The sequence below is a fragment of the Neofelis nebulosa genome, chromosome 11, assembly GCF_028018385.1.
Source record: "Neofelis nebulosa isolate mNeoNeb1 chromosome 11, mNeoNeb1.pri, whole genome shotgun sequence".
Taxonomy (NCBI): Eukaryota; Metazoa; Chordata; class Mammalia; order Carnivora; family Felidae; genus Neofelis; species Neofelis nebulosa.
In genome coordinates, this window is record NC_080792.1 from 65018933 (window position 1) to 65261763 (window position 242831).

Below are 242831 nucleotides of genomic sequence, written 5' to 3' on the forward strand. Positions count from 1 at the left end.
AGGACCCCCCTGCGAAAACACTCAGAAGGGAGAAAGCAGGTCAGCATCTGCCAGGTCTCTTGTGCTCCTGGCTGAACTTAGACCCCCAAGGAATAGGAAAACATTCCAAAATGCCTCCATGCAGCCACTGCTGAGCCATGGCCCCAAAATGCTGCCTGAACTCCCCAAAATGTGAGGAGGTACTTGTGCTTTGGGGTTAGTTGGGGCCAACTAGTTGGATTGCTGTATCCCTTCCTCCCCTCCAGCCCGGCCTTGGATGCCGAGCCTTTGTCCCCATTTAGGCCTTGCCAGACTAGCTTCTAGTCCCTTCCCAAATCACCCTGAGAGCTTTCCATGCCCCTCCGGCTCCCAGCCCCATTGCAAGGGAGGCAGCTTTATCTGTCTCAATCATGTCACTGAGAGGGGGCTGGGGCTCCCAACCAGGCCCTGAGCCCCACCCCCCAGCCCCACCTACTCATCCATCTGTCTTCCCCCTGCCCAGTCCCCTCCACCTCCTTGGAAGCTCCCTGCAGAATCTGCCCAGCAGAACCTCGTTCTTAAGTATATGCTGTCTTGATTGTTCACAAACAAATTGCTTCACAGTTCTATATCTCATTGCTATAGCCAGATGGTGGCTCCACACCACCCCCCACCCCACTGTCACTGAGCTTGGGGCCTGGGATAGCACCCTCTCTGGAGCCACAGGGTAGTGGTGGGGGAGACCTGAAGGACTGGGCACCAGGCAGGCAGGGATTGAACGGCCTCTGGGGCAACTGGGTGTCATTCACCTGCCAGACCAGGCCATCATGGTGGCAGGTAGGGGCTGGGGATATCAGCCAGGCTCTCTGCCAGCAGGGAGACAGACCTATACCCAGAAGCCAAGTCTGGCACAGACAACTGTCTGCCTCCAGGAATGATGAGAGCAAGGTGGTCAAGACTGGGTCTTGTGCCCAGTGGGTAGAGACCTCAACCTGGAGAAGCAAGTCCAACAGCCAGCAGAGCCAGGGAGACAGAAACTGGAAGCCATCTAGGAGGGCTGATGACTACCTTGCCCCCAGAGTTCCCCTTAGAGGGTCCCAGAACTCCTAGCTACTTCCTTCTGGTCCCACATGGCCATCCCATTCTTGCCAGGCTGGACTGGGGCAGAGAAAGCTTCTAAACCAATTGAGGTCAGGGCGTCAGGCTCACACTCAAAGCCACACTTCATCTTGGGTCTGCTTCTGGGGACTTGGCCCAAAGAAGTCCCAGACATCTGCGTGTCCAAGGCCAAGCGGTGGGTATAACCTCAGAGCAGCCCTGGGATTGCTCCAACCTGGGCAGACGGTCCTGGACAAATGCCAGATCTGGCCACAGCGCAGGGGGCTGTGGTGGCCCCACTGCCCATCCCAGGCAGGCCCCTTAGTCATTATGGCTGTGGCATCAGAGACCACCTCCCCCCCCTTCCCCTCCTCTTCCCTCTCTTCCTCCCCCTCCCCTGTTCCTTCCTGAAATTATAAAAGTAATATGACAACATGACAAAACTTGGGAAAAAAGATATAACAAGATAACCAAGGTAAGAAACATTTAGAACTGCAGCTTAAAAAAGAAAACCTCCTGAAAGGAAAGGCACCTTTTTGCCCAGAGAGACAAAAGAAAACAATATAGAGTCACTGGAGATGAAACAGATAAAATCCAAGAGCTATAAATCTTAGAGTCCAAGCTGTACGTACACATGATGCAACATGGGACATTTAATGTCTGTTTGCAGCATTTTGTTCTCCGTGAACCGAGGCCTCACTTTGTGAAGCTGTTTCTCGGCAGCTTCTGCTAACGTTTGGGAGGCCTGGGCCCCAGCCAGCGACATTCCCTTTCATGGCAGCCTCTCCTCAGCCTCGGGGCTCAGCCAGGGTGCCACACATAGGCCACCGCGTGCTGTCCATCTCTCCATGCCTGATTCTGACAGTGCAGCATGCCCAGGTGGGTCATTCCCTGTTCAAAATAAGGAGTATTCAACATAAACACCTTGAGAATCGGTGTCAAAGATTTACCACATATGCATATCTCCCCACACACCATTACACTGTTCATCTGGCCTTTTTATGAAAATGGGACATTGCTGTACACATTCTTCACATTTTTGTCACTCAGCATTGTTTCTCCGATTTCATCCATGCTGTGTGGGTCTCTGGCCTTTTGCAGAAACAGCTGCTATGAACATTCTCAGTGGGCCTCCTAGTACCCATATGCAAGAGTTGCTCTAGGGCATATACCCAGGAGTGAAACCATTGGGTAGGACTGGCCACAGAATTTGCAGGACCCAGTGCAAATCAAAACACAGACCCCTTGATAAATTATTAGGAATTTCAACACAGCAGCAGTAGAGCAGTAAGGCAGGCGTGGCCCATGTGATTACACAGGCGTGTGGCCAGGAGGCCACTCTGCCACTGCCTCTTCACCCACCCAAAAGGCTCACGACAAGGGCTTGTGCCATACAGATGGCAATACACTGAGAGTCCACTGTTCCACATCCTCACCAGCACTTCCTTGTTTCCATCAGAGTTTTTAATTTTTGTCAGTGGTACATGAAATGGCATCTCCTTGTGGTTTCAGATTGCATTTCCTTGGTTACCCGAGAGGGTGAGCAACTTATGTGTGTATTGACGGGTGACTTTTTAAAATTATTTTTTAATGTTTATTTATTTGGGGGGTGGGGGGTGCAGAGAGAGACACACACACACAATCCTAAGCAGGCTCCAGGCTCCGAGCTGTCAGCACAGAGCCTGATGTGGGGCTCAAACCCACCAACCATGAGATCATGACCTGAGCCAAAGTCAGATGCTTAACTCATTGGGCCACCCAGGAGTTCCTGGGTGACTTTTTTTTTTTTTTTTTTAATTTTTTTTTCAACGTTGTTTATTTATTTTTGGGACAGAGAGAGACAGAGCATGAACGGGGGAGGGGCAGAGAGAGAGGGAGACACAGAATCGGAAACAGGCTCCAGGCTCCGAGCCATCAGCCCAGAGCCTGACGCGGGGCTCGAACTCACGGACCGCGAGATCGTGACCTGGCTGAAGTCGGACGCTTAACCGACTGCGCCACCCAGGCACCCCAAGGGTGACTTTTTTTTTAAGGAACAGGGGACAGAGTTGTTGCCTTGTTCTGTTCTCGCCCCTCAGTGACCACACGGCTTGGGTAGGTTACTCCCCTTCCTGGGGATTTCTTTTTCTTACCTGAGCAACAGAGATGCTGCTTTGCAGTTCTGCCATTAGATACAATCCTTAAGTCAGGAGCTGTATTCTCTTCATCTTTGTATCTTCGGCTCAAGGCCTGGCCCCAGGATGGTGTTACAGACTGTCACTTCTGCTGAATGAAGGCTAAAATTCACCAGGTAGTTCTGTAATATCAACAAAGGCAGACAGGTGAGGGAGCCTCCCTCTGGAAGCAAGAGGGGCAAGCAGAGGGGCAGAAAGCAGAGACCTGGTTCAAAGCCAGCCTCTGCCAGTCTCTGCAACCAAGGGAACATCACTTCTCTGAGCCTCTGTTTCCTCACCTGCAAATCGGGATGATGACAGATCCCTCCTAGGGTTGCAGTGAGGATTGATTTAGATGGTGGAATCAGTGGTTACTCTTTTCACCTCGCCCCTGGAGTTCTAGGATGCATCCCCCAAACCTGACCTGCAGGGGTCGCTCTTCTCTCTGGGCACCAGATCTTTCTTCTGTCAATTAGGGGAGTGGGCCATCATTGATTCCCCACCAACGGGCCACTGAGTAACAGAGGCAGAGGTTCAAAGTTGGAAAGTAAATCTGACCAAGCTAGAGCTCCAGCTGAGATGGGTCAACATGTGCCCCCTTGTTTTGGACTGAGATACAGTTTATAACAACAAAGCCTTTCAGTGTTGACCATCTGAGACCTGTGTGATAAGCTTAGGGGAAGGTCATGATATATTGCTGGAAACTTCGATGTCCCTTCTCATCCCCCATTCACTGGTGCCCTAACACATGTGTCCTTCCACTGAGCTGCTGAGCAATCCATGGAGAGCAAATACAGGATTGCCAGTGCACCCCACCTGTGCCGAGTGACCACTGGTGGGCAAGGACTGGGTCTCGGGCTGCTCCTAGACAATGTCCTGGAAAGTCTCCTGGACACTTCTGACTCAGTGTGTCCAAAACTCACCACACTCTCCACAAGCTCCACCTCATCTTAGGGATTGGTGTCACCATCCTCCACCCTGGTGCCCACAACAGAACTCAGGAACCACCTCCACCCACCTCCCCCCACCCTGCCAACCCCTCCTCCCCTCTGGTGGCTCTGAAGGGAGCCATGTAAGGAGGTCCATGTAATCTATTATCCACAAGGTGACACCTCTGAGAGTGAGCGAGGACCCTATTAATGATTGAACTGGGACAACAGCAAACACTTGGATGTCTCGGTGCATAACTGTGTATAAAAGTAGACGTGGACAATGAGTAATGTAATTACCAGGGCACTGCTGCTGTAGCCAACGATGGAACACAGCCTAGATCTCCACCAGCTGGAGTTGTTCATAGGGTGCAATCTTACTCAGCATTTGAAATGCTGCTCCTGGATTTTAGGAGGCTTAAACAAAAAGAAAAAAAAAAAAGGAAATTTAAATAATTAGAAAAATATGAAAATTAGGAGAAACTCTTGAGAAAAATGTAAAATGACAAAAGCAAAATACAAAGCATATGAAAGTATGTGCTAACTATGTACATAACTGTATAAATATACAAAGAAATGTGTATATTCTACACACACATAGAAAAGGGTCCAGGGACAGCTCAGTCAGTACAGCATGCAACTCTTGATCTCGGGGTTGTGAGTTCAAGCCCTGCTTTGGGCATAGAGCTTACTTACTTACTTAATTAATAGGACCCAAAGGAACTACCACAATTGGAATCATAATTACCTCTGGGTGATTGAATTTCTATTTTGATTTTGTAGTACTATTTTTGTATTTTCCATATTTTTGGTAAGAATGTTTTCCTTAAAAAAAATTTTTTTTAATCTTTATTTATTTTTGACAGAGAGAGAGACAGAGTGCAAGTGGGAGAGGGTCAGAGAGAGAGGGAGACCCAGAATTAGGAGTAGGCTCCAGGCTCTGAGGTGTCAGCACAGAGTCTGATTGATGTGGGGCTCAAACTCACAAACCACGAGATCATGACCTAAGCTGAAGTCTGATGCTTAACCAACTGAGTCACTCAGGTGCCCCATGAATGTTTTACTTTTTAGATCCGAAGGAAAAAAAGGTTTTTAAAAATTTTTTTAATTTATTTTCAGAGAGAGACATTGAGCATGAGTGGGGGAGGTATAGGGAGAGGGGGAAAGAGAATCCCAAGCACTGACAGTGCAGAGCCTGACTCGGAGCTTGATCCCACACAGGGCTCGATTCCATGAACCATGAGATGATGACCTGAGCCAAAACCAAGAGTTGGACACTCAACGGACTAAGCCACCCAGGTGCCCTGGAAAAAATATATATTTAATATTACTTCAAGACACCAAAACAGTTCAGTTCTTCACAAGTGCTTCCTGAGCCCACTGGTCTAGACTTTCCAGGATCCAGGGACAGAGGCCCTTTCTCTGGGGTGCCACCTTGATAAAAAGAAAAAGGCTCAGGCCAGACTCTGGGTTCCCCAGGGGCAGTGTGGTTGGGGGAATGGAGAAAGCTGAGAAGGCAGGCCTCCCTGGAAGGGAAGAGTGGGCATCAGGGCTGTGGGTGGAGTTGTAAAGTGGCCACAGGTGTTGGTGATCAATACCATTCAGTAGGCTAGTGGCCAAGGGTACAGTCATGGTTACACCGTGGTCTGTGCTGAGAGATGACCACTGGGCCAGGAGAGCCAAAAGGAACCTGAGTGAGCAAGCCCTGAGGAGCTGAGGAGGGAGTTAGCACTTCCTGAGGGTCCTGAGCTTGAGACGCTGTGCATGCCTCATTCAGTTATAATTGAGGCCCTGAAGGTCTTTGCCATCCCTGCCTAGAGGCTCAGTGCAGCCAACCCAAGGTCATTGCCAGTGTGCAGCAGAACTCAGGTTGCCTTCTCCTAGAATCAGCACCGGGCTCCCCACCTCTGGTCATCACCTGCTGTGGCTGTGCCGAGGGAAACTGCGGGATAGCGTGTGGTGTGGTGTTAGAAAGCGCGCTGTGTAGCTGCCCATGTGGCTGAGTCAGAATAGAATAAATCTGTTAGAATTCTGCGTATGCTGGTAATTACTCTCAAACATGCTTTACCGAAATTTCTCCTCTCAAGAGCTGACCGGTTGCTTCATTCAGAAGATAAATATAGAGTCAGCAGGGGTGGGAGCCTGTGCTCCCACCCCCACCCCGGTGTGGCTGGAGGAGAAGAGGGTGTGGTGTGAGCAGATCCTTGGCGGACTAGGGGCCTCCAGTGCGGCACGGAGGTTTCTCTATTCTTCAGTGGTAACAAGCCCTCAATTGTCTCTGAGGGTGGGGGCGGGGCAGTAATTGCATTCACATTTTAGCCAGCCCTCTGTGGTGGGTGGAACTGCCTGAGTTGGTGTGTGTGACCGCTTTGCAAACGGTCCTTGAGACCATGCTGTGGTTGCCCCGCGTGTAAACGTACTGCACATGTAAGTAGGGCAATCTAAGTTTGATAAAGGGATTATTTACCAAAGTGTGGGAAAGGTGTGGGGAAACCAGAAAGCGGAGTGGCGGCGGGGCGCCAGCTAGCGCAGGGGCTGTCGCCCTTTCTGGGCCTGGAGGGATGAGAGGAGGAGCTGTGTGGAGAGCGCCCCCTGCAGGAGCTGTGAGGAGAAGGGCCAGCCTGGTGCAACCCTGTCGAGGAGCTAGGGAGTAAACACCCAGAACTCAATTCTTCTTCCTCTTCCAAATTCCAGCGTCCCCTAACCAAACTCAGGCAAAAACCTGCCTGCGGATGCCCAACAGGTTCCAAGGGAGACGGGCAGTGGTTATGAAGGGCATCCGGCACCAATTAAAACATACCTTAAAAATATAGTTACCCTCAAAAGTTACCCTTAAAAACATACTCTGTAGGTAAAAGGATAAATTATTGTACATTCTTTTAATGGATTCCAATGTGTCAGTTTAAAAGATTGTGGAAGATTTCTTATGCTCAGACCAAGAAAACAAGCAATGAAAATATATCAAACTATCCTACTTCAATATTTAAAACTGTATAAATATACATGAGTGTACTCTTTTAAACATTTTTTTAACGTTTATTCATTTTTGAGAGAGTGTGAGGGGGAGGGGCAGAGAGAGAGACAGAATCTGAAGCAGGCTCCAGGCTGTGAGCTGCCAGCACAGAGCCCGATGTGGAGCTCAAACCCACAAATTGTGAGACCATGACCTGAGCCTAAGTCAGGCACTTAACCAACTGAGCCACCCAGGTGCCCCAAAATGAGTGTGCTCTTATAAGCACAGAAAAGAAGTCTGGTTATCTCTTGGAGGTGGAGTGCAGGCGGGTATCTATAAACCTTCATGCCTTGCTTTACAGGCTTTGCATTATTTGAATTCGTAAACATGAGTGTGAAATGTTTTTGTAATTTTAAAAAATCATAAAATAGAAAGAAAGGAAAGAAATTCTTGGAAGCCAGAAAGAGTGAATGGGCTGAAGAGGCTGAGGCAGGGAGAAACTGAGGGCCACTAGCCACAGAGAGGCCAGGCCAACAGTGGTCAGGACCAACTGAAGCAGTGGAAGTAGGGATGGAGTGGAAGGCTGGCTTGCAAAGTGCTTGAAACCCTCCTCCTCTTCCCTCTCCTCCCTCCCTCTCCCTTCCTTTCCCTTGGAGATGGCAACATGGCTGGAAGCCAAGGAGGCAGCTGGTATGGTTGGAAAATCAGTTACACACAAGGGGATTGAACAAATATATTGAGGATAATGGGAGCCAGGTTTTTCTCACTGTTGGAGGAGAATTACAAATGTGGAAAGGGGGCAGGCCTGAAGAACTGGAGCTATCAGGGTGAACTGTATGTGTGTGTGTGTGTATTGTATATATGTATATATACAAAAAATATGTATTATATATTGTATAATATACACATATATTTGTATATGCATATGTATGTATATGTATATATGTGTGTGTTTATGTATGTGTGTGTATGTATAGATGGATAGATATACAAATACATGTTTGTGTGTGCATACTTTTTCCCTAGCACTGCCCACTGAGAAGGCCTAGATAGCAACAAGCACATCAGGCACCCAGATCTTGATTTCTAAACATTATCCTTCACCAAAACGAATTAGGACTCCCTTGGGGTGCCTGGGTGGCTCAGTCGGTTAAGCATCTGACTTCAGCTTAGGTCATGATCTCACAGTTTGTGAGTTCAAGCCCCACATCAGGCTGTTAATGCAGAGCCTGCTTTGGATCCTCTGCCCCCTTCTCTCTCTGCCCCTCTCTGGCTCGTGCTCTCTCTCTCTCAAAAATAAATAAACATTAAAAATTCTTTTAAAAAGAAAAGGACTCCTTGAAGAAATAGTTGATTCCAGTGTCAGTGGGGCAACTGGAAAATAAAGTATTCAAAGAATAGTGACATGTCAAAAGGACAGTAAGGGGCTCCCACCCACCAAGTCTGGGACAATTAGAGCATCAAAATAAAAATGATAAGGGGGCACCTGGGTGGCTCAGCCAGTTGAGCATCCAACTCTTGATTTAGACTCAGGTCATGATCTCACAGTTGTGGGATCCAGCCCCGATTTGGGCTCCATGCTGAGCTTGGAGCCTGCTTGGGAGTCTCTCCCACTGTCTCTGCCCCTCCCCCACTCACACTCTCCTTGTCTCAAAACAAAAGAAATAAACCTTTATAAATAAACAAACAAACAGATAAATAAACATGATAATAACCAACTACAACCCACTGAATAACCTAGGAATCTATGAGTCATATTGATTAAGGAGAAGGAAAAGCTCTTCCTTACAGTACAAAGCCAACTAATAAAAGTAGAGGGAGTGATGGAAATAGAGAAACCATCATAACGATGGACTGATTCAGGCCGGAGACTTCATGGATGTTCTAAGGCTTGTAGGTCGAGGTTTGATGAGGAACAGAATATTGCAAAATATGGAGCGTATTTCCCAAAACTAAAATTGGTGTCAACAAAATCTCCCACCCTACATGCTCTTCTGCCACACCCCCATCATGAAGTGAATAGTTTCCCTCTCCTCGAGTCTGGCCGGAGCATTTTCACTCACAACCAACAGAACATGGCAGGAATGACACTGTAAATTCTAAGGCCAGACCAGAAGAACACTGCAACTTTTATCCTTGTCTCTTAGAGCACTCTTTCTTGGAACGCTGCCTCTCAGAACCGCACAGTCATACTATGAAAAGCCCAAGCCACAACAAGAAGCCACACATTGGTGGCTCCACTGACAATAATCTCCAGTGAGCCTGTCAGTCACCCCAGCCCATCTTGGAAGTGGATCCTCCAGCCAGCAGCCATTTAAGACACTTCCAGCAGTTCAGGTCATTTCAGCTGAGGCCCCAGATCATGGAGGAGCAGAAATAAGCCAGACCTACCATGCCTTGTCTGAATTCCTGACCCACAGAATCCATAAGCATGATAAAGTGGCCTTTGTAATGGCACTAAATTTGGGGGTAGTTTATTAGGCAAATATAGACAACTGGAGAATTAGCATAGTCTCAGATATCTCCTCACAAAATACTTATCCAGCACAAAGAAGAAAATGGTAGCTTTATGGAGGAGAAACCTGGCAGACAGCAATCTGACAATGGAACCATGGTTCCTATGACCGATCAAGGTTCCCATGATGATCCAGTCATCATCATGATATGCTGAGAACAACACAGTATCGTTTCAGCAGTACTCTAACATGTCCTGGGGCTAGTCTCAAGGAAACTTTGAACAGACTCAGATTGAGACAGCACCAATTTATCCATGGTATTTTTAGAGACTCACAAAAATATTTTAATCTTAATTTATTTTGAAATCAGAAGGAAAAATGTCAATAGTATGAATCCAGTCTGCATTATATTCATCTTTATACCAAAGCAATATAAAGTATATTTTAACTTTTTTATGCAGGAAGGAACCCACAAATGCAAAAGTGCCTAGGACCAACCAGAGTCATAATGCGTGCCTGGGTTGAGGACATCCTACAGAATGAAATGTGCCAGATGAGAGGGAATCAACACACTCCACCCTATCTCTCCCACTGAATGCAGATATCAAACTTGGAAAGAGGGGTGCCTGGGTGGCTCGGTTGGTTAAGTGCCCGACTTCAGCTCAGGTCACGATCTCACAGCTCGTGAATTCGAGCCCCGCGTGGGGCTTTGTGCTGACAGCTCAGAGCCTGGAGCCTACTTCAGAGTCTGTGTCTCCCTCCCTCTGCTTCTTCCCCGCTCATTCTCTCTCTCTCAAAAATAATAAATTAAAAAAAAAAAAAAACCTGGAGCAAAAAAGTAAACAATAATGGGCACACTGGGGAAGAATGCCAGAATTCAAAGTATTACTGAATGACTAGTGAATTTTCTCCTTTTCCCCCTCAAGTATCCCCCAGTTTAGAGTCAATGCAGTCTGAAACCTGGAAATGCATATAGCATGAATGAGAGAGCTTCAGGAGGAGCTCACTTTCTCTGGCTAGAGGAGTGGGAAGGGGGACTCTAAACATGGAAAGAAATACAGGAAGATCCCATTTTTCTTTTTTTCTTTTTTCTGCACTTTCTTTTCTCACCCCCTAAACAATTTTGTGCTGGTGGTGGCAGCAGCAGAAACAACAGTGGCAACGGGGGCCACTTCGGGAGCCTAAACTTCTGAGTGAGGAGAACCTTCACCCCTGATCAGAGAGGCTGTGATTCCCAAAAGGGTGGGCCTCTCTCTCTCTCTCTCTCTCTCTCCTCCAATACTTGGCTCCAGATATGGGACCAGTCATGGGAGAATGTGGCAAAATGGGGGAAATAAAGCCATACCTTTCTGGCCAGAAGACCACAAAGGGGAACCCCAAGGAACTAGAAAGGACCAGGAAGATTGCAAAGTTGTTTATTAACTGTATGGGTCTGACTCTAAACAGCACACCATAGCTTTTGAAAAGTAAATTAGGACAGACACCACCCAGGTTCCAAACCGGCCACTGGATGGTACATCTGGAAGACAGAGCTGAAAAGCACTTCAAAGGCTTTGCAAATGGAACTGACACCAAACCACAACCCATGGAAGACTGGATAAAACTTGCAGCCTGAATTCAAGCAAGTCAATTGCCTATTTAAACAAAAATATCAACATTCTCATAGGATTTAGACAGAACACAAAGTCCCATGACATAATATTCAAAACGGATACAATCCAATGATTTTATAACAATGACCATGTATTACTCAGCCTACAGAGAGCCAGGAAAATCTCAATTTACCTGGCAAGAGACAATCAATAGATGTCAACACTGATATGACACAGATGTTGGAATTGTCTGACAAAGACTTTAAAGCAGCTGCTATGTGTGTCTGTATGTCAGTATATGTCTGTCTTTATGCCAGTATGTGTTTATGTTGTTTTGATTACTGTAGCTTTGTAATAAGTTTTTTTAAGTTTATTTATTTATTTATTTATTTATTTACAGAGAGAGAGAACGAGTGGGGGAGGGCAAAGAGAGAGGGGGACAGAGGATTCAAAGCAGGCTCCGTGCTGACAGCACAGAGCCTGATGTGAGGCTCTAACTCACGAACTGAGAGATCATGACCTGAGCCAAAGTTGGACAGTTAAACGACTGAGCCACCCAGGCGCCCCTTTAGTAAGCTTTAAAATCAGGATGTGTGAGGGGGTGCCTGGGTGGCTCAGTTGGTTGAGCGTCTGACTCTTGATTTCAGCTCAGGTCAAGATCTCACAGTTGTGAGATTGAGCCCCTAGTTGGGCTCTGTGTTGAACATGGAGCCTGCTTGTGAATTTCTCTCTCTCTCCCTTTCTCTCTGCTCCTTCCCTGATCATACATGCACTGTCTCTCTCTCTCTCTCTAAAAAAAAAAAAAAAAATCAAGATGTGTGAGTCATACAATTTTTTTCATTTTCAAGATTGTTTTGACTATTTGAGGTACCTTGGAATTCCATATGAATTTTAGGATGGATTTATCTATTTCTGCAAAAGACATCATTGGAATTTTGGTGGGGATTGTGTTGAATCAGTATATCATTTGGGGTAGCAATGACATCTTAACAATATTGTCTTCCAATCCATGAACATAGGATGTCTTTCCACTTATTTGTCTTCTTTAATTTCTTGCAGCAATGTTTCATAGTTTCCAGCATACAAACCTTTGGTCTCCTTGGTTAAGTTTTTCCTAAGTATTTTATACTATCTGATGCTATTATAGATGGAATTGTTTTCTTAATTTTCTTTTTGAATCATTCATTGTTTTTGTATAAATGTGCAATTGATTTGTGTGTGTTGGTTTTGTATCCTGCAACTGTACTCAATTTGTTTATTGGTTCGAACACTCTTTTTTTTATTTAAAAAATTTTTTAATTTATTTTTGAGAGAGAGACAGAGCACAGCAGGGGAGGGATAGAGAGAGACACACACACACACACACACACACAGAATCTGAAGCACGTGCCAGGCTAAGAACTGTCAATACAGAGCCCAACATGGGGCCCAACCCACAAACTGTGAGATTGTGACCTGAGCCAAAGTTGGACGCTCAACCGATTGAGCCACCCAGGCACCCCAGTTCTAACAGTATTTTGTAGAATCTTTAGGGTCTTGTACTTATAAGATCATGTCATGTGCAAACAGAAATAATTTTCTTCTTTCCTTTTCAATTTGAATTGCTTTTTATTTTTTTCTTTTTTCAAACATTTTTTAAATGTTTATTTTTCAAAGTGAGAGAAAGAAAGAGTGTGAGTGGGGGAGGGGCACAGAGAGAGGGAGACACAGAATCCAAAGCAGTCTCCAGGCTCTTAACTGTCAGCACAGAACCCGATGTGGGGTTTGAACCCACGAACCATGAGATCATGACCTGAGCTGGGGTGGGTTGCTTAACCAACTGAGCTACCCATGTGCCCCTTTTATTTTTCTTGCGAGAACTCTGGCCAGAAACTTCCAATAGTATGTTGAATGAAGTGTTGGAAGCTCACATCCTGGTATTGTTTTTGATTTTAGGAAAAAACAAAGCTTTTAGCCTTTCAGCATTAAGTATGAAGTAGCCATGGGTTAATACATGGCTTTTATTATATTGAGGTTTCTTCTATTCCTAGTTTGTTGAAGTGCTTTAAAAAAAAAAAAAAGTTTATTCATTTAGGAGGGTCTGGGTGGCTCAGTCAGCTAAGCATCTGACTTCAGCTCAGGTCATGATTCCATGGCCCATGAGTTCAAGTCCCACATTGGGCTCTCTGCTGCCGGGGCAAAGCCCGCTTCAGATCCTCTGTCTCTGTCTCTTTCTGCCCCTCCCCACTTGCACCCTCTCTCTCTCTCAAAAATAATAAACAACGTTTATTCATTTATTTTGAGAGAGAGAGAGAGTGCTAGCATGTGCAGGGGAAGAAAAGGGACAGAGAGAAAACTCCAAGCAGGCTTCGTGCTGCCAGACCAGAGCGCAACATGGGACTCAATCCCACAAACCATGAGATCATGACTTGAGCCAAAATCAAGAGTCCTGCACTTAACAGACTGAGCTACCCAGGAGCCCTTTGGTGAGTTTTTTTTTTTTTTTTTTTTTTAAATCATGAGGGGCATCACATGATCACGTAGTTTTTTTCTTTCATTGTATTAATGTGATGTATTACATTGATTGATTTCCTTGTGTTGAACTACTCCTTCATTTCAGGGATATTCCCACTCAATCATGGTTAATCATCCTTTAAAATGCTGTTGGAGGGCACCTGGATGGCTCAGTAAGTTAAGCTTCCGACTTTGGCTCAGGTCAAAATCTCATGGTTTGTGGGTTTGAGCCCTTCATAAGGCTCTGTGCTGTCAGCAGAGATCCCCTCTCCACCCCCCCCCACCCCCCCCACCCCACCCCCCGCTCACCCCGACTACCGCCTCTAAAATAAATAAATAAGGCACCTGGGGAGCTCAAGTGTCCGGCTTCAGCTCAGGTCATGAGCTTGCAGTCTGTGAGTTCAAGCCCCATGTCAGGCTCTGTGCTGACAGCTCAGAGGCTAGAGCCTGCTTTGGATTCTGTGTCTCCCTCTTTCTCTGCCCCTCCCCTGCTCAGCTCTGTCTCTTTGTCTCTCACAAAAATAAATAAACATTAAAAAAATAATAAAATAAACACTTTAAAAAATCTTGAAAAAAATAAAATGCTGTTGGATTTTATGTACTAATATTTTGTATGTTTATTAAAAGTTTATTTATTTATTTTGAGAGAGAGAGAGACACACACACACACTGGGGGAAGGGCAGAGAGAGAGGGAGAGGGAGAATCCCAAGCAGGCTCCAAACTGTCAGCACAAAGCCTGATGCAGGGCTTGATCTCATGAACCATGAGATCATGACCTGAGCTGAAGTCAAGAGTCAGATACTTAACCAAATGAACTGCCCAAGCACACCCTACCTATGTACTAATATTTTGTTGGTGATTTTTGCCTATATATTCATAAGGAATACTGGTCTGTGATTATCTTTTTTTGTGATATCTTTATTTGGTTTTGGCATTACAGTAATGCTGGCCTCATAGAATTAGGAAGTGTTGGGGCACCTGGACAGCTCAGTAGCTTAAGCATCTGGCTCTTGATTTTGGCTCGGGTCAGTCATGATCTCACAGTCTTTGTCTCTCTCTCTCAAAATAAATAAATAAATAAACATTTTAAAAAAATAATTAGGAAGTGTTCCCCCCTCTTTAATTTTTGGGAAGAGTTTGAGAAGGATTGGTGTTAACTTGTTTAAATATTTGGTATAATTCACTAGCAAAGCCATCTGGTTCAGAAGTTTTGTTTATTGGTAGGTTTGGGTTTTTTTTGTTTATTTGCTTTTAAGCTCCATGTAAGCTCCATGTCCACCATGGGGCTTGAACTCATGATGCTGAGATTAAGAGTTGTATGCTCAAAACTGAGAACAAACTGAGGGTTGATGGGGGGTGGGAGGGAGGGCAGGGTGGGTGATGGGTATTGAGGAGGGCACCTTTTGGGATGAGCACTGGGTGTTGTATGGAAACCAATTTGACAGTAAATTTCATATATTAAAAAATTAAAAAAAAAATTCCACATATGAGAAAAAAAAAAAAAGAGTTGTATGCTCTACCAACTGAGCTAGCCAGGCATCCCTGTTTATTGGGAGGTTTTGATTGCTGATTCAATCTCTTTACTCATCATAGGTTTATTGAGATCTGCTATTTCCTCTTGAGTTAATTTAGGTTATTTGTATGTTTGAAGGAATTTGTCCATTCCTTCTAGGTTATCTAATTTGTCAACATATAATTGTTCATAGGATTCTAATTCTTTTTGTTTCTTTAAAGTCAGTAGTAATTTCCCCAGTTCCATTTCTGGTTTTATTTACATCTGCTGCCTTTTTTTCCCCTTTGTCAGTCTAGCTAAAGATTTGTTGATTCTGGGGCGCCTGGGTGGCGCAGTCGGTTAAGCGTCCGACTTCAGCCAGGTCACGATCTCGCGGTCCGTGAGTTCGAGCCCCGCGTCAGGCTCTGGGCCGATGGCTCGGAGCCTGGAGCCTGTTTCCGATTCTGTGTCTCCCTCTCTCTCTGCCCCTCCCCGTTCATGCTCTGTCTCTCTCTGTCCCAAAAATAAATAAAAAACATTGGAAAAAAAAATAAAAAAATAAAATAAAAAAAAAAAGATTTGTTGATTCTGTTGACTTTTTTCAAAGAACCAACTTTTGGTTTTATTGCTTTCTTTATTTTTTTCTATTCTCTCTATATATCTCTATCTCTATCTCTATCTTTATCTCTATCTCTATCCTCATTCTAATTGCTATTATTTATTTCCTTCTAGCTTTACGTTTAGTTTGTTCTTCCTTTTATAACTCTTGAAGGTTGATTTGAGATCTTTCTTTTTTTAAGGTAGACATTTATAGCTATAAATTACCCTCTGAACACTATTTTCACTGCATCTCTTAAGTTTTGGTATGTTGTGTTTCATATTCATTTCATGGTATTTTCTAATTTCCCTTGTGATTTCTTCTTTGACCCATTGGTTGTTTAAGGGTATATTGTTTAATTTCCACATATTTATAAGTCTTCCAGTTTTCCTTTCATTTCTAGTTGTACTTCATAGTGGTTGGAAAAAAATGTTCTAAGTGATTTCAGTCTTTCAAAATGTATTAAGACTTGTTTGTAGCCAAACACATGATCTATGCAGGAGAATGTTCCATGAACACTTGAGAATAATATGTATTCTGCTGTTGTGTAGTATTCTGTTTATGTCAGGTCAAATAAGTTTATAGTGTTGTTCAAGTTCTCTGTTTCCTTATTGTTCTTTGTCTGATTGTTCTATCCATTACTGAGTGTGGGTATTGAAGTCTCCCAACATTATTGGAGTACTAGCTATTTTTATCAATTCTGTTACTGTCAATTTTTTAAAATTCTGTCAATTTTTGTTTCATATATTTTGTGACTCCTTAGTTAAGTGTATATATATTTATTATAAATGTTATATGTTCTTGATTTAACTTTTTATGAATATAAAATGTACTTCTTTTTCTCTTGTAAACTTTTTTTTAAAATTTTTTTTTCAATGTTTTTTATTTATTTTTTGGGACAGAGAGAGACAGAGCATGAACGGGGGAGGGGCAGAGAGAGAGGGAGACACAGAATGGGAAACAGGCTCCAGGCTCCGAGCCATCAGCCCAGAGCCTGACGCGGGGCTCGAACTCACGGACCGCAAGATCGTGACCTGGCTGAAGTCGGACGCTTAACCGACTGCGCCACCCAGGCGCCCCGAAAATTTTTAATCTTTATTCATTTTTGAGAGAGAAACAGAGTGTGAGCAGGGAAGGAGCAGAGACAGAGGGAGACACAGAATCCGAAGCAGGCTCCAGGCCCCGAGCCATCAGCACAGAGCCCAATGCAGGGCTCAAACCCACAAACCGTGAGATCATGACCTGAGCTGAAGTCAGATGCTCAACCGACTGAGCCACCCAGGCACCCCTCTTGTAAACTTTTTTTAAAGTTTATTTTTATTTATTTTGAGAGAGATAGAGAGCAAGAGGGGGAGGGGCAGAGAGAGAGGAAGACAGAATCCCAAGTCCTCGCTGTCAGCACATAGCCTGATTCAGGGCTCGAATTCGTGAACTGCATGAGATCATGACCTGAGCCAAAGTCAACAATTGGATGCTTAACTGACTGAGCCACCCAGGCACCCTTCTTGTAAACTTTTTCGATTGAAAGTCTATTTTGTCTGATAATGATACAGCCACCCCAGCTCTTTTGTTTACTATTTGCATGGAATACCTTTCCCCATCCTTTTGCTTTCAATCTCTTTGTATCTTTATATCTAATGTGAATGCCTTGTAGACATCATAAAGACATGTCCTATTTTTTTACCCATTCTGCCAATCTCTGTCTTTTACTATAATAGTTTAATTCACTTACATGTAATATGATTACTAAGAAAACATAGATTTATTTTTTTATTTATCAGTTTTAGACAATATATATTTCTTATTCTGGCAGTGAGGAATTAGCTTTCTTGCACCACTCTAACCCTTATCTTTTCTCCCCTTATTTTCACAATATGTTTTCCATAGTTTATAGTTAAATCAATAGTCTGTGTTTACATTATTGACCAAATAAACATTCTTCACTCAAGCTATAAATTTTTATTTTCTTTCCTTTACAAAGAGTTTATCTGGAGTTTATACTTGTATCTTTTTTCAATTGTTTAGTTTTCTAAGTACCTAGAGCTATTTTCTTACAAATATTCCAAACACATACCAAAAATTTTTCCAAATGTTCAATACATCACTGATCAATTCTATCTTTTCCCTGCAGACCCTATTCCATAGAATTCTGTCTTAGTGCTCTAGTTTGGACTGGTTCCTCACTAAACTTGGTACACAAATGTCCTGGAATTTCCTTTTGCCAGTCAAGAAGGGTTTATTTTTGTCACTTAGCTATTTGTTTTCTGTGTGTTGGATATATATATATATATATATATATATATATATATATCCCTCAATTATCCCATTACCACCACCTTAAAAAAATTAAGGTGATTCTTTTGGAGTGTACCATTTTAATCCCTGTCTTTTTTCCTTTTTTATATATTCTTAAGTTATTTTCTTAGTGATTATCTTGGGAATTACAATTAACATCTTAAAACAATTATAAAAGTTACAAATGATTAAGTAACAATTAAAAACAATTATAAAATAAAACAGTTTGAATTATACCAACTTATTTTCAATAGTATATTAATTGTATTACATCTCCAACCTTCCTCCTCTATATTTTTGCACAGATTACTCTTTATACATTTTATGCCCCTTAACATAAATTTATAGTGATTGCGGGGCGCCTGGGTGGCGCAGTCGGTTAAGTGTCCGACTTCAGCCAGGTCACGATCTCGCGGTCCATGAGTTCGAGCCCCGCGTCAGGCTCTGGGCTGATGGCTCGGAGCCTGGAGCCTGTTTCCGATTCTGTGTCTCCCTCTCTCTCTGCCCCTCCCCCGTTCATGCTCTGTCTCTCTCTGTCCCAAAAATAAATAAAAAAGCATTGAAAAAAAAATTTTTTTTTAAAATTTATAGTGATTGCTTTATGCATTTACTTCTTAAATATATAAGGAAAAGAGATAAGTTATAAGCCAAACCAAAAGTACAATATTGGCTTTTATATTTGCTTATGAAATTATTTTTACTAGTGTTCTAAATTTTTTTTCATATGTCTTCAAGTAACTATCTAATGTCTTTTCATTTCAGCCTTAAGGACTCCATCTACCATTTCTTGTAGGGTAGGTCTACTGGTAATGAACTCCCTCAGTTGTTGTTTATCTGGAAATACCTCAATTTCTCCTTATTCTTTAAGGATAATTTTGCTGGAAATAGAATTCTTAGCTGACAGTATTTTTCTTTTCTTTTTTTTAAATGTTTATTTATTTTTGAGAGAGAGACAGAGCGCAAGCAGGGGTGGGGCAGATAGAGAGGGAGACACAGAATCTGAAAAGGCTCCAGGCTCCGAGCTGTCAGCACAGAGCCTGACGCGGGGCTCAAGTCTACAAACTGTGAGATCATGACCTGAGCTGTAGTTGGATGCTTAACTCCAGGTGCCCCTTAGCTGACAGTATTTTTCATTCAAGGTTTTAAATTTGTCCTTCCATGGCCTTCTGGCCTGCATGATTTCTGATGAGAAATGAGCCATTAATCTTATTAAGAAACTTTTGTACATGATGCATCACTTCTTCCTGCTTTCAAAAAAAAGGGGGTTTTTTAAAAATTTTTTTCTTGTTTTTTAATCTTTGAGTTTCCACAGTTTGACTATAATGTGTCTCAGTGTGAAACCCTTTGAATTTACCCTGCTCGGAATTCATGGAGCTTCTTGGATGTATATATTCATGTCTTTCATCAGATTTGGGAAGTTTTAAGTAATTATCTCTCAAATATTTTTTCTGACCCTTTCTATTTTCCTCCTTGAATTCCTATAATGCATATGTTAGTATGCTTGATGGTATCCCACAAGTCTCTAAGCCTGTTATGTTTCTTCATTTTTTTTTCTTACTGTTTCTCAGACTAGATAATTTCAAATGTCTTCTCCTCATGTTCACTGATCCTTTCTTCCACCTGCCCAAGTCTGTTCCTGAATCATTGTAATTTACAGTTCCAGAATTTCTGTTTGGAAACTTTTTAATAATTTTTTTAAAGTTTATTTATTTTTTTAAGTAATCTGTACACCCAACATGGGGCTCAGACTCACAACCCCGAGTTCAAGAGTTTCATGCTCTTCCAACTGAGCCAACTAGGTGCCCCTTTTATAATTTCGATCTCTTTATTGATATTGACATTTTGTTCAGATGTAATTTTCCCAATTTCTTTTTGTTCTTTTCCATGGTTCCCTTTAGCTCATTGAACATATTTAAGACAGCTGATTTAAAATCTTTGACTTAGGGGTTCCTGGGTGGCTCAGTCAATTAAGCATCCAACTTAGTTCATGACCTCACAGTTCCTGAGTTTGAGCCCTGCATCTGGCTCTCTGCTGTCAGCGTGGAGCCTGCTTCAGATCCTCTGTCCATCTCTCTCTCTGCCCCTCCCCCACTGGTGCATTTTCTCTCTCTCCCAGAAAGAAATAAACATTAAAAAAAATTTTTTTTAATAAAATCTTCGACTTAGGGGCATCTGGGTGGCTCAGTCAGTTGAGCATCTGACTCTTGGTTTTGGCTTAAGTCATGATCACAGGGTCATGGATGGCATCCTTCCAGGCTACACACTGAGCATGGAGCCTGCTTAAGATTCTCTCTCTCCCTCTGCCCTCTCCCCTGCTCATACTTTCTCTCTTTTTATATTTAATTTAATTTAATATTAAAATCTTTGACTTATAATTCCAATGTTTGGACTTCCTTTGGGATGATTTCTGTCAAATTACTTTTTTCCTGTGAATGAGCCATTTTCCTGTTTCTTTGTATGTTTTGTAACTTTTTATCCAGAACTGGTCATTCTGAGTACTGTTTGGTGGTAATTCTGGAGATCTAATTCTCTTACTCTTTAGAGTTTTTTGGTTTTTCTAGTTGATGGCTGGAGCCATCCTTTTATGACTTTTCCAAACTATTTTTGCAAAGTGTGTATTCCTTGTGGTATTCACTGATGTTTCTCTTTCATTGTTTCTAAGGTCAGCTAATAATATGATGAAATTTCAATAAATGTCTTGCTCCTAAAAGAGGAAAAATAAATAGGTCCCATTTCTCTCTCTCTTTTTTTTTAATGTTCACTTATTTATTTTTGTGAGAGCACGCACATGCGAGCGGGGGAGAAGCAGAGAGAGGGAGAGAGAGAAACCGTGCTGTCAGTACAGAGCCAGATGCAGGGCTCAGTCTCACAAACCATGAGATCATGACCTGAGCCAAAATCAAAAGTCGAATGCATAACAAACTGAACCACCCAGGCGCCCCAAGTAGGTCCTATCTCTTTAAATACTCTCACAGTTGGCAGCCTGTGGGGGTTGAAACATGGCCAACCTCTGAGCTCCTGTCAGCAATCAAAAGCAGCAATTAGCAATCAAAACCCACAATCACAGTTTTGGGGGGACTATGTGGTTGTTGATCACCTTGGGTCCAAAAGACTGCCAGTTATACAGACTCAGTCCCTGCAGCTGCCTGCTACCAGGATGAGGGATTGGCATGGCATCTGCTATCACGTGAAAAACTTAAATTGAAATTTACCAGCCTCCTTGTCAACCTCTCTCCTTTCTACTGCAAGCGTTCTGTTAGACTCCAGTTCCAAAATAGTTGCTTCAGGCAGTTCTGCCACTTTAATCGTTTCTGTAAATAGATGGAATCCTGAAACTCCCTGCTCTGCTATCTTCTTTAGTGTTACCTTTTGCCAATTGATTTTTGACAAAGCTGCAAAGGCAATTTAGTGGAAAAAGGACAGTCCTTTCCACAATGGTATTGGAAAAATTGAACCTCCATAGGCAAAACAAACAAACCCAAAAAACAACACAAACAAAAAAACTTCAATATAAGCCTCACACATTATGCCAAACTTAACTCAAAATGGACCATAGATCTAAATGTGAAATGTAAAACTATAAAACTTACAGAATAAAACATAAAATATACTACTATATACCTATTAAAATAGGCAAAATAAAAAATATTGACTATATCATGTACTGGCAAGAATATAGTTACTAGCACTCTCATATATTGCTGGTGGGAATGTAAAACATGGTCATTCTGGAAAACAATTTGGCAGTTTCTTATAAAGTTAAATATACACTTACCATACGACACAGCAATTCCGCTGTTGTGCATTTACTCCAGGGAAATGAAAACTTATATTCACACAAAAACCTATATACAAGTATTTATAGTAGCTCTATTCATAATCACACAAAACTAGGGGAAAAAATGTCCTTCGACTGGTGAGCAGATAAATAAGCAGTGGTACATCTACACAGTGGCATGGAATACTACAAAATGAACAAACTATTGATACAGCAATTTAGATGAATTTCAAAGGCATTATGCCAAATGAAAGAAATCATTTGGAAAAGGTTACATATTTTATGATTCCATTTAAATGGCATTCTCAAAAAGATGAAACTACAGTGAAGGAAAATAGATCAGTAGGTTGTGAGGGTTAGGGAAGGGGGAGTTTCACTATAAAGGGATAGCACAAGTGAGTTTATTAGGAAGGGTTCCATAGCTTTATGGTGGTGGTAGATACACAAATCTATATATGTATTAAAAATACATAGAGCTGTATATTTTAAAAGTCAATTTTGCTGTATGTTAAAAGATTAAAAAATTAAAAAATATTCCCTAAACATACAAACAAAACAAAAACACATGGTCATGAATGGTAGAGAAAGACCAAGGAACTGTTATATACTGAAAACAAAAAAGGCATAACAACTAAACGCAACTTATGATCCTGGATTGAATCTTAGACCAGAAAAATAAGAGATGTTGTGCAGCCATTGGTACAATCTGAATAGAGTCAGGACTGGATGCCTGTATTGGCGTTGAGTTCCTGATTCAGATGATTGTACTGTGGCTATGTAGGAGCTTTCTTGTTTGGGGAAATACACTCAGAGGCATTTAGGGATGATGAGGTCATCAACTCTTTAACTGTCTCTCAAATGGTCCATGAAAGAACTATGGCAATAATTATATATAATGTTTAAAGTATAATTATATCTCTATATTAATATATACATATTATATGCATAAATTATATATATATACATATATATATACATATATATACATATATACATATGTACATACATATACATATACATATACACATATATACATAATATACATATATATATATATGGAGAGAGGAGAAAAAAAGGGATATGGAAGTTCTTTTTTTTTTTTTTAACGTTTATTTGTTTTTGAGAGAGAGAGTCAGAGTGTGAGTGGGGGATGTGCATAGAGAGAGGGAGACACAGAATTGGGAAGCAGGCTCCAGGCTCTGAGGTGTCATCACAGAGCCTGATGCAGGGCTCAAACTCATGAACTGTGAAATCATGACCTGAGCCAAAGTTGGACACTTAACCAACTGAGCTACCCAGGCACCCTGGGGATGTGGAAATTCTTATACTGTTCTTGTAACTTCTAAGTTTGAAATTATTTCAAATTATAAAAGTCAAAGAATGTTGAGATGACTCTCCCATGCAGAAAAATTCCATCTACAAGGAGATGAAGCATAACTCCCCACTCCTTAAGTATTAGCTGGGCATAGTGACTTCTTTCCAGTGCACAGTCTGGGAAAGGGAGAAAAAATAATCACTTTATAGGGGAGAAATCTGACAAACACTAACTCAGCCAGGTGATCAAAGTAAACACCAATAGTGATGTCATGTTGGTAGCATATAGCCTTGATATTGTGATGAAAATGGCACTTTAACTCTTGTCTTCCTCCCCAAAATGCACATAGCCAGAGGTATAATAAGAAAACCATTAGGCAAATCCCAGTTGCGGGATAGTTTACAAAATACTTGACCTCCTCAAAACTGTCAAGGTCATCAAAAACATGGAAAGTCTGAGAAACCATCACAACTACACAATGAATAAATGTAATGTGAGATCCTGGAACAGAAAAAAGACCTTAGGTAAAAATTAAGGATATCTTAATACACTATGGACTTTAGTTAATAACAGTGTATCAATACTAGTTCATTAATTGTACCAAATGTACCATACCAATACAAGAAGTTACTAATAGGAGAAACTCAGTGTGGGGTATTGGGAACTCTGTACTATCTTTGCAATTTTTCTGTAAATCTAAAAAATAAAGTTTGTTTTAAAAAAACAAGCAATATTTAGGCAGTCCAATGAGGAGGATTTGGGTATCAGTTGGATGTTAGGGGTGGTAAAGAATGAGGTTGAGGAGCACCTGGGTGGCTCAGTTGGTTGAGAGTCCGACTTTGGCTCAGGTCATGATCTCATGGTTCGTGGGTTCAAGCCCCACATCGGGCTCTGTGCTGACAGTTTGCTCAGAGCCTGGAGCCTACTTTGGATTCTGTGTCTCCTTCTCTCTTTGACCCTCCCCCACTTGTGCTCTGTCTCTCTCTCTCATAAAAAAAAAAAAAAAAAAAAAAAAGAATGAGGTTGAAGAAGGTGTTTACTTTTGGCTTGGGGAACTGAGAAAGCTTTTGAGTGAGCTGGAAAGACATAGTGGGCAGGTGGGAAGTTCAAGGAGAGATTTGTAATGAGGGGCTGTATGATTGAACGTAGAACTGATGTATGTGATTTGAGCTAGACAGGGAGACTTGGGTGAAGACTGGGAGGAATATGTCATGTGAGAGCAATGGGACAGCCCTTTTGGTGGCCTATCTATTCCTTCTTTTTTTTATCTTTTTTTAAATTTATTTTTTATGTATTTTGAGAAAGAGAGAAAGAGTGTGCTCGTACTTAGGAGCAGGGGAGGGGCAGAGAGATGTGGGAGAAAGAGAATCCCAAAGAGGCTCAGTGTCGTGAACACAGAGCCTGTTGCAAGGCTCGATCCCACAAACTGTCATCATGACCCCAGTGAAGAAATCAAGAGCTGCCAGATGCTTAACCAATTCAGCTACCCAGGTGCCCTCCTCTTTCTTTCTGAGTGCTGCCGCCCTGATTTGATTGGGTGTCTACCATTCCCCATGTGACTAGGGAAGAGTCACCTTCTCCTAGGTTCCAAGGGTAAACCTTGATTGGCCTAAGGCACTCATGGCCTCTTTCTTCTTGGTGATGATTAGGTGTGGCAGACACATGACCCCACCTGTCAATGAGGCATGAGCAGAAGCCCGCTGAGTGGCTAGGTGGTTTCCTCACTCATAAGAAGGAGACTCCAAAGACACAATTCCTTCCTGCCCTTGAATAGTGTAGCACCTTATGCAGTCTGGAAATGCTACAGCCATCTCCCTGTCTGCCTGAGGATGATGCCAATGCACAGAATTGGGCAGAGACTAGAAAAGGGCAGAGAAGAGAAGCAAGAATCTTACCTGTGGGATTCCTGTTAGGTGAGAAAGTACGAGTCCTTAATGTTTATACCAATTTGGGTTGGTAGGGCCAGGTCTGGGGTGAGGCAATTGAGACACCCAAGATGCAACACTTAAGGAGGTGCCCTCTCTCAGATGCTGCTGTTGACCTTGGGAATGATTACCTCCTTAAATATGGCACCCTAAGTAACTCACAAACCTAATCCTGGCTCTGTTTGATTCAAAGTTTTCTGAACCTACAGCTTAAAGCTTCTATCTGGCAAGCAGAGGACACTGAAATTTAAGGAAAAGGAGATGAAAAATAGCTGCTCTATTTGGGCCAGAGTGATGTTATATAATAGTGTTGCCAATGGCCAGCCCCACCTTCAGCCTAATATTAAAGAGACTGCCCTCCAAGATTTCAGTAGTAGCCATCTTATTTTCATAATTTTCTTGACCCTGTGACTGTGATCATATTTCTTCCCTCACTGAAACATTATTTAGTAGAAGGTTTGTTAATTTCCCACTGGTTGGGGATTTTGAAATTTAAGTTGTGCTGTGATCAGAGGATTTGTTCAGGATTGACCTGAACAATATTTGCTTATTTGAATTTATAAAACCTCTTGTGGCCCAGTGTAGGATACTTTTTTGTATTTCATGCAGGTGTAGAATTCAACCTGTATTTTTTATGACTTATTAATTCTGTTGTTGAATTCATATTTATTTTTATTTTATATATCATAGTCTGATAATGGTGTGTAATATAGTTCACTATAACTGAGTTTCTATTATGTGTATTTCTAAAGACTTTTGTTTCCTATTTTACATTGCAATTTTTTGGTACATTTGGTTTCACAATGCCTTTTTATACTATATGCATTTTTTGGCACCTTGTTTTTTTAACAACAGTACATATTCAGAGTTTGTCTTTTGATCTGATCTGAGATTTTCCTATTTACATTTTTCCTATTTATTTACATTTGCCTTATTCGTTACTAGTCTAACTTCCATCATCTAATATTCTGGTGTTTTGATTTTTTTTTTCTTTTCATTCTGTGGTAAAATTCTGTCTTTAGTGATTTAAAAAATTAAAAACTTTTGGGGGCACCTAGGTGGTTCAGTCAGTTAATTGTCTGACTTCGGCTCAGGTCATGATCTCATGGTTCATGAGTTCAGGTCCCACATCAGGTTCTGTGCTGACAGCTCAGTGCCTGGAGCCGGCTTCAGATTCTGTGTCTCCCTCTCTTTCTTCCCCTTCCTCACTTACACTCTGTCTCTCTCTCAAAAAATAAACATTAAAAAATTTTTTTTAATTAAAAGAATTTTTTTATTCAAGTAAAATTAACAGTTATATTAGTTTCAGGTGTACAATATAATTATTCAATAATTCTATACAGTTCTCAGTGCTCAATAAGATAAATGTACTGTTAATCCCCTGTATCTACCTCACTCATTCCCCCAACCCCCTCCCCTCTGGTAACCAACAGTTCATTCTCCGTATTTAAGAGTCTGTTTTTTGGCCTCTTTTTTTCTTTCTTCTTTCATTTGTTTTGGTTCTTAAATTCCACATGTGAGTGACTGACTTACTTCACTTAGCATTATATCCTCTAGGTCTATCATGTTGCTACAAATGATAAATTTTCTTTCATTTTTATGGCTGAATATTCCATTGTATATATACCACATCTTTTTTAATCATTCATCTGTGGAAGGACACTCAGGTTCCATATCTTAATTATTGCAAATAATGCTGCCATAAACAGAGGAGTGCATGTATCTTTTCAAATTAGTGTTTTCATTTTCTTTGGGTAAATACTCAGTAGTGGAATTACTGAACTATATGGTAATTCTCTTTTTAATTAAAATTTTTTTTAATGTTTACTTATTTTTTTTTAATTTTTTTAACGTTTATTTATTTTTGAGACAGAGAGAAACACAGCATGAACGGGGGAGGGGCAGAGAGAGAGGGAAACACAGAATCGGAAGCAGGCTCCAGGCTCTGAGCCATCAGCCCAGAGCCTGATGCGGGGCTCGAACCCGCGGACCGTGAGATCGTGACCTGAGCCGAAGTCAGACGCTTAACCGACTGAGCCACCCAGGCACCCAATGTTTACTTATTTTTGAGAGACAGCATGAGCAGGAGAGGGGCAGAGAGAGAGCGAGACACAGAATCTGAAGCAGCCCCAGGCTCTGAGCTGTCAGCACAGACACAGGGCTCAAACTCACAAACCATGAAATCATGACCTGAGCCAAAGTCGGACGCTTAACTGACTGAGCCACCCAGGCACCCTCTCTTTATTTTTAAAAAGATTTTATTTATTGATTTTATTGATTTTTTTAATTTTTAATTTTTTAGAGAGAGTGTGTGTGTATGAGTGGGGGAGAGGGCGAGAGGGAGAAAGAGAGAGAGAGAGAGAGAAAGAGAGAGAGAGAGAGAGAGAGAGAGAGAAAGAGTCTTAAGCAGGCTCCATACTCAGCACAGAGCCCAATGCAGGGCTCGATCCCACAACCTTGGGATTGTGACCTGAGACAACATCAAGAGTTGGACACTCAACTGACTGAGTCACCCGGTGCTACTTAAGATTTTATTTTTACTACTTTTAAATGTTTATTTATTTTTGAGAGAGAGAGAGAGGGAGAGCATTTATGCAAGCAGGGGAGGGACAGAGAGAGGGAGACAGAGAATCCTAACCAGGCTCCAATGCTGTCAGCACAGAGCCCAATGCAGGGCTTGAACCCACGAAACATGAGATCATAACCTAAGCCAAAATCAAGAGTCGGATGCTTAACTGACTGAGCCACACAGGTGGCCCAAGATTTTATTTTTAAGTGATCTCTATACCCAACATGGGGCTCAAACCCATAACCTCAAGGTCAGGAGTCACATGCTGTACCAACTGAGCTGGGTAGGCACACCTCTTTTTAATTTTTTGAAGAACCTGTTTCCATCATTGCTGCACCAATTTGCATTCCCAACAAAGTTTCCTTTTTCTCTACATCCCTGGCAATGCTTGTTATTTCTTGTGTTCTTTATTTTAGCCATTCTGATGGGTGTAAGGTAATTATCTTATTGTAGTTTTGATTTGCATTTCCCTGATGATTAGTGATGTTGAGTATCTTTTCATGTGTCTGGTGGCCATCTGTATGTCTTCTTTAGAAAAGTGTTTGTTCACGTCCTCTGCCCATTTTTAAATCAGATTATTATTATTACTATTATTATATTGATGTTGAGTTATATAAGTTCTTATATTTTGGATATTAACTCCTTATTGGATATATCATTTGTAAATATCTTCTCCCACTAGGTAGGATGCCTTTTTGTTTTATTGATAGTTTCCTTCACTGTGCAAAAGCTTTTTATTGGTGTAGTCCCAATAATTTAATTTTTCTTTTCTTTTCTTTGCCTTGATGTCATTTTTTATGATTCCTTGCTGTTTCTTTTCCATTTACAACGTGACAAAGTGTCTGGTACACTTCTTGCTACAAGGCTCTTGATTTTTGCTGCGTGAATTACATTTTCCCTTTTTTCTCTTGTAATAGTTTATACAATAGACATAAAGCTTCCTACAATGAAAAAACTATGAAATTATACTATTTTTAAAAATAACTTTTGTCTTCATTTTATGTAAAACAAAGACTTAATGCCTGGCTTTTTCTGCCCTCTTTCTTCCTTTCTGGTTTTTCACTGCATTAATCTAAGGTTAAAAATCCAATTTTAAAAAAATCCTTTTTCTCACTTTTTTCTTTTGCTTTTTGTTTGTTACCATAGCAACAACAATCATTTCAACTTATCAGCATCAAACAGTCTCTACTGAGTGGTGTTTTTATTCAGTTATCTCTCTATCTTTAGCTAGTTTCAAGGCTTATTGCCAGTTCTTTTCCCTCATTTAATCATTCATGAGTTTCTGATTCATGTCTTGGTGGCTTATTATACAATTCTGAGCAATTTTTGCAGAAAAGGGAGTTGGTTGGGTAGTGTATTAGTCAGAAACTCTTGTAGTTTCAAGAGACAGAAACCTACCTCAAACTGACTTTACTAAAAAAGAGAATATATTGGCTCATGAACCTGTAAAGTCCAGATTCAGCTGATTTCGGCCTCAAAATGTGTCATCAGGAAATTGTCTCTATATCTGGACTCTGCTTTCCCTATCCTGCCTTCATTCTCAGAGGGCATTTCTCACATCATGACATGTTTTGCCCCAACTCATTCTCACTCCCCTAGAACCCCAGCAGAAAGGGAGCACTCTTTTTCTGATTGTTCCTATAAAAGTCTGGGCCAAGTTTCATTGGCCTGTATCAGGTAACATGCCCATCCTTTGAACCAGTGTCTGTGACACTGACTGGGTCACATGCTTACTTATGACATGGGGGTGGGGCCAGTGCTCCAAACCACTTAAGAACATACAACAGTCAGTTTGCCAAAGAAAAATTGGGTTATTGCTTCCAGAAGGAGGACTTAATGATGGGCAGGCAAAAACAGAAGATGTCCATTGTTTTCGAAGATTTTACAGATCTATGAACTGTCACCACTCTAGAAGGATAATAAGGAAGACATCCAGGTGGCCAGTTGCCCATCTAAGCAGGGTTTTATGCTTAGATAGTGGTTTCACATGGTCTCATAGTGTTCCAGAACCTAGTTCTCTGCTTTGTGTTTCCAAATATTTGTTGCTGTCAGTGTAGCTAGATGGTTGTTCCCTTTGGGCCTGACTCATGCTAACCTGACTCAGCAGAGACTGATGTATATGTAATTCCCATCTTAGGATAAATAGTAATTGCCAAAGGACCTGAACAGGGCTGTCCTCTGGTTAGTGAACTTTCCCTGCTGAAAACCACAAGTGAAGCCAAACTCTAATCATAAGGTTATTTAGCACCCATGGAACCAAGCGAGAGAAGTTCTCTGGAAAAAAATTAGTGGCCATGATAGTGTGGTGGCTTTAAAATGTCCACCAATGCTGGAAGAGTGAAGAGAGAACATGTCACAGGGCGAGAGATAGGTATGTGGTATGAATAGAAGACAAGAGAGTGCCATAGGGAGCCCCTGAACTGCTTTAAGAAGGGAAAAGACATGGTCAAATTTGTTATGGGAAGATTGATCTGGGTACAAGGAGAAGCAACTGGAGATGGGCTACACTGAAAGCAGAAGGATTAAGGTTACTGTGGTCCTCTAGGTGAGAGAGTTGATCAGTAGCAGAATGGCAGTGGGGATGAAGTAGATATGTTTAAAACAGTGCTTTTCAAAACTGTATAACTCTGTGTGATTGGCGGATGCTAGCTAGACTTATGGTGATCATTTCACAATATTTACACATATTGAATCATTATATTGTACATCTGAAAGTAATGTAATGTCATATGTTGATTATACCTCAATAAAAAATAAATAGTGCTTTTCAAACTTTAATATGCACACAAACCACCTGGGGATCTTGTTAAAATACAGATCTGGATTCAGTATGTCTGGGTGAGGGCCTGAGATGCCACATTCCTAACAAACTCCCACACAATGCTGACACTGCTCGTTTGGACACCATACTTCGAGTAACAAGGATTTTAGAACTATCATTAAAAAATTTTTTAAAGATTTTATTTTTAAGTAAACTTTATGCCCAAAATGGGGCTCATGTTTCACCAACTGAGCCAGCCAGGTGCCCCAGGATTTCAGAAATGTTAAAGAAACAGAATTTACAGGAGTTTGTGACTGGTTCAATGCAGGGAGTGGGGGAGGTGAGAGTTGGCAACAAGGGAAAATGGTAAGGAGTTGGTAAGGATCATACTCAAAATTCCAGTTTGAGTATCCAGGTGGTGATGCTATCCACAGATACAAGAGGAGGAACAGGTTTGGGTGGAGTAGATAATAATAAAAGATAACATTTATTGAGTACTTGCTATGTGCCAGGCTCTTTACATATGTTGTCTTATTCTGTACAAAAAACACACTTATGAGGTAGGTACTATTATGATCTTCACTTCAAGAGTGAGGAAACTGAGGCCAAGGTCATGCAGGTAGTAAGTGGAGCAGCAAAACTGAAACCCTCTAGCACTCTGAGTGCAGAACTCCTGCTCTAGCTATCAGCAATTTGGACATGTGGAGGTGAAGCATCTGTGGGGATGTCATATAGTGTTATGTAGGTTGCGTAGGTTGTGTACGTAGGTATAGGTTGTGTACGTAGGTATAGGTTGTGTAGGTAGGTATAGGTTGGGTAGATAGACAAGCTGACCTGGAGTTCAGGAAAGAGATTCTGAGTAATGGTTTAGGAGCTGGGAGGAACTCAGGATTGGAGGGAATAAAACCATCCAAGGAAGGTTACAATTTACCTCCTCAGAGTGCTGTCAATCTTTTCCATCTTCCTTTTGCATTTGATTATTACAAAGGAGGAATCTGAAAAAAAAAACAAGTGTTGTTTTTTTTTTTTTAATGTTTATTTATTTATTTTGACAAAGAGCGAGGGCAGGCGAACAGGAGAGAAACAGAGGGAGAGGGAGAGAGAATCCCAAGCAGGCTCCACACTGTCACCATGGAGCCTGACTTGGGGCTCAACCTCATGAACCATGAGATAATGACCTGAGCTGAAATCAAGAGTTGGACACTTAACTGACTAAGCCACCCAGGCACCCCAACAAGTGTTTTTTTTTTTAATAAATAATTTTTTTTCCTTATTGGAGACTGTATTTGTTCTTTATCGCTGAGATTTACAAATTTTTCCAGATTACATCTTGAAGTTGATTTATGCTTAATTTTTCTGGATCCCAGGGAATTCCCTCAGTTTTCCACCTGCACCTCAGATGTTTTCAGAACTAAGGAAAGTTTTATTATAATTTAAATTATTGCCTGTAATTGATTTTCTCTGTCTTCTCTTGAGCAATGCCTATAGCTTGATGTTCTCCTACTCAATTTTTCTTAAAGAATTCCATCACTTTGAATTTTTCTCACATTTATCTTCTGTATTGATGATTTGTTCTTTTGCATTGTCAAATCTGCTTTTTACTGCACTATTGAATTTTACTTCAGTTACTACGGTTTTCATTTCACAGTACACTCCATTTATCTTGGCCTGTTCTTTAAATAATATTTTTTAATGTTAATTAATTATTTATTCTTAATTTTTTAAGTTTATTTTGAGAGTGAGCGAGAGAGAGACAGTGGGAGGCACGGAGAGAGAGAGAGAGGGAGAGAATCCCAAGCAGGCTCTTTGCCATCAGCACAGAGCCTAATGCAGGGCTTGATCTCACAACAATGAGATCACGACATGAGCTGAAATCAAGAGTCAGCTGCTTAACCGACTGAGCTACCCAGGAGCCCGTACTGGCCTGTTCTTTAAAAGATACAATCTTTTCTTAATAAAGAATAAAAGTGAGGTGTATTCTAAAACTGGGTTCTGCTTAGTGGACTAAGTATGTTTCAAGGAGAAGTTTTGGCTCCAGCACTTTCTTTCTATCTTTCTTAATGTTTATTTTTGAGAGAGAGAGAGAGAGAGAGAGCGAACAGGGGAGGGGCAGAGAGAAAGGGGGACAGAGGATTCCAAGTGGGCTCTGTGCTGACAGCAGCGAGCCCAATGCGGGGCTAGAACTCAAAAACAGAGAGATCATGACCTGAGCTGGTCACTCAACCAATGGAGCCATCCAGGCGCCCCTCTGGCACTTCATTTCTTATCTCATGTGCCATATATTTACTTCCCTACAAGGTTTTTAAAGAGTTTGCCTATTCACTTTTGAGACTAATTGAAATTTGCTGATGTGTAGAAGTCATGAGTTGAAGGCTTTCAAGATTAGTGTTGGACAACTGGGATGCAGGATCTTACATCCTTACTCCCTCCCTCTCCACAGATGGCCTGGGAAATGGCTCTGAAGCAGTGGCTGCATCATTTGTTTCATTGTCTTAGCTATTCTTGGTTTTCACTTGCTTTAGGATTCTGATATTTATTTTTCAGCCTCTGGTGCTTGTGAGTACTTCCAAGGCTTCAGTTTGTTTGTCTCGTTTTCTCTACATCTTGTTTGGGTTTTAGCGTTTCCATCCTTGCATTTGTTTCAGTATGTCCTAAGCTTCTGTCAATCTGTACCTATCTGGGCCTCAGTCCCTGAATCTCAATGTCTTTCTCCATTACCTTCTAACCCTTTACCCTGCTTTATATTTCTTCATAGTACTTATTACAACTTGAGTATTTTTTTTTTTACCTCTCTTTTCTTTCTTTCTTATCTATCATCTCCCTCTAGAATGTTGATGCCCAGAATAATATAGATGTTCAACAAACATTGGTTGAACGAACCTGTCTGATTAGCGTATCCGAAATCTCTCACGTTAGTCTCCACCTTTGTGTTTCACACTTTCTCAGTATTCAAATGTCTTTTGTGGTCTCGGTCAAGCCTTTCGGTTTCTGTCCTTGTCTCAAGGCTTCTAAGTTTGTGTGCGGGCCACTGACTGGCGCAGGCCTGCTGCAGGCCTGTGGCCGGTGTGTGGTGCGCTGGCGTCCCTCATGCGCTGTCCTAGGTCGTTCCCTGACTCAGTCAGTACCCCGCTCCGGGGCTTTCCCTTCCCTGACAGTCTCTCCGGCTCAGCGATATACACCCCAACTTGACGCCTCGGTGTCCTTCTGCTTCTCCAGAGCCGCCTCCCGCGCCAACTCCCCCGCGAACGCACGTGACCACGCAGGGCGGTGACTCTGCCGCCGCAGTGCTCCGCCCAGACCTCGCCGCTTCCGCTGGCCATTGCAGCCCCGCCCCGAGGCGGGGGGAGCCAATCCTCGTACACGTTTCTTCGCTCCGCCCCGGCGCCCTCTTCGGCGCTCGCCCCTCCCTCCGCCCGCCGGCCCGCCCGTCAGTCAGTCAGGCAGGCAGTCGGTCCGAGTGGCCGTAGGCCCTGTTGCTCTCCTAAACGGTTCCCTCCTTGCTCTTTCCCGGTTAGCGTCGGCAGCTGCACCCGCAGCGGCGCGGTCCCTCCGAGAGGCGCGGCGTGGGCCGAGCGGCGGCCGCGGAACGTCGAGCCTTTCGCGGCGGAGGCGGCGGCGGCGGCGGCCCGGCAGCCAACATGGCGGCGGCGGCGGCGGCGGGCGCGGGCCCGGAGATGGTCCGCGGGCAGGTGTTCGACGTGGGGCCGCGCTACACCAACCTCTCGTATATCGGCGAGGGCGCCTACGGCATGGTGTGGTGAGTGTCCACGCCCGCTCGCAGGCCGGGCCACGCCCGCCCACCCCACCGCCTGGGGACGCAGCGGACGCAGCCGCGGCCTCGTCCGCGCCCCGGCCTCCGGCGCCGCTGCGACCCCAATCCATGACTTCACTGTGGTCGCTGCGCCGGGGGCCTCAGGCGGGGCCCGGGAGACTGTCGAGGTTTGGGTGTTGCTCGCGGCGGTTCGCGGGCTGGCCTTCGATTGTCGCGGGGAGGGGCGTAGGGGGCGGAGGCCAGCACCCAGGGACCCCCAGACCCGGGCGCAGCGCCGAGTTTAGAGCCAGGATCCCCGGGAAGGGAACGGAAGCGGTCCCTCATCCCCTTCCACCTCCCAGTTTGCTAGCATCGTGGCCTTCTTTTTGACATCCGATTGTAAAGCCAGGAATTCCTTCAGAGGCTTGTCGACGGTGGTGTTGGCCGCGGTCTTGAAAGGGGTTCGCCTCGGCATGTGTGCCGAACGCCGAAATAATGATCTTCCCTCTCCCGTTTCCCTCGACTTTCGTTAAATTTTTTTTTCGGTGATGCTAACGGTGCTCTCCTGCGCAGGCTTTCTATAAAAAGCATTCGTGGCAGCAGTGTTAGTTATGAAATATTTTAAGTTTGAAGTTTTTAAATGGATTTTAATATCCATACTGTTTGCGTTTCATGAAGAATAAGCCAGTACCGCTCTCTTAATTTATTAGAGTCGTTTGGAGTTGGGCCTGATCTGACTCTTTTTTTTTTTTTTTTTTCTTTACCCCGAGTGAGTTCTCTTGCCAGCAGAAATGTATTCAGACGTTTTAGCACAATTGCTGTGGACTTTTCCTATTAATGTTTTAGTGGTCAATATGTATGCACCCGTAATGGAATTTTTGTAGAATCACATGCAGCCTCCCTTATCTTGATCCATATCCCTCAGAAACGTTTGTAGTTCTTCGAACTAGCTGTATTGTTTTGTGATGAGGACTTAATGGAAGTGTAGACTCCCTTACACCTAAATCTTCTTGTGAGTGTGTTTTGTTTTGAATGAAAAAGTAAACTAATATTTATTGAACACTTGGCAAGTGCTTTTCTAGGTATATTATTTCATTTTATTTGAACAGCCACCTCGAAGGAGGAAAAGGTGGTGATATCCCTCTTTCAGGTGAGAAAGTATTTGTAAGTGAAGCAGATTCTTAGGTCATACAAGTAGAGTCCAGACTTGAGATTGTAGACTGAGGTCCTATTTCAAATGCTGCAGCTCTATTATACCCTACTGTCCTTAAGTGGTGTTATTAATAACTTCAGAATTTTAGCATATATTACTGTTGTAAGTAAATATATTTTTGAACTGTATTCAAATTTCAGTGATTGTGATTTTAGAAATGCCATAAAGGGCATGTTTTAACAAGTATCTTAGAAAGACTTAAAAAAAAAAAAAGTCTAATTGAATCTTGACCATTTTCATTTTCTTGAGGATCAAAGTGCTTCACATATACAACTGTGAAAAGTAGTGAACTCAGAGAGTTAGGAGCCAAAAGAGAATTTAAATTAGGTCAGGTCAAAAGAAATAATGCCCTAGAAGGTAACAAAGTACTGCCCACAGCATCACTTCTCTATCATACATCTGATTGCTATTGCACCTGCTGGTACGTATGCTGGTAAACACATCTCATGAGAAGCTCAGAATTGTCCATCAAGTCCTTGGGCTTTTTTAAAAAATCCTACATGTAAAATATGGACTGAAAAAATCTAGGTTTAGGACACTTCACTTGAAAGGTTTTTGGTTTTTTGTTTTTTCTTGATAAGATTTTTACCAGTCTGAAGATAACTTACATATAGTAAGTATTTCTGTCATTGTCATAGACTTACTTGATTTTCTGTCAGAGGAGATGCCAAGTGCTTTTTTTGAAAAATTTGTTTGATGTTTGTTTATTTATTTATTTTTTTTTTTAAATTTTTTTTTCAACGTTTTTTATTTTATTTTTGGGACAGAGAGAGACAGAGCATGAACGGGGGAGGGGCAGAGAGAGAGGGAGACACAGAATCGGAAACAGGCTCCAGGCTCCGAGCCATCGGCCCAGAGCCCGACGCGGGGCTCGAACTCAACAGACCGCGAGATCGTGACCTGGCTGAAGTCGGACGCTTAACCGACTGCGCCACCCAGGCGCCCCAATGTTTGTTTATTTTTGAGAGAGAGAGAGAGAGCGAGCATGCATGCGTGAGCAACTAGGAGAAAGGCAGAGAGAGAGGAGACATAGTGTCCTAAGCAGGCTCCAGACTCTGAAATGTCAGCACAGAGCTGGACGTGGGGCTCGAACCTACAAACTGTGAGATTGTGACCTGAGCCGAAGTTGTACTCTTAACTGACTGAACCACTCAGGCACCCCTAATGCCAAGTAATTTTTTTACTGTAATTTTCCTTTCCTGAGTAAAATCCAAATATAAGTATAATTGGAATTATAATTCTGGGTCCAGGTTATAGCTTTTACTGTAATTTTCCTTTCCTGAGTAAAATCCAAATATAAGTATAATTGGAATTATAATTCTGGGTCCAGGTTATAGCTTTTTATCCTCATCTAAATAAGAATTTAATCTGCATTGCACATTCTTAGCATTTAGTAAATGTTGATTGTTTATGGGAGGCTTCTTGAATGAAATGTTAATATTTAAATAGTGATATTTTTTAAAATGTGACACTTCCCGACAGAGTTAAAGATTTTCAGGCAGTTAGGAATTTTGCCTTTTTTGTGCAGAGCCCTTTCCTAATCATTATATGGAGGGTATAAAGATGAAGAGTGGAGTTTGAGTTGGGTCTTTAAGAGTGGGTATGATTTTGATGGATAATTGGCTCAAGTGACAGTTTGAGTTGTGGAATCTAATCTTGGGAAAGTATTTAGGTGGCAAGCTGTAGAGGACTCTAAAGGCAAAACTGAGTTTGTATATTTGTGCAATGAAGAAGCATCAGTGATTTTGAAAACAGGCAGTCACATGGTCAATTCTTAGATTTTTTGGGGGAAGATAGATCAACAATGATGGAAATGATAGAAAAAAATTTGGTGGGGGGAATCAATTAGGCTATTGTAACTGCCTGGGTGTGAAGTGATAAAGTGGCATTGGAGGGTAACAGAGGTGTTGAGAGACCTTATTAAGATTGAGTCCATGGGGCACCTAGCTGGCTCAGTTGGTAGAGCATGCAACTCTTGATCTCAGGATTGTAAGTTTGAGCCCCATGTTGGGTGTAGAGATTCCTTAAAAATAAAATCTCTCAAAAAAAAAAAAATCCATAGTGGGCTCTTCTCTGAAGTAAGATAGAAAGACTGAATTATGGCAAGTGTGGGAAGGAGTAAAGGATAATGCAGTCTTAAAGGGTAAGAGTCTTAGAGATGGGTTTTGGATTTAAGAGGGATTTCTGAGACCAGGATTTCTGAGATTGCATATGGGCATATTTGTTAATTCTAAGACTTCTAGGCTGGGAGCCTGGGAGGATAGTGGTGCTGTTATCAGAGGAGAAATACTGGAGGTAGAGCAGGCTTATTAGGGAGAAATAGTGAGTTCAGACTTGTTAAGTTGTGATGACTGTAGGCCATTTAGGCTATATCCAGAAGGCATCTTGAAATTTAGAAGAGGGAAGTTGAAACTGGAGGTGAAAATTATGTAAGTAGTAATCTTGCATGGATGAGTACAGATTCTTATTTGAGGTCATTGATTAAGTGAAATTGCAAGCAGATGTGTATATTCATCGTTTTAGTAAACAATCCGTTACATTCAATAGGTTTTCAAAGGGGTCCGTTGTCCCAGAAAGGTTGAAGAACTACTGAGGACAAAGATAACCCAGACAAATATTATTAAGAGATAGGCAAAGGAATAGGAATCTGAGGACTGGTGAGACGTAGAAGAATCAGAAAAAAAGAAAAAAAAAATGTATGACAGAGGAGAAATTGAAGCTGTGCATGCTTGTTCATTTATTAACTAAGATAAGTATTTTGAGTAAGTTGAGTTTGAAATACTTCCTGAATATGATTGAGACATCATACTGGTCACCTCCATAGAGATACTAGTTGAAATAGAGATACTTTAAGAGTGGATAAGATGAGAAAAATATGTCAGAACTGAGTCAAAGAAGTGCCTCACTTTAGGTGTCAATAGAGGACAAGTTGCAGAAGAGGACAGAGGAAGTGTGCTACAGAGACAGGACAACCAGGAATTCGCATCATCACAGGAACCAAGGGAGACTGTAGTCATAAGGGATTGGCATTGAATACTGTAGAGGACAAACAATGCAGCTTGAAGACAAGCTATTAGACTTGTTGATTTTTCTACTCTCCTAAAAAAAAAAAAAAAGATTCAAGCAAAATTTCAGTGTGATCATCTTCCTAATGGTTTAACATCCTGTCTTACCAAAATTTGTTGATTATGGCAGACTAGTAGAACCACCGTTTAAATCAGCACTTTCTGTTTGTTTTGTATACATTAATTAATCCTCATAACCACACTGCAAATGTGGTTGCTCTGTATGAAAGTGAGGAAACTTGAGACAGAGAGATGTTAGTTAACTTGCCCAAGGACACAAAGCTAGGAAATGATAGAGCATCCCAGCCTGTATGGTTCCTAAATGATGTGCCACCAAAGATCAAAGTTGAGAAAATATATGCTTTTAATAACAGGAAATACCTGTTGTCTCCTTGCTTGTATCACTTTTTAGCCTTTTTAAAAACTTTCACATAAGGTAATTCAGAAAATATTTATTGAGCACCTGTTATGTGCCAGGATTCCCATGGTCTCTCCCCTGTAGTACTTTTTAGTCCAAATAGTTGTATGGAATTGAACAGTAATACAGAGTATACCAGTCCATTCAGAAAGAATATGTGTAACGATTTGAGAAAAAGGAGGCCTGAGTGATGTGGAGCTGTTGGGCTGTTTCTATGGCTTCACAGACTTTTGAGCTGGGTGTTGATGTATGATTAGGATTTCACCTTGAATGTGCATTCTAGGTAAAGGAAAATGTACATGCAAAAGCAGCACATTAGGTCAGGAAAACCACAAGTTGTTTGGGGTGGCAGGAGTATAGGGTGCCTTAAGGAGAAAGCTGAAGTTGAGACAGTGGGATGGGCAGGGTCAAATCCTGAAGGACATTGTTTACTGAGGAGTTCAGTTTCATTTGTTAAGTGAGAGTCATTAAAGGATAGTCTTGTCTCTGCCAGTTCCTCCTCAAATTTTGTGAATTATGTTCCCCTCTTTGTCTTTTTTATGCTTTCTACCTGCTCTGCTTACTCTCTTTTCTTTCTGCTTATCTAGGGTTACTCAGTGGGTATGACTTTTATCCCCTTTCCAGGGGTGTTTTGAAATGTCTTTGGGTTTTGTTTTGCTTTGGTTTTTTTTGGTTGTTACATTGATTGGGGAGTGTTATAGGCCTTCCATTTGTAGTGGTGGAGGCAGGTATGCTAAACGACCTACAGTGTGTGGTACAGTCCCTGTGCAGGAGAATTGTCCTGTCAGGATGCTAGCAGTATACCCCTCCAACCTTTGCAAAACATCGGGCCCTGTTCAAGTCCTGACTTCCTCTAAGGCTCATCTCCTCCATAAACATACCCTTACTGCTGTCTGCTGTTAGCACTCCCTCCCTTCCTAAAACTCTGCTAGGTCATTTGTACTACCTGTTTGAAAGGCAAGACTAGCAGTAGTGTATATCATTTATTGAAGCTCAAGACAAATGGATCTGGGATCAGATTCTTAGTTTTGCTTGTTAATTGTTAATTTTTTTTAAGTGTTTATTTTTGAGAGGGAGAGAGACAGACAGAGCATGAGCAGGGGAGGGGCAGAAAGAAAGGGAGACACAGAATCGAAAGCAGGCTCCTGGCTTTGAGCTGTTAGCACAGAACCCGACCAACGTGGGGCTCGAACCCAAAAACTGTGAGATCATGACCTGAGCTGAAGTTGGACACTTAACTGACTGGGCCACCCTGGTACCTCAATTGTTAATTTTTTTTTTAATTTTATTTTTAAGTAATCTCTGCACCCAACATGGGGCTTGAACTCACGACCCCAAAATCAGGAGTCACATGCTCTACCAACTGAGTCAGCCAGCAGCCTCTGTTAACCTTCTTTTTTTTTTTTCTTTAAAGATTTATTTATTTATTTATTTATTTATTTATTTATTTATTTATTTATTTTGAGAGAGAGTGAGCAAGCAGGGAAGGGCAGAGAGAGGGGGACAGAAGAACCAAAGCAGGCTCCATGCCATCAGCACAGAGCCTGATGCAGGGCTTGAACTCATGAGCCATGAGATCATGACCTGAGCTGAAGTTGGATGCTCAACTTACTGAGCCACTGGGATGCCAATCTGTTAACTTTTAATAAAGAAATCTCTTGGATACTTTTGGGAGCTCAAATATCTGAGTACACCAGTTTACATGAGCAACAGAAAATTCAGTGTTTTTGAAAGTTTTGAGTACTTTCAAGCTATTCAACAAAATTGATTTTGATATTAATAGCATCCCTATTGTGTAGAATTCTTCAGGTGCCTTGGTGGTTCAGTTGGTTGAGCTTCTGACTCGGTTTTGGCTCAGGTCATGATCTCATGATTTGGGAGTTTGAGCCCCGCATCAAGTGCTGCTGTTTGGAGCCTGCTTGGGATTCTCTCTCACCCTCTCTCTCTTTAAAAAAGAAAAAAAAAAAAAGTGTAGAATTCCTGTGGTTAGCTATAACTGATAAGCCATTTCCATGAATTTAATTTGTTTTTCATTATCAAGTATTTATGAGAACATTTTTACAAAAAGCGTCCCAGTTTTCCCAGGAACCATATAATATTTTCCATTTTGTTCACAATAAGGTACCTACTAATTAAAAAAGAACTGATTCCCCAACAAACATCCAGAGCTACTTCACCCTGTATCCAGTTCACTGTACCCACCTACCTAACCCTGAGATGCTATTTCTTCCCTTTTGTTTCTCTTTCACTACTTGGGCCTCCCTCGCATTGGAAAGCCAGCAGGGATTCTCCAAGGCACTTTTCAGATTCTTAGTTAGGACAGTGTATGTGTTTTGAACCCATGGCCAGTAGGAGCTGGGAAGTAGGGTGTGGGGGTAGGGACCTGCACAAGCCTGCCTTGTTTTAGGTACTGTAGTTTCAAGTTCATTTTCTTTCTCATCTTTGAGGTAATAGATATTTTTTTTATTTTATAGATGAAGAAACCAGATTTCATGTAACTTGTCCAGGGTTCACAGCCAATATATATATAGTGGAACTGAGATTTATCTAGACCCCCAAATCTGTGACTTTTTTTGTGTTTTTTTTTTGTTGTTTTTTTTTTTGATAGGTTTTACTCTGTTATACCAAGCTATCTGGAAACATACTTCCTACAGCCCCAGTTCCTGAATGCATTGGCACCGAAGTATAAAATGGTAATTGTCAGAGCTAACTTGGGGCTGTAGGGAGGTAGAAAAGGGAAAAACTGGTTACTTGGAAAGGATGAGGGAGGTAGGGTCAAACTTTTTTATCAGGAGGTTAGTGTTGATTTCTTCTCACCCTTTCTACCTACGTCTACCAGTTTCTTGATTTCCATTCAGTTAATGATGTTATTAAGTGTGTACCTGGCCTATGTGCTAGGCAATAGGATCAAAGTGTTGAACAGAAGAGGTGGTTTTACTCTGTGGTGTTTATAGTCCCACAGGAAAGGAATAACACCGAGTATGATGAGGTGCACAGTGCCACCGGGGCGTATAAAAGGTGGAGCTAAAATGTTTTGAATAGTCTGGGAAGATTTCCTGGAAGAAGTGGTGTTTAAGTTGGGACCTGAAGAACAACTTGGAGCTAGCTAATTGAAAGGTAGTGTAAGGTGCTGGAGTGTTTCATGCACTGTCTCATAGAAAATGACTGTAGAAATGGAATTTGTGATTAAGATTCAGGGCTCTTTCTTATGATATTTCAGGGATAGGAAGTGCAGTTAAAGCTTCAAGTATGGTTGTAACCAGGAACTAGAAAATAGACCAGCGTACCTACCTCCTTCTCTCTTGACATTTACAAAATCAACTTGCACCCTTTGTCTCTGCACAGAGATTTTTTTTTCCTTTTTCAACACATCCCCATGCATTTGGCAGAAGAGGGCTTACCCTTGGTTCCCCAAGGTATGTGTCTTTATTTTTTTATTTTTTATTTTTTTTAAATTTTTTTTTTTTAACGTTTATTTATTTTTGAGACAGAGAGAGACAGAGCATGAATGGGGAGGGTCAGAGAGAGGGAGACACAGAATCTGAAACAGGCTCCAGGCTCTGAGCTGTCAGCACAGAGCCTGACGCGGGGCTCAAACTCACAGACCACGAGATCATGACCTGAGCTGAAGTCGGCCGCTTAACCGACTGAGCCACCCAGGCGCCCCCCAAGGTATGTGTCTTTAGTATATTGACAACTAGAGGCTGAGAGCACTCTAAATCTAATTCCTGGGGTAGAGAATCTGATCCAGTTTGGGATGGTGTCCACCTCTGGTCCAGTCAGCTGGTGGAATCATTTGAAAAGGCTGGACTTCTCTAAGGTATGAGGTATGAGGTGGGGGTAGTCAAAAGATGCCTCTTATTGAGTGCTGACTTGCCGGGTTAGTTCTTGGTGCTGTTTCCCCTGCTCTTCTCCAGGCTGGAATTTTTCCCTGCTTTTTGGAGCCTGTGGGGAAGGAAGGGAAGAGAGGAGAGGGAGAAGTAGTTGAAGCAGAAGGAGGGCTTTGGGTTGCTTTTAGAGTTCTTTTATTTTTCTATCTCTGGCATTATAGGGGTGGCCCCTAAACTGGGTGGTATCTTTAAAATTTATTTAATATTTGATACATATATAACATGTAACACATGTATGAGTTATGCAGCCTAACAATAAAGTAAACAGCTAAGAAACAACATCTGCTGAGTGACTTCTTGACCAGATTGTCTGAGGCCAGCATTCTGATCTTTGGCCACAGGCTTCCTCCCAAGGTTTAACTTTTTTTCTGGAAGCCTGTATGATGGAGCATGTAAGAGCATGGGTTTTTACTACTTAGATATGTGACTGCTGTAGGTTATCCAACTTGAGTCTTGTTTTCCTTATCTGTAGAAAGGGGGTAGTGTTGTATTCCTCAGTGTCATGAGGATTAAATGAAGTATGTAGGTGAAATGCTGAGTGCTCATACCTGGTTAATGCTCTAATTGTTATTCCCTTGAAGTAAATGGACCTGGTAAGACCTGGATCCTCTCTCACCTCACTCAGTCTCGTGGAGTATAAAGCAACTCATGCAGAAATAAAATGGTTAGACTTTGGGTCTATCAGGTTCCAGTTGTGTGATGTTGGGCATATGCCTCTCCTGTTTGATTGAATGACCAGAGAGCATCTTATGTGCCAGGCCCTGAGCCATGTTCCTTGATCTCCCTCAAAAATGTTACACTAGTGTTTGGGGCAGGCAGGTAAGGAAATAAATTACTGAGTAATATAGTAAAAGTACTGTTATAAAATCATTCTGTGCTGAGCAGCTAACTCCCATCTAGGCTTCCTAGTTATAATTAACTCAACAAATAACATATGCACTAGACATGTTGTAGTTTTGTGGGTACATCAGTGAAATAAACGTGTGGCCCAAGGAGCTTACAGTGTGTGGGATGCCTGGTGGAATGGGAGTGGCTTGAAGAGAGGGTTACAACAGAGGCCTGGTCAGGGCCTTGGTGTTAACTTCTTTCCAGTGAGTTTTTCTTAATTTCTTTTTATAGCATTTATCCCCAACACAAGTCTAAAATACTTTTTTTTAAGTCACTAGATATGTCATTTAATTTTATTTTTTTTTTTAATTTTTTTTTTTTCAACATTTTTTTATTTATTTTTGGGACAGAGAGAGACAGAGCATGAACGGGGGAGGGGCAGAGAGAGAGGGAGACACAGAATCGGAAACAGGCTCCAGGCTCCGAGCCATCAGCCCAGAGCCTGACGCGGGGCTCGAACTCACGGACCGCGAGATCGTGACCTGGCTGAAGTCGGACGCTTAACCGACTGCGCCACCCAGGCGCCCCTTTAATTTTTTTTTTTAACGTTTATTTATTTTTGAGACAGAGAGAGACAGAGAATGAACAGGGGAGGGGCAGAGAGAGAGGGAGACACAGAATTGGAAGCAGGCTCCAGGCTCTGAGCCATCAGCCCAGAGCCTGATGCGGGGCTCGAACCCACAGACCGCGAGATCGTGACCTGAGCTGAAGTCGGACATTTAACCGACTGAGCCACCCAGGCGCCCCATATGTCATTTAATTTTAAATGGCCTTCCTGTTTTTCTGCATTTGGGAAGCTGAATGCACAAACCAATTTTTAAGTGGGTTATTCTTTCTATTGTTATTAAATGAAAAGAAAGCACTTTTTTTTTTTTATTTAAAAAAAAATTTTTTTTTCAACGTTTTTTATTTATTTTTGGGACAGAGAGAGACAGAGCACGAACGGGGGAGGGGCAGAAAGAGAGGGAGACACAGAATCGGAAACAGGCTCCAGGCTCCGAGCCATCAGCCCAGAGCCTGACGCGGGGCTCGAACTCACGGACCGCGAGATCGTGACCTGGCTGAAGTCGGACGCTTAACCGACTGAGCCACCCAGGCGCCCCAAGAAAGCACTTTCTATACTAAGTGCTTCTTTTCTATACTAAGCAGAACATAAGTGTTTCTTATTACATATGTCCCCTAAAATAATTTTTGAGAATTTGAAGCCATAGCATAATTGTTCTGTCTATTTAAGAATCATATTTTGTTGTAAGAAATAAAACTGAGTGACAACTAAAAAGTTGGTGGGGTATCCTAACCAAGAATATTAATAGTTTCTTAACCAGTCAGGATCATCTACACAAATTCAAACTCTGTAGTTGTAATTTGTAAGGTTATTTCAATTACTAGCATTAATGAGGTGGTTTTTCCAAGCCTAAGTACTCTTAGAGCCTCCTGCTAGTGTGCTGGAAGGGTGGCCAGGTATGAGTCTAATACAGATACTGAGAATTCCCTTTAAGGACAACCTGAAGAGTCAAACAAATGGACAGAAAATGAAAATTGCAGCTCCTACTGATTATCAGGGTCTTACATTTTGTAGTTTGGACCTTAATTTGGCTAAACAAGCTCTCATCTATTTTTTAAAGTTTATTTACTCTGAGAGCGTGTGTGAGAGAGTGAGCATGAGCATGGGAGTAGCAGAGAGAGAATCCCAAACAGGTTCCGTACTGTTAGTGCAGAGCTCAGCTTGGGGCTCGATCTCACAAACTGGAAAATCGTGACCTGAATTGAGACCAAGACTTGAACACTTAACCAGCTGAGCCATCCAGGCACCCCAACAAGCTCTTTTAAAATGCTTATATCCCTCCTTACAGCACATAGCCTTATCCATCACTTAATATGACATTGATTTTTTAAAAATTGTCCAAATAGCAAGCAAAAGGAAGCTTCTCTAGCTGTCTGCCGTTTATTTTAAAATAGCTATATCAACATATCCTAAAATTAAGTGTTCAGTTCAATAATTTTTAGTAAATTAAGTTGTACAGCCATCACTGCAATCCAGCTTTAGAACATTTCCATCATTACAAAAAGTTCCCTCTTGTCATTTGCAGTCAGTTCCCACTCCTACTACCACCTCCAGACAATTCCTGATCTGCTTTCTGTTTTGCCTGTCCTTGAACTTTCATGAAAATGGAATCATGCAAGATACAGTTTTTTGTATCTGGTGTTTTCTTAAACAGGTTTTGAAATTCATCCATGTCCTTCCCAGAATCTGTAGTTGATTGCCTTTTGTCATTAAATAGTAATTAATTGGATGGATATACTAGATTATGGAAATGTGGAATGTTTTTGGGTTTTGTCTATTATGGATAATGCTGCTATACATTCATCTGTGTTTCTGTGTGGACATTTGGCTTTTATTTCTCTTGGTTACTTAGAAGTGGAGCTGATGGGCCATAGGGCAAGCAATGTGTATATGTAGGGGAGGGGATAATAGTGATTTTATTTTAAACCATAATAAAATTACAAATTAAATCATTGAACAAATATGAATACCCTATGTACTCGTCACTATTCTAGGTACTGAGAATAGTGTGGTGAACAAAACTTAGTCCCTGATCTTGAGTTTGCTTTTTAGTAGAGAAGGTAGACTGTCACAAGCGCATAATGTTTCACTTACTGGTGAGTAGTATGAAGAAAACTTTTATAAAATGGGTTAAGAGTATAGAGTGGAGGGTGCCTGGGTGGCTCAGACGGTTGGGCATCAGACTTCGGCTCAGGTCATGATCTCCTGGCTCTTGGGCTTGGGGCCCTGCATTGGGCTCTGTCTGCTGACAATTTGGAGCCTGGACCTTGCTTCAGATTCTGTGTGTGTCTTTCTCTCCCTGACCCTCTCCCTTTCATGCTCCGTGTCTCTCTTTGAAAAATAAACAAACATTTCAAAAAAAAAGTCTTTAAAGAGTATAGAATGGAAAGAGGAAGGCATTTTTTTTCTGTAACAGAATAATTTTAAGCATTTTTAATGCTACACATTTAACACAATTTTTTACATTTAACAACTTTTTAATTTTATTTTTTTAATTAAATTTTTAAAAATGTTTTATTTATTCTTAAAAGAGATACAGAGCACGAGCAGGGGAGGGGCAGAGTGAGAGAGGGACACAGAATCTGAAGCAGGCTCCAGGCTCTGAGCTGTCAGCACAGATCCTGATGCAGGGCTCAAACTCACAAGCCCTGAGATCATGACCTGAGCCGAAGTCGGACACCCAATGAACTGAGCCACCCAGGTGCCCCTAATTTTTTTAAATGTTTATTTATTTTTGAGAGAGACAGAGTGCAAGTGGGTTAGGGGCAGAGAGAGAGGGAGACACAGGATCCAAAGCCAGCTCCAGGCTCTGAGCTGTCAGCACAGAGCCGATGCGGGGCTCGAACTCATGAACTGCAAGATTATGACCTGAGCCGAAGTCAGATGCTTAACCAACTGAGCGACCCAGGTGCCCCTTAACAACTTTTTTAACAATATGAAATGTATAGAAATATTATGAAGACAATACAAAAAAGCCTTTTCCCTGCCCTATTTGAGAGTAAAATTGTTGATGCATACAGTGCCTCATGTCACCAGAACACTTCAATGTGTATTTTTACCAAATGAAATATCTCCTACATAACTGTAACATAGCCAGTCACCACCATCAGGAAATTAACAATGACACATTATTACTTCCTCCTCTTCAAACCCTATTCAGCAATCTGTGTTTCATTTAGTTGTCCTGTCTCTTTGGTCGTCTTAAGGCTGGAGCATTTCCTCAGACTTCCTTTGGCTCCAATGCCTTGACACTTTTGAAAATAGTGTTTTTATTTTTTAAGAAACCACCAGACTATTTTCCAAAGCATCTATACCATTTTACATTTCCATCAGTGATATATGAGGCATTCCAGTTCTTCACAGCCTTACCAACACTTGGTTTAGTCCATCTTTTTTGATTGTATCCCATCTAGTGAGTTTATAAGTGGTATTGCATAATAATTTTAATTTGCATTTTCCTCATGATTAATGATGATTTTTTTCCCTGTGCATATCAACCAACCAGTTATATCTATTCTTTGGTGAAGTGTCTTGTCTTAACTTTTGCCCATTAAAAAAAAAAACCCATCTCTGACTTGGTTTTGAGATATAGAGCTCAGCACCCTCCATGTTTTCCTTCAGAATAGGAACAGCCAAGAATTTGAAGCATAATCCAAATCTAATCATGAGGCAACACCAGAAAAACCCTAGGTTAGGGATATGCTACAAAATAACTGCCTGTAATTTTCATGTCAAGGTCATGAAAGTCAAGAAAAAACTGAGGAATTGTTCCAGACTGATGGAGTCGAGGTGTGACAGCTAAATGTGATTCATGAGTCTCAGTTGGCACAATCGAATGGGGGCCTGAAGACTAGATTGTAATAATGTGCCAGTGTTAACAATTTTGGTATTTGCATTATGATTATGTGGGAAAATGGTCTCGTTTTGTTTGTAGGAAATACACACTAAATACCCCCTAATAAGGGGGTAATGAGGCATCATATTATTAACAGACTTTCAGATGCTTCAGAGAGTAAAAGTTTGATGAACTATGTTTACAATTTTTCTGTAGTTTAAGATTTAGTTCCTTTTCACTAAAGAGTTGTTTTTGGGTCCCAGAAAGGTGCTTGTACGAGGGTGTGTTGAAATTTGGGAGAAGTCACAAAAGGCATCTTTGAGGCAAGTGAAAGAACATTGGCCTGGGTGTCAGGGGACCTGAGACTCCCTCCATCCCTGCCATTGTTGACATGTTTCATGGGCTTATGCTGGTCACTTTGCTTCTGCGGGTTTTGGTTTTTGTTATCTGAAAATTAAGTGCTTAGGTAAAATCTCTAAAGTCCCTTCCAGCTCTAATGTTGTCATTGCCCGCAGAGACATTACATGAAATTAGCGTGTGTGCACATGTGTATGGTCATGTGTATATATGCATACATATGTACACATATATAAAGAGGTATCGTGTATGGACTATTTTTTTCCGTTACTGGAAAGCTATCCATTTTAGTGTGGCTTACCTGAGAAACCTCTGGGTAGTCATTACTGAGATCTAAAACAATGGGGAGGGGTGTCTGGGGGTTCATTTGGTTAAGCGTCTGACTCTGGTTTTGGCTCAGGTCATGATCCTGTGGTTTGTGCATTTGTGAGTTTGAGCCCTGCATCCATGCTGGTGCTGGCAGGGCAGAGCCTGCTTGGGATTCTCTCTCTCTCTCTCTCTCTCTCTCTCTCTCTCTCTCTGTCTCTGTCTCTGTCTCTCTGCCCCTCCCCTAAGTGCACGCTCATGCTTGTGTGTGCGCATGCTCACATGCATTCTCTCTCAGAATAAATAAACTTAAAAATAAAAACCGGGGAGGGGGGGCCTTGGGTGACTCAGTCTGTTGGGCATCCAACTTTGGCTCAGGTCGTCAGGTCATGATCTCACGTCTCGTGAGTTCATGTGTTGGGCTCTATACTGACAGCTCAGAGTCTGGAGCCTGCTTCGGATTCTGTGTCTCCCTCTTTCTCTGCCCCTCCTCCACTTGCACTCTCTCTCAAAAATAAGCATTAAAAATTAAAAAAAAAAAAACTGGGGGAACTTCCTATTAAAAACTAACAAAATAATTTAATATTAAAAGCTCACAAACGCTTGAGGAAATGATTATGTTCTGTGCTTTAAAAAAAAAAAAATAGCATTTATTATTGAGAGACAGAGTATGAGCATGAGGGGCAGAGAGGAGGAGACACAGATTCTGAAGCAGGCTCCAAGCTGTCAGCACAGAGCCCGACACAGGACTCGAACCCACGAGCCGAAGTCAGACGCCCAACTGATGACTGAGCCACCCAGGCACCCCTGTTCTGTGCTCTTAAGTTGGAACTTCCTACACTGTACCAAAGTACTGGTTTACCTCAAGTGATTAGATTTTTCACATGTGTTTTTATTTTATTTTTATTTTTTTAAGTTTATTTATTTATTTTGAGAGAGAGAAAGTGTCCATGCATGTGAACAGGGGAGTGGCAGAGAGAGAGAGGGAGAGAGAGAATTCCAAGCAGGCTTCATGCTCAGCACAGAGTCCAGTGCAGGGCTTGACCCCATGATCCCACCACCGTGAGATTATGTCCTGGTCTGAAATCAGGAGTCTGATGCTTAAGCGACTGAGCCACCCAGTCTCCCCGAAGCAGATTTTTTTTAAAGATCAATGTAATCTTTTCCTGTAAGTTTTGCAATACCATAGAGGCATATAAAAATATTTGATGTTATGTTTCAGATCAGTGAAAAACCAGTTGACAGCAACACTAGATTCATCTATCTAGAGCTGTCGTGAGAAGCATTCATCCTCTTGTTGGGCCATTCCACCTGTCATATATTTTGCTGATGTTTTTGAGCATTCTTTCAGGACAACTCTGATTACTTACCATCCACATGATGATAAAAGTAATATTCTTTGGAAGTGTTGTAAATTCTTTCTTTAGTCCAGAAGGAGCTGGAAAGAAAGAACATTTGTGATTGTCACTCTGACATAACTGCTAGGAAGAGCCATTTATTTCCTGCCACCAAGAAAGTGTAAGACAGAAATAATCATAAAAAGGCCGAAGTTTTAGAGAAACTTCAAGAATAGTTTCTGGTTACCCAGCAGGCAGAATGTAGCAGAATGTTACCAAGAACTGGTAAATTTGTGTAGCATCCTAGAATTTAATGCTAATCTATAAAAATGTAAATTGGATAATATTTTGGCCTTTCATGGTTTCTGACTTCAGCAGGAAAGCCTCATGTTTCCCTACTAAGTAAGATGCTAGCATTGGACTGAGGTGTATTTCATTTACGTTAAGAAAGTATCTGTCACTTCCTATTTTGGTTGATTTTTTTTAACGTAAATGAGTGAATTTTGTCAAATGTATTTTCTGCCTCCCATGAAGATGATCATATGATTTTTTTCTCATTACCGTTACTAATATGAGGATCATATTAATAGATTTCCTTATATTGAACCTTCCTTACATTCTTGGAATAAATTGTACTTGGTTATATTGTATTATTTTGTATAATATGCTGTTGGATTTTATTTGCTAATGTTTGAAGATTTTGTGTTGATATTCATAAATGATATTAGTCTATATATTTGTGCAATCTTTTGACAGGTGTAGGGTTTACTTTTATACTTTCTTCATAAAGTGAATTTGGAAGTTTTTTCTGTGTTCTGAGATAGCATTGGGATTACTTTACCTTTCTTTTCTTTTTAAAAAATTTTTAAAATGTTAATTTATTTTTGGGGGAGAGAGAGAGCACACATGTGCATGCGTGCCTGCAGGGGAGGGGCAGAGAGAGAGGGAGACACAGAATCTGAAGCAGGCCCCAGGCTCCAAACTGTCAGCACAGAGCCCGACTTGGGACTCAAACTGATGAACCATGAAATCATTACCTGAGTTGAAGTCAGATGCTTAATCGGCTGAGCCACACAGGTGCCCCAAACATCATCGGTACCTTAGAAGTGACTTATCAAATCCCATTCTGAAGTTCACCACTATCCTCAGTTTTGTGGTAATTATTCTTTTCAGCATTTCCCCCCTTTATATTTTTTACTTCAATTGAAGTATAATAAACATTTAGAAAAGTGTACATATCATAAGCTTATAGCTTGGTAAATTTTCACAAACTACACTCATGTAAATAACTAGTGCCCAGATCAACAGTCAGAACCCCAGCAACTCAGAAGCTCCCCCTTGAACTCCCTTCCCATCATTCTCCATAGTAACGTCTATTCTGATGTGTAGCGTAGATTCAGTTTATTTCGTACCTCACATGAATCATATAACATATTTGTTTTCTTTTGTATCTGGCTTCTTTTATTCAGTGTCATGTTTTTGTAGTTGTGAATTGTTCATTCTCATTGGTATTAGTATTCCATGGTATGACTTATACCATAGTAACTCATCCTAAGTACTGGTTAATACTCATTTGGATTGTTCCCAGTTTTTGACCATTATTAGTGGTGCTATCATAAGCATTCTAGTGCAGTATGTTTTGGTGAGCATGTGTGTACATTTCTGTTGGGTGTATACCTAAGAGCAGAATGGCTGTGCACAGGGTATGTATACATAGGTTCCACTTTAGTGGATGTTGCCATACAATTTTCCAAAGGGGTTAAATCATATTCACACCCACTAGCAGTGTATTACAGTTCAGACTGCTCCATATCTTCAAAAACATTTGATATTTTCTACCTTAGTTTTAGCCATTCTGGTGGGTGTGAATTGTGGATTTTGTTTGCCATTTCCCTGGATGATTTTAGCTCTTCATATTACTTTATGACTATATTAGCAAAACTTTTGACAGTCTTCTTGTGAAGTGTTCAGGTGAGATTTCTGTCTTTAATAAATAATAGGAGTTCTTTATAGGTCATGGACATGAGTCTTTTTAGAATTATGTATTGCAGATACCTTCTCCATTCCGAGAGTTGCCTTTTCATGCTCTTGATGGAGTCTTTTTGATTCTCTTTCACAGATTTAAATTCTGTAGTGAACATCGTCTTGTCATCTATTTTCTGCTAGCTAGTTTGGCAGTGTTAGAAGAAGGGATATTTGTGGGAAGAAGGCCCCAGGGAAGGAAGAAGGAGCAGGCCTTTAACTGGTATTGCACCTCCATTGTCTCTGGTGCAGTTGTGCATGTTGTGAGATCACAGATGGGAAGGTTAGAGGAGGTCTTCTTAGCTTAAGAGAAGGATACTATGGGAACAGACATCACTGTAAAACCATGCCAAATTGAGTTATATGTAGGGGATTTTTTGCCAGGTGGCCTTAGCTTCTGAGTCAAGTAGGATGTAAGGTTGGTGCCCGTCAAGGGTGCAACACATGAGGGTCAGAGGCTTCGAAAGTGTGAAGAACATTTGAGACAGCTGTTTTGTGCTGGAAAGTCAGCTAGAGATGACTCAGTGGACTTGCTCTACTCCTTGAGATTTAGGCCTTTGTTCCCTGATATATCCCCAGCACCTAAAACATTGCACGTAGTAGGTGCTCAGCAAATATTTGTTGAATCAGCCAGATGTAACAGTACCAGTGATGGAACATTGAGGCTGACTAGCTCTGCTCTGTGCTGCCCTCATATTTTCCACCTTCTCCATTTCTCTTCATTTCCCTATATTATTTGAATACCTGAATTGATGGAAGAAATAAATTCCTTACTAAACTATAAGCCTCTTTAAGAGCAGCAGGAACATATCTCATTTATCAGTTTAGGAACTTCATTTAAAATCTCAGCTCTGGTACTAATAGTTGGATGACTTAGAGCACAGCATTTAACTTCTCAGAGTCTCATTTCACTTTTTAGTGAAACAGAGATCCTGTCTTATGAGTGCTGAAATGACTACATCAACTAAGTCACTGTGTAATCCTAAGAGCAGTTTTTCTTGCATCCCAATATGAGACTAGAGAATAAAGCATTGAGATGAAGACTAGGGGGTACAGATTGGGCATCTGTATAAGTAGATAATCTTATAAGGTTGGTTTGGAGGATTTAAAATAAATTTTTTTAACTGTGGTAAAACGCACATGATATAATTTACCGTCTTAACCATTTTGAGTGTACAATTCAGTGCAAGTGTATTCCCATTGTTGTAGGAACAGATCTGTAGAACTTTCTCATCTTGCAAAACTGAAACTCTGCCCATTAAACAACTCCATTCTCCCCTTCTCCTAGCCCCTGGCAACCACCATTCTAAATTTCTGTCTCAATGAATTTTACTACTCTGGTTACCTCATAGAAGTGAGATGTCCTCAAGGTTCTTCCATGTTGTTGCAGATAGCAGGATTTCCTTCTTTGTTATCCATTTCATCCATTCATGCACACTTGGATTGCACACTTTTGGCTGTCGTGCATCAACAATGCTACTTTTAACATGGATGTACAGGTATCTCTGTAAGACCTTGCTTTCAGTTTTTCTTGGATGTGTAGCCAGAAGTGGGAATTGCCACATCATACCATACTTCTAGGTTTAATGTTTGAGGAACCACTGTACTGTTTTTCAGAGCATTTTACATTCCCATCCAAGGGTTCTGATTTCTCCACATTTTCACCATCACTTATTTTCTGTTTTTGTTTTTGTTTTTGTTTTTGTTTTTGTTTTTGTTTTGAGAGTAGCCATCCTAATTGGTGTGAGCTGGGGAGCTTGTTTTGATGGGTTTGTACCCTGTATGTGTGGAGTGTTTTCAGTGAGCAGTGGATATTTGACAGCTAAGTGGGAGTGGCTCTTCCGGTAAATAGTGGTAAGCATTTGCTGGGCTAAAAATATGGGTCAGGCACAACCCTTACCTCAGAGGGGCCTTTAGTAAATAAAGTAGGGAGCTTACAATTTGAAGTCTGTGTGTATGAGTGTGTGTTTTCCCTAGTACGCCCTTTGTTCATAGACAATTATAAAAGTACTTCTTAAACTAATGGTCATACAGTATCACCGTTGTTAATTAATTGATATTCTACATTGAAAGATAAAGACTATTTTATTTATTAAATTTTTTTTTAACGTTTATTTATTTTTGAGAGAGAGAGCATGAACAGGGGAGGGGAAGAGAGAGAGGGAGACTCGGAAGCAGGCTCCAGGCTCTGAGCCATCAGCCCAGAGCCCGACGCGGGGCTCGAACTCACGGACTGTGAGATCATGACCTGAGCTGAAGTCAGACGCTTAACCAACTGAGCCACCCAGGCGCCCCTATTAAAATTTTTTTTTAATGCGTATTTATTTATTTATTTATTTATTTTTTAATTTTTTTTTCAACGTTTTTTATTTATTTTTGGGACAGAGAGAGACAGAGCATGAACGGGGGAGGGGCAGAGAGAGAGGGAGACACAGAATCGGAAGCAGGCTCCAGGCTCCGAGCCGTCAGCCCAGAGCCCGACGCGGGGCTCGAACTCACGGACCGCGAGATTGTGACCTGGCTGAAGTCGGACGCTCAACCGACTGCGCCACCCAGGCGCCCCTAATGCGTATTTATTTTTGAGAGACAGACAAGGCATGAGCAGGGGAGGGGAGAGAGAGAGGGAGACACAGAATCTGAAGCAGGCTCCAGGCTCTGAGCTGTCAGCACAGAGCCAATCATGGGGCTCGAACTCAAGAACTGTGAGATTATGAGCTGAGCTGAAGTCACACACTTAACCAGCTGAGCCACCCAGGTGCCCCAGGAATATTTTATTTTTATTCCTTAGGTTTTTAATGGAATTTTAAAAGACCTCATGATAAATTTTCCAATTATTCAGACCATCTTCATAAATACTCTGATACTCATAAATCCTAGAATTTTCCATTTTCCTCAGTCTTGTGATGGAGCCTTCAGGACTTACAGTCTCCCTGAGCATGGAGGAGGTGGGCATCACCCTCAAGTTCTTTATTATCGCTTAATGGGGTAGAGGGAGAGGGTAGTAAGTACCCAGAAGATCGTATGCATTGAGAGGGTAGGGGAAAGCCCAGCCTGCTTTATTCGTGGGGGTGGGGAGCAGGCATTGGGGTGGAGGTGGAGAGAGGTACTACTTTCTTCCCTAAATTGTCTCAGAATTTTCTGCTTAGAAAGCATTCTTCTTGTTCCTGGAGTATGAACTTGATTTTTTTTTTTTTTTATGGTTTTAATGCATATGATGAAACTATCAAATTTCTTTGTAGTCAGGCTTTTTAGGAGAAGCCTGTAGCTGAAGAAGAGCATTAATTACGGGTTCAGTTATTATTCCTAGTAGCAATAATAAATAATATCTGGTCAGAGGTTTTTTTTTTTTCCCAAAGATGGTTTATTAAAATACACAGTTAGCCAAGTGCTGCATGTATCTTAATTGTTCAGCCCAATGAGTTTTTGCAGACTGAACACACCTAGGTAATTAGTACTCAGATCAGGAAACAACAAGCAGAGGCCTGCCTTGTTCTTCCTTTCAGTCACTACCCACTCCTCACTCACCAGCATGGCCATTATCCTGACTTCTAACATGTAGATGAGTTTGCCTGGTTTTGTACTTTATGTAAATGAATCTTACAGCATGTTTTCTTTTATGTTTGGTTTCTTTATTTTTTTTTTATTTAAAAAAAATTTTTTTTAAACGTTTTATTTATTTTTGAGACAGGGAGAGACAGAGCATGAACAGGGGAGGGTCAGAGAGAGGGAGACACAGAATCGGAAGCAGGCTCCAGGCTCCGAGCCATCAGCCCAGAGCCCGACGCAGGGCTCGAACTCACGGACCGCGAGATCATGACCTGAATTGAAGTCGGACATTAAACCGACTGAGCCACCCAGGTGCCCCAAGGACTGAACTTTTTAAAAAGATAGTTTTAGAATTACAGAAAAATTATGAAGATCGTACAGAATTTTCCCATATACTCCACGACACTCAGTTCCCCGTTTTATTAACATCTCACATTTGTATGGTACTTTTGTTACAGTTAAAGAATCAAGGGGTGCCTGGGTGGCTCAGTCGGTTAAGCGTCTGACTTCGGCTCAGGCCATGATCTCACAGTTCGTGGGTTCAAGCCCCGCGTCGGGCTCTGTGTGGACAGCTCAGAGCCTGGAGCCTGCTTCAGATTCTGTGTCTCCCTCTCTCTGCCCCTCCCTGGCTAGCTCTCTGTTTCTGTCTCTGTCTCTCTGTCTCTCAAAAATAAACGTTAAAAAAAAAAAATCTATACTGATATGTTAACTAAAGCTCTTCTTTCATTCATTTTTCCTGAGTTTTTACCTAAGGTTCTTTTTCTGTTCCAGGATCCCATCAGGGCACCACAGTATATTTGTCATGTCTCCTTAGGTTTCTCTGGGTTGTGACAGTTTCTTAGACTTTTCTTTGTTTTTGATGACCATGACTGTTTAGGGGAGTACTGGTCAGATGTTTTTGTATTTTTTTTTTTTTAAGATTTTATTTTTGAGTACTCTCTACACCCAACATGGGGCTTGAATTTACAACCCTGAGATGAAGAGTTAGTCACATGCTGCACTGACTGAGCCAGCCAGCTTCCCTCTGGTCAGATATTTTGTAAACTCTCCTTCAGTTGGGATTTATCTGATGTTTTTGTCATGATTAGACTGGGGTAATGGATTTTGGGGAGGAAGACCACAAAAATAAAGTGCCATGTTCGACTGAGGTATTGTCAAGGGTCTCCATCATAAAATTATTTTTCCCTCCTTTCTATAATGTACTCCTTGGGAGCAAGTCATTAAGTGTATCTCACACTTAAGGAGTGGAAGTATTGCTCTACCTCATTGAAAGTGGGATATTTAGGGGCACCTGGGTGGCTCAGTCAGTTAAGCGGCCGACTTCGGCTCAGGTCATGATCTTGCAGTCTGTGAGTTCAAGCCCCGCATCGGGCTCTGTGCTGACAGCTCGGAGCCTGGAGCCTGTTTCAGATTCTGTGTCTCTCTCTCTCTTTGACCCTCCCCCGTTCATACTCTGTCTCTTTCTGTCTCAAAAATAAATAAACGTTAAAAAAAAATTTTTTTTTTTAAAGTGGGGTATTTACATAAATTATTTGGAATTCTGCTTAAGAGGTTTGTCTATTCTCCCCATTTATATCAGTATGGGCTCATGGCTGTTTCACATTTTGGGTTATAATGTAATGCTACTTTGCTTATTTTGTTCTCATATTGTTGGCAGCTTTGGGCATGGGAATCCCTTTCAGTTGGTTCCTATTTCCCTTTGACATATTTCTTTTTTTTTTTTTTTTAAGCACCTTACTTTCTTGAACTATGAGATGCTCCAAGCTTATTTAGTACATTTTCTGCCTTAGGGACTTTAAGGCAGAAACTTGAACTTAATTTTTTTTTTTTTTAACATTTATTTATTTTTGAGACAGAGAGAGACAGAGCATGAATGGGGGAGGGTCAGAGAGAGAGGGAGACAGAGAATCTGAAACAGGCTCCAGACTCAGAGCTGTCAGCACAGAACCCGACGCGGGGCTCAAACTCACGGACCGCAAGATCACGACCTGAGCCGAAGTCGGATGCTCAACCGACTGAGCCACCCAGGCGCCCCAGAAACTTTAACTTTAAAACAAACACACACTTTTTTGAAATATAATTCACATATTGTACAATAATTTGATTTTTTTAGTGTATTCACAGATATGTACTATCATGAGAATCAGTTTTAGAATGTCTCTATCCTCTCAAAAAGAAACTGTACCCTCTAGCTGTCACCTCTCTACTATCTCCCCCTTGTCCTAACTGTAGGCAGCTACTCATGTGCTTTTTATCTCTATAGATTTGCATATTCTAAACATTTTCTATAAACAGTATCATATAGTATGTGGTCTTTTGTGACTGGCTTCTTTCACTTTGCATGTTTTCAAGGTTCATCCATCCATATTGTAGCATTTATCAGTACTTCATTACATTTCAGGTCAAATAATTTTCCATTGTATGAATATGTACCATGCTCTGTTTATTTATCTGTTGGTGGTTTTTTGGGGTTGTTTTGGCTATTATAAATAATACTGCCATGAACATTTCTGTACAGGTTTTTGTAGACATGGTTTTCATTGGCTAGATCACATGGTAACTTGATGTTTAACCATTTGAGGAACCACCAGACTGTTTTCCAAAGTGACTGCACTATTTTGCAGTCTTACCAGCAGTGTATAGGAGCGTGTAGGGTTCCAATTTCTTCATATCTTCACTAATACTTGTTATTTTCCTTTTATTTAAAAAGCTGTCCTAGTGGGTGTGAAGTGGTATCCCATTGTGGTTTTGTTTTGCATTTCTCTAATGACTAATGATGCTGAACATTTTTTCATGTGTTTATTGGCAGTTATTTTGGGGGGAGTGAGAAATGTCTGTTTAGATCTTTTGCCCATTTTTAAATTGGAGTGTTTGTCTTTTTATTTTTGAGTTGTGTTATTTATATACTCTAGATACAAATTCCTTATCAGATATATGATTTGCAAATATTTTGTCCCATTCTGTAAATGCCTTTTTACATCTATTTATTTATTTACTTACTTAAAAAAAACCTTTTTTTAACATTTATTCATTTTTGAGAGACAGAGCGTGAATGGGGGAGAGGCAGAGAGAGTGGGAGACACAGAATCTGAAGCAGGATCCAGGCTCTGAACTGTCAGCACAGAGCCAGACATGGGACTCGAACTCATCAACCGTGAGATCATGACCTGAGCCGATGTCGAACGCTTAACTGACTGAGTCACCCAGGCACCCCTTACTTACTTACTTTAAAGTAAATTCTGCCCCTAACATGGAGATCAAACTCATGACCCCAAGATCAAGAGTTGCATGCTCTACTGCTGAGCTAGCCAGGTAGGCACTGCCATCTTTTTATTCTCTTGATAGTGTCCTCTGAAGCACAAAGGCTTTTAATTTTGACCAAATCAAATGTAGCTGTTTTTTTTCTTTTGTTGCTTGTACTTTTGGTACCATGTCTAAGAATTTTTTGCCAAGTCTAGGGTCATGAAGATTTACTCCTGCTATTGTCTGAATTTTTGTGTCCTCCTTCACCCCCAGTAAAAATTTATTCGCTGTGGGGCACCTGGGTGGCTCATTTGGTTAAGCATTTGGTTTCCACTCAGGTCTTGAGCTCACAGTTCATGAGTTCAAGCCCTGCTCTGTGCTGACAGCTCAGAACCTGGAGCCTGCCTTGGATTCTGTGTCTCCCCCCCTCTCTCTCTGCCCCTTCCCCGCTCACGGTCTCTCTCTCTCTCTGTCTCTTAAAAATATATAAACATTAAAAAATTAAAAAAATTTTTTTTGCTGAAATCCTAATGCCAATTGTAATGGTATTCAGAGGTAGGGCCTTTGGGAGGTGATTAGGTTGTGAGGGTGGAGCCCTGAACTCTAATGAATGGGATAGTGCTCTTATCAAAGAGACCCCCCGTAGAGCTCCCTAGTCCCTTCTACCATGCAAGGATAAAATGAGAACTCTGGAAACCAGGAAGAAGGCCCTCACCCTGATCTCATATTTTCAGCTTCCAGAACTGTAAGAAACAACTTTCTGTTTATAAGGTACCCAATCTGTGGTATTTTGTTTTAGCAGCCCAACTAGACTAAGAGAACCCCTGTTTTATTTTGAGAGTTTTCTAATTTTAGCTCTTAGATTTAGGTCTTTAATCTATTTTGAGTTAATTTTTGTATATGATGTGAGGTTAGGGTCCAACTTTATTTTTTTTGCATGTGGCCACCCCATTGTCCCAGCATCATTTGTGGAAAAGACTGTCCTTTCCCCACTGAGTGGTCTTGGCACTCTTGTTGAAAATCCGTTGACCGTAGACAAATGAGTTTATTTCCACACTCTCCATTCTCTTTCACTGATCTATATCTTTGTCCTTTTGCCAGTACCACACTATCTTGATTACTCTTTAATAAGTATTGAAATTGGACATTGTGAGGTCTGTACCTTTGTTCTTCCTTTGCAGGATTGTTTTGGTTATTCTGGTTCCCTTGAATTTCCATATAATTTTAGGATCAGCTTGTTAACTACTACAAAGAAGCTAGCTGGGATTTAGATAGTGTTGAATCTGTAGATTAATTTCGGGAGTATTGCCATTTTAATTATAATCTGTCTCCTGATCCATGAATATGGGTTGTTTTTCCGTTTATTTAAATCTTTAGAGACGCCTGGGTGGCTCAGTCAGTTGAGCGTCCAACCCTTGATTCTGACTCAGGGTTGTGGGATTGAGCCCTACTTTGGGCTCAATGCTGAGTGTGGAGCCTGCTTAAGATTCTCTCCCTTTCTCTCTCTCTCTCTCTCTCTCTCTCTCTCTCTCTCTCTCTCTCTTTCTCTTTCTCCCTCTCTGGCCATCCCCCCCACTTGCACATACTCTCTCTCTAAAATAAAATAAAAATAAATCTTTAATTTCTTTCAGCAATATTTCATAGTTTTTAGAGTGTTCTATACTTCTTTTGTTAAATTTATTCCTAAGTATTGTATGTATTTTGATGATAAATGTGAATGGAATGGTTTTCTTGATTTTGTTTTTGGATTGCTCATTGGAACTTTATACAATTGATTTTGTATGTTGTATATTTTGTATATTGATCTTGTATTCTGCTATCTTGCCGAACTTGTTTATCAATTCTAAGGTGTTTTGTTGTTTGTTTTTTTTTTTTAATTGGGTTCCTTGGGATTTTCTGTATACAAGATTGTGTCATCTACAAATAGAGATAATTTTACTTCTTCTTTTCTCCTGTGGATGCCTTTTATTTCTTTTTTTCTTGCCTGATTGCCCTGGCTAGAGCCTCAAGTATAATGTTGAAGAGAGATGGTGAGGCCAGACATCTTTATCTGTTATTTAATTATTTACTTATTTACTCATTCATTCATTTCATTCATTCATTCATTCATTCATTTAAATTATGTCTGCACCTGGCATGGGGCTCAAACTCACAACCCTGAGATCAAGAGTTGCATGCTCTTGGGACTGAGCCAGCCAGGCACCCCTGACATCCTTGTCTTGTTCCTGATCTTAGAGGCCTCCTCTAAACTGACTAGGGATTTGTACAATATTTCTTTTTTATTTAAGATAATTATTCTTTTTCTGAAGTTGTGTTAGGCAGTTTTATGGTGAAAAAAATTTTAAATCAACAGATCTTTTGCTGTAAAACACTTATTGAAAACATCAGTTTTTGTTATTCTATCCAGTATTTTTTTGTTTAATTTAGTCTTGAACTTTCCTTTACTCTGCCCCAGAATCTGAAAGAGGAACTAAAAGAACCTTTTGCTTTTGTTACACTCAGATTCTCTCAGGAATGGTCTTTTGCTTCCTCTACTTTCTGATATTTCTGAGCCTATATATCATGTGCTTACTATAGCCAGACTTCAGACCCAGCACTTCACTCAGAACTGATGCTGTGCACATTAAGAAATGTGCAGTCTTTCTCAATTTTGATCCTTCTGGATTTGGTGGCTTTTTCCTGAAGGTTCCCACATTCCCCCGCCAAGATTTTTATCTTTCTAGAGATTTGATGTTGTAAACCATTTCCTTTTTAAAAAGTTACCTTCACTCTTTGCTGAAATACACCTGTTTTTCAGTCTTTGACCCTTTGTTCTTCATTTTTGGGCTCTCACACATTCCATACAATCTGTCTGGGTAATTTCATCCAAATTCCTAAGTACTGATGACTCAGCTCCTTAACAAAAGAGACGGGGGGTGGTGGGGGGTGGGGGTAGGGGAACAAACTCTCACTACCCTTCCAGGCACTGCCATCCTCTCTTTTCCAGGTCCTGCCTGCTGGTTCTGCCCTCTCCCTCCCATATTGGGAGTCAGCTCCACCTGCTCTGCTGGATGTGTTCTCAATAAGGTGTTTTGTTTTGTTTTGTTTTTTTAAGCCTGCCTTATACTATATGATTGTGTGCTGTTTTACTGAAAACTCTTTTATGTGTCTGAATCCAACATGTAATGACAACATAACATTAAATTTTAGTAAAAACAGGTAGTTTATGTAACTGTTACTTTATTCAGTGGGCTTTGGATTGCTTCGGTTTTTCACTATTTTTAAGTGATGGAGCTTATAAACATTTTTAATGCAAACCTCCTTTGAGTAATTTTCTTGGAACCTATTTCTCAAAAATGCCATGACCAGGTCAAAAATAGGACTGTTTTGTAGTATGTGGCTTGATTGTTCTGTAGAAACAGCATTTAAATTAATGCTTTTACTGTTAATCTTCTAACCGTCCTTCTTTGTCCCCCTCCCCCGCTTCCCTCTTGCAGTCAGAGCATGGTATTGTTCTGCTTGTTTTGTTTTTTACTTATAATTGGATAGAAGTAAGGTAGAACCTTATAGGTGCTTTGTGTTTGGTTGATTTCTAAGGTAAATAAACTTTCTTCTAAGTTTTAGTTCTAGTGTTTCAGCTATATTCAAATTATTGGAATATTTATGCAGTACAAGCGGGTTATTGATCTTTATTTTCTGAAAGGTTTAAAAAATTTATATAATCAAATTCATCAACTTATTTTTTTTTAATTTTTAAAAATGTTTATTTATTTTTGAGAGAGCACAAGCAGGGGATGGACAGAGAGAAAGAGAGACACAGAATCTGAAGCAGGCTCCAGGCTCTGAGCTGTCAGCACAAGCCCAATGCGGGGCTTGAACTCACAAACTGTAAGATCATGACCTGAGCCAAAGTCAGACACTTAACCGACTGAGCTACCCGGGTACCCCATCAACTAATTCTTTGATATGTTCTTTTATTGCTTCAGAATTAGTGAATTACACTAAGGCTTTTAACTTTTAACCTTTTTACTGTGAAGAAATTACTGTAGAGAAAAGTGCTTCATTTAGATGCTTCATTTTATTTATTGTATTAAATAATTTAAGTTTTATCAGTATTTATTGATCTCTTTCAACATAGTCTACTTTCACGTGTTTTCATATTAAACTTATAGATACCATTTGCTTCTGTCTTTCTGGAATCTGTTCTATTGGTCTAGTTTATTATTTTGAACTATACCTGACATTATATGGCTTTTTACTCTTATTTTCCCCAAATGTCTACCTTTTTTTTTTTTTTTAATGTTTATTTTTGAGAGAGACAGAGTGTGAGTGGGTAAGGGGCAGAGAGACACACGCACGCGCGCGCACACACACACACACACACACACACACACACACACAGAATCTGAAACAAGCTCCAGGCTCTGAGCTGTCAGCACACAGCCCAATGCAGGGCTCAAACTTGGGAACAGCCAGATCATGACCTAGGCTGAAGTCAGACGCTTAACCGACTGAGCCACCCAGGTGCCACCACCCCCTCACCCCCCAGATGTCTACTTTTAAATTTCCTAGGGGCGCCTGGGTGGCGCAGTCGGTTAAGCGTCCGACTTCAGCCAGGTCACGATCTCGCGGTCCGTGAGTTCGAGCCCCGCGTCAGGCTCTGGGCTGATGGCTCGGAGCCTGGAGCCTGTTTCCGATTCTGTGTCTCCCTCTCTCTCTGCCCCTCCCCCGTTCATGCTCTGTCTCTCTCTGTCCCAAAAATAAATAAAAAAAATGTTGAAAAAAAAAAAAAATTAAATTTCCTAGCAGGGCTTCTACCTTAAGTCCTTGCCAACTTCCCTGCTCCAGTGAAGTGGTCTGCCAAGATAAAAAGTAGCATGAAGATGGCCGTTGTTTTCCTTTTTCCTACCCTCCAAATTCAGAGCTGGGTTGTCTCCTTGCTCCAGAGTCTTGTGACCTGCCTGGGTTGCTGTTAGCTTTCCAGAGAGAAGAGATCTCTCACATTGAACATTGAAGTGTTGGCACCTGATACAGTGATCTGAAAAAAGTTAAAAAAAAAAAAAAAAAAAAAAAGACTGCTTTTGTGGAGTGGGGGGATCTATCTAATTACAGAACAATTTCATCAGCCCAAAAAGAAACCCTGTACCATTAGTGGTCACTCTCCCTTTCTCCCCTAGCAGCCACCTCTTTTCCTTCATAGTACAGAGCCTGCCCTGCTGCTGTGGAGCTCTTTGAGTGTCCTTTTGCATTCTTGCTTCTTTTTTCTTCCACATGCATTTTATTTTTTTGTTACCTTGTTAAGGTTTACTTTTCAGAGTCATTAGTTATTCTTTGGCAATGACTCCATAAAATCAACTTGGAGAATAATTATCATATTACTTTTAATTTTCTTTAGTTGGGCCCAGGTGTGTTGTCTTCTCATTCTTTTTCTACATCCTCAGATCTTTCTTTTTTCTATTTAAACTTTGTTATTTTCCCCCTTTTTTGAACCTCTTCCTCTTAGGTTTAACCTTGATTGGTAGGCAAGTTCTATTTCATTCTTGCCAATTATGTCCTTTGTTTTCAAATTCAAAAAATATTTGATGATTTTCTTTGTGATTCTAAACAGTTAATCTTAATTCTTTGTATGGACCTCATTATTGTAGGTTAATTATTTTTAAATGATTTCCAGTTCTAATGGTTTCACCTGCTTTGTTTTCTATTTAGTTGCCTGTTTTCTGTCATTGTCTTATAAATTGTCATCTTATAATTTACATTCTACTTGGCTCATTCCTTTTTTTTAAATTTTTTATTTTAATCCCATTTCTGCTATTTGCTGCCTTCAGAGGTGTTTTATTTTATTTATTTATTTATTTTAATTTTTTTAAATTTTTTTTAACGTTTTTTATTTATTTTTGAGACAGAGAGAGACAGAGCATGAATGGGGGAGGGGCAGAGAGAGAGGGAGACACAGAATCGGAAGCAGGCTCCAGGCTCTGAGCCATCAGCCCAGAGCCCGATGCGGGGCTTGAACTCACAGACTGTGAGATCATGACCTGAGCCGAAGTCGGACGCTTAACCGACTGAGCCACCCAGGCGCCCCTTCAGAGGTGTTTTAAATTCTTTTGTAATACGTTATAGTTCTGCAGTATGTATTCTGATCTGTTTTTATTTAATATCCCCCTTATATGTAACACTTTAAATGTTGTTAGTAAACCCCATTCTGTCTTTCTCTATCTCTGTTTTTGTAAATTTGATTCTGCCAAACCTCCTTTTCTCCTGGGCCTTTATGGTTTGTATGCAATTACCACTCCCAGCTCCTGGCTTGCCCTTTAAAATTTGCTTGCTGTGTTGCTTCACTTGAGTCTCATCTTTGTTCTCTGTTTGTAACATGCTTATTTATTTTGTTGGGTTTTGAAGGAGGCATTCTGTACCATTTCTCACTTAGTGCTTCACAAAGTTCTGTTGTGAAAGACTGAACACATTCTTGTACAATGGAAAGAACACAGAATTCAGAGAAAAGACCAAGGGTTGATTCTAGCCCTCTCCTTGGGTGGCTTTGGTTAAGTCACTTAGACTTTACAATAGGATTTTAACTCTTCTAAAGTTTTAAAGTATTGTTGTTATGTTCTTTAAAATTAGCATAATTTTTTAAAGTAGGCTCCACGCCCAACAGAGGAACCCAATGTAGGGCTTGAATTCATGACCCTGAGATCAAAACCTGAGCTGAGGGCACCTGGGTGGCTCAGTTGGTTAAGCACCCGACTTTGGTTCAGGTCATGATCTTAAAGTTTGTGGGTTCAAGCCCCACACTGGCCTCTCTGCTGTCAGCACAGAGCCCACTTTTAGACCCTCTGTCCATTCCCCTCTCTCTGCCTCTCCCCTGCTCGTGCTCTCTCTCTCTCTCAAAAATATGTAAACACTTAAAAAAAAAAAAAAAGCTGAGATCAAGAGTCAGACACTTAACTGACTAAGCCACCCAGACGCCCGAGCATAATTTTTATGTTTAATGAAAATATAAGGAATATTATTCAGAGTTTACAGTGATACAGAAAATTTATATTATTAGGTGATTTCATGGTTAACTTAAAATAATATAAAAACTGAGATTGTTAGGACTAGGACTCTAATAAAAATTATTGTCTTCTAGGTGGCAGTGGTATTGTTTGCATATGTACAGAATTTAGGAAGTGAGTTCACAGATACCTTTTCTTCCAAATAACCCTATACAGTATGTGAGAGGTAAGTTTTCTTTCCATTTTTCAAGGGAAGATACTGAGGTTCAGCAAGGTTAAGAGACTTGGCCAGTGTTACAGGTGTGAAGTTGTGACAGTGCGAGAACTTGAATTCAGATTCCAGGACTTCCAAGGCCAGCATTTGTAACTTGACTCGAAATAAAACTTGAGTAATTTTAAGGTTATTTCTTCAAATACATGCCACCCTGTCACGTCAGTAGGTTTTCTGGAGAGTGTAAAGGCAAGAATTCCAGCACTTGTCTTAGAGATCATCAGTTATTTTGTATGTGCTGTGGTCAGTGTTATGAGTTATATGGGAGCAGCCATTCTCTTTGGCAGTTATTTCCCTGCCTTGATCTTTGATTGTGTTTGGATACAGATATATTTATGGCTCAAAGGTGAAAGTGATAAGATAATATGGAGAGAAAAGGAACTGATTTCAGAATAAGATTTCCACAGTAAGTTGAGCATTGAAGAATTTGAGTAATTTCACAAAAGTTCATAATTTTTGCTGACCAGTATCTTACCGAATTCTTTTAGGTCTCTGAAGCCCTCAGGGGATCCTCTGTGTAGACTCCCAGATTATTGAAACACAGAAACTCAGGCCAGGATCTGATGGATGGAGGACTAGATTGAGGAATTGGGAAGTCATCAAGAATTAAAACAATGTGATTGTCATTCTCTCTGGAGCAGCAGGCCCTTTCTCTGTGGCTCCGTTTCATAGTCCTCTCTGCAGAAAGAAGTGTGGGTATGCATGGCCCAGCTCAGCCTTTGGGTGCGTTCTCTCTGTGCTGGGTACTATTACTTTGTCATCCATGACAGTGGGGCAAATCTCCGTGGGTGAGGGGAATGTGGGCTGGGCAGATACCCTAAAAGAGTCTCACAGAAAGTTACCTGGGAGAACTTTGCAAAGAGTTCCAGGCTCCACTTCCCAGAGGTTTTGTTCAGTGAATAGGTATGGAATAGAAACTGGTTGCCCACACTTTTAAAAGCACCCTGGATGACTCTAATATATACTTAGGTTTCGAAATCACTTGGATACATGTAAATAAATCAATATGTATTTGTGTAAGGAAATAATGGAAAGATAAACAGAAAACTCAAAATGTTTACGGGGTGGGGTGAATAAAGACAGGGATAGGAATATTTAGAAAACAAAACCTCAAAAAACCCTCATTAAAAAAAATAAAATTGAAGATACTGAGGACCAGAAGGTGTTTCTATGGCCAGTTTTCTCATCTGCGAAGTAATGCCAATTTTTGGTACTAATTATTTAAATTCATTTTTCCTCATGAGCATAATCATAGAAATTAATACTGGTAGGTTTGGAGAAGAAAGGAATAGTGGGAGAACCTGTGTTCTCTTGCCTTATTTCTATTCTGTAGGGAGATCTCTCCCACAGCGATCTAAAACTGTGAGATAACCTGTCTGGGACAAAATGGGCTTAGAAGAAAAAGGTTAGAGCAATGATTCTAACTAAGCCTTAGTTATACATTAGAATCATTTGGAGTCCTTTTTATTTTTTTATTTTTTAATATTTATTTATTTAAGTGTATTTATTTTGAGAGACAGAGCACAAATGGGGGAGAGACAGAGGAGAGAGAGAGAGAGAGAGAGAGAGAGAGAGAGAGAGAGAGAGAGAGAGAGAATATTCTAAGCAGGCTCCACAGACCCAGCACAGAGCCTGATGTGGGACTTGATCCCATGAACTAGGAGATCATGACCTGAGCTGAAGTCAAGAGCCAGATGCTTAACCGACTGAGCCACCCAGGTGCCACTATTTATTTATTTTTATATATATATATATATATATATATATATATATATATATATATTTTTTTTTTTTTTTTTAATGTATATTTTTGAGAGAGAGAGAGAGAGTGAGCATGCTGGTGCACACCTGCATGGGGGTGGACAGGCAGAGAGCAAGGAAAGAGAGAATCCCAAGCAGGCTCCATGCTGCCAGCACAGAGCCTTATGTAGAGCTTGATCCCATGAACCGCAAGATCATGACCTGAGCTGAAATCAGGAGTCAGACACTTAGCTGACTGAGCCACCAAGGTGCCCCACTTGGGGTCCTTTTAAAAAAGTCCCAGTGCCCAGAACTGTACCCTAGACCAAGTCAGTCGATTTCTGGGTGTGAAACCAAGCATTACGAAAAAAAATTCCACAGGTGATTCCAGTGTATGGCCAAGGTTGGGAACCACTGGGCCATTGCAACAATAAAGTTGCTATCATGACTTTGCCCATTTCCCTTTTTATTTCTCTTCTCTTTTTAATGTATGAATCAAAAGCACTACTGAACATTTATTTTGTGCAAACTATTCAGTCCTTTACTTATACTTCCATATTTTGTCTCACTGTTATCTCTTTTTCTCACAAGTTAACTTTGTTCCCTTCAAGTCTTAGTTTCTCTTTATTTTCACATTCTTCCTTCTCTTTCTTATTCTTTTATTAAAATCTTTTTATACACACACGCATGCACAAATGATTTTTAATATAAGCATGTAATTTTTTAAACTATTTGTTTTGGGGTAATAGATTATTATAAGCTACACAATAGATTGTATTAGTTGTCTATTTCAAAAGGTTAGAAAAAGTGCCAAAAATAGGCCCCAGAGTTTCTATGCACCCACTTTTTCCTAATATAACATCTTCTGTATCTATGCTGAAATTATCAAAACCAGGAATTTAAAACTGGTACAGAGCTATTTACTAGTCGCAGATCTCATTCATATTTCCCCATTTTCCCACTAATGTCATTTTTTCCTTCCAGGATTCCATTTGCATTTAATTGTCATCTCTTCTTCGTCTCCTCTGTGCCATTTCTTCAGTCTGTCCCTATCTTTCATGTCCGCAACACTTTTGAAGTGTACTAGATTGTTACCTTGTAGACTGTCCCTCGATTTATTTTTGATGTTTTCTCATGAGAGGAATGAGATTAAGCAGTTTTGACAAGAATGAGTTACTGTTTCTCCCTTCGTAATTAATAAATATCTTGGGTGATACACTTCTGAGACTATGCAGATACCCTGTTTTTCCTCATATTTTTGTTCATCAATTTAGGCATCCATCCATGGATCTTCTCTGAAAAAAATTATTTTGGAATTTGCCTAATGATTTCTCTGCTTCCCTCATTCCTTTTTTTTTTTTTCCAACGTTTTTTATTTATTTTTGGGACAGAGAGAGACAGAGCATGAACGGGGGAGGGGCAGAGAGAGAGGGAGACACAGAATCGGAAACAGGCTCCAGGCTCCAAGCCATCAGCCCAGAGCCTGACGCGGGGCTTGAACTCACAGACTACGAGATCGTGACCTGGCTGAAGTCGGACGCTTAACCGACTGCGCCACCCAGGCGCCCCTTCCCTCATTCCTTTTAATGTATTAATTGGAGTGCTTCTGTAGGAAAGAGCTGTCTCTTCTCCCTGTTTGTTTGTTCAGTTACTATTTCAGTATAAACTCAATATTAGTTTTATTCTGTGGGTTATAATCCTATACTGTCATTTTGTTGTTGAAATTGTTGCAACTTTGACCTTTGTTGGCTCCTTCAGATTGACTGGTAGGTTCTTTCTATAAGTCCCACCACCCTTTTTGGGTTCTTCTTAGATGCAAAGTTTGATCATTGCTACTGGCTCTTGTTGTTTTTAGGTCTTCTCAGCAAACAGCTAGGAAAACTCATGTGTGTATACCAGCGCACATTTACACACATATCTGTATTTATTTCTGTATCTGTCTCTCTGTGTAGATATTAAAAACTGTGAGTTCATACTGATACCTCTTGATTCTAATCTAAAACTGTGTAGTTTACTTAGCCTTCTCTTGTCATTTTGCTAACCTGGCTCATTATCTTCCATTTGTTTACTTATTTGTTCAGTTCCATTCTCTGTATACATAAAGTAATTTCAGAATTGCTAGCCCATATCCTTCTGAGAAATAAATTACAAGATAGATTACAGATTTGTATACAGTTGTTTCTCACACTACAGTCAAAATACTGTTTTCCATTAAGTGTCTGACTCTTGATCTCAGCTCGGGTCTTGATCTCAGCTCAGGGTTGTGAGTTGCAGTACTGTGTTGGGCTTCATGCAAAAATAAACAAACAGAAAACACCCTAAAATGCAAAATTCTGTTTTCCAAAGTTAGTCTAATTGGTTTCTTCCTCATGCCCTTTAATGTGATTATATTATTCATCTGTAACATAGTTAGCTTCATTTGTTACTGTTGTGTTCCTTTTTGGATTCTTCTTGCATCCTAATTTTAATTTTTTGCTCGATTTTTTTTTGGGGGGGTATGTTATACATTGCTATCGTTCTAAGAGTCAGAGCTATACATAAAGGTATGCTCAAGAGAGAGAAGGATCATTCTTTCCTCATCTATACCATCCTGTTTCCATTCTCTGTTTTGTCTCTTTCCCACCCACCCTCCCTATAGATAGCCTGTCTCTGTAGTTTCTGGTTTATCCTTCTTATATTTCTTGTACTAATCAGATATATGTATATTTTCTTATAATCCATCTCTTATGAGGAGTAGCATAGTATAGTTTAGATTGTTTTGTACTTGATTATTATTATTATTTTTATGTTTTATTTTATATTTGAGAGAGAGAGAGACAGAGCATGAGCAGGGGAAGAGCAGAAAGATGGAGACAGAATCTGAAGTGGGCTCCAGGCTCCGAGCTGTCAGCACAGAGCCTATTGTGCAGCTTGAACTCACAAGCAGTGAGATCATGACCTGAGCTGAAGTCAGACACCTAACCAACTGAGCCACCAGGTGCCCCTACTTGCTTATTCCCCCCCCCCCCCAATTGTTTTAAACATATCTTGGAAACTGTTCTGTATCCGTTCTTAGGGCTCTTACTCATTTTAAAAGCTGTGTAGTACTCTCTTGTGTGGATGTACCATAGTTAATTCAGCTTCCCTCCAGTATATATGGGTATTTAGGTTGTTTCCAGTATTTTGAAACTGCAAATAATGCTGCCAGAAATAACCTTGCACATATATATTTTCATATCATTAGAGGTGTATCTTCAGGGTAGATTATTAGGAGTGGGATTGCTGAATCAAAAGATAGGTGTAGATATATAATTTTGTCAGTATTGCCAAATTCCACTCCAGAAAGGTATACAGTTTGCATTCCCATCAGCAATATATGAGTTAATTGCATACATTTTATAACTAGTCATATGAGAAGTTACCAAATTTTGCTCAGGGTATTCCTTTCCTTGTCTGCTGCTTCTATCATGATGGATTGCAAAACAAACTTTTTAACTACTTTTATAATGGAAAGAAACTTTTATAATGGAAAGAAGTAAATTTGTTTTCCATAGCTGATTGGAGATTTTCTTACTGGCATTTTAGTTATAATTATATGTTACATTTTTCTACTTTACCTAGTTTTAGCATCTGTTATGTAACATCTCACCACCAGCTTAGTTGTGCAGGCAGCACTTTTCAGTTTAGTAATAATACTGTATACTTCAAGCTTAAACATATTCTCCATCTTAGTCATTTTCCACATGTCTGAGGCAGGTGTTTGATATTTCTGACAGTGACAGTTCATAAGAGACTTGTATTTCTTGACTCTGAAAATTAATAAAGGGAAACCTCAGCCAAAATGGAGTTGGGAGGCTAGAGCAGGGAACCATACCACTGGATGTCAATTATAGACCCCAGCAGAAGAATGTCAACAGGAAAGAATCACTTACAGGTTCCAGCAGGGAAAGATCTACATCGCATCTCTTGTAAGAAATCGACTACTTCTGTAATTTAGCCATCCTCATCCTTGAACTCTTGCTTTCTCCAGTGGACTTTTGTTTAAGATAAACCCTTCTAACTTCCTGCTCCACAAAATAAAGTTTCTCTCTTTTGTTCAGTTTGCCTGTGGTCTTCTATAGCTTTCATGTCCCGAATTACATTTTCTGATATTCCTGAATAAACCCATTTTTGCTGGTAAAATAATTCACAGTTTTATTTTTAAGGGTAACAATTTCTTTATGTTTTAGTGATGGGGAAAGTCCCTTCTCTCTCTTTGACTTGACTCATCAGGGTACAACTTGCAAAGGTGTGCAGGGGTCGCCCTTGTGAGGTAGGTCATCCTCTTGTAGACCCCTTAGCTCCATATCATGCCTTCTTTCCCCTGTGCTCTTTGGCTTGAGGTCTTTATAGTTTTCTGAGTATATTAGTCTGGTCTAGCCTTGGTCTTGATTCTGTCTGCTGACCACTCTCTAACCAGATTCTCACTTCTTATCTCTCCATTCCTATTTTACAAGAACCTACTTGTTTATTTGCCTGATCTTGTTCGTGGGCTGGTGATAGATGCTGGAGACAATCACTTAATTGTCATGATTGGCACCACTAAAATCACTGGATTCTAATTGCTGCAGGTTTGCAATGTGATCTTTTTACTTGTCCCCATTCAGGCTCCTTTCTCACCTCCCTTGTGTCTGGTTTACCTTTCTGTCTTCTGCCTTTAAGTCTACTCTCCCACTCCCATACCTCATTTTCAGCACATATTTGTCTATTGTTTTGGAGACAGATTTTGGCTCATCCTGAAGAAAAAGATCTCAATAGCCAGAACCTTCAAAACAGGTAGCCTACTTGGGGAAGCAGAACATTTTGTGTATCATCATCACATTCATCATTATTTTTGTCTTCATTGTCTGCCTTTTTTTCAGTTGACCTTTCGAAATCTGGCTCAATTATGAGCGAAAGTTTGGCTTGTTGCCACCAAGAGGGCATGGCTAGTGGAAGACTATTGGTTCTCATTTGGTATAGTGGCTGAGAACATGAGAGGTCAGCACAGCTGGGTTTGAGTCCAGTTCTGTTAGCTGTTGGTTAAGTAATCATAGGCAAGTTACTTGACTCTTCCCCTCTGCCTCAGTTTCATCATCCATAAAATAAAAAAGGGGTTACTTCATAGGGTTGTAATGAACACTCTGTAAGAATTTGTGTGTGTGTGTGTGTGTGTGTGTGTGTGTGTGTGTCTGTGTTTGTTTTGAGAGAGAGAGAGTACAAGTAGGGGAGAAGGGCAGAGGGAGGGAGGGGGGAGAGGGAGAGAGAATCTCCTGCAGCCTCCATGCTTAGCACAGAGCCTGATGTGGGGGCTCCATCCCACAACCCTGGGGTCATGACCTGAGCCAAAATCAAGAGTCAGATCCTCAACTGACTGAGCCCCCCCAGGCACCCCTGTAAGGATTTTTTTTAAAGCTCTTAGCATTGTGCTAAGTGCTCAGTAAACCCTGGTCATTATGAGTAATGAGGTCCTTTCCCATTTTCTTAGTTTACTTCAGGTCCAGAGGCACATGGAGCTGCCTGTGCTGGTACCATTGAATGCTTGACATTGAAAGAGACTTGTTCCTCTTCTTAGTCTTTGTTGATGACTTTTAACTATTATAGCTCACAGCTAGCCGGCTTGACCTGAACCATTACAAAATTCTTGCCCAGAGAAGGTGGGAGGGAGAGTAACTGAGGAGGAAGGAAATGTAAGACAGTAGTCAAAAAGTGAGTGGCGCACAGTGGAATTACAAAGATCACTTCTAAATAACACTACTTTGGATTAGAGTATCGATTGTAAGGAAGAGTAACTGATTTTGTGTTACCCTAGCATGCTTTAGCTTAAAGAAGATTTCTTGGTTGTGGGTTTTTAGGATGGTGATAGTCACAGTGCTAAATCCTGATATAAGGTATCTTAGATCTAGTAATAAAAATTCATTTTTCCTATTCATGAGGAGAGAAATGTTAGTTTTTCATTCTCTTTCTTTTGATAATTTGTATACTTCAGTCCACCAAAAATTTGCAGAACCTTTACTGAGTAGAAGTCACTACAAGATATTATTTAGACAAATCTCCATCTTTCTATGTTTATATCTATGCATAAATGTGTGTATGTACATTCATGTTATTAGGTGTGAGTTCTCCCCCCCATTCTCCTGCATGTATATTAGTTTTTTCCCACAGAAGCCTGAACACGGAATAACTTTTTTGTAACTTGGACAACACATATGTAGGATATAGCCAAGTTAGGACTAAAACTCAGACCTCTTGATTTGAAGTCTGGTGTTCTTTTTTTTCTTTTCCTTTTCTTTCTTTCTTTAAGTTTATTTTGGGAGAGAATCCCAAGCAGGCTGTGTACTGTCAATGCAGAACCCAGTGCGGGGCTCGAACCAACAAACGCTGAGATTATGACTTGAGCTGAAATCAAGGGACACTTAGTGAGTCACCCAGTCACTTCGTGGTGTTCTTTTTTTTTTTTTAATGTTTATTTTTGAGAGAGAGAACAAGAGAGAGCACACACAAGTGCGGAAGGGGAAGAGAGAGAGAGAGAGAGAAACACACACACACACACACACAAAATCCGGAGCAGGCTTCAGACTCTGAGCTGTCAGCACAGAGCCCGATACAAACTGTAAGATCGTGACCTGAGCCTAAGTTAGACACCCAACCAACTGAGCCACCCAGGTGCCCCATGTAATGTTCTTTTCTTTTTTTCAACATTTTTTTTTTTTTTTTATTTTTTTTTTATTTTTGGGAGAGAGAGAGACAGAGCATGAACGGGGGAGGGGCAGAGAGAGAGGGAGACACAGAATCGGAAACAGGCTCCAGGCTCCGAGCCATCAGCCCAGAGAGCCTGATGCGGGGCTCGAACTCACGGACCGCGAGATCGTGACCTGGCTGAAGTCGGACGCCTAACCGACTGCGCCACCCAGGCGCCCCTGTAATGTTCTTTTCTAATGTTACTTCCTTTTTAGGATTCATGGGATAAATATAATAAATAATAAAGTAGCAGGAATGACTAGGCTTTTTTTTTTTTTTTTTTTTTTTTGAAGATCTGATATCTTTGAGGCTTTCCATCTGCTATTTCTGCAATCTTTATAACCCTTGGGTTTTCCTCATTTTTGATCCAAACAAACGGTTGCTCAGAGATGGGTGTTAGGTAATTCAGTGATGTCTCAGCTAGTAAGGAAGGGATAAGGCTGGAATTGGAACTCTTTGACTCTTGGCTCCTGTTTTATTACTGAAGAGATTGAAATATGTATATGTAGACAGCCAAACTTGTTTTAAGCTCTGGGCTGTCCAGAGCACCTTTTCTTGTGAGGTTGCATATGTATTAATGACATCAGATCTTATGCTGTGATATCTATAGTATACTGGAGCACTGATTCTTTTTTTTTTTTTTAAAAAGGTTTTATAGCTGAAATACCTTTAGCTTTACTTGCTCACTTAATGGTTTGCACACTGTTAAAAACCTTTGCACTGGCTTTCTTGGTCAGTAAATTATGAGAGAATCAAGCTGAGGTAAGGAATACATTTTCTTTTAAAGCAGTCATTGTATTATGTATCTACTTATTTTTGGAACATTAATTTGGATCAGTCTAACTTCCTTAGCATCTGAAGACAAGTTAATTTTTATCTATGAAACAAAGTACTGTAGTTTTGTTTAGATAATTAAAGTTCACCAAAATGGGTAGCTTGGAGAACAATTTAATAGCTTTCTCTAAAAATAACCCATTCACAGTTGATAGGTAGCATTTTAGTTGCTTAACAATGTGTACAGTATGTGGTGCTTGTGCATAAGATACTTTATTTAGACAAACATTATTGTCCACAAATATTATTGAGCTTCTGCTAAGAAATAAGTATAATGACAGGGCCTGGGGAGGATGAGAAACCTGAATATACCAGAAATTTTATATTATATTAAAGCCTCAGAAATGACTGTGGAAGGCTGGGCGTTTATTCTAATGATCCTGCCATTGCTCAAAGTCTGTTTAGAACATTTCCCTTGGAATTGCCTTCAATATGAGCACATGAACTGTGAAAGAAAACCAACCCTATAATTTTATAGCACAGCTCAATTTTTAAAATCACCTTTGAGGTATAATTTGTATAGAGTAAAATGCACCTTTTCCGTGTGTATAGGTCAAAGAATCTTGGCAAGTGGATATACTTGCATAACTACCACCACAGCAAAGATACAGAATATTACACAACCCTAGAAAGCACCCTTGTGCCCCTTTGCAGTCAGTCTTCAACTCAGGCAACCACAGATCAGCTTTCTATCACTGTCGCTCAGCTTCAGCTTTTCTAGAAGTTCATGTAAATGGAATTTTAAAAGTCTGTACTCTTTGTGTCTGGCTACTTTCACTTCCCATGGTGTTTTTCAGATTCATCTTGTTGCATGTGTCAGTGCTGTAGTTGCTTCTTTTTTGTTGCAGTAATTTTCCATTGTATACAGATGGTGCACTGTGGTGCGATTTGTTTACCCTTTCCTTGGTGATGGACATGTGTGTTATTTCAAGTTTGTGGCTGCTGTACATAAAGCTCCTACAAACATTTTTATACAAGTCTTTGTGGACATATATTTTCATTTCTCTGAGTAAATACTTAACAGTGGAATTGCTGGGTTATATGATCAGTGTACATTTAACTTTCCAGAAACTGCCAAACTGTTTTCCATAGTGGTTATACAGTTGCAGTTCCACCTGCAGTGTGAGAATTCTAGCTTTTCTGCATCTTCATCAGCACTTGGTGTGATTAGTATTTTTTATTTTAGCCATTCTAATGGGTATAGTGGTTTTAATTTGCTTTTTTCCTTATGATTCATCAGTCATCTTTTCCTGTGTTTATTGCCACACCAAAAATGTCTTATATTTTATAATTTTTAAATTTTATTTAAAAAAATATTTTTGGTATTTGTTTTTTTTTAATGTTTATTTTTGAGAGAGTGCAGAGTGCATGTGTGAGAGAGAGGGGCAGAGAGAGAGTGAAACAATCCCAACAGGCTCCATGCTGTCAGCGCAGAGCTCATTGCCAGGCTCAAACTCATGAACCATGCATGAAGTCATGACCTGAGCCAAAACCAAGAGTCGGGCACTTAACTGACTGAGCCACCCAGGCGCCCCTATTTTTTTTTTTTAATTTTATTATTATTATTAAAAAGAGCACCAGCAGGGGAAGAGGGGCAGAGGGAAAGAGAGAGAATCTTAAGCAGGCTTCACACTCAGCTCAGAGCCTGACACGGGGCTCAGTCCCAGGACCCTGGGATCATGACCTGAGCCAAATTTAAGAGTTGGATGCTCAATCAGCTGAGCTACCCAGCACCCCTATCTTTTATTTTTAATACTGATTGTTTGTCTTTTTGTTTTGAAGTTGCAAGAGTTCTTTATATATTCTAAGCACAAGTCCTAAATGTTGTAACGTTTCTTCTCCCGTCGGCCCAGCTCCTTTTGTACCCCAGTGGTATTATTATCTGGCTTGCTCACCCATCTCATTGACCAGATTATACTTGGCAGCCTTTCCTTTTTAGTCTTGCTAACTTCGTCCTGTCTCTGCTGCCATCACTCTTGTATACTCCAGGGCTTTACCACTGTCCTCAGAGGTGTGGTAGTTTTTCTTTTTTCTTTTTCAAATTATTTTCCTGATTTGGGAATGTCCTGCAGTGGGTAGCACGGTTTAACACAGTAACTGGCCTGCTTAAAGTGTCACTTCTATGCTTGTTGCTTAGTCCAAGCTGCTGTTCTCTTTCACTGGTACCACTGCAGTGCTTCAAATGGTTTCTTTTTTAATTTTTCCTTTTTACAATTCTTCATATTACAATTGGAGAGATTATTTAAAAATGTAAATTGGGCACTTTTAGTTCCCATCTTAAAGTAGAAGGGCACTGGGGAGCCTGGGTGGATCAGTTGGTTAAGCTTCTGACTCTGGCTCGGGTCATGATCACAGTTTGTAAGTTTGAGCCCCGCATCGGGCTCTGCGCTGACAGCTCAGAGCCTAGAACCTGCTTTGGATTCTGTGTCTACCTGTCTGCTCCTCCCCCACTGACGCTCTGTCTCTGTCTCTCAAAAATAAACATTAAAAAAATTAAAAGTGGATGAGCACTTAAGTTAAATCTTGAATCTTTAGCAGAACTGCCAGGTTACTGTCTATTTTTTCAGACTCATTCTAAACCATACTGCCTTTGCTTGGAAAGCTGTAGCCACAGTGGCTTTCTTTTGGGTCCACAAATACCCAAGCCTAACTCCTTGCTTGTAGAATACTTGCCTTCTCTGCCTTTCCTCAGCTTTCCTAATTCCTGTTCATCCTTCAGGTCTGGTTTATTATTTTTTTAATTATTATTTTTGAGAGAGAGCATGCACACGCATGCTAGAGCAAGGGAGGGGTAGAGGGGGAGGATGAGAGAGAATCTTAAGCAGACTCCAAGCCCAGTGGAGCCGGACCTGAGGCTCCACCTCATGACCATGAGATCATGACCTGAGCTGAAATCAAGAGTCGGATGCTTGGGGCGCCTGGGTGGCTCAGTCAGTTAAGTGTTCGAACCCCACGTGGGGCTCTGCACTAATAGAGTGTGCAGGCGGGCACTCTCTCTTCTCTCTTTCAAAATAAATAAACTTAAAAGAAAAAAAGAGTCCTACACTTAACCTATTGAGCCACCCAGGTACCGCTTTAGGTCTGTTTTAAATGCCACTTCCTTAGAAGGAAGAACCTTCTAGAATTGAACCATTTAAACCAAGTTCTCTAGTTGTCCATGATGATATTAATTATATTATTTGCATTTTTCCTTGGCATCCACCATAATTTGTATCCTTTTAGTCATGTAATATATATCCTCTTATAGGTAAATCTATATTAATACATGTCTCTTTTTATTTCCCCACATTGTATAAAGTTAATGAGAGCAAAGAGCTTTCTATTTTCACTGCTGTTTCCACAGCACTTAATGCAGTGTAGATGGTTAATAGATACCTGATGAATAAATAAAATTAATTTTAACGTTTGAATGTTAAACAATTGAATGTTTTAAAGGTGCCTCCTTCAAGATCCTAAACTGTCATATCTTTCTCTTGAATATAAACTTCTATATTAGTTTTCTATCTCTGTCACATCCAGTGAATCTGTAAATTGCTATAGTAACGAGAGTTCTTAATCATTTTGTGCTGTGGATCTTTTAGACAGTGAAACTATGTAAGATTTTATTTTAATTCCAGTATAGTTAACATACAGTGTTATATTAGTTTCAGGCATACAGTATAGTGATTCAACAGTTCTATCCATTACTCAGTGCTCATTATGATAAATGTGCTTTTTTTTTTAACATTTATTATTATTTTTTTTAGTTTAAAAAAAATTTTTTTTAACGTTTATTTATTTTTGAGACAGAGAGAGACAGAGCATGAACAGGGGAGGGGCAGAGAGAGAGGGAGACACAGAATCTGAAACAGGCTCCAGGCTCTGAGCTGTCAGCACAGAGCCCGACGTGGGGCTCGAACTCACGGACCGCGAGATCATGACCTGAGCCGAAGTCGGACGCTTAACTGACTGAGCCACCCAGGCGCCCCTAACATTTATTTTTTAAAAAAATTTTTAATGCTTATTTTTGAAAGAGAGAGAGAGTGCAAGTTAGGAAGAGGCAGAGAGAGGAAGACACAGAATCTGAAGCAGGCTCCAGGCTATCAGCACAGAGCCTGACATGGGGCTCAAACCCACAAACTGTGAAATCATGACCTGAGCTGAAATAGGATGCTTAACTGACTGAGCCACCAGGTGTCCTAACATTTATTTTATTTTTGAGAGAATGAACGAGCTTGGGGGAGGGGGAGAGAGAGGGAGACAGAGGATCTGAAGGAGAGTGAAGAACCCTGAACTGTGAGATCATGACCTGAGCCGAAATCAAGAGTCGGACGCCTAACCACTGACTGAGCCACCTAGACACCCCAATAAGGGTACTTTTAATCTTGTTATACATGCTTCTTTATTAATGCCCTAAATAATATCAAGCAGCAAGTATAACAACTAGTATAACTTCAAAGTAGTGAGGAGTATAAATATTTCCAGAATTTCAGTTGTAGTCTTCTCACTAGTCTTCCTGTTTCTAGTTTTAGCCTCCTTCATCAGTTTTATACCTGTACTTTTGATAGTGTCACTCTTAAAGCCCAAGGATTTTTTTCTATTATCAGAATAAAGCAAAGATTTCTCAGCTTTCTCAGTCTTACATCACCTTTCGGTCTTTCCCTAGATGGGGTCTAAACTCCAGCCGTATGGAAGGACTCAGCACTTCTACTCAGCTTTCCATGCTTTAGCTCCTGCAGCTCCTTCTTCCTACAAGCCTTTTTATAAATTGCCTATTTTTAAATCCTGCCTGTTTTTTTTTTAAATGCCACCTTCTGAAAAAGATCCACAGATAGTAACACAGAGCAGTGCCTGACACATAATAAATACTCAATAAATTGTAGCTATTATTAAATAAGAATAGTTCATAAAACTTTTCATTATCACCACCACTTAGTTCCTAGTAAGTAAACTGTAAACATTTTGAGTGATGTACATATAGGAAACAAGGCAAAGCAATGTTTCAGTAAGTGTAAGCAAGCATAATATAAAGTGAGTGCATAAGTGATTAATACTTAGAATTTTGTTTTGATCTTAGTTTGAATGTTTATCAGTATTACATCAGAGTACAATGAGAAAATGATTTAATAGATTTGGATATTTCTTATCCTTTATACTTGGTCACCCCTAAACCCATCAAATCCTTGGAGGTATGGTAGATTTAGAGTACTCTCAATCATTTTTTATAAAACAAAACCCTCAAATTCATAAGAATTGTATTTTTTCCCACATTTTTAATGTGCTTTAATTGCTGCCCAGTACTTACCTGCCTCATATGTAACATACACCAAAAACAAGTCTTGACATGAGGCAGACAAGACTTGAAAGTACTTTACCAACTGTGTTAATTAACTTTGTGGCTTTTTACACTTTAGTAGATATGAACTAGAAAGGAGGAGATGTGATCAGAAGCCAAACGGTATGAAAAGTTCCCAGTATAAGCCAGCGATGTGGAGCAGTTCAGAACTTACCTTATACAAAAATACAGGATTGGAACTGCAGCTGCAGCGATCAAGTTGGCTCTCTGCTTGCTGAGCTTCTGTGGGCACTAGCAGCATTGGAGAAAGCTAATAGTGTGAAGTGCTCTACTTTCAGGCTCATGGATAGACCCAAATGTATCTAGAAAAAAGCAAGTACATTCAAGATAGCAAGGGGAGACACTGTTATGACAAACAATCAAAGGAATACTATCAGTGGAAGGAACTATACCACAAAGGTAAAGCTGTTCAAATGAATAAAGTCTTAAGAATAAAATTTATTTCCTAACCTCTAAGAACCAAATAAGTATTAGAACTCTGAAGTTTTGCAGTAATGGCTTTTTAAAGTATAAAAAGTTCATACAGCAATTTGGAGGTCCTTTTTTTCCCCTCCACACATATCTCCCCGCAAACAAGACTGCTGCTGTCAGTCCTATTTGGCAAACAGATTTGAAGTGTTTTCTGTTTCCCAGAGTCCAGAATATATGAAACTATTCCTATGTTTCCAAGTGGGAATCTGGAAATGATTGCTTGCTTTTATAGTCTAAGAGATAAATATTTTAAGTATCCAACTGTAATCACTGTGGGCTTTTACTCAGACATCAGTGTAAGTTTTCACTCTGTTGTAGTGACAGTCTCTTTCCTCTCTTAACTAGTGCCTATTGCTTAGTTTTAAAACCAGTGTTGAGAGAGCACTTGTATGTTTCTTTTTTTTCTTTATATTAATACTTTATAGATGTAGGTATTTACTTCCTCTCAGATTTTGTACATGTAAAGGTGTTAGATTCCAATTAAATATATGTGAAGCCACTTATCTTGTTCCACAGCTCACTGATGCTCTGTTTTTCCCTTCATGCCCAATCTTTTTTCTCTTTGTATTACATTCGGACTAGTTTCTATTGCAGTGTCTGCTAGTTCACCCAACTTTTTCTTCAGTGTGATTGCTAATTCCAACCATTGTATTTTTTCATCTCTAGAAATTCAAATCTATCTCTCTCTTTTTTATTTTTTTAATTTTTTTAAACGTTTATTTATTTTTGAGACAGACACAGAGCATGAACGGGGGAGGGTCAGAGAGACGGAGGGAGACACAGAATCCAAAATAGGCTCCAGGCTCTGAGCTGTCAGCACAGAGCCCAACACGGGGCTCAACCCCATGGACCACGAGATCATGACCTGAGCTGAAGTCGGATGCTCAACCGACTGAGCCACCCAGGCGCCCCCCTCTCTCTCTTTTTTTTAATTTGAGAGCATGCACGTACGCATGCGTGTATAAGCTGGGGGTGGAGGAGGACCAGAAAGAGAGAGAAAATAGACAAGGGGCTCCATCCCATGACCCAGGGATCATGGACCTGAGCAGAATTCAAGAGTTGGACACTGAGCTTCCCAGGTGCCCCAATTCGAGTCTTTCTTATACTTTCCATTTCTCTCTTTGTCGTGCTCTACTTTCTTTTTTCTTTTTATATTTATAATTGTTATAACATTCTTGTCTACTAATTCTATCATCTCTGTAATTTCTGGGTCTTATTAGCTTTCTCTTCATTATGGATTATATTTGCTTTCTTGAATATTGGTAAAGTTTTGATTAGATGTAAAACATCATGGATTTTACATTACTGGAGTGCTAGGTTTTTTTGGTATTCCTTTAAATATTTTGGGGCCTTTTCTCTGGGATGCAATTAAGGTACAGTTCAATTCTTTCAAAGCTTACTTTTAAGCATTAAAAAAATTTTTTTTTTTTTTTTTTTTTTACCATTTATTTATTATTGAGAGACAGAGACAGACCATGAGCAGGGGAGGGGCAGAGAGAGGGAGACACAGAATCCAAAGCAGGCTCCAGGCTTTGAGCTGTCAGCATAGAGCCCAATGCAGGGCTCGAACTCACAAACTGTGAGACCATGACCTGAGCTGAAGTCGAACGCTTAACTGACTGAGCCACCCAGGTGCCCCTACTTTTAAGCATTTTGGGGCAGGTTCAGAATAGCCTTTAATCAAAGACAGCACTGAGTCGGTATCTTTCTGAAGACTCAACTATTTGCCTATGTGGTAGGCGGTCTTTCCCCCTCCTGGTGATAGGACAGGAACTAGTCCCAGCCCTGTTCCACGTGAATTTAATTAGTCCATCAGCTCCTTTCTAAATTTTTTTTTTTTTAATGTTTATTTATTTTTGAGACAGAGACAGAGCTGAACGGGGGAGGGTCAGAGAGAGAGGGAGACACAGAATCCGAAGCAGGCTCCAGGCTCTGAGCTGTCAGCACAGAGCCCGATGCGGGGCTCGAACCCACGAACCGTGAGATCATGACCTAGGCCGAAGTCGGACGCCCAACCGACCGAGCCACCCAGGCGCCCCTCCATCAGCTCCTTTCTAATGGCTCCTTCCCCAGCCTTGGAGTTTGATTATGCATGTGCTTCTGATCATTATTCAGCTGAAGACTCAAAACCTTCTGCTGATCTCCTCAAACTTCTCTGAAATTCTCTCCTGTCCTGTAGATTGCCCAGCAGATTCTTAACTTGATTCTTGAAATTTGAATTGTCCTACACTCGTGGAGATAGGCTCCATTTGGGTTTCCTTTCTCTTCATTGCAGCCAGGAAACTCCAGACAGTTAGCCAGGGTAGTCATAGGACTAATCTTGCCCATTGTTGGAGTTCTAAAAATTTGTTTCACATACATATTGTCTGGATTTTTTTGTTGAAGGTAGGAGAATACATGAGCTCGTGTTCTTTCATCATGGCTAGAAGGAAAAGCCTGCGGAGGTATTTAGAACTTCAGGAACTCTCAGTTTATTGCCTTATTTTAAAGCTGTCTTGTTTTTGTTTGTTTTTTGTTTTATTTTGAGACAGCACATGCAAGTGGGAGAGGGAATAGCAGAGAGAGAGAGAGAGAGAGAGAGAGAGAGAGAGAGAGAGAGAGAGAGGAGAGAGAAAATCCCAAGCAGGCTCCACGTTTTGGAGCCCCACATTAGTGTGGCGCCTCATGCGGGGCTCGACCCCGCAGACCATGAGATAATGACCTGAGCCAAAATCAAGAGTCAGACGCTCAACCGACTGAGCCATCCAGGCGCCCCTAGGCTGTCTTGTTTTATATAACTTACACTTGATTGGTTATTTTTTTCCTCCCACTGGAGTAGACAGATATGAGACAAAAGATGGTTTAAATTATGTCTTAAATCAGTCATGATCCCATCATCGTAGCTTGTTTCATAAATTGCTTCCTCTAGATAGATATTTTTAATCTTCAGTCTTTGATTTTATTTTGAATCTTACCTTTAGTTAACGTGATCTTCATACTTCATTTAATGGTTGCACAGTGACCTGTTACATTAATATTCCATAATGTATTCTTATTTTTGGCAATACAAATTTTGTTCTTTTACATTGTGCTGCAGTAATTCTCTTCATTTATCATCCATATTCTTTTTTTTTTTTTGTCTTTTTAAAAAATATTTATTTTTGAGAGAGAGTGAGCGGGGGAGGGGCAAAGGGGGACTGAGTTAAAGTTCAGTTAGGTAAAGTTTTCAGTTTACTTTTTTAGGAATATTTTTATTCCATCAAACATTCAGCTTTATTTTAATGGGAGATTGAAATAGCTATTAATGAAATGCTTATGTTTCCTTCTCTACTTATTAAATTTAGCCCATGTTATTTGCATGCTAATTATTTCATCAATTTTGGAGGTACCATTTAGTGGAATTCCCTTGTCAGATAAACTTTTATGTTGGAATAACTTTAGGTTTACAGAAGTTGCAAAGATCATACAGAGGGTTCCCATATGCCCCCACCCAGTTTGTTTCTCCTGATGTTGACATCTTACATTTCTGTAGTAAGCTTATCAAAATTAAGAAACCAACATTAGTATAGCTAAACTCTAGACTTTATTCACATTTCGCTTTTTCACTGATTGCCTTTTTCTGTCCCCAAGATACCACTTGCATTTTGTTGTCATGTCTCCTCCGGTCTGTGACTATTCCTCATCCTTTGTTTTCATGACCTTGACAGTTTTAAGGAGTACTGCTCAAGTATTTTATAGAACGTCCCTCAATTTGGATTTGTCTGAGGTTCTCATTATTAGACTGGGGTTACAGGTTTGGGGAAAGAATATCATAGAGGTGAAATGACCTTTTTATATCATCCTGTCAAGGAATTCACAATATTCATGTGATATCACTGATGGTATGAACTGTGATCTGCTGGATTTCTTCATTGTAAAGTTACCGTTTCTCCCTTAGCAAATTCTATTCTAGTCTTACTCCTCCAGCCTTAACCCCAACATGTCCATCCCTGTGCCCCACACTCCATTGCCCCATGTTCCCTCAGGCCTCTGCACCTTTGCACTTGCTTTGCTTATAATTCACGCTCTCTTCCCCCCCTGGCTAGCTCTGGGGAGCCTTTTCTTTCACACCACCCACTGCTTTCATAATACCCTGTGCCTCTCAGTTCACCTGGATTTGCCGGTCGGTCATTCTCCTCCTCCTTGCCTTTAAAAAATAGTCAGCTGTACTCTTTCCACTGTTGTTCTCATTCCCCTCCGTTTACTTACTTACACCCACGTTACCACTTTTCATCTCATTGCAGATTCAGTGCATGTTTTGCAGCTTTTATCTTTGTTAGTGTCTTCTATTTGGAACTCTTTCCTTCTTTGGTTTCTGAAACCCCACCCTCTCCGGGTTCTGGTATGTGGTTTAGCATGTAGCCTTGGAGTTGGACAACAAGAGTTCTCTTCTCATTCTGTTATTACTTATTACTTTCTCTCTTAAGCCAGTTACTCTTCCTCTGATTGCTCCTGAGTTCCATTCTCAGACCTCTTTTCTTAACATGATCTCTCCTCAGCAGTGCTACCCAGTTGGTTTCTGTTAACAATTCTGATATCTTATTCCCAACCTTGATCTCTCCTTAATGCTCTTAGAAGCAGAGAACCTTCACTTCCTCCATTTGAATCACCCACCGACATCCTTAGATCTTTAAAATCAGGAGTTGAAGACAGTCCTTGTCCTTCCCAATGCCCCATCTTTATTTTGTACTTCTCAAACCCAGCCCTAATGTGTGCCAGTCCTGTGTCAAGAATACAAATGGGGGCGGGGGAGAATTAATATGGAACCCCACGTACCATATAAATCAAATTAAGAAACCTTAAATATAATATATTCTATCCTTTTACCACACAGATTAACCTTATTAAAGACTGTAAGGTCAGCTTTAAATCACACATTTGTGGACTTCTTGGAGTTCGGTGCCAGCAGTTCCAGGAAAGCAGGCCTCCAGCATAGGCCTCTTCTCTTCCCAGCCCTAGGGCTATGCCCTGCCGTGAGCTTGAGCTTGTGTGTATGGACACCCAGCTTGACATGACAGACGAGGTGCAGTGCACATCCCGTAAACAGCTGCCCTTTGGCCACTCTGTGGTATTACACACTAGAGGAGCATTCTCTCAGCAGAGCTGCCTTGGAAGAGGCCTGCACAGCCTCAGAAGCAGATTCAGGCGATGGGGAATACTGGGGCTCTTGATGGGCACGTTCTCCAGACCCCATAAACACTTCTATGGAGAGGGGCCTGGCTGGGTGAGGGCTGCAGTTCCCATAGATGTCCTGCTCATTTTCCTTTCCACATGTTACAACCTCTTGCTTTTCTTGGTGCCCTTGCTCCTCTTTCAGAAGTCTGCTCATCCTTCAGGATATGGTTTCTATAGGTCTCTTCTTTTAATCTTCTCCTAATATCCTTACTTGGACTTAATCCAAATCCAGCTTCTCTTTGGGTTTCAGAAGTGCTTTACTGTGGTAAAGGCATTATATGTTGTCTTTTCCTGTCTCCTTCCCTCACTAAATTATAAACTTCTTAGCTTCTTAAGGGCAGGATTGTTAAGTGTTTTCATCACCAGTCCTGACATAAAGTCTTACAGATGGGAAGTGCTTGACAAGTGCGGCTTGAGTCCACCACAGCTCTGGTGTCATTCTCATGTTGTTGTGGTAACCCTGTCAAAACAGGAAATGAAGTTAGTTTTAGCATGACTTGTTCATAATTGACTCATGCTGGTTCCCTTTTCTTCCCTAAGTGATCACAAAACCTCTGTTAAATAATCTCCAGAATTTTGTGGGCTTCTCCTTCCATGTTTACTGATCAAATATGTTTCTGGAATCTGTCTTTTCCCACCCACCCTGCCTCCGGAATTGACTACATATTCATTCAAAGAGCTTTGGTTCCTTTTTTAGGAACTGTTCTCTTAAGAGCAATTGATCAGCAATATACTGCACATATTTAAAGTGTACAGTACATTGTACATCAATGAATCTGTCAACCAAGATAACATATATATCACCTCCAAAGTATCTAGTTTCCATTTGTGTAGTCCTTCTGGCCCACCAGCTCCCTCTCCTCCCCAGCCCTAAGCAACCCTATGATCTGGTTTCTATCCCATTTTAGTTTGCATTTTATATGAATGGAAGTACTTTTCTGATGGTCTGGCTTTATTCAGCATAATTGAGATTCCTCTATGTTGTTTATATCAACTTCATTCCCTCTTATTGCTGAATACTAGGATTCTGTTTTGAGTATTGAGTGAGCTCCAGCCTTGAGCTCACCTCCAGCCTTGATTTACTCCCATCCCCCACGATTTATGGATGTCAGGATTCATCTGGAACTTGAGGCTAGATTTATGTAAGATGACTGGCTGTCAATAGCCTGAGTTCCTCAAGAGGAGGGTACTATTTATAGTCTTTGTATCCTGTTAGTCCTTGGTACATAGCAAATACTAACCCAAGACTGAATATAAAACCCCCCTTTATTCGGGGGAGGGGGGGAGTGAGAGAGAGAAATAATATACCAATTCCAATTTTTTTTAAAGATTTTTTAAATTTTTTTTTTTTTTAACGTTTATTTATTTTGGGGACAGAGAGAGACAGAGCATGAACGGGGGAGGGGCAGAGAGAGAGGGAGACACAGAATCAGAAGCAGGCTCCAGGCTCTGAGCCATCAGCCCAGAGCCCGACGCGGGGCTCGAACTCACGGCTGTGAGATCGTGACCTGAGCTGAAGTCGGACGCTCAACCGACTGAGCCACCCAGGCGCCCCTCTAAAGATTTTTTTAATGTTTATTTTTAAGAGAGTGAGTGAGAGTGCAAGTGGGGGAGGGGCAGAGAGAGAGAGAGAGATCGGACGGATAATCTGAAGCAGGCTCTGTGCTGACAGCAGTGAGCCCAATGCCCAATGCGGGGCACAAACGCATGAATGATGAGAACCTGAGCTGAAGTTGGCCCGTTTGCTGCTTATGGACTGAGGCACCCAGGCGCCCCTACCCAATTCCGGTTTTAAAGATTATTCTGTTCTCTCAGGTGGGAACAAGGTTAAATAAAGATATTTTGCATTTCTTTCCATTAATTATTTTTCAAGTATTTTTATTAAATTTAATTTCAAGAATTTCAAAATAATTGTGCTTCCTCCTTTAAAGGGTAGGTATTCTAGTCAGTATTCCACTAGTATTTCTCCTGTATGTTTTTTCCCCCTAATCAAGAAGAACTTTTTTTTATATTTTGAAGAGGTTCACATGGCTCTTCAATCAAGATAATACATAAAGAGGTATACAGTGAAGGGTTTTGCTCTCCTATCTTGTCCCACTCTGGCTTGGCATTCTGACCCTGCACCATCCCTCCTTTACTTCCTGTGTATCCTTTCAGACTTCTTTATGCATACAGAAGCAAATGTTAATATATATCTTTTATTATTTACTAGTAAAAGATAGCATATTTTCCAGTGTTAGACCATGCTTTTTTCCCCCACTGAATAGATCTTGAAGCTCTTTCCACATCATTCCTTTTATCAGCTGCAAAGTATTTCACCATATGGATAATTACTCCCCTATTGATGGGCGCTTTTTTTTTTTTTTTAATTATTTTTGAGAGAGAGAGTGTGAGCGGGGGAGGGGCAGAGAGAGAGGGAGATACAGAATCCGAAGCAGGCTACAGGCTCTGAACTATCAGCACAGAGCCCGATGTGGGGCTCGAACTCACGAACCGTGAGATCATGACCTGAGTTGAAGTCGGATGCTCAACTGTCTGAGCCACCCAGGCGCCCCATTGATGGACGCTTTTTTAATTAAACTCTTTATCTTGAGATAATTATAGAATCATTTGTATTTGTCAGAAATAATACAGAAATCTCAATTTCTCTCAGGGATACATCTTATATTGCAGTCATAAATTACAGTATAAATTATAGCATACAGCTGGAAGATTGGCATTGATACAGTCTATAGAGCTCATTTATATGTCACTGATTTTATATGCACTTATTTGTGTGTGTATGTTCTGTGCAATTTTATCACATATGTTGGTTCATGTAGTCACTGCCATTCTTTTTTGACATCTATTGAAATGTATAATATTTTCGTTGTTAACATGCCTTGTTTTTCCCTTGAAATTTTTTTTATTGGGGCACCTGGGTGACTCAGTCTTAAGCATCCGACTTCAGCTCGGGTCATGATCTCACAGTTTGTGAGTTTGAGTCCCATGTTAGTCTGTGTTGACTGCTCAGAGCCTGGAGCCTGCTTCAGATTCTGTGTCTCCCTTTCTCTCTGCCCTTCCCCCACTCATGCTCTCTCTCAAAAATAAATAAACATTAAAAATTTAAAAAAATATTTTATTGAACTATAATTAACATACAATATTCTGTTTCATGTGTACAGTATAGTGAGTCAACATTTGTATACATTGCTGATTACCATGATAAGTCTAGTTACCATGTGTTACCATACAGAGTTAATACAATATCATTGGCTATATTCCCCATTATACATTATATCCCCATGACTTACTTATTTTAAAACTGGAACTTTGTATCTCTTGATCCCCATTACCCATTTCACCCCACCCCCAGCCCCTTCCCCTTGGGGAGTCACCACTCTGTACTCAGTATCTATGAATCTAGGTTTTGTTTTGCTGTGTTTTAGATTCCACTTACAAGTGAAATGAGTATATACACATACATAACATATAAATACACATATATCACCCATCTTCTTTATCCATTCATCAGTGGACGCTTAGGTTGTTTTCTTATCTTCACTATTGGTAAATAATGCTGCAGTGAACAATGGAGTGCGTGTCTCTTTTCATATTAGTGTTTTTATTTTTTTTGGATAGATACCTTGAGTGGAATTGTTGGATTGTGTGGTAGTTCTATGTTTGATTTTTTGAGGAACCTTTATATTGTTTTCCATAGTGGTTGTACCCTTTTAAAATTAAAAAAAAAAATTAACTGTAATAAAAAACACAATGTAAAATTTAACATTTTAAGCATAGAGTTCAGGAATGTTAAGTATATATTCCCATCATTGTGCAACAGATCTGTAGAGCGTTTTCATCTTTCAAAAAAAACCTCTGTACCCTTGAACACCTATCTTCTCATCTCCTCCCTTCCCTTGGTAACCACTATTCTAAATTTTGATTTTATGAATTTGACAACTTTAGATACTGTATATGAGTGGAATCATATATAATACCTTGTGACTGGCTTATTTCAGTTAATATCCTCAAGATTCATCCATGTTGTAGCATGTGATAGAGTTTCCTTTTTAAGGTTGAATAATATTCCAGTATATGTATACATCACATTTTCTCGATCCATTCACACATCAGTGGACATTTGTGTTGCTTCCAATTGTCTATTATGAATAATGCTGTAGTGAACATGGGTAAGCCAATATCTCTTTGAGATCCTATTTTGGTTCTTTTGGATATATACCCAGAAGTGGGATTGCTGGGTTATATGGTAATCTAGGTTTTTTTAGGAACTTTTTTTAGGAACTTCCATGCTGTTTTCCATAGTGACTATGCCATTTTACATTCCCAAGAGTGCACAGAAGTTCCAGTTTATGCATGTTCTCTCCAACACTTATTTTTTATTTTTATTTTTGGATATTGGCAATCATAATGGGTATTAGATGATATCTTGTTGCAGTTTTTATTTCAATTTCCTTAATAATTAGTGATGTTTAACAACTTCTTATATGCTTGTTGGCCATTTATGTATCTTGTTTGGAGAAATGTCTGGCTGACATGATGTCTTATTTTAGTGGGTTTTTTTTTAATTTTTTTTTTATTTTTTTTTTAAGTTTATTCACTTTTGAAAGACAGAGACAGAGCACAAGCAGGGGTGGGGCAGAGAGGGGGCGGGTACACAGAATCTGAAGCAGGCTTCAGGCTCTGAGCTGTCAGCACAGAGCCCGATGCGGGGCTCGAACCCACGAACTGTGAGATCATGACCTGAGCCGAAGTCAGACGCTTAACCAACTGAGCCACCCAGGTGCCCCTGTTTTTTTTTTTAATTGAACCATTCTTAAATTCCTAAGGTTAAATTATGGCTTGGACATAATGGATTTTTAATGTATTGTCAAATTACTCTTTTTTGTTGTTGATTTTCAAGCTTGTGCTTAGAAAAGAGATTATTTTTTATTTTTTTTTACATTTTATTCATTTTTGAGAAATGGAGTGGGACAAAGCATGAGCGGCGGAGGGACAGAGAGAGAAGGAGACAGAATCTGAAGCAGGCTCCAGGCTCTGAGCAAGCAGTCAGCCCAGAGCCTGATGCGGGGCTTGAACCCACAAACTGTGAGATCATGACCTGAGCTGAAGTTGGATGCTCAACTGACTGAGCCACCCAGGCACCCCAAAAGAGATTAGTTTTTAGTCTGAGTTTTACTTCTTTCTCATCATCATCAGTTTTTATTCTTAAAGATTTTTGACCTTATAGAGATGAGTTAGGAAGCTTTTCCTTTTCTTAACGTTGAACAATTTATTTAACTTTGAATTTTTGTTTTTGAGAACAGCAAGTTTATGAGTTCAAAGAAAAAAATACAATTAAGATCCTAAACTGCAACCATACATTGTTTACAGAGACACATTTAAGGAAAAAGCATTGTGTTAGTTGTGGGGGAAATGGAGATGAGCAAAGATTAAGTTCTTGGGTGGGGGAGGAAAAGAATTGGTAATGCCAAAGTGATTTTAAAGCAAAAACTAGTAAGAGATACCAAAAAGTCCATGGTAGAAGGTAAAGCAAAATAAAATATATAAAACAAAACTGAGAAATCTAAGGAGAAATGAGCAAATATAGAATTGTTATGGAAAAGGGGAGAATTATTTGTGATCAGTTCTGTGGCACCAAAAAGGAGCTAGAAAAGGACGCAACGCCATGGACAGGTCATACCTTATTTTCAAGTGAGAACCAGTGGGGTGGATCTCATGCCTTCTCACGTAGTAAAAGGGGTTATTTCATCATCTGGTGTCTAGTGTTGATACAGTTGGAGGGGCACATTGACCATAAGCACTCTCCCTGGCAATCTTGTGCTTGAAAGCAAATTTATGGCTGTGTTTACCCTGTTTAAGTAAAACTAGAAATTTATAATGTTGAATTTAAACCAGTGTTTTATAACTGTTTTACACCTGTGTTCTCTTCTGTTGGACTCATGTTCTTGGTTTTAATTATCCAAAAAGAGTTTTAAGTTCTGAAAATACTCTCAGTATTGAATAAGCTTGTTTGAATGACGTATCCTTCTGCCTGCTGAACTGAAAATCAGTGGTTTAGGCCTTCATGCAGCAAACCAAAGCAAAATAAGATTTGAGTAGTGATTCTTTTATTTAAGAAAATATATTTCCAGGCATCTGGCTGGCTCAGTCAGTAGAGCATGCAACTCTTGAACTTAGGGTTGTGGGTTCAAGCCTCCATGTTGGGTGCAGAGATTACTTTAAAATAAAATCTTTGAGAGGCCCCTGGGTTGCTTGGTCATTTGAGCACCCAACTCCTGATTTCAGCTCAGGTCATGATCCCAGAGTCCTGGGATTGAGCCCCATGCTGGGAACCTCACTGAGCATGGAATCTGCTAAGATTTATTCATTCATTCCCTCTCTCTGTCTCCCCCCACCCCTTCCCCTACTCCCACTCGCCTTCATGGCCATGCATGCATGTGCGCCCTCTCAAAATACGAAATAAAATAAGGGGCACCTGGGTGACTCAGTCAGTTAAGTGTCCAGTTCTTGATTTTGGCTCAGGTCATGATCTCACAGTTTGTAGGTTTGAGCCCTATGTCAGGCTTTGTGCTGACAGTGTGGAGCCTGCTTGGGATTCTCTCTCTCTGACTCTCTCTACCCCTCACCTGCTTGTGCTTGCTCTTTCTGTCAAAAATAAATAAACATTTGAAAAAATAAACTTCTTGGGGAAAAAAGGAAATACATTTCATTTCAAAGTATTGGGGGCACCAGAGAATAATATACATATATTGTCAAAAATTATTTTTCAAGGTTTCTTTGTTTGTTTGCTTATTTATTTATTTGAGAGAGAAAGCAGGGGAGGGGGAGAGAGAGAATCCCAAGCAGGCTCCATGCTGTCAGCACAGAGCCCAATGTGGGGCTTGAACCCATGAACCATGAGATCGTGACCTGAGCCAAAATCAAGAGTCAGATGCTTAACTTACTGAGCCACTCAGGAACCCCTTAAATTTAAAAAAACAAACAATTTTTTTAATGTTTGTTTATTTTTGAGAGAGAGAGAGAGAGTGTAAGTGGGGGAAGGGCAGAGAGAGAGGGAGACACAGAATCTAAAGGAGGCTCCAGGCTCTGAGCTGTCAGCATAGAGTCCAACGCAGGGCTCAAACTCACGAACTGTGAGATCACAACCTGAGCTGAAGTCGGAGGCTTAACTGACTGAGCCACCCAGGTGCCCCCTCCTTAATTTTTTTTTAAGTTTATTTATCTATTCTGTGAGAGAGAGAGAATGAGTCGGGGAGGGATAGAGAGAGAAGGAGAGAGAGAATCCCAAGCAGGCTCCACACTAACAGTGCATAGCCTGATGTGGGGCTCCAACCCGCAAACCATGAGACCATGACCCAAACTGAGATCAAGAGCTGGACACTTAACCAACTGAGCCACCCAGGTGCCCATATATATATATATATTTTTTAACATAATTTATGTATTTTGAGAGAAAGAAAAAGTGTGAGTGGGGGAAGGGCAGAGATAGAGTGGGGGGAGAGAAACTCCCAAGCAGGCTCCACACCATCAGCAGAGCCCAGTGCATGACTTGAACCCATGAACCACAGGATCATGACCTGAGCCGAAGTCAGACACTTAACCAACTGAGCCACCCAGGCACCCCAGAGTCCATTATTAATGGTAATGTGGCAGAATTGAAGTTGAGTAAAATAGGGGCCTCCTACAGCATAGTTTTGTGCTGGAGTCATACAAATGCATTAGTAATTCTCAGAATAAGTAGACTGACAAATACCATTATAGGAGCACAAACTTGAGAATAAACCCATTTAACTATTTTAGATTTGTAGCATTTACTTGAAGAAACAAAAAGCAATGTCTTATTGCCTGCTAGTGTTACTTCATTGCTTCAGTCAGTGGACGAGATTTATTTATTTATTTATGCATGTATCTGTTTGTTTGTTTGTTTGTTTGTTTGTTTGTTTATTTATTTATTTATTATGTTTTTAATTTATTTTGTGAGAGAGAGCATGTGTGAGCAGGGGAGGGACAAAGAGAGAGACAGAAACCCAAGCAGGCTCTGTGCTGTCAGCTCAAAGCTCAACATAAGACACCAGCTCACAGATCGTGAGATCATGACCTGAGCCAAAACTGAGAGTCAGACACTTAACTGACTGAGCCATCTAGGTGCCCCCAGATATTGATATTTATTAAAATGAAAAGCTCTTATAGAAAAGATTAAATAGATTATTGATCACAAGATAGTAACACTCAAGATTAAAAATCATCATAAAATTGAAAGCATAATTATTACTGCTTCTACTTGGAATTCTATTTAGAGTCAGACCTTGAGGTCAGCTTGGAAAGAACTGAAAGCCCTGTGTAGCAGCTGTGGAACTCTTTTTTTTTTTTTTTTTTTTAAGTGTATTTATTTTTTAGTAATCTCTACACCTAACATAGGGCTTGAACTAATGACCCCGAGATCAAGAGTCACACACTCCTCCGACTGAGCTAGCCAGACTCCCCTGGAACTCTTCTGAAAAATACTTTATAGGTTTTGTTATAAGATTACCCAAATATTTTGGTTAAATTTCTTTAAAAAAAAAAAGACAGAAAAAGAAAAAAAGCAAGCCACTGTGGAAAACAGTATGGAGGTTCCTCAAAAAATGAAAAATAGAATTACCATGTGATCCAGTAATTCCACTACTGGGTATTTAACCAAAGAATATGAAAACACTAATTCGAAAAAATACATGCACCCCTATGTTTATTGCAGCATTATTTACAATAGCCAACATATGGAAGCAACCCAAGTGTCCATCAATAGTAGATGAATGGATGAAGATGTGGAATGGAATTCCACAATGGAATATTACTCAAGTAGCCATAAAAAAGAATGAAATCTTGCCATTTGCAACAACATGGATGGATCTAGAGGGTATGCCACTAAGTGAAATAAGCCAGAGAAGACAAATACCATGATTTCATTCATAGGTGGAATTTAAGAAACAAAACAAATGAACAAAGAAAGAAGAGACCAGCAAAAAAATAGAGCTCTTCCCCCCCACCCCCAGACTCTGTTTAAACATAGAGAAAAAACTGGTGGTACCAGAGGGGAGGTGGATGGGGCGATGGGTGAAGGGGCACTTACTATGATGGGCACAGAGTAGTAATATATAGAATTGTTGAACTAGTCTATTGTACACCTGAAACTAATATAACTATGCTAATTTTACTGGAATTTTTTTTTTAAAGGAAAGCCTAGGATGAGGCCCAGGAACTAGCGTTTTTAACAAGAATGTAAGGTGTTCCTGATGCAGGGATCTGGGAACCACAATTTGAGCAGCGCTTTAGTTGAGCTATCAGGCTCAACTATTGATGGCAACCTATCAGTGCAGCATTGTACCCAGGTAGAGAAATACAAAGAGAACTGACCTGAGAAAGGATGTAAGCCTAAGATACTTTGGAAAAAGTGGGCCTAGGGAGATTAATCTTTTGCATAAATGAGTTATCCTCTGTATATAAATTATGGGGATCTAACCTGGACAATATATATAAAAACACTGTTGTCCTCCACTTTTAAAGGTATTGTGGGGGCGCCTGGGTGGCTCAGTCGGTTGAGTGTCTGACTTTGGCTCGGGTCTGATCTCACCGTTTGTGAATTTGAGCCCTGAGTCAGGCTCTGTGCTGACAGCTCAGAGCCTGGAGCCTGCTTCAGACTCTGTGTCTCCCCCTCTCTGACCCTTCCCCACTCTCACTCTGTGTGTGTGTGTGTGTCTCAAAAGTAAATAAACGTTAAAAAAAAATTTTTTTTAAAGGTATTGTGAAGACAAAATGTAGTTAAGTATATGAAGAGCTTTGAAGGGCAAAGGTTGTTTTGTAATTAAGATGTTATAATAAATTTTAAAATTATGTAGTATTGTTAATACTATATTTAAAATGTGATTTCCCCCCTCAATGGCTTTTGTGTTTTATGGTTAAATACCATTTTAATACACATAGAATCATCATTTTTCTTCAATAAGAATAATTTGCTTATCATTTATATGAAGGTCAGTCCTGAAACTGTATAAGCCTACACAAATTGATTACTTGAAACAGTTCCCTTAAAAAAAAGAAAGAACGGTCCTGTCATTTTGCAAGTAAGACAAGTAGATGCAAGCAATCAAGGCATCCTCTTGGGTCCATTTCTGTTTGGGATAAAGATGTGTTTGATGGTCATTTGGATGTTTCTGCTGAGTCAGAGGAATGTGATGCAACAATAGGAAGTTGTTTTGGAGGACAAATGATTACTCTCACCAGAATGCAATTGCTGTTAAAATCAGAGGGAAGATGTTTTGTGTGTGTATGTGTGGCATAAACCCATGTGCCTGGGCTTATGACTGTGGGCATCTACACATTTGCCAGGGCTGGGCCCTCTAATAAGTTTGAGATCGAATATGTGCTATATTGTGCCAGCTGCATCCTTCGTAACTTGAGTCTTTTTTTGTGTGGATAATATACATAACAACTTCATATGTATGAAATAAGTATTTACCCTGTGTGCTAATATTTAATATTTACCAATTTTCATTCTTTCTGCCGAGATGTTTTGAGAACTATTTTAAATGCCATCTCTCCCTTTTTTTTTTTTTTTTTTTTTTAGCTCTGCTTATGATAATGTCAACAAAGTTCGAGTAGCTATCAAGAAAATCAGTCCTTTTGAGCACCAGACCTACTGCCAGAGAACCCTGAGGGAGATAAAAATCTTACTGCGCTTCAGACATGAGAACATCATTGGAATCAATGATATTATTAGAGCGCCAACCATCGAGCAAATGAAAGATGTGTATCCTTTTCAGGCAACTGACTCCACTGATTAGTCACCTTGTTGAGTAAAGTTAACTTGAAATGCCTGGACTTGTCAGAGTAAAGGAAAAGTATATATAAAGCACATTAAAGGGGAAATTATAATCTGCTTGCTATTTAATATAAGATTTGTGTAATTTTTATCTTTGATTCATTTTATCAGTTGTAACTATTTTTAGAGTCTTTTGGCAAATCAAATATTTTTTCTGTTTCAGCAAAAACTTTGTTTAAGTGCAGCTATGGAGAATCTTAACACCATTTTAGTCATTTTTTTTTTTTCCATTCAAGGTATGGTTTGTTATGGTAACAAGAAATGAACAGTAGACTAAGAAAGTGGGTGCCCTGGATATCACCTGCTCAAATCTAGACTGTTCTGATCTTAGATAATGTCATTCACCTCCAAGTCTGTTTTCTCATCTTTAGAATTAAGGTACCTAGCCTTCATGATCTTTAAAGCTGACTCAGCTCTGAATTTGTTATTAATTATGACCAACATTTAGAAATCTGGACTAAACAGGTCCAGAGGATACTGCCTGGGTAAAGACTGTATTTGAAAAATAGAAGTGTTAAGTATACCGAAGAGGGTCTGCCAAAAAAGAGTTACTGTTCAGGCTAGTATTCCTGCCAGTTTTTCCAATTTGCATTGTGCACACACCCCCACCCCCACCCCACCTCACCTCTACCTTTTCATTTTTAAACTGTTCTATTATCAAGTTGTGGTGCTATTTTAAGTGAAATGCCTCCTGCTGCTACCACCTGTTGTCCTGCTTTAAGGGCTTTGCTTGGAAAATCAAGTCTCTTTCAAGATGACAAGTTTTCAAATCCTGTTTTCTTTGAATCCCATGAATCTGTAGGGGACATACAATAATATGTACAGTACTTACACAAATGAATATGAGAAATGCAAAAACACTGCTAATGAAATAATAATATGGTGAAGTTAAAAGCCAAAGGGTTCTATAATTTCTGTAAGAAAGATGTCAGCCATAGATAACATTCTAGATGGCTTGGATACATGGATAGTCAAGAAAACAAAAGGAGCAAAACCAGCATGAGCCCCTTAGCATGACTTCCCAATACTCTCTTGTGTTTAGGATCTTAATGTTAATTGAAGAGTCAGGCACACAGAGGACTGAATTTAGTAGCAGTGTGTTCTAGGTCTGTATTTCCAAAGATTTTATGGTTGATTCTTAAGGAGAAGGAGGGGGGACAAGAAGGTAAAAGAACATTATAAAGAGTATTACAGATCATTGCTGGGCCAAAGAGAGGAGGGAGTGTATGATGCCTACTGGCCACCTTCCTCTCCTAACCCTTTCCAGTAATCCTTGGAGAGGGTTTGTTGATGGTAGACACCTTGTAGTACTAGGAGACTGATACATCTCGATTGGCCAGTATTTCCATAACAGACTGTCTCAGCTCAGTCTAGGCCCATTGTTGGGCACATCAGGCAGATATTAATGCCTGTTGTGTCACAGGACCTAAGAAAGAGTTAACTACTTTAGATTCCATCCATAGAGGTATACCAAGTTTTCATCAGATTCTCCTATCCCTTGTAAGGCCTCATGATATAATGACCATTTGGGGAGAGGGTTCATTTTGTTTTCAGTGTTTTGCTACATGTAACCAGATATTGGTGTGTTACCTTAACCTGTCTAAACAGATATATCGTACAGGACCTCATGGAAACAGATCTCTACAAGCTCTTGAAGACACAACACCTCAGCAACGACCATATCTGCTATTTTCTTTACCAGATCCTCAGAGGGTTAAAATATATCCATTCAGCTAATGTACTGCACCGTGACCTCAAACCTTCCAACCTGCTGCTCAACACCACCTGTGATCTCAAGGTCAGCTAGGTTATTTACTCTTCGGGTGATATATGTTGGAAAAACTCTTTCACCGGGGCATATTTATGTTGTCATTCGTACTTAAAATCATACCAGAAATTAAATGAAAACATTTTTATAGCTTAAAAGCAAAAAAAATAATGCAAATAAAGAGTGCTGGTCCTCTTCTTCATTCCATTGTTCCTCCTCTCCAGAGGTAACCACTATAACACATTGGTGTGTTTTCTTCCAAAGTTTTTGCTATGCTCTTACATGTATGTGTATGTTTATGCTTACATATATAAAAGCAGGATCATGTGCATTATGTGTAAGTTTAAAAATCATCCATTTCATTGGTAATCTTTTTATTCAGTAAGTTATATACAAAGAATGCTCAGAAAGGGATGTCTGGGTGGCTCAGTCGTTAAGCATCTGACTTCAACTCAGGTCATGCTCTCATGTTTCACAAGTGTGAGTCCCTCATTGGATGAGCTCAAGCCTTGCTTCTGGTGAACATGAGCCCTGCTTTGGGTAAAACATTAGCCCCACTTCGGGTGAGCCCCACCTCCCTCCCTTCCTCCCTCTCTCTCTCTTTCTCTCTATCCCTCACTCACTTGCATCTTCTCTCAAAACAGAAACAACAGAAAAAACCCCACACTCAAAAAAAGGCACCAAACTTAACCTTAATAACTTTAATACCTAAATAAGGTATTCCCAACAAATAGGGAAGCCCTAGATCCTTACAGTCCTCAGAATTCTCTTAAAAATGGGCAGCATTTGTGTACATATATTTCTATTTTAATAGTAGAACTAATAAATAAGGAGGGAAATCTACAGATGCATTAGATATGATAAAAAGGCATGTGAATTCAAGAAGACCTAGATAAATGGAAGGATATGCCATGTTTATGGATTGATTGCAAGACTTAATCTTGTTTAGATGGCAGTGCTTCCCAAATTGGTCTACATAGTCAGGGTGACTGTGTCAAAGCTCCAGGTGGCTTTTTTGCAGAAATGGGCAGGCTGGTCCTGAAATGTGTATGGAAGTTTGAGAGACCCAAAATAGCCAAAATAATCTTAATGAAAGAGCAAAGTTGGAGAGGTCACATTTCTTGCTTTCAAAACTTACTACAAAGCTTTTGTATTCAAGACCCTGTGATATTTGGCATAAGAATGGGCATTATAGATCAATGGAATAAGATTGAGAGTTAATAAATAAACCCATATGTTTGTGATGGTTTTTGGTGAGAGTGCCAAGATCATTTTTTTCAAAAAAACGGTACTGGGACAATTGGATATATACTCCTACCATGTACAAAAACTAACACAAAACAGATCAAAGACCTAAATTTAAGAGCTAAACTGGAATAGGCTTGGAAAACATAGGAGTGAGTTTTCGCAGTCTTGCATTAGGCAAATCCTGTTAGACATGACACCAAAAGCAAAGGCAACAAAAGGGGGAAAATTAGATTTCATCTAGATTAGGAACCTGTTTTACAAAGTAAACCATCAGGAGGGGCACCTGGATGCCTCAGTCGGTTAAACATCCGACTTTGACTCAGGTCAAGATGTCACAGTTCTTGAGTTTGAGCCCTGTGTTGGGCTCTGTGCTGACAGCTCAAATCCCGGAGCGTGCTTTGGATTCTGTCTCCCTCTCTGCCCCTTCCCACCTCTCAAAAATAAATAAACATTAAATAAATAAATAATAAAATTTTATTTAAAAAAAATTTTTTTTTTACATTTATTTATTTTTGATAAACAGAGTGAAACAAAGCATGAGTGGAGGAGGGGCAGAGAGAGAAGGAGACACAGAATCCGAAGCAGGCTCCAGGCTCTGAGCAAGCGGTCAGCACAGAGCCTGATGCGGGGCTCAAACCCGCAAACTGAGATCATGACCTGAGCTGAAGTCGGACACTCAACCACCTGAGCCACCTAGGCACCCCAGTAAATAATATAATTTTTAAAAAGTAAACCACTAAGAAAATGAAAAGACAACCCACAAAATGAGAGAAAATATTTGTAAATCATGTGTCTGATAAGACACTTTTATCTATAATATATGAAAAGCTCTTACAACTCAACAATAAAAGATAAATAGCCCAGTTTAATATAGGGCAAAGGATTTGAATAGACATTTCTCTAAAGAAGTTGTACATATGGCCAATAAGTACATGAAAAGATGCTTGGAATCCTGAGTCAGTAGGGAAATGCAAGTCAAAACCACAAAGAGATAACCATTTATGCACACTAGGATGGCTGTAATCAAAAAGTCAGATGGTAAGTGTTGGTGAGGATTCCACTTGTAGGTGTATACCTAAGTAAAATGAAAATGTGTCCACCCAAAAAGCATACAAATATTTAAAGTGGCATAATAGTCCAAAAGTGGAAATAATTTGAATGTCCATATGATGATGAATAAATAAAATGTGATAGATTCAGGGGGACCTGGGTGACTTGGTTGGTCAAACCTCCGGCCCTTGATTTTGGTTCAGGTCATGTCCCTGTTTGTGAGATTGAGCCCCAAGTCAGGCTTCACACTGACAGCCTGGGGCCTACTTAGGATTCTCTCTCCCCTGCTCTCTCTTTCTCTCTCAAAAAAAGTTTTTAAAAAATGTGGTAGATCCATACAATGGAATAAAAAGGAATAGAGTGCTGATACATGCTACAGTGTGGATGAATCTTGGAAAATTGTTATGTAAATGAAAGAAGCCAGTCATAAAAGGCCACATACTGTGTGGTTCTATTTATGTGAAGTGTCTAGAATAGACAAATATACAGCAACAGGAAGTGGATTAGTGGTTGCCTAGGGCTGGTGGGATTGGGGAGGAATAGGCAGACTAATGTGTACAAGATTTCTTCTTGTGGTTACAGAAATGTTCTAAAATTGATTGATGGTAACAGTTGTGTAACCCTGTGATTTTAACACCAAAAACTTTTTTTTTTTTTAATTTTTTTTTTTTAACGTTTATTTATTTTTGAGACAGAGCATGAACAGGGGAGGGGCAGAGAGAGAGGGAGACACAGAATCTGAAACAGGCTCCAGGCTCTGAGTGGTCAGCACAGAGCCCGACGCGGGGCTCGAACTCACGGGCCGCGAGATCATGACCTGAGCCGAAGTCGGACGCTTAACCGACCAAGCCACCCAGGCACCCCAAAAACTATTGAATTGTATGCCTTAAGTTATGGGTGAATCATATGGTATGTGAATTATATCTCAATAAAGCTGTTTAAAAAGTGCATTTAGATGTAGAGCAATGATCATTTCTTGTACTTCAGTTTAATAGACATTCCTGTGAGAAGCCCTTAAGTTGTAACTAGCAAGGGAGAGGGGGGAATGTCTGTTTTTGCAATCTCAGACCTGATAGGTGAGAAGTCTGATAAACAATAGATGATTGTAATAATATCTGCTGTAACTGAGATACTGAAAAGAATAGTATACAGATACAAAGGAGAGAGGTGGGTTCTGTCTGGGGCTTTGAGAGGTATCTGGAAGAAGGTGGCATCCATGCTGGCCTTCCAAAGATGAGCAGGCTTTCAGTAAGGTAGTGGCTATCTTCAGTATAGGGTATCGTAGAAAGTCATTGGATGCTAGCTGGTGATATTGGTTGGAAGTAGATCATGGAGAACCTTCTGGAACTGTCTGAAAAAGGGCAGTGGATTCTGTTACTAGGTGGTCAGATAGCTTATTTGCTATCATTGAGTGTTTAAAACAGGGTGCCCAACATTCTGTGAGATGTGGTAGAGGGTAGCTTCCTACATTAGATACAGTTGGGTTAGACTCTGTCATCTCTTGGGATCCTACAGTTAGATTAATATACTTCTTACATGGGGTGTAACCAGATCCTTTCCACGGATCTATGTATGTAACTAAAAGCCAGGTGGGCACAAAAGGAATGAAGCTGCTTGTAGGAATGGCCACACTTCGTTGGCTCTTAGTGATTTTCTTGAAAAATAGTATTTTTATGTCTCTTCCTATTTTTCTTTTTTTCTTTCTATTTCTTACCATCACAACTCTGTTATGACAGATTATTTTTGTTTTGGGAGAAACATTCTCCAGTATTTTCAGTATATAATATTTCTGGGAAAAAAAGTTAAGACAGAAACAAACAGAATCAGACAACTTTGTTGTCTCTTCATTGTTTGTGGGCTTGTCTTTACCTAGGGCCATTTTATTCTCTGCTCACCAAAATTTACACCCACATTAATATATCTGTGTTGTTGGCCATCTGCACAACCCAAGTATTGTTTTCAAAACCCAGTGTAACACAGAGACTCAGAAATACAATAGGATAATTAAGATATTTACAGCAGTACAGTTCACCCACATTTTGAAATGTTCATATGGGGTTTGATTCATTCACATAGGTATAAATATTCAGGAGAGAATCTCATTTGTAAAGATGAGTACGATATGTCCTCCGTTTTGTCCTGTTGAACATGTCCAAAGGGCAGGGTAGGGCACAGTGGCAGTTCAGGTGCATACATGAGGGTTAAAAGAGCACAAGTGGGGAAGAGGGTCTTTTCTGCTTGAGCTCTGAAATCACTGTATATCCATCACATCCTCAGTACCTTCCAGTAATCATGTTGCCTATACCACAAGCTCCTGTGCTTAGAAAGTTTGTAACCTGTGATCTTTTTAAAAAAAATTTTTTTTTAATTTTTTTAATGTTTTATTTATTTTTGAGACAGAGAGAGACAGAACGAGAGCAGGGGAGGGGCAGAGAGAGAGGGAGACACAGAATCCGAAGCAGGCTCCAGGCTCCAGGCTCCAGGCTCCGAGCTGCCAGCACAGAGCCGGACGCAGGGCTCAAACCCACGGACTGTGAGATCATGACCTGAGCCGAAGCCGGACGCTTAACCGACTGAGCCACCCAGGCGCCCCTGTAACCTGTGATCTTACTCATCTCTTGTTATTTAGGGTTTTCTGAAATTTCAAGTGGACAGTTATATATGTCATTTCTTCCTTTTTCCATTGGCTTCTCTGTTACTAAAGTATTCTCTACTCTTGAGCCCTCAGGATATCAGCTATTATCAATGTCTTAGACCTTTAACTTTTGACTCCTACCAGTCAAGGGCAACACCAGTTAAGACTTCTTTTTCTGCTTCCATAAACATACTTTGCACTTGTTATCTAAAACCTTGAGACAAGAAGATGTTGACCTCTTAGAACCCTTCTGGAAGCCTCTCTTATAGACTCCCTCTTTATTTCTCAGGGCCACAGAAACACAAGGGTCATAGATCCTGTTTGGAGATTCTGCTAACATATTTCTAATGGAATTTCCAAGGGTATGAGGTCTCTAGCAGTCTCTGTCCTTGATGTTTGCTAGACTGAGCCCACAGAAATCCTAGTTAAGAGTCCCAGGATCACAGTGTTTGTGGTTCTGGGTATGCTTCGGAAAGAGGACTCTGGAACATATGAAATGAAATCTATCCTTGGGGCTTCCTTTGCTTAATGAAAATCTGTTTAAACAGCCCAAAAAGTAGCCAGGTAGTAGGAGTGCTATAGGTTATTTTGTTTCTTGTACCATATCCTACTGGTCTATATCTTCCTTTGTATGGAATTACAAAAAAAAATTTTTAATAGCCTTGGTAATTTTTTGGTTAATGCCATGTAAATTTGGCTAGTCTTCAGTGTTGTGGCATTAACTTTTTTTTTTTTTTTAAATCGTATGAGCATTTCATAGATGACCGTGGATGTAGTTGTGGCATCTTTTAGAGCTCTAAACCCCATATCTCTCTCTTTATTTTTTAAATTGTAACCAGTAATTTTTTGAGAGCCTGCTGGTTCTATGCCCTGTGCTAGGTGTGGGGGATGCAAATAATACAACAAAATTACCCTTAACACCAACTCACTAATCTGAAAATTTGTAACTAAAGTAAAGGGATTAAACATTTTTCCTGTCTTTCCACTGGGATTTGTGCATCAGGGTACACAGTTCCAGTTGAGAATGCCAGATAATAAATGCAGAAGAAATAATAAAATCAGAAAAGTCCCCATTTTGCAACTTGCAATGAAATAATTGGTTTGTGCAATATAACCCATGGCTTATATGCTCACCTTGCTCAGACTCTGAACACCCTGGGCAGACTGCTGCTGCCTCCCCGCATGAACACCCTCTTCACCTCACACACAGACCATGTCCTGATCTGGGGCTCCCTTTTAACTCTACTTGGATCCTACCTACCCCACTGGGCTGCTAAGGTTCTCCCAACACCACAGAGACCCTTAATGTCACATGACCCCCCACCAAAAAAAAAAAAGTTTAGGACTGGATTTCCTCGAGGAAGATGAGGAAGAACAACTGCACCTTTAGTTTTAATTCTAAGAAAATAAATGTATTGCATATTGCAGCATTCAGCATGATAGGCTTATTTTGTCTTTCCTAGTAAAGGAATGCTTGTAATTCCAGTTTTTAATTATCCCTCTTTTAGGGGTGGGGAGAGAATATGAGTGGGGAGGGGAAAAGGGAGAGAGAGAATCTTAAGCAGGCTTGATGCCCAGCATGGAGCCCAACACAGGGCTGTATCTCAGAACCATGCATGACCTGAGCCAAAATCAAGAATCAGTCACTTAATTGAGCCACCCAGGCAACCCTTCCCTTCCTTAATATTGCCACTTTGAATGGTGTAATTTTACTAACATTAATTATTTAACATAAGATTTAACCCTGGTAACTGAACCTTGATTTTTTTATTAAAAATTTTTAATGTTTGTTTATTTTTGAGAGAGAGGACAGGGGAGGGGCAGAGAGATGGAGACAGAGAATCGGAAGCAGGCTTTGTGCTGACAGCGGAGAACCCGATGCAGGGCTCAAACCCATGAACAGTAAGATCATTGTGACCTGAGCTGAAGTTGGATGCTTAGCCATCAGAGTCACCTGGGCACCCCTTGATTTTTATTTTTTAAGAGATTATCAGTAATTCAGATATTGTTTAAAAAAAAAAAAAAAGTCACTCCTAGAGTATCTGTCAATCCATCCCAGTTGTGCTTCCTATAAACATTTAAGGCATTTATTGACCAAATGTTGAGAGTCCTCCATTAACAATTAAGTCAACAAGTAAGTTAAGTGTTGCCTTTCTCTAGGGACTTAATTCTGTTTTAGCTGGAGAGATGGGTGTATGCAAAGCTACCTATCATAGACTTTATGATGTATTTTAATATACCTCTAACAGTATTAGAGGAGTTCAGAAGAGTGAGCAGTCAGCTCTTGGGCGGGTTTGGTGTTGATTTTTGGGAAACTTCTCAGAAGAGCTTTCAAGCTGAGGGTTTAGGGTAAAGGAATGGCATGGATAGGGCACTCAGGAGAGGTCATTGCATAGTCAGGTCATAGAAGCAGGTGTAGTCTGGAGTCTATAGGAGCAGGTGTGGGCAGGAGAATATGGTGAGAGAGATGAGATCAGGAAGGTAGTTTGGTGGCAGCATATGAATGGTCTTAAAAGTCACACTTAAAGAATTTGGGTTTCGTTCAATAGACAGAAGGGATTGGTTCAAGATTTTTGAGCCAGAAAGGTGACTTATATTTTAGAAACAACAGTTAGGCAGGAATTTAGAGGATGAATTAGCTTACAGGTGGGTAAAGTCTAGTTTCCCTAATTTCCAGACAAATTAAACTGAATCTCAACTAAGGCCATGGCAGTCGAGATGTAGAAGCAGCCAATTCGAGAGCCACTTTATGAGGTTTCAGGTTCAGTTGCCATTTCACATTTGCCCAGCTAGATTCTTTACAGTGTTGCTCTGGCTTTCCCCAGGTCTTTCCATGGTTAGCATCTCTTTGGTGTCCCAGTATCGCTTCAACAGGGCCTCCTCAAAGGGTGCCTATCCCATCACAAGCACTGTGTCCACTACCACTCTGTTAGCTGTTTTTGCTTTGTAACAAATAACCTAGAGAAAGTGGTCTAAAACAATAATCATGTGTTAGCTTCTAGTTTCTGTGGGTCAGGAATTTAGCCAAGGGGTAGCAGTGATGGCTGCTTTCTGCTTTCATATATGGACCTCAGCTAGAAGACACAAAGGTAAGGGCTGGAATCCTCTTGCATACCTGGCAATTGATACTGGCTGTCACCTGGATCACCCACATGTAGCCCACATGTCCTAGGTTTCTTCCTGAGGTGGCCAGAGGGTTCCAAATTCCCCAGTAGAAAGAGCCCCAGATGGAAACCATGTTGCATTTTATGATATAGCCTCAGAAGTCACATAGTATCACTTTTCTTGGTTCAGGCTGTTAGAAAGGTTTGCCCAGATTCAAGAGGAGGGAAGATGGACCCTACCCTCTTGATACAAGTTCAAAGACCTTATAAGAAGAACATGGAGGATGGGTTTTAGTGGTATGGTCCTCTTTAGAAAATCTGCCTTATCTATGAATGTTTTATATTCTGGCTTTCTGAATCTATTTGGGACTTATTTTTTGATTCAGCTAGCCAGTGAAAAGCCATGTATCAAGTCTGAACCCATCTAATCTGTGTGACACCAGGCATAGGAGGCGGTGAAGGATCTGTGGCCATGGTCTGGAGCCTATGCTGGTTTTGTTCTGCTGACAAGATGCATATACTCTGCACAATTCAAAATGTGGCTTTTAGGTGTCCCATCTATACAGCAGAAAGCAGACTGGTGAGCTTTGGTTGAATTTAAATCAGATGAAGTGTTAGCCTTGAAAAAAAGAGAAACTATGGGTCATAGATAGGTTCAAAAATTCAAGCCACAGAATTGAAATGGGTTGGTGGTGGGTAACATGGCAAGTGATGGCTCTAAATGGCTTAGAGGACTCGCCTCTGGATGTAAGAAGAAATCAGTCATTAGTTGCTTCTCTGAGTTGGAAATCATGCCACAAATAGGACCATGTTGCTAGTGAGAACCTCCTGTGCATGGTTACTGGGAAGCCCTCCTGCAGTTCATGTCATTGGAATTGGTAGAAAATGCTGGAAAGAAACAAACCGCTTGCCAGGTACATTGAAAGCCTAAGAACAGCCAGGCCAAAGTTACAATTTCCTGTGATCCCACATACAAGCTTATGGCCATACCTCATCCAGATTCTCTGACAGGCCCATAACTATTAGGAGTGTAATGGCATTGATTGACAAGCAAGCCATCTTAGAAAGGTAAGGTTGGTACTTACGGTGAAAGTCACCTCAACTGAAGTTAATGAGTGTACAATGGCCAGAGTTGGCTGTCAGCTATGGAGTAGGACCCAGGATTTCCTCACTATGTAACTCTGAGAGTACACCTAGAAAATGCCCTATGGAAGAGCAAATAGAGAAGCAATTACGATAGTTGTTCCTTTTGAAGATACATGTTGATGGAGATTATGCAGCACAGATACTTAACTCTTATCAGAGATACCATGTGGTGATACCAGTGTCCAAAGCTAGAGGAAGGCATCTGTGAAGTAGATGGAAGCTTTCTGAACCTTTCCTAATTATTGAAACACTAAACTATGGGATATTTGAGCAGAGATTGTTGTCCATCCATTTAAGTCCTATGAGTATCTCAAGCATGTCCTTTCCTCCTCATTTCCATTTTTATGGCCTGAGCTCAGGCCCTTATAATTTCTTAGCCAAATTAAAGCAGTAAGCCTCCAAAGCAATCTGTTTTCCAGGCTGCCTTGTACTGTACTCTGGCCTGTCTTTATTAATATGTCTCTTTCTCAGGTTAGTTCCCCAGATGTCAAGGAATTAAAATATCCTGCAATTATATGGGTCTAAGTATAGTTGGCCCTTGAACAACACAGGGATTAGGGGCACCGATTTGCCCCCCCCCCCCCACACACAACACACATAGTCAAAAATCTGCATATAACTATTGACTCCTCCAAAATTTAATAGCCTTCTGTTGACCAGAAGGAAGCTTTTAACTGATTACATCAACAGTCAATTAAACATATACTTTGTGTTATATGTATTATATACTGTATTCCTGTAATAATACCTAACTTAATTTTTTTGATATTTCTAGGCTATGTGGTTTCATCTATGAGTTTTTTCAAATTGCTGCACATCTGCAAAAAGTTTTCCAATATATTTATTGAAAAAAATTCCATGTATGTGAACAGACTTGCACAGTTCAAACCCATGCTGTTCAAGGGTCAACTGTATTCTATAGTTATATAGTAGAATACTATACTATCTGTATAGTACTTTACAGATATTTTATATGTTGGAGGTTGGAGTAGCACTAAAGTATTGGATGACCAGATGATGAAGGTACTTTTGTGAGTCAGGAGAAATTAGAAGCTGGATATTTACCTAAAAAAAGATTCATCTTTTGTATATGAGACATCTTTTAAGGCTTTGGGAGTGGATTTGAATACATGGAAGGGAAAGAAGTGGAAAAAATCTTTGGAAGGATCTGCATTTGTGGAACAGGTAGAAGAATAGCAGGAAGTGAAACCTAAGAAACAAGACAAATGTGAGTCAAGGTGATCTGACAGTGTGATGATCCTGGAAATGCCAGCAGGAGATGGCCAGAGAAAGGACCCTGGACAGTTTCTGGTAACTTCAGAACAGTTTTTGTCAAGTGACATAAGCAAGATTACTATAGGATAAGCAGATAATGAAAGGTGAGGACAGATTCCTGTAACCTGTTCCTCATCTCCAACTTTGGATAGTCATCACTGCCTCTCAGGTTGTTGTAAGGATTAAATAAGAATGAATATATAGAATTCCCAACAAAGTATCTGCCACATAGGAGTGGCAGCAACTACTTACCATCATCATTATTGCTATTGTCTGATCTTTTGATATTAATTTCATTAGAATCTCTAAGGCGTCCCATTTTTTTCTCTCTTAGATCTGTGACTTTGGTTTGGCCCGCGTTGCAGATCCAGACCATGATCACACAGGGTTCCTGACGGAGTACGTAGCCACACGTTGGTACCGGGCTCCAGAAATTATGTTGAATTCCAAGGTAAGGATCAGGTTTGCATAGAAAGAAAACCAGGAAGCAAAAGAATTTTGGAAGCCTGTGTCTACTTACGTTGAGGCTTGGCCTGTCTGGCCCAGAATGAAGGTGCTGTCTTAATCTCTAGGTCAGCATTGAACTTCTGGGCCCTGGATTTTGACCTCTCTACCTCAGCTGAAGTAGTGCTGATGTGTTAGAGAGTTGGAAGGTGTGTGTGCCTGTCTGGTCACTGTTAATAAATGATCTTTGTCCTAGCCTTTGGTCAGCTCTCCTGAAGTCCTCCCTATGGCAGCTTTTACAGTTGCTCCTGCCACTGCTGAGTACAGGCTAGGCTGGCTATGTTAGAGGTTCTCCTATAGTATGTAGTTTTCCGAAGGTGGACCAGTGCTGTCCTGTACAGGTCAGATTTGTCTAACGAAGAATGTCTCTTCAGCAAAATTATACCATAGTTTGAAGAAAGGTGTGGAAAGAATAGGAACTACTATGGATTCTTAAAAAAGTAAGAAAAAGTGAAGTGTATCTTTGTTAGGTTTATAAACCAGGTGGCAAGCATTGAAGGCTGCTGTGGAGATTGAGATTCAGTATTTTTAATATATCATTTGCAAATAATATATGAATGAAGTATCAGATTTGAGAAAGTAAGTGGGCCCAACATACTTCTACATCCAATACTTCAAATTAGGAGATTTTGAACTTAATTCCTCCGTTGGTTTGCAAACTGCCCCAGTACAGGTGGGCAAGGAGAAACTGAAGAGGCAGAGCACTCCAAATTGGTCATGGCAGTTTTAAGAAGTAAAGGAACTTATTACAAGTCTTGTCTTGGGCAGCTAGCTGCAAGGTGAATAGATCTCCGCACTCACCTACCAAAACTTAAAAGTTTATGTCCAGGCCTTAACTGGCTGTGTCACATATGCTGCCCAGATGGTCCAAACAATAGCTATTCTCTCCCAGCTACATCCTTGAAAATGGCGCCACTGTGGTAACAGTGGGCAGAGCATGTATCCCAAGGATAGGGGAGGGAGCGAGGAGCCTCCTGTTGTCCAGGTTCAGCTCAAGGGTCAGCTGTTAGTCACATTGTCTTGATGACCTCCTTCAGCACCGTCTACTGTTAATGTAATGTTAAGATACATGAAAAAAAGCAATAAAAGTAGACATTGGGCCTTGTGTCTCAGCTCTAGGAACCAGAAATCCACCCAGGAAGCTTAAAGGGAATTAATTAGCCCATGGGGTTTACTGTCTTCCTCCATCGTTTATAAATAGAAGGGCTTGAGATGAACACTAAGTTGCTTTGTGAGGAAATGGAATTTGTTTAAAGCAGTTAGTTATTCTTGATATACATTTGTTCAGTTAAGTTATAAAAGTAAAATTGCATTAAAATAAATTCCATTATAAAGAAAGATTTAGTGTAACAGATGTTTCAGAGAAGAAAATGTCGTGTTGATTCTTATAATTCTGTATTACACATAATCCCAAATAGTAGGTTCTTTCTTTGGACTGGCCATGTGACAGCCATTCCAAACCAGAAGCATTTGCATGCACATGTGCAGTGCCTGCTGGTTGTAAGGGAGAGCTGTTGGTGTGCTTTTTATCCTGGTGCCTTCATGGTCTTGCAGCCTCCATTCCAACTTGAGATGACTCTACTGTCTTCACCCACCAGAGGGAAATAACCAAACAATGTGGCCTCTGTTCCACAAGGTGCCCAGCACTTCCTGCTTGTAGAGTTAACTATAATCAAAACTGAGTGTGAATTATTTTTTATTTATAGCACCTCTAGACTGAGAATGTTACTTCTAGTGCTGTATTCATTTTTTTTATTATTATTAATTTAGAACAATTTTCAAACCCTTACAAGAATTGAGAGTACAGTGAACACCCATATACCCCTTCCCTAGGTTCACCAGCTATTAACATCTTACTACTCCCTTGCTAGCTTTTGTCTCTGCCTGCCTCCCTCCCTTCTTCTCTGTTTCCTTTGTCAACTTTTTGGCACTTCATAACATAAACTACTTTACTACTAGACCCTTTGGGACATACTGATACTCATTAAAGGGGGAGAGTGTTCTTTCCCCACAGTCATAGTACCCCTAGCACACTGAGACAACCAGCATTAATTCAGTGATATCCCAGTTATCCCACCCAAAAGTTCTTTACAGCTGTTTTTGTCTTATTTTCACTCTGTGATCTAATCAAGTTTTGTGCGTTGTGCTCACTCTAGAACATTCCTCCCACCCTTTCTGTCTTCTTCATGAACTTCAATGCTTTGCAGAGTACAGACTGGTTCCTTATGATTCAGTTTAGGTCACACTTTTCTGGCGGGAACCCCGCAGGTTCTTGGAGTTCATGTTTCCGGTGTTTACCTTGGTGACTCCTGGTCTCTATCACTTATCATATTGGGGGTGGCAAAATGGTAATTTTCCAAATGTATTGTTCCTTCTACACTAATTTGCTGCCATTTTTCTTTGAAGAGCTTTCTCTTTTTTTGTTTCTCTTCCTATGTCTCCCACCTTTGTTTTTAAAACATTATTATAGGGGCACCTGGGTGGGTGGCTCAGTCAAGCGTCTGACTCTTGATTTCAGCTCAGGTCATGATCTCGCAGTTTTGTGAGTTTGGAGCCTACTTGAGATTCTCCCTCTTTCTCTCACAGTCACTCAGTCTCTCTCAAAATAAACTTTTAAAAAAGCCATTATTATGGATTCATGAAATATGTGCTGTCCATTATCACCTTTTTATTTTTATACTTCTATCGTCTCCATTTTGACAGGCTAGAGTGCTCTGTGTGTGTGTGTGTGTGTAACATTTTATTTTCATAGTTTCCCACTTGCAAGAAAAGTATAAGGCAGTAGTTCTCAAACATTCAAGCCCCAAGACCCCTTCACTTTCTTAAAAAGTGTCAAATATCCTAAACAAGATTTGTCTATGTGGAGTCTCTCCATCAGTATTTGCTATATAGAAATTAACACTAAGACTTTTAAAAAGTATTAATTTCTAAATAATAATAAACCTGCTGCTTGTTAACATAAGTTTTATTTATAAAAAGTGTGTTTACTTTCCACCACAAAAACATTTTAGTTAGAAGAGGGGCGTTCTTTTCATTTTTGCAAATTTCATGTGGCCTAATAGACCATTGCTGGAATCTCACCTGGTTCTGTACTCTATCTGTCCAGTAGGTTGATTTGGTTTAAGTCTAAGAAGAAGAGGCTTCACACAGATACGTAGTTGGGAAAGGGGGTATGTATGTTAGTCTTTTCAGCTGCTGTGGCTGTTCCTTTTTGATACTACACTGAAACTCAACAAAATGAAAAGTTAATTGTGGAATCTAAAACCATGCCACCGAACTTTTTGTACTGTCTTACTAAAATCCATTGGTCTACCTTACACTCACTGATGCATGCTTTGGAATCAAGCATTTGGAAAATACTAGTTCACTGGGTTATCCAGATCTTCCAGATGTCCTATTTCGTGAATGGTATCCTCTCATGTCATGTAGCATCTGGAAAAATTTTTTGTACACTTGTGAGAGAATGAATGAAAAGGAAAACACTTTAGAAGTACAAAATAACGTCACTCTTCAGATCCTTAGAGGGAAGCCACATGGAACCCAGGACCACTTGCGAGAACTGGATAAACTTCTGTAATACTTCAGATCCACCTCAGATTCAGACTCACCAGTTCTTTACCCTTTGTCCCATTTGTTTTCTCATTCTCTCTCTATACATGTGTGTTTTTTCCCCTCTGAGTCATTTGAGAGTAAGTTGTAGATGTGCACCTTTACCCCTAAGCATTTCAGTGTGTATTTCCTTAGAACAGCAATTCTCATGTTCCTGAGGACATTTGGCAGTGTTTGGAGACATTTTCGGTTGTCACAACTGGGAGAAGAATGCTACCTACTGTCCATCAACTAGTTAGAGGTGAGAGATGCTGTTAAACATCCTGCAGTGTGCAGGACAGCCCTCACAGCAAAGGCTTATCCAGCCTAAAGTGTCAGTAGTGCCAAGGTTGAGAAACCCTGCCATAAGAAGGATGTTCCCTAATATGACCATAGTATAATGATCAAAAGTGAGAAATTTTTTTTTTAATGGGAAATTTAATACTGGTTCAATATCTACTGCACTGTATATATTCAAATTTTGGATATTGTCTCAATAATCACCTTTATAGCTTTTCTCCCCCTACTCTAGGCTCACACATTGCATTGTTTCTCTAGTCTCTTTTATTTTTTAATGTTTTGTTGTTGTTGTTGTGTGTGGTGTTTGTTTTTTTTTAGAGAGAGAGAGAGAGAGAGAGAGAGCGCGCGCACATGCACAAGCAGAGGAGGGGGAGAGGGAGGGAGAAAGAGAATCTCACACAGGCTCCACACTTAGTGCAGAGCCTGACACAGGCTCCCATGACCCTGGATGCTCAACCAACTGAGCCACTCAAGCACCCCTCTCTAGTTTCTTTTAATCTATAATAGTTCCTCAGCCTTTTTTGAAGCCTTTTGAAGGGTACAGGTTGGTTGACTGTTTTGTAGATGCACCCCAATTTTGTGTCATGTATTCCGGGCACGAATACCTCAGAAAACAGTGTTTTGTTCTCAGTGTATCGTATCAGAAGGCATATCTGGTTTATGTCTGTATTGGTGAAGTTCATATTGATCTTTTGGTTAAATGGTATCCTCTTGTTCTCCACCATATAATGGTGATAATTGTGGCTAATTATGACAATTATTATTAGGTCAATAGGAATTTGTGGGGAATACTGTAAGTTGTGTAAGTTCTCTTCATCATACTTGTAACCACTAGTTTTTACCATCCATTGATGATTTTGTAGCTCTATCATTCTTCCTTTGTTTTAGTTCTTTCCATTTATTAATTCATGTTTATATTATTCAGTGGCTATTCCATAGTTGCCATTCTGTATTTGATGTTTAAATTGTCCCAGATTTTCTAATGGGAGTCACTTTGACATGGTCCCACTAATGTTGAGCATTTCCTTGCTTTGTTTTTTGGCACTAGATGCTCCAGGCTTACCTCCTAATACTTTCTCTGTCCCAGACTTGGAGTAGCCATTTCTCCAGGGAGCCCTGGTTCCTTTTAGTTGCTTATTTTTTGTAAGTTTTTAAGTGTTCCTCTTCATTTAGTTTTGGCCCAAAGCAAAAGTTATTTTGGATTACAAGAATTTTGGGAATAATGACCTTGAAATTCAACCCCATTTTATCATAGCTGTAGATCTGACCATTGTTTGATTTTCGGAAAGTTTTTTTCTCTATTCATTTACCACTATACCAAGCTATCTTTTTTGCACTGTTGTATGATTTAGACATAATTATTCCAAGTCTTTTTACAGAGTTCCTTTAAAAGAAAATTTATACCTGGGGCACCTGGGTGGCTCAGTTGGTTAAGGGTTCAACTCTTGGTTTTGGCTCAGGTCATGATTTCATGGTTTGTTACATCGAGCCCTACATCGAGCTCTGTGCTGGCAGTGCGGCGCCTGCTTGGGATTCTCCCTCTCTCTGCCCCTCCTCTGCTCGCTCTCCCTCTCCCTCCCTCTCTCTCTCTCTCTCTCTCTCTCTCTCTCTCAAAATGAATAAACTTAAAAAAAATTATACCTGAAAATTGAATAGAAAAATAAAACAAGAAATACGGATTGGTAAAATATGATGGAACCAGCACATACTCCACCCACCCACCCCCCAACAGAGATCAAGGGTTTTCAGCCTGACTTTTTTGAAAATGATTTTGTAGCAGTCACTTGAAAATGTATAAAAATATTCTGGAGGTGTAGCAGTGACTCTTCTTTTGAGTTGGTTTCCAGGTTTTCAAAATGAATAAATGGGCCATAGATGTCCTAAAGCAAGGGATGTTACTGCTTTTTCCTTTTTCCAGCTTTAACTTACAAGGATTGTTCCTCTCAAATTATTTGAAAAAAGGAATGAAATATACTTTGGAAATTCTCACCTAATAATAAGTTAAGAAGAGAGTAATAAAATCAAGTAATCTTGGTTGTTCAACAGCTTATAAGAAAGCCAGATTACTGTTTGTATCTGCATGCTCTCTTCTCTTATTTCTGAATTATAGAACCAAAGGAGAAGGTAAAATTCCCATGAGCCATGTACCTGTGCTGTTGGAGGATCTCACTTGTCATGTAACATTACATATCCTTCTTAGTCTTTTCTCTCTTCCCACTGCAGGGCTATACCAAGTCCATTGATATTTGGTCTGTAGGCTGCATTCTGGCAGAGATGCTGTCCAACAGGCCCATCTTCCCGGGGAAGCATTATCTCGACCAGCTGAACCACATTCTGGGTAAGATTACTGAACATTTTAGGGGCTAGATTTACTGTGTTCACCTGCCCTAGTTTACATCAGAGGCACATCAGGAAACGAAGAATAGTTTTGACAACTCTTTAATCCAAGATAGATATGAGTTTTAAATCTTGCTTGACTTCAAATGTTAAGGATCCTTATAAAAACTTGTAAAATAGAATGGTAAGCATGGGGGGGACGTGGTGAGGAAACAATTAGTAGGATCTATTCTGCCCCATAGCTAATAGTGTGTGATCAGCCTCTGTGGGTCTTGATAATTAACAGCTAATTATTTTATCTGTTAGGTATTCTTGGATCCCCATCACAGGAAGACCTGAATTGTATAATAAATTTAAAAGCTAGAAACTACTTGCTTTCTCTTCCACACAAAAATAAGGTGCCATGGAACAGGCTGTTCCCAAATGCTGATTCCAAAGGTAAATATTATTTTATTGATTATTTTTCTTAGACTTCACTTTTTGTTTATTTCTTTGTTTTATTGGTTAAATTGTTAGGTCACTAGCCTGAAAAGTTAGCCTGTGGCGATTGGATAATGCCTTATTTAGTGCTCACTCTGTTGCTTTTTTCCTTTTATTTTCAAGCAGTGGCGGTAGGGTAAGGGAGTGTGGGAATGACCGTTTAGTTTTCCACCTTTTCATTTCTTTGCTTTTTTATTTTTTATTTATTTTTTTAATGCTTATTTATTTTTGAGAAAGAGAAAAAGCACAAGTGGGGGAGGGGCAGAGAGCAAAGGGACAGAGGATCCAAAGTAGATTTGGTGCTGACAGCAGAGAGCCTGATGTGAAGCTCCAGCTAACAAACTGCAAGATTGTGACCTAAAGTGGACGTCGGCTGCTTAACAGACTGAGCCACCCAGGTGCCCCTTACTTTATTTATTATTTTTTAAATATAAAAAAAAATTTTTTTTAATGTTTTTTTTATTTCTTGAGAGACAGAGTGTGAGTGGGGGAGGGGCAGAGAGAGAGGGAGACACAGAATCCAAAGCAGGCTCCAAGCTGTCAGCACAGAGCCCAACGTGGGGCTTGAACTCACTAACTGTGAGATTATGACCTGAGCTGAAGTGGGACACTTAGCCGACTGAGCCACCCAGGCACCACCCCCCTTACTTTATTTTTTTAAGTAGGCTCTATGCCCAATGTGGGACTCAAACTTACCACCCTGAGATCAAGAGTTGCATGCTCTTATGTTTACTTATTTATTTTGAGAGAGAGGGCACATGTGTGCGAGTGGGGGAGGGACAGAGAGCAAGAGAAAAAGAGCAAGAATCCCAAGCAAGCTCTGCACTGTCAACACAAAGCCTGACCCGGGATTTGATCTCATGAACTGCAGGATCATGACCTGAGCTGAAATCAAGAATTCAATACTTAACCGACTGAGCCACCCAGGCCCCCCTGATTTTTAATTGTAGTTGACATGTAATAATAAATTAGTTTCAGGTATACAACATAGTGATTCCATAATTATATACATTATAAAATGCTCACCACAATAAATGCATTACAGTATTATTGACCATATTCCCTATACTGTGCTTTTCATTCCCGTGACTTACTTATTTAGAACTGGAAGTTTGTACCTCTTAATCCTCTTCACCCATTTTGCATATCCCCCAACCCCCCTCTTTGTCTTTTTTTTTTTTGGAGAAAGAGTATGTGACCAGAGGGGCACAGAGAGAGAAGGGGACAAAGGATTCGAAGTGGGCTCTGTGCTGACAGCAGGTAGCCCCAGGCTCAAACTCATGAATCACGAGTTTATGACCTGAGCTGAAGTCAGATGCTTAACCTGACTGAGCCATCCAGGCAACCCACTCTTTGCTACTTTTTAACTTGGATAAAGTTCACATTTTTAGAATTCAGAAAGTTGAGGAGCCTGCAAAACAGATTACACATTTTTCATCTTGTCATTTAATAATTTTTCAAATCAGGTTTTTTTGAAGAATAATTTACAAAGTAAAATTCACCCTTTTTAGTTGTGTGGGTCTTTGAATTTTAACAAATGTATGTAGTCACATTAAGTGCCACCACAGTCAAGATATGATGGAGTATTCTCATTGTCCCCAGAAGTTCCCTCATGCCCCTTTGTACTCATTTCTCTTCCCTAGTCCCTGGCAATCCCGATCTCATTTCTCTCCCTATAGTTTTGCCTTTTCTAGTGTGTCATAGAAATGTAGTCATCCGGTTATATAGCTTCTTATATCTGGATTCTTCCACTCAGCGTAATGCATTCGAGAGTTATCAGCATTATTGCTTGTATCAATCTCTTCATCCAATGGTGTTGGAATAATTAGACATTTGTATGCCCCCCCCCCCAATAGAAACCTAAAAATGGAGCATAGCCCTAAACATAAGGCCTAAAACTATAAAACTTTGAGAAGAAAACAGAACAGAACCTTCATGACCCTAGGTTAGGCAAAGATTTCTTAGATAAAACACCAAGAGCACTCATCCATAAAAGAAAAGTGATAGATTTCATTTTGCCCTTTTGTATTTTAAGTTAACTTTGTTTAACAATTATGTTATCCTTTATTCCCATGTACTGTGTATCTGTTAAATATATTAGGTGGCTAATTTCTTTGCTTGTCTTTTAATAGGTAGATGTTTTTAAAATTTTCATACTATTGTAGAATTGTGGTAGGCAAGATAATGACCCCATTGCCAAAGATGTCCACATCCTAATCCCCAGGATCTATGAACTTGTTAGGTGACATGACAAAGAGGAATTAAGGTTGCAGATGGAATTGAGGTTGCTCATCACCTGATTTTAAGACGGGGAGATAATTGTGGATTATCTTAGTGAGCCCACTGTAATCACAAGGATCCTTAAAAGTGGAAGAAGGAATCAGAATAGGGAACCAGAGAGAGAGAACAGGTTGCCAGCACCTTGGTGCTTGTTCTTCCATAGCTTTATCTCCATACATATACATATTTTTACCTAAAATTTACTTTTTATAAATTATTATTAATATAAGCTAACATTTTTGGTAAAAATTCAAAAGTCTTGGGAATATTCATCTAAAAAGGTGAAATTCTTTTGTAATTATTCCCTAAAGGTCACGTTAATGTAATTGTGTCTGAGTATCTTTCCATGTCAGTGCATAGAACTGACTTGTCTTTAATGATTTTAAAACATCTCATCCAGTCTTCTCTTACAAATTCAGCTTTTTCTGACTTTTGTTCTTTTGTGTGTGTATATCTTTGTGTGTTTAGTTTAATAACTGTCAACTTAGATGTTGAATTTGTTATTATATACTGACCTGAGTTAAGGTTCAGAAACATTTGGTGGTTTAAAATTGAATTCTTGGGGCGCCTGGGTGGCGCAGTCGGTTAAGCGTCCGACTTCAGCCAGGTCACGATCTCACGGTCCGTGAGTTCGAGCCCCGCATCAGGCTCTGGGCTGATGGCTCGGAGCCTGGAGCCTGTTTCCGATTCTGTGTCTCCCTCTCTCTCTGCCCCTCCCCCGTTCATGCTCTGTCTCTCTCTGTCCCAAAAATAAATAAAAAACGTTGGGAAAAAAAAAAAAATTTAAAATTGAATTCTTTTTGGATGTAGGAGGAACTGTCTTTTAAATTTTCTGATATAAAAGTAGTATGTTATCCTGGGAGACAGTTTAGTAATATAGGAAAAAAAGAAAGAATAGGTAAGAGAAGAAGAAATGCTCTTAATTACCAGAATCCCAAAATAACTTTTATTTTGCTGCGCCAGTGTGTGCATAGCTTTTACTTATTTATTTGTAATTATATAATTATATATGTAATTATATATTATAATGTTATTGTAAGTATAAGATGTTTTTAAAATTATACCTTCATAAACATTGTGTATGTTACTGATGAGATTTGGTTTGTATACTAGAATGGGTTTGTATACTGGAATGTCCCAAGCATCTTACCTAAATCTTATATTCTAAGTTGCCAAAACTGCATAATTAAGACTTTATAATATCTAGACCTCCAGGCTTCCCTCCTATTTATTTCTTCATTCTTTTTTATTGTTAGTTTTGATTTATATCAAATTATGTGAGGTTTTTATTTAGCTTATTGTCCCTAGGTTAAAGCTATGAACTTTGAGATTGATTCATTTAGATAACAATTAACATTACTAAAATCCAGAAAGTTAATTTTGAAAGGTAAACTTTGGATGAAAATAATGAAGCAGGAAGGACTACAAACAGAATAAATAAAATGGAAAAATGGGAGTTGGTAGTGCTGGAGCAAGCAGGATAGTATCATGTGTTAGGAACATGCACTTTCCAGCCAGACCTCCTTGTTTCAGCCACTTACTGAATCTCAGACAAACTACTTAACCTCTCTGAGCCTTATCTCATTTTTCCCATTTGTAAAATAGAGTTAGTAATAGTACATGCATCACAGGATTGTATGCAAGTCCAGATCACTGGCATTTGTAGGTCTGGATTCTGAGATCTCAAGACTAAATTTTTTTCATTTATACATCTTGGAGATATTTCCGTATCTATAGTTATGAAGGGTGGCTACATAGTATTTATTATTCCTTTGTAGGGATGACCCAGAGTGTCTTTAACCAGTCATGTATTGGACATTGAAGTGCACTTCACTTATCTGTTGCTGCATAACAACCACTCCACAGGTTGGGGCCTTGTAACGACCACCGTGTATTTATTCATAAGTCCATTGGACTGGATGGAGCTCCGTGGGTCTGCTTTTGTGGGTCCCACAAGTAGCAGGGTCTAAGGTGACCTCATCACATCTTACAGTTGGTTCTCCTTTGTGCCATTGCCTATCATCCTACAGTAGACCAGACTGGGCTTCTTAGGATGACAGAAATATTCCAAAAGAGAAACAACAGAAAAGCTGCACAGTCACAAAATAGGAGACACTTCTGCCACAATCTATTGGTCGAAGCAAATTGCAAGGTCAGCCCAGATTCAGGTGGTCGAGAAATAAATCCACCCATTGATGTGAGGAACTGCAAATAATTTGTGGCCATAGTTAATCTGCCACCTGCCTGTTTCTAGTATTCTACTGTAATGTACATAAATTCATTTATTTAACAAATAGATCTGCGTGTACTGTGCCATCAAGGGTTCTATGGCCCTGGACTTAGAACAGCCATCAGACTGATTACCTGCCTGCAGGGAGCTAATAGTTTGAAAGATCAGTAATTATTTTCTTTTTCCCCACTCATAACAGTAGAAAGCATTAAAAGTTTGATGATCCACCATGTGGTCAAGGCTGTGGGGCAAATGAATGTTTGTTCAGAGACAGCTAATGGTGTGTAAATTGGTTGAGTCTCTCTGGAGGGCAGTTTGGCAGTTCTGTCACACATCTTTTGTTCCAGCAATTTTGGGTGTTGAACTTTTGGATCTGCCAAGCAAATGGGGGAGAAGTGGCATTTTAATTTGTTTTTCTTTAATTAGACTGATGGGGGCACCTGGCTGGTTCAGTCAATAGAGCCATGTGACTCTTGATCTCAAGGTGGTTAGTTTAAGCCCCACAGTGGACATAGAGCTTACTTTAAGGGAAAAAAAAAAAAAGTTTGAGATAGAATATTTTTCACATGTTTGTTGGAGATTTCTGAAATCTGAATCCTTTGAACCAGTAGTATTGTAGATTTTTCTTTAAAGGAGTCTAGCTTAGGATTCTCTCCAAAATTACTCCAGTTAGGGGGAAGAAATGATTATTATTCAGCAGATGGTGCTGGGCTAGTTGAATAACTATTTGGAAGAAAATCAGTTTAAATCATTACTCACACTTCAAAGTGAATTCAAAAAATTGATAATTAAATACATTTTAAAAAATCATACTAGGGGGCACCTAGATGGCTCCATTGGTTGAGCATCCAACTCTTGATTTTGGCTCAGGTCGTGATCCCCAGGTTGTGGGACTGAGCCCGGCATTGGCCTCCTCACTGAGCATAGAGCCTGCTTAAGATTCTCTCTCCCTCTCTCCATGCTCAGACGTGTGCTCGCTCACATACTCACACACACACACACACACACACACACACACACACTCTCTCTCTCTCTCTCTCTCTCTCTCTCCCTCTCAAAAAAAAAAAAAAAAATCACACCATTAAAACCCAGCAATATTTTGGGGCACCTGGGTGGCTCAGTCAGTTGAGCATTCAACTTTGGCTTAGGTCATGATCTCATAGTCCATGAGTTCGAGCCCCACATTGGGCTCTGTGCTGACACCTAGAGCCTGGAGCCTGCTTCGAATTCTGTGTCTCACTCTCTCTTTGCCCCTCTCCCACTCATGCTCTCTCTCACTCTCAAAAATAAACACAAAAAAAATTTATTTTTTAAAAACGATGGAGTGTTCAGTATTTTTCTGATCTGCGTGGAGAAAAACTATCTTCCTAAGCTGTAAAAACAAACCAAGAAAACAAACAAAAGAAAGATAGATTTTATCACATAAAAATTTAAAACTTAAAATAAACTAGAAGTGTAAGCAATAGGTATAAAATGTTCCAAATTGAATAACATTTGAAGGATCCCTTTTTTTTTTTTTTTTTAATTTTTTTTTTTCAACGTTTTTTATTTATTTTTGGGACAGAAAGAGACAGAGCATGAACGGGGGAGGGTCAGAGAGAGAGGGAGACACAGAATCGGAAACAGGCTCCAGGCTCCGAGCCATCAGCCCAGAGCCTGACGCGGGGCTCGAACTCATGGACCGCGAGATCGTGACCTGGCTGAAGTCGGACGCTTAACCGACTGCGCCACCCAGGCGCCCCATGAAGGATCCCTTTCTTAACTATTATGTTAAGGCAACATAGCACCATGGTTTAGGCTGTGTGCTTCAGAATCAGCCTCCTGAATTCAGATGGGCCCCACCTCCTCAGATCTTTGACTTTGGACAAATTATTTAACCTGTCTGATTCACAATTTCCTCATCTCAAAATTGGAACAAATTGTATTTCCCACTTCATAGGGTTATTTGGAGACTTACATGAATTATTAGTTTATTAGTGTTAGACTAGTGATTAATATATTATTAGTGTGTAAAGAACAGAGAGAAATCTAAGACCTCAGTGGATAAATAAATGAGCAAAGGATAAGAACACACAATTTACATGGAGAAATAGATGAGGAAAAGAAGGAAGAATATTTTGGGGAGTGACAATTGAGACTTTAGTTTGGGCATAATAAATTTAAGGACACCCATTCAGAAACAACCTAAATGCTAAATGTTAATTGAATGGTTAAGGAAACTCTAATGCTTCTACTTAAAAAGAGTGTCATAAAGTCACTAAAAGTGATTTTTACAAAGTTTTTATAGCATGGGAGAATACTAATAGCAATATTTACTGGGGAAGTCATACAGCATTTTTCATATATATAATATCTCAATCACGTAAAAGAAAATGCAGGGAAAAATTCTACAAGATAGGTCAAAAAATTAGTAGTGGTTACATTGAATGAGGGGGTTGTGTTGCTGGGGGTGAGAGGTGGGATCTTAGGTGAGTCATTCACACAGACTAGAGGGTCAGCTGTTTGAGGCTTTCTTGGTTCCACCTCATGAGATCCTACTGCCAACAGGTTAGGCCTGAAGAAGGACTGTACTGGCTCTCATAGCGAACAAGTCCAGTAGTGTTTGGATTCCAGGGCACAGAATCTGGACCTCTTTGTTGTTCAGTGTTGCCTTCCTCTGTGCTTTTCATATTAATTAGCTCTTGTCTTGTGGTGACAAGATGGCCACCAGCAACTCCAGGTCACACTGACCTGTTTCTTGATAGCTTCAACCCTACTGTGGGGCTCATTGCTCCTTTGTCCCCATCCCTGACCAGTCTCTGTGGCTAAGGGAATCCAGGTGAATGTGGCTAGGGCAGTGTCACCATTCCCATGGCACAACCGGGGGTGTGGGTGGTCTGAGAACTCCCCCATGGCAAGCACAGCGTCACGGGATTAGAGGGGCAGTGGACACTGGCAGGAAAACCAACAGTTCTTTTCTTCCTGCTTTTATTTTTTTTAATTAAGAAAAGTACAATTCCTGTAAGAAGTCTGTCTCCATTTCCCAGATAACCTGTTGTTTGAAAAGCTTCCAGACTCTGTAGTTACTCCTATAAATACATATATTAACTGTAAATGGAGTCATAAGCTATATACTTTTTTATTGCCTACAGAGAGTTGTATTTATCATTCTAAAGTTTGGGTCAGCGCTCAAGGCTAAAGAAAGATTTAGCAATTTTTTCACAAATGGCATTGAAATCATGCAGGAGGTTGAGATGGTAAGAAGAATGACCTGTGTCAGAGCTAAATAACACAAACCTTCAATGGCCAGTGGAACAGGAGTAGAAACTCTTGAAAACTGTAAAGAATGGACAAAGAAAATAACTAGTGCCTATTTCACAGAAGCAGGAGGTGGCATCATAAGAAAATAGACATGTTCTGTTCAGCAGTCTCCATGGAACAGACAGGCTTCCAATTAAGCGGTCATTAGTGACCACATAAGTATAGTTGAAGCACTGAGTGTGAATAGGAAGTTTGAAATGGAACATGCAGACAGAAACAACTGGTCCAGATGAGGGGGAGCTGGGTGTGGCCACACACTGTGGAGGTTTGGCTTTGAACAGGGAGAGGGTGTCTTTGCTCAGGAAGGTCGATCCTGGGGGCCTCAGTTTTCTCGGTAGCACCCTTAGACCTGCACAGAGTAGTAAGGCTCAGTTGGCAGGAAGGGCATGATTAAAGCTGTGTGAGTTGAGAAGAATCTTAGACTAGAGCAGCAACCGAGCATAGATTTCCCAGAACTTTTAGGGGCTTTGATGAGATTAAAAATCTTGAGTTTTGGGGTACCTGGGTGGCTTGGTTGAGCGTCCAAGTCTTGATCTTGTCATAGGTCATGATCTCACGGTTCGGGAGATCAATCCCCATGTCAGGTTTTGTGATGACAGCACAGAGCCTGCTTGGGATTCTCTCTCTCCCTCTCTCTACCCCTCCCCTCTTCCTTCCCCTCCTCCCTTCCTTCCCCCCAATAAATACACTTTAAAAAAAAATCTTGAGTTTTTGTGGTACAACAGTTCTCAATAGTGTGCTCCTTAGACTTCTGAGGTCCCAAAAGTCCTTTCAGGGTGTCCATGGGGTTAAAACTATTTTCATAGTAACACTAAAGTCTTCTCACACTTTCTCTGTGCTGCCCTGTGCACTCTTGGTACACAACTGCTGGTGAGCAAGATGGCTAGCACCTTGGCCCAGGATAAGGCAGTGGCAGAGCCGTGCCCTCACAGCTAAAAACCAATGCCGAGTGCACATAAGAATGTCTCTGGTGGAGCAGTTAAAAATACTTGCTTTGTTATATCCCACCCTGCACACATGTCTTTTCCATATTCTCCATGACAGAATGAAAATATAGATACATAGAGCCTGTCTGCCACATACTGAAGGGTTTTCTTCTCAAAGAAAAGTGCTTGTATAGTTTGAACTATGGCTGAATTAACTGCTTTTTAAGATCAATCATCAGTTGGTTTTAAGATTAAGGTTCTGAGGGGCACCTGGGTGGCTCGGCTCGGTCAGTTAAGCATCTGACTCTTGATTTCGGCTCAGGTCATGATGATTTCACGGTTCGTGAGTTCGAGCCCTGCATCAGCCTCCACACTGGCAGTGCAAACTCTGCTTGAGATTTTCTCTGTCTCCCCCTCTCTCTGCCCCACCCCCCATTCACTCTTTCAAAATAAATAAACTTAAAAAAAAAAAAGTGTGAGAAGCATTGTTGCAGTTGCACAGTTTGAGCAGCTAGATCTTTTTCTCTGGCCTTGCTCAGAAATTCTAGTTAAGGATGGATGTGACAGGTTGCAGCCTTGATCTCGAATGAGAGTTTTGTTGGGTAGGTGAGATGGACCCTCAGTGGTGCATGTCTCACTCAGTCGCATGACTCACCCCAGAGTCTGGGCCAAGGAGGAAAGGAAAAAAGGCTGAGGGACCAGAAGGGCAGGGTCATGTTGCTATGTACCAACTGAAATTAAAGAGAAGGTATGGGGTTCTAAGAGGATACCAGGGAGAGTCAGGGATCGTGGTCAGATGTAATCAATCCCAGCCTCGAAAGGACTTCAGTCTTTTAGGGGAAATAAAACCTGCATCCAGGGAAGCGTATGCACAGGCATAGTGATTCATGCCATCTGAGGGGTGCCACTGGATTTCTGTGTGACGTGGGAGAAGGGAGGCCACGCACTCTGACTGTGGGATCAGACCTGCCAGCTGCTTCCCGTTTCTCTCCTTTTCCCCTTCTGTAGCTGTGAATAATGCAGAAATAGCACTAGCAATAAAAGAAAGATGGAGATCCAGTTATTTTTCAAGTAGCAAAAAAAGCTACTTTGTGATTTTTGCCTGTAGGTTTAAGGGCCTAGAATATAACTTGAAGGAACTATAAAAGGTTTATTTTAGAGCTGCTTAAGCTGCCAAATACCAGCTGCCTTGAAGCACTCCCAGCTTAGTACCAGCAGGGTTTGGAGGGGAAAAGTATCCCCCAACAGCTTAGAAATAATGCTGTTAGAATCTGTGGCCAGACCCTCCTGGACTTTTCCTGACAGACAATGTCTAATTGGGCAAAAGGCCAAATGACTTCTAATCGCTCAAGAAACTTCTTGCAGAGGGGCGCCTGGGTGGCTTGGTCGGTTAAGCGTCTGACTTCAGCTCAGGTCATGATCTCACACTCTGTGAGTTCGAGCCCCGCGTCAGGCTCTGTGCTGACAGCTCAGAGCCTGGAGCCTGTTTCAGATTCTGTGTCTCCCTCTCTCTCTGCCCCTCCCCTGTTCATGCTCTGTCTCTCTCCATCTCAAAAATAAATAAACGTTAAAAAAAAATTTTTTTAAAAAAAAAGAAAGAAAGAAACTTCTTGCAGAGGGGCACCTGGGTGGCTCAGTCGGTTAAGCGCCCAACTTTGGCTCAGGTCATGATCTCACGGTCTGTGAGTTCAAGCCCCGCGTTGGGCTCTGTGCTCAGAGCCTAGAGCCTGCTTTGGATTCTGTGTCTCCCTCTCTCTCTGACCCTCCCCCGTTCATGCTCTGTCTCTCTCTGTCTGAAAAATAAACATTAAAAAAATTTTTTTAAAAAGAAACTTCTTGCGGAAATGTCTATGAGTTCTTTTGCAGTGGTGAGGGGGAGCAGGTGGTGGTTGGGAACGGTAAATGGATAGATTTGTTACTTGTATTACAGATAGTTAGACTCTAATGCCTAGTAAGTGGTGTGTCATGTGTTCCCACATCTACCTGGTGTTCTGTGGGACTTGCATTGGGGCCAGAGATGCCTGAGTTCTTGACCATTATACTGTACTGTCCTGACCCATGAGAGAGTTGCCTCTGAAACCTAGCCCATTCATGGGCCCCTGAAACCCATGTCCATGGCCTCAGGAGTGAATACCTGTCCTGCCCAGACAGTGCTTTAGTCAAAGGCCAACACTCTAAATTCCTAAGAGCCTCCTCTGCTCCAAAAAGTTTTCTAACCTATAAAGCAAAATGTTAGTTTCCTAATTTCCTAAGGTACCCTTGTGTGTATTGAAAAGATTATAGAGGCAGAAATAAATTTGAAAATGTACTGTTTGTAGAAATGCAACCTTGTGGACATGAGGAAAGTTCTCTATTATGTGAAATTTCTCATGACATCTGGTATGTGGTTTACCACATTTATTATCTCCCAGTTGCCTTGAAGATAAAGGGCGGGTAACATGCAACAAGAGAAGTCACAAGTAGGAGCCAGAGCTCAGCATGCACACACAGGCATGCACCCGCATGCATGCATGTACATACACATACTCTCATACTTACCCTTTCAGTCACCTCCAGCTCTAAGTGCTTCCCCAGCCTCCATGTGCTCTCTCAAGGCTGACTTCCTGGCACATAAGCAGTTGGTCATTTCACATTCAGACTGTGTACTGGCCTGCTGCTCTCAAGGGTTGAACACATTTTTTTAGTGAGTAAATGACTAAAATGGTTTTCTTTTACCATTCTCTCATGACTTAGTGATGTATGCTAATTTGCAGATAGATGAGGTTGAACTAATCAGTTATCACTAAGAAATAAGGCTTCATTGAGTAGATGGCAGTGTTTTTATTTTTGGTTTTGTTTATTGATCACTACATTCTCCAAAACAGCGTTCTTTATATTGCCTAATAGTATTTCAGACTTGGAGTAAATTATCAGACTTGTTCCATGGAGTCCTTGAATTTTTCAGGGTTTCCACAGGGCTGTGAGCTAAGACTTAAGAGAGCCGGGTAGCTCCTTACCTACTCCCTCTCAGGAGCTTTAATTTGAGAAAAGGACCTGCTACATAAATTGGAAACGCTGTTCTAAGCATCATTAAATAAAAGACATTTTTTTAAAGCCCCCTTTGCTGCTACTTTACCAGAGCAATAATGTCTTTTCTAGCATGTGTTCTTTCTCATTGAAACCTGCTCCTGATAGTAAGTACAGGAACTGTTTGGTCACATTTCCCTTAACCTGTGTTCCAGTTGCTGTCAGCCATGACCTTTGGCTTTCCTCATGGCTTGAAGTGGTGCCTGGATACTAGCCATGGAGGCCACTAGGGACAGCTATTCATTAGCTGTCCCTCCATCTTGGTCCTGTTGATCCCACACTCTATTTTCTATTTTCTATTCTATTCTATTTTCTATTCCTGCACTCTCCACGTGAAAGAAATGTTCAGGTGCTGACTACTGGCCAGATCAAGAGAATACTTATGGGGTGCCTGCCTGGCTCAGTTGGGAGAGCTTGTGACTTTTGATATAGGGATTGTGAGTTTGTGCCCCACATTGGGTATAGAGATTACTTAAATAAATTGTGTGTGTGTGTGTGTGTGTGTGTGTGTGTGTGTGTGTGTGTGTGTTGGTTTTGTTTTTTGTTTTTTGTGTTTTTTTTGGTATTTTTAATGACTGAAACAAAACAGATTTAAAACCGCAGCTTCTAGAAGAACCATTTGTTCTTACCAGTCTTGTACCTCTCCTCGAACTTGACCTTGGCCTCTTGTCGGGCCTTGTATTTAAGAGCAGGGTCTCTGAAGACATCCTTATTGACAACAGTTTTGTCCAAGGGGATATCCACAGAGTACCTTGTGGGCATGATAAACTTTTTTTTAAAAAAGAGAGAATACTTTGTTTTAGGCCTTGGAGAAAGATGCCAAGCTGCACATTGAGCCAGAGGGCCTGTGCTTCACACGTGGATCTCACCCAGGACCTGGAAACCACACAGGACAAATGACTGTTGTCTTCTTCTGTGACCTTGGAGGCCTTCTCTATGTGTTGAAAAATCAATTGATCATTGCAGAGCTGACTTTGGAGTCGACTTAAGAGAAGTACATATACAACACCTTTGTTTCAGATGCCTGCAAAGCAGAGTAGTAATTTAGGAAAAGTCCAGGTTTTTTAGGCAGACTTGGGTTTGAACCCTGGTGTTCTGCTTTCAGCCTTTAACTATCCCATTACCTTTCTGCGTCTAGGTCAGCGATTGTCAGATGGTCCATCTCAAGAAGGTCAGAGAGATAATAGGCACCCAGTGTATCATATCTTCTCCCCATGGTGATGCTTAGCTCTATTGTTTTGTGGGTCAGTTTACTTAAACAGAAAATGGAAAGTAATGCAGTGACTGTTCTTTGGCATCTCACCACTGCAAAACCCTTCTCTTTGTAGCTCTGGATTTACTGGACAAAATGTTGACGTTCAACCCTCACAAGAGGATTGAAGTAGAACAGGCTCTGGCCCATCCATATCTGGAGCAGTATTACGACCCAAGTGATGAGGTAAGACCCGTGCTCCTGGTTGCTCCTGCAGGAATATCAGCCAGCAGCAGGCCCAACCAGGAAGGGCCCAGATGTCATACTTAGATTGTCCTGAGAGGTGCATGGTACCACACTTCGTCTTCTCAACAGCCCATATTGTCTGTTTTGAGGTCTAGTGCTGTTGTCGGCACAGCTTGAAACCCTTCCCCACCCTACCCCCCAAGCCTGTTCTATCTTAGAAAACTTCCTCCAGGCCACCTACAGCAGGGGTGGGGCAGGGGAAATGGATGGATAATGGGGAGCATGGATAAAGAAGGGGTCCAAAGACTAGAGACCATTGTAGTGGTCTGTGGCAGGAAGAGCCACCTGAATCAAAGTGCCTGCCCTGAGGGTGGAAAGGAGGTCAGCTGTCTGCTTGGGGAGGGGCTTTGCAAAGTGAGGAGGTCAGCTTGGACAGTTCCCACTGTGGCTTGATGACTTCATGTCTGGTGTGCCTCCTTGGGATGGGCACACAAGAGCCTGCTGTGGTGAGTCTGGAGGTGGATGTGGCAAGCCTCTATAGCATGTTGGACATCCAGGTAATGTATCATGTTCTCTCCAGGAAAGTCCCAGTTCCTTGGTTTCTTTGATTCTTCTGGGGCTTCAGTTTTAACTTTATTTTCTGGGCAGTAATGAAGAAAAATGCAATATGAACTAACCTTTGGATCTTTCTAGTTGAGAATCATACATAAACAAGACTCTGCACACTTGTTTTAAATGGGGGGTATGGGGGAGAACCAAGCAGAATGTGTTAATATTAAAGGGGAAAATGGAAGAAGAAAGGGAAAAAGTATAAAAGTTAAAAGCTGATAAATGAGAGAGAAAGGAGAAACCAAAAAGAGAGTATTTCTCAATCAGCCCCCTTCCATCTCTGTCCCCTCCCCTCAGAAATAATGGAGGCAGCTTGCAAAGATACCTACAACATAGTAAATAACAGGGAAATAGGTGAGAGTGTAAGGCTTGGGTTCTGACTAGCCCTTTGAGCCCCCCATGTCCTAATTGTGACCCTGGGCAGTACCCCAAACCCAGCAGGACATATATAGGACACCAGTGTGACCCCACACATAGAGCTGTCCTTCAGAGAGGGCTAGCTACTTGTTTTTTTGTTTGTTTTTTTTAAGGTTTACTTATTTTGGGGAGGGAGAGAATACCAGTGGGGGAGGGGTTAGAGAGAAAGGGAGACACAGAATCTGAAGCAGGCTCCAGGCTCTGAGCTGTCAGCACACAGCCTGACACAGGGCTCAAACTCACAAACTGTGAGATCATGACCTGAGCCAATGTCAGATGCTTAACCAACTGAGCCACCCAGGCCCCCCTCTACTTGTTTTTTTCTAATGGACATGAATCCTTTCCCCCCTTTCAAGAGAACAAAGCTTAGTGCAGAATTTGGGGTCCATGTTTCCCTACCCTAAAGGCCTGGTGTGAAGATCACGTGGATAAAAATCTAGGAGTGCCTGGTGACAGCTGGTATCCTCATCAGATTAGTTCTGTTAATGTGGCATTAGTTTGGGGGTACTTAAAAATCAAAATTTAAATAATATCAATTGACTAATTTCCCTTTTCATCATTATGTATGGGGATTCTTTGATATAGACATTTTAAATATGTACTTAAGTAGCCTTCTGATTATTTATAGGGTGTGCTGAAAAATGAAAACTTAAAGGAAACTGCAACACAGATCACTTTGTAGTCTTGTGACAGTTACTAAGATTTTGGAGTATTTTCTTCCCAGTCTTATATTTCTGTATCTAAATTTTTTTAAAAAAATAGGGTTCATTTTGTTTAACAAACATGCGTATTTCCCCATGATATTAATCTTCCTTACAGCTTCATTTTTAATGGCTCCATAATATTTCTTCATATGAAGATACTATGATGTATTTAATCAAGTACATTTATTTGAGTATCATCAGTTTTGATTGTATAAATGTACCACCACCACCCCCACAACAGTAAACTTCTATTATTTTTCAACACTTAGTGCCTTAAAAGTTTGAAAATGGTTCTGGGATTAGTGATAATTTCAGAAGAGTGCTCAAAGTGGGTTTAGTTGCTCCCCTTCGATTTACTGCATGCTCCTATGAAGTGCGCCTCATGGAGCACATAGGCAGGACACTGTACATAGGTGCCTGTCGAAGCTCCTGGGTTTTCATAGATGTCAGCGCCACTGTATGCATTTCAGAGTCTAAGCCACAGCCGTTTATGAGTCAGTGCATGACTACCTCAACCGTAGCCACTCCTGCCTACCTCGTGTCCTGTGCTCTCCTGCAGCCCGTCGCTGAGGCACCGTTCAAGTTTGACATGGAGCTAGACGACCTGCCCAAGGAAAAGCTCAAAGAGCTCATCTTCGAAGAGACGGCCAGGTTCCAACCGGGATACAGGTCTTAAACTTGTCAGGTACCTAGAGCTTTAGCCATATGATAAACCCTGGCTATGGAGAGAGAATATAAATTAAGTATTACTAAAAAGAAAAAGGAATTTCCTTGAGCTCCACGTGGCAGCTTCATGTGCTTAACAGAAAGGGTGGTGGACAATGTAGTGATATCAATAGGTTTTTAAAAACTGGGTGTTCCAAGAAAAAAGGAAACACAGAACTTGCTTTTAGAGAACATACAGAAAGAAGAGAAGGAATTGTGTGAGAACTCCGGAGTGCGCAGAGGAGTGAGAATTGTGTTGAACCCTGTAGAAATGAGCAATAAAGTAAAGAATTATGACCCAGGGCCTGAAGCATTTGCTGGGGAAATGCTTTGGACGGACCAGCATGGGAGGGGCTGGAGGTGTTTTTCTACAGGCACCTGTGTCATGTGCAGCATTCCTACTAGTGGCCATGGGGCTGCTGCGCTTGCACCAGAACTGGAGGCTTTCTGGGGGCACGTAGGGAAGAGTGGGTTCTGTGACAGTCTAGTATAACTGCTTTCTCTGCTCCATTCTTCCCTGCTCTGTCCATTCTGTTTTCATGTATTGGGATCTGGAGATGATGGTTCAGGCTGAGAGTGGCAGTACAAGGCTCAAAAGCAGAAGCTACTTGGGGTGTTTCACAAGAGGACATATAACTGATCAGAGGGCATTAGAAGGTCTAGAGAGCAAAGCAGGTGGAGTTACCTGCAGATTAAACAGCAGGAAGTTGGGGCACCTGGGTGGCTCAGTCGGTTAAGCGTCCGACTTCGGCTCAGGTCATGATCTCACGGTCTGTGAGTTCAAGCCCCGCGTCGGGCTCTGTGCTGACTGCTCGGAGCCTGGAGCCTGTTTCGGATTCTGTGTCTTCCTCTCTCTCTGACCCTCCCCCATTCATGCTCTGTCTCTTTCTGTCTCAAAAATAAATAAACGTTAAAAAAAAAAAAAAATCTTTAAACAGCAGGAAGTTGTTCCTAGTCTCCACCTAAAGGAGCAAAAGAAAAACCGTGTTAGCCAGGGTCCTTGATCGTCACACAACGAGGGTGCTGGGCATCTGCTTTAACTGCAGCTGTTAGAGCATCACCCTCACTGAAGAGGGGTCAGGAGCCTCTACTGCCACTGATGTGGGGGATCTCTGGAGCCTGAAGCCACCATCACCATCCATTGCCTCTGAAGCCAGGAGCCCTCCTCCTCCTAAAAAGTCCTGTGTCACTAAGAAGCAGAAAAAAGAAAACCTGGCTTTTCCTGTGTGCCAGCTATTGGCAGAATCTCATCAGAAGCCAGTCTCCAATGAAGTTCAGCAGTGCAGTTCACAAGCTCCAGCCCTGTCATTAAGAACAGAGGACAGGGGAAAGGTAGAATGGATCTGAGAACAGACGTGGCCAGATCAGCCTCAGAGAGCTGTGAAAGCCAGGCAGAGTAAGGGTTGGGAACCAGTAGGGGGTACACTCTTCTGAAGTGTGGGGGACAGAAAATGTGGTTTTCAGAAGAAGTCTGACAGGGAGTGTTGGAGAAGACTGGGTGGGAGATGAGTTCAAAACAGATCTGTAAGCTTCCAGACCGAGGGCTAGAGGCTTGGATGAGGGCTGTGGAGGCAAGAAACAGTGCATTCAGGAAAATGGAGGGAACACAAAATCTGAAAGATTTCACATTTCCTAACCCTAGCATCCAGGGGTCAGGGGAGCTTAGCCTAGCACTGGACGTGTCCTAAAAAACAAACTCAAAGTAAGTGAAGTGTGGAAGGAGCATGTGCTCACAGGACATTAGGAGCATGCTGGTAAACAAGCCCTTGGGGAAGTGTCTGAAGGAGAGAGGGAAGGTGGGAAGGTCTTAGCAGGGAGCTAAGGAGGACAGAGTCTTGCAAGGGTTGGATTCATTTATCCTTCCATACCTCATGGCATGACCGTCTGTTAAAGTATTTATTATGTACAACAATCTGCAAGGGTACTCACTGACAGAAATCCATCCCCAGGACCCAGCCATTTTTACCCCTTGAGTCTCCTTCCTGGTCTCTTTGCTCACAGTGGAAACGATCTTCCCTCTCCCAGAGCCTGCTCTCCTTTCCCTGTGTCTGCACAAGGTCAGATCATCTGCCTCCAGGTTTGGTAGATAAAGTTTTATCAGGCCCTTTACATGAAGAGGTTCGCTGACCCCTGACCTAGAATATTGAGCTGAGCTGCTTCATTCAGTTGCTTTTCTTCCTTCATAATCCCTTTAACAGCTCGTGTTCCTGAAATAGCCTCTTGATGGCCTCTGTTTTTACCCATCTTGTTCTTGTTTGAGTTCACACATACCGCATGCTTCCTCTGAGCCAGGCGCATGGGTGAGCAGAACAAACAAACCTGAAACCGGCCTCAAGGCCACACAGTCTAGTAAGGAACAAAGACACACAGAACTGCCATGCGTGTTTTTAGTGTAAAAGAGTACCCAGGACTGACATAGTTAGCAGTTTTTCATCATTCATTTGCTCACCATTGAGCATTCCTAGTTCCAGGAAGGAAGACAGCAAAGATGAGTAAGACCCAGGCTTTGCTTTCTAGCAGCTTGATGGCAGGACACAGGTAGACAACAAGGAGTCAGACACAGTGTTGTGGGTGCTGTACCAGGATAGGTGTGGGCCCCAGAGATTGAGGAGGGCCAGCATCAGGGTGCTGGGAAAGGAATACTCTGCTGCGTGGGGAGGCACTCAGCAGTGTGGGGCCAGGGAGTCAAGCCCGCATGGGAGACTGAAGCCCAGGCTTGCGAAGGAGCCCTCCTCTCCCAGGCTGCTTCCTGTCATAAAGCATCAGGGCAGGTGACTCTAGGGCAGTAAGGATGTTGGGCGACCTCAGAAAACAAGCACTCTTGGGATCACCGGCCCAGCTACTGGAGGAAAAGGGCAGTGCAACAGCCACGGGCGGGGGGCCAAGACAAAGGCAAGGATGCTCCTGGAGCTTCAGGGCATGGGTGCTGGCCTATTGCCTCCTGAAGTCCAAATTAACAGGCTGAGGTTCAGGCAGCTGCCAAGGTCCACCCCAGTTCTACAAGCCCAGGACTGGGGCTTGTTACCAGGGAAAGGGGTGGCAAAGACGGTCACTGTGTGTTTAGTTTGCTTTATAGCCTAATTTTTCCCCCAACTTTTTGTTACTGAATTATAATTGACATAACAATCTTTAACTTCAGGTGTAAGCATAATTTGATTTTTATACATTACTTCCACTGTTTTTTAAATTACAATTTTTATTCTGAAAATTTGAGTTTTACAATAAAAACCCACATTCCCACCACCTAGATTCTGTGATTAACACTTTGCTGTGCATGCTTTCTCGATTACAGTAGCAAGTCAGCACACAGCCCATGTTTATGATCGAGGAAACCGAAGATGTACATGTTTAAGCATTTTCCTGAAGATTGTATCCTGGTGGCAAAATTAGGCCCAGGTCTTTTGGACCAAGAATCCCATCTTCTTATAAGCGTTCCACACTGCCTTGGGGTAGTTCTGTGCCCTGGAAAAGGTCAAGGCACTCGTTCATAATACTGTGCAGCAGTGTCACTGAGTTCCTAGCCTATAACACTGAGATGAGAAGCTACAAACTGGAGAGTCAGGGAGATGCAGGTGTTGGGAGCATACAGGAACATTAGAGAAGGGTGATGTTGACTGCCCAGCTACGTAGGAAAGAGCTGAAAAACATTCCCACACAGGACCTCAGAGCACAGCCATAGGGACCCCTTTGGGGGCGGGGATGACAAAGACTACTCCAGAGGAAGCCCCTGCTTGCTGGATAAAGCTCACAGGCTTTACTGATGCCCTGAGTGGTCTTAAAGAATCAAAGTATGTTCATTATATTTTGTTGAAGTGGGTCAGTTTTAGAAATGTGTCCACTAAAGAATGTGTATGTGGTTAACTTTGTGACAGGCCTCCTGTTCTCAGAGGCTGGTACTGCCTTTCTCCCTCATCTGCCTGTTGGTGAAGTTTCTCAGGTAGATTGATTAATTTTCTCCCAGCCGATAGGTTTGGCTGCAGTTCAGAACAGCGTACCTCTAGAGAGGGGTCATTTCCCATCTCTGAGCCCGTCTCCCCATCACAGATTTGGGTTATAAGACCCATCCTTCCTGCCCTGACTCTTGAATGGTAGGTAAAAGCCATCTTGTCCAAAAGTGCTTTGTGAAATACCAAAGTGACATTCTGCTGGATCATACTAGCAAACATTTCACAACAACAAGGGTCTCTCCAAAGAAAAGGTATATTTTGTTTGCATTTTGACACACTTAGTTACCTTCCCAGCCATCTCAAGCAGGCTGCTTCATCAGAACCAAGAGCACAGAACATGACTGGGGTGGTAATATTTTCACTTCTCCCTGGGGTGATACAAAACTAATGGAGACCTGGGGATGAACTTAATTCATTACATATGGATGTCTTAGGCAGTGGTTCTCAAAAGTGTGGCCCATCTGTGCCCTACCCCCTAGCAATCTGTATTTTAACAAGCTCTGCAGAGGATCCTGATGCTCACCCTTGAGAACTGCTAGTCTATAAAGGGTTAAGGTAGGTTTGATTTGTAATGTGACCTCTTCAAGGAAAATAGAGATACCACAATAATGAGGGCAGATGCGTGCTACTTGCACTTTGATGGTGTGACGATCCTAGTGGACTGGACCTCTTGCAGGAGACCCATATGCAGACATCTGGTGAGCCAGGTGGGCCCTGTCAAGTGTAGTAAATGAGCTAAGGCTATCTTCAGGTGCCATCTGCTGCCTTTCAGGGTGCTGTCCTGGAGACCTGGTGGGGAAATAGCTGTCAGATCATCTCTGACCTGGGCAATGAGAACCATCTCTTGCCCGTGGGAACCAAGCCACAGTTCCCTGCCTCACCGGCATTTAGGCCCGCCAACTTTCATACTTCAACCAGCACTTCATTTTAGTCTTGTTTTGTCAACAGTCAGCGGAAACTTGAGCATTAAAACAACACACTTGACGCTGTGTGGTTGATTCTGTCCTACCTGGTTGGTCATCTGGAGAGGAAAAGAAACTTGGTAAGAATAGGAGGCAGCAGGCGTGCCTGACTTGCTCAGTCAGTGAAGCACTTAACTCTTGATCTCACAGTTGTGAGTTTGAGTCCCACTTTAGGCATAGAGATTACTTAAAAAAAAAAAAAAAAATAGAATAGGAGGCAGCAGACAAGCATTTTGCATAAATGTGTGTTCTTTAAAAAGACCTTCAGATTCTGGTTTTGACCATAGGAGTGGTGGGTATCATGTTAATAAAAGGCATCTTGGGAACATGGGGTGGATGCGTGTGTGTTCCCTGTGAGTGTCACAGAAACGTCCTCTGAAGTGTCCGAGAAGAGACGCCCACAGACTGAAGGCAGAGCCTGCCCCTTAGGAGCTGCCCTGTGGTGCATAGGCTGAGTGGTTCCAGGTGAAACGACCTTATTGCAGGAGTGCTTTTTCCTTTGCTTTTTTTTTTTTTTTTTTTTTTTCTTTTTCTTCACTTTTCCAGTTTTTGTAATGATGTTGGTTCATTCTTTTCACTTCTCCATTTTCCTAATGCTGCTGCTAATGTTGTTTTAATGTGAGTCATTCTTAACTCATAGACTTGCTTGTTTGTTTTTCAACAGGACAAGGGCTCAGAGGACTGGATGTGCTCAGACATCGGTGTTGTTCTTCCCAGTTCTTGACCCCGGTCCTGTCTCCAGCCCGTCTTGGCTTATCCACCTTGACTCCTTTAAGCCGTTCGGAGGGGCGGTTTCTGGTAGTTGTGGCTTTTATGCTTTCAAAGAATTCCTTCAGTCCAGAGAACTGTTTCTGGCATCCCTGTGTGTGTCACCCACCGGTGACCTGTGGCAGTATGTACTTTCAGTGCACCTACTGCTTACCGTTGCTTTAGTCACTAATCGCTTTCTGGTTTGAAAGATGCAGTGGTTCCTCCCTCTTCTGAATCCTTCCTAGGTGATGCCCTGCTGACCCATGCAGTCACACCAGAGATAGTTCTTTCCAAATTGGCTCTCGTCACTGGCATCTCACTTTATGATAGGGAAGGCTACTACCTAGGGCACTTTAAGTCAGTGACAGCCCCTTATTTGCACTTTTCACCGTAAGCGTGTCCCCAGAGCAGGAGTGTGTGGAAACACCTGGGATGACGTTGCAGCCTGCGGTGAGTGCTCCCGTCTCGGGAATCTTTGGGGGCGCTTGCCCGTGTCTTTTCTCATATCATGTTAGTCACTAACATATTTAAGGTCTGTGCTATTTGCCCAGCTTTTAGGAAACTCAATCATTTTTCTAAATTAAAGAAAGAAGTACTGCATCCAGTTGCCTCACTCTGTAGATTTATTGTGGTTACTTGTACCATTTACAGAGGTATAACACTTGCCAAAATGTGTTATCTGCAGTACTGTTTCCAAGGTTTATGCAGAACGATTTAAAGTGGCAGCTGCACTCAGGATTTAGTGAGAGATGTACACAGGTCACAGCAGGGTGCTAAGGAAAGTGTCTGGAGAAGCAGCCAGCAGGCCACACCAGTCTCTGTCACGGGGCAGAGCTCCACACACAGGTGTACGTATACCCCAAGCTACGTCAAGTGGTGTGCCACATCCAGTGTAACCACATTCAATGCCTCAGGATTTAGAGAGGAGCCCTGCGTCTTTAAATGAGAAAGTGTACAATTCTTTTTCCTCCTACAGCATGTCAGCATCTCAAGTTCATTTTTCAACCTACGATATAACAATTTGTAATAAAGCCTTCATGAGCTCATGATGTGAAGCACTGTTCTGTCATCAAGTACTCTCAAATGTTTCTGATACTGCTGAGCTAAGACCATGAGAAAAAGCTAGCACTAAATCATGTTTGGAGCTCTATCCCATATTATATTGATCTCTTTAAGTATTTGTTCCTGCCACTGCACACTGTGGCGTTGACTTGGTGTTCTGTCCCAGTGCGGTGCCTCCTCTTGACTCCCCCACTGCTCTCTGTGGTGAGAAATTTGCCTTGTTCAATAATTACTGTACCCTCGCATGACTGTTACAGCTTTCTGTGCAGAGATGACTGTCCCAAGTGCCACATGCCTATGATTGAAACGAAAAATTTATTGTTACCTCTGAGTTTGTGTTCCACGGAAAATGCTATCCAGCAGATCACTTAGGAAAACTAATTCTATTTTTAGCTTCTTATTTCTCAGCTGTCCTTTTTTTCTTGTTTGATTTTTGACAGCAATGGAGAATGGGTTATATAAAGACTGCCTGCTAATATGAACAGAAATGCACTTGTAATTCATGGAAATAAATGTACATCTTCGATCTTCATATTCATGTTAAGATTCAGTGTTGATTTCCTCTGGATCAGCGTGTCCAAATGGACAGTCAGCTTCAGTTTGTGCTTGGAGCAGAAATGCTTGTGGGCCTCCCCTTCCCATGCGGGCACTGCCCCGACACTGGTTTACATAAAATGATTTAGAAGGCATTTCTGTAGGGTCCTAGTTTCCCTTTGCACAGCAGAGAATCAACTCTGACATGTTTCTTTACTCAAATCATAGGTCTAAAATACTGTCAAACTCTGATGAAGAAGCCCAGACATCTCAGTTTGGAATCTCTGGTTCTTTCTAAAGAGGGCCTGCCTGTGTGCCCCAAGCCTCCAGCTGGGCACAGCCGGGTGCTGGGAAGATTTGCCCGATGTCACTTGGCCCACACCACCTGGCCCAGGGTGCTGGTGCTCACACCTCACGGGCTAACGAAGGATGGCAGACTCCGCCTCAGAGATCAGAACCGCATCTAGATTCTTGCCCAAAAGTACGTGGTTTTTCACTTCATGCTCAGAGCTGCCATGGAAAGGTCTGCAGGGCACTGAGAGGATAGAGGTTTGACTGTTACTTGAGACATTGATGAGTCAGTTTCCATTTTAAAAGGAGCATTGACAGTTTTCCTACTCTTTTTCTTTGTACTTTTTAAATGGAATGTTAATATTTTTAGGAGGTAAATCTGCAGTCCTCTAACCAGAAAGCCATAGCCTTGGTTACTAATACTTGAGGACTGTGGGCTTTCCCATCCCCTCCACGGTACTGTGGAGTCATATTGGCATGAAACCACTAACTGCGTTCCAGCAACACTGTAGCCGTAAGTTGTGTGCTTTTTTAATCATGCCAAGCTTGGCTTAACAGGTCAGAGAATTGTCCTAATCAAGGTACCTGTGAAAAGTACTAGCTATTATGTGTGATAGGCTCATCATTTGGATCCTCTTAACATCTCTAAAAATGTCCTGATTAGGTATCCAAATTCATACTGGTGACACTGAAAGCCTCCATTCTTAGTAAGCTCAAATAAACTTTCAGACTTAGGGCTTTTTTTTGGTGTCTAAAAAGCAAGCAAAAAATTCCTGTTGAAACATTCCAATCTTTTCATTTAGTAGGAAACAAAATAACTAAGCCAGTGGAATGAATTTGAGGGAACTCATGACTCCGCTGACACAAGTCTTCAGAGCTAATGGAGACATGCAGACCATTTTGATGCATGGGTAGAATATCGTGGTGTTTGTGTGCAGTACACAGTGTGTGGTATGTCCACAGTTCTGCTGCTGCAGGCATAGGTGATGGGCGTGTAGGGTCCTGTCAGCTTTTGGAGCCCCACATGGCTCATCAGTGGTTCGATCTACGTAAGGAGTCACCCAGGTATACTGCCCACACCACATGCCACATAATGTTCAGACCATTCAGAGGAGACTGTTTTACCTTTATTTGCTTATATGTTAATATGGTTTTTAAATTGGTAACTTTTATATAGTATGGTAAATGGTATGTTAATACACACATACATATGCACACATGCTTTGGGTCCTTCCATAATACTTTTATATTTGTAAATCAATGTTTTGGAGCAATCCCAAGTTTAAGGGAAATATTTTTGTAAATGTAGTGGTTTTGAAAATCTGAGTAATCCTTTTGCTTATACATTTTTAAAGCATTTATGCTTTAAAATTGTCCTGCTGGTGTTTGAAATATGATAACTCCTATAGTGCGGATGAGAAGCATGTAACAGTAGATATGTGGTTTCTCTCACTGTAATCCAGCTCAGCATCATGGATTGGAAACGACTGAGAATCCAGAAGGAATTCTCTGGGGTTGCACCAGGTTTACCTGAAGCTCGTTGCCTTTTTTGTGCTGTTTATGCGTGTAGAGCACTCGAGAAAGTTCTGAAACTGCTTTGTATCTGCTTTGTACTGTTGGTGCCTTCTTGGTATTGTACCCCAAAACTCTGCATAGATTATTTAGTATAATGGTAAGTTAAAAAAAAATGTTAAAGGAAGATTTTATTAAGAATCTGAATGTTTATTCATTATATTGTTACAGTTTAACATTTATTTGTGGTATTTGTGATTTGGTTAATCTGTATAAAAATTGTAAGTAGAAAGGTTTATATTTCATCTTAATTCTTTTGATGTTGTAAACGTACTTTTTAAAAGATGGATTATTTGAATGTTTATGGCACCTGACTTGTAAAAAAAAAAAAACTACAAAAAAAATTAGAATCATTAAATTTGTCCCTGTGTTACCAAAATAACATAGTACTGTGCATGTATAGTTTACTTGGAATTTCATGTGTGAAAATATGAAGTCGTCTAGGCCTTTATTACAATGCCTCCCAAGTAAGTGTGTTCATATTTTGACTTTGCTTACAGTAATCAGTGATAGAACCATAAGCTGGTGCTCTGGAGGTCAGTGGGATTTTAGCACTGTATCGGGTTTTCCAGATTCTTCTTCAGACACTTGGCTATAGAGGGGGTAAGAAGGCAGTGCTGGGAGTCCTGACACAGCACCCATGTGCATCTCTTCTCGTCTTCCTGCACTTCAGCCACTGCCGCCACGGCAGGTGTCCTTGACAGCCTCTTTTTTCAGATCAAGATGTCATGAGTGTATTAGGGACTCTCGGACATTTGGTTCTTCTCAATTTGGGGCATCATACAGTGACTTATTTACAGGACAGAAACACTGGAAATTTTTCTGGATTGGTGGTATAGAAGGAACACAGGCTTTGGGCCCATAAATCTGGGTTCAAAACCTGCCCTCTGCTTATAACTGCAGCTGACTTTGGGCCAGTCATTGTGCTGCTCTGTGCTTCAGCCTGTATGCTCAGACCTTTGACTGTAAAGTGGAACCTTGCATGTTGTAAAGATTATACAAATATATTTTAAGTTTCTAGCCCAGTACCTCAAAACAAACAGTAAATGGAAGATCTTCCTAAATGCTTTATTTATTTAATTGTGTGTTTGTTTGTTTGTTTGTTTGTTTGTTTGTTTGTTGTAAGGTAGCACTAAGATGTCTGCTAACCAAACTAACTGCTTTCTATTCACCTGAGAGGGGATCACCTGTCTGAAATTTTCTTCAGGGAAGTGAGCTGATCTCACCTAAATTGATAGGTATTTGAAATGCTTATAGAATTATCACATTCATTTTGCCTTTGAGAGATTAACACCCTTTGTTGTTGTCCACATCCTACAGAAATCAATTATTATCATCTTTCTTATTCAGCACAAGTTATTAATAATCATGGTTTTTTCCGCATTAATTATGATGAGCTCCTTACCTTAGCAGTAGTGCAGCCATTCCAGTTGGCAGCACAGACTTACATCTTGGTTGGTTCTCTGTATTTAATCAGAACCAGAGCATTTAGAGCTGACCAGTGGCCACAGAGCAAGCAGCTCTCTGAGAAGAGCAGAAGCCAAGCTCAGGTCAGAGTTACAGAGCAGGTGGAGGCAGGTGCAGACCCACCTGAAACCTCAAGTGTTCAGGAGGGAGAGGGATTGGGTGTGTCCACAGGGGAGTGTGAGGAGAAGGGTTTTCATAGGTGACGGGCTTGACCATATTTGAGTCTGAGGAGGGATAGACAATGTTGCTGGACTTCACAGGGCTGAGAGCCAGGTAAGGGGTGGGTCAAGTAGGACACAGCACAAGGGGCTCTTTCTCTGAGCCTGGCACAACAAAAGCTGAAGACAAAAGTCCTTTGAAGAAAAGGTAGAGAGGAGGAAATGTAATGAGGTTGTGCCCCACAGGTCTTTTTCAGGTGAAGTAGGAAACGGTCTCTGCCAAGAATAAAGGAGAGCCAGCATGAGAAGTGGAAATGAGCAGAATGCCTATCTCTGCGAGGCCCTGATTGAGATGATGCCCATAAGTCTGTCGTGAAGTACCGATCCATGGGGCTTGGATGTTCTTCCCTGTGCAGTGGTGTCGTTAGCTGGGTTTGCAGGGTTGGGCAAAACAGAGGCCCAAGGAGGTGATAGGAACACAAGATCCATCACGTGTTGGGTATAAAGATGCTTTTCTCTTTTCATTTCTTGGCCAGAGGAGCAGGGAAGCCATCGCCCCTTTTTTAGTAAGACCAAAAGGTGACAAAGCCTCTTACCAGCTGTGGAAATGGTGGGAGGACTGGGAGGGCACATCTCAGGTGGGAAGGAGGGACAAGGAGATGTGCAGGGGCCCCGGGGTACATGGAACACCAAGGCCAAAGGTTTGGGACCCAAGCACTGGTGGGAGTTCTGCTGCAGACTTGCAGCATGGGCACATAAGCTGACTGCTCGCAGAGGGCCACCAGGATGACAAACTGCCTTGGAGAGTCAGAGACCAGTGGCCCCATTGCCACCCCCAGAAATCTCTGCTCCCCTTTTTTCCCTTCTAAACCCCGGACAGTGCCTTTACTTCCTTCTTTGCCACTACTTCCACACTAAAGTATTCCCATTCCTTGGGGAGCCAGCTGGCTCTATAGCCTAGAAAATGTGGAGTTTCTGAGATTGAACCAACTACCCGGTGGGAGGGGGGGGGGCACTAGTGCAAGCAAGGCAGGGATGGGAATGGGGATTGGTTTTTTCATTGCTTTTGAATTTTTGCTGTGTGCACACATCCCACACAGCAGTGAGTTTCAAATATCTTAATCACCAGAGCCATTTTGTGAAATCAGTACAATTCACCTATAAGTAAGCAAGGGTGGGGCTACCCAGCACCTTACCTGTCACCCTGCCATGAGTAGCATGCTTCTGCCCTAGAGGATTCAAAAATGGAGCAAGTACTGCAAAAGGCCGGAACCAAAGAAATAGAACAAGGCCCTGGGTGACAGCACGTCACAGTGGTCAGGGGTGGACCCACAGCTTAAGAGTTTCCAGCAGAAGTGTCCAGCAGGTGGGTTCGGTAAGACTATCCTGGTTTGGAAGTGTAGGAAAATTAAGATCACGGTGGAAGTGCAAATAAGGTTGGGGTGGGGCAGTAGATAAGAAAGATGAGCTTGTAAGGCAGCAGGGAACAAAGCCAGGGCTGGTGATGGGCTCAGCTCGGGCGAGTGTCAGGCACTCACTGCGCGAAGTGAGTATTGCAGAGAACAAAACAAGCAGAGCTGCCCTCATGGTGCCCATCCCATGGCAGTGAAGACAGGCATTAAATTATTTCTAAAGTAAAAACTACAAACGTGCCAAGTGCTTAAAGGAGAGCAAACAAGAATGAGAGGCGCCAAGTCGCGCAGCATTAGAAGAGGCACTATTATTGCTAGATGGAAAAGTCCCTAAAGCTGTAATGAGCTGCGTTGGCTCTTAATATGTCTTGGTTAGAAGGGAGATGCTGGACCAAAGCAGGTTTCAAAAAGGAGGGAGTCGCACATCAGTGATTACTTGCCTTAGAATAGTACCACGGGGACAGTGTTTCCCCTTTGGGCCCCTGGAAGGCCAGGACGGTGCCTGGCGGGGAGCACAGGACCAGGAGGAGTCACAGGAGGACCCAGGCTGCCAGAGTTTAGTCCCCAAAAAGACAAGTAGCTACTGCCAGCAATATGCAGATGAGTGAGGCCAAGTATTTTAGTGAAATCAGAAGGACAAAAAAGGCAGATGATGTCATGACAGAAGAGGAAACAGGATGCCTCAGCCCCTGTTCTGTACTGTTTTCTCTCAAAGGTGAACACGGGCACATGTGCATTCATTTCTGGGGCCACTCCCAGGACTGTGAACCAGAACTCTGCAAGGGAGGGGCAGGGGCCACCCCTGGTTGAATTCTATCCAATTTAAGATTTTTTTTTAATGTTTGTTTATTTTGGGAGAGAATGTGTGTGTGCATATGCACAAGTGGGGGGAGGGGCAGAGAATCCCAAGCAGGCTCTTCGCTGCCAGCACAGAGCCCCACCCAGGGCTCAAACTCATGAACCATGAGATCATGACCTGAGCCAAAACCAGGAGTCAGTTCCTTAACCAACTGAGCCACCCAGGTGCCCCCAATTTAATTTTGTCTGTAAGAACAAGTCAGACTCCAAGCATGTCTTCCCCTTTCTCAAATGTGGCCATGAGACTCAGCAGACAGTGGAGACGCCATTTGATAGCTGACTCCCTCCCCAAGTGTGGTGTGCGGCTGCACTGGCCTGGGGCTGCAGGGAGCCCACCAAGCCAGCCCAAACACCCCCTCACACCCCCCTGTGTTTCCCATGTGCTATAGATGAGGCTGCATGTGTGTGAAAGCTCCCCTGTCTGAATGTAAGTGCATGCTGTCATCAAGGTGGCATGCCCCACCTGAGATGGGAGAATACAGGTCTCCCCCAGCAAGAGGAGCTCCCCAAAGGAAGGCAGATGTGCCTACCACCACCCAAGTGGCCGCTATCAGAAATGCCCTGAACTCAACCCCACTGCTGGGTAGCCAAGGGGCTTCAGGCAAAGCCATGTGGGCTCTCAGTCTCTGCTGGTAGAACTGGGGTGGCAGCACCTGCCTCCCAGTGACTCCCAGGACTCAGGTGTCCTGTGCCTGCAGCAGGTTCTGCACCAGTGCTCTCCTTCCCCTTTTCCTTTTTTGTTGGTTGGGCTTTGGGTTTGTTTTTCCTTGGAGGTAACAGGTATCCATTTCTGGTTCTGGGGGGCCTCACCAGGCCCCTAAGGGAGCCCCCTCCACTCTGGTCCTTGACACCATGTCCCTGCCTCCATCACACCTTGACAGAAGCCATAGGCCTCAGGAATCCTGTCACAGTGATCTCCCTTGTGCAGAAGGCCCTGATCTTGCTCCCTGCGAACTGCTCCAGCCCACTGACCCCACACCCTTCCAGGCTCGGCCCTCTGCACCCAGCCCCAAGGGTGAATTTGCTCTGTGTGCCCACCTGGTGTTATTACAAACTGGAGGATAGAGGAAAGGCCTGAGACCACAGGCCCAAGGCCTCACAGCAGAGACGTGAAGTCCTTCCCGTAAAGCATCTCACCACTCAGGCTGATAGTCCTGTCCGCCAGATTCACGTAGCACTCCTGGTACATAGAGGAATTTCTAAAATGCAGTTGACAGGTCTCAAGAGGTTTAATACTTTGTGTTACTCTGGCAGCTGGAGAAGGGCAACCATTACAATTAGAAAACATTGCGTGGAAGATGCCATATCCATGACTGGGAAGGCTGCAGACAGTGCTGCTTACTTATGTTTACTCTGTGCAAAAAGTAGAACTTGGGCTTTATTTACAACTGCATTTTGCTCCCCAGGACTCTAATCCATGCATTAAATCTGGAAAGCAGTTAATTTACCACTGCCAGAATCCTCTTGGGTCATGGGGCACCTGTATCTCTCGCTGATGGTTCTCAAACCAGCTTAGTCACTTCCTGACCCCCGCATCTCCTGAGAGCTTGTCTCCTTCAAATCTGGCCACTCAGTCCCTCTTGCTCTTTTCCTTATTTTTTTTTTTTAGTAGACTTTATTGTTTTTATTCGTTTTGGATGGACAGAATAACTGTAGCTAGCACACAGAGCTCCATGTACCCTCTCTCCCTTCAGTATACCTATTCCCCTTTCCCCTCCCCCTCACTGCTGGCAACCACAGATCTTTTTGCTCTGTAATCTCCATAGTTCTGCTTTTTCCAGAATATCATGTAATTGAAAATATAAAGAATTGGCCTCTTTCATTTAGCAATGTGCATTTAAGTCCACTTAATGTCTGTTTATGGCTTGATAGCTCATTCTTCCTCCAGCTTTATTGAGATTTAATTGGCAAAATTTGTGTGTGTGTGTGTGTGTGTGTGTGAGATGGAAACACTTAAAATCTACTCTTAGTCTCAAGTATACAACAGAGTAACTATAGTCATCATGCTGTGTACTACATCCCCAGAGCTCCTTCATCTTATAAGTGAGGGCTTGTACCTTTTGATGAGCATCTCCCCATTTCTTTCACCTCCTAGCCCTTGGTAACCACCACTGTCCTCTCTGTTTACAACAGCACATTTCTTTTCATCACCAAATAATATTCCATTGTATGGATATACCATAGTTTGCCCATTCACCTATGAAGAGCATCTTGGTTGCTTCCCGTTTGGGGCAACTATGAATAAAGTTGCTATAAAATGTCATGTGCAGGGTTTTGTGTGGACATAAGTTGCAACTCATTTGGATAGTACCTATCCAGTGGTGTATGATTGCACCAGACACATATTTTAAGGAAGAAATGATAGGAATTCTCTATTACAGTCTCTTCAGAAAATAGAGGGAATGCACCTGATTCTATTGAGGCCAGCATTATCCTAATGTACCAAAATCAGATAAAGATACTGCAAAAGAAGAAACTACAAACCAATATCTTTCATGGCCATAGATGCAGAAATATTCAACAAAATGTTAGATCAAATCCTACAATATTATAGGGTCGCCAAGCTGGCTTGGTGGAGAATGCAACTCTTGATCTCAGGGTTGTGAGTTCAAGTCCCACGTTGGGTATAGAGATGACTTAAAATCTTTAAGGAGTGCCTGGGTGGCTCAATCGGAAAGTGTCAGACTTCGGCTCTAGATCACGATCTCATGGTTTGTGGGTTCAAGCTCCACGTTGGGCCCTGCTGACAGCTTGGAGCCTTGGGCCTGCTTCGGGTTCTGTGTCTCCCCCTCTGCCCTCCCCTGCTCACACTCTGTCTCTCTCTCTCTTTCAAAAATAAACATTAAAAAAATTATAAAAATAAAATATTTAAAGGCACCTGGGTGGCTCAGTCAGTTGAACGTCCGAGTCTTGATTTTGGCTCAGGCCATGATCCCAGGGTCATGGGATCAAGCCCCATGTCAGGCTCCATGATAAGTGTGGAGCCTGCTTGCGATTCCCTCTCTCTCTCTCTCTCTCTCTCATTTTTTTTTTTTTTTGAGACAGAGAGAGACAGAGCATGAGCAGGGGAGGGGCAGAGAGAGAGTGAGACACAGAATCTGAAGCAGGCTCCAGGCTCTGAGCTGTCAGCACAGAGCCCGAGGCAGGGCTCGAACTCACAAACTGAGATCATGACCTGAGCCGAAGTCAGACGCTTAACCAACTGAGCCACCTAGGTGCCCCTCCCTCTCTCTCTCCTTTTGCCCCTTACCCCTGTTCATGCTCTGTCTGTCTCTAAATTAAAAAATAGGAGCAGCTGAGCAGTTCAATCGGGTAAGCATCCAACTCTTGGTTTCAGCTCAGGTCATGATGTCACAGTTCATGGGTTGGAGCCCTATGCAGGGCTCTGCGCTGACGGCATGGGGCCTGCTTGGGATTCTCTCCCTCTTTCTCTGCCCCTTCCCCACTCATTCATTCTCTCTCTCTCTCTCCCTCCCTCCCTCCCTCCCTCAAAATAAACATGAAGAAAAATTTTAATAAATCTTAAAAAAAAAGAATTGCATACTCATGACCAGGTGGGATATATTTCAGGCATGCAAGGCTAGTTCAACATTAGGAAATCAATTAATGTAATCCATCATATCAACAAGCTAAAAAAGAAAAATCACATGATCATATCAATAGATGCAGAAGAAACATTTAACAAAATCCAACACCTTTCATCATAAAGACTCAGCAAAGTAGGAATAAAGGGGACCTTTCCCAACTTGACAAAGAATATCTACAAAAAACCTGTAGGTATGTGTCAACTATACTTCAATTAAATGATCAACAAGAACAACAAAACCTATAGGTAACATTGTTAATGATGAGAAGCTACATGTGTCCCCAAGCACAAGGCAAGGGTGTCTCCTCACACTACTCCTATTAAACATATTGAAAGAGGAAAAAAAAAAAAACACCAATCTAGAATTTTGTATCTAGTGAAAGTATCCTTCAAAAATAGAGAAATACTTTCTTAGGCAAAAGCTAAAGGAATTCAGGGCATCAGACTGGCTGCCAGTAGAGCATGCTACTTTTGATCTCAGGGTCATGAGTTTGAGCCCCACGTTGGATATAGAGGTTACTTAAAAAAAAATTGGGGCGGATGAGTGTCTCAGTTAAGCAACCACTTTGGCTCAGGTTATGATCTCAGAGTTTATGAGTTCAAAGCCCCACATCGTTCTCTCCCTCTCTCTTTCTCTTTCTCAAAACAAATAAATTTTTAAAAATATTTTTTAAAAATGAAAATTTTTAAATGGAAGGAATTTGTTGCCAGGAGACCTGCTTTGCAAGAAATGTTAAAAGAAATTCTTCAGGGGCACCTGGGTGGCTCAGTTGATTAACATCCGACTTCATCTCAGGGCATGATCTCACAGCATGATCTCACAGCTCATGAGTTCGAGCCCCACATCAGCCTCTGTGCTGAGAGGGAGCCTGGAGCCTGCTTTGGATTCTGTGTCTCCCTCTCATTCTTCCCCTCCCCCACTTGCATACTCATGTTCTCTCTCTCTCTCTCTCTGTCTCTGTCTCTGTCTCTCTCTCTCTCTCAAACAAACATTAAAAAAAATTCAAAGAAAAAAATTTATTTAGAAAAAAGGAAAACTGTATAGGTCAGAATCCCAGATCTACATAAGCCTTTTAAAATATTCTACTCCCTCCTTGCTTGCATGATTTCAGACAAGAAATATGAAGTGGTTTCCATCCTTATTTCTCTATAGGTGAGCTGCTTTTATGTTTTTGTTTTTTCTTCTAGCTTCTTTCAAGAGTGTCTCTTTGTCTTTGGTTTTCTGCAGTTTGAATATCATATGCCTAGGTGGAGTGTTTTTTATATTTATCTTGATTGGTGGTGTTTAAGATTCCTGAATTTGTGATTTGGTTTCTGTCATTAATTTTGGAATATTCTCGGGGCGCCTGGGTGGCTCAGTTGGTTAAGCGTCCAACTTCAGCTCAGGTCACAATCTCATGGTTCGTGAGTTCGAGCCCTGCATCGGGCTCTGTGCTGACAGCTCAGAGCCTGGAGCCTGCTTCACATTCTGTGTCTCCCTCTCTCTCTGCCCCTTCCCTGCTCATGCTGTGTCTCTCTCTGTCTCAAAAATAAATAAATATTTTTAAAAATTAAAAAAAAATTTTTGGAATATTCTCAGTTTGTTGTTTGGGTTTTTTTTGTTTCTTTGTTTTTGTGTTTTTCCATGATGGAGACACACCAGTGCACCCACATGGCTTTCTGGGAAGCCAGGGCCCCACTCTGTTTTTCTTAGCACTTTTTTTTTTTTAAGATTTTATTTTTAAGTAATCTCTACACCCAACATGTTTGAACTCACAACCTGGAGATCAGGGGTTGCATGCTCCACTGACTGAGCCAGACAGCGCCCCTCCCAGCACTTATGTTATTGCAAAAATGAGTTTGCCACAAATACTACTTTGTAAATGACTTATGTCACTTATGGAGAACTCATTTCTGTGCTGAGAACAAAAGCTCACTGTTGCTTAGGGGCTGTGATGCCTGGCTAGATGGCCAGGCTTACCTCTGGCTGAGAGAACTCAGGCTTCCACCTGTAGCTTCTGTGGCTATATCTGTCCCTTTCTGTGTCCCGTTCCTATGATGCATCCATAGTGTGCTTGTGCAGAGAAGGGGCCCAGAATGCCCACTGGGTTTGGGTTACATGCTCCAATTCTGTTCAGCCACCCATTCCTGGATAGCCGTGGTGGATGCTGCTCAGGTGTCCATGAGTTGTGAGCACACCGGCCATACCACCAGAAGTTGGGAACATATCTGGGGTTTATAGTGGTTCAGCCACCAAGCCCAGAGTGCCTGGTGCCTGGACGCACTCACTGATGCAGCACTCCGAGGCTGGTGCCTATGAAGGGTTGCTGGCTATACTGGGCCCATCTCCAACAGTGACAGGGTGCTCACCCAGCCCAGAGCTGCTGCTGTGGGTGCCTGGGCCTCTGAGCCACATGTCTGCCACCACTGACCTCACAGGACATGGGCAGTGAGTCCCAGCCATTACCCTTTAAGTATAATCTTCTGCTCCTGTCTTCTTCCCGGAATTCCTATTTTGTATATGTGACATCTTTTATAATTGTCCTGTGGTTCTTGAACATTCTGTTACTTTTCTTTTTTTATTTTCATTTTTTCTCTTTGCATTTCAGTTTGGAAAGTTTCTAGTGACATATCTTCAAGCTCACTGATTTTTTTTCCACCTATGTGCCCACCAAAGCCATTCTCCATTTCTGTTCATTTTTTTTTTCTAACATTTCCTTTTGTTGTTTTCTTAGAGTTTCCATCTCTCTGCTTACACTATCCATCTAATTTTACATGTGGCCCACTTTTTCCATGACAGCCCTTAGCATATTAACCAGAGTTGTTTTAAATTCCCTGTCCAAGGGCGGGGGGGGGGGGGGGTGCCTGGCTGGCTCAGTTGGAAGAGCATGCAACTCTTAATCTTGGGGTTCAAGCCCCATGTTGGTGTAGAGATTACTTAAAAAATAAAATCTTTAAATTTTTTTTTAATGTTTACTCATTAAAAAAAATTTTTTTTTTTTAAAGCTCTCAGCACAGAGCCCAACATGGGGCTCGAACTCATGAACCAGATCATGAACAAGATCATGACCTGAGCCAAAGTTGGATGCCTAACTGACTGAGCCACACAGGTGCCCCATAATGTTTATTCATTTTTTAGAGCACTCAAGAGCAGGTGAGGGCAGAGAGAGAGGGAGACAGAGACTCCAAAGCCAGCTCTGCGCTGTCAGCACAAAGCCCAATGTGGGGCTTGAACCCGTAAACCACAAGATCAACCTGAGCTGAAGTCAGATGCTCAACCAACTCCACTCAGGTGCCCCCAAAAATAAAATCTCTAAATTTCCTGTCCAGTAATGCCAACATCTCTGCTGTAGCCAAGCGTGGTTCTAATGCCTACTTTTTCTCTTCAGACGGTGCCTTTCCTTTAGCATGCAATTTTTTTGTTGTTGTTAAATGTCAGGCATATATTGGGTAATAGAACTGAGATAGACAACATTTTAATGAGAGGTTTTTATGTTTTTCTGGCTTGGAGTGAGGCTCAGAGGCTGAAATTTCCTCTCCTGTACTTGTTTATGTTTCCCCTGTTGTCCTTGGGTTTCCCTAGAGACTCCTTCTTCAAAAGAACCAGCCTTTAAAAACAGGAAAGGAAAGGAAAGGAAAGGAAAGGAAAGGAAAGAAAAGAAAAGAAAAGAAAAGAAAAGAAAAGAAAAGAAAAGAAAAGAAAAGAAAAGAAAGGAAAAGGAAAAGGAAAAGGAAAGAAAAAGAACCAGCCTTGCAGTGGTGCTCATTTGGGCCGCACATATATGGAAATTAGAATGATACAGAGAAAATGAGTATGGCCCCTGCACAAGGATGACACACCAATTCATGATGAATCAGCCTTGCAGCTTTTTCAGCTGTAATCCTCTAGTATGCAGGAGCCCTGTTAATGGTGCAGGAAGGCATGGAGGGAGGGGAAGTGTCCCAGGATCGTATGATTAGGTTTGTCTCCTAGTGGGCCTGTGGCCTGGCCCATGATCCTTGCAAGTGCTGCTTCTCTGGGATTTTTGCCCCGTTAGGGTAAGACAAAGGCTACAAGGGGCTGGGGTTAGGTTTATCCATTCCCCCCTGTTGGATGAAGCTCTGAGGAAGTTGTTTTCCTTGCTGGCTGGACTTTTTTTGATGGACAATGAACAATCTGGGCATATTTCAGATGGTTATATTTCCTCTTCCCCTTGTGTGATACACAAAAGAATTTTTCTCTGATCTTCATTCACTGTGAGAACCTGGTGGGGCTCCTTGGAGGTAAAATCCATAAAAATGCCCCCCCACACACACACATTAGAATGGTTCTCTTAAGGGTGAGATTTTAATTCTCAAGCTCACCCACACTCAGCCTCCAGCATTTCATTGATATTACCATTTAAGGGGTCACGGAGGTGTTCCTACCAGTTCCTGGTTCCAGTGGCTTCTGCTACTGATAAGTTGTGATACTCTGTCTTTAATGTCTCTACAGTTTTTGGGATGGGGTGTTGTCCCATGACCTCAATTCACTGATGGATCTAAGAAAAGTCCTTAGGGGCACTTGGGTGGCTTAGTCGGTTAAGCATCTGACTTCAGCTCAGGTCATGATATCACAGTTTGTGAGTTCAAGCCCCCCATCAGGTTCTCTGTTGTCAGTGCAGAGCCTGCTTCAGATCCTCTGTCTTCCTTTTCCTGTTCCTCCCCGGCTCGTGTTCTCTCTCTCTTTCAAAAACAAAAACAAACAAACAAACAAATATATATATATATATATATATATATATATATTTATTTATTTATTTATTATTTATATATTATTTATATATTATATATAATTATATTATATTATATTACATTATATTATATATATTTATATATATTATATATATTTATATATATATAAATTATATAAAAATATAAATATATTTATATATATAATTATATGTATAATTATATTATATTATATTATATATTATAAATATTTATATTATATATATATTATATATATATATTTTTTTTTTCAGTTCTTTCAGCTTTTTTCTTGTTTTGAGGGCAGGAGTGATGATTGCAAGTTCTCTACATGTTGAAGCTAAACTTGAAGGCCATTCTTATTTTTATGCTTGCTGCCCAATGCCTTTCTAGCAAGTGTTTCTGGAAGGGCAGACACTCAGCAAGTGTGGTTGGAGAAAACTGTTAAGAAAGATCTCTGTATCTGATTTTAACACAGACCAATGTAGACAACAGTAGAGGGTAACCACAGGAGCCTGGGGCACATCTGCCATGGGTGACCAATAATAAAATCTATTTTCCAAAACAAAAAAAAAAGCATAAAAGTACAAAAGTATAAACACCTTGCCTCATTCCCAACTGATAGTCAATCAAAGAATATTATCTACTTATATGAAGAAAAGCATCCCGTGCCATTAGAAAATAGAAATTACTAGGGGCACCTAAGTGCTCAGTTGGTTAAGCGTCTGCCTCTTGATTTTGGCTCAGGTCATGATCTCATGGTTCATGGGATCAAGCCCAACATCCAGCTAGGCACTGACAGCATGGAGCCTGCTTGGGATTCTATCCCTCTCTCTCTGCCCTTCCCCTGTGCTCACTCTCTCTCTCACTCTCAAAATAAATAAATAAACTTAAAAAAAAATGAAAATAGAAATTACCAAATTAAAAATCAAGTGTCATTTTGTGCATACCCTACCTTCTGTGTGTGTGTATTTTTTTTTTTTTTTTTGGTTTGTCTGCTCATTTGTTTTTAGTGAAAGCAAAATTATAAAAGCCAAACGTTGTGAAGTTGTAAGGAAATGTGCCCTTTGGCATTGCTATTAGTGCTGGAAATAAATACAATGGAATCTAGTAAATGTGACTGGAGCCAATCAGATGTGTTTTGACTCAGTAATTCCATTACTGGGTTTTTTTTTCCCCCTAGACAATAATCCGAGGGAGAGCAGCCACCTGGACAAAGGTGTTTGTACCAACACTAACTGAAATACCAAAAAGAATCGCCTCCACACCCGACTTTAGGGAATGTCCTGGCAAACTTGTAAGACAATACAGCAATTAGAGTCTTCATGTTACCACCCCTCACCCCAATGCTTTGATCCTCCAACATGCAAATCCCAGCCACATTTGTGAATCAGTTTTCTGTCCACTCCTCTGAAATGACATTGCTCCTTCTCTTGTCCACTTGCCAGGAAGTTCCTGGAAAGCACACTGTGTGGCTTGCTGATTTCAGGACACCTGGTACAAAGAAAGGCTCTAAAAAGGCTGCTGTGCAAAATGTGGGTCACAGACCCATTGCATCACCATCACTGGGAGCCTGTTAAAAACCCACACTCTCTGGTTTAAGAGGGTAAACTTTATGTTAAATATATATTACCAAGATTAAAAATTAGAATGCAGGGGTGCCTGGGTGGGTGTTTAAGTGTCTGACTTGATTTCAGTGCAGGTCACGATCTCCCAGTTTGTGAGTTTGAGCCCTATGTCAGGCTCACACTGTGGGTGCAGAGCCTGCTTGGGAATCTCTCTCTCCGTCCTTCCCCACTCATGCTCTCTCTCTCTCTCTCTCTCTCTCTCTCTCAAAATAAATAAACTTTTAAAAAATTAGAATGCAGAATCTCAGGACCCACCTCAGACATACTGCATTTCAGCCAACACATTTTAACAAATTCCCAGGTGATGTGTTTACATTTTGAAAAACCCTGTATGTTGGATGTATAGTTACTCTTAAAATATAAATTCCCATCATTAGTTACTACTTCTAATCAAAGCATATACTTTATTTTTCTCCCTTACGTGGGAGGCTGCTTTTTATCTTCTCTTGGACTCCTTAATTTGCACGAAGAATGAAGAAATTGCAGTGGCAGGTGGCAGACTCCAAGGACAGCATGATGCCATGGCAACGTCTTCCATCAGTAACTTAATTTCATCTCTGCTTTTACATCTTTCTCTCCTCAGTCTTGAAGCTGGGAATTTTTTAATTTGGAACGAACCTAAGATGGCTTGTGGTTGCTATGCCAACAGCAAATGCACACTTCCTAATGGGCTTGAATCTCATAAAGGAAAGATAACAGAAAGTCAAAGAATTTTAGACCCCAAGGGGTTACAGAGAGACTGCATCCCCTCACCTGGCCGAGGAGGGCCTTGGGGTTGGGAGGTGAGTGAGGCTCCCTGCCTGCTGCATGGCAACCTGCCACCCTGCTTTGAACTCACACCTAAGTGAGCTTCTCCATCTGGTCAACCCAGGGTTTTAGGCAGGATTTGGGGACCAAAGGCAGGCTGAAAGACCCTTCAGGAGAATTGCTTTAGGTGTCTTTCTACACCCCCCCCCCCCAAACACAGTAAATTCACTCACTTAGGGATGTCATAACAAAGTACCACAGCCTGGGTGGCTTAAACAACAGAGATTTTTGTCTCAGAGTTCTGGAGGCTGGGAAGTCCAGGGTCAAGGTGTCAGCAGGTTTGGATTCTCCTGAGGCCTCTTTCCTGGATGTGTAGATGGACTGTCACTTTCTCCCTGTGTGTGTCCGTGTCCTAGTTATTTTCTATCAGTGCAGAACCCAACATGGGGCTCGATCCCGCAAACCATGAGATCATGACCTCAGCTGAAATAATCTCTTATAAGGACACCAGTCAGACTGGATTAGGGCCCCTCCTAACAACCTCATTTTGTTTCTTTTGGTGGGGAGGGAAAGGGAGAGAGAGAATCTTAAGCAGGTTCCATACTCAGTATGGAGCCTGACACAGGGCTTGATATCACAACTGGCCATGAGATCATGACCTGAGCCAAAATCAAGAGTTGGATGCTTAACCTACTGAGCCACCCAGGCACTCCCTAACAACCTCATCTTGACTTAATCACCTATTGAAGAATATCTCCAGGGGCACCTGGGCGGCTCAGTCGGTTGGGAGTCTGACTTCAGCTCAGGTCATGGTCTCCTGGTTCAAGAGTTCAAGTCCCATGTCAGGCTCTGTGCTGACAGCTCAGAGCCTGGAGCTTGCTTCTAATTCTGTGTCTCCTTCTCTCTCTGATTCTCGCCCCAGCTCACACTGTCACTCTCTCTCAAAAAAAAATCAATAAACATTAAAAAAAAAAAAGACTATCTCCAAATACAGTCACATTTGGAGGGACACAATTTAACATGTAATAACTGGCCACACTAGATCCTCCAGGGAGGCTGGCCATGCCCTAATCCTCAGCCATCTCTGTGTGTGAGAGCCGTGCAGGTCCTGCTCCAGCACATGACAGCTAACATGCCACACTTTGTTCACACACAGTTCTGGAGAGACTCCCACAGGCATTGACACAACTGCAATGTCATGGATTCCATATTCCAAACCACGTTTGATGTGTGTAGCCTGATCCATTCACCTATGTTGGGCTGGAGTCCATAATCACCAGGCAGGCTTGCTGGCAGCTGTTGTACAACACGTTAAACACCAAGCACCATGCTATGTGCACAAGGTTCTCATGAATTCTGCCATCCCTTCTCCTTGGTGCTGTTTCCAGTGCACTGAACAACCCGGAGGAAAGAGCTGGACGTCTTAGAGCTCATTTACTCCTCAATCATCCTGCAGGAGTGGCTCCTTTAGCAAATGTTCCAAGCCCTGCAGATACAACTGAGAACAAACCATGTCCTTGCCCTCAGATGGCTCACATCCTGGTGGGGGGAGATGGACAATAAACCAAACACAGAAGAAAACTGTGGTGGTGGTGGGTGTTAAGGAGGAAAATCAAAGCTCAGTGGCAGGGTAGAGGGAGTGGTGGTCAAGAGCCCCTGGTCCCCAGACCCTGGAGGAGACAGCTTCTCTGGTGAGGACACATTCAAGCATAATCCTAAAGAAATAGGGGCCTTCGAGGGAGAGGACAACAAGCACAGAGTCCCCTAGAAGGGGCAGCAAAGATGTGCTGAAGACGATTAAGCAAAGGAGGTGGTAGGAAAGAATTTAACCTCACCCCCAAAGAGCCTGTCCTTTGCCTTCTGCTTTGGGGAGGGAATTACTAAGCTCTAATGTTTGCCTGGGGGGCCTTTGGATAGCCTAACAATGTGATTTAAAGTAGGGACATCACACCAGATAATATTCAGGTGGAACTGACCACACAAGAAAAAACAAAATTGTGATTGGGGAGGGGGGTGGGGGACAGTGCTGTAGACTGAGATTGCTAGGAGGGCACTCGATCAATTACACCTGTGCAATGGAGCCCCATTAAAAGCTCTGAGCACCTGGCTCTGATGAACTTCTCTATTGGCAGCAAGGTGCGTGTGCCGTCATTCATGACTGTCGGAGAGGGGGCTGTGTGTGGCTCCGTGGACAGGACAGCCGGCAGCTCAAGTTTGGCACTTTCCTAGATTTGTCCCTGGGTGCTTTCCTGCTGCTAGTTTTAATCTGCATCCCTTCTCTGCTATAAACTGTAACCGTGAGTATAACAGCTTGCTGTGAATCCCTCCAGTCAGCCTTAACTCAGGTTCATCTAGGGGACTCCCAACCAAACCTACAGCTGGGTGTCAGAAGTGGGGATGGTCCTATGCAGACTGGTCCCTCCAAACGGCATAGTTGGTCAAATGCAGGCACAGAAGTAGGAAATCAGGAGGAATAGGGATGCGCCAGGTCCCAGGGGGGCATTGGAAGGACTCTGGCTTTTAGTGCAGCAGAAAGCTCCTGGAGGCTTTTGAGGAGTGACAGATCTGGCTCTTGTTCTCAATCAATGTATGAAGAGTAAAGGAGGCAAAGCTTGCTACTCACCTATAGCAATTCTCAAGACAAGAGATGAGAGGGGTCTGGGTGCTAGGCACTGGTGGCAGGAGAGGGACCTGTCGAGAAGCCACTGTCAGGCATGATGGGGAGAGCCAAGGTGAGGGGGCTCTGAGGTTTTGGCTGGGCGGGAAGTTTGGCTATGCCTTTTACTGAGGTGGTGAGGACTGTGGCTTAACTTATTTAGAAAAATATATTTATTTGGGGAGTGAGAGAGCACACAAGTGGGAGAGGGGCAGAGATAGAGGGAGAGCAAGAATCCCAAGCAGACTCTGTGCTGTCAGTACAGAGCCCAACACAGAGCTCGATCCCATGAACCACAAGATCATGACCTGAGCCGAAGCCATGAGTCAGATGCCCAACTGACAGCCACCCAGGCACCCCAGGCTGTGGCTTAACTTAGGGCACACTGGCTTTGAGGTGTCCCCTAGAGCTCTGAGGGTGCTTTAGAGTACGCAGATGGCCTTGTATGCCTAAGATTTGGGGGTTGTGGGTCTGTGATGAGGCACAGGCTGGGAGGCATCAGGCTGTGTAAAGTGCTGCTTGACCACCAGCGAGACGTGGTTGAGCCCAGATGTGAGCTTTGGCAGTAAACAGGTGCAGTGATTGTGGAGGGAGCCCAGGAGTGGGAGGAGCCTGGCTCAGCTATTCCTGAGCAATCTTGCTCTGAAGAATTGAAGAGAAGCATGGTGATGGCGAAAGATGGAGATGACATTGTGTCTCCTATCCTGATGGGACAGCCCAGTAAAGCGGGGATTGAGGAGGCAGGTTAAAGAGGGCACTGTGACTGAAGCAGATATGCATGCCAGGGGGTGGGCTGCATGCACAGTGACACCCGGGTCTTAGAGAACAGAGCAATGCATGCATGGTGGTGGGCATGGGCCAGCAGAAAGGTTTAGTGTGGGAGCGTCGAGGAAGGCTCTCCTGCTGACATTCACACCTTCAGTAAAGTAGGACACAGAGATAGTCCAGGCAGAGGGAGGCACAGGATCACCTTTCAGGAAGGTGAGAATCTGAATGGCCACAACAGGTGGAGCAGGTGTAGGTTGGCCAGAAGGACTGCTCTGCCCTAAAAACTTGTCTCTCCAAGGGAAAACATTTCTGCAGCCATGCAGAGTCACATTACCTAGGACTGGGGTTCACCAGACAAGTACGTGGTGTGAAGAAGGTGCTAAAGGGAGGTGAACACATGAAGGAGGACAGCCACCAAGTAGGTAAATGGTGAGGACAGTGAGTTGTGGCTCCTAGCACAGATGGAGGCAGCTGTGGTCCAGATGTTAACAGGAGAGAGCCACAGAGCCCCATGGCTGTCTGAAATTGAGCTTATGGGTGGGGGGCGGGGGGTTGACAACAAGGACTAGGCCGTGGGTGGCAGACTGCAGGTCATGGTTGATAGACGACACCTCATGAAATCACATACAGTCATGTGCAGGATCTCATCAATAAAAATAAAACAGAAAAGGATTAAACAATGTTAGTGCATTGCACAAGAAAAGAGTATATATTAAATCATGAAATTTTTTTCATGTGTGTATTGGATCATAATGTAATATACATAAAGCATAAACTTTGCCATTTTAACTGTTCTTAAGTGTATAATCCAGTGGCATTAAGTACACTTACATTGTTGGGCAAGCATCCCTACTATCCCCCAAATTTCTCATTATCCCACAAATTTTATACCCATAAAATTTATTTTTTTAATGTTTACCCATTTTTGAGAGAGAGACTGCACATGCGAGAGTGTGAGCTGGGAAGAGGCAAAGAGGGAGATAGAGGATCTGAAGCAGTCGTCTGGAATTGGGTTTGAACTCACGAACCTTGAGATTAGGACCTAAACAGAAGTTGGATGCTTAACCAACAGAGCCACCCAAGCATTCCCTATAATTCTTTACTGTGGTCATAGTTTAAAACATTTGAAAGGCACTGGACAGTGGGCAGGAAGGTGGTCCATGGCTGGTGTCCTGCACAGGGAAAGATCCTTACAGGAGAGGTGACAATGAGTTCACAGGCCAAGGGCACTGAAAGAATCCTCCATGATTCACATACATACTTCAGTCACTTAGACCTTAAGGGAAAGATGTAATCTCTAAGAATTAAGTTAGGAACCATAATGGAAAAAACAATAGAAAATGTGGTGCAAAATTTTTCAAAGACTGAAGGATTCTGAAGAAACAGAGCATAAGTCATTGATGTGCCCGAACTACCACATAGTTACTTAGATATGTTAAGTTTAACATTCTGCAGCCACTAAAATTACTCATTAAAAATCGCAATAGAAAAATGCCCCTTCCCAAAGTAGGATGCAAAATTACATAAACTTTAAACCTTGGCTCACATAAAAATCAGGATTTTTTTTTTCCAACAAAGGACTGAGGACAGATATTTGCAGTGGCAAAAAAATAAGTTTTTAAAGACAGTCTAAGGAATCTTGAAAATTCACAAGAAAAAGGAACATCCCCATCCCCACCCCCAGTTGGAAATTAAAGATCTGAAAGGCTTAACAGTTAATGAAGAGATGCCAACACACATGTGACAAACGCATCTTAAAAATGATCATGAGTTCCGACTTTACAGCCACATTTGTAAAAGGAGGGGATTTGGAGAATGGCTAAGTTCTGACAAATGGACGATAAACAGAGACATTCTAAGTACAGTAATCAGATGCACACCCAAAGACCTAGAGAGATCTTTAAAAGATATACTGCATTACAAAAAAAGAAACAAGATCTAACGCTAACATGTATAAAAATGTTATATACATTGTTACCTCAGCACTGTTGTTTTTTTTTAATTATGTTATTCAAAAAACAATTTATAGAGGAAGGCTGTGGGACCAACAAAATAATGACATGAGAGTCGTTGGGGGACGGAGTGTGGACGTCAAGATGGGACGGGCAGCCTGGGGGGCCAGGACGGCTTCCCAGAGGATGGGGCTTCCTGTCGGGTCCGATTTGGGGGTTCTGGAGCAGAAGAGAGCGAGATACAGTTAGAGGTTCTCAAGTAGAGTGGCTTGGAGAGTTCAGGGCGGGTGGTCGGAGTGGAGGACCCCATATTCTGGGGACCGAGTCTCTGAGTGGTCCAGCCAGGGAAGCCCGGGTCCCGCTCGTGACCAACCCGTGCGCCCTGCTTCGGTCCTGGAAGCCCAGCGTCCCCTCGGCCGTTCCAGGCGAGCGGGGAGACCGAGTGACCCGCAGGTTCCCGAGCGCCCGGGTCCAGGCCAGCCCGCGCTTGCGCGCTGAGATCTTCTTTGAGTCCGCCCCGCGCCCCGCCTCGCCTCGCCCGGCGCGGCCCCGCTCCTAAGCTTTGCAATCCTCATAGGCTGGCTCCGAGGCCGCTCTCGGTAGGCCGGCCAATGGGAGTGCGTCGCGCCCCGCGGCACGTGCGCCCCCGTCCTGCCCGGCCGTGCGCGAGCTGATCGAGCTCCCGGGCGCCGAGCGCGCGGGGCGGGAACGCGCGGCGCGGGGCGGGGCGCGGGGCGGGGCGCGGGCGCTGCAGCGCGCTGATTGGCCGGCGCCGCGTTCCGAGGCCGTTAACGGCGGCGCGGCCGGGCCGCGGCTCCAAAACAAAGGGCAGGCGGCCCGCGGGGCGGCGGCGGGAGGATGCCTCGCGCCCTGCCGAGGCGCCAACGGCCGCAGCGCGTCCGGGGCCGCGCCGGGGCCGCCTGAGAGCCGAGCCCGCGCTGACCGGGGCCCGGGCCGGATGGGCGCTGCGGGCCGGGGCGCGGACCGCCGAGCGGCCGTGAGTACGGGCGGGCCTGGACGCTGTTGAGCGGGCGGCTACTTTGTGGCGACCCGAGGCTCCTGCGGCTGCGGGCGGGGCCCGGAGGCACCTGTTGGGCGTCCGGGCTGGCGGACGGGGCGCGAGCGGGCTGCACCTGTGGATGTTTTTGTTCTGATTTGTTGTTTTAATTTGCTATTTGTATCCGTGTTGGAACAGACCACAAAGCCTAATCTTTGATTTTGTCCCCCTGTCTTCCCCCCCCCGCCCCCCCGTCTCCTTTCCACTTCGGCCACGAAAAAATTAACAGAATGAACTAGATGCCTGGTGTGTAATAGGCTTGTCCCTCTTTAAAAAAAAAAAAAAAATGTTGTGACTGGTGAGGGAAATGAGGACAAAAGAGGTCTCCTAGGAATGTTTATTAAAGGGGAGGGGGTGTTTTCAAGTTGCCCACATAAAGATCGTGACTAAAATGAATTGTCCTCCGTATCAGTTCCCCGCTTGTGGCACTCGGATTTTACTAAAGCAGAGCTTGCAAAAGCCTTAGCTTGGGAAACCTGCTAAGTAGGGTCCCCCTCCCCCAGGCCTGCCTCTGACATCTTTGATGTCCAGATAATGTGCTGTGTTCGAGGATGGAGGGGTGGGGGTGGGGGAGCTGTAATTTCATTTTGGGTAGATAATGACTTTGGAAGACCCCAGTTTTCCCACCCCCAAGCTTTTTCTGTTCACTTGCATTTTTTCTTCTTTGTAGTCAGAACGTACACACTTTAACCTGTTGTTTCTTTTGCCAAGAATATTCTTCTTTCCACCCACCTCACTCCTAAACTCCTACCCAAGCCTCAAGAGGAGGCTTACCTCCTCTAGGGAACACTTTCAGGTGTTTCATCTGAGCCAGCTGCCCCTCTCCCACGCCCATGCACCCTCCAACCTCTGCTCCCATCTAGTAGGTGTGACAAAGGTTTGCTGAGTCCCTGCTCCATGCCAGGAGCTGTGTTTGATGCTGGTTTTGAGTTTAGTAATCCTGCACTTGTTCTCCCCTACTTCTGGCCCTGGGCTCTTGGGTGGCAGTAGTGGCATAATTGAGGAATGCTAATACTGAGGGCTCTCCTAGACTCTTACACCTCCCATGGTTAGAGTGTTTCCTTCTCGTAGGAACCTCTCCACGGTAGGACGGGGGCAAAATCATATCCTACCATGGACCTACAGCACAGGGTCTGGCCTGTATTGGGCACGTAAAAAAAAAACAAACAAACTGATCTTCATTACCAATCTGAATAGTGGCCTCAAAGATTTCATCTTTAAGGAATCTCTGTACCCAACATGGGGCTCAAACTCACAATCCCAAGATCAAGAGTTGCATGCTCCACTGACTGAGCCAGCCAGGTGCCCCAATAACCTTTGCTTTTTAAACAAACTTTTTGTTATGGAATAACTTTAGATTTCCATAAAAGTTGCAAAGATAGTACAGACAGTCCCAATATGCCCCACACCCAGTGTTCCCCATTGTTACTATCCTACAATGCTGTGGTGCATTTGCCAAAATGAACAACTGACATGGATACACCCTTGTAACTGAAGTCCAGACATTAGATCTTTCCGGTTTTGAAGCACTGAAATGTGTAAAGCCCTTTATATTGGGGGCAGTGTTCCTGTAATGCCTATTCTTTTGATTCCTGCCCGTTGTCCTGTCTCTCAGTTTCACAAGGACTGCTATGCTGAGGGGCAGGGATGAGCTGGGAGAGGGAATGGGACTGCCAATAGAGTTTTACTGCATTTTTCCAAACCCTCGGGGACTGATAAATGAAAACTAGAATATGAAGAAGCAGTATTCTTAGTTATTCGGTAGCATGTATAACCACGTCAGCCCTATATGAAGTGGCCCTATAACCACTTCAGAGCTGTTCCAGTGCGCAAAGCTGGCAAAACCAATTCTCAGCTGCTGGAAATGCTTTAAATGCCAAGGTCAGATTGCCAATAGACTCTGCCTGGGTGGATTTAATGCCAGGAAGATATAAAATTGGCATTTCAAGAAGCTACTATGCTAAACTTTAATAACACAAATTCTGTTACCCTTGGAGCCCTGATTAAAACACAGATAAGCAAGGAAACCCCTATTGTTAACTAAGCCCATTGTGGCTATTTATTGCTATCCCTTTCAATTTGTAAGGGCTTGTCTGACTGTGTAATGACATCTGTTCTCTACCTGCTGGGTCTTTGATTTTGCCTTTTCCACATGTTCTGTTAGATCTAAGATACCGGAAGTAACTTCACTAACAACTTACCTACAGTTGTAGAAAATATGAACACTGAAAAAAAAAAAAACCCCGCAATAGAAGTGCTTTCAAACCATCCTCTGATGCTCTTCATTTGAGATTCATTTGGTTGTATGTTTGTTAGATCTGCTAATCAGCAAAACCTCTAGGGGGTGGAAATTTTGTCAGGAGGATCTCAGGGGAGGTTGGAGAAAGTTCTGAACAGCCAAGACCCAAGGGCTAAGGGTTCTGGGGACGACAATGCCAGTTGGATTCAGAAAAGCAGTCACCATTCCTCCTGTGATAGACACCCTGGGGCACCTGGGAAGGCTGCCTGCTGGTGATAGTAAAATGGAAATCCTGGAGCCAGCCCACTGTCGTCCACACCCAAGAAAGGGCCCCTTAATCTGGCACCTGCAGAGCCTCACAATCAGGACCAGATTCCCTTGGGGCTTATGAGGTGTGGAGACACCCTTGCCAACCCTCTGTCATACTGTAGCAATGACATGACATCTTGTGTAATTCTCTGGACCTCCTTGTGAATCGCAGTTTACCCACAGATAAGGTAACAGCTTGGCTTGAGGTTCCACGGCCACCAAATATGTGGCGTGGTCTGAATTGAGCCCTCTTGTACCTTTGGTTCCCCCTGCCCCATACCACCGCCCGGCAACCTGTTTCTTTCCAGACCTCACCTGCTGGCTCCCTCATGGTGCCACACTCTCACCCCTGAGCATTGGCCCACTTCTAATTGCTCTTTGCATCTCTAGTTTTTCTGTCTCTTGCCCCAACACAGGGCATCAAATGTTCGATTATGTTCTTTTTAACACTTTTTTTAAAGTTTATTTATTTGGGGGAGGGAGGGGTAGAGAGAGAGAGGGAGACAGAGGATCCAAGCAGGCTCTGTGCTGGTAGCACAGAGTCCCATGCTGGGGCTCGAACTCACGAACTGCGAGATCATGACCTGAGCCGAAGTCAAGCGCGTAACTGACTGAGCCACTCAGGCACCCCACCCCCCATTATGTTCGTTTTAGTATGCAATTAAATAATTACAGGTTAAGATTCATACTCTCTGTCCTCCCACTTCCGTTGGCATTTGGGTCTAGAGCCCACCCTTTCAAGTGAGAAGGGCAGTGGTGTGTGGATAGTGCCTTGGCCTTTCCCCCTTGTTGATACCAAGGAAACCAGTAGCCTCTGCTAGGATGTGTCCCAACGCCCTGGCTCTGGGGAACTTTGTTACCAGTGGGTGAAATAAAAAAGAAGGTATTCCAAGTTGTTGCAAAAGAAGGGTTCAGTGCGAGCACATTAATCAGTAGTCTGGTGGGAGACAGATGGTGGAGGCAGGACTTGAGGCAGGAGGGAGGAGAAGTGAGGACTGGAGCTTGGAGAGCAGAGGCGCCTAGCCACTGGGTGTTGAAAGAGCCCAGACACCCCTTCCCAGATCCCCCAGAGACGCAGAGCCTGGGGGAGGCCAGAGAGCCAAGGGTGCTTTATTTTGGGGCAGCCAGATAGGCGGTAGGGCTGAAGGAGTCTTCTCATCTCTCCCAGTGGGTCCACTGATCACCAGGCCTGCAGTTCCTGAAATGTGGAGGAAAGCATTTCATCCTGTAATTCAAGTAAGAAGGAAGACTGTATGAAGGGAAGCTGGTTCTGCCAAAGGCAAACTAGACTCATGCTATTGCCCATTGATGTGAATCCTTCCAGGCCTTTCCATGCACGTGCTGTGTGTGTGTGTTTGAACAGTGAGTACATACATTTGGTGTCAAAAATCAAAAGTTACCAAAAAGCATACAGTGTAAGGGAAGTTGCCTTCCCCCATCCTTCCTACCCCCAGGTGAGGTCCAGCCTTGGAAATGTTTATCAGCGCATTTACCCTTCTCCTTTGGCTAGACCTGAGATGGTTTCTAATGTTTTGTTATTGTTGAAAATATTGTAACAACCTTTATCCAGTTATTTGCACATGTGCATGTCAGTTCTTAGGTAAAATGCCCCAGATGGGCCTGAGGTCTAGGGGTGTGTGCCCAGGAGTGCTGATAGGTGTTACCAGGTGGCTACAACAAGCCCTCAGCAGTGGTGGTATCAACTTTTTAAGTTTTATTTATTTAAGTAATCTCAACATCCCACATGGGGCTTGAACTCACGACCCTGAGATCGAGTCGCATGCTCTTCTGACTGAGCCAGCCAGGTGCCCTGGTGGTATCTTTTCAAAAAATTTTTGCCCACCTGCTGGGTTGTAAGACATACCAGACTGCCTTTAATTTGCAGTGATGAGTGAAGTTCACACCTGTTTATGTGTCTTCAGGCACAGCGGTCCAGGGCTTGGACTATGGCTTGGAATCCACAGCTTACTAGCTGTGTAACCTTGGCAGATTGGTTAACCTCTCTGGGCCTCAGTTTCCATATCTGCTCAGTGGGACTAATAAGAACAACCCCCCCATCTTTTAGGGTTGCTGCCAGTTCTTTGATTCTCATGAAATCAACAGCTTAAAATAGTGCTGGTTTGGGCTGGGAGTCTCTTCAGAGCCCCTGTGTTTCCTTTTCTGTGATGAATGTTAATGTCCCTGCCACCCACCTGGGGTTCCACTTCCACCATGAACTCTAGCTGAATGCTTTCTCTGCCTGGTGCCTCCCTTCCTCCTCACAGGGGAAGTGGTGGGTTGGGACTGGAGCTTATGTGCCAGGAGCGGTAATACTGGGAGGTAACATGGTGGCACGGATAGTAGAGAGGATGGGTATCCCCAGGTGTGGGGAAGGGAGCCTGCGGCCCTCGGGTAGCCTCCAGTCCATCCTGTAAATGTCAGAGCTGCTTGGTTGGGGCTTTATTTCTCAGTGTTTTTGTCTTTAGAAGTGTGATAATGGCACCATATGGACATGGGCCTGATTCACATTCTCTTAAAATAATTATACATGTTTATTTTAGGAGAGAAATTTCTGAAATCCAGAATATTGTTTTTGCTCTAAGAAATTACCCTGCACAAATACCTTTTGGGGGGATGGTTGCTGCCCTCCAAACCCAAGAGAAACACAATGTCCTGTAGTAAACGTGATTCACTGAATGCATTTGCCTTTTAGTTACTTCATGGTGGTTCTTAACTTGCCAGTAGATCTGGTTGTACAAGCCCATTTGTACACTGGTTGCCTGAAAACTTGCCCATGATTTCCCCAGTGCCACAGTGGATATCCAGCTTATTTACTTAAGCTTATTTACTTAATTTTTGAGAGAGAGTGAACACACAAGGGGAAAGGAGGGTGGGTACAGAAGATCTGAAGTGGGCTCTGTGCTGAGAGCCGAGAGCCCAATGCAGGTCTCAAACTCATGAACCATGAGATCATGACCTGAGCCTAAGTTGGATGCTTAACCAACTGAGCCACCCAGGCACCCCTGGATATCCAGTTTAAAAGCCAACTGAAAACACAGTGTGACACACCCCTCAGTGACCATGAATGCAGGCCTGGCTGTTTCTCTGCCAGGACACCCTTTGAGGGATGGTGACAGGGGTGGAGGTCAGGACAAAATGGTAAAATGTGTGTGCATGAGACACACTCCTGCTTTTTTTTTTTTTTTTTTTTTTTAATAAATTTTAAAAAATGTTTTATTTATTTTTGAGACAGAGCATGAGCGGGGGAGGGGCAGAGAGAGAGGGAGACAGAATCTGAAGCAGGCTCCAGGCTCCAAGCTGTCAGCACAGAGCCTGATGTGGGGCTCGAAGCCATGAACTGTGAGACCATGACCTGAGCCGAAGTCAGACACTCAACCAACTGAACCACCCAGGCACCCCCACATTCCTGCCTTTCAAAGGTTGGCCATGAGTGCTGAGCATGGACAAGGCTCAGTAAAGGTGACAGGGCTGTTCCACAGGGGCAGACCTACTGGACGCTGGCAGCTCCTCAGGTAGAGGACACCTGGGGCGGGGGCCGTCCAGTGGAGGCTCACAGTGGAATGGCACACATCCATGCCATCGAGCAGAAAATAAACAGAAAACCCTTGGCAATTTGCCACTTTGAAAGGTGTTGTCCCATACAGAGGGAATTGCACGCGAGCTAAAAGTGAGAGTTTCCTCCATTCTTATGAATAAAAGTGAAACAAAAAAGTGTTTTTGTTTTCAAGTAAACTCTACCCCCTGACGTGGGGCTCAAACTCATGACCCCGAGATCAAAGAGTCACATGCTCTGCCCACTGAGCCAGCCAGGCGCCCTGAAATCACTTGTTTCAAGGCTGGAGGGCAGTTTCTGTAGTTCTCCAGTCATGGGGAACAGTGTTTTGGCCACTAAAGGGACAAGACTCCAAATACCTGACCAGCTAGCTTGTGAATAATCTGAGATTCCTGTTTCTCGGCCCCTTCACTGTGTGCTTTTGGAATCTTTTAGAATCAGAGGGAGTCTGAAGAAAGGAAAGAAGGGACAAAACTTAAGCCTCCTTTCAATAAAAAGAGAAAACTCAGGTGAAGATATTAAAACAGACTCAACATGAGTTCGGTAAGAAATAAAGTCAGGAAGCACCTGGCTGGCTTAGTTGGTAGAGCATGCGACTCTTGATCTCAGGGTTGTGAGTTCAGGTGTGGAGCCTACTTAAAAAAAATAAGTCAGAACAGGTTCATTCCTTCCTTATTGGTCATTACTGATGGGTGGGGCATGTGTGTGTGTGGATCGACTTTGTCTACGTGGCCAGTGTGGGACATTGGGTGGGGACACAGGAGATGGAGCTGGGCCGGTGCAGGTGGTATCTGAATTGACACTCACCTCTGTGACCTGCCTCTGTGACCTCCCTCAAAGATGGGAGGGATGCCAGGGTTCAAATTCATAGAGTGTCCAGTAGTTTGGGGCAACCGAAAAAACCTGATAAAATGTATTGGGACTAATGTGATATCATGAAAAAGTGAAAGTTTGAGGAATCACTGATCTGGAATATCTCATATAATCAGACTTCTTCAGAACTACCTTAACACTTGGTTGAGAAGACCATATTTTGGAGAAAGAAATGGAGCTTCATTTTGGAGGATAGATGTGTAGGTGTGGATGTGTGTCTCTTGTGTGGAAATTTCCTCCACAATATTCTTTTTTTATTTAATGTTTACTTTTTATTTATTTTGAGAGCAAGAGCGAGCGAGTGCGGGCGGGCGCAAGCAGGGGAGGGGCAGACAGGGAGAAAGAGAATCACAAGCAGGCTCCACGCTGTCAGTACAGAACCAGACAAGGGGCTCAGTCTCACAAACTGTGAGATCATGACCTGAGCCTAAATCAAGAGTCAGACGCTTAACCAACTGAGCACCCAGGTGCCCCCACAATATTCTTGTAGTTGAGTTTCTCTGTTGGGAAATGGGATGAACCATTAATTTTTGTTTATGGTATGAAATAGGATCCAGCTTTTTCTTTTCCTGTAGATGGGTATCTGTAATGTCCAGCACCATTTTTGGAAACCTCTCTTTCTCAGTGAAGTGTAATACCACTTTGCTATATCTGGTGTTCATCTATGAATAGGTCTGTTTCTGGGCTCTCTTTTGGGTCACATTGACCTGTTTTCCTGTCCTGTGCCCGTGCCTTGATGACCATGGAAAATGGCAGGACTTGGGGCAACTGGGTGGCTCAGAGCCTGGAGCCCACTTCAGACTGTGTGTGTGTGTCTCTTTCTGCCCCTCTCCCACTCCCACTCTGTGTCTCGCACTCAAAAATAAACATTATAAAAAGAAGAAAGGAAGGAAGAAAATGGCAGGACTTGCTCTCTGGCAGACTCCGGTAGAGTACATGCTTCCTTTATGCTCTTTAAGAGGGTCCAAGTGTCCTCACTAGTTTTTAAGCTTTTTTTTTTTTAATATTTATTTTTGAGAGAGAGCAGCAAGAGCACGAGCAGGAGAGAGGCAGAGAGAAAGGGGGACAGAGGATCTGAAGTGGGCTGTCAGCACAGAGCTCAACACGGGGCTCAAACTCATGAACTGAAAGATCATGACCTGAGCTGAAGTCAGACCCTCAACCTACTGAGCCACCCAGGAGCTCCTTGTCTTCATTATTTGACCTTTGGCATGATGGGGCTCAGGGTGTACTACCCTAAAATATGTTACCATATTGAATATCTTAAGCTGGAGGAATTTGAGAAAATGGCAGAAGGAGGAAGGTCACTCTGACCTCCCCCTTTGCCTTTATTCCCTGAAACAGGTCATTAAACTCCCATGTGAAAGGTGCCCTTCTGTACCAGGAGAATGGAAATTCTTACCGCCAGAGACCAGGAATTTGGGGCAAAGAATTCTGTGTAAACAAACCTTGTTAAACCTACCCCACCTTCCTAATTATTTCTTCACCATGGTCTGCCCCTAGCCCGAACCCCTCTGCCTTGTCAGTTCTTCACAAATAAATGGTTTCTTTGTCTAAAACGTAGAAAAGCTCCCTGCTCCGCTGCTTCTTTGGGTCTTCATTCTTCTGTGAAGGCTCCCAGGTACATGTAAGCATTCAATAAAATTTGTGTGCTTTTTTCCTGCTAATCTGTTTTTGCCAGTTTAATTTTTAGACCCAGCCAGGGACCCCAAGAGGGTTGAGAAAACTTTTCCCTCCCCTACAGACACTTCTAGGAGAAGTTTTAAAATTACATCTCTCTTGCTGGCTCCCTGGCTTGCATATGGGTGCGCACACACACACACACCCCTCAACACATCTTCCTCGATTTTTATTTGAATTGGATTTAATTTAAAAATTACTTTGGGGCATCTGGATGGCTCAGTCGGTTAGGCATCTGACTCTTGATCTTCACTCAGGTCTTGATCTCAGGGTCGTGAGTTTAAGCCCCACACTGGGCTCTGTGCTGGGTGTGAAGCCTGCTTAATTAAAAGAAAAAAAAAATAGGGGTGCCTATGGCCTGGGTGGCTTAGTAGGTTGAGCATCCAACTCTTGGCTTTGGCCCAGGTCATGATCTCCTGGTTCGTGGGATCAAGCCCCACTTTGGGCTCTGCGCTGACAGCACTGAGCCTGCTTGGGATTCTCTCCACCCCTCCCTCTGCCCCTTCCCCGCTTGCATGTGTGTGTGCACTCTCAAAATAAATACAACTTTGAAAATAATAAAAATTACTTTGAGGAGAATTCATATGTTTATAATATCTTCCAGTCCTGATCTTGGTGTATCTCTCCATTTATTAAGGTATTCCTCATTGTCCCTCAAAGTTGTATACTATTCTTGTAAAGGTGTTTCAGATCTTTGAATTTATTCTTACTTTGTGTTGTTACACTGTTGTAGAAGTGTATATTTTCCATTCTAATCTTTATGCCTTCTTGCCTTGCCTTCCCCAGCTGGCTGGGATTTCTGGAAGTGCTGAATGAAAGTGGTGATATGGAGGTTCATTCCTGATCTCAAAAAGAATGTTTTCTAAGTCTGACCATTGAACATGATGTTCACTGTGGGTTTTTTCATCTTTATAGGTATCTTAACAGATATCTATAAAATCTATCTATAACAGGTACCTATAAAATTAACAGATAAGGAAGTTCCCTGATGTCCCTTAGTCTTCATGGAATGTTAAAATTGCGAATGGATGTTAAATTTTGTCAAATGCTTTCTCTGCATCTATTGAGATAAACAGATTGAGGGAACCATAGGCAGTACATTTTATTAGCTAAATTTTCTAACGTTAAATGATTTTGTATTCTTGTGATAAAGTCAACCTAATTGTATTTTATTATCCTTTTAAAATAGTATTTGATTCTGTTTGGTAGTATGATTTAGGATGTTTGCATTTTGGCTTATGAGAAGAAAATTATAGTGAATTTTATTCTTTCACTGCCCTGGTCAAGGTTTAGTATCAAGTTAAGCTAGCTGTGTTCACTTTGATTTCACTAATGTTAATCAGATCTGAATTCAGGTTTGCTCTTTTCTTCCTGAGTCCTATTTTTCAGTTGTATTTCTTCCAGGAATTTATGTGTGTGGTTTGCATTTTCAAATATATTAAATTGATCACAACATCCATAAATCTCACTCAAAGAAAGTGATATTCCGTTTCTATTTCTGCCAGGTTATTGCTTTGATCTGATCTCTCCCCCACTCCCCACCTTCCCTCCAATCATTGGAACAAAGCTTTATCAGTTTTATTAGTCTTTCTGAGAAAAAACTTTTGGCTTCATTGAACCTTGTATATCCATGTTTTTCTTGTCTGTTGCATTGAATTTTTTACTATTTCTATATATTTTCTTTAGGTTTCTCTGTCAGTTTTCTAACATCTGAAAGATGGGTGTTTAGTTCATTAATTCCACCTGTCTTATTTTCTTTTTTTTAAAATTTTTTTTTTTCAACGTTTTTTTATTTATTTTTGGGACAGAGAGAGACAGAGCGTGAACGGGGGAGGGGCAGAGAGAGAGGGAGACACAGAATCGGAAACAGGCTCCAGGCTCCGAGCCATCAGCCCAGAGCCTGACGCGGGGCTCGAACTCACGGACCGCGAGATCGTGACCTGGCTGAAGTCGGACGCTTAACCGACTGCGCCACCCAGGCGCCCCCCACCTGTCTTATTTTCTAATCTACCTTCTAGAAGATTTTATGTTTCCTTGTAAATACTAGGAAGTACTTACTGTTTAATTCAAAATATCTTCTAATTTTCATTGTCCTTAGACCCATGGGTATAAAGAAATATGTTCCTTTTTTTCTCTTTGGATTATACTTTTAAAAAAATCAGTATAATTGACATACAATAAATATCTTAGTGGCTTCAAGTGTAAATCATATGGACTGGATAATTTTATATATTATGAAATGATCCCCACCATAAATCTAGCTATCCTCTGTCCCCATACAAAGTTATTACAGAATTACTGACTATATTCTCTATCTGTACATTACATCCCCATGACATCTTTATTTTCTAAATGGAAGTTCCTTCCTCTTAATCCCCTTGACCTGTTTTGCCCATTCCCCCAATGCCTGCCCCCTCTGGTAACCAACCATTTGTTTTCTGGATCTGTGAGTCTGTTTTTGTTTTTTCTTTAGATATAAGTGAGATTGTATGGTATTGGTCTTTCTCTGTCCGACTTATTTCACCTAGTGTAGTACTGTTGATGTTGATCCATGTAAGATTTCATGGTGAGATGGTAAGATTTCATTCTTTTTATGGCTGTGTAGTATTCCGTTGTGTATATATACCACATCTTCTTTATCCATTCATCTATCGATGGACACTTGGGCTGCTTCCATTGCTTCCCTTTTCTCCACATCCTCACCAACACTTGTTAATTTTTTGTCTTGTTGATAATAGCCAGTCTGACAGGTGTGAGGTGATAGCTTCTTACAGTTTTGATTTGTATTTCCCTGATGATGAGTGAGTGATGTTGAGTAGCTTTTCACGTGTCTGGTGGCCATTTGTATGTCTTCTGTTGAAGAATGTCTATTAACGTCCTCTGCCCATTTTTTTAAGTAGGCTCCATAGTCAGCATGGGACTCAAACTCATGACCCTGAGATGAAGAGTTGCATGCTCCACCGACTGAGCCAGCCAAGTGCCCTCTTTGCCCATTTTTTTTTTTTAATTTTTTTTCAACGTTTTTTATTTATTTTTGGGACAGAGAGAGACAGAGCATGAACGGGGGAGGGGCAGAGAGAGAGGGAGACACAGAATCGGAAACAGGCTCCAGGCTCTGAGCCATCAGCCCAGAGCCTGATGCGGGGCTCGAACTCACGGACCGCGAGATTGTGACCTGGCTGAAGTCGGACGCTTAACCGACTGCACCACCCAGGCGCCCCTCTTTGCCCATTTTTTAAAAAAATTTTTATATGTTTATTTCTTTTTTGAGAGAGAGAGAGTGACAGAGCATGAGCAGGGGAGGGACAGAGAGAGAGGTACAGAACCTGAAGCAGGCCAGGCTCTGAGCTGTCAGCACAGAGCCTGATGCAGGGCTCAAACTTACAATGAGATCATGACCTGAGCTGAAGTCGGATGTTTAACTGACTGAGCCACCAAGGCGCCCCCCTCTCCTGCCCATTTTTAATCAGGTTGTTTATTTTTAAGTTGTGTAAGTCCTTTATATATTTTGGTTATTAACCCTTTATCAGATGTATGATTTGTAGATATCTTCTCCCATTGCCTGGGTGGCCTTTTGTTGATGGTTTCCTTTGCTGTGGAAAAGCTTTCCAGTTTGATGTAATCCTATTTGTTTATTTTAGCTTTTATTGCCCTTGCCTAAGGAGACTGGTCCAAAATACATTTTGCTAAGAATGATGTTAAAAAGCTTACTGCCCCTGGCTTCTTCGAGGAGTTTGTTGTTTTCTGGTCTTACATTCAAGTCTTTAATCCATTTTGAATTTATTTTTGTGTATGATGTAAGACAGTGATCCAGTTTCATTTTTTTGCCTGTAGCTGCCTGCAGTTTTCCCAAAGACCATTTATTGTATATTCTTGCCTCCCTTGTCATAAATTAATTGACTGTGTGTGTGAGGTTTTTTTCTGGGCTCTTGATTCATTCCATTGATGTGTGTGTGTCTGTTTTTATTTATTTATTTTTTGTATTTTTTAATCTATATTTTTTAATTTAATCTTTTTAATGTTCATTTTTGAGAGAGAGAATGTGAGCAGGGGAGGGTCAGGGAGAGAGGGAGATACAGAATCTGAAGCAGGCTCCAGGCTCTGAGCTGTCAGCACAGAGCCCAGCGTGGGGCTCGAACTCATGAACTGCAATATCACACCTGAACTGAAGTTGGAAGCTGAACCGACTGAGCCACCCAGGCACCCCTGTGTGTCTGTTTTTTGTGCCAGTACCATACTGTTTTGATTACTGTTCATTTGTAGTATAGTTTGAAATTAAGGACTATGATACCTCCAACTTTGTTCTTCTTTTTCAAGATTGCTTTGGCTGTTCGGGATCTTTTGTGGTTTTATACAAATTTTAGGATTCTTTGTTCTAGTTCTCTGAAAAATGCCATTGGTATTTTGTTTGGGATTGCATTGAATCTATGGATTGCTTTGGGTAGTATGAGCATTTTAACAATATTCTTCCAGTCCATGAGCACAGAATATCTTTCCATTTATTTGTGTAGAAAGTAGTACATTTCTGAATTTCTAAGCGTATGAAAATTTTCTCTTGTGGTATTTTCTTATTGATATCTAAATTTAGTGTTTTGTGGTCAGAGAATATATTGTGTTTTCAATCCTTGGAAGTTGGTTGAGACTTGTGTGTTTGGCTTTTCTGAATGTTTGTGTGCTTTAAATGAATGTGGATTCTGAAGTTCTTAGATACAGTTTTCTCCATGTCTTTTATGTCTAGTTGGTCCATCACATCATGCACATCTCTGTGTCTATTCATTTGTGTTTGTCTGCTCTGCCAGTCACTGAAAAGAATAAAATAGGAGTATATTTATACTATATATGCTGTATATTAAGTATACTATACATATGTAATAAGTATACCATGTTTATGCTTTATATAATAATCAGTAATCCTACTGTGATTAAAGATTTATCTGTTTCTCCTTACGGTTCTATCAATGTTTGATTTATATATTTTGAGGCTATGTTATTAAGTAGTCAGATTTACACTTTTTTTTTAATTTTTATTTTTTTAATTTACATCCAAGTTAGTTGGCATATAGTGCAACAATGATTTCAGGTTTTACTGCTTTATTTTTTTTTAAAGTAATCTCTACACCCAACACAGGGCTGGATCCCACAACCCTAAGATCAAGAGTTGCATGCTCTACAGACTGAGTCAGCCAGGTGCCCTGTCCTTTTGCTGTTTTAGCTACTTTATTGTGAATCACATGCATATAATAAATACACAAAACAGGGGCACATGGGTGGCTTAAGCACCTGACTTCGCTCAGGTCATTATCTCACAGTTCATGGGTTCGAGCCCCGTGTCAGGCTTTGTGCTGGCAGTTCGGAGCCTTGAGCCTGCTTTGGATTCTGTGTCTTCCTTTCTCTGCCCCTCACCCACTCATGCTCTGTCTCTCTGTCTCCCTCTCTCTCTGTCTCTCTCTAAACATTAAAAAAAAATTTTTTTAATACATAAAACAAATATATTGTTAGCAAATAATTATAAACTGTATGTCTGTGTTGCTATCACCCAGGTTCTAGCTTCATCTTTCAACCATTCTGTGTCCTTATGTTTAAGATATGTCTCTTGTAGGGGCGCCTGGGTGGCTCAGTCAGTTAAGCGTCTGACTTCAGCTCGGGTCATGATCTCACAGTTTGTGAGTTCAAGCCCCACGTCAGGCTCTGTGCTGACAGCTCTGAGCCTGGAGCCTGCCTCGGATTCTGAGTCTCTCTGTGTCTCTCTCTTTCTCTGCCCCTCCCCCACTTGCACTCTCTTTCAAAATAAATAAATAACTTAAAAAAATATGTGTCTCTTGTAAATTGCATCTTAGATGAATTTTGTCTTCTATCCAGTCTGACACCTTAAACTACCATTTAGCTTGATGTGGGGCTTGATCCTACAACTGAGATTATGACTTAAGCTGAAATCAAGAGTCGGATGCTCAGCCGACTGAGCCACCCAGGTGCACCTACTGTCCTATCTTTTTAAAGCTGTACAAAACGACACTGCTGTTCTTTTACTCACCTATTTACCATCTTCTTTATTCACCATTCCTTTTTTTAGACTCTGACGTTTAGGTAGTATTGTTTTTCTTCTGTCTGAAGCACACACATCCTTGTACTTCCTTTAGTGGTATTTTGCTGAAGTCAACCTTTATAGTTTTCTGATAATGTCATTCCGGAATTCTTGAAAGATATTTTCACTGGATATAGAACTCTGGAATAGCCAGATATTATCTTTCAGGACCTTAAAGTTACCTTTCCTGACTACCCTCTGGATTCTGTTATTTTACTTGGGAAGTTGTTCTGTTGAAAGGTAGTTTTCCCTCTCCTTCTGGATACTTCTAAGACCTTTATTTCCTTTTCTTTGGTGTTCTACAGGTGCTCTGCCCCATTTTTCTCCCACTTTACCTTCTATAAATCTAAATATTTTTCTGAGCTTTTACTGTCCTTTTCAAGAAATCAAGCCACATCAATATTGTAAGCGTTTTCCCCTATATTTTCTTCTAGGAGTTTTATAGTTTCCATTCATACATTTAGGTCTTTGATCCATCCTGAGTTAATTTTTTTCACTGTTGTTTTGAGAGGCAGCAAGTAGGGGAGATGTGTGTTTGGGGGGGGGGGTGGTGACAGAGGACTTGACGTGGGCCCCATGCTGACAGCAGGGAGCCCAATGCAGGGCTTAAACTCGAGAACCATAAGATCATGACCCAAGCCAAAGACACTTAACCGACTATGCCACCCAGGCATCTATTTTTTGAGTCAGTTTTTGTATGCGGTGTTAAATAAGGGTCTAACTTCATTCTTTTGCATGTGAGTATCTAGTTTTCCCAGAACCACTTGTTGAAAAAACTGCCTTTTCCCTAATGAATCATAGCACCCTTGTTTAAAATCATTTGACCCTACACAAGGGTTTATTTCTGGACTCATGTAATTTTTTTTTTTAATTTTTATTCATTTTGAGACAGAGCATGAGCAGAGGAGGGGCAGAGAGAGGGAGATACAGAATCTAAAGCAGGCTCCAGGCTCTGAGTTGTTAGCATAGAGCCTGACATGGGACTTGAACCCACAAACCATGAGATCATGACCTAAGCTGAAGTCAGAAGCTTAACTGACCGAGCCACCTAGGTGCCCCGAGGTATTAGTATTCTTTATGTATAATATTAAAGAATTAGATCTTCCAGTTCTGGCCCCCCCCCACCCTATTCCTCAAAACACATACCTCCTGAACATGCCTCCTTGACGTATTTTGTTCCCTCCATAACCCACTACTTTGTCTTGATTCATTGACAGGTTGTGACATTTTTCTCTCGTCCCAGCTGTGTGGACAGTGCCACACGCCCTCCAAACAACAACGGCTCTTGCATGCATATTTCAGTGTCTCTTTTGTCAGAGAGCCCAGCAGAGCCGCGGTTCTTCCGGTGCCAGCCCTGAGCTGAGCGAGGAGTGCCCTGCCGAGATGGTGAAGATGACAAAATCCAAAACTTTCCAAGCTTATCTGCCAAACTGTCACCGAACGTACAGCTGTGTCCACTGCAGAGCCCACCTGGCCAATCATGATGAGCTGATCTCTAAGGCAAGTGGTTTGTGCCCAGAAAATGATGAGATCCCCCTGAGGATGATCAGACCTAATTCGTAGACAAACATTTAACCATTGTGTGACTTTGTGGGTCTGTTGTGTCCGGGAAGTATAGAGACTCCTGGGCAGCATTGATGAAAGTTTCGTGCATGGTGGAGTGTGACTGCACTGTGATGTTGGTGTGCTTAGTGTGTTGGTCGTGGTGTTTGTGCAGTGGGTGGGTTTTGGAGGGATAGAAAATCACAAAAAGCAAGAGGAGTAGGTTAGTTTGTCAGAGCAGTAAAGTTAATGTAAAACCAAAACACATCAAAGGAACAAAGGAAGTCTAGCAAATCTGTGGGAAGAGTTTAATAATAAGGGAATTAAGAAATTTTAAAAACTCAGAATGCTTAAGGAGAAAACTAGCCTATCATAGAGGAATGGGGGAAAGAGGATCTTTTTTTTTTTTTATGTTTTATTTATTTTGAGAGCGAGAATGCCAAGCAGGTTCTGTGATGTAAGTGCAGATCATGCTGTAAGTGCTATCGTGCTATAAGCACAGATTACGCAAAACTGTGAGATCATGACCTAAGCCGAAATCAAGAGTTGCACGTTTAACCAACTGAGCCACCCGGGCACCCTGAAGAGAGGATCTTTTAGAAAACTCGTCAGGATGGACACTCTGAACAGGGCCACGGCAGCTGCCCTGGGCACTCTGTGTAGGACCAGGAGCAGCCTAGTAGATGAGAAAAGAACAGCCCAATTCCTTATTATTAAGTTGGACCCTTTTTTAGCAGCGTTTGAGGTCTATACTCAACCACTTGTGAACACGTAAAACGATTCAAATGTAGTAGGTGGGAAGTTGTGACCGTTCTCTCCTGCCCATCCTTGCAGGTCACCACCACCTCCCCCCATCCTCACAGGTTTGCCTTCTTGGGCTACGTGAACCTCATGCTCCTTCAAAAACAAAGTCAGGAAGTTGGGCCTTTCAGGAATCCCTGCTTAAGCTTCGCACTTTAGTCAGTAGGAAGATTGCTTGCCTACTTGTGTTTTAGCTAGGTGATAATGAACGGTTGTCTCATTTCTGTTTATCATCTAAAATAAACACCGTGAAACGAGGCAGAGAGTTCCTGTGCTCTCGCTGCTATGGCTCCTTTGTCCATTCAGAAGATTCAAGTCAGAAATGCGAGGGCCTCGGTTCCTGGTTTCTTGGGTGCCTTCCAAGGCAGGCTCCGTGTGTGTCACAGTGTCTGAGTTTGTGGAAGGCAGAGCCACTCTGTGACCGCCAGATGGGGCTGTGTGGCTTGGTGACCTCCCTGAGCCATGCCATCTCAGAGGGCATAGGTGTTTGTTGGCATCATCATGGTGTTGGTTCTGAAGCATGCTGGAGGCCCCATCATGGGGTGGGCCAAAAGGAATTTGGGATGCTTCTTTCAACGAGCCCAAAAGACTGTTTTTTTTTAATTACATTGAAAGTAGAGACCTGCTAGGTGGAAACAGCCGTGACCTTAACTGAGTATCTCAGGATGAAAGTCATGCTGAGAACCTAAATGCACCAAGCACACGGTCTGCCAAGAGGCATCAGACCTTGCATTTCAGCTGGTGATACAGGAAACTGCTGCTTTTCCTTCCATACATTGTTAGTCCGTAAGTTACCATGTAGAGCAGAATCCAGTTCATATGAGGACAGAGGTATTGTCTTGACACGTGTTCACGAGCCTCTGGGGCCATCTTTGTCACTAGTAAGCAATGCCTTGGTCCAGGGGAACTATTCCTGGTACAGGCAGGTCTAGTTGTTAGAAGGCTCTGATTTTATCTGTGGCCCACATCTGGCACACCACCTGTTTTCTGTGAAGTATTATTGGATCATAGCCACATTCGTCTATTTATGTATCACGCCAGAGTAGTTGCAACAGAGGCCGCGTGGCCCCCAAAGCCTAAAATATTTATCAGCTGGCCTCGTTTACGGAAGTTTGTAGGCCCGCACTCTAGTCTGACTTCTATCTAAACCCGAACCTCAGATCTGACCATATCACTGATCCAAACCCTGTTTAAACAAGTAAGGATTTGCAGAGTAGGTGAGAGAATTAGGAAAATTGGTCTACCGAATTGAAGGCTGATAAGGATGTGCAGGAAAACCTATGAGATGATTATTTGTTAAATTGGCCATGATGTAATATTCCTTATTCTAGAAAACCACTTGAAAACTCTTCTTAATCTGAAAGCTGTATATTTCTTTTTTTTTTTTTTTAAGTTTATTTATTTTGGGAGAGAGAGCGCACATGTGAGCAAGTAGGGGAGGGACAGAGAAAGGGGGAGAGAGAATCCCAAATAGGCTTCGTGCTATCAATGCACAGCACCACCCTCTCTCCCCGTCCCCCATGCAGGGCTCAAACTCACAAACTGTGAGATCATGACCTGTGTCAAAACCAAGAGTTAGTTGCCCAACAGACTCAGCCACCCAGGCGCCCCTAAAAGCTATATAACTCAGTCAAAACACTGGTAGCCTCAAGCTAGGTTATACCACAGTAACAAAAAGCCCCCGAGTCACAGTGGCTTACCACAAAGGTCTTGCTCCGGTGAAATGTCTGTCCAGGGTCTGGGAGCACTGTGACTCCTGGGTCCTGTGTGGGGTCCAGAGCCCCGGAGGCCTGTGGTAGCCGTTCCTCAGCTTGGCCCTCCACTCACGTTGAGGCCATGACCTGAAAAAGTGTCTCCACCTTTATTCCAAAATGCAAAACTCACCATCCCTTTTCATCTTACCACAACAGATATGTGACAGCTTTTTCTTCTTTGCAGTCTTTTCAGGGAAGTCAGGGACGAGCCTACCTCTTCAATTCTGTGTGAGTACCACTGCCGTTGGCCTGTGGACCTGCTGTGTTCATGGTCACATTACATTTATTGCTTCTGTACATCCGTGCAAACAATTACTCAAAGGCTAGAATGACCAGAGGGTTTTTGAAAAATTTTTATTTTCATTTAAAAAAATTTTTTTAATGTTAATTTTGAAAGAGAGTGCAAGTGAGGGAGGGGTGGAAAGAGAGGGAAACACAGAATCTGAGGCAGGCTCCAGGCTCTGAGCTGTCAGCACAGAGCCTAACGCAAGGGCTTGAACTCACGAACTGGGAGATCATGACCTGAGCCGAAGTCGGATGCTTAACCAACTGAACCACCCAGGCTCCCCTTTTTATTTTGAGAGCAAGAGTGTGCGTACGAGCCAGGGAGAGGGAGAGAAGAGAGAATCTTAAGCAGGCCCTACACTCAGCATGGAGCCTGTCATGGGGCTCGATCCCACAACCTTGGGATCATGACCTGAGCCAAAACCGAAAGTTGGACGCTTAACCAACTGAGCCACTCAAGCACCCCAGGTCAAGTGTTTTTAAGTGATCTTAAAGAATTGTACCCTCCAGTCAGAGTTTCAGGGAAGAGTGTGCTCTTACCTGAGGAACTAGCTCCCACATGCGGTGTGGTCTGTGCCCCATTTGTGGTGGGTTTGAATTTTACTGCGCTATGCACCACAGAACTGTCACCTCCCTAGGAACCTGGCCCATCTTGGAATTCTCCTGGGGAAATGAACAGTTGTTCCTTCTCATACAAGGTGGTGGTGGGCAGGGGGCGGGAAGGTGGGGCATTAAGAAGAAACACTGGTGCCTTTGGTAACCAGCTAGCTGGAGAAATAACCACCTAAGGCGGGAGCCAGGGGAAATGCTCTGGTCTCCAGCGATTTCCTGCCTCCTCCCCTGTAGGGTGAACGTGGGCTGTGGCCCCGCTGAGGAGAGGGTCCTTCTTACTGGCCTGCACGCGGTCGCAGACATCTACTGTGAAAACTGCAAAACCACGCTTGGATGGAAATATGTAAGTAACTGTCTATTCCAACCTCTTGGACACTGCACAGATTACCAGATAAAACACATTACTAACAGACACAAAATTCGCGAAGGAGTAAGCCCTCCCCCTGGAAGTGTCAATCCATGTTTTAAGATAGAAATTCTGAGCCAACTAAAGATAGATGTAATCACATAGGCACACCTGCGCTCCCAGGGCAGGGGTGACAGCCATGCCTCACAGTCCCACCCTGCAGACCTAGGCCCCTGAGGGGCCCCTGGAATGAGGGGAGGGTCCCACCTGTCTGGGGGACACTCGCCGACTGGCCAGGCCTGCGGTGGCTGCTGACATTACTTAGCAGTAGCGATGGCAAGCAGAACCGTCTGTGGTGCTCAGAAGTTTCCGCCGCGCCCACTGAGGCCTGGCCTCCCCCTGCCCATCAGAGGTTTGGCCTGTGGGCAGCTTCTGCTCCCCCATACTCTCTGCTCCCGTTTTCCCCACCCCTCCTGTCAACTCCCAGATTTGTCCCTCTGGCCTGCACACCTGGTGCCCCCTGGCCATTGAGTGCACGTCCACCCTGGGCTCTGGCATCTGAGAGGCGTGTCTGGGTGTGGCTGGCACCTGCCTTCATGACGTGCTCTTCTGCAGCGATTCTGGTCATCTTGGTCAGGGCCAGCTGCTCTCCCTCTTTCTGTAATTCCTGATTGTTCCTATTCTCTGCATTCCCCATCACACATGGAGATGGGCTTGGTGAGGCCTGCACACACCCCCAGCCCGTTCCGCTCCACCCTCACTGCCCACCCAAGGGCCTTCTCTTCTTCCAACGTCTTGAATGACCTCCAGGGCACTTGGCATAGTTGCCTTCGCTTGCCCCTTATCTGCAGTCCCTGCAAGGAGGCTCTGGCTCCTCAGCCTCCCAGACTGCCTCGCACGTGGTAGAGGCTCGGTAGCAAATTTGAATTAGCCTTTCCCTGTGAGTTTATCAGCAACTTCACAACGAGTAGGAGTGGCCTGTCCTGTCCTAGGTATGCTTGTCACCGAGACAGACCCTGCCCCCCCCCCCCCCCCCCCCCCCGCCCCGGCCCTGGTCAGTACTGCACACAGATCACCTGGGGAGATTTAATACCATCCACTTATTTTCTTTACCAAGCATGCAGTGAAGCCAAAGTGAAATCGATTCTGTCCTGAGACCTTCTTTCTACTTTTTTTTTTCTTTTTCAAGGAACATGCCTTTGAGAGCAGTCAGAAATATAAGGAAGGAAAATTTATTATTGAGCTTGCCCACATGATCAAAGACAATGGTTGGGAGTAAAGTGAAAACTTTGTTCTCTTCTGAATCCTATTTTGTGAAACTGTAAATGTAACGGAAACCTAGGAGCATCCTGGATGACAGTATTTCTTGAACTTTGAACCTTGTAGGCTGGTCTCTCCCAGCTGTTCTGGTGGTAAGGTGTCCCCTCAGCCTCTGTCCTGTTCATGTACATGGCTGTTTCCGAAATGTTTCAATGACCTTTTCTTCTCAAGTTCCAGAGAAAGAATTAACCAACTGATGACTTACCCGTCTAGTTAATACCTTCTTTTAACCTATGCCTTTACGATAGAGTTTGGTTGTGCTCTTTCACGTTTGATAGAAAACCAAACTGAATTTCTGCGGACTACAGGGTTAGGGTCTTTTTAGAGAGCAAGTTCATTCCTCTCTTTTGGAATGAGGGTACTATAGCCCACCTTTTTCCCCTAATTCGTGAAACTACAAATGGACTGTTCCTCTTGCAGATGAACTGTTAAGGCATAGTGCTCATTTAAGAATCTTCCAGAAGCAGCCAATGAATCTATATGCCAAGGGACCTTTTTTTTTTTTTTTTTAAGCCTTGCTCAAAAACAAGACACCACTGATTACATTTTAGATAAGCTATAAATAGAGAAATATGCCTAATGGAACATCTTGTTTATTTAAGCCAACAGCTTCCCTATCTAGAAAGCAAGCATTAGCAAAGACTATTCCAGGGGTCTGCAGGGGCACGCTATTTAGGCTGCAGTCCGGCAGGGCCCTGGCGGTGGGGCTTCTGCATCAGTTGCTGAGGGTGGTGGTCCACAGAGTTAGAGTTTAACGCACTGGACCGAGTAAAATCGGATTTCCTTTTCTACTCTGATGTACTTGAAGAAAAAGAATTACTTTTGCATATGAAAGAGGCCAGAACGAGCAGGATAAACTTCCAAACTTGAGATTTGGGAGATTGTTTTAACATTTTTTTCAGGAAAGGTTAAAGTTCTAAGACCTATTTAAACTTTGTAAATGAATATGGGTCTCTTGTGCCCCACTGGTTCTGTCCCTTGAACTGATTCAGAAGGGATCTGGGTGGTCTTCTAAGTCCTGTGTCTCAACCATCCACCTGTGCCTCTGCAGGGAGAGGGCACTGTGCAGAATTTTGGCCAATGTTCAGAGCATGGAGGTCAAAAATCATTCCCAAATAAGTTCTGTTTTTCAGTGTTTGAGCCTGACTCCAGCTGCTAGGCCTGGCCAGCAGCTCCAGGGGTCTGGTGGGGCCTCCAGTGTAGCTGGAGACCCCTGAGCCCCCATTGCTGGGGGTGGGGGCAGGAAGAGAGGGCCCAGGGAGGCAGGGAGAGAGAAGGGCAGCGTGCCCAGAGGTTTCTCTGCCGGGCCAATGTCTGAAAGACAAGGTCAGCCCCGTGGCAAATGTGAGCTGGCTGGGAAGGCTGAGAACGGCTTCTAGTCCGGTGGGAGGTCCCTTTCCTCCTTCCAGCCCTCCTGAGCCCCAGAGCCCATGGCCCCCCTGGGTGGTTTTGGCACAGCTGCTCACCTAGTTTCCCTTTTGGCACCGTCTCTCTGGTTAAGCCTTGGAACGTGGGGAAATGGCGCTGCCTTGCTGTGGGTGAGGGCACGGGAGTGCGAGCTAGTGTATACGCATGTCTCCAAGTATCGGAGGCAGATCTCTGTACAGCCGTGTAGGCCTCTGCGTGTACAGGTGCTCCAGCAGGCTGCTGCTGCCTGAGCTGGCGTGCCCCCCCCCCCCGCCCCCTCCCCCCCCACAGATGTAGGTTGTCCCAGAGCAGCCCCGTGTTTGAGTTCATGTGCAGCTATACAGCCTTCAGGCTCCCAGGGCACAGTCCTGCACGCATGGCACACTCATTGCCACGGTCAGAAACCTGAAGACGCCGCACTTGAGCTGGCACGTGAAGCATGGTCACCTGCAGCTTCGGTCCTTAGTGGCAACTTTGAAAGGACAGAAAGACGCCTTCGTTGAGGAGTACTCCTCTTTGAAAACTTCACCTAAACTGACACCTCCCTTCTTGCCTTGGTGCCTCCATGAGCCTCAGTGCTGTGTCTGAGGCTCCAAGAGGATGAGGGAAATGGGGGTCCTGGGGGTGCTGAGGGCAGGGCTCCCGAGCACTTCTCCGCAAGAGCTTCACGTAAACTGAAGAATCTTCTCAAATTCTTCTGACCGAATTTTGTATATACTAAACTTCTATTTAAAGCTTTTATATGTTCTGGGCAAGTTTACTGCTCCTTCGATTTGAGCACTTTGGTTTTTGTATTGTCTTTTGTGATGGCATTGAAACATTTTTACTAGTGGTCTTAGGAGGCCTTTTGTTTTGTTTTGTTGGTAATTGATACCAACAAAAACCCTTACCACTTTTTTTGTTGGTCTTCTGAAAAACCCAAGCTCCTCTTGAAACCAAAAGAACAGACCGTGAGCTGGCTTCAGGGAAGGACATTCACACACGAGACCACAACCAGATGTGCTGGTAAAGTGTTGGAATGTTCCACCCTTTTAAATTCCTAAACAGTAAATATCATCCTGTGACTTTTATTTAAATTATTTAAAATACTTTTTTCCTTTAAGTTTGGGAGGTGACGCCAGCATCATAAATGCATTTAAACTATGTGGTGTTCTCTGGCACAGCACATCTACTCTAAAAGTGTGGTTTAGTTTTGTTGCTGTTTTATATATACATATATATAGTATTTTTATACCTTAACGCTTATTCTTGATGGCATCTGTCAGATATTACGCGAAATCAGAAATGGGAATCTTTTTTCAAAAGTCCTTTAATTTACCTGATGACTTCACCAGGTACTTACAAAATCCAAGTGGTTTTAATACCTAGAAAACTAAGTTCCAAAATGACCTACAGAAATGTAAACCCTCATTTGTCAAAGGCTCTTGGGTGGATCTGCAGCCCAGAGTGGCCTGGCCATGCCTTGGGCCAGATGCATGTGGTCACTGGGTGCAGCTGGAGGGACGGACCGATGGACAACAGCCTGAAGGTTTGCCCCTTGGAGCAGGACTGCCAAGCTCACGTGCACAAGCCTCCTTCAGCCTCTGCGTCCAGCCCTCTGTCCTCTGTGTCCGTGTGAGGTTCAAAAATAAAGCTTCCAATGTCAGATGTGTCCTTCCCAGTAGCACCTCCTGTTGTGGGCACTGGGGGCCCTGGATTCCCATAGTTCTCATTGTCCATGGCTTCTCCCATGTGGGGTCCTGTTCCTTGAGGTGGAGAGGCAGGTAGTCCTGGGTGTGGGCCACAGGGGAATGTGGCTGTGACTACCCATGGTCCTTGCTGGGCGGGCCTCAGTGAGTCCGCGCATAAGGCAACAGAGCTTTCCCTGCTGCGGCTCTGGTCCCATGTGGGGCCATGCGGCCCACTGTCTCCTAGAGCTCTGTGTCACCGGGCTCCCACCAGTTGGGCTTGTGCACGTAGCCCAAGAACGCCTAACCTGAGCTCACCCCTCCTGAACGCTGAGGGGTTAGGAGCCCTCTGGGACTCCCTCTTTACCCCCAAATACCCGGAGTCCACGAGCGACTAGTCAGTGGCCTGCAAGTGCGTTTACATGGCTGTCACTGCATCCAGCCCTCTCCTCCTGGGTGAACCAGACTCTTGGGATACATTTCAGGCACAAACACTGGAGTGTAAGCCCTTCACTAATTGGGAGGGTAGTGGTGAGGAGGTCATGAAGAGGGATGAGGGCCAAAGGCAGAGGCTGAGAGGTCACTCCCTAGAGCCCAGGTCCCTGGTTCCAGCTATGGTCACAGGCAAGGGATTGCAGAGGCACAGGGTGCCTGTGGGGCTCAGCCTTGTTCTCCGCACAGAGGAAAGCTGGTGGCAGGCCTGAAGCAGGATGACCACAGGCTGATGAGCTTTAGGCGGGTGACACAGATATGACCTCTGTGTGGATATGCACAAGGGGCTTGAACAGACGCAGGTGAGAGATAAGGGGCTTAGACCTGGGGTTCAGCATCAGAGATGGAAAAAGAAGAGCCCCCCAGCATGTTCTGGAATTTGAAGTTTGGGTGAGGGGAAGAACCAAGGACAAGCTGGAGAGAGTGGTGGCCTGTGCTGACCTTTAGACCATAGGCCTTAGGAGTGGGTGTTAGGAGTGGACAGCCTTGGGGCCAAAGGAGACAGACAGTGGGAGGCGGCAGCTGTCCCCACCCTTCTGCAGAGGCACTTTGGGAAGGCCGAGGTAGCCGTGTCAAGGTCAGGAGCATGGAAACCAGGCTGGCACAGGCTACGGAATGAAAAAAAAAAGGGTGGGCAGGCAAGCAAGTATGTTTTTTTAAAAGACATTTATAGAAAAATAGAGTTAAGGGATTTTTAAGTCTGGAAACGCTGGTGAGGCTGGCCTAGAAGCTCTGGTGCTAGGGCTGGGGGTCAAGTGAGCATGTGGGGAGGCAGGGGGCCAGGGGACACACCAGCTCTCTGAGGCCTTTGGCACATCCATTGGTAACAGCAGGAGCTGGCTGGCTTCTCCCATGTGTGGTCCTGGTCCTGTCCTGAGCTGGAGAGGTGGGCAGTCCTGGGTGTGGCCCTCGGGGGAACATAGCTGTAACCACCCATGGTCCTTGTTGGGTGGGCCTCAGCCCAGGTATAAGGCAGCAGAAGAGGTTTTAGAAACTGATGTCAACGGGGCGCCTGGGTGGCTCAGTCGGTTAAGCGCCCGACTTCGGCTCAGGTCATGATCTCACGGTGAGTTCGAGCCCCGCGTCGGGCTCTGTGCCTACAGCTCAGAGCCTGGTGCCCATTTCAGATTCTGTGTCTCCCTCTCTCTCTGCCCCTCCCCTGTTCATGCTCTGTCTCTGTCTCAAAAATAAATAAACGTTAAAAAAAAAAAAAAAGAAAAAAAAAGAAAAACTGATGTCAAGGCTCTGTCTAGCATCCTCAAGCCACCGGCAGCAGGAGCCCCCCCCCCCAAGGTTTGGATCTGAACCCTGCCCCCAGAGTCTCCTGGTCAGAAGATCCGAAGTCTGAGACTCTTTTTCTAACCAGGTCCCAGGTGATAACACTGAGTAAACAGTCTCAGACAAAATGACTGAAGTGGGGTGGGGAAGGGAGGAAGGCCAGAGTCAGGACACAGCGTTCCTCCCTGTCCCAGACCCGTGCTGCAGGCTGGTCTAAGGGCCACAGCCCACGCCTGGTGGTCCAGGTCGAGGGTTCTAGGTAGGCCCAGGCCTGGAAACAGGGCCAGGCCACTGTACCAAGTGAAGGTTGGGAAGGCCCAGGGGCCAGGAAAGGGGAACAAGCAAGAGCTCTAGTGAGCTGTAGTCAGGAGGACAGAAAACTCTGTGGTGTGGATACAGGTCCCCAGCCCTGAGTCCCTATGGGGATCCAGAGTGACAGACCTGCTACCATGAGCTGAAGTCCCCAAAACCTCGGCTGGGTTTTTTCTTGGCTACAGGGACAGCTGCACTGGTTGACGGTTCTTCCTCTGATACACGTTTCCTAGAAAGAGAAGAACCACTCTAGCTGCTGTGTACCAATTCCTGGAGCTGGGGGCCCACACCCTCCCACAGCTCCCCTCAGCGTGATGTCACACAGCCACATACCCCCAGCCCCAAGTCCTCAATCCCCAGCCTGCGCAGTGGCCCCCATGGCCCCTGCTCGTCCTCACCACTGGTGGGTTCTGACCCATGGGCACTGGTAAGCTTGGAGAGCACCATGCAAAACGGGACAACAGCCCTCGCTCCACTCACGTGGCTGCTGGATTGATGTACTTGCCCACCCCCTGGCGGTACGTCTGGGGACCCTGGCTCCCCGGCTTGGGCTGGCTTGTTTTCACTGTGCTTTCTGGGGCCACCTCCTCGAGCTGCGTCTTCTTCCGCTCCTCAGCAATCTGTGAGGGAACAGGACAACAGCTGGCCCGGAGCTCCTCAGGCTGGGCAAGTTCCCCAGAAGCCCTGCCCACCTGGTGGCTGAGGCCCCCTCACCTGAGCGTCGGCCTCCTCGTAGGGGTCCACAAACACCGTGGTGGAGTCAACGCGGATCTCTTCCTAGCAGCGGAGGGAGGCAAATGAGGGGCCGGCAGAAGGCAGCAGGCCCCTCCTAAGCCACCTGCCTGATGCCAGGCCTGAGCAGCGGTCCCTCTACTCTCCCTGAGTACATACCTTAGGGCGGTCAGTTTTGGGGTCACTCTCCACATTCTCCATGGCTGTCAGTGTGTCAAAGCCCCCAACAACCCTGCGGCAGGGGGACAGGGGTACCTCTGTGCTGCAGGCAGTGAACCCCCAAAAGCCAAGTCCCTGTGGCATGCCAGGAAGAAGGGCAGAGGATGGGCCTGAGAAGGTCCCATAGGGGTGAGGGCCATGGCCCGGGGAGGAGGGGCCGAGGGGAGAGGTAAGAGCAGGGCCAGTGGGCCACCTGGCTTGTTCAAAGTTTTATTGGGACGTAGCCACACCCATTGCTTTTATGCTAGTGCCTTTGGCGCTACAGACAGCTGAGCTGAGGATTGTGACAGACCATGAAGCCAGGAAACTGGAAATACCACCTGGGCCTTCACAAGACAAGAGGACAGAAAACAAACATGGACCAGACTTGAGAATTGGAACCATCCAGAGGAGAGCCTGACGGGGGTGAGTTCAGGGAGGGCAGCCGGCCAAAGGGGGCAAGAGCTCCTCTCCTCTCAGCCAGCAGGTCTGCATGGCCATGACTGTGGCAGTGATGGTGATGAGGGCAAATGAGCATGGAGCCAGGTGAGGGGGAAAGGCAGTGAGAGGGTCCCACTGGGGAAGAAGCCCACCCGCACCCCAGACCTCAGCAGCAGCTTCTCTTACCGCCCGAAGATAGTGTGCTTCTTGTCAAGGTATGCGCAGGAGCGGAAGGTGATAAAGCTGGGCAAGGAAGAGAGGGCATCAGGACGAGCGTGCACACTCCCCCACCCAGCCTGACTTGGGTCATGGCTTCTGGGCACAAACCAGGCGTCCTCGTCCCTCAAGAGCTATTCTGGGAAGCTGGAGCTCACTCGCGTGTGTGGCCTTCATGCCCTGCCCGTCCAGGGGACCAGGACCCCTGGCTCCCCAGGAAGAGGCCCAGGGCACAGCTGCCTGGGAAAGAGCAGGAGAGGCTGTGCCTCCAGACCTAGCTACTGCCACCTCCTGTCGGGCAGACACCCAAAGCCTGCAGGGAGAGGCTGCTGGGGGAGTGAGTGGCTGGGGAAACTGGACACCAGAGCCCACACCAGTGTGACAGCAGCTCAAGGAGCAGGGACTCTGAACTGGAAGAAAGGACATGAGCAGGAAAGGGAGCAAAGACACTGAGGAACATGGGTAAATACCCATAAACACTGAGCAAGTAAATTTTTACATCTAGTTTGGTATAAAAATGAGTGAAATTTAAATGCCTAAATATACTAATGTGAGATGGTAGAGCTGGGGGGCCAGGACTGGAAGGATCTGTCTGGGAGGGAGACAGAGATAACTAACTAGTAACTACAGACTTTAAATAAATCTACTTAAGTGACACATCTAACTTCCAAATCAGGAGAAAGAGAAAAGAAATGAAAAATATTTTTTATTTTTTTTAACAATTATTTTTGAGACAGAGAGAGAGCATGAACGGGCGAGGGTCAGAGAGAGGGAGACACAGAATCTGAAACAGGTTCCAGGCTCTGAGCTGTCAGCACAGAGCCCGACGCGGGGCTCAAACTCACGGACCACGAAATCATGACCTGAGCTAAAGTCGGCCGCTTAACCGACTAGCCGCCACCCAGGTGCTCCGAAAAATATTTTTTAAAAGGGTGACTAGAAAGCACAAATGAAGGTAACAGAAAGCAATCCAGACACCGTCTGGAAAGTTAGGTATGCACTTATGACTGTCAGGCTGAGGTAAAATAGTCCCCACTCCAGCATGTGCTGTTAGAAAGACAGCCCCAAGACTTCAAGGATCTGGAAAGCTCCAAGTTAAAGGATGGAAGGAGATGTTTAACAAGAGATGGAGGCAAAAGCATTCTGGGGCGGATCCTGGTGCACAAGGGCATGAGGCCACACCCCTCGAAGCGGTGCAGGCCGGGTAGCCTGCTGGGACACGGTGCGATGCCACCCACATCCCCGACAACCCACAGCATGCACACACGCACACACGCACACACAGCTGGCAGGGACGGAAGGCTGAAGCACATTCCTCCAGGGACAGCACTCCCTCGGGGCCCACCAGGTCTGACCCGATGACAAGGCCAGCGGGCAGGTGTCCACAGACGTCAAAACCCACAACTGTGCAGACCTTAACTCTGGCCACCGAGTGGGTCACTCGCTACCACTCATTTCTAACACACATGGGGAACCTTAAAAGGGAATGAAATAGTCCCAAAGAAAAAAAAGGAAACAGAAAAACAATGAAAGGGCAAAGATATAATAGAAAGGAAGTAAAGTCTCAAATTAGTTCTTTGACCTAAGAAGAAAGTGCCGTCAACATATACAGACTCAAATGTCTTCAGGGTGGAGAGTAAGACGCTAGACTAAGAAAGGAGAGAAAGAGAAGAGAAACAGGAAGAAGCCATTAAAGATGGAAACTGAGGGAATTTACATGAAGTAAAAACAGAGAAGCCTTTCGTGAGCCATTAAGGAGAGTGGGAAAGGAGATACGGTGAGCAACAGGAAAAGAGATGCCATGGAAGCAAGTTTGGAAATCTAGACATGGACCAGTTACATTCTGGCAAAACAGAAACGTGGGTCAGTTGGCCCACGGAGTGGAATCTGACTAAGGAATTAGAGTGAATGATCTGCAAAAGCTGTCCTTGACAAGCTAACTGAACAAGCAGCTGACTCCAATCTAAGTTTAACCACCCCAGGCTATAAAGTGAGGGCAGGCTCACTGTGCAGGCTGCACCCTCTCAGACTCTGGTCCCACCAAACCAGTTCTGACAAGCCACACCTGGCTCCAGAAGATAGATAGTGGCACATGGTCTAAAACAGTGGTCGTCGGACCATCATCGCACAGCAAGGACCAGACCGGGTTTACTCCAGAACAAAGGACTGACAGACAGCAAGGCTGGTCAGCCCAGAGGCTACATCCACAAATTCCAGGAGGAAAGGAAAACCATAGGACCATAGTAACAGATGCTAAGAGAAAAACATCTGGAAATGCCACAGTCTCTCCAAAACAGTAGGCCCCAAAACAAATTTGATCAGATGGCAAAACAGCATGTTACGCCCACTCCTCTCCTTACAGGCCTATGAAGTGACTGGTGTTCATACTAGAAGAGAAGACAGAACACCACCTTGTGCTGATAAACGTGAGTATCTAGAAAACCCAAGACACTCTTAACAAAAACTATCTGAGTTATAAGAGAATTTGATAAAGTAGCTAGATATAAAATAGACTTTCTCGGGGCGCCTGGGTGGCTCAGTCGGTTGAGCATCCGACTTCAGCTCAGGTCATGATCTCATGGTTTGTGAGTTCGAGCCCCGCGTCGGGCTCTATGCTGACAGCTCGGAGCCTGGAGCTTGCTTCAGATTCTGTGTCTCCTTCTCTCTCTGCCCATCCCCTGCTTGTGCTCTGTCTCTCTCTCTCAAAAATAAATAAATACATGTAAATAAATAAATAAATAAAATAGGCTTTCTCCACATGCGCAACAGAATTGGAAAAGAATTCTCATTACAAAAATATCACAAGTCATAAAATCCTTAATGAACAGGCTTATCCAGGAAGGCAGGGAGCCCAGGTGAAGAAAACTATAAAGCCACATTAAAAGATACAAAACACAGCCTTACGGAATGTCAAGACACATTCATAAATGGAAGAGGTCATACATCTATCCTTCCAAACTATCAACATCACATCACTCCAATTAGAACCCCCATAGTCTGCTGTAGATAAAATGATCTTAAAATCTGGGGTGTGTGGCAGGCTCAATCGGTGAAGCATGCACTCTTGATTTTGGGGTTTTAAGTTCAAGCCCCATACTGGGTGTACAGCTTGAGAAAAAAATAAAATCAGGGCACCTGGGTGGCTCCATTGGTTAAGCGTCCAACTTTGGCTCCGGTCATGATCTCGTGGTTTGTGAGTTCGAGCCCCACATTGGGCTGTCTGCTGTCAGCACAGAGCCCACTTTGGATACTCTGTCTCTCTCCCTCTCTGCCCCTCCCCTGCTTATGCATGCTCTCTCTCAAAAAGTCTTTTTTTTTTAATGATTATTTTTGCGAAAAAGATCACGCGCATGCACACGCACACAAGTTGGGGAGAGGCAGAGAGAGGGAGAGAGAGAATCCCAAGCAGGGTCCACACTGTCAGTACAGAGCCCAACTCGGGGCTCTTGGTCCCATGACCCTGAGGATCAAGACCTGAACAGAAATCAAGAGTCAGATGCTCAACTGACTGAGCCACCCACATGCCCCTGTATTTTTAAGAGCTTTTTAGTCATTGATATTCCAGATGTTTTTCCCAGGTATTTTCCATTTGACAAGATCCCAGATAATATTTTGTTTTAATGTTACTTTTTGAGAGAGAGAACAGGGGAGGGGCAGAGAGAAAGCGGGGCAGAGAGAAAGTGGGGCAGAGGATCTGAAGCAGGCTCTGTTCTGAGAGCAGAGAACCTGAGGCCGGGCTCGAACTGTAAGTTCGAGATCATGACCTGAGCCCAAGTTGGGACACTCAATGGACTGAGCCACCCAGTTGACTGCCGTTGACTCACCTCTAATATGAGGGTGCCCATCAGAGCCCCTGTCAAGTGTGCCTGGTTGGCCCCAGACACCATGGGCACAGTGGAGAAGGGGGTGCTGGGACTGCCTGGGCCCCAGGGTGTCCTCTCTCAAGGGAGGCCCCTTTTGTATCCTGATGGTCCCCTAGCTTAGGTGACTCGTTCCAGGTGATTTTCCATAAATCCTTTACATCCTAAGCCAGGGCCCTCCTGCTGAGTGCTTCCTACAGAGAAGGCGCTCCTCCAGCAGGTGTTCTGGGAGAGGCCCGGCTCCTTTCCCCACCCCCTCCCAGGCATGTGTTACATCCTTGTGTAAATCAGGGCCTAATTCCAGATTATATATACATATGCACACACAAACTTCCTCATAAAAAGTGAGCAAAGAGGAAAGAGTTGACAAAGAACAAGCAGAAACTAAAGACTTTTAAAAATCAGAAATAATGAAACTCAGTGAACTCCTCCAGCTCCCAAGAGAGGGAATGATTGAGGCCAAGCGAAACCCTGCCTGGCTGGGCACCCCCATTCTACCCAGCTGCACGGCTCTGTGGGGGAATCCCATCAAACGTCCAGGAAAGCCACCACTCCTGCTCCGCTCGATGCCACCATCATCAGCCCCCACATTGCACAGACCGATCTCCCCTGCCCTGCCAGCCCCATTGTGCAAGGCTCCTCCGGAAAACTGTCTTGCCGCTGCCCCACAGACACCCCCCACCCCTGTCCCTCCCAGGTTGAGTCTAGCTGTTCCCCTTCCCACACTCACTTCCGGTGGGCCCTCACCCCTCGCCTTTTCATCTAGACCAGGGCGGCCAGGTCTTTACTTCCAGCTCATTCTCACCCCCTTGGCTGACCCACTAGGACCAGGCTGAGTGTCCCAAGCATCTCGCACCTCAATGCTGCAAGCAGAATTCTCACACCCTCACTGGGTCTCCCCATTTCTAGAAACGCATTACAAGTTCTAGCCGCCCCCGCCCCCCACCATGCCCTCTCCCCACAGCCCGGGCCAGCCACACCCACACCCGCATCTGCCTCCTACAGCCGCTCTGGGTCTCTGTGTAACCACCCATGTCTATTCTTTCATGGACACATACAAAGCACACACACCTGGGGGGTGGGGGAGTGGTGAGTCTCCCCCCGGAGTGCTGCCCACTTTCTGGGTGGGATTCAGGTAGTGTATGCTCTCTAGGGCAAAGCTGAGAGGGAGGACCCACCCACAGCTGCCGGCTGACTCACAATTGAGACTTGTTGGTGTTGGGCCCCGAGTTGGCCATGCTGAGGATACCCCGGCCCGTGTGCGAGAGGTTGGGCCGGAATTCATCTTTGAAGGGCTTTCCCCAGTACGACTCCCCACCTGGAAGAGAAAGCAGCATGACTGGCAGTAAGAACGACTGGGTCCCAGGCCAAGTGCAGCCCAAAGGACGAAGCCCAGCTCTGGAAATGTGTGTTGAGTCCCAAGGGGCACTGCCAAGTACCTCAGAGGGCAGCCCTGGCCCCGAGGGACCCTCATCACTATCTCCCCACGGAGTCCTCCCAGCCCCCAGGTCCTTCAGAGCCCCTACATGGGGCCAGGCCCCTCGTACAAGGAGTAGAAGGTGAAAACCACAGGTTATTACTGCTCACACCACGTGGGGTGAGGGAGTGGCCTGGGCCCAAGGAGCCAACAGGCTGAAGGGTTCAAGAGGCAGCAAGAAGGCAACATGTTGCTTTTCATCCTCTAACCAGGCCTTACAACCATCTCAAAATGAGAAAACTGAGGGATGTGCCTGAGGTCACACAGCAGGTTGGTGGCTGGTCTGTCAGATTCCACATCTGGAGCTCTCAGCACAGCCTGCACCCACCTACCCCCTCGCGGCCTATGAAGCAGCCAAAGCTGCCAGGGTGGCCCCCATACTAGTACCTACCTGTGCCTGTGCCAGTGGGGTCTCCTCCCTGGATCTGTGAGAAGACAAGAAGCCAGTCAGCAAGCTGTACCCCTTGAGCCCGAGGCCCTGCCTGGCCCTCCTGCCACCGCCCACCACCACTGGCTGAATGAACTCCCCACCTGCCAGGGGGGCTCAAGGGAGTTCTGGGTGAGGACAAGGCCCTCCCAGGCCACTTCTCTGCACAAGCCTAGTGTGGCCAGGCTGGGGACTCTTAGGGGTCAGCCTGCAGGCTCCCTGCCCTGAAAAAAAGGGGCTCATAGGAATGACTCCCAGGAGTCACCTGCAGGACTCACGCTGGCCAGGAGTCACAGGGCCCCTACAGAGGAGCAAGTCTTTGGCCAGTGCTGACTCTTGTCACTCACCACAAAGTTCCTGATGGATCTGTGGAAGATGGTACCGTTGTAATACTGCTTCTTGCAGAGTTTGATGAAGTTTTCACAGGTTTTTGGTGTCTACAAAATAGCCCAGATACTTCTGTGAGGCAAGGAGCAACTGATGCAAAGATCACAACTGCCACCCAGGGCCCTTACCGTGCAGGGGCAATGGTCTGCTGCCCAGCCCAGACATGGTAAAGAAGGACCCGTGAAGCTAAATGACAAGACACTTGTATCTGCCGTGACCCTAAGCCAGGGCCGTGGAGAGACACTTGAACAAGTCGGGGGCAGGGGTGTGTGTGTGGAGCCTGACCCCTTTCGTGTGAAGGTTGTGCACGCAACTGCTCAGAGCACGGACCAAGGAAATGCAGTGCATCGCTAACAGGGTCCCTAACAGAAAGGGAGGTGGGGGCCATACTTTCTGGAGACCAAGTGGAATTTTGTACCACAAGCATGTGCCAAGTGCAGCTATGTATTTAAGACCCTGGCAAGGGCCTGGAGTTAGGTGGAGGGGATGGCGGCCACCTACCATGTCGCAGTGCAGCTCCAGATTGAGGTCGCCCTTGTTGGTGTGCAGCCGCACATAGCCCTTCTTCTTCACAAACTGGTAGCGCAGCACATCCTCATCGATGGCAGCTGCAAACCGAGGCCAGAGCTCTGTGCTGCCCTCCATCTCGGGCAAGCCCACCCCACACCAGACTCTAGGGCCGGGGACGCAGCCCCAGCTTTGGGGAGAGCCCAAGGGTCTTCCTGGGCTGAGCATAGGCTCACAGGGGCCACAGTGGCAGGACAGGGTGAGTATAGAGGTAGAGGGATGAGGAAGGGCTCCAAGGTTAAGGAGGTACCTAGAAAAGCCTGGACACAGCAGGCTAGGAGGGGCAAAGGCGATGGTGGGGACTTGGCAGGCTGAGAACACAAGAGGAAGGGGCGTGGGGACAGTGCCAAGGTGGGACGTGGGCTGGAGCCCAAAGCAGGGCAGCCCCGGCAGGTGGAGGGAGGACCTTCTACTCCCGGCCTGGCCCCCCCTGCAGCCTCTGCCATCCCAGACAAACATACTTTCCAAAAGGGCCCATGGCTGCCTGACCATGCCTGAGTTGCCTAAGCACCCATGAAGGCCAGGCACGATAGAGTGATGCTCAAGGGGGCGCCCTGCCCTTGGACGCTGTTAAGCAGCACTGCTGGAGATGAAGGTGCAAAGGCAGCTACCTGCTTCATGCGTAGTCTCTGGAACCATGGCAGTGGAGGTGAAGGAGGCGCTGACCTTGCCGGTGGAATAGTGCGCCTGGAGAGGAAACCACATGGGTGCATTAGTGGTGCCCTGAGAGGCCGGGGCCCCACTGCTCAGGCCCTGCTTGGTGCCCTTCCTCCAAGAAACTGTCCACGGCCGCCACCCACAGAGCCCAGCAGGGACCTCCTGGGGGCCGGGCCCTCTAAGAGCTCATGGACTGAGGGGACCAAGCCAGTGTGCCCGCAACACAGGGCCCCGCCTGTGCAGGAGGCTGAGGCTGAGCTGGCCAAGGCTCTCGTGTAAACTGAAACCCTGGAAGTAAGTAGAAACTGGTCACCTCTGGTATTCACAGTTCCAGGGACTCTAGTTCTTTTGCAAACGTTTCCACTTTTTACAGTAAACACACTGCCTTTTTAATCAGGAAAAAATAAACCCCAATAGGTTTTATTTTTATCTAAGACAGTGGGAAAAAAAAGATTTCTCCCCATTAGAAGAAAATAAATCAAAATACTAAGTGCTGCTGTTTTAGAGGAATGGGATTATTAACCACAACCTTTCTTTTCTTACTTTTGCAAATTTTTCTGGATAATTCTTTAAGGATGGAGCCTCAGAGCCCCCTCTATCCTCCTCATCCCCCATAGCCCTGCCCGAACAGGCCATGTGTGGCCTCCAGCACCCCACCTGCCATCCCCAGCCTCCTGAGGCCCATTTTCAATGCAGCCCACCTATGGGCCTCCAAGGGGCACGTGGGCTCTGAGGGGTCCTGGCCACCCCCCTCCAAGTGTATCCCAGGGCCTCCATGAGTCCCTTCACCAAGACCTCTGAGGGGCTGAGCTGGGCAGGCTGGCTGAGCTGGCAGCTGTGTGGCCCTCTGCCTACTCACAGCATTCAGCTTGTCCACTTTCTTCTTCTCTGGGACTTTCATGGTGGCAGCCAGAACCTCGTCCCCTTTGAACTCTTTGTAGAGCTCCTGCAGCGTCTCTCGGGTCTCGGCGTTTGTATTTTTCAAATAATAAGATGGGTCCTGTTTGGCCTTTTCTTCATCTATAAAACAGCACAGTGGCCCTGATCAGCCAAGCCCCCAGCAATGTCCCCAGATGTGCACGACAGGGACAGGAGGCCAGAGCCCGCTGTAATAGTGGAAGCCCAGGCTAGGACTTAGGCTGGGTAACCTGAACCTCCATCACAGTGATGCTTTCCTGGTAGCTATGATGAAGAAAAGGGTGTGCAGAGGGAGAGAGAGCGAGGAAACGGCTCACAAGGGTACAAGTCAACCCACCCACAGTGTTCTCCACAGTCGGCTCTGGTCTGTCCCCAGCCGTGACCTGGCCCCAGTGGCTCATATACAGCCCTGCACCAAATGACACTGGGGGCAGCAACCAACTAGCTGAACAGAGGCCACAGTCACCACCCCTCACTGACTACCTATTCCCACAATGAGAACAGAGCCAATTTCTAAGAAGCGAGTGGAGGACCTGGGAGAGGAAGCAGCCTAGAAGGGCCTTGGAGCTGGGTATTGAGTGGGGAAGAGGTGGCAGCCAGGCCTCCATGGCATGAGGCGGTGGGCACCAAGGATACTGGCCCCAGCTGGGACGCCCACAACAGGCCCCCTGTGGGCAGACATGGGCCAACAAGGTCCTGCCAACTTCAGCACAGAAGCTAAGAGTAGCTAGTCTAGGCTTGAGCAAGACTCCTGGATGCTCCAGCCCTCAGGAAGGTGAGGTAAATTACCCAGAAAGCACTGGCACCCAAACCCCTGGCACGCAGACCAGCTGCCATTGCACCTACCAGGATCTGTTATTTTTATGTTATTCTTCACATGAAAGAAGTTGGAGACATTGAATTTGTCCAAATTGGTGGGGTCCTGCAGCAAAAAGAACACACACAGCACAGTGAGCCAGGCAGCAAGGGATGGGCAGGTGGCCTGAGTGCTGGGGTTGGGAAGGAGAGGCCAGTGGCAGCACAGAGATCTGGGGTGTCGAGCAGGGAACGGAGGGTGGGTGTCAGGGGTCAGGGAGGGCTCTGCCTGAGCACGGCCAGGAGCAGGGGTGGGGTGGGGACAGTGATACAAATGGCTAGCTGCTCTCCAAACTGTGTCCCCTTCTCCCTAGCACACGGAAGATGAGCATGTCTCGCATCAGGCAGCCATGGGACGGATGGAGTTTCGTGGAAGGGATGCAGGCAGAATGGGGCACCCATCTTAGCCTCCCACATGCCACACCCCACGCTCCCTTCGGCCGGCTGCCACAGACCCCGTGGTGCCTCAGGTCCTGGTGACAGCAAGCCCACACTGTGGGAGGGAATGTGCACGGACCTCCGATGAGGACAGGATAAGCCCTGGACGGGAGGGGTCCACAAAGGCCACCCCTGGTTTCTAAGTCCAGGTCTTTCAGGAACCCATTCTCTGACACTCAGAGGCACTCCCTAGCCCTACGCTCACCACTGGGGTAGAGCACACGCCAGCCCATCCTCTCCCACTTGGATACGGAGATGGCTCTGGGGCAGAAAGGAGCGGCCTTGATGTAGCAAGGGCAGGCACTGGAAGAAGAGATGTGAAGCAGCCTCGTGAAGGCCCAGGCTGACAGAGAGCAGGGGCGCTGCCAGGAGCTGAGGGCAGCTGGGAAACAGCAGGCAGGTCACAGAGCCTGGGTGGAGAGGTGGAGTTGGCAGAGGGGTGCCACGGTCCCTCCTGGGAACAGCAGTGGGAAGGGGACACCCACCTGGAGGGTGATGATGTCCTGCCGAGAGAAGGGCTCATCTGTCAGCAGGTCTCGGAAGTTCTTGGCCTTGATATTTAGTTGCTCCACTGCCTACAGCCAAGAGAGAGCCCACTGTTACAGTGCTGGCCCCAATGCTGGCACCAGGAGCCTGGAGCCCACCCAGATGACAGCGCCATCTCAGAGGTGAGGAAAAAGACGGGACCCACCAAGGGCTCACAGCAGTGGCCCCACCACTGAGGGCGGAGCTTGATGAGCCTGAAAGATTCAAATTCAGCCATTTGAGCAAAGCTCACCAAAGGACACTCTCAGGATACACATCTTATGTCAATAAGCAGGCTCAACAAGGCCAGCCATGCATCTCTATCAAAGCCCTTCCACCAAATCTGTGCACTCTTTGGGCAAAAGTGACCCCTGGAGCCCCCAGGGTGGTACTGGCCACCAGGACCCTGCCAACAGCTGGTGACAGGTCTGATAACATCTCAGGGAGGGTTTCCCTGCAACATGGGGCCCACACCCTGCTCTGTACCCTGTGCTGGCATACCCAGAGCAGGAGGACAGGTATGGAAATCAGGGCCTCCTCACCCTCACACTTGCCCACCAGCCTGCATCTGCTCCTCCTGGGGACTCCACCAGGACGCGGTGGAGGGGGGCTCCATGCTCCCCTCAGCCCCAGGCCTGCCCTCAGAGCACAGGTTCCCTTCCAGGGCCCGGTCAGTGAAGATGAAGATGGTGGGAAGGACCCCTGGGGTACAAAAGAACTGGCCAGGTTTCAGGTCTGGAGGCTGCAGGAAGGGCACACCTCTTCCTGTCTGCGCTGACGGCTCTCAGAATGTAGGCTCCACGGGGACAGGCTGTGCCCACTGCACCCAGTGCAACCTTAACGCCAGCCCAGGGTTTCCCTGGAACATACACCCAAAGAGCCTGCATGGGACACAGTTCCCAAGAACCCACCTCATAGGTATAGACATTGCCTGTGGTCTTGACAGCTACGATGTGGGTGTTGTTGGTGAACACGGTGAATAGCACTGGGCAGTGGTACTTTCCTAGAAAGAAGGCTCATCATCAGGGAAATACAAATCAAAACCACAGTGAGATACACCTCACACCTGTCAGAATGGCTCACATTAACAACTCAGGCAACAACAGATATTGGTGAGGATGTGGAGAAAGAAGAACCCTTTTGAATTGCTGGTGGGAATGCAAACCGGTGCAGCCACTCTGGAAAACAGCGTGGAGGTTCCTCAAAAAATTAATAGAACTACCCTACGACCCAGCAATTGCACTACTAGGTATTTATCCAAGGGATAAAGGTATGCTGTTTCGAGGGGACACATGCACCCCCATGTTTATAGTAGTGCTGCTGACAATGGCCAAAGTATGGAAAGAGCCCACATGTCCATCGATGGATGAATGGATAAAGAAAATGTGGTATACACACACACACACACACACACACACACACACACAATGGAGTATTACTCGGCAATCAAAAAGAATGAAATCTTGCCATCTGCAACTACATGGGTGGAACTGGAGGGTATTATGCTAAATGAAATTAGAGAAAGACAAATATCATATGACTTCACTCATATGTGGAATTTAAGATACAAAACAGATGAACATAAGGGAAGCAAAAATAATATAAAAACAGGGAAAGGGAACAAAACATAAGAGACTCTTATTTTGTTTTTGTTTTTTAATGTTTACTTATTTTTGAGGGAGTGAAAAAGACAGAGCATGAGCAGGGGAGGGACAGAAAGAGAGGGAGACACAGAATCCAAAGCAGGCTCCAGGCTCTGAGCTGTCAGCACAGAGCCTGACGCGGGGCTCGAACTCACAAACCATGAGATTATGACCTGAGCTGAAGTCAGATGCTCAACCAACTGAGCCACCCAGGTGCCCCTAACATAAGATACTCTTAAATATAGAAAACAAACTGAGGGTTGCTGGAGGGCTTGTGGATGGAGGCATGTGCTAAATGGGCAAGGGGCATTAAGGAGAACACTTGTTGGGATGAGCACTGGTTGTTATATGTAGGGGATGAGTCACTGGACTCTACTCCCTGAAATCATTATTGCACTATATGCTAACTAACTTGGATGTAAATTATAAATACATAAATAAATAATAAATGAATGAATTAATAAACGGGGGAAAGAAAGAGGAAGGAAGGAAGGAAGGAAGGAAGGAAGGAAGGAAGGAAGGAAGGAAGGAAGGAAGGAAGGAAGGAAGGGGAAAGAAGGAGGAAGGGAGGGAGGAAGGATGGACGGACAGAAGGAAAGACAGGAGGGAGGGAGGGAGGACACGCAGAGACCAGAGAAAGGCCCAAGGTCAGAGAAAAGGAGGAGGCAGAACTCTGTGTCAGCATGCCCAGAGTGGAGACCCAGAGGACAGTCAGATACTCAAGCCCCCTCCTCCCACTCCACTGGGAAACTCCTAGTCATTCTGCAAAACCCAACCCCTACTTGGCCTTCCTTGGAAGAGTCTGCTCCATCAGCCCCCAACCCACTGCTAACTATCACCACCCTGGCCCCATCCTCCATCTCAGACCTTGCCACATTCCGTCACCTATGTTACTGCAACAAACTCCCATTGCCCTCCCTGCCCCTGCCCTGCCAACTCGGCACCAGGCAGCCAGGAAGCCTGTTCAAGTAAGTCTCAACAAATAAACTGAGAAAAAAGGGCAGGAGAATATTTGCAGACTAAGAGACTTAGATATCAAAGACACGGATTTGTGTGGACTTAAAAAAAAATCTTGATTTGAAAACTTAAAGAAAAAAAAAAAAAAAAGGAACGCATTCCAGAAATTTGACCACTGGCTGGATATTTGACAATACTAAGGAATTCCTGTTAATTTTTTAGGTGGGATGATGGTAGTATGACTAGTTTTGGAGTCCTTATCTTTTAGAGATACACACTAACGTACTTAAGCATGAAATGATACAGTACCTGATTTTGCTTCAAAATCACCTATGCACATGGCAGCACAGATAAAATCAGACAGCCCTGAGTGGATGGGACTGAAGCTGGGTGATGGATGTGGGGCAGGGGATCACCATACTAATTCTACTTTAATGTGTCTGAAATTTTCAATTAAAAACAAAGCAAAAAGGGCACTCAGTCATTTGAACATCCAACTCTTGATTTCAGCTTGGGTCATGATATCAGTTCATGGGTTTGAGCCCTGTGTCAGCGTGGAGCCCACTTGGGATTCTCTCTCAATTTCTCTCTGTCCTTCCCTCGCTCGCTCGCCCACACTCTGGTTCTCTCTCTCAAAATAAATAAACATAAAGAAAGAAAGAAAGCAAAGAAAGGTACTTACTGGTCAAAACTGTTTTAAAAAACCAAGCAGGTGAAAGGTCAAACTTGTCTTTTCCTCTCTGGCTGGTATCTGAGAGTCCTGTGGCTGCCTGGACCCTGCATGGCTGCCCGGCACTGTCCCCAACCCTGACCCCTCTGACCGAAGCCCCTGCTTCCACCCCTTGTACTATTCCAGCAATAATGGACTGCTCAGGGCCTTTGCACTGGCTGTGCCCCCTGCCTGGAATGCTTTCCCCCACATCTCCACAGGCCTCCTCTCTCATCAGATTCCCACTCAAATTCTATCAGTGTGTTTTCCTAGGAGTCTCTTCCCTCATCTTTAAAATTTTTTTTTTTTCCAACGTTTTTTATTTATTTTTGGGACAGAGAGAGACAGACAGAGCATGAACGGGGGAGGTGCAGAGAGAGGGAGACACAGAATCGGAAACAGGCTCCAGGCTCCGAGCCATCAGCCCAGAGCCCGACGCGGGGCTCGAACTCACGGACTGCGAGATCGTGACCTGGCTGAAGTCGGACGCTTAACCGACTGCGCCACCCAGGCGCCCCTCTTCCCTCATCTTTAACTTTGGTTGGTGGTAGAAGCAGCATCTGACACACTAAGGTGATCTGTTTTCCAGTTTCCTCCCTTGCCATTCCAGAAGCTTTTATTCCAGAAGGGATGTAGCCTATTCTGCTTTCTGCATGTGGTAGGTGCTCAGTAAATATTTGCTGAATGAGAGACACACTGTGGGCCTCTCTGACTCCGCTGATCTCAGAGAGGAAGATCTACACCACTTGGCTACCGGTCCCTGACCTCCAGGGACTGTCCACAAAGCACTGTGCACACTCACTCATTTACAGCGAACTAGCACCTATTGTGAGCCGGGCTCTGGGGTGAGATAGGACTGCCCGGTCCCAGCTTCACGTGTTTCAGCATCTCCCCAAAATGTACGTTCCTGGTTAGCAGAGACAACCCCCACCATGGCATCTATATGGGCCAAGAGAACTGTGCCAGGCCCATAAAGAACCAAGAGCAAGGTTGGTGCCTGTGGGGGTCACCTCAACTCTGGTATCTGATGAATAAGAATGGTGGAGGGAGGGGCACCTGGGTGGATCAGTCGTTGAGTATTTAACTTTGGCTCAGGTCACGATCTCGCGGTTCCTAAGTTCAAGCACGGCATCGGGCTCACTGCTGTCAGCACAGAGCCTGCTTCAGATCCTCTGTCCCTCTCTTTCTGCCCTTCCTCCACTTGCACTTTCTCTCAAAAGTAAACAAACATTAAAAAAAAAAAAAAGAATGGCTGAGGGTGCAGAGAGATATAAAGCAGAAGGACCCCAGGGCTGGGGTGGGCTTTACAACCAGTGGTGAGGAGAAGCCCAGACTAAGAGCTGCCTGGCGAATCCATCACACTGCCCATACCTACTGCCCTGGGCCTCAGTCTGAGCAGCTTCTGGTCCCAGTGATGAGCAGACCAGCGCCTCATCCAGACAGGGTCCATGCCCACAGGACCCAACTATACACACAAAGGCCACCAACAACCCTCACAGCCCCGCTGCCCTTGCGGGAAGAAATATCCCACCCACCCCCAGCTTTAAACAACTTGGACCTTTAAGGAAAAATTATACATCTTTTTTTTTTTTTAATTGGGGTAAAGTACATATAAACCTTTGCTACTTTAATCATTTTATAATTTTAAGTAACCTCTACTGCCAACATGGGGCTTAAACTCAAGAGTCATGTTGTCCATTGACTGAGCCAGCCAGATGCCCCTACATCTTTGAAAAATTAAGTGCCTGGGATGGGGTGCCTGGGTGGCTCAGTCAGTTAAGCACCTGACTCTTGATTTCAGCTCAAGTCATGATCTCATGATTCAGGAGACTGAGCCTCGGGTCGGGCTCTGTGCCAATATGATGGGGTCTGCTTAGGATTTCTTTCCCTCTCTCCCTCTCTCTGCCTCTCCCTCACTCGCACATGCTCTGTCTCTCTCTCTAAAATAAATAAACATAAAAAAGAAAAAAAACCATGTCTGGCTTGATCAGAAAGGAATGATGGATTCTGCAGAGATCTTGGTGAGAGACAGGGGCTATGGGGTCTGTGGGCCAATTTTTGAATTGGGTGTCAAAGGGATCACTCACCTTCGTTGTTCTTTGCAAAGTTCAGCTTGATCAGGGACCTCCCATCCAGCTTCTGGAAGGAAAATAATTAATAATTAGTAATAATGAATAAGTGGCTGATGTGAAGAAATGCTGAGGCTATGAGGCTAGGTGAAGCAGAGACTGGAGGTCTCTGACCAAGCAAGCCTTTACAGCTACAGGCAAGAGGAAAAGCCACACAGGTGCTGACCCAAGGCCCCCAGGACACAGAAGTAACCTGGACAAGATGGGCTGTACAACCCAGGCTCTAAGTGGGCAAACTGAACTGCTCACAGGGGCGGACCCCCAGCTACAGGTGGAGGCTGAGTGTGGAGGTTTGTTTTATACTTCTCAAATGTTCAGACATTTTTATTGTGAGCACTGATTACCTCTGAAGCTAAAAAATGTGTGTATTTCTTCTTCTGGGTGGTGGATACATAGATGGGCATCTACAATTCGGCTGTATGACTATTTAAAACAGAGTATTAAAAAGTGGGGGGAGGGGCGCCTGGGTGGCGCAGTCGGTTAAGCGTCCGACTTCAGCCAGGTCACGATCTCGCGGTCCGTGAGTTCGAGCCCCGCGTCAGGCTCTGGGCCGATGGCTCGGAGCCTGGAGCCTGTTTCCGATTCTGTGTCTCCCTCTCTCTCTGCCCCTCCCCCGTTCATGCTCTGTCTCTCTCTGTCCCAAAAATAAAAAATAAAAAATGTTGAAAAAAAAAAAAAAGTGGGGGGAAAGGAATCAATATACCCAAATGCTGAGTGATTGTGATGGATCCTCTATTTTCCAAAGTTCCTGCACTATCTGCAGTTTACCTCTTCTGTGGGAAACTTTACAATAAAACAAAGTCCAGGCAGCCAGAGGAAAAATGCTGCCCCAGTGTGGGAGGGCTGGGTTGGAGGCAGTGAAGGGGGCTATGGAGACCCCAGAAGGGGAGGCAAGGCTGTGCACCTAGGAGCACCTGAGGGCCCACAACCTGGCAGCCTCTGACCACTCTGGTGCGGGCCCAACCCTGACTACCTAACACACAGAGAAAACGCTGGGTGGGCATCCCTGGGCCAGGCCCCCATGTCCTCACCCTCCTGAGTGGCCAGGCCACATGCAAAGCCTTGTGAGGCCACTGCCTGCTGGCCAGCCCACCCTTGTTCCTCCACGGCTGGTTTCATTCCTTCCTTTGCCACTCAATGGCCCTTCTCACCAGTGCAGGTGAGCATTAGACTCTACGACAGACAACAGGGTCCCTGCTCTGAGGTTGCTCCCATCAGAAAGCCCTCCTCCTTCAGGCCCAGGCACATGACCCAACCCAGAGAGACCCCATATACAACTCCTGGCGGGAGGCCAAGCCCAGGACATCTACATGTTTTGGGGGCGCTGACAAGCACCTGAGAAGCAAAATGTCCACAGTAACCATATCCACTGGGAAGGAGACAGAGGACATATGGACAAGAAAACATGAGAGGGGTCAGGGGCAGAGTGGGGCCTAAAAGACACCATTGACACCACAAAGCACAGACCCTCAGCAGCAGAGGAGCCCCAACATCAGATGCTCCACTGAGGCAGAAGTGACCTTCATGTCAGGGAAGGCAATGTACCCCAAACACAAGCCAATCGCACGGGGCACAGGCAGGCAGCACAGACCCCATAGGAAGCCCCTGGAAGCCCACAGTGGCTCCCAGCAGACAGCCTCACAGAAAAACACTGCCAGTCACACTTTCAAATGACAAAAAATGAGAAAGGACAAAGCAGACACCTGAAAGAGAGCACTCTCCTTAGGGAGGCCAGACCACCAGCAGCACCTCAACCACCTGAGAGAAAAGTCCACAGGCTCTGGGCGGCCAGGCCCAGAACATGCACCACTGGTCTAGCCCTGTCTCATCCAAGGGCAGGGGAGCCACTCACCTGATCCAAGGGGCCTAAAGCACCCTACACCCTGTCACAAGTGCCAGAGGAGCCCAGATAGCACAGAAGGGCCTCCAGAAAACAGGTAATAAGACCTCGGCTAAGTAAAGAACCAGTGACATTTCACTTGTCCCAGGCTGCCAACCAGGACACTGTTCACATCGCTCACCCTCTCACTACCTCGCCCTCAAGCCTCACAGCAGCCAGGTCCTCCTGGGCCTCCCTGACGATGGCCTCCACTCTCCATGTTCTCAAGGGTCTCTGTCACAGAACTAGTTGGGCCACACCCAGCTTACTATCTTCTCAGTCAGGTCAAGACCTCATCCCAGCAGACAGGGTTCCAACCCCAGCCCCCTGGGCCAGCTCTCCACTCCACCGTGCCAGAACCCACCCTGCCCACCTCGTCCTCACACTCCTCCTTCTTGAACAGTCCATATTTCATCAGGTTGACCTCTTAGCCTCAAACACCTCCCTTGGACACCCTAGAGTTGACTTGTCCTCTAAAGTCCCACAGAAGTCCCCACCCTCCCTGCTGGCCCCCCTCATTCCCCCCTCCACTCCAACTGCCCACCCTCACTCCGTGCTCCCAGCTCCCTCCTGCTGCCCTGCCCATGGCTCTGCTTCTGAGGGATCCACCTTCCTGCCAAAGCTGCACTGGCCCGGAGTGCCAAGCACAGGCTGGATCACCCGGTTCCACCTGTTGTCCATGGCACAGAACATGCTAACTGACCCAGTCCTCTCAAAACGTGGCTGCACTTGAAGATTTCTACTGAGCTCTCCCCCTGCCCTGGGGACACATAGACCCTGATGTGATGGCCCAGCAAGTCCCACAGGCCCACCCTTCACAGCCATCTTGGGTCCAGCCTCTTTGTGCCACCTCCCCCGCCTTACCCTGGTCCAAACTCACACACCACCTCTTACACAGACAAGTGCACAGCCCCCTCCCTGGCTGCTTTCCCACCTTCCACCCTTGACTACACATAGTCCTGTTTCCCACAGGGCAGCCAAAGTGAGCCTTTAGAACACAGGCAGGATCACAACACGCTTGGGCTTGAAACCCTGCCCAGCTTCCAGCACCACCCCCCAGAACAAACTCACGCTCCTCCCACGGCCTCCAAGCCTCCCCCGACCGCCCATGTGCCTCTATCTGCCACCATTTCCCCATCCCCCTCCGTCTCCAGGTCTCAGCTTCAACGGCGCTGCGCTGCTCCAGACGTTCCCCAAGCCCCCCACCCCCAGCCTGCCTGTCGGTGAATACCTCTGCCTCCACAGCTCACGGCTCACTGGCCCTGCACACAGCACAGGCTACCACCACGCTGAATAAATGGATGCAACTGAAGAAATGAAGAAATGGGCCTGGGCTGCAGTGTGAGGGAAAGAGAGAGACCTCTCAGAAGAAAAGGGACCAACAGAATGTGTAAAATATAGGAACACCACAGGTTTGTGATGGAGGTGTGCAGTGGGGGGCAAAAGAGGAGAATAAGCTGGAACTTGGCTCTGGGAACCTCTTCCTGAGCGACACAGAATTCGTGTCATTGGACCTATATACACGACATATAAATACCTGCTTAACCTAACTCATGATAAAAATACAAATTAAGGGGCACCTGGCTGGCTCCGTCAGTAGAGTCTGAAACCCGTGATCTTAGGGTTGTGGGTTCGAAGCCCATGCTGGGTGTAGAGATTACATAAAAATAAAATCTTAAAAAAAAAAAAAAAGTTAAAAAGTGTTTTCACCCTGAGGCAACAAAAATTTTTTAAAAAATTGATGATATCCATGGTTGTTGAGGGTATGAAGAAACAGGCGTTTGCAACTTCTCTGGAGGACAATTTGCCAGTGGCTACCCAAACTGAAAATACTCCCACCCTGTGACCCAGCCGTCCTGGGAGGACACTCCCACATGTGCCCAAAGAAACATGCACAAGGGTAGTCCCTATCTGCTGTTAGTAACAGCAGGGGACTTCAGATGTGCTTCAGCAGCACATGTCCTCCCTACGGGAGGACGCATGCAGCCACCACAGAACGCAGCAGGGCTCTATGCACCCATGTTCAGGTCTTCAACACACTGCAGGGGTGGGGGAGGGGGGAGAGCAAGTACAGAGAAGTTCGCGCCTGTGATTACAACCATGGCCCAAGGAAAGAAGATGTACATTTATGCATATGCGTGTGCACGTCGGGAACATTTCTTTTTTTTTTCAACGTTTTTTATTTATTTTTGGGACAGAGAAAGACAGAGCATGAACGGGGGAGGGGCAGAGAGAGAGGGAGACACAGAATCGGAAACAGGCTCCAGGCTCCGAGCCATCAGCCCAGAGCCTGACGCGGGGCTCGAACTCACAGACCGCGAGATCGTGACCTGGCTGAAGTCGGACGCTTAACCGACTGCGCCACCCAGGCGCCCCACGTCGGGAACATTTCTGGAAAGGAACAATATGGGGAAGGGGGAGGAGGACAGTCCTGCTCACCATGCCTCGTGAACAGTCCTCTACTGCGCTTGCATGTACATGAAAACCACAGAACAAAAGGTCAGACAAGAGGATAGCATTCACTGGCATCACTTAAACTCCTGCCCGGCCACCTACCTCTCCATTGCTGGGGTTGGTCCCATACTTCTTAAGCCAAGGGACGATGTTACTGAAGGGAAGAGAAGACACAGTGTCAGTAAGGCAGTCAGGTGCAGGCTGGTGAGGAGGTCACAGCTTAGGAGGGCTGCGTCCAGGTGAGGGCTATGAACAGGCTTTGCTCTACTTCACTTCTGCTAGCAGAAGCCAAGAAGAGGAGCATCCAGCCTTGACCAAGGAAGCAAGGGAGTGTTTCTGGTTTCAACACATGTCTAGGGTTTTTATTGTGGTTACATATAAACAACATAAACAAGCAAAAAAAAAGACATATATAAATGCTGATACGTCTGTGCAATGAGGTGCTGAGCCAGCATCAAAAATTATACTTCCAGGGGCACCTGGGTGGCTCAGTCGGTTAAGCTTCTGACTTGGGCTCAGGTCATGATATCACAGCTCGTGAGTTCGAGCCTGCTTCAATTCTGTGTCTCCCTCACTCTCTGCCCCTCCCCCGCTTGTCCTCTGTCTCTTTCTTAAAAATAAAAATAACAACACAAAAGTGTACTTCCAGAGAACTCTGAATGACACAACTGAGTGAAAAATGGATTCAGAACGATCCTTGCAGTATTACCTCAACCATGTTGCCATAAATAACCTCACAGAAAAAGAGGAATATAAGTACCGACAATGGTTATCCTTGACAGTGTGATTACGGTAAGTTTTTCCTTTTACCGTCAAGTATTTTCCACATTTTCTAAAAGGAGACTAAAACACAGGAAAGTTTTAGAAGCTGGTTTATGTTGGAACATAAGACCTTAAGCATCATGTTCTCATGGTTCATGAGTTTGAGCCCCGCATCTGGGTCTCTGCTGACAGCTCAGAGCCTGGAGCCTGTTTCAGATTCTGTGTCTCCCTCTCTCTCTGCCCCTCCCCTGCTCGCCCTCTGTCTGTCTCTGTCTCTGTCTCTCAAAAATTAAACACTGGGGTGCCTGAGTGGCTCAGTCAGCTAAACATCCAACTTTGGCTCAGGTCATGATCTCAGGGTTGGTGGGTTCGAGCCCCACATCAGGCTCTGTGCCGAAAGCTCAGAGCCTGGAGCCTGCTTCAGATTCTGAGTGTCCCTCTCTCTCTGCCCCTCCCCTGCTGGCGCGCTTTCAATCTCTGTCTCTCTCTCTCTCAAAAAATAAATAAACATTAAAAAAAAAAAAAAGAGTCCGACTTCAGCCAGGTCACGATCTCGCGGTCCGTGAGTTCGAGCCCCGCGTCAGGCTCTGGGCTGATGGCTCGGAGCCTGGAGCCTGTTTCCGATTCTGTGTCTCCCTCTCTCTCTGCCCCTCCCCCGTTCATGCTCTGTCTCTCTCTGTCCCAAAAATAAAAAAATAAAAAAAAAATAAAAAAAAAAAAAAAAGACTAAGCAACATGCTTCAAAATACAGCACTGGGAAAGTATGTACCTAAATTATGGCTCTACTTTCATAAAGTGGAAAGTACTCAGTTTGTTAACATTCCAAAACAGGATAGGTAGGCCAATTAGAACACTAGCGCCACCCCCCCCACCCCCCAAATGTGTGTAGAGAGGTCAATGCCACCCCAGGCAGGGACAGCAGCATCTACCAGCAAGGTTGCCTGCCCAGGGGTCACAGCAGCACTGCTGTCTCATCCCTAAGGCCCCGGAAGTCCCTCCTGGGTCCCCAAGAGGCCCACTCAGGTCCCGAGGTTGCCAAGACTTCAGTATGGCCTGGCGTAGCATGGCCTGAAGCCACAAACCCTCCAGCTGGTCCCATACCCCCTTGCTGAGTGGGTGTCAACAACCTCACCCCTTTTGTTAGCTCAAAAGTCGAGGGCAAACTCACAGCAAGTCAAAGACGACTCCTTCGGGGGTGCAGACTGGGTAGACGAAGGGCTGCAGAGAGAGACTAAGAAAGGACAGAGTCACTCCAAGTCATACAGTGATTCCCGTGACTTCTCCCTTTGCTCCTCCCTCCTTCCCTCATTCCTGCAACAATACCAGTGCTCCTCTGCCCAGCCGGGGCTGGGTGCCAGTACAGAGGTGACCCTACAGCCCTGACCCTCAGAAGCTCCCCACACAAACCAATAAATACAAGGCAAGGGTCCCTGGGATGACAAAAGCCTGGTTCTCCCCACACTCTCTACTGTGTCATATAACACACACGTGATCACATTCAAGCCCCAAAGAGGTTGGGGGTTTGGGTTTGGGACTCCCCAAAACCTCACATAGCAGGCAGGCCATACTTTTCTACTGAAAACTAACCTCTCGCATCCCAAGAGACTCTGTGGAGCTATTGTGGTCTGGCGGTGCCCTGTCTGCTCCTGACCAGAGTGTGCACACAGTTGCCCAACATTTCCAAGGGACAGGCACGTGACTCAGGCAACAGCCGATGCCCTAGGAGCCCTGGGTAAGTTCTAATACATGGATATGGGGGTAGAGGGGTGTGCAGAGATCCAGACTGCCACAAGCCATTTGCCACCTCAGGAGGGTTGGCTTTGGAAAAGGAGAGCCCACAGATGAGGGGAGACAGTACCTGGTGAGCTTCTTTATATCAATACCCTTTTTTCTTGCATGAGGTTTCCATCACTAGCCATCAAGAGCCCTGGTTGACCTGGCTTGTTTGCACCTCGGTCACCTTAAAGTCCAGATGGCACAGGCCAGTCCTCTGGACCTGGACCGCCTGGTGGCAATGGCATCACCTCCCCAGATGCTGCCCCAGAAAGCTCCCATGGGGCAACCTCACCACCTCCCCCCTCTGGCCCAACCTACTGCTCTAACCCAGTGGTGATCCTGGTGCTGCAGGGGACTGATGAGAACACAACCCAGCACCAAAGCAAGCTCCAAACGGCAAGACACTGCACATTCATCTTCTCCCAAACGGGCCTTGAAGGGCATATTCTCAAAGCACATTTTTACCCAGAACCCAAGGTAGTTAAAAAGTAGATGAAACACAGCTTAGAGAGACCTCTTGGAGGAACTGGAAACCAAGGACCAAAATATTTCCATAAAATCCATTCATACCCACTCTGAAGGATACCACATTCCCATGAAGCTGATGACAAAACTTGGTGGGCGTGGGGAGAAATCCAACCAATGAAGCCTGGGTCTCACTTGCTAACCCTCCCTGAGCAAGTGCTATGAGAAGGGAAAACCCCTCACTCAGCGCTACATGGGAGCCTCTCGGGGCCGACCCAGTGGCTGCATCCCTGGCCTTCCCTGCACCCTTCTCGCCCTATGGTGTCTGGCTGACCTGCCCCAATCAGGGTGCTGGGATCACTAGTAGAGCTTTGTCAGTTCTTAAGCTCATCATGCCCAATGGGACACACACACACACACACACACACACACACACACACACACACAGCATGTGTCCAGGGCAAGGATGATCACAGCTTGAGCTTGGAGAAACTCAGGCCCAAATGGACCATCGGACCTGCCCAATCCCCAAAGCCCCAATGTCTTGGGGTTCATTAATCTTAGCCCCACTTCTCCAGCAGACACACCTGTTCATACACATACCAACCACAGTGGGAAGAAGCATCTGAGTGGCTCTGCAGCTGGGTCCCTCCTCATCCTCATCAATAACCTGTGCTCGCAGGGAAGGGGGAAGGGGTTCACAGTATCATGACTGTTGCTGCTGCTGTTACTGCTTAGACTATGGACCAAAAGTAAAGCATGAAAGACATGGGCCCGGAGTCAGACCACCAGGTCCAAGCCTCAATGGCATCACTTCCTGGATGTGACACATGGGTGAGGGACTTCCCACTTCTAAACATTAATCCTCTCAACTGTAAAGTAGGCTTAACAACAGAGTCTACCTACCTTGGAAGGCAAGAAAGAGGCTGGAAAAAAAAAATGCAAATACATAGACACCGAATGAGCAGAAATATTAGTTCTTATCATTGTTAGGTCATCTTCTCTCAGTTCAAGGAAGATCTAGACAGGAGAACACAGACAGAACCCACATCTGCATCCCCAAAAATCATATTCACTGTCAAAATATGTCATTAAGTAACAGAAAACAACTAGGAAGGAAAGATAAACACTCAAAACTCTTACCTGCAGTGATCAAAAGGTAAGCGACGAAAATTTGCTTGTGGGATATCTGTTTAAGATGAAAATAAAAGATGGAAAGTTTATTCTGTAAAACACTTCATGTATGTGTTCCTACCAACAATTCAATTCCATGTTAAGAAAAAGTTCATGTGGGGGCACCTGGGTGACTCAGTCAGTTAAGCATCTGACTTCAGCTCAGGTCATGATCTCGAAGTTCGTGGGTTTGAGCCCCACATCGGGCTCTGTGCTGACAGCTTGGAGCCTGGAACCTGCTTCGAATTCTGTGTCTCCCTCTCTCTCTGCCCCTCCCCCGCTAGTGCTCTCTCTTTCTCAAAAATAAACAAATATTTTAAAAATAAATTAAATAAATAAATAAGAAAAAGTTCATGTGAATTACCTGGTGCAAAAACTGCTGTGGATTAAAAACCTTTCAATAGGTAGGACACATGGAATACATCAAGAAAGAACTTAGAGAAAAAAGGACATACTTGCTTAAGCCGCTGGGGTTGGGTTTCTCCCATAATCCTAACACCCTTGCTGTGGGGCCTGGCTTTGCTTTCCAAGAATCCTGTGCTGGTTTTACCCCGGTCAGCAATTATGAAAATATGCTCTTTTTATTTCATCCTCTTTTGTGAATCATCTGTGTTCTCAACCCATTTGTCTGCTACACTTTGTGTTCTTGTTCATTGTTAATTTTTATAGTCTCATTGTGTAGTAAAAACATCAGCCCTTAATTACAACACCCACCCCCGCCCCGCCACACGCACACACACACACACACATCCACATCAAGGAAAACAGAAAGATTTCATGCCTTACCTGGTTTCTTGCCACCATAGAAGTGAGTGTATTCAGCACAGGTAATGTACCTAAAGAAGAGACAGAGAATCTTATTACCACCCCCCTTTATAAAGAGGACAGTCTCTAGAAGTAACCGATGATTAAATCATTTCACTCATTCAGCAAATGCTTTTTTTTTTTTTTTTTTAATTTTTGAGACAGAGAGAGACAGAGCATGAATGGGGGAGGGGCAGAGAGAGAGGGAGACACAGGATCTGAAGCAGGCTCCAGGCTCTGAGCTGTCAGCACAGAGCCTGACGCGGGGCTCGAACTCACGGACCGTGAGATCGTGACCTGAGCTGAAGTCGGACGCTTAACCGACTGAGCCATGCAGGTGCCCCAGCAAATGATTATTAAACACCTACAGTGTGTGAGATGCAACACAGACATACACAAACTAGTAAGCAAATACAAACAGTCCTGCTCTGCTCTGAAGGAAATGAACAGAATTTAACAGAAGGCTTGATGATGCAAAGAGCAAGCCATGTGAAGATGTGCGGGAAGAGCTTTCTAGGCAGAGGGACCAAGCAAGCTTATCCAGTATAAACGTCCTGACACAGGAAAAGCTGGTGTGTCTTCAGAAAAGGGTGAAGTCATTGAAGAAGAGTGTGCACGGGGGCATGTGGCAGCAGGTGAAGAAGGCTAGCAGTTGGATCATGAGGGGCCCCACAAGCTGTGTGATGGCTGTGGATCTACTTTAAGCGGTATGGAAAGCGGCTGGAGGGTTCTGAGTAGGGCCCTGACATGCTCTAACATAAGTCCTCAAAGCATCACTCCGGCAGCTGTGTATAGAGGGACAAGCAAGAGGGGCAATAGAAAACCAATCAGGAGGCATCTAAAAATGTCAAAGGAGGGGCACCTGGGTGGCTCAGTCGGTTAAGCGTCCGACTTCGGCTCAGGTCACGATCTCACTGTCCGTGAGTTTGAGCCCCGCGTTGGGCTCTGTGCTGACTGCTCAGAGCCTGAAGCCTGTTTCAGATTCTCTGTCTCCCTCTCTCTCTGACCCCCCCCCCCCACGTTCATGCTCTGTCTCTCTCTGTCTCAAAAATAAATAAACGTTAAAAAAAATTTTTTTTAATAAAAATAAAAAATAAAAAAATAGGGGCGCCTGGGTGGCTCAGTCGGTTAAGCGTCTGACTTCAGCTCAGGACACAATCTCGCAGCCCGTGAGTTGGAGCCCCACATCGGGCTCTGGGCTGATGGCTCAGAGCCTGGAGTCTGCTTCTGATTCTGTGTCTCCCTCACTCTCTGCTCCTCCCCCGTTCATGCTCTGTCTCAAAAATAAATAAACATTAAAAAAAAATTTTTTTAATAAAAAATAAATAAAAAAATAAAAATGTCAAAGGAGATGAAATACACTCCACCTACTGAGGGGTTTGGTGGATTAGTGAGTGCCCTCCTATCCCACATTTACTTCCTGGATGAACCACAGGATTTACTGATGAACAGGGGGAGGAGAGAGCCTCAGGAAAGAGGCACCAAGGCTAACTCCCAGACTTCTGACCTGTGTAAACTAAGTAGCAGTATGACCACTGAGATAGGGAAAATGAGGGGGGAACATATTAAATGTGAGATGTCGGGACAACTAGGTGGCTCAGTCGTTTGAGTCTCTGACTTCAGCTCAGGTCACGATCTCTCCCGGTTTGTGAGTTGGAGCCCCATATCGGGCTCTGTGCTGATAGCTCTGAGCCTGGAGCCTGCTTCAGAGTCTGTGACTCCCTCTCTCTCTGCCCCTCTCCCACTGGTGCTCTGTCTCTCTCTCTCTCTCTCTCTCTCACTGTCTTAAAAATAAATAAAAACATTAAAAAAAATTTTTGTAAGTACATGTGAGATGTCTATCAAACCTCCAACTGGAGATGTCAAGTAAGCAGTTGACTACTGCAAGATGAGAGATGACCAGGGAGAATGTAAAGGGAGAAGAAACGTGGGGGACATGGACGTATGAAATCTGAGAGAGTGGGAGAAAGACCCAGCAAAGGAGACTGAGAGAGGCTATTGAGACAGATGGAAAACAAATGGAAAAGGGCATATGGGGTCTCAGATATCAAAGAAGGGCCTCAGAGGGAGCAAGGTGGTCAACCGTGTCACACGCTATTAACAAGCCCAACAAAACGAGAACTGAGAATTGACCACTAGATTTAGCAACAGAGAAGTTACTAGGATCCTGACAGGAATAGTGCTGGGGAGAAAAGCCTGACTGGAGCGGTTTCAAGAAAGAGCAGAAAACAGCAAGTAGACACAGGTCTTTGACGCCTTGTTCGGAAGAAAAAAAAAAAAAAAAACAACCACGGTGGCAGGAGAGGAGCACGGGGCAAGGCTGGTTTGTTTTAAAATGGAAGGTTCCGGATGTGTGTAAGCCAATGAACGGCACACAGGAAGACTGGAGGTGCAGGAGAAAGAGGGGCTGATTAGGGGCAGAATTCGAGAGTGGAGATGGGGCGTTCCAGGGCAAAAGCGGAGGGGCGGAGGGGCGGAGGGGCGGAGGGGCGGAGGGGCGGAGGGGCGGAGGGGCGGAGGGGCGGAGGGGCGGAGGGGCGGAGGGGCGGAGGGGCGGAGGGGCGGAGGGGCGGAGGGGCGGAGGGGCGGAGGGGCGGAGGGGCGGAGGGGCGGAGGGGCGGAGGGGCGGAGGGGCGGAGGGGCGGAGGGGCGGAGGGGCGGAGGGGCGGAGGGGCGGAGGGGCGGAGGGGCCGGGGCTCGCACGGCGCCGACGCGGTAGGAAGGCCGCGCTGACAGTGTTAGTACCAAGAAACCCGGGAGACCTCGGCGGTCGGGGTAATTCCCCTGCCTTGGAGGAGACAAAGGCTTCCGAGACGAAACGGCATTTAAGAGTGGCTCTGGGAACCAGCTCTGAGAGAGGGAAGAGGGGCGGCGCGGACTGCGGGACAGGTGGGCACTGAGGCCGAGCGGGGCCGCGCTTCCGGCTGCGGTTCAACTTACATCTTGTCCTTCTGATGCTGCCGTTTCCCCATGGCGGCGGGAGCGGTGGCAGTGCCAGGACCAGCGAGTGAGGAAAAACGACAGCAAACGATTTAGAAGCCGACTTCTCGGCCGAGCTCCCTAACGACTTCCGGGTCCCGCAGACCCGCCCCGGAAGTTGGCGCAGGGCGTGAGTGAACAGTGGCGCCTGGTGCCAAGTGCGCATGCCCAGTCGGTGCAGCCCAGTCCTTGGACACCTGGGCAGTTTGTGGTAGGGTTTGCCTCCTGCTGGGGGCCGAGGGGCCTCGAAGCCCCACTTCCTCGGGCGAACGAAGAAGACTCTCTCTAGACCTTTTCTCCTCTCCATCCCCCCGCTCAAGCCTGCCCTGGTTTGACCTGGTTTCTCAGATTTTTTAAAAAGTCCACCTTAAGTCTCACCAGCCTCTGTTTCATCTCTGCTTCCTTCCACGGCAGACGTCTCCAAACCTACGTCCACATTCGCTGTCTACCCGTTCTCCCATTCAGTCCCCACCACCTCCAGCCCACTCCTGGGAGGCTTAGGGGCAAGTAGCCATTAAGCCCGAGAGTCCAAAGCCCTCACTCATCTCTCTTACGGACCCTTCCCGCGGCCAGATCACTGTTTGTGTGCCCCAGACTAAGCCCCGGGCCTCCGTCTACACCCAAGCACCTGGTGATCTTTCCCAGGCTTGTGGCTTTAAATACCACTCATATCTCTTGACTTACATCATTAAATGGCCAGCACTCCAGATTCCTGACGTCTATTTTAGGTACCATTGATCTCAAATTTAACGTGTGGTCAAAACAGAATTCTCCACCCCCCCACCCCCCTCCCCCTCCGCATAGGCTCCCCTTGCCACAACTGTACCGCTATCTAGTCACCCAGAGCCAGTGGTCCTTGCCCTTTCTCATCTCATGGCTGCCTCCTTATGTTTTTCTAAGTTTCAACATAAATGTCACCTCCTCAGAGAGATCTTCCCTGACCACCCACTGCATACGTGTCCAACTCAGCTTCCTTAGGGCTTATCACAATTTATAACCCTGTTATTAATTGGATGCACTGGTTACACATACAGTCACACACACACACACACACACACACACACACACACACACACACACAGAGGAGGATAGGATGTAAGCTCCTTAAGAGCAGGGACACCAACTGCTTGGTTTATTATCTCCAGTCCCAAGCAAGGTGTGGAGCATACACAAGGGTTCAACAAGTATCTTCTAATGTCCAGCAGTCATTAAGCATTTTGTGAGGGCTCATGTCTCACATGCAGGTTTGACTCTAAGGCTGGTGTGCAAAGCAACAACAAGAGTCACGCCTCTGAAATTCCTTAGGGAGGTGCCAAGTTGGAAACTAACATGCCAGCTTATTTTCCTCCAGGGAGGGAATAGATCACTGTTTCTAAACCTGCACCCAGATAAGGCTTGAGTTTAGAGCCCAGGTGTAGGAAAAAATGATGGAACTGCAATTCAGTGAGGTCAAGTGAAGCTCAAAGGGGCCGCAGAGTCACTGTAGAGAAGGGCAGTGCTGTCTCCTCACTCATTTCTCTTTCAAAGTGCCATGGCTGAATTCCCAAGTTAAAGAACAAGCAAGGGGACTTCACAGTAGCATTGACCTGAACAATTACTGTATGCAGGCTCAGAGTAAAGGGCCTCTGGCTTGCACTACTCTGACAAACTTCCAGCAGGACGAAGCCCAAGGGATTACACAGCCTTTAGGGAGCCCAGCACAAGTAAGGCACCTCCATGGGAACTTTATTCATTGATCTAGCCATGGTCTGTAGGAAAGAGGTTACGGATCCCTCTTGTGGGGCACAGACTCCATGCTGTTAGGGTCATTCTCAGAGTCATCTTTGGGTCTTGGCACAGGCTGGAACTTGAGCAAGACAGGCGGGGTGAAGATGGACGTCTTCACAGGAGGGGATGGTGTCTCCTTGGTGTTGGGGGAGCCACTACAGGCCAAGGTCCTGTGCAGGAGATAGCCAACACATGTCCATGAGGTGGGATACCGGCACACAGAGCCATCAGAAGTACGCATGACAAAACTTAAGGCTGTGGGATGGCCTTCAATACATTTCTACTTCCAGAATGCTCTCCCATGGATGTTTTGTTCCACGCTGTTCATCACAGCAATGTTGGTGATTATGAAACCCTGGAAACAATCAAACATCCATCAAAGAATGGCTAAAGGAACCATGGACACCATGCAGCAGACCATTCTGCAGCTGTTTAAGTTCTGATGATGGCCCAGCCCTCGTGCATGGCCCCACAATTCTGTGAGGATCTGATGATGCCAACAATGCCTTGATTCTACATTTTGCATCATAACAACACTGCACAAGTGATTGCCGGCAACCCCTTCTCCATCACTCGGCAGTCAGTCACCTTCCTACTCTTCCATCCTACCAGGAGGTAGGACGATCTGATTGGATAGCTTATTGTTTCCACTTACACATAATTCATGAATCTACATAATCAGGTTTAACCATGTTCATAATTTTATGTCTGCATAATATTCCATAATTCTGTGAATGCACATTTAAGCTGTTTCCATCTTTTCTCCTTTTACACTGCCATAAACACTTTTGTACACAGTCGCTTTTTTCTTTCCCTTAATCATCTCCTTGAATTGAAACTGTCCCAGAATTGAAAATACCAGAGCAAAGAATATGAGAATGTCTATGGCTCCTGATGTTTTGATAAACTGCCTCTCAGACTAACCTTAAACTTTGGTGATCCAAAAAGACCAGAGAAAGAGAGAAGATAACCCACATAATATGAGGAAATATTTTGCAGATCCTACGTCTGATAACAGACTTGTGTCTTTGGCAGTCCCTCAAAATATATTTACCATATGACCCAGCAATTCCACTTTTAAGACTATACCAAAGAAGGGGTGCCTGGGTGGCTCAGCCAGTTAAACGTCTAACTCTTGATTTCGGCTCAGGTCATGACCTCACAGTTTTGTGAGTTCAAGCCCCACTTTGGACTCTACACGGAGCCTGCGTGAGACTCTCCCTCTCTCTGTGCCTCCACTGCTCACACTCTTATCTTTCTCAAAAATAAAAAAAATATTTATAAAGAGTGTGCCCAAGAAAACTGAAAACTATGTCCTCACAGAAACTTGCACAGAAATGTTCATAACAGTATTATTCATAAGAGCCAAAAATGGAAACAACCCAAATGCCCATCAACTGATGAACTGACAGATAAAATGTGGCATATCTACACAGTGGAATAATATTGTTCAACCATAAAAAAAAGTCAACCCATAGAATGTACACCACCAAAAAGGAACCCCAGTATAAACAATGGACTTTTGGGTGACGCTGAAGTGTCAATATAAGTTCATCAGTTGTTAATAAATGCACCACTCTGGTGGGGGATATTGACAATAAGGGAGGGTAGTCATGTGTGGGGGCAGGGGACATGGAGGAAACTTCTGTACCTTCCTCTCAATTTTGTTGTAAACCTAAAACTGCTCTAAAAAAATTAAGTCTTAAAAAGGAAATTTAAAAAGCAGGAAATTCAGAACTGACACATGCTAGAACATGGATGAACCTTGTAAACATTATGCTAAGTGAAAGCAGCCAGTCACCAGAGACCATGTTATTGTATGGTTTCATTTATATGAAATGTCCAGAATAGGCAAATCCACACAGAAATGTTAGTGGTTGCCTTGGGCTGGGGGAGAGAAGAACTGGGGGTGACAGCTTAGTGGTGCTAGAGTTTTTCTTTTTTTTTTTATTGTAGTAAAATATGCACAAAATTTACCATTTTAACCATTTCTATGTGTACCATCCAGTGGCATTATACACACTGACAGTGCTGTGGTGACCATCACCATTATCTATCTCCAGGACTTTTTCATCATCCCAAACAGAAACTGTACTAATTAAGCAACAACTCATCTCCTTCTCCCAGGCCCTGGTAACTTCTCACCTACTTTGTCTTTAGAATTCTGCCTACTCTAGATACTTCATGTAATGGGAACCAGACAATAACCTGTCCTTTTGTTCTGGCTTATCTCACTTATTTCAACATTCTATTATATGGATAGACCACATTTTGTTCATCTTGGGTACACCTGGCTTATTTTCTCCTTTTAGCCACTGTCAATACTGGAGCTATGAACACTCATATACAAGTATCTGTTTGAGTCTCCACTGCAATTCTTTCAGGCATATACCTACAAGTGGAATTACTGGGTCATATGGTAATTCTGTTTAGCGTTTTGAGGAACCACCATACCCTTTTTCCATGGTGGCTACACCCTTTTACATTCCCACCAGCCACACACTAGAGATTCCAATCTCTCCACATCCTCATCAACACTTGTCATTGTCTTTTTGAATTTATTTTATTTTTTAAAGTTTATTTATTTATTTATTTTGAGGGGGTGGAGGGGCAGAGAGAGAGAGAGAGAGAGGGAGAGAGAGAGGATGAATCGCAAGCAGGCTCCACACTGTCAGCACGGAGCCCAGCTCAGGGTTCAAATCCAAGAACCGTGAGATCATGACCTGAGCCGAAATCGAGAGTTGGAAGCTTAACCAACTGAGTCATCCAGGTGCCCCTTTTGTCTGTCTTTTTGATGGAAGTCGGTGAGAAGTAGTAGTTCACTGTGGTTTTCACTTGCATTTCCCTGATGTCTAATGATGTGGAGCATCTTTTCCTGTGTTTATTGGCCATGTTGTAGGTCTTTTTTTTTTTTTTTAATTTTTTTTTCAACGTTTTTTATTTATTTTTGGGACAGACAGAGACAGAGCATGAACGGGGGAGGGGCAGAGAGAGAGGGAGACACAGAATCGGAAACAGGCTCCAGGCTCTGAGCCATCAGCCCAGAGCCTGACGCGGGGCTCGAACTCACGGACCGCGAGATCGTGACCTGGCTGAAGTCGGACGCTTAACCGACTGCGCCACCCAGGCACCCCTGTTGTAGGTCTTCTTAGAAGAAATGTCTATTCAAGTCCTCTGCCCAATTTTTAGAATGGGATTTTGATGATTTACAAATATTTTCTCCTATGGGTTGTTTTTTCACTCTCTCCTATTTGGCATGATGGAAATGTTCTAAAATTGGATTATGGTGATGGTTTCACAAATGTGAACATACAAAAAGCCACTTAAGTTGACACTGTAACTGGGTGAATTTATATGATGCTATGTAAGTTATCTCAATAAAAGAATTTTTAGGAGTACCTGGGTGGCTGTCAGTTAAGCATCCGAACGTTGATTTAGGCTAAGGTCGTGATCTCAGAGTTTGTGGGTTCAAGCCCCACATTGGGCTCTAGGTTGATAGTGCGGAACCTGCTTGGGATTCTCTTTCTCACTCCCTCTCTCTCTCTCTCTCTGCCCCTCATCCACACTCTCTCCCTCAAAATAAAAAAACTTAAAAAAATTTTTTTAAATTTATTTAAGTATTTATTTGTGAGAGAGAACGTAAGCAAGGGAGGCAGAGAGGGGGTCAGAGGATCCAAAGCGGGCTCCATGTTGACAGTGGAGAGCCCAATGTGGTGCTTGAGTCCATGAACCATGAGGTCATGACCTGAGCCAGAGTCGGATGCTCAACCGAGCCACCCAGGAACCCCGCCCCCCCCCAAAAAAAGAATTTTTAAAAGAATTAAAACAGGGGTGCCTGGCTGGCTCTGTCGGTGGAGAATGCAACTCTTGATCTCCGGGTTGTGAGCTCAAGCCCCACATTGGGTGTAGAGATTATTTAAAAATAAAATCTTGGGGCGCCTGGGTGGCGCAGTCGGTTAAGCGTCCGACTTCAGCCAGGTCACGATCTCGCGGTCCGTGAGTTCGAGCCCCGCGTCAGGCTCTGGGCTGATGGCTCGGAGCCTGGAGCCTGTTTCCGATTCTGTGTCTCCCTCTCTCTCTGCCCCTCCCCCGTTCATGCTCTGTCTCTCTCTGTCCCAAAAAAAATAAATAAAAAATGTTGAAAAAAAAAAAAAATTAAAAAAAAAAAAAATAAAAATAAAATCTTTAAAAAAAAAAAAAAAAAAAAGAGAATAGGGGCACCTGGGTGGCTGAGTCGGTTAAACGCCCGACTTCGTCTCAGGTCATGATCTCATGGTCCGTGAGTTCGAGCCCCGCATTGGGCTCTGTGCTGACAGCTCAGAGCCTGGAGCCTGCTTCAGATTCTGTGTCTCCCTCTCTCTCTGCCCCTCCCCTGCTCTTGCTCTGTCTCTCTCTCAAAAATAAATAAAGATTTTAAAAAATCAAAAAAAAAAAAAAAAAGAATAAAGCCATTTTATATTATTTTCACAGCAAAAATGAGTCTCTGCCTACAGCCTCAATAGCACAGGATTCTCTACTTTGGGCTTTTTGACAGGTATATAACATACACGCTAGCAACCTTAATGTGTACATCTTTCATTACTAAGTATGCCAAAAATATTTTTAAAGGTTTGCTTACTCTTTGGGTGTCATCTTGGATAAACTTTCCATCAACTAAATTTAGAATCAGCTTTATAGAACTGTGTAGGTTTCTTACAAAAGAAGCCATCTGAATTCTCACTCATTGCTAGTGGGAACACACAATGCTATAGCTACACTGGTAGTTTCTTCAAAACTGAACATATTATCACCATGTGATCAGCAATCATGCTCCTTGGTGAAAGAGTTGAAAACTTATGTCTGTAAAAAACCTGCACATCTATGTGTATAGCAGCTTTACTCATAATTACCAGAATTTGGAATCAGTCTTTCGGTAGATGAATGGATAAATAAACCACAGTACATCCAGACAATAGAATGTTATTCAGTGCTAAAAAGAAAGGAGCTATCAAGCCATGAAAAGACATGGAGGAAATTTAAAAGTGAGTATTACTAAGTGAAAGAAGCCAATCTGGAAAGGCCACATACTGTAGGATTCCAAGTATATGACATTCCGGAAAAGGCAAAACTGTGGAGACAATAAAAAGATCAGTGGTTGTCAGGGGTTACGGGAGAGGGAGGGATGAATAGCTGGGGCACAGAGGATTTTGAGGACAATGAAACTATTCTGCATGATACTATAATGGTGGACACATGTCATTATACATTCGTCCAAACCCACAGAATGTACACCACCAAGAGTGAGCCCAAACATATGACTTCTGGGTAATAATGATGTGGCAAGGTAGGTTCATCAATTTAAGGTGGGGAATGTTGATAGTGGGGGTGCCTGTGTAGGGACAGGGGGTAGAGGGGAACTCTCAGTACTTTGTCAGTTTGCTGTGAATCTAAAACTCCTCTAAAAAACAGTATTTTTTTTTTTTTATGTCATCTGAAGCAATGAAGCGGTCAGTTTAAATATATACTTTGAATTAACTCTCCATGGAATGACATGGGAAATACTTAACAACACCCTAAGTGGAAAAAACAGGTGACTAAAAAACAAACCAACAACCATATTCAGTAAATCCCTGCTTTGCAAGACACATGTCTATAAACCTTAGGGCTGCCCACAGTTGACAGAATTGTTTCTAGTGGGTCTCTGAGCTGCTTGTTTCTGATTCTTGCCATTACAAACACTAGGAAGGGGGAGTGACTTTTCCAGCACCCTATTAGGGTCTTTTCATGAAATGCAAAGGACTATCATACAGAACGTTTTTCTGGCCCTCATGCACACTGCCATGATGCCATCAAGCCAGGCAAGCCAGGATGGTGTCAGAGGCATGCTTACCAGGGGTAGCCAGGGCAATGAAGCTGATGTGCACTGTTTCCAGCCAAGTACGAGAAATGGAAGCCTCCGGGGTTGAGGACCAAGGGGGTCAGATCAACCATGTGGCTGCAAGACAGAGCAGAGAGGGTAACATCAGCTCTGGGCTCCTCCCAGGCAGGCCCTTCCCAGCCTCATTGCACATGTCTATACACAGAGCAGACCCGAGCCTCGATTCCTTCCCTATTAAATGGGAATAACAACCCCTCAGGATTATTGTGAGGATTAACAAGGTAGGGAAGAAATGGCAACCGAGTGTTGGCACACAAGCTACCCAAAACACTCCTTTTTCATTTGCCCCAAGTTTAAATTCTACCTCTTTCGGTTCGATGACAGGCCAGCCCAGTTTAATTTCACTTCGGACCTTGTAACTTCCAACTTCTCCATCTGCGGTATAGAAACGAAATCTTAGGACAAGTTTGGGGGCCTCGCTGAGAAAAAAAAACACCTTATACAGGAACTAGGGGAAGTACGTGACTGTCCTTCATTTGACAAATACGTCAGGGTCATCCTCAGTGCCCACCTCGAGCTTGGTGTTAGGGTAACAGAGAATGTGATGGGGGCTGGGAACTGACAGAGGATGGGGGTCTGCCTGGAGTGAGAGTGCAGGATACGCGGAGATTAGCAGGGACAGGCAGATAGGAAGGCACACTGCAGAGGCACCTAGAGACTGGCAAGAACACCATCCATGAGGCGAGGCAGGTGTGGGGCTGGAGACATTGGGGGGCAGCCATGGTTCTCCACCTGTCCTTTGGGCACCCCAGAATTCTGCCCAGTGTTTTGGGGACTGCCTCACTCAGCTGAAGCACAGCAGGTAAAACTCTGTGCCTCCAACCCTTCAACAAGAGCAGACCCCTTTTCATCTGCTTTATCCGTTCCACCCAAGATAGTGCCTGCAGATAGAGTTCTGCCACTTAAAAACAAAGTGCTGAGAGCCACTGCTGTGGGCCAGGAGAACCACTGGGGTGGTTCTGAGCAAGGGGCAGAGGCTGCCCTTCCTGGGACCACATGAGTGGGGGATGTGCTCACTGACCGACTTGCTGGGCAGAGGAGGGAAGGGGCCAAAGACCCTAGGCATAGTGTAGACAGGGGGTGATGAGGCCACCATGGAGGCCACGGTAGTAGCAGTGGATGGAAGTGGTGGAGGTGGCAGCACGGTTGGTGGCAGGCATGGGGAGGTGGACCGGTCTTGCAAAAGGATGGGTTCTGGTTTCTTCAGTTTTGGCTTTCTTCTCTTCTTCTTGGCATCTGTGACAAAAGGGACCAGTGAGTGCCTACCCCACGGCCAGAACAGGATAGAGTGGGAGCCCAACAGTAGTATAGGGTCTTCACAAGCTTCCTCCCCCAAAAGGGACCACATGATAATGCCTAGAGCCACTGTTGACAGGCACCAACATGTACCATCTCATCAGCCCATAACTACCCCATGGGAAAAAGGTATTTTTGTCTCTCTCTTTTTTTTTTTTTTTTTTTTTTTCCAACGTTTTTTATTTTTATTTTTGGGACAGAGAGAGACTGAGCATGAACGGGGGAGGGGCAGAGAGAGAGGGAGACACAGAATCGGAAACAGGCTCCAGGCTCCGAGCCATCAGCCCAGAGCCTGACGCGGGGCTCGAACTCACAGACCGCGAGATCGTGACCTGGCTGAAGTCGGACGCTTAACCGACTGCGCCACCCAGGCGCCCCTGTCTCTCTTACAGGTACAACTGTAAGCTCCAAGTGTACAAGGCACAGGCAGGATCCATACCCCACTGTCTGACTCCAAGGCCAGAATTTCAGGGGAAGTGACAGAGTATCTCCACCAACGAGGGCTTGGCTTGCCCTAGGCAAGTCAGTCTGCCACCTATGCCCAAGCACTGTGGAAAGCTCCTGAGTCTGCCAGCACCTTCATGGGGTATCCAGGCTCTGGACAGTAAGCTCACCAACTACACCCAGCCCCAGGGCCATCCTAAGGGTGTGCAAAGGCTCCTTTTTCTGTAAGGAAACCCATATGTACAAGGTCTTACAGAGGTGGGCTCAGGGAGGGAATCTTTGAGAAGCAGGACCCTCAGGCCTACCCCCTCTCCTCTTTCTGTATTAGGTTTTCCTCCTATATTCAACAAGTCTGGCTATTTCTACTGTTCAGAGTTATAGGAAACCAGCAAAGTGGGTGTGAACAAGTGCCTCATACAACCCATTAGAACGGCTCATCTAGAATGATGATCACCACCACCAAAGAGCACTGACCCAGAGCTAAGAGCCTGAGCCTCAGAGCAACCCAAGCCTGAGTTCAATTCCAGATTCTACTACTTACTATGTGACATTGTTGTCACATAGTTGGCTACCCTCCCTGGCCTTCTATGTTCTCTTTCATAAAATGAGGATAAATAGGATCAACACTACCTTGGGAGACTATGGTAGGAGCTACATATGCCATGGGTTGGGATGAAATGGTGACATGGAGCACTCACACTTACCATCATGGAAAGTAGGACCCCCAGGTGAGCCAGGCTTCCTAACATAATGAAGCAAGCAGCTCCACCGCTAGGTAGTCTATCACTGAAGACAAATGCACTGAAAGAACTGAACCCAAATCTAATCAAGGCTTTAGAACGACTGTCCAAGACATACAGGCAGAATGGGCTGCCTGGGTGGCACAGTCGGTTAAGAGTCGGACTCTTGATCTCAGCTCAGGTCATATCTCACAGTTTGTGAGTTCAAGCCCCGCATTGGGCTCTGTGCTGACAGCAGGGAGCCCGCTTAGGAGTCTGTCTCTCCTTCTCTCTGCCCCTTCCCTGCTTGTGTGCACTGTTTCTGTCTCAAAATAAATAAACTTAAACACACAGACACACACACACACACACACACACACACAGACACACAGACACACACACACACACACACACACAGGCAGAGGGGAATAAAACAAACAACACCAATGAGCCATAACAACAGATATAAACCCATTAAGTGGATTACCCCAAAGGACAACACAGTTCTTCAAGTTGATGGCAGGGGGGACAAAAGTGAGGGCATCCCATCTCAAGAGGTTTCAACAGATGTGGCCACTATACTCATTTGCCATCCCTGTGTGGTCATTAAAGTGGCCCCTTCCATTTCACTCTCACAAATGTCCTAATGTGGACACAAAGTATATAGCCATCCTAGTAATGGAAAGTCAGAGGCTGAACACCAAACTAAGTATCAGCTAATATTATGGAACTGTTGTCAATTATGTCCGGGGTAACACTGTGATTACAAAATATCTTTTTAAAAAAAATTTTAGGGGCGCCTGGGTGGCGCAGTCGGTTAGGCGTCCGACTTCAGCCAGGTCACGATCTTGCGGTCTGTGAGTTCGAGCCCCGCGTCGGGCTCTGGGCTGATGGCTCGGAGCCTGGAGCCTGTTTCCGATTCTGTGTCTCCCTCTTTCTCTGCCCCTCCCCCGTTCATGCTCTGTCTCTCTCTGTCCCAAAAATAAATAAAAAACGTTGAAAAAAAAATTAAAAAAAAAAATTTTTAAATGTTTACTCATTTTTGAGAGACAGAGCATGAGCAGGGGAGGGGCAGAGAGAGAGGGAGACACACAATCCAGAGCAGGCTCCAGGCTCTGAGCTGTCAGCACAGAGCCTGACTTGGGGCTCAATCCCACGAGCTATGACATCATGACCTGGGCGGAAGACACACTCAACTGAGCCACCCAGGCGCCCCACAAAATGTCTTTTTTTTAATATCTAAAAAAGCATTCTAAAGTATTGAAGAATACAATGATGTCTGAGATTTCCCCTAAAATGCTCCAGAAAAAGAAAAGGGGGGATGAAGCAAGCATGGCAAGATGGGGATAATTGCAGAAGCTGAAGGGAGACCAGTATCTGAGTGTTCACTGTAGTCTCCAGTTTTGTTTATGTTCGTTTGCATAATAAAGACTCAAAAAATAAACACCAAACAATCGAAAACGTACCAAGCACAGGATCAGGGATCAGGGATCCTAAGTCAGGTGTGCTGGCAGAGATTGACCCTCACCCTGGGAGTATAGGTGCACGCGGTGGATGCTCCTCTTCAGCTGTTCCAGGCGCTGGTGCATTTCCAGGGCACCCATGCTGTTGCAACAATTCAGCTCCCCCTGGACTGCACAGAAAAACTTCGCCTACAAGGGGAGAGGCAGGGCAGTAAGAAGCGGGAGAGGTGACACAGCTGCCTACAGCACTCCCCACGCTGGGCCTCCTGGGCCTCCTGGGCCTCCTGGAAGACCCTACCCTGCAGCTTCACCTACGCCCGACGGCCCTCCCCACACCCGCTCCAAACCTCCAGTCCTCAGAGCTCCGCCCCATCCCCCGAAGCCCCGCCGGCAGACTCGCACCCAGAGGAAGGAGAGGAGCCCGCGCCCCTCGTACTCGGCCAGCTTGCCCTTGCGCACCACCCTCTCGGCCAGCGCGGGGTTGCGGTCGATGCTGCGAAAGAGGCGGCGCAGCGCGCGCTCCGTGTAGGTGGCCGCCTGCCTCTCGAAGTCCTCCTCGGAGATGAGCTGGCAGAAGGTCACGCTCTGGGAGAACTCGCTGTCGAACTCGTCAAGGACCTCCATCCGAGAGGGGCTGCGGGCTGGCTCGGGTGGCCTGGGGGCGGGGCCACCGAGGCTCCAGGCGCGCCGACTCCCACCCGCCTCGGGCCAGGAGAGAGGGGCAGCTCCCGAGGGCCCGGGATCGGTGGCCGAGGGCGGGCCGGGGCCAGTAAGGGGCGGGGGCCGCCGGGACCCACCTGCTCTCTTTCCCACAGCCGCCGAGCCAACGCAGCCTCTCTCCGCGAGCCGCAGCCACCGCCCCGACCGTTCTAGCCAATCCCCCTGGAGCTCTCTAGCAGGGGGCCAATCCGCGCGAGGGGGACGCACGTGACAATGCCCGCTGCTCTGGGCATGCGCTCTGGCGCCTTCGACGGGGCGAACACTCACGCGCGCGCGGCGGAACACTGGTCCTGATGGGGTCCCGCAAGACTTGATGAGGGAGCGGGCCATGGCACGCAGAGAACATGGTCCGCACCCAAACTCTTTTTTAGGCCCTCACTCCTCCTTGTTCCGGCAGCTCACCATCTCTCCTTGCGGTCTGTAGACAATACCCCAAGGACTTCACTCAGCCCCTGACTCATCTGCCCCAGACTTCACTCTTCCACTCCTGATTTACTCTCCAGTATCAAATCCACCCACCCTCCCCAGCTTCTATCTTCTCTCTTCCCCTGTATAACTCAATACTTTGTGTTACTTTGCTCAATACTTTATGTTGCCTCTTCAGCATCTAGCTGCTCCTTATGGGTTTAAGAAGGTCCTATCTTCATGGTACCATCTTGGACAATTTAGCTCACTCTGAGGTTCCAACTCAGGGCTGACTTAACTCACCCTAACTTATATCTCAGGCTCAGACCTTCCTTGAGTTCTAGAACCACATCCAAGTGTCCGATGGGGAAGTTTTGGGGGCATCTCATGATGCACACATAAGATTGGCATATAGGTTCTTCTCTCCCAACCCCAAACCTGCTTCTTTTCTCCTCTCCTACTTGGTCAGCGATGACACCACCATCCACCCCAACCACTAACAGGGGGGTGCACCCTGGATTGCTTCCTTCCTATTACCTCCACCGCCCTTCACCCCCAACAATCCATGGAGTGTACCTGATAAGTCTAGACAATTTTCACCTCCCACCACCAAGCCACCAACCCTCTAGGCTCTGCTGTCCCCAACATCGGGCCCTCACTTCCTCCTGCTTTGAGGTCAGAGAGCAAGATGGAAACAACCAAGGAGGAAAAATGTTCTAGCCTAGGAGGACAAATAGACTTAGATACACCTGGGTTCAAATCTTCATCCTGCTTCCTGACCCTGTGTAACTTAAAATGAGACTTTACTTTGAAATATGTAGTATGTGCCTTTTTATAAACAGCAGAAGCATCCTCTGAGGGGTAGAGTAGACCCCTAATTAATCTTCCCCCATGTTCTGCTAATAATACTTTACACTTTATGTACTTATTTGTATTTTTTTAAGTTGTATCAGTCCCCTCCTCTGTGCCAGGCACTGCCAAGAGAGATATAAAAAGGGATATTGTCCCTGCCCTCAGGGTCTAATGAGGACTTCAGCCACAAGGAGAAATTTCAATCTAACATACTCTGCTGGAGGAATATTGGATGTTGTGGAGCCCAGGAAAGGCTTCCCCTAGGACGGAACATTTGAGCAGAACCCTGAGTTCACAAACATCCCCCAGCAAGGGCGAGAGACAGATGTATGAGAGTCTCCAGGCAGTGGGCACAGAATCTACACAGAAGGATGGCCACTTCCAAGCATGCATGCCCGGGCTTCTACCCTCAGGGTGGGGTGAAGCTGGCATCTTGATGTGCTCAGCCAGGAGTGAGGGGTATTCCCAAAGGCCCATCTGGAAACCTGGTCCTCCTCTTAAAGGAGACAGGCTTGAATAACTGTCACTGGGCACAGAAAAGCCTTTTGCATTGTGTCAGGTCCTGATGGTGGAGCCGGCCCTGCAAGGATGCCTGGGGCCTGGCTCTTTGACAATCCCTTTAATTGTAGCTGTTAGGATGGGCATGCCAGGCATCTCTTGGTCCCCTCTGCAGTCTCAGGGCAGCACACCTCCCTGTAAGAAAACAAGCTGACATGGTTGATGGGCATCACCTGTGGTCTGTATATCCCAAGTCCACCCACCCAGCCCAGATAGTGCTGCTCCTAAGATCCCAGGACAATGTTCTCTCCAGAGCCTGACCCTCCCCAAGCCCTCAGGGAGGCCTGGGTGCAGTTCATCTGCACATGGTCAAGGTTGAGCTGGGTCTGAGCCAGACCCTGGGATACCCTTCATGCAATACAGTGAATCTTCATTTCTCCACAAAGCCCTGACCAAACCTGGAGTCCCCAGTCTTACCCAGGGAGTTGGTGTGGAAAGATCCTCTTCAAACCAGAGTTTTTCTGATCCCAGGGCCTCTGCCCCTGCTCCTGTCCAGCAATATCCCAGAAGGAGAATTTGTGGGATGATCCCCCAGTTCTGCACTCACCTAATCCTCTGATGGAGGGTCCAGCCCAGTTCCACACCTGCTCCTGCTAGGAAGTGGAGCGAGGCAGCAAAACTCCCTCCCCTCAGACACTGTGGGTGGTGGGTTGGGCCTGACCGATGCCCTTTCATCATTGCACTGCTTCCCAGTGGCCCACAGTAGTGCAACAGGGAAAGAGTGTCAGGCAGGCCTGCCAGCGCCTCTCCTGGTGGTGGTCGGTGAGGATCTGAGATCTGGAATGCAGGCCCACTGGGGTGGGGCCCTGAGGCCTGGGGGAAGGGTGCCCTCTGACCCTAGAGGCCCAGGCCTGGCCAGGATCTCAAGTTTCCATGGAGAAGGGAGTGAGCTGGGGAGGGAGGTGGGGGGAGGGGAGGGCCTGCAGGCCCAAGGGGCCCGGCCTGAGGAGGGTTGTGGTGTGGGGAAGGGGGGGGGTCCCCAAGGCTGGTCCCAGATGCTTTGACAATATCATTGCACTGCTTCTCAGAGCACAGTAGTGCAACCTCGTCAGAGCAGCTGGGGCCAGCAGGGGAGACCCGCATGGTCCCCAGTAAGTGCAGAGCGGGAAGCTCAACCGTGGGTGGGTGGGGCTAGAATCCCTGTTCAAGACCACAGGGAGGGGAAGAGGATTTCAACAGGGCTGCTGTCCTGGAGATAGTCAGAAGGTCTGGGACTTTCCCCAGGCACTCTCCACACTGCGGTGCGGGAGAAACCCCAGACTGAGGGGTAGCTCCAACCCAGGAGCGGGAGAGGACGGGAGAGGGGTTAAACACACAAAGGAGAGGGGCCCGCGCTCCACCGCAGTCCGAAGCCCACTCGTGCACGGAGCGAGGGTGGGTACACCCCGACGACCCTACTCCCTCACTCGACCCAGGGCTGCAAGAGAAGGAGGGTGGCCCCATTCCGATCCACGCGCCCCTGTCGGCTTACGCCCCCATCCCTGGCCCCTAGTCCCCAACTCCGCTCCGTGTTCAGTCCTAAAGATTATCTGCCTGGAGGCCCAGAGCGAAGCAAAAGAACGAGGGGGGGCTTCCCGCCCTGCTGGAGTCCCCTGCGGAGAAGGCGCCAGGGATCCGGGCTGCGCCCCTCAGCACAGTCCCACCGGGTAGGGCCGCCCTGCCTGTGCTCTCCACCTCGGACCCTGCTACTCACGCGGCGGGACACACCTTTCGAACCAGGCCAGGACAGGACGCGGAAGGTTAGCAGGAGAAAGGTCTTAGCGGTTGTTCGCTCCCCTCGTACCCATCAGGGCGACCCCGCACCTCGTGGCGCCCTCTTGCTCACCGGCTCCATCTTTAACCCGCTGACAGTCGGCGGGGCCCGGCCCCCGGCTTCTTAGCATAACGCCGCGCTCATTGGCCGGAGCCAACGCGGGGCTTCTCTTCCCGCACGCCTATTGGCTAAAACCGGAGCGATTTCAAAATAGCCTCCGGGCCTGCATTGGCCGGGCGCAGGCCAAGTCCCAGGCTCGGTGGTTTTAACAATGAGTACTACAAACACTTTCTCCTCATTCATAACTTATCAAAAGGAATTTTACCCGCCTTTTCTCGGCTCCAGTCTCCGCGAGTTTAGGAGCAGCGCCCGCGAGAGCTCTTGGAAGTCTGGGGCGGGGGGGGGGGGGGGGGGGGGGGCGTCCGCGCAGCTGAGCTCGCTGGGAAGAGGGCTGCGATCCTAAGAATCCTGAAACCCTGAAACCTGTGTCTAGCCTGCTGTGGAGCCGAGCTGCTTCGTTTTGCGTGCTCACATCCCTCCCTGTGTCTCCCGGATTTGATATTCAGCTGCATTGGGTTTCCCGGCTGGGTAGCTCCCCTCCCCACCAAACCCCACCTAATCGTCCTGCTTGACCAGAACGGGGTTTGCCTGAAGCAAGCCGGTTAGGTCTGAGCTTCAGAGATCCGGTCCTGGAGCCCAGGGAGCCTTGTGGATCTGTGGGAGGTATGGGGAAGTGGGTGTCGACCTGGGTACATTTTGTAGATAAGCATTCATTAAGTGCCTAACCGAGGCTGATGACCCAAAAGGATATACATTGGCCCTCACACAGCTGCAGTGTGTGTGTGTGTGTGTGTAGGCGGGGCGATGCTTAGGCTACATTGCTTCTGTCCCTTCCCATACCGCCCCCGCCCCCCATTTTATTCTCAGTCCAATGGCTGAGAGTAAATGTTTTTGAGGCAGGCAGAGCTGGGTTTGAATCTTTACCAACTTGCTGCCTCCTCTGCAAAATTAAGATGATAATTGAGCCTGCTTCAGGGTTGTTGCCAGGACCAAATGAGATGCTGTGTAAATCCTTGGCCCAGCACCTGACAGTGTTCAATAAATGAGTGCTCTACTGCTACCGCAATTTAATTTTTGGTCTTGTCCTGCATACTGTCTGAAGCTATCTTATATGCTCCCACAGCTTCAGCCTTGGTTCCCCAAGGATTCCTATGTGCTGTGCACTGTTTGATTCTGCTATTAATCTAGTTGTACTCCAATCCTGTCACAGGTCAGGTGAGTGATGGGAGAGGAGGTTAAACTTGTAGACAGTGTTTGAGAGGTTTGGCAGTGGAGGGCTCAGGAGCTCTGTGTTTGACCAGAGCAGGAGCTCATGGGTTGGGAGGGTGGAGAAGTAATGGCTCAGCACCTACATGTGACCCACCTCCCCTCAAGTCTCACAATTGGCTAGAGCTATTCTCCCACCCCCATAACGCCAACAGATTTCTCACCTGCAGTGTGCTCTGCCCACATTCCTCCAAGCCTCTTCCAACCAGTTGCCACTCCCAGCATCTCCTTGGGCTCTTGTATTTTCATTCAGGAAAAGTGTCACTCTCTACCCTCAGCAGCTCCCTTAAACCCCTCCCCTCCTATATAAACAGCCACACCTGGGCCAAGTTTAGCAAATCCAGGAAGCCTGTAGTCTCCACCATAACCTCTAGAGGTCACTTACACACCAGCAAAACTAACTGTTCCCTTCATTAGGGCCCTCCTATTTATTGTTCCTGCCTTTAAGTTGCAATGTTTTGCTTGCCCAAATTGTGACTGTCCTTCCAGGAAGCCTTCTCAGATATCTGCAGGTAGCAGTTCTTTGTGGTTACTTTCCCTTGCAATATCTTTTGAAGTTCTGTAATCTCCTTGGGACCCTGGAAGGTTGTAATGGGGGCTAGAGATGCCCACATACCCAGGCAGGCCAGGGTGTGAGGGGTGCCATTTGCACCAAGAGTGAGGGAACTTGTGATGTTAATTTCCAACAGATGGGCAGTCTTGGCTTGGTGCTGAATCGAAGACAAATGTCAAGACTGCCACAAATGCTAGAGGAGACGTGCCAGGAGAACAGGGACCCACCTCAAAGGATGAGGGCGCTGGAGAACTTGTGCTTCATTCTAGCTGGCAGGCAGTGGGCCTACTGTTCATCCTGCTGAGGCCCTGGCCCTGGTCATAGCCCTTAACAGAAGATTGATGAAGCTCAGGGGCTAGGAAACTGGGGTCACTTGCTATTAGAGCATCTAAGGATAGAGAAGGGTGTTGTGATGGCCCAGGGCAGTGCTGGAGTACATGAAAGAGCATCAAGGTTTGGACAGGTTTAGCTGTCATTCCATGCTGGAGACAAGGGGTTTTGCACTAAGGAAGAGATAGTGAACCAGTCAGGGAAGCTGGGTACCTCCTGGCCACCCCAAGGCTCACAGCAAAACACAATCACAGACTAACATTCTTTAATCACAAAGGCACTTGAAAACCCCTACAAACCCAAAGTCTCCACCAAGAGTGGTCCTGTAGATGCCCCACCCTTCTGCCCTCCATCCACCCATCCATGGCACTCAGAGTTCATCGTGACCTGCAGAGGAATCCACACTGGGTTTGATGAAGATGCCTTCCATGGCCTTCCACGTATTGTGTGTATTGGCACTGGACATACCATGCACTTCGTGCTGCCCACGGATGGGGCTCCCGTATTGCTCCCCGGTAACCGACAGGAACACGGAGGTGCCCACGTGCTGGAAGCGCACGGCAGCCTCTCGCTCCCAGTGCTGCCCTGAGCAGCGCACCGTCCACAGGTCCAGGTCGTCACCCTCACCGTCTTCCCCAAAGGCGCTCACCTCCTATGGGTGCAGGGGGCAGATGGACAGTGTTCACCACAGAAGGCACAGAGTCCCCTGTGGTCATTTGTCTGGCACCAACCTCACACCCAGAACACTGGGCCTTGGGTCCTTCCCTGTACCTTTCTGAGCTTAGCTTCCATAGCTGCAAAATGGGACACTACAACCGCCACTCCCAGCACCCAGTAGGCTCTCCCCAGCAAGGGCTTTTCAAATACACGTCCACCCTACCCCATCTGTCTGCACAGTGATCACAGGCCCCCGCATAGCTAAAGCCTCCTCCTCTCTCCATGTTGCCCTTCCTAACCTCTCTGAGACTCACTCAACATGATGTCCAACAACCCCTCACTCAATTTCATACTTTTTCTTTTGACAAGTCCCCTAAGCACTCAGTCCCTAACCCCACAAACCCCTCCCACCCCAACTCCACCCCTCTACCTCTCCCTCCCCAAGTTCCAGTGAACTCCATTGGAGCACAAGCTCTTCCCCAGGCCTGCAAAGCCGCTAGTCTCTCCTCTGTGGCCTAGAGGACTCCTACTCATCCTTCCTGACCCAGCCTGAGTTCCTCATCCCCTGCTGGGTTTCATGTTCCCCACCCCAAAGACCTTATGGATCCTCTTCCTGGGTCCAACTCACCCCCAGGAGAATAAGTTATCCAGCCTGATCTCTCTTCCTGTCAGTCGCCGGCAGAGGTAGTGCTCAGGCTCAGAGTCACTGAGAGGAGTCTAGATTCTGTCCCTGCACCCCCCCCCCCCCCCCCGCAACACAAGTAACCTCTCCCGGCCGGCCACTCACCTGGTTATTGGACAGCGGCGACGGAAAGTGGTGCGTGTGTAGGTTCTTACCGGTGAGCACGTGCGTGAGCCGAACCGCCTGCCCGCAGCGCACCGGGGACCCACGCGGGCACCCGCCCTCCGAGCCGCCACGGATCCGCCAGTAGCTATTGGCGTCGTCAGACGCCTCCACGCCAGTCACCGACTGTTGGCCGCTGCCTGTGGGGCGACACCCCACCCCACCGCGAGGTTGCGGTCAACCTCTGAACTCCCTATACTTGACTCGGACACCATAAACTTTCCCAACAACCTCAACCCTGGGACCCCAAGGGCTCACTCCCAGCCCCAATCCCTGGCCCTTGGTCTCTGGCTGAACTCTCAAGTCCCTTAGCCTGCAGCTCCTGGACGACCCTCCTCGCTCCCAATATCCCAACGACCCCCTTAAAACCGCCGGTCCTTGTCCCCCTGGGCCCCCCAGCAACTTCAGGCGGCCAGTGAGGCTCCCTGGTGACACCCAGACCAATGGCTCTGCAGACTTCCCACGACCACCCAGCCTTCAGACTCCCAGCCCCGGGCTCCGCCCCCTGACGATGCCCCATTCACGGGCCTCTGCGCACCGGATCCGTATTTGATATCGTGCGAGTGCAGCCGCACCCTGTGCTGCGTGTTGAACAGCTTCAGCACCGACCCGCAGGTCACGAGCCCCGCGCCGGTCTTGGCGGCACCGCTGCCTGGCACCAAGAGAGTCAGCAGCAGCCCTACAAGCGCCGGTCCGGCAGCTCGGCCGCGGCCCGCGCTCCACATCGCCCCGGCCGAGCTCCGGCAGCTCGGGCCCATGGGACGCTTCCGTCTCCGCCATCGGCCAATGACAGAGGCACTGGAGGCAGCCAATCGCCAGCCAGCACGGCTCTCCGCCTGCACTGCCATTGGGTCGGCATGGAAGGGACTCGCCCCTAGCTTTCCAGAGAGGCAACTGGGGAGGGGGCTGGAGACACGAGGAGGGTTTTGATTGGTCCACGCTTCCGAGGACCCACCAATGAATGATGCCTAGGGAAGGCTGGTGCGGCGCCAAGTGGTAGGAGAGAAGCTGCGGAGTCGTGCTGTAGGTGAGGGCGCCCCCCCCCCCCCCCCCAGCGGCCGCTGAGACCCTGGACACCAGGCTGGGAATCCAAGACCCTGCGGGTACGTGTTCACAAAGCCCTTTGATCTTGGATCTTCGGGCTTCAATCACGATCTTTCCTCTCGGACTCTTTGTCCTCAGCTTCAGGGTCTTGAGGTTGCCGGACCACTAGATTTTGTGGTTACAAGGTCGATGTATCTCAGATATTGGATCACTTGGCTCTTCATTCCCTGGAACCCGGGATTAGTTAATCCCCCAGTTACTCGGTCATTGCCTTCCTGACAATGGGTCACCTCAGTCTCTGGACTTTGTGGGTTTTTAATTCCTCTGACCACTCACTTTTTCTAGGGCAGAATCACTGGTCATTCGACTATCGGGCAGCAGAGGGCAGCAGAGATCTGTGGTGTTGAAGATGATAGGTTCTCTCACCAGGAGACCCCAAGGTTTCTTAGGAAATCAGAGCCCTGGCCAACCAAGTGAGTTTGGGAAATAAGTGTAGGTAACCATGTGTCCCAGGTTTCTGACACGAGTGGGTCCCAGTCTCACTGCCTTCTCAGAGGGCTGTCAGCTGTCTTCAAGGGGGAAAACTTATATGACTATTCATTTGTGGAACATTCTTATCTTGACTTAACTCCCCGAGCTAGGGGCCACTGGGGAACTGGCTCTGGGCTGCATTGCTCAATGGGCTGACTACCCATGCACTTGGGGTGCAACAAAGCAGGGATAAAAGTTTATATTTAATTAAATCATTCAGAATTTTGCGTTCAGAAAGTCCAGAATAGAGCCATTTTAATTATAGAAACATGTTATTTGGGGGTTTTCATGTTTAATATTGTTTCTATTTTGAATTACATATGGTATAAGACACTTGATTCTTTCAGGGTTTAGGGTGTCTAAGTTGCTAAAGGTATGCCCTGGCATTGGCAGACCCTGCCCTTGAGGGGCCTCCACTCCAGGGTGGAGGGGCTAGAGTGTAATCTGGGAAGCAATGAAAATATCCTCTTGGATACCAACAAGCATCTCAGACTTATTATGTCCAAAGCAGAATTCTTGGTCTCTTCTCTCAAACTGCTCCCTCTCCCTAGAGGGAGTCTCAGTAATGGTACCTCCATCCCCTCCCGCCACCCCCCCCCCCCCCACCACCGTTTGGGACTTATCTTCAGTTGCTCTCTTTACCGCATACCTAGCATCTCATCCAACACATATTGGTGGCTCTAACTCTAAAACAGATTGTGAAGCATCTCTCCTGCATTCCTTATCACCACCCTAATCCAAGCCACCCCATCCCCCCTCCAGATATTGACCACTGCCTCTTAACAGATTTCTGTCTTTCCATCGCTCCGGCCCCTCCAAGTCATTCTTCAACAGGGAGAATATATACCTTTTTATACCTTAAAAAGCATATATCAGAGGGCACCTGGCTGGCTCAGCAGTAGAGCATGTGACTCTTGATCTCAGGGTCATGAGTTCAAGCCCCAGTTGGACATGGAGCCTACTTAAAAATAATAAAAATAAAAAATCAGGGGCGCCTGGCTGGCTCAGTAGGTGGAGTGTGTGACACTTGATCTCAGGGTTGTGAGTTTGAGCCCCAGGTTGGGTGTAGAGATTACTTAAAAATAAAATCTGAAAAAAAAAAAAAAAAGCATATATCAGATCATGCCAGGCACCTGCTGAAAGCTGCCAACAGCTTCCCACTGCATGTAAGACCAGAGGGTGGTTAGGACACAGCAAGCAATCTCCCCGACAGGCAAAGACAGAATTCCAAGTACAGCAGAGACCCAAGAACTGGAATAGGAGAAACCAACATGGCTCTCCATCAACTTTCTCAGAGCTTCATGGCTGGAGCTGTTCTCTTTCCCTGCTCCCCACTGCATACTGCCTTCCGCAGCTGGCAGATGCTCAGGGCTGACTATGGTGTCTCCACAGACTTCTGCTTTCCAGCCACAGTTTGTCTTCAGGTTCAGAAAAAAATCTGATCTGCTCCACTTGGTTCCAGGGACTGCTCAAGGTGAAATCAGCTATGGATGGGGAGGAGGGGTAGTAGCTGGTCTCCAAATATGGCTACTAACAGTTCCTTCCATCCCTGTAAGCGTAAGCTGCTTCTCTCATTAACACATGGACTCCATTTTCCCTCCCCTTGAATCTGGGCAGGCATTGCCATTCGCTTTGACCAAGAGAATGGCACAGAAATGCTGTTTTGGGGCTTCTGAGCAAAGCTGCAAGAGGACCAGTGGTTCTCGATTTGTCTCTCTAGGAAGCCAGCTGCTGCACCGTGCTGTAAGGAAGTGCAGGCCAGAGGACTGAATGAATGGTTAGGGGCCTTGGGGAGATCCTAGAGGGGGAGAGGCCATGTGGGATGTTCTGGTCTCAGCCATGTCCCCAGCTAAAAGCAGCCACACAAGAAACTATCTCCACCACTGCCAGCTGAGCCTGCCAACCACCAGCATCAGGAAAAATGATGACTTTGTTTGAAGCCACTTAAGCCTTGGAGTGGTTACATAGCAACAGATACCTGATACAGATACAGGAGCTAAAGTCAGATGTCTTTAGCACAGTGTACCAGTGGTTCCCAAAGGGGCTGCTCCCACTCCAGGGACATTCCCTAGACATGTGCCTCTGAGGCCAGGGTGGGTGTATGTTCTTTTTCCCTTGAGGACTTGGCAGAGAGACCTGGAAAGCTGGCAGGTTTCATGCCAGCTGCTGTCTCTGAGAGCCCTAGGGCTCCCCTCCTGGTTCTGTCCTACAGACAGGATTTCTTGCCTCTCCAGAGGGGGGTGGGTCGGGGGGAGATGCTCCACACTGTCCACCCTTGTTTTTAGCACTCAGTGCAAACTGCACCAGAATTTCCCAGTCTATGCCAGCATGCCTGGCTGGCTCAATTGGAAGAGCATGTGACTCTTGATCTCGGGGTTGTGAGTTCGAGCCCCACGTTAGGTGTAGAGATTACTAAAAATAAATAAACTTAAAAAATAAAAATCTCTCAGTCCACCCCAATTGCAAGCTCCTAGGGCAAACACCTGACTGGCCTAGCTTAGAATAGGGATGTGTCAAGAGGGCTAGTCAACTGTGGCCAAGTGATATGGCAAAAAGGTACAAAAATGTTGTGGCCTGACACTGTGGGTGGCCTCAGGGAATGGGCCTTATGAGTTGAGCATATGCCCTAAAAGATCCTTGCCACAAGAGATCTCTGGAAAAATGGGTCCCTGATCCACCAACTTAGGACCCCGGTTGCTCTGACTGGCAGCAGAGCAGGTCTTTCTCCTTGAACCACAGGGCATGGGTGTGGTATGGAAGCTCCTCCCTGACTGGCTCCAGAGAAGCTCTGCAGTGGCTGTGTCTTCACACATGGAGTGCTGAGCGTGGTCAGGCTTGGTTGAGCAGACTTGGGCTCTATACGCCCAGGTGGGACCTGTGTGATCTGTGTGAGCAGGTGGCTCACACCTCCCCCATATCCCTGAAACAGCAGCCCACACAGCGAGTCAGAGTGGAGCATCTTCACATGTTCTTTTGACAGGGTGGAGGGGAAAGAGGTTGAGCAGTTCCCTAGGTGAAGATGCCTGAACAGCGGAACAAAATGGCTGCCCTGGGAAGGCAGAGAGAAGGCAGGTTCTGAGCTGGTAGCACAGGATGGCCAGAAGCCCCAGAAGAACCTTGGAGATGAGACCTGCCAATCACAGCACCAGCCATGCCCACAGACCCTTCCAGAGAAAGCTGTCTGGCCAGGGGCACTACTGAAAGGGTAGTCACATGGCCAGCCTGGAGC

At 44.2% G+C, this 242831-nt stretch overlaps 5 protein-coding genes, 1 long non-coding RNA gene and 1 pseudogene across 11 annotated transcripts; 4 read left to right on the forward strand and 3 right to left on the reverse strand.

Annotated features, from left to right (window-relative positions):
• Positions 1–33781: 33781 nt before the first annotated feature.
• On the forward strand, positions 33782–139582 carry MAPK1 (mitogen-activated protein kinase 1). Its single transcript, XM_058692855.1, has 9 exons — positions 33782–34123; positions 96965–97147; positions 98828–99017; positions 109780–109896; positions 116061–116175; positions 116481–116612; positions 129785–129894; positions 132184–132309; positions 137903–139582. Exons 1-8 carry the CDS (start codon positions 34005–34007, stop codon positions 132298–132300), a joined length of 1083 nt encoding a protein of 360 aa, XP_058548838.1. The 5' UTR covers positions 33782–34004; the 3' UTR covers positions 132301–132309; positions 137903–139582.
• On the forward strand, positions 63581–67585 carry LOC131490472 (uncharacterized). Its single transcript, XR_009251106.1, has 3 exons — positions 63581–64608; positions 64871–66002; positions 66536–67585. It is a non-coding gene; the product is annotated as an uncharacterized LOC131490472 (long non-coding RNA).
• A 13084-nt stretch (positions 139583–152666) lies between the features above and the next one.
• LOC131490710 (U6 spliceosomal RNA) lies at positions 152667–152779 on the forward strand (annotated as a pseudogene).
• Positions 152780–162176: 9397 nt separating this feature from the next.
• Positions 162177–186891, forward strand: YPEL1 (yippee like 1). 4 transcript variants are annotated; one of them, XM_058692860.1, is made up of 6 exons: positions 162177–162383; positions 166160–166353; positions 178397–178679; positions 181461–181504; positions 182408–182516; positions 186667–186891. In XM_058692860.1, the coding sequence occupies exons 3-6, from the start codon at positions 178563–178565 to the stop codon at positions 186862–186864; spliced, it is 468 nt and encodes a 155-aa protein (XP_058548843.1). In that variant the 5' UTR covers positions 162177–162383; positions 166160–166353; positions 178397–178562; the 3' UTR covers positions 186865–186891. The 4 variants fall into 4 exon arrangements, with proteins under 4 accessions (XP_058548843.1, XP_058548845.1, XP_058548844.1 ...); XM_058692862.1 differs by having other exon boundaries at positions 166160–166227; XM_058692863.1 differs by having other exon boundaries at positions 162186–162383; positions 183709–186891.
• Positions 186892–188617: 1726 nt separating this feature from the next.
• Positions 188618–218542, reverse strand: PPIL2 (peptidylprolyl isomerase like 2). The gene is made up of 20 exons (XM_058692856.1): positions 218385–218542; positions 215427–215476; positions 214611–214656; positions 212395–212457; positions 210567–210618; positions 206090–206141; positions 201605–201696; positions 200654–200743; positions 199722–199797; positions 198817–198977; positions 197912–197987; positions 197235–197341; positions 196694–196783; positions 196311–196344; positions 195643–195760; positions 190553–190609; positions 189887–189959; positions 189710–189772; positions 189476–189615; positions 188618–189224 (listed from the first exon to the last, which is right to left on the reverse strand). The coding sequence occupies exons 1-20, from the start codon at positions 218414–218416 to the stop codon at positions 189128–189130; spliced, it is 1569 nt and encodes a 522-aa protein (XP_058548839.1). The 5' UTR covers positions 218417–218542; the 3' UTR covers positions 188618–189127.
• A 1585-nt stretch (positions 218543–220127) lies between these two features.
• LOC131490474 (uncharacterized) lies at positions 220128–231186 on the reverse strand. 3 transcript variants are annotated; one of them, XM_058692858.1, is made up of 6 exons: positions 230489–231094; positions 230095–230218; positions 227129–227343; positions 226412–226482; positions 226060–226164; positions 220128–220360 (listed from the first exon to the last, which is right to left on the reverse strand). In XM_058692858.1, the coding sequence occupies exons 1-6, from the start codon at positions 231077–231079 to the stop codon at positions 220186–220188; spliced, it is 1281 nt and encodes a 426-aa protein (XP_058548841.1). In that variant the 5' UTR covers positions 231080–231094; the 3' UTR covers positions 220128–220185. The 3 variants fall into 3 exon arrangements, with proteins under 3 accessions (XP_058548841.1, XP_058548840.1, XP_058548842.1); XM_058692857.1 differs by having other exon boundaries at positions 230432–231094; XM_058692859.1 differs by lacking the exon at positions 220128–220360 and adding an exon at positions 220372–220545 and having other exon boundaries at positions 230432–231186.
• Positions 231187–236774: 5588 nt separating this feature from the next.
• Positions 236775–238824, reverse strand: SDF2L1 (stromal cell derived factor 2 like 1). Its single transcript, XM_058692874.1, has 3 exons — positions 238566–238824; positions 237971–238167; positions 236775–237178 (listed from the first exon to the last, which is right to left on the reverse strand). Exons 1-3 carry the CDS (start codon positions 238783–238785, stop codon positions 236897–236899), a joined length of 699 nt encoding a protein of 232 aa, XP_058548857.1. The 5' UTR covers positions 238786–238824; the 3' UTR covers positions 236775–236896.
• Between the last annotated feature and the right edge of the window lie 4007 nt (positions 238825–242831).

Excerpts from the sequence above, each read along its gene's own strand:
- MAPK1 (XM_058692855.1), top strand. The coding sequence starts at position 34,005 with ATGGCGGCGGCGGCGGCGGCGGGCGCGGGCCCGGAGATGGTCCGCGGG. Across the intron at positions 34,124-96,964 it reads GGCGCCTACGGCATGGTGTG|CTCTGCTTATGATAATGTCA; the intron begins GTGAGTGTCCAC and ends TTTTTTTTTTAG. Across the intron at positions 109,897-116,060 it reads AAATTATGTTGAATTCCAAG|GGCTATACCAAGTCCATTGA; the intron begins GTAAGGATCAGG and ends TTCCCACTGCAG.
- YPEL1 (XM_058692860.1), top strand. The coding sequence starts at position 178,563 with ATGGTGAAGATGACAAAATCCAAAACTTTCCAAGCTTATCTGCCAAAC. Across the intron at positions 178,680-181,460 it reads ATGATGAGCTGATCTCTAAG|TCTTTTCAGGGAAGTCAGGG; the intron begins GCAAGTGGTTTG and ends TCTTCTTTGCAG. Across the intron at positions 182,517-186,666 it reads CCACGCTTGGATGGAAATAT|GCTCTTGGGTGGATCTGCAG; the intron begins GTAAGTAACTGT and ends CATTTGTCAAAG.
- PPIL2 (XM_058692856.1), bottom strand. The coding sequence starts at position 218,416 with ATGGGGAAACGGCAGCATCAGAAGGACAAGAT. Across the intron at positions 199,798-200,653 it reads AGGACATCATCACCCTCCAG|GACCCCACCAATTTGGACAA; the intron begins GTGGGTGTCCCC and ends TTTTTGCTGCAG. Across the intron at positions 189,960-190,552 it reads AAGCACACTATCTTCGGGCG|GGTTGTTGGGGGCTTTGACA; the intron begins GTAAGAGAAGCT and ends CCCCTGCCGCAG.
- LOC131490474 (XM_058692857.1), bottom strand. The coding sequence starts at position 231,079 with ATGGCCCGCTCCCTCATCAAGTCTTGCGGGACCCCATCAGGACCAGTG. Across the intron at positions 230,219-230,431 it reads GGCTCCTCTCCTTCCTCTGG|GCGAAGTTTTTCTGTGCAGT; the intron begins GTGCGAGTCTGC and ends CTCCCCTTGTAG. Across the intron at positions 220,361-226,059 it reads CATTGCCCTGGCTACCCCTG|GACCTTGGCCTGTAGTGGCT; the intron begins GTAAGCATGCCT and ends TCTCCTGCACAG.
- SDF2L1 (XM_058692874.1), bottom strand. The coding sequence starts at position 238,785 with ATGGGCCCGAGCTGCCGGAGCTCGGCCGGGGCGATGTGGAGCGCGGGC. Across the intron at positions 238,168-238,565 it reads CGATATCAAATACGGATCCG|GCAGCGGCCAACAGTCGGTG; the intron begins GTGCGCAGAGGC and ends GTCGCCCCACAG. Across the intron at positions 237,179-237,970 it reads CGCCGCTGTCCAATAACCAG|GAGGTGAGCGCCTTTGGGGA; the intron begins GTGAGTGGCCGG and ends CTGCACCCATAG.